At 38.2% G+C, this 274,728-nt stretch overlaps 4 protein-coding genes, 1 long non-coding RNA gene and 2 pseudogenes across 14 annotated transcripts in view; 3 read left to right on the plus strand and 4 right to left on the minus strand.

Moving 5' to 3' along the window:
- The first annotated feature begins 3,264 nt into the window (after positions 1-3,264).
- On the plus strand, positions 3,265-126,139 carry WWP1 (WW domain containing E3 ubiquitin protein ligase 1). The gene is made up of 25 exons (XM_025393677.1): positions 3,265-3,457; positions 29,200-29,292; positions 33,942-34,032; positions 40,708-40,846; positions 41,491-41,615; positions 57,030-57,167; positions 57,260-57,326; positions 60,643-60,827; positions 70,331-70,667; positions 82,504-82,599; positions 84,890-85,064; positions 88,034-88,088; positions 88,483-88,567; positions 88,692-88,820; positions 92,534-92,609; positions 92,717-92,788; positions 95,640-95,728; positions 99,689-99,848; positions 105,204-105,337; positions 105,429-105,569; positions 109,607-109,727; positions 114,805-114,909; positions 117,751-117,847; positions 118,302-118,374; positions 124,579-126,139. Exons 3-25 carry the CDS (start codon positions 33,963-33,965, stop codon positions 124,676-124,678), a joined length of 2,769 nt encoding a protein of 922 aa, XP_025249462.1. The 5' UTR covers positions 3,265-3,457; positions 29,200-29,292; positions 33,942-33,962; the 3' UTR covers positions 124,679-126,139.
- A 3,869-nt stretch (positions 126,140-130,008) lies between these two features.
- Positions 130,009-172,018, minus strand: RMDN1 (regulator of microtubule dynamics 1). 6 transcript variants are annotated; one of them, XM_025393684.1, is made up of 10 exons: positions 171,913-172,018; positions 164,568-164,685; positions 146,865-146,952; positions 144,474-144,633; positions 142,877-142,966; positions 138,283-138,338; positions 136,928-137,015; positions 135,289-135,319; positions 132,477-132,571; positions 130,009-130,141 (listed from the first exon to the last, which is right to left on the minus strand). In XM_025393684.1, the coding sequence occupies exons 2-10, from the start codon at positions 164,680-164,682 to the stop codon at positions 130,118-130,120; spliced, it is 747 nt and encodes a 248-aa protein (XP_025249469.1). In that variant the 5' UTR covers positions 164,683-164,685; positions 171,913-172,018; the 3' UTR covers positions 130,009-130,117. The 6 variants fall into 6 exon arrangements, with proteins under 6 accessions (XP_025249469.1, XP_025249467.1, XP_025249466.1 ...); XM_025393680.1 differs by lacking the exons at positions 130,009-130,141; positions 171,913-172,018 and adding exons at positions 130,822-132,018; positions 166,085-166,350 and having other exon boundaries at positions 132,477-132,610; XM_025393678.1 differs by lacking the exons at positions 130,009-130,141; positions 171,913-172,018 and adding exons at positions 130,822-132,018; positions 166,043-166,333 and having other exon boundaries at positions 132,477-132,610.
- LOC112629887 lies at positions 139,743-141,018 on the minus strand (annotated as a pseudogene). Its single transcript, XR_003120765.1, has 2 exons — positions 140,441-141,018; positions 139,743-140,141 (listed from the first exon to the last, which is right to left on the minus strand). The product of XR_003120765.1 is annotated as a protein N-terminal asparagine amidohydrolase-like (transcript).
- LOC112629885 lies at positions 161,168-162,635 on the plus strand (annotated as a pseudogene).
- Positions 172,019-172,107: 89 nt separating the features above from the next.
- CPNE3 (copine 3) lies at positions 172,108-218,239 on the plus strand. Of its 4 annotated transcripts, none has more exons than XM_025393843.1 (17): positions 172,108-172,222; positions 173,140-173,177; positions 186,500-186,641; positions 186,911-187,090; positions 189,128-189,202; positions 190,459-190,530; positions 195,570-195,653; positions 198,313-198,402; positions 202,810-202,908; positions 204,670-204,756; positions 205,774-205,833; positions 206,365-206,498; positions 209,079-209,133; positions 209,216-209,267; positions 213,502-213,635; positions 214,735-214,971; positions 216,943-218,239. In XM_025393843.1, the coding sequence occupies exons 3-17, from the start codon at positions 186,510-186,512 to the stop codon at positions 217,063-217,065; spliced, it is 1,614 nt and encodes a 537-aa protein (XP_025249628.1). In that variant the 5' UTR covers positions 172,108-172,222; positions 173,140-173,177; positions 186,500-186,509; the 3' UTR covers positions 217,066-218,239. The 4 variants fall into 4 exon arrangements, with proteins under 4 accessions (XP_025249628.1, XP_025249630.1, XP_025249631.1 ...); XM_025393845.1 differs by having other exon boundaries at positions 172,111-172,226; positions 216,943-217,314; XM_025393844.1 differs by having other exon boundaries at positions 172,138-172,279; positions 216,943-217,314.
- Positions 218,240-218,292: 53 nt separating this feature from the next.
- On the minus strand, positions 218,293-220,487 carry LOC112629956. The gene is made up of 2 exons (XR_003120776.1): positions 218,794-220,487; positions 218,293-218,466 (listed from the first exon to the last, which is right to left on the minus strand). It is a non-coding gene; the product is annotated as an uncharacterized LOC112629956 (long non-coding RNA).
- Positions 220,488-234,015: 13,528 nt separating this feature from the next.
- The window catches only part of CNGB3 (cyclic nucleotide gated channel beta 3), a 157,181-nt gene continuing 116,468 nt past the window's right edge, over positions 234,016-274,728 (minus strand). The window contains exons 14-18 of the mRNA XM_025394403.1: positions 264,362-264,445; positions 257,556-257,674; positions 238,972-239,118; positions 238,555-238,729; positions 234,016-236,214 (exon numbers count right to left, since the gene is read on the minus strand). Coding sequence (XP_025250188.1) covers positions 235,891-236,214; positions 238,555-238,729; positions 238,972-239,118; positions 257,556-257,674; positions 264,362-264,445 — 849 coding nt within the window. The 3' untranslated portion in view covers positions 234,016-235,890. The remainder of the gene's footprint in view (positions 236,215-238,554; positions 238,730-238,971; positions 239,119-257,555; positions 257,675-264,361; positions 264,446-274,728) is intronic.

Below are 274,728 nucleotides of genomic sequence, written 5' to 3' on the forward strand. Positions count from 1 at the left end.
TGGGTGTTAAAAAAAATCTGCCCCAACTAGGAGAACCCCCGCCTCACAAAAAAAAAAAAAAAAAAAAAAAAAAAAAAAAAAAAAATTATCCAGGCGTGGTCGCATGTGCCTGTAATCCCAGCTACTCGGGAAGCTAAGGCAAGAGAATCACTTGAACCCAGGAGGTGGAGGTTGCAGTGAGGCAAGATCACACCACTGCACTCCAGCCTGGACCATAGAGCAATAATTCATCTCAAAAAAAAAAAAAAAAGATGAGATTTGCGTGGGGACAGAGCCAAACCATATCACGGGGTTTTGTCATGTTGGTCAGGCTGGTATCAAGCTTAAGTGATCCAACTGCCTTGGGTTCTCAAAGTGTTCAGATTACAGGTGTGAGCCACAGTGCCCAGCCTGTAGACATATTTTAAAACCACTACAGTTAGAGAACAATTTTTTAAACAAATGGTTTGGGGGAATACCCTGAGCTATTTTTAAAAGAATAAAAGTTAGATCATCATTGTGAAATAAATCTTAGAAAATTAAATTATTTAATGAAAAAAGTAAAATGTCAAACAGGTAGAAAAAAGTAAAGACAGATGAATTATATGATCTCAGGATGCGAAAGATGTGTGAAGTTAAAAAATAATGAAAGAATACAAAAATGGAAACGATAATAGTTTCACAAAGGATTAATATCTACATTGCATGAAGCACCCTTTTGTGAAATACCTCAGTAAGAAAATGGACAAAGGACAAAAAATAAGCTACCATACATACACATATGAAAACATACCGTGATGATTTGGGCACATGGAAGAAGGACAATCACATACTGTCATGTAGTGCTGTGGGAAAATTGATAACCATTTTGACAGTAATTTCTTGATTATGTGCCATGCTCATGTGTTAAGTAGCTCTATGCGTGTTACTTATAGCAATTTATATATTTTTTTACTACAACATGTGGAAGCACTATACTAATTTTCTAGTTGAGGTACAATTAGATTAAGCAATTGGCCAAATCTCTCAGCTCATAGGTGGCAGGTGGGTCAGGTTATCCATTAGGCACAGTAGACACAGTGCCTCAGGCTTATAACACTTTCTGGGGCCCACAAAAATGTTTTAATTTCTTTTAAAATCAGAAGGCAAAAAATTGAATGTTTAGGTCAAAGAAAATATTTTAATGTATAATGGTAATATCTTTGTCTTCATACCAATGCAGTAATAAAATATATTATGTAGTATTATTTTATGGAAGATGAGGCCCACACAGGTATAACACCTAGGGTCTGTGAAAGTCAGAATGTGGCACTGGGTGGCAGAGCTGTGTTTTGATGCTGGGTGATGTGATACCTGAGCCTATGCTCTTTCTGGAAGGTAGTTGCCAATATGTTTCAAAAGGGCTAAACTTGTTCACACTTTTTTATTACTTTTAATAATTTATCTAAGACAGTGAATAAGGACATGAACAATGGTTATGGAATGCTATTTATAATATTGTTCATTTGAAACCAAACAGATAGTCAATAACAAAAGGCTGGTTCAATATTGGGTGTCAGCTTGGGGACTAGGTGAGTACTAAGAGCTTCTGAACAAGGGAGGAAATTGAGCAATGAGGGGAGCTGAAAGTGAAACACAGAGCAGGAAGCAGGAGGCCTGCATGCATTCTAGAGAAGGAGTCCAGATCCCTGCTGGGGAATACCTAAGGAATTTCTGAGGACGTGTTTGTAAGCACATTATTGCATTTATTTAAAGGGACCGGACAGCAAAAGAAAAAGATGAAGAAAATCTTAGTACATGTTTAAAGCAGAGATGAGTGGGCACATATGGGGCACTGTGAAGAGTTTTTCATAACAGGAGAGACAGAGCATGTGAGCATCAAAGGAACCTTGAATATCACGTTAATCTTTGTCAGGAGAGGTCCAAAAAGCCAACGAATGATTTTAAGCAGTGGAGTGACACAGATGTATATTTTCGAATGATCTTTGTGTATATAATGTGCACCAAATTCAAGTGTGAAACCAGAGGGCAAGAACTAATGCATGGAGGTAGGCGGGAATGTGCATTGTTCAGTCAAGATATACTTGTTGAATTCTGTACACACTGATGAAGCGATGAGGCTGTTTTTGGTACACAGTTCAAAAGCTCAGTTAAAATGGAAGGGGAGAGAGAACCACAGGTTTTAAAATCAAGGGAAAATTTAGGACCTAGTCTTAAAACGTGATTATGCTGAGAGTTGTAGGCAGTGGAGACAGTGAAGTTAAAGATGTGCCAAGGACCGCTCACAATGGGGAGCAGGCAGTGGAGAGGAGCAGGGGCATCTGGCCCTAGATAGAAGGAAAACTAGTAAGTCTGGGTGTGGACGTAGATATAATCTATCGGGGTTGGTCAGGTGGTTGGGAAAGCTGTAGAAATCCATGCCTGAAGGCTTCTGCTTCTCTGAAGTAGGAACCGGGTCACCTGGTAAGTAATGTGGTCTCACTGACTTCTATTTGCATATTGACCTTTCTTCTAAAAGCAATACATATAACCAACAGCACTTTTCTAAACCAGTTGACTTTTCTGTAAAATGCAGACAGTAGACGCTACTTTATCAGATTGTTGTGTGCGTTAATTGTGCCAACACGTGTACTTGGTCAGTAAGTATCTGCTTTATCACTGGGCTGATGTGAGTGAGGACTAGGTGGTGGGACTTCCACAGAAGAACGTTTTGATTAACAAAAAACGGACTGAAAGTCTTCGGGTATGACCAACGGCTAAATGCAATTATTTACTCTTGCAATGGGTTCGAGGTCAAACACTCAGGTCACGGAGTATTTATGAACAGCCTACTTTTGCTCCCGGACTTTAAGAAGTCCTGTTCCGGGCTCGACCGCCGACCGGAAAGTCAAATTAGCAGTGCCCAGAGCGCGTTTAGAGCAGCGTCTGCCCAAATCTCAGCGGCGGCCCCGCCCCTTCCACAGGTTCAGGCCCCGCCCCTCCCTGCTATTGGCTGTCCCTCCCCCTCCGCTCCACCGCTCGGAAGACCAGGAGGAGCGGAGTTTTCCTAAGGCAGCATCCGAGCGCCCTCGCTGCGCATGCTCGGGGGAGGCGGATTCCGGGTCCGGAGTTGGAGGCTTTGGGCGGCCGCGGCGTAGCGCGCTGTGCCGGGGCTGGCGGGGAGGCGCGCGCTCGGGGCGCGGCGCCGGCGACGCGGCCACGCGGCGCGCTCCCGAGGAAGGGAGGTGTGGGGTCGGCTGGGGGTGGCGCGTGGCCGGGGTGGGGGTGGGGGGAGGGTCGGGTGTCGGCGAGCTCCGCGTGCGGGTTCCGAGTGGCTGCTGGCGGCCTGGGCTGCCGGGGCCGACGCCTGGGTGGCTGCCGCCGCCGCGCCTGCTGCGAGATGGCGATCTTGGGCGCGGAAGGGTGAGGGCGCCCGCCGCAGGAGGAGGTGCCGCTGCCGTGGCCGCCCGGCTGCCGGGAGCCGACAGCTTCGCGCCGGGTAAGGACGGCGCGGCGCGGGGCTGGGGGTGCGGGCGCCCAGGGCGGGAGGGGGCACGGGCCCGGAGCCTTGGTCGCGGTGCTGGGCACCCGGCGCCGTCCGCCTCCGGGCTGGACCCTCCTAGGGGCCGTCGGGGGACTGTCCGCCCTACCTTGGCTACCTTCTCCAGCCAGGGAGTCGGGAGTTTTCTAGGGTGGGGTCACGGGTCTTACCCGGAGTTCGTCCTGGCACAGGCCTGTGCCAGTGATCCTGGAGCGGAGCGAAGTGTTTCCGTGACTCTGCAGCTGCAGTTCTTAGGCTTTCTTAGCCTTCTCTTCGCCTTCCTCCACCTTTCCCTAACACCTCCCTCAAAACACAAATATATGGACTCATTGCCCGTGCCCTGACTTTAACCCCAATTTGAGCGTTGCAAACCAAGGACTCCAGCCTTGGAACGTCTTTTTCTGACATGTTTTTATCACTCCCCGTTCTTCACCGACTCTGCAGCTCCCCATCCCCCGCCCCCCCATCGCAACCCCCACCTCCACCTTTTGTGACCTGGTAGGTTCCAGTGACCTTGCAGATTTTACCAGTCCTTATCTTGTTTGTGACTTACAGACTCTCCTTTCATCTTCGTGTCCTTTTTTTAAAAAATTTAATTTTGTAGTTTGCTCCTTACCTTTACGACCTTTAAATGATCAGTCTTGTTCACAGTCCTTTCTTTGCTCTGTCGATTTGGAGTTTTCTTTGCTCTGGTAAATATATGAAACCTTCATTACCAAAGAAGAGTAGTGTCTGTTATAATTTTGACATTTTTACTCTTCCAGAATAAAAATATTTTTCAGGGGCTTGATTTTGCTTTCTTTTTCTATTTGATAAGTTTAACAAAATTTTGTGTGTGTGTAGGTTAATGTAGAACAAGATTTTGTGTTTCTGCTTTAAAATGTTACTAGTAATAGTAGTGGGGAAAAAAATCATGTCCAAAGTTATATTTGTTTTCCCCATTTGGTGTTTTTACCTGAAATACTTGGTTTACAGTTACCTGCATTTTTTTTTTTAAAAAAACAAGAGTTCATGTGTAAATCCACTTTACCTGCCTCACCAAATCTGTGTGTATTACGCAAGCAAAATGCACCTTTTAAAAAAGAAAGTCATTCTTTTATTGTGTGACTTGTTTTTAGCCATCAAGTAGTAAATTAGCTGCGACTAGAAATGATCATTTTTTATAAATGGTTAGTATGTTAAAAAATGGAAAGTGTAGTGGCCAAGTGTTGGGAGCTACTCAGATTGGGAATTGTAAAGTATTTGGAATAGTTCTTTGGGACATAGCTTATTAACATTTTCAGATAGTTCTTACCTTAAAATGCGAAACTGCTGGTAAGATCTACATCAGGGTTTTGAAAAGCAATAATTATGAGCTACCGGCATAATACAGGATGTCACAGATAAAGTCTCTGCCTTCAAAGAGATGGTAATCTTTGCTGTTTACCCCACGGTGGCTGAAATTTCCTTTACTTCCTTGTACAGTTGTTAAGCATTTACTGCATAATTGTGGGAGGTATTTTGGGGAATACAAAGATGAACTGATTAGCAGTTTCTGCCTTCACACTAATTAGGTAGATAGTGCTATACACAAATGCCCTATTTGTCTTTTAATATATAAGTTTCATAAATGGTACCAAAATCCTCTCAGAAGTAAACTTCAAAGAGTAGAGCTCAGATCTTACTTGGCAAGGTAGGGATAAGAGGGTTAGTTTGTAGAGCTTATGGCTTCTGAAATCATGGTTTTGAAGGACGATTATGACTTTGGATAGGCAGGAAAGGTAATCCAAGCAAAGAGGTATCTCTAAGAGAGCACAGAGTTCCTATTTAGGGAGAGGCACGTACTTATGTTTGGGTGGAACATAAGCTTATTTGTACCAGGATAAAGGATGATAAAACTTGAAGGGAAAATTTGAACTAGTTTATGGGCTGTTTTTAATGCCAGGCTTATGACCTTGGATTTACTAGGTGATGGGGCTTCCACAGATGATTTTGAGTTGGGAGTGAAACAATTTGAACACTTTGTTTCAGAAGGATTAGTGGGATAGCGGCCTGTAGTGTGAATTGAGGTAGGGAGAACCTGGAGGTTGAAAGACCTCCCAGTTGTTGTAGTCATGGGTAGTGAGGATCTGAGCTGTGGTGCAGGCGAATGGAAAGGAAGAAAGGAAGTCGAATAGCCAAAATGGATGAGAGGGCAAGTGAAGAAAGTAAAAATAACTGATTCTGATTCAGGTTGGTTGGGAGAACAGTGGTACCATTTTGAGCAAGATCATGAAGCTTTACCCTCAGCATGTGTGTGCTACTTTACAACTTTTTGGGGATTATTAATTCTTGGTAAAACTGATGCTGGCCTGGAAATTTTCCATATGTGCCTATGCTTCGTGGATATAATTTTAGCGGAGTCCATGGGCCACCTGAAGGTCATCCACAACACTCATCTCGGAATTACTTGGAACTTTTTCTATTTTCGAGGCAGGATTTCTTTCACTCCTGTCCCTATGGTTGGAGTGCAGTGGTGCCTTCTGGGTGCATTGCAACCTCCGCCTCCCAGGCTCAAGAGATTCTCCTGCCTCAGTCGCCTGTGTAGCTGGAACTACAGGCACTTGCCACCACACCCGGCTAATTTTTGTATTTTTTTTTTTTTTTAGAGATGGGGTCTCACTATTTTGCCCAGGCTTGTGTTGAACTCCTGAGCTCAAGCGATCAGCCTGCCTTGGCCTCCTAAGTGCTGGGATTACACTTAGGGCGTAAGCCACCATGCCAGGCCTACTGGGAGCTTTTTAAAACAGTAGAACCTTCAGATTCCTCTATGTATTGATAAGAACTCTTACTGTAGAGATATGCCGTATATATACAGAGACACAATATTACATTTGTGTTGTGGTTTACAGTTTACAGAGAATTTTGACTAATGTTATTTACTATTATATTACAGAATAAACTGGCCCGGGAGTTTAAATGATTTGCCTGAAGCATTATTCAGCTGGTGGGTAAAGTGGAATCAGGAGATTGTTGACAATGATGGTTTTCTTTCATGTATGAAGATAATACAATGGCTTTACCATCAATTAAATATAGTTACTGCCTTTAAGTGACCTTGTCAGTAAGACTAGATGATCCCACAAGATTCCTTCTAGTTTTTAACATTTTGTGATTCTTGGGTCCTAGACTTTCATCAGAGTATCTACCCTCCTTGTTTAATATGTGCATGAGAGCTGGTGAGTCTAAGGGATGAATTGGGTAGAGAAGAGCAGTTAGCAATATCAGATGATTTATTTGGATTGTTACTTTCTTTGTATGTCTCACTTTGGGCTGGGGAGTAGGAAGGAGAGAGGTGATGCAAGTGAAATAAGAAACTTTAAGAACTTTATCGGGAGGCTGAGGCAGGAGAATGGTGTGAACCTGGGAGGCGGAGCCTGCAGTGAGCCGAGATGGCGCCACTGCACTCCAGCCTGGGCGACAGAGTGAGACTCTGTCTCAAAAAAAAAAACTTTATCTTCTCTATTCATTTATACCTTCAGAATACTCTTTTCTTTCAGGAAGGCTTTATCAAATAAAAATGGAGACTTTACAAAGTAAATGAAGATTCCTATTCAATTTTTTTGGGTGGATTAAGTAGCTAGCTAGTATGGTTAAAACATAGTGTGATTGGTAAACAGTTGACCTTTCTGTACCTATAAGATTATCTCCCTGGTAATAGGTTAGCATGTTATTGCATGTTAATACACTTTGATTTCATAATTATTAGAAAGACTGGGTTTTTTACTCTTTGTATAAAAATGTGATACGATTATAATGAGCAGTGGAAAATCCAATAAATTGCCCTTTATAATGGTATCCAAGGAACTAGTTAATAATACTTAATGGAGGAAAAATGATACAAACATACATAGATGAATTTTACTGTTTTTGCTGGCATTAAGAAGAGTGTTATAGCTTATGTTAGTATAGCATTTCACATTTGTAAATAATAACTATATCATTTGGTTCTCATGACAACTGATAAGTGTGTTAGTAATAATTGCTTTATATTTTATTTTATTTTATTTATCTATTTTTGAGACAGGGTCTTGCTTTGTTGCCCAGGCTGGAGTTTAGTGGCACAGTTATGGCTAAACTACAGCCTCGACCTCAGCCTCCCAAGTATTTGGGACTACAGGTGTTTGTCATGACACCCAGCTAAATTTTTAAATTTTCTTGTAGAGATGGGGTCTTGCTGTGTTTCCCCAGGCTGGCCTCTAACTCCTGGACTCGTGGCCCTCCCACCATGGCCTTCCAAAGTGCTGAAATTACAGGCATGAGCCACCGCTTCTGGCCAGTCATTGCTTTTTAGATAAATATGCTGAGGCTAAAAAAAAAAGTTTAAAAAGTTACATTTCCAGAGTGGCTAGTTAGTGGCCACAATTAGAACTAAAACTAAAACCTTATTTTTGTTCCTATGTCAGTATTCTTTTCCCACCCGACTTCTTGCTCTTCATGTACAATGGAACATTAGTTAAGAGCTGTATGTGAAGGATTTGAATTTACCTGTTTGGATTGTGTTAAACTTTTGTACCGTGTAGAGGTGAACTTGTCGGTTTTTTTCCTTTGTGTTAAAATGGTAATCTCACTGCAGTGGCTACTGGTAGGTGATATTTAAATTTGTAAGCATTGTACCACAGAATAGTTATTCTGTCAAGGATAAAGCAGAAGTTGATTTCTTTTTTTTTTTTTATTATTATACTTTAAGTTCTAGGGTACATGTGCATAACGTGCAGGTTTGTTACATATGTATACTTGTGCCATGTTGGTGTGCTGCACCCAACAACTCGTCAGCACCCATCAACTCGTCTCTTATCTGGAAAAGTACATTGGTGAAATGTAGATATTTATTTTATTTTGCAAATTTTGAATTCTGTTGCTTTTACAGATGAAGTTTGTGTTTCCTTTTTATAAAAGCTTAGTCTTTGAAAATTTGCATTTTTTGAGCATATGAATCAGGATCTAATTTCCAAAATATATATAAAGTGGGTATCCCTAATTCAAAGTTTGAAATGCTCCAAAATGGGAAACTTTGAGCCACCTACATTACGCAACAGAAACACCCTCTGGAGTATTTCAGATTTTGGATATTTGGATTAGGGATACTCAACCTATATCATGATATTTTATTATTAGATCATAAGCTCTACCATTGAAACAAACCCAAAGATATTAAAAAGCCCTCCTTAGTGGGCACTTCAATTCATACGTTTAAACAACTCTTTTAGGGAATGTATAATGTAAAACCATATGTCAGATGGTTTTTAAGTTATAAGGAAGACTAGCATTTGTTGATTTAGTCTTGACATTTCTTTCTCTTTTTTTTTGAGGTGGAGTTTCCCTCTTGCTGCCCAGGCTGGAGTGCAATGGCGTGATCTCGGCTCACTACAGCTTCCGCCTCCCGGGTTCAAGAGATTCTCCTGCCTTAGCCTCCCAAGTAGCTGGGATTACAGGCATGCACCACCATGCCTGGCTAATTTTGTATTTTTACTAGAGATGGGGTTTCTCCTTGTTGGTCAGGCTGGTCTTGAACTCCCGACCACAGGTGATCTGCCCGCCTCGGCCTACCAAAGTACTAGGATTACAGGTATGAGCCACCACGCCCGGCCTAATCTTGACATTGCTTAAAACTGTAGTTCACTCACAGCACATACTGGTGTACCTATTATGTGCCAGACATATTTCTAGGTGCTGGGAGTACAGTGTTGAGATGACAGACATGAAGCCTGTCCTCTTGGAACCTGGAGTTTAGTGGAATCACTGACATTAACAAGGGCATAGGACTTTCCTTCTCAGGTTGTAGTTTTGCAGAGTGTAATTAATTGTACCTGTCCTTTTTCTGGGATTTGAAGAAATTATGCAGAACACACAAGGAACCAGGTGAGCGTAGTTTCAGTTATGTGTTGCTGCATAGCAAACAGCCCTAAACCAAGTCACTTAAAACAACCATTTTCTTTGTTACAGTTTTGCTTTCCTGAGTTGGGCTCATCTGGACAAGTTTTGCTGGTGATCACTCTGTGGCTGCTTTTCTCTCCATGTAGCCTTTCCAGAAGAGTTGCTGGCCTTACCTGGTAGCTGATGACTTAGGGCTCACAAGAGTAAGCTGATGACTTAGGGCTCACAAGAGTACAAAGCAGAAGCAACCAGATCTTTTGTTTTGAGAGGGAGCCTCACTCTGTCACCCAGGCTGGAGTGCAGTGGTTGAATCTCGGCTCACTGCAACCTCCGCCTTCCAGGTTCAGGCGATTCTCCCACCTCAGCGTCCCGAGTAGCTGGGATTACAGGCGTGTACTACCATGCCCAGCTAATTTTTGTATTTTTAGTGGAGATGGGGTTTCACCATGTTGGCCAGGCTGGTCTGGAACTCCAGAGCTCAGGTGATCTGCCCGCTTCGGCCTTCCAAAGTGCTGGGATTACAGGCGTGAGCCAACGCGCCTGGTCTGCAACCAGATCTTCTTAAGGTTTAGGCTTGTAAGGGACACGGTATCATTTCTACCTCATTATACTGGTTAAAGCAAGTCAGAAATCTAGCCCAGGTTCAAGGGTACAAATATGTGAATCCATTTGGGGCCATCAGTGTAACAGATTACCATAAATTTTATTTAAGTATAGCATCAGCTTTATTATACCAAAACAGGACTTCCGGAAAACTGTTTTGAAAGCTGAAGCTTAGACAGCTTACTACTTTCTGCAAATCTGGATTTTGAGTCTGAGCCTGCCACAGGGAAAGCTGAGTCTAAAAAGTGCAAATGACAGCACATCTGGCTTACTACGCAGATGGGAATAGCTGGTACTATCCTTGGTTAGAAAAGAAGAGAACATTTGCGGCCTCTGAGGTTTTTCCTAGTATGCCACCATAATGGGCAGGATTGACTTGCTTTCTACTTGAGGGCAGTGGGATCTAACAAAGTACAGGACCCAATAGTCCACACTGCTCGGAAGTAGTGATTTACCCGATCTCGTGAATTGGAGCAGACAGCATCCCATGCAGAGAATGGGCCACAGATGGGCAGAAATCAATTCCCTCTGCCCTTGTGATTGGATTTGAGACCTAGGGGAGCAGGGTGTCTTCACTATCACTCTGGCCTTAACCAGAGTGAGCAGCCTTTCCACCCGTACTCCCAGCCCCAATGGCATTTTCTGTTTGCAATGTCTTGAAAAAGCTTGGGATAAGCTACTCTTCCTTTGAAAGGTGTCATTATAGTGGAGGGAAATCTCTTTCCTTCTAGAGACTGGAATGGAAATCCTCTCTTATGGAAATACAATGAATAAGGTGCTGCTTCTCCTTTCCAAGAACAGGTAGATTCATTGCTTGCTATCTGGGTTTTTCTCGCTTTATCTCTTAGCCTTATCCATTATTGCTTTATTTTAGTCTCAGCAGTGTTTTTGTTTGTTTGTTTTTAGTTCATGTTGGCTGCTAAGTAATGCCATGGTTAAAGGTGAAATGAAGAAAATGAGTGTTTAGTTTTTATTACATTATAGCTTCTGAGTGGAGTAGTGAGTGCATTTCATTTTAAGAATTAGGTTATTAGTGCATAGCTGCGAAGCATTTTTGAAGCATTTCATGTACACTAAAAACAGGCCCCTGCATCCTCATGCAAATCTCTTTGCACATTTCTGAAAATAGTACATTGGCTGTTGCGGGGAGGAGTTTGGTAATTGGATGTACTGAGAAACATGATTTATAGAAATTGGAAAGGCCGGGGCACAAAGAAGGGCACGGATTGAGTTACATGAAGTTGCTTCTTGATGGCTCTCCTCCCTACCCTAAATTACTTGGGTAGTTAAGAAATATCCTAGCATTAACAATGTAGGTATGATAGCCTTTTAGGAAACAAGGAAAACAAGTTCTTTTGGTAGCTATTCAGTATACTCATAAATCTGATTGACTGGGCTAGGTGGAAGCTGACTGTTGAGTCCTGACTTGAAATTAGGATACTGTGGTTATACATTAGCCCCAACTTGCAAAGATGTCCTATTTTTTGTCTGTGTTTAGTTAGACTGGGAAAGAGAATTAAATGAACCTGTTTTGGATAAAGTAGGATATTCTTTACCTTAGAAGTAAACAAACTAGATTGCTCTTCTCTTTTTAAGTTTTTAACAATAGAGGCACTTTTGGCATACAGGTTAAGAGTTACAGTTTAAAGTCAGGCAGACCTGACTTGTGGTAGTACTGTTTAATGGTAGGATTGCCTCAGTTTCTTCTTTTGTAAAATGTAAAGAATACCATCCTTAATGGATTTTTGTAAGGATTAATTGAAATAATGTTTATAAAGCAGAAAGCATGGTGGCCAGAACATAAGCCCTTAAAGCAAGTTTATTGCTCGTAATTCAGTATTATTAAGTTGAAAATTCAAACAAGTATTCACTTTGCTGTGAGCTACTCATTTCTCAAAGACAGTTCTAGCTTTGTTTTGGCATGGGCAGAGCTCCTTATCAAATTTTCCACCCCTCACTTTTTTTTGAGACAGGGTCTCTGGCAGCTCTGTCTCCCAGGCTAGAGAGCAATAGTGTGATCATGGCTTATAACAGCCTTGACCTCCTGGGCTCAAGCAATCCTCCAACCTCAGCCCCACAAGTAGCTGGGACTACAGTTATGCACTACCATGCTCAGCTATTTTTTTTTTCTTTTTCTTTTTTTAGTAGAGTTGTTGCCCAGGCTGGTCTTGAATTCCTGGGCTCAAGTCATCCCCCCCACCTCGACCTCCCATAGTGCTGGGATTTACACGCGTGAGCCACCATGCCTGGCCAAATAAAAAACAGTTGCTAAAAGGGTAAGCATGAAATCTGGGATACTCACTTAACATGGCTAGCAGTATATCAGGTAGTGATGGTTTTGCTGTGCAGCCTGGGAACAAGAAATCATTAACACCATCATTAGATAAAGTATAGTATAGACCAGTGTTTGTCAAAGTGCAGTCCTTGTGTAACAGTCGTCTGGGATGCTTATTAAACATGCTGATTTTGAGTATCCTTTGAGATCTCTGATATGGTCCTTGAGAGTGGAGCTTAGGAATCTTCATTTTTTGCAAATGTCTCAAGAGATTTTATACATGTTAGTTTGAGAACTGTTGGTAGAAACTGAGTTGGTTATTTGGGGTCCTAGTGTGCTCTGTCAGAGGTCATTTTTCTAGCTAGCTAAAATATTCCTTTTTTTTTTTTTTTTTTTTTTTGAGAAAGGTCTTGTTCTGTTACCCAAGGCTAGAGTGCATTGGCAAGATCACGACTCACTGCAACCGTAACCTCCTGAACTCAAATGATCCTCCCACCTTAGCCTCCCTAGTAGTTGGGAGTACAGGTGTGTGCCGCGACACTTGGCTAATTTTTTATTTCTATTTTATTTACTCATTTTTTAAGACAGAGTCTTACTGTCACCCAGGCTGGAGTACAGTGGCACGATCTCGGCTCACTGCAACCTCTGTCTCCCAGGTTCAAGTGATTCTTGTGCCTCATCCTCCCGAGTAGCTGGGATTACAGGTATGTGTCACCACACCCAGCTAATTTTTGTATTTTTTGTAGAGACGGGGTTTTACCATGTTGGCCAGGCCGGTCTTGAACTCCTAGCCTCAAGTGATTCACCTGTCTTGGCCTCCCAAAGTTCTGGGATTGATTACAGCCATGAGCCATCGTGCCCTGCCTTATTTTTATTTTTTTGTAGAGATGGGGGGGTCTTACCTTATTGCCCAGGCTGGTCTTTAACTCCAAGTGATCCTCTCACCTTGCCGTCTTTCCAAAAATGCTGGGATTAAAGTTACGAGCCAGTGTGACCAGCCCTCAAGTATTCTTTAAGTACACATGTATAATGTAAATACAAAGAGAGCTTAACATCTGAACCTTCCAGACATTTAAAACAGCCTGAGATAATTGCCAAGGACTTGATCCAAACAAACTCTAGAAACTTGATACAGGGTGATTACAGTGAGGAGTAGGCAAGAGAAATGATACTGCAAAGAGACCTCCATTAGGCTTCCTTGTTCAAAACATTTCCTCCGTACATCTTTCTACAAAAGCAGAAATTACTTTGAGCAAAGCTAATTCTTTTTTAAAAATGCCTACTGAGAGTTCAGCTAGAAGTTATGATTCATTATTAAATAGTCTGATTGCTTTTCGCTTAGCTAAGGTAAGCCACTTAAAAATAGAGATTTTTAACTGAAATGTGTCAAATTTGGAATTTGGGCTTTTGACTAGAAGGTAGGTTGGTTGGGGGCATGATGTGTCTCTTATAGGAAAAAGCCTTTGTTTAGGGTAAGGGCATTGACTTGGAAAGTCGTGAGAAGAGGTTTGAATTTTAAATTAATGAAAGAAACAAAACAAATTTCAAGCTAATCTCTAACTCTTATTTAGGGCCACAGTGATGACACCTATGGGCTCTCTCACTTAAACCCTCCTCAGACCTATGACCAGCAGGACCCAAAATCTGATCCTGTCATCAGAAGAGTAGATCTTTTTTCCTGGAAAAACCTAAAAATATGGTTGAAATAAACATAGGTTGCTGTGTTAGTAATTTTGTGGTCAAAAATATGCCAAAGCCATGATTTTTTTTTTTTTCTAAATTTGAGTGGAAAGGATTAGTTGACATTTCTTTTTGAGGAGCCTATTGTTTTTTTTGTTTTTTTGTTTGTTTTTTTTTCTGAGACACAGTCTCGTGTTGCCCAGGCTAGAGTGCAGTGGTGCAGTCTCAGCTCGCTGCGACCTCCGCCTCCTGGGTTCAAGCAATTCTCCTGCCTCAGCCTCCCAAGTAGCTGGGATTATAGGTACCTGACACCCGGTGGCTAATTTTTGTAGAGGTGGGGGTTTCACCATGTTAACCAGGCTGGTCTCGAACTCCTGTGACCTCAAGTGATCCGCCTGCCTTGGCCTCCCAGAGTGCTGGGATTACAGGCTTGAGCCAAGGCACCTGGCCATGAGAAGCCTATTGTATTTGTGTTTGTTTTCACTGTCTCTTTGAGCCCTTTCTCTCGGGGAAAAACAATAGCCATCTCTTTTTGTCTATGCTCTGTGAAATATTGTGTCAATGTTTACAAGTGAATACGGAATGGAAGGTATATATTATACTTGGGAATACCATTTTTCTAGGTTAAAAGTGGTAATTGTAACTTGTTTTAAAACTTTCTTTGTGATTTAATTTCCATTAATGTATTGGCTATTTAGAGCTCGGGCCTTAAATAAAGTAAGACAAACCTAGATTTGAGTTTTGGCACCCATGGGCTGAGTGATACTGTTTAAGTTAACTTCAGTTTAAGCCCTAGTTGTATCATATGTAAAGTGAGAATAATATGCCCAATTCATGGGTTTATTGTGTGACTTAAAGCTGGCACTTGGTTTTCAGTACATATTCACTTGGCTGGGTCTATAATACCTTCTCGTTGGTGTCAGATCTATTTCAGAATTTTCTTGAATTTTGGAAAGGTAATCCGTTCCATATACTGTTAAATAAAACCCAGTGAAGTCTAGGGCAGTGCCTGTACTTTGTTTGGCAAATGCTTGTGTGTGGATAAGTAAGGTTAATAAATAGCCACACATCAGGTCAGATTTTGTTGCTAAATGAACTTTCAGGTTTTTTTAGTTTTTTGCATTTTGGGTCTGTTGATATTGTGTCCCTGTATTTTGGATTCTAATACTTTCCTCTAAGAATGAGGACTATCTGATGAAAATGTATCCTTTACAGCATGCTTTAAAATGCTTAGGAAGAGTATTTGTAAATAGTGAATTAACAGTGTGTATCTATTATGTAAATAACTTGAAAATATCTTGAAATTGTGTATTTATAACAGATTTTGTGGCAGTACTGTATTCCTTTCAAGTTCTTAAATGTAATTTCTAATCCTTACTGCAGGTGTGTGAGGGGCTTTCTTTACCTACTTTTCTCTATATGTTGTGGAAATGTAGAAGAAAAATATTGAGAGTTTCTGTGCCTTAGAGTAATTGAGAGTGTGGTTAGAGTGGTGGTGATCAGGGTGAGATGGGGTTAGGAAATTAGCTGTTATTGGGCACCTTCTATATTCCTGATTCTAGAAAAGAGTTCCACTTTCCCACAGCTAATATTTAACACCTTTTTTTTAAAAACAAACAAACAAAAAAAAAAACCCCTCACAATACTATATTAATTTGGTTTTAGTATCCTCATTTAACAAACAGGAAAACTCAGACTCAGATTAAATATGCACAAATAGAATTGAAGTTTGCACGTAGGTCTGTCTGACTTAAAAACTGTTCTCTACATTACATTACCAAAATGTGCTCTTCTCAAACTTGAAATTGGCACTTTGGAATTGAAGAGTTAGGACATCTCCATGGCTGCTTAAATGCTGATAAATTAGAATTCTTAATGTATTAAGAAACAATCAGAAGATGTTTTGAGGTGAACATAACTTCGAGTCATGATATGCTGCTGATGAGCACACTGTGGAAGAGTGCTGGTTTTATCAGCAGTTCTGGGTTTGGCCTGCCGTTAAGAAGCTCTGAGTTTCTGAGTAATTCTCTTTAATCACCTCTCATCCTCAGCTCAACTTCGTGACTCTGCTTTCTGCTGCTTCATAAAGGCAGCAAGTATGTATATTTCAGGAATGCCAAAATATTAAAAATTTTTGAATTTTTAGGAAAAAAGTCAGTTAAGCAAATATACTATTAAAATATCAGTTTGAATCAAGTGACCAATTACTTATGGAAATGTTAGTGTCATTTTGAAATAAGAGATTATACTGAAGTTTGATCTTCATAGAATGTGAATGTCATGTTGTCCTGAATGCTTTCCCAGAATACATGGAAATTATTTATTAAGCATGATCTCTAACAGCTTGCCTACTCCATTATTTATGTGCTTATACTTTTACACATTTATCTTTTTACGATTAATTGTTCTTTCTCTCTTAACCTTAAGGAAAGATATTTTCAAAGGCTAGCTTAACAGCCCACAAAACCACCTGACGTAAGCTTTAGTTGATAAAATAAGAGAATAGTAACTTCAGATTGATACAGCAAACTTCTCATTTTAAGGCATGGGATTAGCTCAGCGTTTCTTATTATATATTTTGTTTCTGCAGTGCATATGTAGTGAAAAGAGCATTATCTTTGAGCTCAAGAAAATCTGGCTTCAAATTCAAAGTTTTACTAGTTTCATGGCCCTGGGCAATTTACTTCAACCTAATTTTTCTTATCTGTTCATAAGACTATTAATGATGACTCTAATAGATAATTGATAACGTTAGAGAGAATTTTTTTGTAAAGTGACTGACGTCTAATAGGAGCCCAGTAAATGTTTGCTGCTGCTGTTATATTTTGGAGTCAGAGGCCTGGTTCAGGTTCTGTGTTTAAGACTGGCTATGTTTTCTGCATCACTCAGGTGCTCCACCTAAGTGTATGAGGTCTTGGGCTTTATCATCTTACCTTTCTGTCTAGCAAGTATCTACACAGCTCTTTTTATACGTTAACTTACGTTGATTCTGTAAGTTTGGAACCCAAGTTTTAATGTACTTAGTGTTATTTGAATTATATTGTCTTCGGAAACCTGCAGCATAGGAGTGGGAAACCTGTTTCTGATGTTCACTAGGGTAAGGGGAAAAACTATCAAATGCATGCTTTTATATATGTATATATACACATACACACACACACACATATATATTTTTTTACTGTAAAAACTTTGGTGTAATATGCAAACATAATATTGTATAAGAAACTGAGAAATTATAGCAAATTAAAAGAAAAACACTAGCTCATTCTTAGTACTGTACTGACACCATTTAGGTTTATCTTTTGTTGACATAGCTAAATTTTAGTATAAATTATTTTAAGACAGAGAAATAAGAATCTTAAGGATGGGAAAAATAAAGTTCATCAATGCATGATAAGTAAAATTATATTTCGCTCTTTTTAGAGGTGGAGGAGGAGATGGAGCTGGGAGAGAAGGAAAGATCAGTGGGATAATAGAGTAATGATGCCAAAGAAAGCCCTATGTTTTTGTGTTTTAAAGGCCTATAGCTGCTTAGGTTAAAAATTGGAATAGTTGCTGCTAAGTGATGAATACATTTTCTTTTCTTTCTAATGTTTTCTAGTAAACATAGTAACTGATATCCTTTCCTGCAATGGAGGAAAACTGTCAATTTCATTTTGGGGAAGTTGGTATAATCTATTTTATTTTTTAAAAAAGGTTCTTTTTATGGTGCAACATCACCACCTTGTGGCTGTCTAGAATATTGTTTCTAAGTTGTTTCCACCACTGTAAGCATAAATTAAATTGTTCTTTGATATTGGCCAGCGACTCTATCTAGTTTGTAATGCGTAGCTTTTTACTATAAATAGGGGTGGAGAGTAGAAAATAAAATGATTTGTATACAAGAATTGCAACTTTATAGAAGTGTATTTGAGGAAAATAATTGTGTAAATCATTGTGAGGTTGGTATGATTATGGATGGTTTCTGTGTATTTCATATTTTCATGAAATATGCACTATTTTCAGTGAAGTAATTCTAAGCTAAAAACTATCAATATGTTCTATGTTCCAGTTCTCATTTAATAAGAAAATTGAGGCCAAGTAAAGTTTAGATGCCCCATCTCACTCAGCCATTTAATGTAGGACTGTTTGTTGTCTAAAACAGTGTTTTCTAAACTGATGACTCTTGGAGGGATATTTTCTACATGAATTTTTACACTTTTTTCTTTTTTTTATATGACTGCTAACAGCCAAATACTTTTTTCATTTTGACGATAATTTTAAGGGGACAAATCAGAATGAAAAGTATGATGGTTAATTCAAAAGAGCATCTAGAATAAATAGGCCATTTGGTTTTACTGCCCGTATTTACTTAGTTGTTTGGGTATTTGGTTGACACTAAGTATTCTTCAGTAGCAAATATGTATTAAACACTTCCAGTATGCCAGGCTTTGAGGGAGGCAAGTGGTAAGGACTTGCCCTGGCATTCTTGGAATTTAGTATTCAGTGAGATAAATAAAGCTGTTTTATGACAAAAGTTTAATATCAGGGGTTCTGGATAAAAGTAGCTATAATTTGTTTTGTGTTAGGCATCATGCAAAGGGATTTAGGTACTGCTTTTTAGTCTCAGCAACTGATTTTGAATTTTGCTTTGATTTTGCAGGAGCAGTGTATATGCACACAAATAAATATTGGTGGAAGCCCTGGCATACCCCCATGGAATGATGGTTTTCCTCGTCAAGTATGGACAGTTTGGCTGTTCCAGTGGGCTTTCCTGGCTTGGTCTTGCTATCCTGCCACCATTTGTCACAATGTTTCTGTGGGAAAATTTGTCTTGTATTCCAAGAAGTCATCTTTTCCTTAAACTTTTGGGGTCTAATGTTTGATAGTTTGGGGTTTAGCATACAACTTCTAAAGTGTTTGGAATGTTTAATTAGGGTTGGGGAGTATCCAAGTGTAATAAGCCTCTGTCCTGTATTCTTTTGTTTCTTTGAATATTTAATAAGTCAAACTAGCATTTTAGATCCTTTAGTTTTGTATTGGACTTTTTTCTATTGAGCATTTGTTTTGGGCTGTGGAGGTGAAATATTGGTGAGGTGAGCATGGACTTGAATCTTAGAATTAGGGCAGAGATGGGAGAGGATGTAGGTGGGTATTGTCCCATTTGCATAGTATTTTCTTAATGATATTTTAATTTAAAATTTCAGTTCTGTGCTGTATAGGTATTTTCTTAACCTAACCACTCTAGCCATCTTTTATTGTTGTTTTAACAGTTAACATAATAATATGTTGTTTTATTAGTTGTGTATCTGTGTGTCTTCATTTAATACACATTTATTGAGGGTTTTTTGTTTTTTCTTTTTTGGAGACAAGGTCTAACTCTGTCCCCCAGGCTGGAGTGCAGTGGTGCCATCACAACTCACCACTGCCTCAAACTCCCCAGGCTGAAGTGATGTCCTACCTCAGCCTCTTGAGTAGCTGGGACTACAGGAACGCACCACCACACCCAGCTAATTTTTTTTTTTTTTTTAATTTCCTTTATTTTGGGTATATATAATTCTGTTTTGTTTTTTGTAGAAACAAGGTTTTACCATGTTGCCCAGGCTGGTCTCGAACTCCTGGGCTCAAGTGATCCACCCACCTTGGCCTCCCAAGGTGCTAGGATTATGAGCATGAGCCACCATGACTGGCCCATTTATGGAGTATTTAGAAGGGGCCAGACATTGGGCTAGAGGCTAGAATTACGATGAAGCTTAGTAATAAAGACTTTAATAGTACAACAGGGGAGATAGAGAAAAAAACATGGTTAGAGTGCTCTGAAGACACATAGCAACTAGTTCAAAATTGGAGAGATGACACTTGAGCGGACAGATGATTAGAAGTGAAGGAGAAGAGCAGTGGGAGGAACATGTGGGAAGTTGTTGGTATCTAAATCTGTGTGAGAATCACCTAGAATGCCCAACACAGACCCCAGGTGATTCTGCCATGCAGCCAGATTGGGGACAATTGGCAATGAATTAGAAATCTATGCGAATAGTGAACTTTTTTTTTTCTGGAGAATCATCTTTTTTTCTCTACCTAAATTTTAATGAATGGAGGTAAAAGAGGGAGTGTGTATAAATAATGAATTGGAATGACCAGGACTAGTTTGATAATAGTTGGAGTGTGCCCCTTTCTCTTCTGGAACCTAGGCTCTAAACAACTCTTAACAGTTTCATTGTTTCAAATCGTGTACTATTAAAATGAGCTGGAAGAAAGTTCTTGTCTATGGGGATTGGTGCCTCTACTCAGCTGGGCCCAAGTTTCTCCTCTGTCTGCCTCAGATTCCTTACCTTAGTCACATACCTGGTAAAACGGAATTTTGTCTATTCTCATTGACCGTTGTATTGCCAGTGCCTCAAAGAGTGTCTCCTACTTCACTGAGAAAATTGGAGACATTAGGGAACATATCCTTAACTTCCTTTCCAGACATTTTTAAAGATACCTGCACCCACAAGCATCCTTTCCTCTTTGAAATCTCAGAGGAAGAGCAGTTTTTGTCTCTACCTGTGTTTAATCTCAGCCAGTTCTGCCTTCTCAGGTATCTTGTGTTAGTGGTCATCATCCAGCCAGTGACTACAGCTTCTGCTTGCCTGTAAAGAATACTCAGGTCTCTTTCATCATTAAAAACAATCCTCTAAACATGTTTACACTTATGTTTCTCTTTTCTTTGCTAGTCAAAATAATCTGAAAATAAGTTTCTGGTTGTTCTTTTTGCTTCATAAGCCGCAGGCTTCTGGGCCTATCTTTCCATGAAAATTGCTCTTGCTAAGGGCCTGGAAACTTTCACATTGTCCAGTAAACAATTTGCTGTTTTTACTGATCTTACCTTGATGGGGTTGGTCACTGTTTCCTCCTTCTTGAAATTCTTCCTTGGAGTTTTCTTTTGGTTTTCGTCACCCCTTTTCATAGTTCCTGTCTGCTGTCCAGCTTATTAGTCCTGGGGTTGCCTAGGTTCTGCTCTATGCAGTAGGCCTTTCCTGAGTGAGTGCGTGTACACTGGGTACCTGTCACAGCATGGCTGGCTTTCAGTTTACTCTCAAGCTCTGCTCATAGGATGTCATGCACAGAATATACCTCCAGAATATAGCTCTTTGCTGTGCTGTGTCTGTCAGTAACTGTTTATTGGGGGCCTTTCCCCAGCCAGACTCTGGAGTAGGTTCTAGGAATAGAATGACAAATAAGATAGTCTCGGTCCTCAAGGATCTTATCTTGGCAGAGATGGGAATATGGATAGAAGTGAGAGGACAAAATATGTGAACGTCAGTAATTGAGAATTACTAGGACAGATAAAATAGGGCGAGGTGGTAGAGTTGGCCTGTGGTGATCAGGAATTCTTTCTGAAGAGATCATATGTAAGTTGAGTCCTAAGACTGAGAAAGCAGCCAAAGGACTGTTGGATGAAGCAGTGAGTGCAAAGGCTCCTTAGCAGCACTTGAGGTAATTAGGTTGAGGAATGGCAGGAATGGATACAGAAGAGAAGGAAGAGGTGGGGCAACAGATTATATAGGCATTTATGAGTTTGGATTTGTTGTAGTTAAAATGAGAGAACATTGGAAACAGAGTTACCGTGATGTATCCTGCTTTAGAGGGATCAGTCTGACTGCTGGGTAGAGGATGGATCTAGGTTGGGAGTGAAGAGTGGGGCAGGGAGACCATTTAGCAAGCTGTGCTTAGTTTGGATGAGAAATTATGGGCTTGGAGATAAAAGCTGTAGTGGTAGTCATGGTAAGAAGTAATTGGCCTAGTCAGAAATCTGGGACATCTTAACGTCCCCCCTTCTTTTACCCCTGCATCTCATTAGTCCACCTCTTATTATAGATTCTGCTCCTCAATGTCTCTGCTTCCTCTTCTCTTTCCCCTAATTTCAGGCCATTTTCTGCCTAAACTACTTTCAGGCTACCCTCACAACACTGCCAAAGGGGTTTTTCTAAAATACACATATATTCCTTCTCTGCTGAAAATGTAGTGGTTCTGTATGGCTTTCCTGGTATTCTTCATGGTATAGCTTCTTTCTGCCTTAATAGTTTTGTCTCTTAAATTTCTCCCCCATACCTTTCCTAACAGAACTACTATTTAACCTGCTTATGTTAGTCATCTCACCTCTCTGGGCACGGAATGTCTTGAAAGCATGTCTTTCCTTTCTACTTCTTTTCTTTTGTATGTGCAGCTGCTGCATTGGAGTCCTCCACAACTCATCTCAACTGTTACCATTTCTCAGAATTCTTTCCTGACAACTCTTTACCTCTTACCTCCAAATAATATTAAGGTGCTCCCCTTTTGTTGTGTAGTTACTCTCTGCGCAACCTTTTCTGTCAATGAACTTAAAATTGAGTCACTTGTCTGTTTCTGCTACTAAATTTTAAACTCATTGAGAGCAAAGAACATATTTTATATGGTTTTTATATTTCTAGTGTTTAATGTATCACCTCAAAATATGCCGTGTGTGTGTGTGTGTGTGTATATATACCAAAAAACTTCATTCAAAAAATTGTTAAATTGCCTAATGCCTAGTTTGTTTAATTATTGATCACCTTTTTTTTTTTTCTTTTTGCAACATGGTAAATTGATTTACTAGAAAGATTAAATTAGACGCTTATGTCAGTATTTTTCAGGGAGAGAATGGAGGCCATATCAGTGTTTATTAAGTGATTGAATTGTAGTCTGATGGTGCAGACAGGTCCAGGAGAAAGTGGATATGAGGTGGCCACTGTTTGGCCTTGGAAGAGGAGCGGAAATATTTCAGTAGAGTGGTGAGGGCAGCAACCAAATTGCAAAGGTAGAAGAGTGGGTGACAAAGAAGCTAGACATTATTTTAGGAAGTGAGTTCATCAAAGGAATTTTTTTCTCCCTTTTTCTTGTTGCTCTTGTTTTTTAAAGTAATGCATGAGCCCCAAATCTGTTTGATGACCCAAAAAGAAGGGTTTAAATGAGGGAGGAGAAGTGAGGGAAGACATTATCCTAGAAGATGACAGTGTGTAGGTATACCACTTCAGAAAGTAGGAGGGCATATTTAATTTCAAAGACTTAATGCTAGGACAGGATTGAGTGTAGTGTCTTTTTACAGAAATTTTCATCAGAAATTATTTAAAAGCTGGGATTAGTATCTCAAAAGCACCTCAGTGTTTAGAATTAACTGATACAAATCGTATAAATGTAGCAGGACTATTATTTTTCTATAAATGCATTATTTAACTTTCATTATTTAAAATTGTTCCGTGTATTTAATATTATTTAATATTGCATTTTTCATGCTTAATAATTTAGCATTTATATAGTACTTGATAATTCACAAAGTGCTTATCTAATCTTACCTTGAAGGTATCAAAAAACAAAATTATCACAAATTTAGTTATAGATCTAATTGGCTTTTATTCACAGTCTGTTATAGATCTAATTGGCTTTTATTCCATTCTACAAAATAGAATGAGAACGTCTGCTGGGTAGTGGCAGAACGCTGGGTTTTGTAAGATGGGGACAAGGAAACAACAACAGAGAAAAAGCTGACTGGTTAATGTCAGGATTAAAGCAGAGGGGAATTCTTTATGATGTTGACTCAGGCAGACTGTTGTCTGTTTTCAGGGAAAGATGGTCTGCTTTGACTATCTGCTTCCTTGAACTTTTAGTTTAATTATGTGGCATTTAGCATGAGTGGCTTCATTTTGTCTTGGTCTGGTATTTTGGGGCCTAATGCAGGAGCTTAGTCCAAAAACAATGGCTCCCCTAAGTTTTGCTTAACAAAGGCTACTGAAAGAGGTTAAATTATATGTCTATGGGCCGAGCGTGGTGGCTCACTCCTGTAATCCCAGCACTTTGGGAGGCCGAGGTGGGCCGATCACTTGAGGTCAGGAGTTCAAGACCAGCCTGGCCAACATGGTGAAACCCCGTCTCTACGAAAAGTACACACATTAGCCAGGTGTGGGCACCTGTGGCCCAAGCTACTCAGGAGGCTGAGGCAGGAGAATCACTTGAGCCTGGGAGGCGGAGGTTGCAGTGAGCCAAGATCACACCACTGCACTTAGCCTCGGCGACAGAGTGAGACTCCATCTCAAAAAAAAAAAAAAAAAATTGTCTGTGGTCTTGCTCATTTTATTTATTGTGCTTTGTCACTAAAATGACAAAGGTAGTATACGTGAAACACATTTTCCTTGAAAGGGTGGTTAGTTTAGTTTTGCTTTGGGTATGTAATTGTAACTTTTGTCATTAATTGGAACAAGATCTCTGATAGAAGAGCACATTAAATTGCTCTGATCATATTTTCTGGTATTACTGAAGCCTTGCTGTGATGCAGGGCTATTTAGAAAGCAAGGACATAGATGGAATTTAAAGTACTCAAAAAGGTACTTGATTAGAATTAATGAGAACGAAAAGAGAATTGAGTTAAATAGTTTCACTAGTTATTGGACTTGAATTTCTGTAAATAAAGTGAATTTTATGTGTTGGTTGCTTTGAGAGAGAGAAAAAAATTTGTGTTCATTATGTAACTAATAGTTTAGAGTAGATTGATCATAGAATAATTTTGAGAACAAGGCTTTCATATAGCTTAGAAATGGTTAAAATTGGCATTAAAAAGGGAATCTACAGAAAAATCAAGATTTGGTGCTTCAAGCTCAAAACTGTGATATGTATGGTGCATTTTAATGTAAGAATATTTTTTGCTTACGTTATACATGTTAATGAGAGGTAAATTTTGAGGTAACTTACTGTAAAGCAGAGGAGTTTTCTGTGTAATTATTTGAGAGGAATAAAACTTTAAAAATAAAAAATACTTCAGTGCTTTGGGAGGCTGGGGTGGGAGGCTCACTTGAGCTAAGGAGTTCTGGACCAGCCTGAGTCAAGTGTAGAGAGACCCCATGTCTACACAAACAAACAAAAAAATTAACCAGGCATGGTGGTACATGCCTGTAGTCCCCGAGACTCAGGCAGGAGGGTGGCATGAGCCCAGTATTAGACGCTGCAATGAGCCATGATCATGCCACTGCACTCTATCCTGGGTGACAAAAGTGAGACCCTGCCTCCAAAGAAAGAAAGAAAATAAAGTAAAATTAAAAATTAAAAATACAATCGAATAGAAGCTCACTTTCTATAAGAAAATGAAGTGGTTGAAAAATAGGAAGAGATTGCATTTATGAAAGGGGAGATGTGAGATATATCTGAAAAAGAAAAGTCAAGAAACAAGGTTTAGATTTATGTTACTGGAAAAGAAGATGTAAAAATTAGAGAGTAAGAGAAAACAGAACTAACAGGCTCAGAAAAAAATTAATGTATTAATGTTAATTAAAAATTAATGTATTATCTCCCTCTGGCTGAAAATCTGAAATTGAGTGATAATGAATAGTAAGAGTTGGGTATTCATACTAACTTAGGAAATTGGGCATTTTGAAGAAAAATACATTTTTCTCATAGAAATACTTCCTAAAGGGCCATATATTGTACACTTAAAGGAACTTTGAAATTGACCAAAAATACAGAAAGATGGAGGAAAGATAGTTGAAATTATTAGATCCTGTGGTTAGATAGGCATTTTTAGGTTAAAATAAACACCCAAATTAAAGTCAGAGGCTAACAAGTACCTGTAGATTCCATGTTTATTTGTCATTTTTCTGGTAGATATTGCAAGTACTCTTCAAGTCACTGGAATGGTACAGCTCAGAAGTGCTATTCTGCAGCACACTTGTAAATTATCAGAAGAGGGGCATCCTTGTATTTTGAGTATAAGTGGATCAATCCGTGATATTTATAGGGAGAGGTCAAGTGTGGACAAGAAAGCTTTAATTTTTTGGCTGGTCATATTGGTTGATGCCTGTAATCCCAACACTTTGGGAGGCCCAGGTGGGAGGATCACTTGAGGCCAGAGGTTAAAGACTAGCCTGGGCAAATAGTGAGACCCCGTCTCTATTTGTATATAAAAAGCTTTAAAAGAAATTAGATAGCTTCTTTCTCAAATAGTTAGATATATACATTGAGAACACCAAGTTTATTTGAAGGTAGAGACAGAGGCACAATAAAGACAGAACCTGGGAAGAAAAGCCCAATAGGAGATAGAAGTGAAAAGTGATATTAACGTGGCACTGGTAAGATTGGAAACAATTGTACTTAGCCTGTTTTCTTGACATAACATGTGAAAAGTTGAAACTATGAAGTGCTATGCAAATGTAAAGTATTAATGACATTGCCAGTAGGGCCCCTACAGTGAAGGAGTGTGGGAGCCTGCTGGAGAGACTATAGTTCCTGAGTTAAGCAGACCAATTCTAAGGGAAGAGTGCAGTGGTAGAGAATACTATTGGGAGATTGTGAGAAGAATAGGACCCATCAAGTCCAGGATGGGGTCATATGAGCTAGTGAATGGAACGGAGATCAGCAAGATACAGGACAGGTGAGTTGTTGGCATAGATGCATAGGCTGCGATGGCATGGGGTATGATGGCATGGGGATGATGGATGATGGCATGGGCCAGGGAAGAACAGTAGCACTAGTTGGAAATGCCTTGAGTAGAGAGATCAGTGGTGATGATACGGACAGAGAGTCTATTAAAAGTAAATGATTCGGAGGGCTAAAAGGTATTGAGAAAACCTCTTACTGTTCCCTTCTCCCGACATGTAGTCCCAATGATATGATTTTGAGCCCTAGTGATGAGTCGTTCCTATAAAATTGGTTTTTCCTTTCTGAATTTGCAGGTCACATGGAAATGAAAAATCTAACAGAATTATACTTTTATAACAGGATTCCACTAGAAAAGTTTCTTTGAGATACATCAAAAGAGCTGTCTAGGCAGTTAGAGCCATTACACTGTTCGCTAGGATTATCAAAAACCCCAGTTTGGCCAGAACTGAGAGGTTTCCCAGGATGCAAGATTAAAACCTGATGTTCCTGAGCAAACTGGGACGAGTTGGTCGCCCTCCTGTTTACTCTCTCATTCTATAAAGTCATTGAAATGACCAACAGTATTTCTATGTAGAAGTAATATTTCTATATTCCTATATATAATTTAACTTAAAATGTAATCCTCTATTTTGTAGTTTACATTTTAATGAAATATTTATTTTATGCTTTAGAGTTGCTGAATCTTAGCCATATTGAGGGGGGAGACTGCATGGTTCATCCATTTTTATCTTTGCCACATTCATTGAGTTTTACATTTTATGCTTGATAAAATAGCTTTGCCTAAGTACAGGCTTTCTAACCTTTTAGGTTCCACATTTATTGGACTAAACTGCTCTGTTACATATCATCCTATCTTGTTACTGAGTTTTTTCTTGTGTATTAGTATTGTCGTCAAAATTAGACTCGGTATTGAAGCCAGGACTTTGTCTTCTACCATTTCTGTATCCTTGCCATACCCACTTTATAAACTACGCAGCCAATAAGTATGTTTATTAATTGATCCAGGCACATAGATATGTGACAGTATTTATTTGACTTTTCAAAGCTTTAACACTGCAGAGTGTGCAGAATGAATCAGATCTGTTCGAATTGGATCTTCCTTTCCCTTCCCTTCCCTCCCCTCCCCTCCCCTCCCCTTCCTTCCCCTTCCTTCCCTCCCTCTTTCTTTCTTTCTTTCACAATTTTGCTTCTGACTTAAGAAAGACATTTTGAAGTAAGCAGGCAATTAAGATATACCTTCTAAATGAGGATTTGATAGATCTATAACCTGAGTACTGGAAATGTAGTTTATTATCTACATTCAGGACTTTTTTCTGTTCTTTGCAGTTGAATAATAGTGAACCTTTATACAAGCCTGGGGATTTTCATAGGGTTGGACCGACATAATTAGCTTAGATATTACTGACCATACCCTCTGAGCGTAGATTATGACCTAAAACTCAGACTTCGTTTTTTCTTTTGCCAACCCTGCTTTCTAAATTCCTGAGCCTAAATTGATCATACAGTTTTTTTGTCTTCTCATATGCTGGGGACCAAGGACAACTTGATAAAAGTCATACCGTTATGCAGATTGTTGTCCCTGAGGGCTTGTGATAAGCACAGTATTAATAGGGCTCAGCAGAAGTTGATCAGCACTCTCTCATTCTGCTCAATATTTATTCCAAAACGTCTCCACTGTGAACAAGCCCATTGTCTTCCATGGAAGTTAATGCCACTTACATAAACTGTGACTCCAAAATATTTCTTCCCCATGGACCTGTTTCCTCGACTGCATGCTTGTCTAACTAGCTGTCTATTATACCTGGTTGTTAGCAACTTTCTTTTGAACTGCATATCCAAATGAAACTTGTATTTTTAACCTCCTTCTTCCACAGTAAAAACAATAGGTAGTCTTTATTGAGTCCTTACTTCGTGCTGTATACTCAAAGTGCTACGTCTTTTACATATATTATCTCATTTAATTCTCATTGTAATATGAGATAGATGACTTTGTTTTTCCTATTCTACTGATACAGGAAATGAGCCATGGAAAAGTTAACTTGGTCATACAGCTCTTAAGTGGCAGAACTGGAAGTGAAAAATAGTCTTACTTCGATCCGTAATGGATCTCCGTTCCATTCACTAGCTCATATGACCCCATCCTGGACTTGATGGGTCCTGTTCTTCTCACAATCTCCCACTAGTAATCTCTCCCACTGCACTCTTCCCTAATAGTCAAATAGTCAAATAGTCTTACTTTTCTCTCTCTCCTGGTTAGGGAACCATCATCCACCCAGACAACGAAGGGGGAAATTTTAGTTTTTCAGATTCTTATTTTTTTTGTAACCCTCAGCCATCCTATAGCCATCTGGTCAAAGACCTTATATGTATCTTCAGTGTCTTCTTTCATACTGCCAGTGCTCTAGTTCAGATAAGCTCACTATCTTAAATCTAACCCCCACAGCTTCCAAAGTTATTTTTCCAAAATGCAATTCTCATCACTGAAGCCATCAGGATAAACTTTAAAGTAGTATGCATGGTATATTTTAAATACAATATAAACTATTACATAGGATCCTATGCAGTTTAGACCCTCTTTGTTTGCCTGATCACATTACACTCTCCGTATGTTCCATTGTGCACTATGCAAGCAGTTCTCTGGACGTTCCATTCTTTCTCTAATTCTCTCTCGAAGAATTACGCACTTCAAGATGCAGTTCCCTCAGAGGTTATCTTCTCTGTGATCCCTTTCTTGATCCCTGAAGGATGGATTGTCTACCTTCTCTTATGTGCCCCGGATGTAGTACTTTACCTTTTGCATCTGTTTTAGAAATTATCACACTGAAAGCTATTTATTTGTTTACAGGGTTGTCTCCTCACAGACTATGAGCTCCTTGAAAGAGGGAATCGTGTCTTACTCATCTTTGTATCCCCAGTGTCTAGCAGTTCCTGATACATAGTAAGTGATTAACAATTTTTTTAAACTAAGACCACATTTAATAATGAGACTTCATACATTTTGATAATTATGTAGACTTAGTAATATGTTGTCATAAAAAATACTTTAGACTTCTGATACTCCTGAGACTCAGTTTTCTCGTCTCTAAGATGGACAGAGTGCTTCCCTCCTCACACAGTGTTACTGTAATGCTCAGATGGGAGAATATATGATAGTACATTATCTTTTAAGTGTCATATAACTTTATTAAATGAAGTGTAGAGAATAATTGTTGAAATTGATAATTTTATTTGCTGTATCTCTTCCCTTTTAAGGCAAGGTAGTATCATTTTTTAAACCATCTTTCATGGTTTTAGTTTAAATTTGCAGTTACTGGTTACCAGAACATGTGCTCTTGAGTCTGGGGATTGGGTGATATCAAAGAGTTTATATAGAATACAGAGAAAAATAGATTGGGGGTGGGGATCAGAGTACACAGAGTTTCATGTAATAAAGTGAATAATTTTTTACCTGGTTGGCACTGTTCCCGAGTCTCCAGGGTATTATAAACTTTAAGATTTTTCTCAAATAAGTAATCTATGCCTCTTGCCTTTATTCTCAGTAGTTATCTTTGTGTTTAGTTCCCTAGTAAGGGTCTTTGATTTTTTTTTTTTTAATCTACCTCCAAATGAATCAATATCTTCACCTATCCTTAAGTCCCTCATTTACTGCCTAGAGGAAGAAGTGTCTTTTTCTTGGAAGACTAAATGCCATCTGTGAAAGCTGTATCTGTCCTTCTTTTGCATCACAGTCTCCAGTAATCACACTTGATTAATTAGTGATTTATACTTTACTGTGTCTACTTCCGTGCCTTCCATACATTCTTTAAATTAAACAAGAAAAAAAAAACATGTAATTTGAATGTACCAGATTATATGTAACACATAGAAGTCAATAATAAAATCCATTTGTGAACCGACTGCTCAACCGAAGAACTAGGTCAATCCCAGTGTGGTTAAAGAGCTGTGAAGACCTCTCTGATTCCATATTCTTACCTTTTCCCAGCCCCTAAAGTAACTGCTATCCTGAACTTGTTTCCATCTTTTCTTTTTAAAATACCACAAATATGATTGTTTGATTTGAGTTTCATAATCATGTTTGCAGGCTTTTTAAAGCTTGCACATATGGTATTTTATTATAGAGGAAAATCTAATTTACAAATCTTTATACATTTCAAGGAAAGCATTTAAACATCATAAAAGATGTTTGAGCAGACATAAAAATAGACAGAAATATCTGAATAGGCAAATTCAAATTTATAACCAGAAAATAATTGTGAAGACTTATTTTTGGACTCTGTGGATATTGCTATATCATAGACAAATAAACATTTCTGTACACTAGTTTCTTTATTGTGTGCAGAAATGTTACCATGAGATTCACAGAGTACTCCTTGGAAGACTGACAGCTTGTTATTTGGTGGCTGTTTGGACCTTAGCAGTTCTTTATTGGGCTTCCTGTAATTGTTCGTTGGTCAAACTCTTGAGGCTCAGGATCCACAGTACCCCACATTTCTGGATTTCTTTTTCAATCATGGAATCATGGTGTTGTCAAAGGAAATAAAAAACAAAAGATGAGGTCATGATAACTGTCAAAAGAATTCATTTCTTCTTTGTCATTAGGAGTTGGAAGAATTTCTTATGACTTCAGTGTAGAATGTTAAATCTTGGAGACAGAACTGAGAGGAAGGTGTTAATGCTCAGAACTCATCTGTCTTTTTTCTTTTCTACTTACTGTTCTTTTTCTTAGATCCATTCATGTTGTTGCTTATAGCTATATTCATTCTTTTTTTTTTTTTTTTTTTTGAGGCAGTCTTGCTCTGTCACCCAGGCTGGAGTACAATGGCACGATCTCAGCTCACTGCAACCTCTGCCTCCTGGGTTTAAGCAGCTCTCCTGCCTCAGCCTCCCGAGTAGCTGGGGTTAGAGGCATCTGCCACCTCGCCGGGCTAATTTTTGTATTATTATTATTATTATTTTTTTTTGGTAGAGGCGGGACTTCACTGTGTTGGGCGGGCTGGTCTTGACCTCAAATAATCCACCCGTCTCGGCCTCCCAAAGCACTGGGATTACAGGCGTGAGCCACGACCCCCACCTAGTTCATTCTTCTCACTACTGTATAATGCTCCATTGCATGAGTTAGCCTAATTTATGTAACCATTTTCTACCAATGGACATTTGAGTATTTTTCACTTTTTTTGTTGTTATGAAGAATGGTTATACTTGGTACACAGGTACAAAAATTTTATAAAATTCAAAATCGCTCATTGAAGGGCATGCAAATGTTTAACTTTAAATGATAATGCCAAATTGTTTTCCAACAGGATTTTGCCATCTGAAATGCCTACCAGCGGTATATAAGAGCCACCACTGTTGCATGTTTTTTGCCATTATTTGGCACTATCAACATTCCTAGTTTTTACCATTCTAATGAATTTAAAAATGACATCTGTGTGGTTTGTATTTCTCTGATGGGCAGTGAGATTTGGCATTGTTTCATCTTTGTTGGCCTTAGAAATCTCCTTTTCTATATAATTACAGTTAAGCCTTTTGCCTAATGTGTTGTCTTTTTCTTATTTGTAAGTATTATATAGTAGTAAATACTAATCTTTAGTTTTTTGTTTTGCAAATTTATTCCAGTTTCTGGCGTATCTTTTCATTTTCTTTATGATGTCATGATAAACAGAAGTCTCAATTTCCATGTAGTCAAAATATTCACACTTTTTTTTTTCTTTTGAGACAGAGTCTCACTCTGTTGCCCAGGCTGGAGTGCAGTGGTGTGACCTCGGCTCACTGCAACCTCCACCTCCCGAGTTCAAGCCATTCTCCCTGCCTCAGCCTCCTGAGTAGCTGGGATTACATGTGCCCACCACCACGCCTGACTAATTTTTGTCTTTTTTTAGTAGAGACAGGGTTTTGCCATGTTGGCCAGGCTGGTCTTGAACTCCTGATCTCAGGTGATCCGCCTGCCTTGGCCTCCCAAAGTGCTGGGATTACAGGTGTGAATATTCACACTTTTCTTATTTGGTTAGTATGCCCCTGTCACTTAAGAAATCCTTGCATCCTGGGAGGACACAAAACAATAGTTTTCTGCTGTAATTTGTTCTAAAAGTTCTACTGTTTTCCTTTCATATTTATGTCATTGGTCCATCTTGAATTGGTTTTATATATGATGTGCAGTAGGGGTCCAGTGTCATTTTTTTTCCATATGGCTAATTCAAGGTTTATTTAAGTATCCCCCTTTCCTCGTGGATCTGCATTGCTACATCTCTTACATGGCTATGTCCTTACATGCGTCGGTCTGTTTTAGGGCTTCCTATTTTGTTTCATTTTTTTCCCCTTCATTAGTCTTATCAGACGTTTATTATTTATCTTAGTGTTTTCTAAGAAGTAGCTCTGACTTTGTCGATCCTTTCTGTTACCTTCTTTCTACTTCATTAGTTTCTGCTCTTTATTAACTCCTTTCTTTGGGTTTGTTCTGTTTTTCTCTTTCAGACTTACCAGATGACCTACTAACACATGAGTTTTCAACCTTTCCTTTCCTAGTATGTCTTTAAGGCTATAAATTTGCCTCTAAGTATAACTTTTCCCATACATTTTCATATGTGGTATTTTTGTTTCTCAGTTCTTAGTTTTGTTTTTTTTTTGTAATTTCCAACATGGTTTCTTTTGATTCATTAAACATTTAGAAGTGTTTTTAAATTCTATTCATATTTTTCAAGTTTATCTTTTGTTACTGATTTTTAACTTAATTGTATTACGGACAGAGACTTAGAACATTTTTTGAAATTTAGTGAGCTTTTCATTATATCTCAGTGTATGTTTTTTTGTATGTCACTCATGTCTCATGAGTACCTGAGAAGAATTTTTATTTTCTAATAGTTGGTTGTGAGGTTCTGTTGATGTTATTAAATCCTGCTTGTTCATTATTATTTTTTGTCTGCTTGACTTATGATTAATTGGGATGTGTTGAAATCATCCACAACAATGGCCGAGTTGTCAGTTTTTTCCTGTAGTTTTTACTGTATTTTGAGGCTTCCCACCCACCCCATGTAGATTGTGAGTTTTATTTTGTCTTGTTTGGATAGAGATTCTCGTTGTTGTTGTTGAGACGGAGTCTCGCTCTGTTGCCCAGACTAGTGGCTTGTTTTCATATAAATTTGATTTTTAAGATTATAGACTCAGACTTGGTTGGTCTTCGTCTTGGGTACTCCCAATGGCTTAAATTGGGGTACTTTCCTAAAACATGTATATATATATGCTTCTGCCGTATGTTAGGAGTTTCTACTGACTTGGGCCCTTGCTTAGTATGGGAATCTCAGCTCCTTCCTCTTGTAGCAGGCCCAGTGCTTTGTCTCTGGATCCCAGCGTTCCTGCAGCAGGCACATCCAGGGCAACATTCTAATGTTTATTTTTATTTTTGCTTACTACTCACCATTTTTTCTGTTATTTCAACTAACTTTAGGGTTTGTTTTAATGGGATGGTAATAGGCTTCATAATTTCCCTGTACTTTTTGAGAACTTCTTAGTTGATTTAAAAAGTAGTTTTAATATCTTGAAAATTATTAACTCTTATCTAACACGTGAATAAATTCCCTTTTTAAAAAATAGGTTTTAGCTGAATTTTGGGACATGGCCACTGCTTCACCAAGGTCTGATACTAGTAATAACCACAGTGGAAGGTTGCAGTTACAAGTAACTGGTAAGTTATTTTTATATTTAATATGGTGATTCCCTGATAAACTTTTCTTTTGAATACCTAATTCAGCAGACTTATTCCAGAAATATAATTTCTTTTAGATTCATACTATGGCGTATTTGTTGCAATAGGCCTCAAAGGTAGATGCCCTCCAAAAGTATGCTATTTATTCAGTAAATATTTATTGAACCTATGCTGGATGAAGAGAAGATACAGCCTCTGTAATGGTGGGAGAATTTGGGCTTTTGAAAAGTATCATTGAGTTGACCCTTAAATGATTGATAGGATGGAGCAGGATGCTAAAGGCCTTCTTACATACATTTAGTCATTTGTTCAATCATTGGGCAAATATTTAAGTGGGATTACACAGTGCTGTAGTTCCATGGTACTCATTACTGTAAGGTTAGTTGTTTCTGGGAGGTTTCAGTTAACAGAGCTAGGAAATGTTTATTGTAGAAAGCAAAAAATAAAAAATATTTTAACATCCTTAGTTCATGCTGATATTTCCAATTCATAATAATAACTGTAGTCTGTAAGTACCATTTTCTACTAAAAGGAAAAAAAATTAAATTAATTTGACTTTATATCTTTTTTTCTTTTCTTTTGAGATAGGGTCTTACTCTCTCTCCCTGGCTGGAGTACAGTGGCTCAAACATACCTCCCTGTAGTCTGAAACTAGTGGACTGAAGTGATCCTCATGCTTCAGCCTCCCAAGTAGCTGAGACTGCAGACGCTCAACACCTTCCCTGCCTAATTTAAAAAAAATTCTTTTAGACACAGGGTCTCACTATGTTGCCCACGCTAGTCTTGAACTCTTTGTTTCAAGCAATCATTTGCACCACCCTCCCAAATTGCTGGGATTACAGATGTGAGCCACAGTGCCTGACCTGTAACTCTCTTCTCTTAATCAAAAAATCTTCATTCAAAATGACATTATCATATTATCTGTTTTATCCTACCACACCAGTTCAAAATAACATGAAAATTACCAAAAACAGAGGAAGGAGGAGATGAAAAAAGGGGGAAAAAAAGGTAATTAAAAAAATTACCAAAAACAATAGGTCCACTCATTGCAGTTTAAGATTTTTTTGTGCGTTTTCCCCCTTTAGGATGTATAATCAAAATACCATGTTTTAAAGTACCTTTAGTAATTCTCTATTTGGTTATGTCACTAAATTGATAATTAGTTAAGTTCATTTTTTTTTCAGTGTTTTTTTTGTTTTGTTTTGTTTTTTTAATTTTGTTTTATAACCTTGTAAGACATTTACATAGTCCCAGAGTCAAAACCAAGGTACCTACAGAGAGGTCTGGCTACTTGGTCCCATTTTCCCACTTCTCTCCCTTGCCCTGTAGGTTCACATTTTTTATTAGCTTTGCTTTATCTTTCTGTTTCTTCTTTTTGAAAATATAAGCAGATATGTGTTCAGTATATGTATCTCATCTCTCCTCCTAATCCCCTAATTCTTACATACTTTTCTGTGCTTTGCTTTTTTTAACTTTATAGTATTCTGGACTTTGTTTCATGATAGAATATTCTTTTTTATTATTGCACCATACCTTGTTGAATAGATGTAAAAAAGCTAACTAATCTATTGCTGGACATTGGAGTTCCACTGTTTGCTATTACAAATAGTGCTGCAACAAATAACTTCATACAAAAGTTGTTTATTATTTCTGCTCATGTATCAATAGGATAGGATCCTAGATTGCTGGGTCAAAGGGTAAAAACACATGTAATTTTGCTAGGTATTGCCAAGTTCCTCTCCATGGGGCCTGTACCATTTTGTGTCTACACCAGCTGTACATGAGAGTGCCTGTTTTCCCAAAGCCTAACCAAAATCTATTGTCAAGCTTTGGGATTGTTCATAATTAGATACTAAAGTGGTATCTTAGTGTTATTTAAATAGCATTTCTCTCACTGTAAGTAAGGATGAACTATAAGGGATATTTGTATTTTGTTTTCTGTGAATAATGGGCATGTATTTTTGAAACAGTTCTCCTGATGAAGCTGATAGGTACTCCACTGAAGAACCACTTACATAATTCCTTTTACTTTTGTTCTGTATAAGAAACTTAGAGCCTTATTTTCACTACATTTTCAGTTCATTGTAACTTGCCTAGGACCAATGGACAGTACACCCGAAGTTTAACTTTCAAATTATCTTGATCTATGTGTAAGAGTTCTTAAAGTAAGAAAAACCTAGGCTGGGCATGGTGGCTTATGCTTGTAATCCCAGCACTTTGAGAGGCCAAGGCAGGTCGTTCACGTGAGGCCAGGAGTTTGTGACTGGCGTGGCCAATATGGTGAAACCCCATCTCTACTAAAAATACAAAAATTAGCCGGGCATGGTGGCACATGCATGTAATCCCAGCTGGTTGGGAGGCTGAGGCATGAGAATCACTTGAACACTGGAGGTGGAGGTTGCAGTGAGTGGAGATGACATCACTGCATTCCAGCCTGGGGGATAGAGTGAGGCTCTGTTTCTTTTCTTCAAAAAAAAAAAAAAAAAGAAAAGAAAGAAAAAAGAAAAACCTGATCTGGCTAATTTGAGCTGAAAAAGAACTTATTGAAAGGCTTTCAGGTGAATCAAATCTGGAGAACCAATTGGAAAATAGATGTGGACCAAGGGAGTCCAAGTAACCAAAACAATGCCACGACAGTATTTATAATTTTGAGCATCAGTTGCTGCTCTCCTTTGAAATACAGTGCTCCTCTTGGGAAATAATGATCATGGACCTGTGCTAAATGGTACCAGGTTTTAGTACCTTCTTTTCTTTTTGTCTTTGTCTTTTGTTTTGTTGATCTAATTTTTAAAATAAAAATCACCTTAAAATTCCCAGTCTTACTGATCTCACAATCACTTCTTAAATAAAGATTACGACTCCTGATTTGTCATTGAGGACACTGAGAATCAGAGGGATTAAATTAAGTGCCTTGGGTTAATAATGAGAAACTAACAGAGGTCTTAGGACTCCAAGTTGTTTCTCCTTTTATTAGATTACAATGACCTCTGTATTGATTTTTCTTTTTTTTTGAAATGGAGTCTTGCTCTATTGCCCAGGCTGGAGTGCAGTGGCGCGATCTTGGCTCACTGCAACCTCCCGCTCCTGGGTTCAAGTGATTCTCCTGCATCAGTCTCCCAAGTAGCTGAGATTACAGTTGCATGCCAACATTCCTGTCTAATTTTTTTTTGTATTTTTAGTAGAGACGGGGTTTCACCGTGTTGACCAGACTGGTCTCGAACTCCTGACCACAGGTGATCCGCCTGCCTTGGCCTCCCAGAGTGCTGGGATTACAGGCGTGAGCCACCACACCCAGGCTTTTCTTTTCTTTTTAAAAACAATAAGTAACCAGGTTAAGGCCCCTCTAATATTGCAGTCTGGCTGTTTATTGTCTGTAAACTGAGGTACTCTGCCCTAAGCCGAATTATTAAAATCTCCTAATTTATTTTTATTATTAGCATAGTTACTCTTATCCTCATTTCTATTCTTAACCCTTATCTGATTGGCAGCAACTTATAAGAATAAGAGCATTGATCATGGAACGCAGGGAAACTGATGGAAAAAATAAAACAGAAAACTACCTATTGTCATATGGTGATATACTGTAATGTACCAGGTACTTAAGGATAGTAGCATATAGAAGTGTATTATCTTCGATATTTTAGATTTTAGACTTTCAACAGGAAAGAGTCAGAAGCATAAAGTGTGCAAGATATATTAAAAGGATGAGATTGAAGAACAAATGGGATGTTATATTCATGTTTATAATTTTTTTTAGCTATTTTGTCTTCTAGAGCATTAATTTCATTTTTTAAAGTAAAAATGCCAAATCATATGCCACTTATTTTTGTATGAGTGGTGTGAATTATAGACTTCATTCTTTTCAAATGTTTCAACATTTATGGACTAATCTATCTTCCCATTGATTTGAAATGCCACTGTTACGCATTAGTATCTTGCTTGTTCTCTTTACTTCTCTTTTACATCACTGTCAAACCATTGTAATTATTTTCACTTTATGGTGCTTTTTAAAAGACTATTTTGATAAATTTCCTTTTATTACTTTGCATTTTAAAATATACCTTTACTGTTCTCAAATTTTCTTTGGCTTTTGTTTGAATATTTAAGTCTCCCCTCCTTTTCCTCTGCCCCCACCAAAAACACTCAAAACCAATCAGTTGGTGTTTTTATTTTAAAATAATGTATTAAATTGGAGCTAATTGAAATATTTCAGTGTTAAATTTTTCAAATCTAGGAATATATCATATCATTTTTCTTACGTCTTTGTTTCCATTGGTAAAGTTTTATTGTTCTCTTCATGTGACTCTTACGTATTAAGTTTATTACTAGATTTTTTGAAGAGACGTTATTGTGAGTGGGATTTTAAAGTTAACGCTCCCTACCCTCCCACACATGACTCATTTTCTGATAGTTTAAAAATACTTATATAACCTTAGGGTGGAGGACAGTCTGTGTATAACACCAAAGGAAATTCATTAAATGGGAAAAAAAATCTATATATTCTACTAACTAGAACAACTTTTTGAATTAATAAGATTGTTTTCTAGTTATTTAAAATCACAGTATTATATTTATATGTACATTTTTGCTAGCATATTTATAAATTCCTCATGAGATTAAAGATTATTATCTTTTCAAAATCTCTTTTCTTACCTTACCCTCTAGTATTGTTGAGTATTTTGCCAAGTAAGGGTATTCAGTGGACGTATTTTGGATGGATCTGCAATGAACTCAGAGAAGTTAATACTATATAGTCAGTAGTAATAGAGTAACAGCTACCATTGTTGGATGCCAGGCATTCATTGATGGTGATAGTCCTTTGCATGCCTTCACTCACCAATCCTAAGAATCAGGTACTGCTGTTCTTCTAATTTTTCAAGTAAGGACGGAGAAATTAATTGACTTACTATGGTCAGACTTTTAGTAAGTGGCACAGTTGAAAAATGAACCCAGATATATCTAACCCTCTGCTTTTAACACCATCATATACTGACTTTTCCTTCTTCCAGTCTTCTACTATATGGATAAGACTTACATATACTGAGGAAATATATGAGCACTTTTATTCAAAGAATCTTGGGGAGTTCTTGGGAAAGAGCAAGTCTGGGCCTTCTGTGTTAGTTCAGTGACACTGAACTTAGAGCAGTTTGGAACCGTGAAGGATGGAAATGAGTTTTGCTAAGACCCTGATAGTAGCAGTTCAGACATAACATTGAACACTCTTTAATTGCTATGTTGCCAGTACTTAAATATAGTATTTGTTTTACATCTTGCATTTATCACATTGTATTTCAGTGGTTTATTTGTGTGACTCTTTATTTAGATCATTATTCTCTCACAATAGAATGGAAGCTTACATAGCTTTGGTTGTTTTTATATCCTTAACATCAGTTGTGTATGACATGAAAGAGGCTTTTCCCTTCCTCGTCTCTGACCTAGGGTGTTCATAGGTAATTGGTTATAGAGGTGATCTTGATAAGTTGTGCTTACTGCCTGGTCATCAGTATTTTGCCCAGAAAGTAGATAGTCCCTGATTTCTTCATATGTCAGGTATGTTAGATTTAAAATTCACTTTCTGGAAGGGGTTATGATTAACTTTTATAATGACATTTTGATTTTTAAGTTTTTATTTGAAAATGCAAATACTGCTTCTTTTCGAAGCTAACTTTCCAGATAAAACATTAAAACATTTTTTTAATGCCACAGTTATGTAATTTCAGAAAGATAAGTTAATAGTACCTGGCAAGGGTGTTAATGGGCATGTTGAATCTGAAGACACTTTTCCCTTGATCTTTAGTGCAGTTGTTGGGTGAGGATGTGGAGAAATCAGTATATATTGTTGGTAGGAGTATAAAATGGTGCAGCCACTTTGGAAAATAGCCTGGCAGTTACTCAACAGAAGGTTATCATACGAGCCAGGAGTTCTACTCCAAAGCATATGCCCAAGAGAAATGAAAACTTACGTCCACACAAAAGCCTGCACACAAATGTTCATAGCAGCTTTATGCACAATAGCCACAAAGTGGAAGCAGTTCATACATTTATCAGTTGATGATAGATAAAATGTCATATACCCATATAATAGAATGTTACTTGGCAATAAAAGGCGTGGAGTACTGGTGCATGTTACAATATGGATGAACCTCAAAAATGTAATGCTGAGTAAAAGAAACCAGTCACAAAAAACCCGACATTATATGATTCCATCTATATGAAATGTCCAGAATAGGCAAATTTAAAGAGACAGATAGTAGGTTACTGGCTGCCTAGGGATGGGGGTAGGGAGAGGGTTGATTGGGAGGAGAAAGAAGGGGGTGACTGCTTAATGGTATGGAGTTTGTTTTTGTGGTAACAAAAATGTTTTAAAATTGATTGTGGTGATGGTTGTGCATTCTGAATATAGTGCGACCATTGAATTGTACAGTTTAAGTGGGTGAATTATATGGTATGTGAATTATAGCTCGATAAAACTGTTTTGGAAACATTCAAATGGCTCTCAGGCATTATCAATAGCCCTTTTGTATTGTTCCTTCATTCTGCCAATGAGAAGGGTTCTAGTTGCACAAGAATCACAATTCCATTCTTACTGATTGATTAGTGCGCAGTACTACTTTTTGGCAGCACATACTCACTAGTGAATTATTTGTCTGTTAGTTTCTAGTGCCAAACTTAAAAGAAAAAAGAACTGGTTCGCAACAGCAATATATACAGAAGTAGCTGTAGATGGAGAAATTACGAAAACAGCAAAATCCAGTAGTTCTTCTAATCCAAAATGGGATGAACAGCTAACTGTGTAAGTACCTTGTATAAAGGATGGAAAATCTTCACAAGAGAGTAAGTTTTTTGGAATATGTTTTTTATTTTGTAAAATGACTTCAAAGTAATGAGTGTTTTTTTAAAGTGTGGATCGACAATTTAAAGTATGGAGAAATTTTTGATTAAATTATTTTTCAGCAGTGGATGCATAATAATGCTTGCTTTTGCTTTATAAACCAAATTGTTTCCATATAGACATTTTCTCTGACTGTTCTGATACAGAAGTAAATAGGACTGCATATTAGTCATTCTTAATTTTGGCATTTCAAAATAATAATGGCATAAATTTGTGTATAGTAAAAGTATTATGTAAGTCTTTAGACATTTGTTCAAATAGAAACAGTGTTACTGTGAACTCTCAGTAAGACTCTTGTGTTGGTGTTTTGGCTTGCTAATTCCAAAAATCCTCATCTAGTTATTAAAGTCCTAATGTATTTGAAAGTAAAATATTTTTATTTATGATTCAAGTAGTTTCCTGTTTCATACAATATTTCTTCTCAAATAAATGGAATTCATGGTCTTTAAAACATTACTGAAATAAATGGTTTAATAGGAATTGTTACTTATTAATAGAATGACGATGTCTGCTCCTGTGTTTTTGTTATAATTTTACCCTTCCAGAAATGTTACACCACAGACTACATTGGAATTTCGAGTTTGGAGCCGTCACGCTTTAAAAGCAGATGCTTTATTAGGAAAAGCAACGATAGATTTGAAAGAAGCTCTGTTGATACACAATAGAAAATGTAAGTTTTTTGTTCTGACCTTTATTTCCTTATAAATTTATTTTAGACACTTTGAACATATCCCGAAGCCTAAAAGCAAAAACATAGTTTTGTATTCATAAAGAACTTCAGTTATGGCTTGTGATTGATTAACTTTGTGGCATTTTATGAAATAGGAAATATTTACCATGGCCTTTCTCCAGTCTGCACGTTTACAAGGTGATCTAAGTCATCCACAAGTACCCTATTATCAGTGACTATCAGTCATTTATTATCTGCTTCTTATTATATACTTTAAAACTTGAGAAAATTATCATTACATGACCCTACTCTATTTCGTCACTTGACTAATAACAATTTTATTTTGGCTAAAATAAATTGTAACTCTTAAGTTTTCTTGTATTATTATATAATTAGTTTATTGTAAAAACTAAGAAGATAGAAAATTATAGAGTAATATAAAAATTTTCTATAATTTTACTATCCAAGGATAACCAAGCTTAATAATTTGGTCGCTGCCCTTTTTCATAGACACAAACACATATTTCTTTTCTTCTTTGCATCTACTAGTTTATCCTTTGCTTTCTAGAAATTTAACAATATACCAGAAATATTATGTGTCCATGAAAGTTTTTCTAGACTGGGATTTTTAAGGTAGTTTAGACTTTAATCATTTGTAAACCTCCTATCATTATATGCAAAAATATGGGGTTATATACATATATGTGTAATTCTGGGGAGAGGGTTCATAGCTTTTATCAGATTCTCAAAATGCGTGATCCTCTGAATGTTAAAAACCAGGGTTCTGGCTGGGGGCAGTGGCTCACTCCTGTAATCCCAGTACTTTGGGAGGCCAGGGTGGGCAGATCACTTGAGGTCAGGAGTTCGAGACCAGTCTGGCCAACATGGCGAAACCTCGTCTCTATTAAAAATACAAAAATTAGCTGAGTGTGATGGCATGTGCCTGTAGTCCCAGCTACTTGGGAGACTGAGGCAGGAGAATCACTTGAACCCGGGAGGTGGAGGTTGCAGTGAGTCGAGATTGCACCACTGCACTCCCAGCCTGGGCGACAGGGTGAGACTCCATCTCAGAAAAACCCACAAAAAACCAGGGTTCTAGTTTATGATTTTTAAGTACCATAAAATAATTTCTCACACCACAATTTATTTAGTTTCCTGTTGTCTGACACTTAAGTAGCTTGTAACAGTTCACTAAAAATTCGCTCTTGCTCAAATCTGTAAATATTTTTGCTCTTCTTACTTCCTTAGAGATTTTCTTATTAATTCCTAAAAGTAGGTTTGCTGAATGAAGTAAGGGATGAAATGCTAATGATGAAAATAGCAAGTTAATCTTTAAAAAAGTTCTTTCTGCAAATCCACATGCAACTTAAAGATCTGTTTTGATCTAGTGTTTGGAAATAAAGAGTTATGAGCTAAGAAAATATAATGTGATTATGGCATATAATTAGAACTAGTAATTAGTAGTTAGTATAAACCATAATAATTTTTATATATTCGGCTTAAAACATTTTTTTTTTCTCTTAAAGCATTGTAAGTTTGATTCTCTGCTGTGCCATGGCTTTTTTTTTTTCTTTTTCTCAATGAGTCATGCAATTCATCTTGATTCAGAAATAAGTAATAGGTTATTTAAGTATACAGTACCTTGCCTGGATTATTACTATTATTTAACCATATTCCCATTGTTGGACATCTAGATTGTTTTCAATTCTGTTATGTTAGACTCTACTGAACCTCCATGTAAAGATAACTATCCACTTATCTGCCAAATGATCTTCTAGGTAGGTTGTGATGTCATTACACTTCGAAATGAAGCCCTCACAAATTGTTAAAACTAAAAATTACCTTGGCTGTGTGCAGTGGCTCACGCCTGTAATCCCACCACTTTGGGTGGCTGAGGCAGGCGGATCAGCTGAGGTCAGGAGTTCGAGACCAGCCTGGCCAACGTGGTGAAACCCCGTCTCTACTAAAAATACAAAAATTAGCTGGGCATGGTGGCGCATGCCTGTAATCCCAGCTACTGAGGGGGCCAAGACAGGAGAATTACTTGAACCGGGAGACGGAGGCTGCAGTGAGCTGAGATTGTGCCGCTGCCTTCCAGCCTGGGCAGCAGCGTGAGACTCCGTCTCAAAAAATAACTAACTAACTAAATACAAATTATGATTTAATTGAGTAGGATATGCTCAGGAAAAATAAAATTTAATAAACATACAGTGAGTAGATGGCTTCAGAAATTGTCGTAGCATCCTGCACACCTAAGAAGTCAGTAAATTAGTTTGCAAGGGCTGCCGTAGCAAAATACCACAGACTGGGTGTCTTAAACAATGGAAATTGATTTTCTCACATATCCGGAGGCTGGAAGTCTGTGATTAAGGTATCAGTGGAGTTGGTTTCTTGTGAGGCCTCTCTTGGCTAGGAGATGGGCATCTTTTCCCTGTATCTTCACGTGGTCTTTCCTCTGTATATGTGTCTGTGTCCAAATTTCCTCTTATCAGGACACCAGTCATTGGATTAGGGCCTACCCTAATGACGTTATTTTAACTTAATTACCTCTTCAAAAATCTAGTCTCTAAAAACGTCACATTTTGAGGTACTGGGGAGTAAAACTTTAACATACTAATTTGGTGGGGGACACAAATCAGCCTCAAAAGGTAAATAAATTTATTTGGAGAATTAATCTCATGATAGTATCATAATCCTTTTATGATAGAAGACATTTATGGGTATTAGTTTTAGTCATTTATAGACAAATGAGTAACTAAAATAATTTAAAGTAAAATTAGATTTTAATCTAAGTGAGTTGTTCAAGAGTATACACATAACTTTGGGTTGTGATTAAAATATAAGTTTTCTGATTCTTAGCTGCCTAATTTTGATTAGAAGTAATATAAAATTAATAAGGTTCAAGACAGCCTTGAAGCAATTTATAAATACTTTTATAAATGATAGCATTCTTGGTTGCCTTTTTTTCAGTCTCTTGGTTTAGCACTTGGACTCTGTGTTTTAGTTGGGTATCAGTTGAATGAACTCTAGTTAAATTTTGGGGTTATTGTATATTTACCTTTAAAAAGAAGTAAACAGGCTAGGGGTGGTGGCTCACGCCTGTAATCCCAGCACTTTGGGAGGCTGAGGCAGGTGAATCACCTGAGCTCAGAAGTTTGAGACCAGCCTGGGCAACATGGTGAAACCCCATCTCTACCAAAGATACAAAAAATTAGCTGGGCTCTATCAAAGATACAAAAAATTAGCTGGGCACGTGCCTGTAGTCCCAACTACTTGGGAGGCTGAGGTGGGAGGATCGCTTGGGCCTGGGAGGTGGGGGTTGCAGTGAGCCAAGATTACACCACTGCATTCAACTCTGAATGAGAGAGTAAGACACTGTCTCCAAAATAAATAAATAAATAAATAAACAAACAACTGCTAAGAACAAAATAGGTAACCCAAGAAAAACGTGACATCCTAGCGATGAATAAAAATATTCAATACTAAAAACACTTTTTGTTCCTATCCTTAAACTCTGATTTGAGGGGCAAGGTTATTGATAGAGATATTATGTTTCTGAGGTGTGCTCTATACAGAAAATGTTTGATAGTCAACACCTTGAATAGAATTGTATATATTTGTGTAGAAGGCTCCAGTGGAGGGATGTTCTGCAGTATGTCTGTGTTCCTCGTCTATTTGCAGAGGATAGATTTTTAAGGGATGAAGTGAAAGAGGAATCTCCTGAGAGGAAAGAAAGTAGGCTGAGTTTTTAGGTATTGAGGCAGTGAAAGAAGAGAACAGCGAAAGACAATCCAGCTGTTCAGGAAGAACCCTGGATCTAGCATGCATGAAAACTTCCAGTATGATTTCTGGCAAGACATTTTTTAAAAAAGTTTATGGTGTGAATGAATGGCAGACAGGATTAAAGTCCTTGAAGGCAGATTACAATATGGAGCAGGTGACTGTTACCAGAAGTATATGTGGGGGCTCTCAAGAGTAGTTTTAAAGGATGAAAGAACATGGTTTGGTTATAGTGGGAAAGTTATTGTAGGAATCCGAGGTAACATTTGTAACAACTGTAGACCACAAACAAAATGGAATTATTGAACAACTTGAATGCAGACACTGTCTTATTCACTTGTGTTTTTTTCAGTGCTTCCCACAGTCCACAGCCAAAGATTTTTTAAAAATGTTAACAGAGAAACTGGCTTATTCAAGTAAAATCTTACCATGGAATCTTATTCTATATAAAAATTTTACTGTATGTAAAACATAAAGCAGTATTGAACAATACAGTCATGTACATGCTCACATGTCCTTACTCTTGTTATCCACAGCAATTCCTGAGTTAATTTCTGGGGGTACCCTGCTCCTGAAACCAGTTTGAAAATCACTTTTCTATAAGATCAAGTTCAACTCCTGTTTTTAGTGCCTTACAGAGTCTTAGTTCAGTTTGTCTAATTTCCTGCCTACACGTTCATACCCTGACTACTGTGTTCAGCTAGTCTTCTCATTATCTTCTGAGTATGCTTTGCTGGGTCTCCTATACTGAAAGCAGCCTATCACTAATCATGTCCTTGGTATTTTCAATAATTATACATTTGTTTAGTGGGTTTTTAATTTCATTCTTTAACATAGATGGAATTATGGAGAGTATATAAAAAACTATATCTAAGGTAGCTACTAAGGAGGCTGAGGCAAGAGGACCTCTTGAGGCCCAGAGTTGAAGGCTGCAGTGAACTATCATTGTGACTGTGAACAGCTGCTCTACCCTAGCCTGAGTACACATTTTATCATTTTATGTTCCACTCATATAGCAGGCTATTCTGTCCCTTCCTTTCCTCCTCGTTCTTTGTGTGTGTGTGTGTTGGGGGGGTGGTCTTGACAATGATGCAGGCCCTGTGGTATATACTCAATTATTTTTGTCTAAGTGCTATTAGAATGTAACTTTTACTTAACTATCCTTACCTTTCAACATAAATGTACTTAAGCTTGCCTAAAATTATTTTTGCAATGGGTTGGAGGTACAATGAATAATTCCACAAATGAAAACATAAACTAATTGTAATGACTATAACTGAAGAAACTTTGGGTATCATTCAGATGTAGGGATTCAATTTTTTCTGTACTGTCCTACTGCATTTGTGCTGCTATAACAAAATACCTGACACTGGGTAATTTCTAGAGAACATAAATACGTTTATCACAGTTCTAGAATCTGGAAGTCCAAGATAAAGATCAAGATGCCAGGTTCGAGTTTGGAGAGGATCCAGTTCCTGTTTCCAAGATGGCACCTTGTTGCTGCATCCTCTGATGGGGATGAACACTATGTCCTCACATGGCAAAAGGGACAGAAAAGGGCACACCCACTCCCTCAAGTCCTTTTATAAAGGCCCTAATTCCATCCATGAGAGCTGTGCCCTTGTGATTTAATCCCTTCCTAAAGACCCTAATTTTTAATACTATCACAGTAGTGATTAAGTTTCAACATATGAATTTTGTGGGGTGCCATCAGACCGAAGCAGAAGTGGTCCAACTTTTTGTTAAGCTAAATTATTTTTATTAGTTGCCATATATATCTTTTTTTTTTTTTTTTTTTTTTTTTTTGAGACGGAGTCTGGCTCTGTCGCCCAGACTGGAGTGCAGTGGCCGGATCTCAGCTCCCTGCAAGCTCCGCCTCCGAGGTTTACGCCATTCTCCTGCCTCAGCTTCCCGAGTAGCTGGGACTACAGGCGCCCGCCACCTCGCCTGACTACTTTTTTTTTTTTGTATTTTTTAGTAGAGACGGGGTTTCACCGTGTTAGCCAGGATGGTTTCGATCTGCTGACCTCATGATCCACCCGTCTCGGCCTCCCAAAGTGCTAGGATTACAGGCTTGAGCCACTGCGCCCGGCCGCCATATATATCTTAAATGACCTTTATTTTCACATTCTTTCATTAGCAATGGTCCTGTGTATTAGGCATTTATCTTTTATTGGAAAGATATTTATATTAGAACCACTTAAAGGGTAAAATACCAAGAATCTTGTGAAAAAGGTAGAAGGGAGTACCAAAATAGCCTGTGAATAACAACAGAGATTCTACTTTGTATTACCACTTGTCTTGACCATAACCTTGATTTCTAATCTTTTAAAATATATACTTTTGTAATCCCAGTACCATTGAATTTTACTGACACATTCTCATATGAATTTTACTGACACATTCTCATATATATATATATATATATATATATATATATATATATATTTTTTTTTTTTCCCTTGAGACAGGATCTCACTCTGTCACTCAGGCTGGAGTGCAGGGGTGCAGTCTCAGCTCACTGCAGCCTTTGCCTCCTGGGTTCAAGCAATTCTCCCACCTCAGCCTCCTCAGTAACTGGGATTACAGACGTGCGCTACCATGGACCACCATGTTCGACTCATTTTTGTATTTTTTGGTAGAAACGGGGTTTCACCATGTTGGCCAGGCTGGTCTCGAACTCCTGACCTCAAGTGATCTGCCTGCCTCAGCCTCTGAAAGTGCTAGGATTATAGGCACGACCCACCACAACCTAGCTGGTGTTTTATATTTTTATATAATTTTCTTCCGTCTTCATAATGAAAAGTTAGCTTCATTTAAGCACTGTTCAGTAAGGGCTGCTGTCCAATAGAACCTCTGCAGTGATGGTTATGTTCTGTATCTCTGCTATCCAATATGGTAGCCTTTAGTCATGTATGGCAGTTGAGCATTTGTAATGTGGCATGTAGAACTAAAGGCTTTAATTTTAAACTTGATTTATTTTAATTAAATTTACATTTAAATAGCCATATGTGGCCACTGGCTACTGTATTGGTCAGTGCAGTATCAGACTCTTTTGTGTTTGAATTGCAAAATCAGAATTTATCTCTGCCATTTTTTTTTTAATAGCTTTGCTTTCCTTCCTACTTACTTTTATATTTCTCTTAGGTAGAGTTTTAATTTTATCACTAGATATCAGGTTGTCTTTTTTTTTCTTTTCTGAATGTTGCCCAGGCCAGTGACTGTTCACAGGTGCTATCCTAGTGTACTGTAGCCTCCAACTCCTGGACTCAAGCGATCCTCCCACCACAGTCTTCTGATGCCACTACACTTGGCTAGGTTGTCTTTTTTGTAAGGATCAATTCTGGAAGCTCCTTGAGTATTTTCTTAATTGTTAGTTTGAAATCTGTGTTTGTTTTCTCCTTCATTATGATTTGCTGCCATTTGTCTTTTGTGTTTCCCCTGGCACACTTACTAATATAATCTAATCATATTGCCTTATTGCCTTTTCTTCCCCCTAGGTATTTCACTGTGTCATCTGTTTGGTCTGTGTTCTGGTTTTGATTGATACTGTTTGTCATTCCTTTATTTCTTGCTTACAATGTTGTTTTGAAATTTTCATGTTTTCCATTGTATTTTTAGTCTTCAAAATGTCATTTCTTTTATAATAGTTCTTAATAATTTTATTTAAACATCTTGGTAGATTATATTAACCAATAATTCTTATTTTATCTGCCTAAGATTTTAAAAGTTTTTCGTAGAACATAAGGATTTATTCTTTTGACTTCTGCAGTCTTTTAAGTCAGACCTGAGTTGCTTTTTAATTTTATATTCCCATTTGCTAACAGCCAGTAGAATTCTCTTCTTATTTATGATTTTTTTAAAATAAAAATGCCTTTGTTGTTTTGATATGTTTGGTTCAAAGCTCCCTATCTTCCAAGAAGTTGCATATTTTACCTCAGATATGCTTTGATAACTTGCTTAAAGTTAGAAACCCTTAAAATTAATTGTATTTTTTACTTTCTTAGATCTGGGACTTTTCTTCATTAAATAAACATTTATTGAGTTTTAGGAAGAAACATATAAAACATAGAAAGAATATGTGGTTCTGACCACTCCCCCATTCTACCATAGTAGGAACCCAACAGTCTACCATATCAAAATAGATTTTGCAGTTGTTGAGGTCATTTGTTCCTTTTCAGATTTATGAGGCTAATTTCTTCCTTTGTTCAAGGCTCCCTATCGTTTTCTCTTATATTTCATGGTTTTTCATCTGTCTTTTCTGATATATTTGGGGTAATGGTGGGGGAGCGATTTATATGAATAGGCATTTTTTTCTATTTTTGAAGTTTTTTTTTAAATTTCTTCACCCTTGATGGCATGTGTTATTACAACCATTTGTAACCTTAAATAAAACCCAAGACTCACCTCACATAAATTATTTGTATTGTTTTCCTCAGAATCCAACTCACTGCGGCTTATTAGGGAGATTGTTCCACTTCTTCACATTTAAGCCCTAGTGAGCTTTCACTGCTTAACCTTCATCTGTTTTGTATAAGTTCCAAAGCTTTTGCTCCTTTAATCCTCTAATACATTGTCTCAGAATGTTTGTGGATTTAAGCCATCATTTGTGCCTCAGTTAACCTTCAGTTCTGTGTTCAGGTCACTTGAACAACATTCCAAAGTATGGAAATTATTTATTTGGCTCTGCAGAGATGTGTGGTATTTTTAACTTTCTTTCCTTCATGTTACCAGTGTGAAATACTGATATCTGAGGTATGTTTCACTTACTCAGCCTCACTATTGCTTAAAGTACATAGGAAAAAAAAAAAATCCCTCTATTGTCACAGATAAACAAAGCTGGGACACTGTTTACAGTGGTTAGGACATACTTTAATCAGTAATATGTTTTTGCAATAAGGAAGAGATTCCAGCATGAACCAAACCCAATTTTGATTTGTGTAGAGGTTACTGGGTCTTTTAAAAGGAGAATGAAGGAGTGGGGGCGAGGGGTTCAATGGAGGCTCAGTAGAGTCAGGAAAATGAAAAATTACAAAAGCTCGGTCAGTGTAAATGCAATTAGGCCCTTGTGTTTGGTAGCTGGCAAGTAACAAAGTCAGGATTCTGTCCTCCCACAGAGACAGGGAGACAAAAGCCCTATCCTTCCCGATGATTGCATTTTAAAGGAATGTCTTTCAGGCCCTTGAGAAAGACACTCACATATTATAGGAGACAGAGGAAGGATTTACCATTGTAAGCCCTTTTTAGTAAAAGCTCTAAGAAAGAGGAATCGGGGGCCTATCATCAGGTGTTGGCTACAACAGGCAGTAAATTCTTTTGGCAGCCTTAAGTTTTCTCAGGCAGGCGCTTTAAGGGGAGTTAGGGTTATCCCTAAGAGCCTTGAACTGTTAGAAACTATGGTAGTGCTTGCTGAAGTCTTTCCGTGTGTGTGCGATGGTGGTCCAAGTGGTGCTTGTGGTAGTGAAGTTGCCGATGAAATAATTTGGGCTGAGTTTGCAGTTTTTCTAGGTCAAGATTGAGGCCTAGTCAAGAAGGTTCTGAGGACCCTGACTAGAGTTTGGTTAAAGAGAGAATCTTTGTCACTATACCCATAGGTGAAAACCGTAGGAATAGTATAGCTAACATACACATTAGAGTATATTCAGAGCTTCACTTTGTGTTTCAATTTTGAGGCTGAGAGAACCACTTTAAATATTCCAGAGAGGAGTGAGATGGCTGCCATTCAAATACTGGTAATTAGACTGAGGTTTTTTATTTATTTATTTTTTATGGTGTTAATAGAACCAAGAACTTAGTTTTTGTCAGGGAAAGCATTTTGAAATCCATTAAGGTCATTTCAAAGTAAATTATGTCCAAAATGATTTATAATGAATAATTCTCTCTTTATATTGAATGGTGGGGAAATACAGCAGAGAAATGTGTCATTTGTGGTACTGGACAGAGCATAATCAAACTGGATTTTATTTTATAATTTTCTTTAGCCTTATTAACTGAGTGAATTTGCTTATTTAGTTTATACTAAGACAAATTTTGTTTTATAAATTCACTTACTATCAACACAAACTCAGACATTTTGAAGTCAAAGCTTTGAATAAACAGTATTTTCACATTCAGTGATATAAGTGCCTCTTTATTCTTTAGAAATTTTTTTTGTATTGAAATTACTGGGAGGTAAAAGGGAATGCAAAGTTGTCAGGAAGTTCAGCTGCCTTCCTGAAAAGTTCTGCTAATTTATATACACAATGTAGCATATGGCAGTGCCCATTTGTAAATATTTGCCACATTAATTGGTAAAAAAGATGAGTTTTATTATCAAAGCATTTCTTTGATTATTAATAAGGTCAGATGTTTATTAATCATTCATACTTCATCATTTATGATTGTCTCATGCTCTGTACATTTTTTTATTGGTTTGTTTAGTTTTTTTCTCACTGATTCATAAGAGCTCTTATTTTTTTTCTCTCAGTTAATCATTAGTCTTTTTATTTTTTAATTTGTATTTATTTATTTTTTTTGAGACAGGGTCTCACTCTGTCGCCCAGGCTGGAGTGCAGTGGCACGATCTCGGCTCACTGCAACCTCTGCCTCCTGGGTTCTAGCCATTCTCCTTGCCTCAACCTCCCCTCAAGGCTCTTAGGGATAACCTTAGCTACTTAACTTTGTGAGTAGCTGGGACTGCAGGCACGTGCCACCATGCCTGACTAATTTTTGTATTTTTAGTTGAGGCAGGGTTTCTCTGGGTTGGCTAGGCTGATCTCAAACTCCTGGCCTCAAGTGATCCACCCACCTCAGCCTCCCAAAGTGCTAGGATTACAGATTTATTATAAATAAATAAATAAATAAATAAATAAATTCTGAAATTTTTTGTTACATGGTAGGAAGTGGGAGCTTAACTTTGTGAGTTGTTGAACATTGACTCATAGCATGATATAATGAAAAGACTTAGGAATTAGAAAACTTTGCTATTATTGGGACTGTCACTTACAAGCTATGTAACCTTATGTATTCATTTTGTTTCTAAAAATTTGGTTTTTCTCATACTTACGAGTACGTTGGCCAGCCTCTAAAATGGCCTCCAAGCATTCATACCTTCTGGTGTTCCAACACCCTTCTGTAGTCCCCCTCCCACACTGTGTCACAGATGATCTGTGTGATCACTAGATTGTGGCAGAAGTGATGGTGTATGACCTCTGAGACTTAGTCATATAGGCATTTTAGCTTTTGCCTTGTTCTCTTGAAGTACTCACCATGGGAAATCAGCAACCATTGGGAAGACTCTCACAAAGCCCTGTGGAGGGACACTGAGGTCTCCTCTCAGCAGCCAGCACCCCCACCTGCCAGATGTGTGTGTGCCCCTCTTGAGTTCTTGGCAATAATGAGTGATTATTGTTATTTTTAGCCAGTAAGTTTTAGGATAATTTGTTACTCAGCAATAGATAATACATTGAGCAGTTTTTAAAAACTGCTTCAGAATGTGGCTCTGAGCTAAATAGAAATCTGTGAAACACATTTTCAACAAATCCATGATTTATAGAACAAATTACCTACTTATATACCTGCCTCCTCAGAGACTCAAGTTGTTCTGTCTCAAATTGCTAGGAGGTACGAAAAAAATCAGCTTCTGCCTTGTAAGAGTAAGTTCCCCTAGGACAGGACTACCTTAATCACTTAGTTTAAATGTTTCTTAAGCACTTACCTTCTCTCAGCTGCTGAGGATACATCACTGAATTAGTTGGACAAGATCTCTCTGCTCTGCTGGAGATTTCAGTTTGTTTGGGGAGGTCGACTGAAAAACAGAAACATTCTTTTTGTGGTAAGTGCATTGAAGGAAATGAGCAAAGCAGTGGTAAGGAGATCTCCTTTAGGCTAGTCAGGGTTTGTCCTGCTTCTTCCCCAGCTACAGTGCCTGGCACACTGCAGGCACTCAAATATTGAATGGATAAATATGTCTGAGTTGGTTTGTTTATACTATGACAGAATAATATCTTTTTCCCTCTGACACACACATGTACATGGGAATTATTTATGTGATTGTCCTTCCAGTTTTATGATCCAAAATGTTATAACTCAATCTTCCATGTTCAGAATTGTGAAATAATATATACTGTAAACACCCTCCCACTGCAGAATGCCTAGGTACTGGATTGAACAAATCTTTGTGGCATTGATGATTTTGCAAAAAGGTAGAGGACTGCTCTTCTTTAAAAAAAAAAAAAGCCAGGAGATGAGGGGATTGGGGTAAAGAAAACCTCATGAACCAGAATTAGAATAGTCTGCCATACCAATAGCAGATTTAATGATGCTGAGCTTTTGGCTAATAGCCAGAGATAAGGGAGCTGAACTTGAACTCCTCTAGTCTACACTCTTGGGTGTACAATGAAACCACTGTAAAATTAGGGCATATCATCAAACCACTGGTAAAAATTAGCTTAAAATTAGTTTAAGCTAACGTCAGATAATAAACGTAAGGGAATAAGCCACCATAAGCAGAGGTTTTCCGTAAAGAGACAGATTGTAAACATTTGAGCATGTAGGCCATATGTGGTTTCTGTTACACCAATTAACTTGCCATTTTAACGTGAAAGCAGCCATAGAAAATATGTAAATGAATGAGTGTGACTGTGTTCAAATAAAACTTTATTTATGAAAAATAGGTAATGGGCCAGATTTTTGAGGAGATATTTTAAGAGAGAATGGCTGCAAGTTTTTGAACACTAATGAAAAACATGAGTCCACAGATTCATACTGTCCCAAACAAGAGAGCAAAGAGAAAGTCATGCCTAGTGACCAGGCCACTAGGTGACCAGGTCAGGATCAAACCCTGACCAGCCTAAAGGAGACCTCCTTACCACTGCTTTGCTCATTTCCTTCAATGCACTTACCACTAAAAGAATGTTTTTGTTTTTTGGTCTACCTCCCCATATCATAGTGAAATGCATAATACCAAAGACAAATAAATTTAAAAAGCAGCTGTAGAGAAAAACTGGGTATTTGCAAAGATTTATGAATTAGAATTGCAGAATTAGTAATAGGAGAAGATAGTGGAAAAATATCTTCAAAGAGTTGAGAGGAGATCATTACCAATATAAAATTATATGTCCAACAAGTCTGTCTTTTGAGGATGAGAATGCAGACATTTACAGATAAATAAAAATGAAAGAACTTACCAAGAAACACACACTAAAGAGATTTTAAAAGGCTGTTCTTTAGGAATCTGGTCAAACAGCTTCATATTTTAAGGAGAAACCAAATCACCAAATTCCAGACACTTGAAATCATGGGAGATGACAAGAATGCAATTGTATGTCAGTCAATATAGTTTTCTTCAGATATTGATTATTAGAGAAAGCTGAAATTTGTGCTTTTGTAGTTTTCTTTTTTTTTTTTTTTGAGAAGGAGTCTTGCTCTGTCGCCCAGGCTAGAGTGCATGGCGCGATCTGGGCTCACTGCAGCCTCTGCCTCCCAGATTCAAGCAATTCTGCCTCAGCCTCCCAAGTAGCTGGGACTACAGGTGCCTGCCACCCAGCTAATTTTTTTGTATTTTTAATAGAGACGGAGTTTCACCATGTTGGCCAGGATGGTCTTGATCTCCTGACTTTGTGATCTACCCGCCTCGGCCTCCCAAAGTGCTGGGATTACAGGCGTGAGCCACTGTGCCTGGCTGCTTTTATAGTTTTTTTGTGTGTGTGCTTTTGTATTTCCTTTAGTTTTTCTAGTTGTTTAATTGGTCTTTTTTTTGTTTGGTTTTTTTTGGGGGTGATGTAAAGTAGAATTGAGGTCTGTGATGCTACAAATGGTTGGGGTATTCTATAAGGTCTTCTTTTATTACATGGTTTAAACTTTTTTTTTGCAAACAATTTCTTTTTCTTTCCTTCTTTCTTTTTTGAGACAGGGCCTCACTCTGTTACTCCCACTAGAGTGCAATAGTGCATTCATCATTTGCTGCAGCCTTGAACTCCTGGGCTTACAGGATCCTCTCATCTCAGCCTCCTGAGTAGCTGGGAATACAGGCACATGCCACTGCACCTGGCTAGTTTTTAATTTAAAAAATAAAATAGAGACAGGGTCTTGCTATGCTGGCCAGGTTGGTCTTGAACTCCTGGGCTTAAGTGATCCGCCTACCTCACCTCCCAAAATGCTAGGATTAGAGGCGTGAGCCACCATGCCTGGCCTTAATTTTTAAATTTTTTATAGAGACTAGATCTCACTGTGTTGCTGGTATCAAACTCCTAACTCAAGGGATCCTCCTGTGTCAGCCTCCCAAAGTGCTGGGGTTACAAGTGTGAGCCACCAGGCCTAACCACAAAGAATTTCTGTCCAGTGATTAGTAGTTCTAGATTTTTGTCTTGTCTTTTCTGTACATAGATAACTGTGAACATATTTATTCTGGGCATCTGGTAAATGGAGATCCTCCCCTCCCCACCCAAATTTGTTAAATATAGGAAAGATCAAATATAGGAAAGATCAAAGTTAAGGACTTCATCTAAAACGTGAAATGTTCCGTGATTGCAAAAACTGCAGAAAGCCACTGAAGATCAGATTGAAGTATTTGGCCTCAGTTTAAATAATAAAGTGATCACTGATAACTTTCTCTTTTAGTTTTTATTTTTAAATTGTAAATTGACAAATTGTAGTTGTATATATTTATGGGATACGGAGTGATGTCATGATCAATTAATACAATGTGGAATAATTAAACCAAGCGTATTAACATATCTGTCACCTCAAATACTTTTTTTTTTTTTGTGATGAGAACATTTGGAATTTACTGTTAGCAATTTTGAATGTACCACACATTATTTACTGTGTAAATCACACTGTACAATATCTCAAAGAAACAAAAATTCCTTCTAACTGAAGCTGTATTCTTTTACCTTCGTCTCTCCTTTTCTCTAAGCCCCTTCTAATAACTATTAATATATAGTTTAATATATAGAAGTCTAATATATCACTTAATACATAGTCTAAATATATAGTCTAACAGAAATTGAAGCAAAATGACCTTGAATTTAAGAAAGAACTAGTTGTTCTAATAATGGGAAGGACGTATTTATCCTTATATGAAAATGATGATAAACGATTGTCACAATACGTAGCATTTATCGAGCACGTAAACTGTGCCTCAGAAGGGGTGCTAGGGCTGTCTATATGGTTTTGCATTTGGTCCTCAACACTGTCCCTTTAGTTTGAAATCCATCGTCTCCATTTTGTAATTAAGAAACCAAGGCTTAAAGACGTTTGAATAAATTACTGAATACACGGCCAGTAAGTAGCAGAACTGGAATTTGAAACCAAACTTACCTGACTCTTGCGCAGAAATTTTGCCTCAGACACAAGAGTCCTCTGTGGTACCTTAAGCTGAAAAGCAAGTTTAGATAATTGCTACAGTTATTATTTAGATGTATTTATATGTTCTCCAATATTTATAATATGCACAGAAGCAATTAAAGGTGATATTGAAAGCATGGGATTGAGAGGGAAAGAGGAATTACTTAACTAAGTGTCAAAGGCATGCAAAGAATTCCTTCCAAATGTCAAGTACTGAATTAGAGTGATTCTTGAAATGTAATTTTGATTTCTGAAGCATTTTTATATATGGCAAAAGCTTTTAAATTAGAATATTCTTCTTTCTAGTGGAAAGAGTGAAAGAACAATTAAAACTTTCCTTGGAAAACAAGAATGGCATAGCACAAACTGGTGAATTGACAGTTGTGCTTGATGGATTGGTGATTGAGCAAGAAAATATAACAAACTGCAGCTCATCTCCAACCAGTAAGCTAACTTTATATGTTTGTAAAATTTAAAGGAAAAAGAATGAGCAAGAAGTATATAAAAACCTAGTTTCTTTCTTTCTTGTTGTTCAGTAGAAATACAGCAAAATGGTGATGCCTTACATGAAAATGGAGAGCCTTCAGCAAGGACAACTGCCAGGTAGAATATTTTATTTGAATATGGGTGGCGACATGATGTGGAACATATTTCCTGAATAAGAAGTTTTATATTTTACCTTAGTTTAGAATTTGCCACAGAATTTAGAAGCTTATGTCTAAACATGTCATTTGGTTAATTCTTGTGAAAGTAGCTTTTTAAAAAATTACAGCTTTATTGAGATATCATACATATATCATGAAATTCACTTTTTAAAAGTATATGTTTTAATAGTTTTTAATATATTAACATAGTTGTGTTACCTTCTCTACTGTGTGATTTCAGAACATTCTACCCTGAAGAGAAACCATGTATGCATGAGTACTCACTCTCCATTTTTCCCTGTACCCATAAATCTACTTTTTCTGTGTCTGTGAATTGTCTATTCTGGCCATTTTATATACATGGATTCATACAGTATGTGATCTTTTGTGACTGGCTTCTTTTTCTTAGCATGTTTCAAAGTTCATTTATGTTGTAGCATGTACAGTGCTTTATTTCTTTTTATTGAAAATGGCTTTTTAAAATCTGTATTTAGACGTATTTTATAAGTACAGTCAGTTACTATGGATAAATAGGTATCATACCACTCTCTGGATTGGCATTATGCTGTAAATCATGAGAAGGTAAATGCTCCACAGATTGTGGCCTTCTTTCAGACATCATTGTGGCCTTCCCTCAGATATATCATTCTAACATTTCAGAAACACCCTGGCATTCACAGTTCGTGACAATTAATAAAGGTTTTTTTTGTTTGAAGTAATTTAAATTGGAATAAAAGTATATAATAGATCAAATAAAGTGGAATTAGCACCTGAAAATATAAAAATATACTATTGTAAAACGGACTCATTACCTTTGAAAAAGCATACTGGTATATGACAAAGTGTGACCTTTATTAATCTATAGTTATTAGTATCATTTCTTCTAACTTGCCATTTAGTGATTCTCATTAGACCACTTGAACATATGCCTTCTGAATGTATATTTGGCTTAAGTAAATATATTTAATGTCCATGTAATTAAAAAAATTTTAGATGGGTAGAGGAGCTTGAATTACTACCAAATATTGTCGATTGCATAGTAAGACTCTTTGAATTAAAGATTAGTTCTATAGTACCAGGAGAAATTCAGATGGGTGATTTTACCTAGACTTCTGAATCACTGATTCTTGCTAGTTGCCTCGGGAGGGGCGTACAAATCACAATCATTTCAGTCTTTACCTGCCCAAACTTCCTAAACACATCTTGTTCCAAATGTATAGGTGACAGACAAGGGAAAGGAGGGTGGGATTCATTAATCATTTGTTCATTCAGCAGATATTTACTGAATGCCTGTTTGATGCCAGACATTAGTTCAGGTACTAAGAATACCAGCAGTGTTCCCATGAAATTGACATTCTGTTGAGATAAAGGTAGATAGTAGGCTGGGCACGGTGGCTCGTGCCTGTAATCCCAGTACTTTGGGAGGCTGAGGCGTGCAGATCATGAGGTCAGGAGCCTGGCCTGACCAACATGGTGAAACCCCGTCTCTACTAAAAATACAAAAAAATTAGCCAGGCGTGGTGGTGTGCACCTGTAATCCCAGCTACTTGGGAATCTGAGGCAGGAGAATTGCTTGAACCCGGGAGGCAGAGGTTGCAGTGAGCTGAGATCACGCCATTGCACTCCAGCTCTGGGCGACAGAGCAAGACTTCGTCTCGGGGGGAAAAATATATATATATATACACACACACACACACATATATGTGTGTGTATATATATGTATAGTAAACAACAGAAGACATAAATACACTAATTGGACATAGCAATAAGCACTATGAAGTCATTTAAATGGGACAAGATGACAGGAATGGAAGGGAGCCTATTTTTAAGAGATGCCAAGGAATCATCTCTGAGGAAGTGTGATTTGAGCTAAGATTAATAAGCCAAGAATGAACCATCTGTGCAGAGTTCTGAGGGAAGAACTTTAAACTTTTCTGATAATTTCATAGTTATTATGTTTTACCACCTGGCATATCATAATTTGTAATAAACATTTGAAGACTGTTCAGTATGTTTTTGATATTCAGTAAAATCGATATCTGCTGCAAAGTGAGCAAGGATGAGCTCAGAGAGAAATAGGTTAGAGAGAAGATGGGATAAAGGTGTGGTTGATTTTCAAAAGATTTATTGGCTAACCAGGAGAGTGACATGATGATCTGGTTTATATTTTTAAAACAATGCTCAGGCTGCTCTGTGGAGAGTAGATATGGGATGACCTGTGTATTTGGAAAAGCACTCCTGGCAACTTAACAATTTCCAACTCCTTTAAATTTTTTTTTTTTTTTTTTAAACACTGTGTCTCACCAAATCGCTCAGCTCCTTCCACTGCCAATAAGACTTAAAATGTTTGATTTTGTTGTTAGAGTTACTTATTTGCTAATGTATATACTACACATTTTTATAGTTCTGGGGTATAATATTTAGCTTTTTTTGATAATCCTGTAGTCATGATTTTAGTGCCTCCTATATGCTAATTTGTAATCAATATCTGAAGACTGTTTTTCACTTATTTTTCAAGATTTAATAAAGTTATAATAGTTTCATGCCAGGTACAATGGCTCACACCTATAATCCCAGCACTTTGGGGGTCAAGATGGGAGGATCGCTTGAGGCCAGGAATTCGAGACCAGCCTGGGCAACAAAGGGAGATCCAATCTCTACAAAAATTTAAAAAATTAGCTGGACACTGTGATGCATGCCTGTGCTCTTAGCTGATCAAGAGGCTGAGGCAGGAGGATTATTTGAGCCTAAGAGGTTGAGGCTGCAGTGAGCCACTGCACTCCAGCCTTGGTGACAAAGTGAGACCCTGTCTCTAAAAAAAAAAAAAAATTTACAGTAGTTTGTACTTGATTTTTATGATTCATATAATTTCATGAACTTTTTGAAACTACTTTCTTTTAGAGCTTTTAAAATAGATTAATATTAGTCTTAAATATTTAAAATGTACAATTTGAATATTTTTGTGAGAGACCTTATTTATTTTGACTTAGTATGTTTGTATACCTCAGTATTTTTTTATCTGCAGAATGGATATACTTAGAACTGAAAAGTAATTAAAACTTTAATATAAAACATGTCATATCTTTGTTCATTACCTCTCATTTTACTTGAAATGTAAGAACTCAATTGTTTGGAAGTAGAATCTAAAAAATTTTTAAAAAATAAATAACAAAAAAGAAACTTAAGAGAACTCAATAAATAATTCTTATGAAAATTCTCATGAAATGTTGTTGACTTGTACTTAAATGATTGAAATAAGGCATTTTTTTTTCAAGGTTGGCTGTTGAAGGCACGAATGGAATAGATAATCATGTACCTACAAGCACTCTAGTCCAAAACTCATGCTGCTCGTATGTAGTTAATGGAGACAACACACCTTCATCTCCATCTCAGGTTGCTGCCAGACCCAAAAATACACCAGCTCCAAAACCACTCACATCTGAGCCTGCCGATGACACTGGTAAGCAAGGCTATTTTTGACACCTTGTTTAAAGGAAAAGTAAATAAAGTTTATGTATCCATCCATGCCTACACTTCCCTTTTTGTGCAGTCCAGTCTTTTTGTGTGTGTGTGTGTGTGTGAGATGGAGTCTCACTCTATTGCCCAGGCTGGAGTGCAGTGGTGCGATCTCGGCTCACTGCAACCTCTGCCTCCTGGGTTCAAGCAATTCTCCTGCCTCAGCCTCCTGAGCAGTTGGGACTACAGGCACCCACCACCACACCCAACTATAAGTTGTTGTATTTTTAGTAGAGACAGAGTTTCACCTCTTTGGCAACTGGCTGGTCTCGAACTCCTGACCTCAAGTGATCTGCCCGCCTCAGCCTCCCTAAAGTGTTGGGATGACAAGCATGAGCCACTGCACCCAGCCTGTGCAGTCTTTCTTAATATTCTAGTCTATGATAGGAATTTAAAAATTACAATGCCTGAAATTTTTCCTAATAATTTGAAACTTTCTGGATTGTTTAGGAAGATATTTCAAAAAATATTTTAGAGGTCAGAACTTTTACTAAGCAAGTGCGTATATGAGAGCTAGATTCTTAAGCTTTACGCCACAAAGAGCACTGTGTAATTCATGGTATAAAATATACTTCTGAAAGAACTTTAGTTAATTCATTGATTTCTTAGTAAAAGTGAGTAATGAATGGTTCTTTTATCCCCTCTTTCAGTATATAAATTTATTATTCTTGGCATCTAACTTGGTGGAAAAATGTACTAGGAGTTGAATAGCTCTCAGAAAGTTTATTTTCCAAAAGTAAGCTTTACTGTATTATAGAAGGAATGCCTAAGGAAGATGTCCTCTATAATCCTTAGTGGACTCAGTTATAAGATTCATAAATGCTTTGTTTGGTCATTGTATATTAACTCTTTCAGGTGAGTCTCCTGAAACTTAAACATCTTAGGATGTTTTTAAGATTATTAGCACACATGTTGGGAATTAAGTTTAAATCCTGCCTGTATTCCTCCCTGTGTTTGTCCATTTCTGGGAAAGTATTCAGAAGTAGAAATACGTAAAGAAGCAATTCAGTATTTACATTAAAATAGATGGACCTTTTTGATAATGAGTCTTTTTTTTTTTTTTTTTGAGACGGAGTCTCACTCTGTTGCCCAGGCTGGAGAGTGGTGGCAGGATTTCAGCTCACTACAACTTCTGCCTCCTGGGTTCAAGAGATTCTTGTGCCTTAGCCTCATGAGTAGCTGGGATTACAGGTGTGCGCCACCATGTCCCCCTAATTTTTGTATTTTTAGTAGAGACGGGGTTTCATCATATTGACCAGGCTGGTCTCAAACTCCTGACTTCAAGTGATCCACCTGCCTCAGCCTCCCAAAGTGCTGGGATGACAGGCGTGAGCCACTGTACCCAGCCAGTAATAAGTCTTAATTATGTATTTTTATCCAAGGTTGGTATTTGGGGGATGTTTACCAGGAGTTGTCTGAGAGTTTTCGTAAACATTGAGAACTGACACGTGAATGATATTTTTAAAATTTAATTTCTTTAATAATGCTCCCCTTAAAAAAAAAAAAAAAGGAAGTAGACTAAAAGATGGTTTCCCAAGTACTCACAGTAGGTAGAATTTTTTAGTCTTAATTTAAGGTGGCTAGAAAACAAAGAGAATAGATACAACTATTAATGAGCAAAGTTCATGTATTTTCTGATTTTCACCTACTTTCTAGTAAGAACATTTGTCTCTGAGAGTTCTGTTAGCAAAGCAGAAAAGGAAATATCATCTTCGATTATTCAGATTATTTCTAAATTAAGAACAGATCAGTTAAAATTGCTACTATTTCTAATACAGGTGGAGTATCTCTAATCTAAAAATTCTCAAATCTAAAATGCTCCAAAATCTGAAACTGAGCATTGACTTGATGCTGAAATTTCAGAAATGCTCACTGGAGCATTTCGGATTTTGGATTTTTGGATTAGGGATGCTAAACTGGCAAGTAAAATGCACATATTCCAAAATTTAAACAAATATCTGAAATCTGAAACATTTCTGGTTCCAAGCATTTTAGATAAGGGATATTCACCTTGAATATGGATTTGGAGGTTTTGCTCTTATTCCTAAAATATTCAGCTGATTGAATACATCTGTGAAAATATCCATTGACCACTAATTAGTTGTATGTTTTGGCATGTGGATGTATTCAGATGTTGATGTAAAAAGGAGAAGAAATTGAGGCTTTCCTCATCGTAGAATCTTAATTTATACGTCTACAGCTTGTCTGATACTGTATAGATTCTTTCCATTGGTAATAAGTTCAGTTCTCACATTTCTTTCTTATTTATCCTTGCCTAAAATTTTAAGGTAAAAATAAAACGAATGTGAGGAACTAGAAATGAGGGTCTTATCATAATTCTCATGACATTTCATAGTAACTGTAAGGAAATCTATGACAATCTGAAAAATAGTGATAATAGCTCCTATTTGTGCCCTGCATGTTCTAAATAGTATATATGCATTAACAGATTTATCTCTCTCACAATAACTCTTTGAAATAGGTGGTAGTATTTTTCCTTTTCTCTGATGAAGGAACTGAGGCACTGAGAGGGCACAGCTAAGAAATAGAAGAACTGTAATTGACATTCCACTATCTGGCTATTGATTCTGTGCGCTTTGCTTTCTTCCTATTCATTTTGATGTGTGTGATTTTTATAGGATCTCAAAGCTATACTGTTCATCTTTTATGCTGCTAGGCTTCAAACAGCATTCCCCTATCCTTTTCACCACCTCTGATTATTGCTAGTGACATCTGACAAAACAATCCAACTGTCATCATTCTATTGGCTGGTTTACAGAGGCTTCCGGAACCTGTTCTGTTGGTAGCAGCCATTTAACTGATGGCTTTTTGGATGATTGTTCATCACTTAATAGGAGGATGAATTCAGGTATCTTTTCAAGGAGTGGGTAATCCCTGTCCTTCTAAGGTGTTGGTGTAAGATGGCATTACTTTTTCTAATTAAGGATTTCAAAAATTAGCTTTTGTTTTTGGAGATGGGATGGAGGTGTGTATATTCTATGTATAACATGTTAAATGTTTTTAATCCCTTAATCTGCAATTCCACAAGCTTGAAATCTCTGAAACCAAAAGGTGTTTGTTTTTTATTTTTATTTATTTATTTTTTTGGTAAACTCATTTGGTGGCAAAATGACTAGAACTGATGGAAGGCTATTTATGGTTTTTACTTACCATGCTTACTATGCATATCTCTGCATTTTGCTGCAGAAATATTAATGTATTTAGTCATGATGTGTGACCCCTAAACCCCCTCCAGGCATAGTGTAATATACAATATATATGCCTTTACCTTTGTTTGTTTGTTTTTTTGAGACAGGGTCTTGCCCTGACTTCCAGGCTGGAGTGCAGTAACCCCATCATGGCTCACTGTAGCTCCGACCTCCTGGGCTCAAGTGATCCTCCTGCCTCAGCCCCCTGAATAGTTGGGACTACAGGCATGTGCCACCATGCCTGGCTAATATTAAGATTTTTTGTAGAGATGAGGTCTTGCCATATTGCCCAGGCTGGTCTCAATCTCCTGGCCCCAAGCAATCATACCACCTCACCTTCCCGAATTGTTGGGATTACAGGGGTGAGCTACCATGTTGTCCACTGCTACCTTTCTAAATTCCAAAAAGTTATGAATTCTGGAACACACCTGGCACTTAAGGTTTCAGATTAGGGATCATGGGCCAGTACTAAGGGGTTTAAGACAAATCATATATTTTTGTCAAAGACAGTATTATACATGAAGGCTTCCCCCTCCCCCAACTCCTGTTCTTTTGAAGCTTGAGTAAGGGGATCCATTTGACAGTTTAGTTGCTATGAAGATTGGCAGGTATTCCAGGTTAAAATGGGAGGCAATCATAATGTAGTAATCCTAGCACTTTGGGAGGCAGGTGGATCACGAGGTCAGGAGATAGAGGCCATCCTGGCTAACATGGTGAAACCCCATCTCTACTAAAAATACAAAAAATTAGCCGGGCGTGGTGGTGGGCACCTATAGTCCCACCTACTCAGGAGACTGAGGCAGGAGAATGGTGTGAACCCAGGAGGCGGAGCTTTCAGTGAGCTGAGGTCGCACCACTGCACTCAAACCTGGGCGACAGAGCAAGACTCTGTCTCAAAAAAAAGATTAGATTTAGCCTCTGACAGGAGGTAACGTGGTGTCTCAGCTCAACCACTTACCATGTTAACTCTGTAACCTTGGACAAATTTAGCATCCTAAAAATTTATGAAAAGAGGATAATATGCGACTACCTTATAGAACAGTTTTGGAGGTTAAATGAGATAATCTAAAACATAATAGTCCTTGGAGAGTGGTATTTAAGGAAAATATATTCTTTTCTACTTTGTTCCTCTGGTTATAACTTCTAGTGTAAAATAACTTTTTCTAATATGTAGTTATTATTTTATTAATCAAGTAGATCAGAGCTCAGTGTGGTAAATTTCGTAGAGAACTAAATGATATCACAAGTTTATTGTATTTTTTTTAGCTCTATAAATATACAAAAAGTTGCAAAGAAATGTATAGGAAGGTCTCATGCACCCTTCACCAGCCTCCTCCAGTGTTAACATCTTGTACAACTATTTTGTATCAAAATCAGGAAATTTACATGAATATAACCCATAGAGCTTGTTCACATTTCACAATTTCTACCTGCGTGTGTCTGTGTGTTTCTGTACAGTTTTGTCACGCATATGGCTTCATGTACCACCAGTTCAATCCAGATACAGTACTGTACCATCACCAGAAGACTCCTTCATGATGTACCCTCTTTAAAGCCACATCCACTCTCAAGTGTGAACTGAATATTAAAGAAACTTGCTGTGTATATGCAAACAGTTATTTTTCATGTCGTAATTTTAAAATGGAGAAAAAATGGCATTTAGTATTTCTACTTTTTTCTTCTTTATATTTGAATGTACTTTTAGAGTGAGGATAATTGCATGGTGCTTTGAAATGGATATACCATAAAGTTCATGCGAAAATTAACCTCTCAAAGACTAAACATAAAGTTAGGAAGATATGTCTTATAACCCAGAAGTCATAATGGCTACAAGTAAGGCTTGGGATATGTTCATTAAGAAACCAAGCCAGTGAGTGTGGTCTTATGTCTTGTGGAGATAAGATGGTTTGCATAAGCTTCTGCTATCATACCTGTTACATAAGATTTTAATTTTTTGCCCTATGTTTCTGCATGAGCAGGGAGCCTACCATCCTGTCCTTCCTCTTTCCTTTTTCTTTCCTTCTTTTTTCGGTTTTATCTGTTCAGTCTTTCTTATATCCATTTGTCAACAGATGTTTATTTTGCAGCTACCATAGGCTGCACACTGCCAGGTGGCTGGGCACATAGGTATCAGAGTTTCTCAATTTCAGCACTATTGACATATTGGCCCAGGTAATTCTTTGTTGTAGGGGGCTGTCCTGTGCATTATATTAATAGAATGTTTAGCAGTATTCCTGACCTGTATGCACTAGGTGCCAGTAACGTCTTACCTTCTCCTAGTTGTGATGACAAAATGCATTTACAGACATTACTAAATGTCTTTGGAGGTGGGGAGAGCAGAATCTTCCCTAGTCAAGAACCATTGATATATATGAACAGTAATCTCTCCAATCAAATATTATTGTGGCATCTTAATGCAGTTCTGAGCAGTATTGAAGAACAAACATTTGTTGAATTATTGAATAGAAATAATTTGTTTCTAAGCTAGCTTTTTTTAAATTAATAGATTTTATATTTTAGAACAGTTTTAGATTTACAGGAAAATTGGGCAGATTGTAGAGTGTTTCCATATGTCCTCCCACCCCACTCAGAGTTTTTCTCTTATTAACATTTTGCATTACTGTGGTATGTTTGTTACAATTAATGAACCATTATTAATACATTGTTATTAACTAAAGTCCATAGTTTATGTTACCCTACATTAAGGTTCCTTCTTTGTGTTGTACTGGTTCTGTGGGTTTGAGAAATTCATATTGTCATGTTTCATTTATTCATCCCTCAAACCCTTTGCAACCACTGTTTTTAAATACTGTCTCTGTAGTTTTGTCCTTTCCAGGATGTTACATAATTGGAGTCCTACAGTGTGTGTAGCCTTTTCACATTGGCTTCTTTCACTTAGCAATGTGCATTTAAGGTTTCTCCATGTTTTTTTGTGGCTTGACTTCTCATTTCTTTTTATCACTAAATATTCACTTATTAAGGCTCCTTGGTTACTGCAGTTTTTGGCAATTGTGAAAAACATTGCTATATACATTTGTGTGCAGGCTCTTACGTGAATATAAGTTTTCAATTCATTTGTACTGAGGAGTGAGAGTGGTGGGTTGTGTTTTTAAAGTATGTTTACTTTTGTAACATACGGCCAAACTGTCTTTCAAAGTGTCTGTACTCCTGCATTCCCACTGCAATGAATGAGAATTTGTAGTGCTTTGCATCTGACCAACATTTGCATTTCAAGAAGAGTTTATTGTATATTATTATTTTAACAATACTGAATCTTCCCATTGAGAGAGATTTTATGTCTGTATTCATTCTGTCTTTTTAGTAATGTTTTTAAAAATGTTTTCTTCATGCTGGGTGTGCAGTGGCTCATGCCTGTAATCCCAGCATTTTGGGAGGCCCAGGCTGGGGAATCACTTGAGATCAGGAGTTCAAGACCAGCTTGGCCAACATGATGAAACCCTGTCTCTACTAAAAATGCAAAAAAAATTAGCCGGGTGTGGTGGCACACGCCTATAATTCCAGCTACTTGGGAGGCCGAGGCAGGAGAATCACTTGAACCTGGGGTGCTGAGGTTGCAGTGAGCTGAGATTGCACTACTGCACTCCAGTCTGGGTGACAGAGCAAGAATTTTTTTTTTTTTTAATGTAATCTTGATGTTGATCTTGTGTCTGTTCATTTTGCTGAAATGTTTTAGCTCCAATTAATTAGTTCTAATGGGTTTTTAAGAAAAATTTTCTTGTGTGTTCTAAATAAATAATGTATTTGTCATTTTCATTACAAATGACTTTTACCGTCTTCTTTCCAATGTTGTTATGACTTTTCTTAATGGATTTTCAAATATAATCAATATTGAATTGGCATGGTAATTGTGATCTTCTTTGTTTTGTTGCTGATTTTAATTTACTCTTTTTCTTTTTCTTTTTTTTTTTTTTTTTTCAGAGAGTCTTGCTCTTTTGCCCAGGCTAGAGTACAGTGGCATGATCCCGGCTCACTGCAACCTCTACCTCCTGGATTCCAGCGATTCTCCTGCCTCAGCCTCCTAAGTAGATGGGATTATAGGCACACACCACCACACCCAGCTAATTTTCCTATTTTTTGGCAGAGATGCGGTTTCACCATGTTGGTCGGGCTGGTCTCAAACTCCTGACCTCGTGATCCACCCACTTCGGCCTCCCAAAGTGCTGGGATTACAGGCATGAGCCACCATGCCCAGCCCTGATTTTAATTTATTCTTGATCTTAATAGAAGTTCTTACAATAGGCTGTAATCCCAGTACTTTGGGAGGCCATGTAATCCTAGGCATGTAAAAACATGCCTGTAATCCCAGCACTTTGGGAGGCCAAGTCGGGTGGTTCATTTGTGGTCAGGAGTTCGAGACTGGCCTGGCCAACAAGGTGAAACCCCGTCTCTACCAAAAAAATAGGAAAATTAACGGGACTTGGTGACAGGCGCCTGTAATCCCAGCTACTTGGGGGGCTGAGGAAGGAGAATCGTTTGAACCTGGGAGACGGAGGTTGCAATGAGCTGTGATCGCGCCACTGCATGCCAGCCTGGGCCACAGAGCGAGACACCATCTCAAAAAAAAAAAAAAAGAGGTTCTTAAAATGTTTTACAATTATTGTATATTAATGACTATAGGTTTGTGATAATCTAGATTACTTGTGAATTTTTCCTGATTCTTCTTGTCAGGTATTTTACCAAGATTTTCTTGAATGCTTTTGGTTTGTATTGAAAATAATCATATGATGTTTATCCTTTAATCTGCTAACATAGTAGATTTTCTAATGTAGTTTCCTAATATCAAATCATCCTTGAATTTATACATGATGTTAGTCTATAGTCTTCTTGTTCTGTTGTTGTTCAGTTTCAGCTTTGAAAGGTTACATTACATTACCTTCCCAGAGTGAGTTAGGACACTCCTTTTCACTTTTTCTCCCCTAATGTGTTATAACACCTTAAATAACGTAGGAATGATCTATCTGATAAAGTCTTCATAGAATTTTCTCAGAAACCTTTCTGAGCCTGGGGCCTTTAGGAGCGATGGTATTAGAACTTTCATCACCTTTTCCATTGCTACTCTGATTTGTCTTTTTTTTCTTTCCTTTGAGTTAGTTTAGCTAATTTCAAACTCATTGATAGGAAATTGTACGTGGTATTTCTAATGTTATTTATATTAAACATGTTTTCTTTATAAAACTTGGAAAGGTATATTTTATGGTTTCTCCAGCTTTCCTGATTAAAAAAATCATATGCATTTGTTGAAAATGCAGATCCCCAGGTTCCTCCCTAGCGATTTCCCCTAGAGATTCAATAAGTCTAGTATGAGGACTTAGATATTATATTTTCAGTAAGTTCTTGAGTCATATCAGGTGCATTAGGAAATTCTGATCTTTTTTTTGGGTCTTTTGATCAAAATTCATTTTCTTCTAGTTACTTTTTTCTTTTTTTCTGTACCTGGAATGAATTCTAAGCTCTTTTATTACCTTTTTTTCTTACATCTTTGGTACTTCTTTGGCCATGTCCAGTAGCATTTAATCTGAGTGGGGTTTTTTGTCATTAATTCTCCTAAAATTTGTGATTATGTCTCCCTCTGCCGTTTGATATGTGGTTTTTCCAGTAGGTTTTATTCTGTAATCTGTTCACCCTTACAGTTTTAATTTGACTCATTTTTATAGTGACACATAGTCGAACTAGAGCAATCAATCACACTTAAAATGAAAATTAGGAAAACTGTGTCACTGGATTGCAGTACTGGGTTATTTCTTGAAAAAGTGTAGAACAGGTTCTTGTAACCCCTATAGTGCTATTTTAAGAATTGATGCCATCATAGAATTCCTATTGGCAAAACAGTTTGTTTGACGTTAGCTACCATTTACACAAGAGAAGAGCAATTGAAAGCAAAGTTTAGATGGCCCATACAGACTTCTCAGAATTGATGATTTGGAGGGAAAACATTGGTTATCTTAATGTTGGTGCCTCTCTCCTTAAGGTTGTTATTATTATACATACTTAAATTTTTATCATTTACATATTTATCCCTGAAATTTTGAGCAACAAAAAAAAATCTCCATTTTATTTTATGTTACATATTTTGAAAAGATTACTTTATCTGCTGTTTGGAGAATGGATTGTAGTTGCTTAGTCTGGATTAGGCTCTGAATAAGTGTAGTCAATTGATTAGGTAATTGATTGCTTTATCATTACTTGATAGATTGTTTTATTAATTTTTCCTTCTCAGTTAATGGAGAATCATCCTCATTTGCACCAACTGATAATGCTTCTGTCACGGGTACTCCAGTAGTGTCTGAAGAAAATGCCTTGTCTCCAAATTGCACTAGTACTACTGTTGAAGATCCTCCAGTTCAAGAAATACTGACTTCCTCAGAAAACAATGAATGTATTCCTTCTACCAGTGCAGAATTGGGATCTGAAGCTAGAAGTATATTAGAGCCTGACACCTCTAATTCTAGAAGTAGTTCTGCTTTTGAAGCAGCCAAATCAAGACAGCCAGATGGGTGTGTGGATCCTGTACGGCAGCAGTCTGGGAATGCCAATGCAGAAACCTTGCCATCAGGGTATGTTAAATTTTTTAATGTCTGACTTGCATTTAAGTAGCAACTGTCTGTTAACATATGACTATTGAATGTGTGTATAAAATGTTTTCATTGTTCAGAACTTCAGAATCTAAGTTGGGATCTGAATCATACTATTTATTTACTTGCTACAAAGAAGTACTTTTTGAAACTAAGAACAATTGCTCATCTGGTTGAAATATATGTAGTATGAAGGGAAAACAAAAAACCGGATGTTAATTAGCAAAACCCTCTTGATTTGATTCTTGGTTTATTTTTACTTTTCATAAGAGTGACCATGATACTCCATATAATATCTTCAGTTCTCTAGCATCCTTGGTGGTCTGTTTCCAGACCTCATGCTGGGGAGGAAATAGCTCTTCTTTTCCTCAGCTAATAAATTGAGTGCTGGAGAGTCACATACCTTGCTGATTGACTATGAAAAACACAGTTTTTCATTGCTGATTAGTAATTCTTAAGCTCTTTTAAGTTTCTCATTATAATTATTTAGCTCCCCATGATTTTCTTTAAAGAGTATTCTATATGTTTATTCCATTTGGTCATCTCCTCTGTATTCATGTAACAATTTCTTTGACCTTTGGCACTGGTAATACTAATATTAATTAATGATTAATTGGCTCTGCCTTCAAGAAGCTTATGTAGTGATTCACAGTTGTAAACGTGTACAGTATATACAATACGGTCAGAAAGTGCTGCAATCAAAATATGGACACAGTGCTTTCCAACACAGCTTACAGTGATCAGAATGTCAACTCTTGTAGCTGTTGCAACTGTACTTCTAGATGTCTCTACACTATTGTCTTCATTTTCTTACCTCAGTCACTGTTAATGTACCTTGGTTTTTTTTAGAATTGTTTTCTCTCAGTGCCCCTTACTGGCTCATCTGATGTTGTCCACTGCATAATTATGGTTTCAACCTTTGGTCTTCCTTTGTGTGCTTACCCCAGTAGATCTAGCACTCTCCATTATTATTGTTTTGGAATGGAGTTTCACTCTTGTTGTCCAGGCTAGAGTGCAATGGCACAGTCTTGACTCACTGCAACTTCTGCCTCCCAGATTCAAGTGATTCTTCTGCCTCTGCTTCGTGAGGGGCTGGGATTAGAGGCACCTGCCACCATGCCCAGCTAATTTTTGTATTTTTAGTAGAGACAGGGGTTTCTCCATGTTGGTCAGGCTGGTTTCAAACTCCTGACCTCGTTATCCACCCGCCTAGCCTCCCAAAGTGTTGGGATTACAGGTGTGAGCCACCACACCTGGCCAGTGCTCCATCATTTTAACTATTAAATCTATATGTTCAGGCCAGACTTTTCTCTGAGCTTATTTTCAACCGCTTTTCCCTCTTCTTTTTCCTGCAAATGTTTCAGCTTTCCTTTCCCTCTCAAGAATCTCTTGTCCTGTGTCCTCTGTCTTTGGTAAATTAGTCATTTATCCTAGTCTCTCATGTAACAGTCACTGTGGCAAAGACATATAAAAAGCTATTCTTAGCCGGGCGTGGTGGCTCATGCCTGTAATCCCAGCACTTTGGGAGGCCGAGGTGGGTGGATCACGAGGTCAGGAGATCGAGACCATCCTGGCTAACACGGTGAAACCCCGTCTCTACTAAACATACAAAAAATTAACCAGGCATGGTGATGGACGCCTGTAGTCTCAGCTACTCGGGAGGCTGAGGCAGGAGAATCGCTTGAACCCGGGAGGCGGAGCTTGCAGTGAGCTGAGATTGCGCCACTGCACTCCAGCCTGGATGACAGAACGAGACTCCATCTTAAAAAAACAAAACAAAACAAAACAAAAACTATTCTTACTGTCAGAAACCTCATCATCTAAGTGCTGGGGGTGGGGAAGAGGAGTAAACAATCAGCCAGTATACAGTATAATTAAAGCTAATACCAGAGGTAAGTTTACGATGCCATGACAAGGAACACATGCAGAGAAGGAATGGGAGGAGTCACCTGTGCTGTTGACATCGAAGAATACTTTCTGAAAGCTGTGACACTTCAGTGGATTCTGAAAGAAGAGGAGGAGTTATAGTTAGCACAGTGGTGAAAAGTTTCATTTTCAGTAGAGCCAATTGCACATTCAAATCCCTAGTACCCATGAAAATGAGTATGCTGAACCCAGGAATTATTATTTTGTTATAGTTTGAGTTCAGCATTTGAGGCAGCAAGATATATAATGCTGAAGAGAAAACAGCCCTATGAAGAATTTTGTGTGATTGCAAAGGGTTTTGAACTTTTTTCTGAAAACCACTAATAAGCATTAAAGAATGTAAAGCAGGGGAGTGATATAATCCTCTGCTTTTGTTAAGAACATTTTTGCAGTGGTATAGACAGCTGAGGAGTTAAGGAGTTGGGATAGCAGCCAGGCTGTTTTATAAATGAGGGAAGCCGGCATTCCAGTTCAAAACAGTAAGTACATACACCTAATTCTGTCGGGACCAGATAAATGCTTCAGCAGGCTTGTTGCCACCATTTATGATCTTTGTATTAGAATTTTGCAGTAATCTAGATTAGTGTTTTTCAATTTGTAGAGTGCAACCCATTAATAGGTTATGACCAGCATTTGAATAAAGAAATATAGGTGAGAATAGGAAATACTGGAAAATGTTAAATGTAGTAAGAATAAGCATTGTTTCCTGAAAGTTTCTCTCTCTCTCTCTCTCTCTCTCTCTTTCTCTTTCTCTTTCTGTATGTGTGTGTATGTGTGTGTGTAAGTAAAATCAGTAAATAGCAATCTGGTATACACAGAGATGTTTATATAAAACACACTTCTTACTGTGTAAACTGTGGTCAAAAAAAGTTTAAAAGCCACTAATCCAGGGGAGAAATGAAGAGAGCCTGAAGTGAGGTAAATGCTAATGTTTTAGGTTGACGTAAGATGGGTCTTGGTAATAAGTTGTGGGGAGATAGAATAGAAAAGAGTGGAACCAAGGTGGATTCTTCTAGCATACGCAGCACTAGGCTGTGTAACCCTTTGAATTAGCAGTTTTCAACTCCACATCGTCTTCCCTCTTTGCTTAAAAATCTTACTTTAGTTCCTGTGTTTTCTTTTGTTTGGTAACTTACTGAGTCATTTAGCTAACAACAGGATAGGATTATGGGTGCCTAAATCCTGTTGATTCGAATGCACAGCCAGGTTGAGAACTGCTACTTCAAGATGTTTTGTTAAACAACCCTTTACTCTCCACGGTTTTTTTTAATTCACTTTCTATAGAGATATGTAGATGAAGTAAAAAAATTCTGTGTATCAAAATCTAATTTAAAGTGCGCATCAGTGAAAAATTGGACAGTGTATTGAGTTACTTTTTAGAGAGATTAAAAATACACTGTGAATCTGCACCCCTCCGCCCCGCCCCTAAATAGTGGTTAGGCACCTGGGTCATGGCATATTTGACCAAAATAATGATAGAATGTTGGACTTGGGGTAGGAGAGTGAAGAGAAAGCGTTCTGTATTTTATAGGACATCCAGTTGATATATGTTACCTCATGCCGTATACCAAGGAGGCAGTTATATGTATAGTTCCAAAACTGAAGAAGAGTATTCTAGCCTGGAGATAACATTTGAGTGTTATGCCAAGCATGATTTCGCCTAAAGACCTTTGCATGTGCTCTTTTATGTATTCTCAAATATACTCAGGTTTTGTTAAAATGTTACCTCATTCCAGAGGCCTTTTTTGAGTCTCCTGTCCAAATCAAGCCAGTCTCCCCACATTCCCCTACCCTGCCTTATTTTCCCCAACATTTTATGTTGAAAATTTACAAATGTACAGAAAATTATAATTTTGCAGTGAAAACCCACACACTTCCCACTAGATTTTAAAGTTGACACTTTATTGTGCTTGCCTTATCTCATTTCTTCATCTCTTTATCCATCTGATTTTTAGTGCATTTCAGTGAGTTTCAGACATCAGTATGTTTTGTTCCTCAACACTTCAGCTTGCAAATCATTAACTGGAATTCAATATGTTTTTAAATTTTTTTAGATAAAGATTACAAAGAAAGAAAAACACGAGTCTTGAATGTACCATTTTGATGAATTTTGGCAAATATGTATGTCTGTGTAACTCAAATCTTTATTGAGATATAGAACATTAATATCACCCTAGAAAGTTGTGATTCTGAGGCAATCACTATTCTAATTTTTTCTACTGTAGATTACTTTTCCCTGCTGTAGAACTTACTATAGATGGAGTAAGTATGAACTCTTTTGAATAGGCTTCTTCCAATCAGCATGATGTAACCTTTATTATTTTTCTTTTTAACATTTAAATTATGTGACACACAGTGTTATTATCTGTTGTCTTTCCACTAGATTGAAGAGGGATTTTATTTTGTCTATTTATATATTCTTCGTGCTCAGAACTGTGCCTGCCATATAGCAGGCACTCAATAAATATTTGTTAAATAAGTGTATTTGTGTTACATTAAATGATTTAGAATGAGCAATTGGGCAAAAGCTCTGACTGGTAAATGCCTCTGGAAGAAATGGTTACCAAGGTCAGAAGCCACTGAAAAATTCTAGTAAGAACTGAAAGGCACTCATTGAACTTAATTACAAAGAGTTTATTTATTGTTGACCTATGACAGAGTGTGGTTTCAGGGAAATAACGAGAGCTGTATTTAACTTGCTCTGAGTTGGGAGTGAATGAGAGGGGAGGAAGTGTAATAGAGGACACTTTGGAAGAGTGTGAACTAATGTAGAAAACTTTCTCTGAAGACAAAGGGAAGGAGGAATGTTTGATAGAAGTGAGCAAGAGGACATACAGAACTGAGGAGTAGATTGTTTTGTAAAATGGAAGAGACTGACAGTTGATCTGCTGATGGAGTAGGTCGGTGGAGGCAGAGATTGGCCAATACTAGACAGAAAGAGGATTAACTCTGGGATTGTGGTTATGACAAGGCAGCAGTCTTACTGCCAACCCCTGTTACCTAAGTTTGAAGCCAGCAGTTGCCCAATCAGTCACCAAATTTTATTATTTTTATTGTAATATATTTCACAGAATTCTTCCACATTTTTTTTTTAAGCAAAGTCTTTGTTCAGTACTAGGCTTTGAAAATTTGTATATAATGTTTCAGTGAGACAGAGAAACCATACCTAAATACTAGGCAGAAGAGGGTTGTGGTTGAAGGTGAAGTGTGGCAGTTATAAATCAGAGTTCTATTGAGAATTCTCAGTAATCAGTAATTTGGTGGTTTGCACCTATTTGCGGGGTGTCCATGAATTTTCACTACGGGATTATCTGGTCTCTGGCCAGATCCTGTCCACCACTTTTATAGGGCCCACAGGTACAGCTCTAGCAGGCTGTCACTGTGAGTCATGGAGACAAAGCCAGAGTACCCCCTTTACCCCTGTACCACTTCCCCCTAAAAATACCTTCCTCCCTTATTGCTGCCCAAGGCCTGCTCTGGTCACCACCAGATTTTGGGGACTCACTCTTGGCAGCTACCAGGTCCCAAGCAGTGGACACATACCCTGGGAGTGACAGCTCAGCATGGTGACTCCCCTTGGGCCAGCTGCCAGGGGAGGAGAGAAGGGCACACACAAGTATTCAAGAGTCCCTGGGGCAGACGGTGAAATTGGCCAGGCTGCTCCCTTGTGCACCAGGAACTCTGTGTTCTGAGAATGTTGTCAGCAGAGGGAACTGGGTAGGCAACATGCCCACAACTCCGGATGCCCCAGCATAGGCAGAGAGGGTGGAGCCGGGCAGGAGTCTCTTTTTATGTAAGTACCGATATAATTGTCTTGATTATATCTTTGGTTCACAAAGCCTGAAATATTTATCATCTGGCTCTTTGTAGAAATTTGCCTATTCCTTATTTAGTGCATTATAGATCTATTAACGTGCATTCTGTGGGTCTAGAAAATTAGAAATAAGATAACTGAAAGCAGTTCTGAATATAATGTTCTGTGTAGCAAGAAATTTAGTTTGAGAAAGACAAATTCTATTTAGAACAAAAACACTGAAATCTGGAAGTGATCTAACAAGATCAGCAAGTAGCGTTGTGCTTGGAACGTAAGTGCTTACTGAATATTTGTTAAATGGTAAATTAGAAATACTTGAAGTTACCTCAGGATAAAACAGAAAAGGGCTTCGTAGCCCGTTATATGGATGAAGGGCTTGGTTGTGTTTATTTTTTCCCCCAATACTAAAACTGTTTCTGATTACAAAATTAAGACATGACCAAATACAATATGTAAGTCATATAGAAATATTAATACTTCTTAAACTCACCAGTGAGAGTAGTGTCTATATATATTATTCCAGCAGGAAATATTTGAGACCCTTGTTCTAGGCGTGTGCAGCAGAGCTAGAGAACCCGAGGCTCTGTTGTGTAGCACCTGTTGTATAGAGCTTGTATTTCAGTGGGAAGACAAACAGCGGTCTTCTGTAAAAAAACTCATTGAGTAATGTCCGGTAGTGACAAGTTCTATGAGACAAGATAAAAGTGGATGAAGAGGCTAGAGAGCAGCTATATACATTATTATTTTGCATAAAATATTTTCATAAATAGGATCATACTGTGTATAGCTTTTCAGTTGGTTTAAAAAAACAACTTAGTCATATTTCCAAATCAGTACAAATAAATTCACACATTGATCAAATATTTAATTGACAAATATTTATTAAACTCTTTGTCTGTGGCAGCCTCTGTGCTAGGTGCTGTTAGTATACTGATTAGCAAAACAGATGAAGGTCCAAACTCTGTGGAGCATATGGTCTAATATGTAGGTCTCCCTTAATTCTTTTGAATGGTTTGTAGTGCTTCCTTGTGTATTATTTATTGCTGTATAATAAATTACCCCAAAACTTATCTCACATAGTTTCTGAGCATCAGGAATAAGGAAGTGCATTCGCTAGGTGCTTCTACTTGGGGTTCTTATGAGGTTGCCATCAAGCTGTTGGTGGAGGCTGCAGTCATTTGGAGGATGGTTAAGTGCACCTCAGTTAGCAAATCCAAGAGAGCTGGATTCTGGCCTGTCAGTGGGAAAAGCTCTGAATACGCATTGGCAGCATTGGATACCTTTGGAAGTGGTAGTGAAGATGACACTGTAAATGGCAAGATTGAATGTTTGAGAAACCCTAATTCCCTTCCCTGCAGCCAGAACTTCTGCTCTGCGTAGGGGTTTCCTCACTGGAGATACTTGACGCTTGGTAACACCAGGCACATTGGAGGTCAGAAATACTGTCCTAAATCAGCAGACATAAGTGAACCTTTGAAAGGTTAATAAGTAAAGAAGGTTGTAAAGTAAATTTTCAAATATACACCCAACCCAGATCCCAGAATATTGACACCCAGGATTTTACCTCTTCACCCAGGAGACTGACAGTATCTTCTATTGAAGACCTCCCCAAAACACTGAAAATACTAGTATAGATTGTTCTCTAACAAAACAGCCCCACTCTTTATTTAATCCCGCAATCCACAAGCCCCACCCAGGCACATAAAACTCCCAGTTTTCGGTGCCCTTCTCATTAGACATCTAAGGGAAACCTCTTAATTTGAAAGATAGATATCAAAACAAACAACCTAGAAAATACTGTTTTAAGACACCAGACTAGGGCTGGGCACGGTGACTCCCGCCTGTAATCCCCAGCACTTTGGGAGGCCTAGGCAGGCAGATCACGAGGTCAGGAGTTCGAGACCAGCCTGGCCAATATGGTGAAACCCTGCCTCTAATAAAAATACAAAAATTGGCCAGGCATGGTGCCACGTGCCTGTAGTCCCAGCTACTCAAAAGGCTAAGGCAGAAGAATCGCTTGAACCTGGGAGACGGAGGTTGCAGTGAGCCAATGTCGCACCACTGCACTCCACACTGGGTGACAGAGTGAGATTCCATCCAAAAAAAAAAAGAGACTATTTTAATATCCTCTGAAGGATAAAAGTAGATATGACATACATAAAACAAGAACCCAGTGCTATAAAAATGGAATACTCAAAGGACTAAAAAACTCTTGGAAATTTAATTCAGTGGAAAGTTTGACTGATAAAGGTAAAGAAATTTGCCAGAGAGTAACACATAAGGATCAGTTCAGATAGTCTGATAAGAAAAGTTCTAGAAAGAGAGAAAATAGGAGGAAGTCCTTAACAAAATAACAAACACAAATTTCTTTATTGAAGAATAGACACAAATTTCTTATTGAAAAGGCTCACTAAAAATCCAGGATGATAAATGAAAACATTTATTTTAAGACAATTGGTTGTGAAAATTTTAGTACATTGAGGCCAATTAAATTCTAAATATTTTCAGAGATTGAAAAAATAAAGCAGGTTTCATAATAATCAGAATGGCATCAGATTTCCTAGAATCAACATGAAAAGCTAGAAGACAGTGGAAGACAGTGAGTCCATGCCTTAGATGCGGAAGGAAATTATACCCAACATATGATCTGTATCTAGCCACACTGTTTAGTGTTTGCATAGAATAAATACATTTTTCCATATCCTAGGTTTCCAAAAGTTCACTTCCTATGTCTTCTTTCTTAGAAAGCTACTAGGACTTGTGTTTTCCCAAAACTAGGTAGTTAAAGTAAAAGATGTTGGATGCAGGAATTAGAGGGTCTGCTAGGAGAGGAGTGAAAGGAATGCCTGCACAATGGTGAAGGAAAGCACAGAGTGGCCTCAGACAGCAGACAGTCTAGACTAGAAGCTAATCAGAAGACAGGTGCAATCATAGAGCAGCTAACGAGCTTGAACGTTTTAAGAGATTTATGCAACTGGAAAAGTATTTGGGGTTTAACGATAAGAACGTAGACAATAAGCAAATGGAAGTGGAGATAATTTTTCTAGCTAATAGTATTTTTTAAAAAAAGAAATCGGGGTATGTTCTGTGCTCAGCTGTGGGGAGTTTATATAGTCATAATGATAACTGTAAGGGAAGGTACAACATATGTATATATTTGGAATGGTTGGGAGGAGGGTAAGTGTAGATGTGTGTGTGTGCAGGAGAGAGACCTGCAGCTTCACCTTTCCTAGTAAAATGTCAATACATTATGTTTGAAATTAAACAAGTTACAATAAATCAAGGAAGTTAATAAGTAAAAGAAGTAAATACCAAAAAAAATGGACTGAAACAAAGTTGAAAATGTTGCCTTGGGGAGTGGAAAATGAAGTGAAAAAGACAGTAAGTACTGTTGTTTTTTGCAATAAGTCTCATAGACTATATGACTCTGTTTAAACTATGTGAAGGTATATATAATTACATAGCTATGAAGGTATATATTAAACTATCTGGAAGTATATGTAATTTTGATAAAAATTAAAGCCAAATTAAAAATAGTAAAGGATATTTGTGAAGAAACAGTTGAAACCAGGAAATTTTGCTATAGGATAGCAATAAAAATTCAAGGACTGTGTATGGGAATTATTACCTAAAAATAGCAAAAGTGAAACTTGATCAGGTTTTTAGGTATTCATTTGGTTTTGGTAGTTAAGCTTTCATACAGAATAGCCCATTGGTACATGTTAGACATACTCCTGAAAGGCCTTTAAAATGAAATTTTATATTTAACTCCTTTCCTGTGAGCTTTTTATATAAGCAAATAAAGTTAATCATAACTTTCAGATTGTCTGATTTTAGTGAAATGCTTTATAAGGAATATCTAAGTTTTTACAGTACTGAATATCTTGAGTGTTCCAGTGTAGGATATAATAGGCAAGTTTAATAATTTTTGTGATCCTAAGTCAGTTCTGAACTTGGGAATCTTTATTGTTTATGGTTACTACTTAAGCGTTTTGTGACTTAGGTTTGTTAGATGCAGACTAAACAAATTTTTTAATTTTTTGTGTGTATTTGTCATCTTAAGTATGTATGTGTTTATGGGTGCAAACTAGGGAGTAGTTTCAGTATATATAGTTATCGTGTATAAAAATAAAGAAAATAACTTCAGCACTCTTAATAAAATAAATTTAATTGGGTTCTTTTTGGGGGGGTTCTCACAGATTGACTTAATATTTGAAAATATAAATTTACCATATTAACAAATAATAGGGAAAAGCGATTTGATCCTCAAAACTTTGCAGATGGGGAAGGAAGGTAGGAGGGAAAAGTGCTGGATTCTTTATGGGAGATCCTTGAGCCTCCCTCTTGGTGCAGGACAACTTATCAAAACTCACCATTCCAAGTTAGGGCTTCTTGATAAGCACTCACATTTAAAAACAGAATCTCTTATTGTGAAACTTCACATACACACAGAAAAGTACTTTCCTTCAAAATATATAGATGAAGCTGATTTCTCACAAAATACACATTTGTAACCATCACACAAGTCACGAAAGAGAACATTGACAGCACCCCAGGAATACTCTCTCATGTCCCTTCCGAAACACTACCTTCTTGAGTTCTTGTATTAAAGAAAAAGGAAAATATTTTCTGGTTATTCTATTTTAAAATTGAAAACAAGAGTCTTAAACTCAGAAGTATGAGTTTTTGTTTGTTTGTTTATTTATTTATTTGTATTTTATATTTTTAAGACAGAGTCTTGCCCTGTCGCCCAGGCTGGAGTGCAGTGGTGCAGTCACGGCTCACTGCAACCTCCACCTCCTGGGTTCAAGCAATTCTCATGTGTCAACCTCCCAAGTAGCTTAGATTACAGGAGTGTGTGCCACCATGGCTGGCTAATTTTGTGTGTGTGTGTGTGTGTGTTTTTAGTAGAGACGGGGTTTCTCTATATTGGCCAGGCTGGTCTTCAGCTCCTGACCTCAGGTGATCCACCCTCCTTAGCCTCCCAAAGTGCTGGGATTACAGGCATGAGCCACCATGCCTGGCCCACCAGTTTTTATTTTTAAAAATTATTTTTCTGGCCGGGCGCGGTGGCTCAAGCCTGTAATCCCAGCACTTTGGGAAGCCGAGGCGGGTGGATCACGAGGTCAGGAGATCGAGACCATCCTGGCTAACATGGTGAAACCCCGTCTCTACTAAAAATACAAAAAACTAGCCGGGCGTGGTGGTGGGCGCCTGTAGTCCCAGCTACTCGGAGGCTGAGGCGGGAGAATGGCGTGAACCTGGGAGGCGGAGCTTGCAGTGAGCCGAGATCGCGCCACTGCACTCCAGCCTGGGTGACACAGCGCGAGACTCCGTCTCAAAAAAAAAAAAAAAAAAAAAAAATTATTTTTCTATACCATATTAAGAAAAGACTGAAGGGAAATTAACAGGAATCACAGAAGAAAAAATGAGAATGGTAGAAACGAGAGATTGAGAGTCTTCAAAATAGAATATGAAAAAGATAAAATGTAATTTCCATAAGTTCTGAGACCTACCAAAACGAAAGTTGGGATAGATATGCACAAAGAAAAGACACTGTGCACACAGATGAAAGAATTTTCATGGAGCAGTATCACCACATACTTCTTTAAGGCTATTTCGGCTAAAAATCTTTTAGATGGGTACTTTTGAAATTATAGCAAAATCAATGTATTACTTCATAGACATTTTGTGCCTTGGATTTAATATTAAGCTGAAAGTTTCTTTATTCTTGATTCAATTTCTGTTTTCTGATAATTTGGAATTCTATAAGTAACTTTTTAAAATGTGGGGTATTGTATTCCTTTTCTGCTAACTATACTTTTTGAGTTTCCAATACTGTAATAAAAAGGGAATAATTAAGAGGTTAAAAAAGTACTAATAATTGAGAAAATGAACACTTATGTATATGTATAATAGCCTTTATATATAGCTGTGTATGTGTGTTTATAGTCTTTTAATGTAAAACTTATCTGTAATTTTTCTGATTATAAGGAAGAGTCATTCAGTCATTCTGATTACTAGGAAGATTGTCTTAGTGTGTTGTCTCTTACTGTTATTTTTGTATTTTTATTAAAGGTGGGAACAAAGAAAAGATCCTCATGGTAGAACCTATTATGTGGATCATAATACTCGAACTACCACATGGGAGAGACCACAACCTTTACCTCCAGGGTAATATAGCATCTTTGTGCATCTGCAGTTATATTTTATCACATATGTGGTTTTCAAATTCATTTAGTACAGCATAATTTGATTCTTTCATTCTGCATATATTCAGTTTCTTTAAATTTCCTTGTATAAATAATGAATGTTCAGTCAATGAGACTAGATAGTCTGTAGGGCTTCTTCAAGAGACTGTCAAACATTGGCATGAGTTACTGAGAGAAGTTGCAAAATTTGGTCAGTTGTCAGTCCTTGTAATTTTTTTAAGGAAAGAAAGGTAACATTTAGGACAGTTTATATGTATGGTTCTGCAAGGATAGTGATCTAAAGTATGTTATTTCATAAGATTTAATGACTTAAATATTAAAGTGGCCCAAAACTATAATCTACAAAGGTCTCCATGAGTGAACTTATGCCTAAAATTGCAGAAAGTTTTAAATTAATAAAGTTTTTATTACATACTAAAATTCATGCTATTAGGCTGTCATTCAAGGCCATTCACAAACGAGTCTTCCTTTACTTTTGTATTTTTTCATAACTGTCTACATAACTGCACTGATAGCTAGTCGAATTGTACTATTTGCATTTATTTATTTCACACATTCTGTGTGTACCTGAAGTATATTTCTTAGATACTCAGATTTCCCTTCCAGATTCAATTTAAAGCCCACCATTATAAAACACATTCACAATCTAGAAAATTTAAGGCAGAGAAATGTTATTTTTGTGGGATATTTCTGTTTTATGGAACAAAGCACTCAGGCCTTGATTCTACAGTATTAAATGAGAACTTGTTGGAAAACATGGTGCCGATATTGCAATATAGCAAACCGTGAAGTTCATTTTAACTCTGACAGGATCATCAAGTTATAGTCATTCATTTAGCCCATTCATTGAGTGCCATGGCATGGGGTTTATTTCACTGAAACTGTTGTCCAAAAATTAGGCAGAGGTTGTCTTTAATTTCATCTTTAGCGTCTATTATTCTCTTTGTGACCCCATTGTATTTTTAGTAATAAGTTTAAGGAATTTATAATTGCTTGCTGAAAGGAGTTTACAATCATTTCATGAATTAATGATAAAAATTGGTTTAATAGATCCTACATGTGTAGAACAGGTGGAAGTTGGCATGAACCCTCAAGGATGAGTAGAATTCTAGTTGGTAGAGATATAGGGAAGGGTATTCTCTGAGGCAAAAGCATGACAAAATTCAACTCATGACACCCTTGGAACCAGCAAATAGTTGGTTAGACTCTCACGTGAGACCCTTGTAGGATCTCAGGGAGATGAGACTGAAAATATGGACAGTACATTTTTATGCCATGCCAGTGAGCCATCGTGGGTGGAATGACATGGAGTCCACCTGTGTTTCAGGAAGAAAATTGGCAGCAATATAATGGCAGGAAGGTGAGTTAAAAAGTAATAAAAAGAGTTCAGTTAACTCATCCTGAACATGGGTATTGGCTATAGAGCAGATTGCTTGGTATACAGCAAGCACTGTCAGTAAATGCTTATCAAAGAAAGAAGGAGAGGCCGGGCACGGTGGCTCATGCCTGTAATCCCAACACTTTGGGAGGCCGAGAGGTGGGAGGATCACCTGAGGTCAGGAGTTCAAGACCAGCCTGGCCAGCATGGTGAAACCCCGTCTCTACTAAAAATACAAAAAATTAGCTGGGTTTGGTGGTCTGTGCCTGTAATCCCAGCTACCCAGGAGGCTGAGGCAGGAAAATCACTGGAACCTGGGAGGCAGAGGTTGCAGTGAGCTGAGATCACACCATTGCACTTCAGCCTGGGTGACAAGAGCGAAACGCCATCTCACAAAAAAAAAAAGAGAGAGAAAACGGATAGCCAGATTGATACTGAAACTGTTCTTTCAGTGGCCTCTTTTTAGACAGGTTTTAGAAATTATATTAGGACTAATGCTCTCCCTCCCCTTGAGGGGCTTAAAACCTGATGGGTTGATAGCTGCAGCAAACGACCATGGCGCATGTATACCTGTATAACAAACCTGCGTGTTCTACACATGTGTCCCAGAACTTAAAGTAAAATTTAAAAAATAAATAAATAAAAATAAGCAACCTCTTCTAGTGTGGGACTAAACATTACAGTGACTAAAGGAAATAAAAAGGTATTAGTGGTAGAATGGGAAGGTAATGTAGCTAAAATAAATAGTTCATAGTTTCATGTTTTAGGTATTTTAACATGTCTTGATATTTAAAGTGAGTGAAGTAATAACTGCTTTTCATTTTCTTCTATTGAGAGATTATTGTTTATTTTTATTATTGTTTATTTGTGGTAGTTGGGAAAGAAGAGTTGATGATCGTGGAAGAGTTTATTATGTGGATCATAACACCAGAACAACAACGTGGCAGCGGCCTACCATGGAATCTGTCCGAAATTTTGAACAGTGGCAATCTCAGCGGAACCAATTGCAGGGAGCTATGCAACAGTTTAACCAACGATACCTCTATTCGGTAATTAGCAAATTATAAGATTGTTTACATAACTTCCTCCCTTATTTGTTTGTCCTTCTCTATTATGGTGATTTTTCTTTTCCTTTTTTTTTTTTCTTTCTTTTTTTTTTTTTTGCTATCCCTTGACCATAATCACATATCTGTTTTGGTGATTTTTAGAAATGGTATAGACTGTGTTACAAGGTATTTTTTAATCTTTAATAAATAGTGTTTCTGATATATATATATATATGCACTTTATAATATTTTAAAATATTCTAGTTTAGTAACATAACTTACACACTAAGTTTTATATCCTTACTAAGGGGTAGTTTCATAAATGCAATTCTTCGTAAAATAATATTTTTGCTAATTTTCAATCCTCCACTTTTATAATAATTTTGTTTGCTTTCAACATAACCAGTTACCTTATGATTTTACTTAGAGCCAGTCTCGCAGTATTATAGCTATTCTGATTCTCTTCCCAGATTCTAAGAAGCAACGTTCATCTGTTTTGTCCCATAAGAGATATTTCTAGAACTCGAAAGTTTTGTCCAAAAAGTCTAACACTGTCTGAAAATTTGACCAGTTGGGGATTTACTTATTGCCATAAGCAAACATCCGTGAGAGAAGTGGAAAAAACAAAACAAAACTCCTCTGATAAATGGTGTGATCATAGGAGGTAGAAAAGATAAATTTTAAAGTACTGGGCAACTACAGATAGTGTTTTGAGGCACCTTGAAGAAACCTAAAGTGTAGAAGTTAGCAGATAGAAAGGAAGTAGGAAAGAGACATATAAAGAAAATGTAAGTAACTTCCTCCAAAATCCTGTTACAGTCTTACTCTTTCGACCACATTTTTTTCAGAGGTTAAATAGTAAGTTCTCATTTGCAGGTTGACCTACTCTCCCGGTTATATGTAGCTAGCAGGGAGGGAGTGGGCAGCCTAGTTTCTATAGCGTTTCCTGCTGCCTTCAATTGCTGGTTCTTCCATGACTTGTACAGAAATCAGTGGTAAGGTTCCATAGTTTAGCTATATATAGTAATTATACCATATGGTATATATAGTAATATATATAGCTATATACATACATAAAAAGTAATACATATAGCTTTGTTTTTGGTTGGACTTACCTGTACACTTGAAAACCTTTGGTGAACAGGGCAGAATGAGGTAACAGATGTGTATCAGAAGAATGTTATCTTGCAAGTAATAGAATCTCCTTAAACACATTGAGGTTTAATTATCTCAGTACAACATCAGGTCTGGGGTAAAAGTCTAAGTGCTGCATTGACTCAGTAGTGTCATCAAGGACCTGGGTTCTTTCTGCCTTTTTGCTCTGCCATCCGTATCACACTTCAGGCCTTTTACTTCGTTTATATGGAACTCTACACTGTGGGCCTCACATCCATAGTCTAGGCAAGAAGAAAGAGAAAGAGGAATTGAAAGGGCAGATGGCTCTGTTGTTGCAAGCCCTTGCCTTTTTTACTTAGTGAAGGATGCCCTTACCATGGCCTCTGCCTATACTTCACTGGCCGGAATTGTTCACTCTACCAGCTCAGCTGCAAGGGAAGGGGGATGGAATGATCTTTATGGCCACGTTTCTACCTCCAACAAAGCAGGGATTTGGTTCTCAAGAACAGGTGGAAGATAAATATTGAGTATAATTAACAGGGTCTGTTACAAGATTATATTCATCAAGATGCATTTACTTTAAGAAATTATTTTTCAGGTAATTATTTTTACATTTGTCATTATTATAAAATTCTTGATAGAATGCTTATATTTTCCTCAGAATATATTTCTAAGTTATAATAAGAATGGAGGCATACATAAAAATGTGTTTTTATGTATGCATGAAAATATAAAAGATACTAATTAAAAGTTTATTTCTATAAATGGTACTGGAGTTGAGTGTTAGTTTTATTAGTGGGCATTTGTTTTAAAGAAAATTGTGATAATTGGTCTATTTTTAAACAAATAATATTGCCTCATTTAAACATCAATTTCCTGTATGTTCTTCTCCCATTTCATCTTCCCTCTATAGTTTAGTATGGAAGGACTGGGAGAGTAAAGTACTGATGCCAGTGTATTATTTTTAAATCATTTTAGAAAAACTAATAATTAATTTGATTAGTTGATAGTCTCCTCTTCATGACATTTTATGAACTTTGTGTCTTGGCTGGGAGTGGTGGCTTACACCTGTTATCCCAGCACTGTGAGAGGCCGAGGCGGGTGGATCACGTGAGCCTCGGAGTTTGAGACCAGCCTCAGAAACACGGCAAAACCTTGTCTCTACAAAAAATACAAATATTAGCCAGGTGTGATGGTGCATGTCTGTAGTGCCAGCTACTTGGTGGGGCTGAGGTGGGAGGATTGCTTGAGCCTGGGAAGCAGAGGCTGCTGTGAGCTGAGATCACACCACTACACCCTAGTCTGGGTAATAGAGCAGGAAGATCCTGTCTCAAAAAAACAAAGAACTTTGTGTCTTGAAATTGCTACATTTCCTTATGTAGATCGATCGATCGATCTATCTACCTATCTATCTATCTATCTATCTATCTATCTAATAATATAGATCTATTTTTGAGATAGCTTCTTGCTCTGTTGCCCAGGTTGGAGTGCAGTAGTAGTGTGATCACAGTTCACTGCAACCTCCACCTCCTGGGCTCAAGTGATCCTCCCACCTCAGCCTTCCAAGTAGCTGGGATTTTAGGCAAATGTGCCAACATGTCTGGCTAATTAAAAAAAATTTTTTTTAATAGAGACAGGGTCTTCCAGGCTGGTCTTGAACTCCTGGGCTTAAGTAATCCTCCCACCTTGCCCTCCCAAAGTGCTGGGATTACAGGCGTGAGCCACTGTGCCCAACCCCTTATCATATTTTTAGAAAATTATTATAAAATGTGATTCTGCCATGCACTTGGCTTATTTCCACTTCCATATTAAAATACTGTTATTTTATTTCTCTCCCCAATCTTTTCTCCAATCAGGCTTCAATGTTAGCTGCAGAAAATGACCCTTATGGACCTTTGCCACCAGGCTGGGGTAAGCCGTTATGTTTTTGCTAATGATCCGTAAGGGAGATATATATATCTCCATATATATCCCTTATTTTATATGTATATCTCCCTTATATATATCCCTTAATATATACCCCTTATAATATATAATATATATTATTATATATAATATATAATTATATAATATATATTATATATATTATAATTATTTATATAATATATAACATATATAATCTATATTATATATAGAATAGATTATATATTGTATATATTCTATAAGACATATAAGCGATACATATATCCCTGATATATTTTTATATATATTTATATATAATATATAATATATAATTACATATATTCCTTATTTTATATATAGATCCCAAATAGTTATTAAATATTATGGTCACTTTATGTTTCAGAGAAAAGAGTGGATTCAACAGACAGGGTTTACTTTGTGAATCACAACACAAAAACAACCCAATGGGAAGATCCAAGAACTCAAGGGTATGTATATACAGCAGCCTTAAATCATCTTGCATATATCTGTAGGTAGAATCAACCAACCTTGAATGAGATATTTTTAGTACCTAGAAAATGTTCATCTTGTGATTTTAACTTTATCTTTTAGCTTACAGAATGAAGAACCCCTGCCAGAAGGCTGGGAAATTAGATACACTCGTGAAGGTGTAAGGTACTTTGTTGATCATAACACAAGAACAACAACATTCAAAGATCCTCGCAATGGGAAGTCATCTGTGTGAGTGAAAACTTGAAGTTCTCCTTTAAATGTTGCTTAGTGAGCACATGAGAGTTAGTCTCTAACTTATCCTCAGGTTTAGAAAAATATTTTACTTTTTGGTTCAAGAAAACCTACACAAGTGATACGTTAGTATAGCTGTCTTTGCTCTCATTTGACAATGGATTTGCAGCATGTCATTCCTTAATAATAGCAATGGCAACTATTTATGTAGTGATTACTATGTGCCAAGGATTGTTCTAAGTACTTCATAGGTATTAACTCATTTTATCTTCCAATAACCCCTTGAGGTAGATACTATTATTTTTCCCTTTACCAAGTGAGGAGAGGTACAGGGAGTGTAACTAACTGTGCAAAGTTATAAGTCAAGTAATGGAGCTGGTTTCTAACTATGACAGTCAGTCTGTCTCTTGACTCTGTGCTCTTAACTGCCACATGACACTGCTGCAATGAGATGGTCAGTGAAATGATTTTCCAGATTTAAAGATACCTTAATTAAGCAGTTGACAGATGTCTCCTTCATTCTTACTCTAAGGTGTAATGTCTTTGCGTAACTAAGAAAGTAGAAGCAATCATAAAAGGTCTTTTGCAAATTTGTACCACCATATCTGTGCATCTCCTACCACCTCTCCTCCCTCCTGTTCCTGCAGATGAACTGTCATTGTTATTATCAAAGTCTGCTCCCTCTGCTGGTACATTCGATTCCTACCACCACTTTTCTACTTAATTGCTCCAACAGTTACCACCTTTGTCTTGCATTATCAGGTTTTATTTCTCCACTAAATTATTCTTATCAGCTGTTATTTCTCCTAGATTTAAAAAAAAAAAAGCAAAAAAAAAAATTACAACTCTTCCCTTTACCAAACCAATGTGTTTGATTACACAATTCATTTGTGTGTGGTTTTTTTTTTTTTTTTTTTGAGATGGAGTTTCGCTCCTGTTGCCCAGGCTGGAGGGCAATCAATGATGTGATCTCAGCTCACTGCAACCTCCGCCTCCTGGGTTCAAGCGATTCTCCTGCCTCAGCCCCCCGAGTAGCTGGGATTACAGGCACCCGCCACCATGTCCAGCTAATTTTTGTATTTTCAGTAGAGATGGGGTTTTGCTATGTTGGCCAGGCTGGTCTCAAACTCCTGACCTCAGGCGATCCACCCGCTTTGACCTCCCAAAGTCCTGGGATTACAGATGTGAGCCATCACACCCAGCCCACAATTCATTTTTATTGCTCCCGTTTACAGGAAAGCTACTTGCACGGTTGTCTCTGTATTGCTGTTCATAGTTTCTCCTTTAAACCAACTCCAGGAAGTTCCCGTGACACTGAATTTGCAAGGGCACCAATGATCTTCCCATTGTTAATCCAGGCATTGGTCTGCAGTCCTGTCTGATTTGACTTATCAGGAACATTTGACATAATACATTTCTCTCTCCTGGCAAAAGTAGTGCTGTGAACCATACTTTCTTGATTTCCCGCTGCCTTTCTGGTCTTTTTTCTTTATTTTGCCGAGTCCTCCTTTTTTTCCTCAACCCTTTTTTTTAAAAAAAAAAAAAACTACATTCATTCTCTTGGTGCATCTTATTCAGTATTACACTTTTAAAACACCTGCCTGCTAATGACTCACAAATTTAGCTCAGACTTCTCACTTGAAATTTTGCTTTCTATATTCAGCTGCTTATTGACATCTCCACTTGTAACTCCTTCCTGATAGGTCCTGTAAAACCAGCTCTCTGGCCAGGCATGGTGGCACACACCTGTAATCCCAGCACTTTGGGAGGTTGAGGCAGGTAGATCACTTGAGCCCAGGAGTTTGAGACCAGCCTGGGCAACATAGCAAGACCCCATCTCCAAAGAAACAAAACAAAACTAAACTAAAACAAAACAACAACAAAAACCCAGCCCTACCTGTGATATTCCCTGTCACACAGTTGATGATAACTCCACTCTAGCATGTACTTGGGTCAAAAATTTTTGAATCACCTGGGCATGGTGGCTCACGCCTGTAATCCCAGCACTTTGGGAGGCTGAGGTGGGTGGATCATCTGAGGTCAGGAGTTCGAGACCAGCCTGGCCAACATGGTAAAATTAGCTGGGCGTGATGGTGTGCACCTATAATCCCAGCTACTCAGGAGGCTGAGGCAGGAGAATCACTTGAACCCTGGAGGCAGAGGTTGCAGTGAGCTGAGATTGCACCATTGCACTCCAGCTCGGGCAACAAGAGCAAAACTCCATCTTAGAAAAAAAAAAATGTGGAATCATCCACAACTCCTCTTTCTCTCCTAGCTTACAAACAGCCCATCAAGAATTCTAGTTACCTCAGCTTCAGAGCATATCTAGAGTCCAGCTGTCTCACCACCCCCATTGCCACCATTTTGGTCCAGGCTACCATTGTCTGTTGCCTGGCTTGGTAGCAGAGTCCTCTCCCTGCTTTCTTCCCATACCTTGTACAATGTTGTGTTATTCTCCGTACAGCACAGAGACTGACTTTCCAAAACAAAAGTTAAATTAAAAGCCATTTGTTTGCACAAAACCCTTCAGTGGTTTCCATCTCAGTTGGAGTAAAAAGCACACTAATGGCCTTACAGGATCTGACCCCTCTCATCTCTTCAACCTCTTCTTGGTTTTCGCTCCTCCTCATTCACCATGTTCCAGCTTCATTGGCCACTAGCTGTGCCTTCAACACCGTCAGCTTCCACCTTGGGTCTTAGCCCTTACACCATCTGCCTGGTATGCTCTTTTCCCAAATCTCCATATGGCTTATGCCCTCTCCTTCATGTTTTTGCTCAAATGTCGCTTTGTGTATGAGCTCTACTCTTTTTACCCTTTTGAAAATTACAAAATACTTGTCATATCACTCCTTATCCTTTGTCCTTTTAACAATGCCTTTTTTATTGTTTTAGGTCAAGAGTGATAAGACATTTGTACTTTACTTATCTCTTCACTAGTACATAAGCTCCACAAAACAGACATTTTTACCTATTAATAAGTAATGCTGTCACTGTCTAGAAGAAAGCCAGGTACCAGCTATCCCTTCAGTAAATGCTTGAATAAGTGAATTCACTTGAACCTGACAATGCAAGAGAACATTTTTCATCTGTTCCAAAGTGTTCCTTAAGATTATGAAAGTGATTTGTGCTTGTCAGGCCCTCAGTCAATAGGGAAGAGATCCAGGCTCTGTTACTGTGAGTCAGACCATGTTGTGAAACCTGTATTCCCAGGTGCCATGCCACCAACTCTGCCTTTTCTCTCACTGACTGCCTGAACCGTGTCATCTGGATGACAATGTTGTTTCTAGGAATTAGATTTTGCTCTGCTTATTATCTCCAGGAATATTTGTTTGAGTTTTAGGTTAGACTTAGGATGGGATAGAATTTCCTTCCACGTCTCTTCTGTCTGGAGCCTCTGTCCTCCTTAGATTTAAGGATTATCAAATATTTTCTTTGAAATAGTCTGTAGTAGACTTTGGTATTTCATTTAACTCACTAACCAAAGACCCAGCATAAATACAGTGTCCCTCTTTGTGTATGTGTGTGTCCTGTTGCTGTAATAGTCCCCATTACTTGAGCTGCTTTTGGCCCACCATGTATGTATACCCTTCTCTCCCAGGAAAAAACTTCCTGTGGTATTTTGTAGGACTTTAGGACCTCTGATTTCATACTGAATACTAAGTATTCAACTTTATTATGAGTTAATTTGGTTTCTTTTTGTTTTTCTTTAGAACTAAAGGTGGTCCACAAATTGCTTATGAACGCAGCTTTAGGTGGAAACTTGCTCACTTCCGTTATTTGTGCCAGGTACTACAGTGGTAAATAAATCTTATACTCACAATAATTTAGTGTTATCTTTATACAATACATATACTATAACTTAGATGATATTATGATATTGTTTTTGTTTTTAGTCTAATGCACTACCCAGTCATGTAAAGATCAATGTGTCCCGGCAGACATTGTTTGAAGATTCCTTCCAACAGGTAAGGAGGATTTTAGCAGAATAAAATACTATTTGTCTCATTGTATTCTGTACATCTGAAGAAAGTTAGGGTTTTAGAAATTTTTAAACCACCCAGAACACAGCTATAATAATAATGACTGCCATCGCCACTTACTGAGTGCCTTTTTTTTTTTTTTAATAGAGATGGAATTTTGCCATGTTACCCAGGTTGGTCTCGAACTCTGGGCTCAAGTGATCCATCCACCTTGGCCTCCTAAAGTGCTGGGATTACAGGCTTGAGCCACTGTATCTGGCCTAAGTGCCCATTTTAATAATAGTTATACTAAACCCTACCATAAACTGAGTGAATATCATTTGTAAAACACCGGCATCTTACATTTCTCATTTTATTTCATTCGTCCTCACAGCATCCCTTTGAGATAGCTCTTATTGTATCTCCATGTTATAGGTGAAGGTACTGAGACTGAGAGACAATCATTCTATCATGAATTTAGACGTGTATTTACTAAAATAAAGCCTAAACAGCTTTTGGAATGAGTTGATTCTTGTTTCGACACTTAATACTTGGCTAAGAATTTATTACCTCAAAGTTTTGATAATGCTATCAAATTAAAATTAAATTGGTAGATACTGTATTCCATCTGAGTATTGCTTTAATAACTGTTTATTCTCACCTTTACGTTTCTGTTTAAATGTGATCTCAGAGAGACCTTCTCTGAGCTTACTATTTTAAGATGGCAGTCCTGCTCTTCTCCCTCACAGTCACATTCCAGCCATTTATGGTGCTTTATTCTTTTTCATAACCACCCAACATGGTGTATTTTGTCTTCCTTACTAGAATGTGACTCCATGAGAGCAGAGACTATTGGTTTACTGCCGTTCTGCCTAGTACCTAGAATAGTGCCTTTGCACATAGAGGGTATTCAATAAATATTTGATGAGTGAATAAATGAATGCAGTATTTCTACCTTTCCTGAATCATCTGCAGAATATTTAAGGATAAATAATCCAAATACTGTATTGTCAGTTTTTTTCCGATGGAGAATTTTTCATAATGAGACGTCTTGTTCCCTCCCCCTCTAGTATCACAGTGATGAACCAAATTTTGCTGTGTACTCAGGCATACAGGGACTTTTATTTATACTTTGTACAAGCCAGAATGGAGTAATGATACTCTGAGCCCCAAGAGAGTTTCAAGCCATAGCTTAATTTTACTGTTGGACTTTGGGCATAATACTTAAACTATTATCAAGTTGATTTTTTTCTTTTGAGTTAATAAATTCTTGGCAAACTAAGTGTAAATAGGTCAACCTCTGTTTGGGTTGATTTTAGTAAGTGTACATCTGAATTCATAGAAGACTTTATTTTGCTTTTTACCCTGTCTTGGGAAGAATCATGGTCTATTTGATGTATAGCACTGAGCCCATGACTGCCCCAAAGGAGGCATGCTGGTGAGCTATGCTCCAACCCAGACCTGCCAGTCTTGCTCTGGTCCTGACATATGTGTGGAATGTAATGTATTTCTATCCAAAAGTAAAGCCTACTTACTAGTAACCTTGATGTAAGCTATTAAAGATTATGAAAATTTGGTATAGGTATTGTTTTTAAGTTATACTAGCCTGTGAATAAATTCATCATTGTATAAATAATTAGTCATTATAGCTGAGTTTCTTTCCTACTGAGAAATGGAATGTTCGGTATAAGCAGGATGCAGAACAAAGTCTTTTGCCTCTAAGTGCTGCTAGTCAGAAAAATTTACAAGTCACGTGTTGAAAGATTTTGGTACAGTTTGGGGAAACCAGCAGGGAAGATAATATTTTTAACCTTAAAAGCCTTTTGTGTCAAGCTCTTCCTGTCTTGCCGTTAACCCAAAGTAGAACTATCATTTAATACCAGAAGGGGGAAAGAGTATAGGTGACCCTTAAACAACACAGGAGCTAGGAGTGCTGACCCCTTGCACAGTTGAAAAACCACATATAACTTGACCCAAATGGCCGGGCGCGGTGGCTCAAGCCTGTAATCCCAGCACTTTGGGAGGCCGAGATGGGCGGATCACGAGGTCAGGAGATCGAGACCATCCTGGCTAACACGGTGAAACCCCGTCTCTACTAAAAAAAATACAAAAACTAGCCAGGCGAGGTGGCGGGCGCTGTAGTCCCAGCTACTCGGGAGGCTGAGGCAGGAGAATGGCGTAAACCCGGGAGGCGGAGCTTGCAGTGAGCTGAGATCGCGCCACTGCAGGCCAGCCTGGGCGACAGAGCGAGACTCCATCTCAAAAAAAAAAAAAAAAAAATTTGACCCCAAAACTGAACTACTAATACCTACCATTGACTGGAAGCGTTACCAATAACATAAAGAATCAGTTAACACATATTTTGTATGATATATGTATTATATACTCTATTCTTAAAGTAAGCTAGAGAAAAAATGTTTTTTAGAAAATCATAAGGAAGATAAAATACTTATACTATTCATTAAGTAGAAGTGGATCATCATAAAGGTCTTCATTTTCATTGTCTTCACATTGGATAGGCTGAGGAGGAGGAAGAGGGCTTGGCCTTGCTTTCTCAGGGTTGGCAGAGGCTGAAGAAAATTCAAGTATAAGTGGACCTGTGCAGTCACCATGTTGACTTAAATTCATGTTGTTTACGGGTCAACTGTATGTGAAAGTGAGTCAGGAAAAGCTTAAGAGATTGATATGTATGTCTTTATCTAGTTTGTGAAACAAACCAATTCATCTCTTCAGTTAAAAGCATTGTATAAGATAAGGAAATCTGTTATTTTGAAAATACAGTTTAAATTTAAATTGTTTTGAAAGGAATTTGTACTGCATGTGAGTATTTAATATTCATGTTTTTGTTTTTAATTAGATTATGGCATTAAAACCCTATGACTTGAGGAGGCGCTTATATGTAATATTTAGAGGAGAAGAAGGACTTGATTATGGTGGCCTAGCGAGGTAAAATAAAAAATACATATCTACCTTGAAATAAGTGTATCTCGTATGCAGGGAAAGTATTCTTGAAAACATATGTAAATATATTGTATTAAAATTTTGAATTAACAATCCAGAATTTTTCTCAAAAATACACAAGGTAACCATTATTATTATTACTTATCTTGGTTATCTTTCTCTACATTTTCTTTACATATGTGTAAATTTGTATATATGTGTATTATATATTTGCAGCTTTTTTAACAATCATACAAGTGTACAAAATGCAGGATCTGATTTTGGTTTTTTAATGTAGTGTGGACATCTTTCTATGTTAGCATATATATATATATATATATATATATATATATATATATACACACACACACACACACACATACACACACACACACACACACACACACACACACAGTGAGTGAGTGAATTTATTTCTTTTTTCTTCTTTTTTTTAAAAAAGTTTTTAAAGGCCGGGTGCAGTGGCTCACGCCAGTAATCCCAGCACTTTGGGAGGCCAAGGCAGGCGGATCATGAGGTCAGGAGACCGAGACCATCCTGGCTAACATAGTGAAACCCCATCTCTACTAAAAATACAAAAAATTACTCTGGAGGCTGAGGCAGGAGAATGGCGTGAACCTGGGAGGTGGAGCTTGCAGTGAACTGAGATCACGCCACTGCACTCCAGCCTGGGCAACAGAGCAAGACTCCATCTCAAAAAAAAAAGAAAGTTTTTAAAGCTTTTTGTAGAGATGAGGGTCTCATAATTTTGCCTAGGCTGTTCTCGAACTCTTGGGCTCAGGAGATTCCCCCCACCTTGGTCTCCCAAAGTACTGAGATTACAGTTGTGAGGCACAGCACTTAGTCTGAATATTTTCTTTTTTAAAAATGTCTGTGTAATATTCTGTTGTATGGGAATATCATAATTAATGGATTAGTATGCATACATTCTTATTTTTTGCTATTGTAACATTGTGTGTTGGTTTTATATTTATGTTTTTAGTCTAATCTGAGTCTCTTTTGGGAGTGTTTTCTACATTCACTAAATATATTGCTAACAGTAGACACTTGTGAAGCAGTATGGGTGGAAAATCCTTTTTTTTTTTTTTTTTTTTTTTTTTTTGTCCCTTATTTGTTCTGCCCCAGCCTAATTTGGCAACAATCTATTGTTTAGCAAAACATTTTGATTAAATCTTTCTAAAGAATTCAAACTTGCTTTTCATAAAAACAACTCCTTTTTTGAACTCATTTTAGAGGTGTACAGAATTACAAAATCACAGTTTTAACACAGCTGGCAAAAAGAGATACAGAATCAAGTACAACTGGTGGGAACAGATATGTGATAATATATGTGGAATTATCAGAGTTTTGTTTATATTAGCATATTTCCTCATTACAACATTAGACTTTTCCAGAAACAAAACACTGCCTATCACAATAAATGTTCATATTGCATCTATTGTGAGTTTATCTCAATTTCAGAAATGTTCAGACATAAGAAAGGTACATCTTAGAAATGAGGAAGTATGGTATGTTTACAATGTGTCTTTATTAACATTTACATTCTTGTCTGAGCCCTTATTTGCCTCAACTATTTTGGTCTAAGTTTTATATTTTGATGGTTTTGATGAATATAGCCAGTTCCTCCATAACATGATTTTTTATTCCTAAATTTTTTATTTAATTCGTGTATTGGTGGGTTAGATTCATCAAATGGTTTATTAAAGAGTTTACAGGGTTGATATATTCCTACAGTCTTTGCATAATGTTCTCTGTTGCTTTTACATATAAACAACAATTTCACTAGATACAAATTTCTCACACACTTGTTTTTCTAATACTCAGACATTGCTTTACTGTTTTCTAGCACTGAATGTTAGTACTGTGAAGTGTGAGGCCAGCCCCTTGTAGGAACCTTATTTTTCCTCTGGGTGCCTACACAGTCCTTTTTCTTGAAGTTCAATAATTTCACTGTTGATTGTTTTGTATCTTTTTTTAGGAATGTGTTAAGATCTTCCTTAATGTCAGGGAAGTTTTCTTCTATTATGTCTTTGAATATTTTTTCTGTTCCGTTTGTTCCATTTTTCTTCAGGAACATCAGTCATGGGTATGTGGAATCTCCTTTGTCAGTCTTACATGTCTGTCATCTTTTCTCTGATCATTTTTATCTTTGTGCTTTTCCATTTTACTTTGATTTTTCTCAAGCCTATCCTCATGTCACTGTTTGCAGTACTGCCCTACGTTTTGCTGCTTCTAATGTGGTTTTTCTTCATTAGTGGTTTTACTGTTTTCTTCATTTTCTTCTTTAGGCTCTGCTAGTTCATCTGTTGTCTCATAATTTTTTCAACCTCTTGTGTCTCTTCAGTTTATTTGAGAGTATTGAGAAGAATATGTTGAAAGTTAATTCTTCTGCCTCTTGCTAGTTAGGAATTTTTCTTCCTTTTCTGCTAGCATCAGGGGAAAGTTTGGATGCCATGTTTTAGCCATTCTTCTTTTGAATTGATTCAGTTTCCTCTGGGCTGTTGTTTGCTAAAAATTATCTGAAGCATCTGGAGGATTTATTCCTAATTTTTATATATGTGTCTAAACACACTCTCACTAGACCTGCTCCGTCCTCTTACCTGGGGCATGTCTTACTTCAGCCTCATCATAGGGGGACGTCACTTGGTTCAACTACTACTATGTTACAACTGGACTTAGTTTTAAGAATTGGTGTTTACCATTTCTAGTTGATTTTGTTTAGGGACTCCCTTCTGTACCCTTCAGGCAGTATCAGCGATTGTGTTTTAAAAGTTTTAGAAAAGCATTTATTAACAGGCTGCCAGACCAGATCTAGCCTACATAGAGGTTGCCCTCATTGTGATTTTACAGTTTTTAAATTACTTGATGACATTTGAAAATCATTAGATTATGCTTAAGAATGAAGATTTCTGACTTCTCTTTAAAACACTCGACCCACAATCCTGCCTTCTCACATGGCATCAGTGGGCTGAATCAGAGTCACTGTTTCCCCTGTAGGTTAGCATATGCTCTGTTTCACTGCAGTGTCCACCGCTGCCCAGTTGTCTGAGGACTACGATAATATGCCTAGAAATTCTTCTTCCTTAACACCGATAATTTAGCAGGGATGTAAGGAATGGAGGATTGTGGCTAAGCAGAGAATGTGAGAGAAGGAAGCCCCTTGTACTCACAGATCATTGTAAGCATTTGAGTTTGGAACCCTTCTTTAGAAGAAATTGCTGTTGAAAAGAATCTTTTAGAGATTGGGTTTATCTTGTAATACCTTTATCTAGTTGAAGATTTCGTATATTGGACTTTAAAATGAGTGGTAAAAGGTTAGAGATTGCTTATCATATTTAAAGATTTAACCTTTTAAATGTTAGTTTCATTTTTAATGCAGTGACAATAAAGTTAAAACTGTTCTATAGCAGCAGTGCTGTGTATCTCAGTATCACCTGCGAATGTATATTAAAACCTATTGTATATATGTCCTGGAGTGCTTGTAAGAGTTAAGAATACAAAAAATACATGGCTTTTGCCTTTGAGAAACTTATAGTCTGATGGATGGGGCAAGTCCTGTGCATAAAAATGAATTAATATTGTGAGAGTATTCAGTGACTGATATTAATACATATACACTGGAAATTGCTTCAAAAAATTGTTGAAGTGGGATTTAAGCTGAGTTGAAGTTGAGGAGACATATCCAAGCAAAAGTGTGGCATACAAATAAGCATGTTATATCTGTATGAGGATCAGTGAATTTGTAGTTTGGCCATATCGAAACTAGCAGGTAACTTAAAATGGAGAGCCAGATCATAGAAGAACATGGATGGAGGGCCGAGGAATTGGGCAGTGGAGTTCTTAAAGACTGTTGAGCCAGAGGTATGATGTATATATGAGTATATTTAAGATCTGTTTTTAAATTCACATATTAATGCTAAAAAATAACCTTGACTTACTTTCTTATAGAGAATGGTTTTTCTTGCTTTCACATGAAGTTTTGAACCCAATGTATTGCTTATTTGAGTATGCGGGCAAGAACAACTATTGTCTGCAGATAAATCCAGCATCAACCATTAATCCAGACCATCTTTCATACTTCTGTTTCATTGGTCGTTTTATTGCCATGGTGAGTTCTTGACTTTATTGTTTTTATTTATTTAAATTTGTTACAAATGTATTAGAGAAGTCTTTTTTTTAAAAAAAGATAAGCATTATATTTGCTATTCACAAATTTTATTACCAATAAAGTTTCCCTGGAGAGTATAAAAATACATTTTTTGAGTACCTGTATAAAATCAAGATTATGAATATGAAGATTATGTTTATACAGCCACTTAGTCTTTAAAAGTCCTTTCATTTTTAAAATTAAAACTCATTTATAGTATGACTACTTTTATTTGTTTATTTTTAATAGAAAAAATTTTAATTCTTTTGAGACAGGATCACACTCTGTTCCCAGGCTGGAGTGCAGTGGCATGATCTCAGCGCAACCTCCCCCTTGTGGATTCAAACGATCCTCCTACCTCTGCCTCCCAAGTAGCTGAGACTACAGGCTTATGCCACCATGCCAGCTAATTTTTTTGTAGTTTTAGTGGAGATAGGGTTTCGTTATATTGCCCAGGCTGGTCTCAAACTCCTGGGCTCGAGTGATCCACCTGTCTCAGCCTCCCAAAGTGCTCAGAATACAAATGTGAGCCACCACTGCCAGCCTGCTTTTCAATACAAGGAAAATCTTAGCTATTTAATAATTGTATTTGATTGTTTTTGGAATTTTTAGAGCTTTGCAGAAGCCTTTATGGAACTATTGTCTTTTGGGAAGTGTTTGTATTTATTTATTTACCTATTTATTTGCACTTTATTGCCTATTAATTCATTCAGCAAAAATTTATTGACAGCCTACTGTAATGCCAAGCACTGTTCTAGGCTCCAGAGATGAAAAGAATACACGTCCCTGTTCTCAGGGACCTAAATTCCATTAGATGGAAACAAATAATCAATAGATATATTCTGAAGAAAAGAGTGTGTTGCTTTTTTTATATGGTTAGAGGAAGCCTCACTGATGGATGACACATGAACAGAAATTGAAGAAAGCTAGGGACTGAATCATGCAGATATCTTGAAGACTATTCTAAGCTTAGGGAACAGCAAGACAAAGGCTCTAATGCGGGAGTGCATTCTTGATTGAGAAAGAGACCAGTATAGTTGCAGCAGAGGATATGAGAGAGAATGTAGTAGGAGATGAGATTGAGAGATGCTGTGTTGGGACCTTTAGGAAATTCATGTAAGAGTTGAGTAGGGCAACGAGTGACATGATCTAACTAACATGATCTGACTTAAATTTTATTAAGCTTGCTTTACCGGCATGTAGAAGACAGACTATAATTGGGGGCATAGGAAAACATGGATAGAAACAGGAAAATCATTTGTAACAATCCAGGTGAAAGATAATAGTGGCTTGGACTTGTGTCTTCTAGCAGTGGAGGAAGTGAGAAGTGGTTTGGATTCTGGGTATATTGCAAAGTTAGAACTAACAGTTTTCTGACGGATTAGATGCAGGGTGTGAGAGAGAGTCAAGTATGGCAACAATACTTATGGCCAGCTTGTCTGGTTGCAAATTTTGAGGGTGGGAGAAATCAAGAATATTTAGGTTTGGCTTGTTACGTTTGAAGTAGACATCCAAATGGAGATGTAAAAGAGATAGTTGGAGGTATAAGTCTGGCAATGAAAGGATATTTAGTTTGGAGATAGGCATTTGGGAATTCTTGGCACACAGAGAGTATTAAAAGGCAATATGATTGTTTACAGAGTAAGTGTGGATGAAGAAGTTGTTCAAGGACAATGATAAGTCAGGGAGATAAGTAACCAGCAAAAGTTCTGAGGTAGTAGAATCAAATAGGAGTGGTCCCCAGAGGACAAGGGAAGAAGGAAGTGTGTTTCAAGAAGGAAGACATGATCAGCCCTGTCATATGTTACTGATAGGCTGAGCAAGATGAAGCCTGCGATTTGACCATTGTATCTGCAAAGGTGAAGGTTATTCATGAGTGGTAGGGTGGAAAGACTGATGAGAGTAAAATCAAGAGAGAATGGAGGGAGAGTGGATACAGCAAATATAAACAAGGAATCGTAGAGAATTGGTCACTAACTAGAAATGCTTATGGAGTCGAAATGGGAGGAGAATAAAACATTTGTATTGCTGATAGTGATGACTAAATATTTTAGTCTGTTTTGTGTTGCTATAAAAGAATACCAGAGGGTGGATAATTTATAAAGAAAAGGCGTTTGTTTGACTGTGCAGGCTGTACAAGAAGCGTGTTGCCAGCATCTGCTTCTGGTGAGGGCCTCAGGCTGCTTCCACTCATGGCAGAAGGAGAGGCAGCGTGGATGAAAGTCACATGATGAGAGAGGAAGCAAGGGTGGGGAGGAAGTGCCACACTCTTGTTAACAACCAGCTCTGTAGGGAACTAATAGAGTGAGAACTCACCAGGGCATTAATCTCTTCATTGCAAGTCAAATTTCTTTGTTTTTCTGGTTTAATTTTAGAATCGGGGGGTACATGTGCAGGTTTGTTAAAAAGGTATATTGTATGATGCTGAGGTTTGGGGTGTGATTGAACCCATCATGCTCAGGTAGTGAGCATAGTACCCAATAGGTAGTTTTTCAGCCCTTGCCTTCCTCCCTCTTTCCCTCCCATAGTAATCCCCAGGTGTCTATTTTTCCCATCTTTATGTCCATGTGTGCCCAGTGCTGAGCTCCCACCTGTATGTAAGAACATGTAGTATTCGGTTGTTGGCTTGAGAAAATGGCCTCCATCTGCATCTGTGTTATTGCAAAGGATATGATTTCATTCTCTGTATGGCTGAATAGTATTCCATGGTGCTTATGTACCACATCTTCTTTATTCAGTCCACCACTGATGGGCACCTGGATTTATTCTGTCTTTGCTATTGTGAGTAGCACTGTGGCAAATGTACAGTGCATGCGTCCTTTGGTAGCACAGTTTATTTTCCTCTGGATATCTATACCCAGTAACTGTATTGCTGATTCTTATGGTGGTTCAACTCTTAGTTCATTGAGAAATTTCCAACCTGCTTTTCAAAGTGGCTGAACTAATTTACATTCTGAACAAAGTATATGTCTCTTCTTTTTCTGCAGCCTTGCCAACATCTATTATTTTTTAATGTTTTAACAAAAGCCATTCTGACTGGTATGATGGTATGAGATGGTGTCTCATTGTGGTTTTGATTTGCATTTCTCTGATGATTAGTGATGTTGAGCATTTTTTCATGTATTTGTTGGCTGCTTATATGTCTTTTATTTTTTTGAGACAGAGTCTTACTCTGTCACCCAGGCTGGAATGCAGTGGCATTATCCCAGCTCACTGCAACCTCTGCCTTCTGGGTTCAAGCAATTCTCCTGCCTTAACCTCCTGAGTAGCCGGGACCACAGGCGTGCACCACCAAACTCAGCTAATTTTTGTATTTTTAATAGAGATGGGGTTTCACCATGTTGACTGGGCCAGTCTCAAACTCCTAACCTCAGGTAATCTACCCACCTCAGCCTCCCAAAGTGCTGGGATTACAGGTGTGAGCCACCACACCCAGCAGCTGCTTATATATCTTCTTTTGAGAAGTGTCTGTTTATGCTTGCCCACTTTTTAATGGGGTTCTTTTTTCTTGTTGATTTGCTTACGTTCTTTATGAATTCTGGATATTAGACCTTTGTTGGATCCATAGTTTATGAATATTTTCTCCCATTCTGTAGGTTAGTTTACTCCCTCTCTTGCTGTGCAGAAGCTCTTTAGTTTAACTATGTCCTATTTATCAATTTTTGTTTTTGTTGCAATTCTTTTGAGGACTTAGAAGATTTTTTCTCAAGGCTAATATCAAGAGGGCATTTCCTAGGTTTTCTTCTAGGATTTTAATAGTTTTAGGTCTTACTTTTAAGTATTTAGTCCATCTTGAGTTAATTTTTGTGTATGATGAGAGGTAGCACTCTGGTTTCATTCTTCTGTATGAAGAAGCCAGCTGGGGGATCACATTTCAACATGAGATTTGGAGGGGAGAAACATCTAAACCATACTACCAAGTTAGAGGATAAAGAATTTGATAAAGTCAGAATATAAGGAATATGAGAGCAATGGACTTGAGTTGGAGAGAGGAAGAGATTTATTTAGCACACATACTAGTTGATAGAAAGATTATCTGTAATAAGATTATATGCATTCAGATGCTAGTAGTGAGCAGATATAGTAGAACACACAAAAGTTCTCTTGTGGTTGCCTCTGTTTCCTCTGTGAAATAGGAAGTAAGATCATCAACTCAGAATAAGGAGCAGGGAGAAGTAAGTATTTGAGGAAAGAGGAGTAGGAATGAAATAGTCATCTAGGAAAGTGGGAGAGTGAATGCAGTAGGGAAATGTGATTACCAGGAAACAAACCAGTGATGAAATATGACTGTTGGTCATGGAGGAGTCAGCTTGGTTGTTTATGCATTTCTAGCATGTTCCATTGCCTAGGTACAGACATTGAGTAACCTGAGAGTTGAATTTAGCTGTGCTTGGGATTTTGCTAGAATACACTGGCGGAGGTAGGGTTTGAAGGGAGTTATTTTATTTTATTATTTGAGACAGAGTCTTGCTCTGTCACCTAGGCTGGAGTGCAGTGGTGTGATCTTGGCTCTCTGCAACTTCCACCTCCCAGGTTCAAGCAATTCTCCTGCCTCATTCCCCTGAGTAGCTGGGATTACAGGTGCATGCCACCATGCCCAGCTGATTTTTTGTATTTTTAGTAAGGACAGGGTTTCACTGTGTTAGCCAGGATGGTCTTGATCTCCTGACCTCATGATCCACCTGCCTCAGCCTCCCAAAGTGCTGGCAAGTGTGAGCCACCGCGCCCCACCTTGAAGGTAGTTATTTTAATGATTGACTATGGAATCTAAACTGAGTAAGGGAAGACATAACTTCATGAGGGGGCTAAGGTAGTATTAATAGCTTCAGTGGATTTTTTTAGTTCCCCCACATTGCTGGGAGTCTGGGGCTTCCTGGGTTGGCTGTTGTGAATAGGAGCAAAGGCACAGTGAGGTTAGTCCTAAAAGCCTCACATGCAACAGTGAGAGTAAGAAAGGAACGGGGGAGCTGCCTTTTCAGGTGCACAGAGCCCTTTTCTATTTCGTTATCCAATTAGGTTAATTCAATTTATAAAACATTTAGGAAGATTGAGGCAGGGTATGGTAACAGAAGTCTTGTATCATCCTATACAGTTTTTGATATATGTTATATAGCTGTATGTATAAAATAGATTTTGTTTTAACTTTGTTTTTCATACCTAGCATGTTATATAATATTTTAGTTTTCATGATTTATGCCATTCACTTACTGAATGCTTTGTTTACTTGTAAAGTCTCATGATATTTCTGTTATCATTGTTCTCTAAGAAATTGTTATTTTGCAAATTTTAAATAAAATTTTTCATTTTTCTTTGCAGGCACTATTTCATGGAAAGTTTATCGATACTGGTTTCTCTTTACCATTCTACAAGCGTATGTTAAGTAAAAAACTTACTATTAAGGATTTGGAATCTATTGATACTGAATTTTATAACTCCCTTATCTGGATAAGGTTTGAAGATTTTGTTTTGCAATAAGTCATTTTTTTGAAACTCATTTTGTTTCATTTTGTTAATTAGTGTATATATATTTATTTCACTCAGAGATAACAACATTGAAGAATGTGGCTTAGAAATGTACTTTTCTGTTGACATGGAGATTTTGGGAAAAGTTACTTCACATGACCTGAAATTGGGAGGTTCCAATATTCTGGTGACTGAGGAGAACAAAGATGAATATATTGGGTAAGGCGATATACCTTATTAAGCTTAATTTCTAGAACACTTCAGAACTAAATCCTTTCTCTGTACCCTTAATTTCATCCCCTTTTCATGCCTTTGGGAAATTCTTCTCACTAGTACCAGTGCTCTTGAAAAAAGAGAATGTATGTTGCTTCATTTTCCCACTGCCATTTGCTGTAACCATTCTACCATTTCCCTTTCCATGTCATTTTCCCTTTTTTAACTTAGGCTTTTAAATAGTGCTCACCATAGCCTCTTTCTTGAAACTCAGTGTTTTCTTGAATTCCATGATCCTATGTCATACGGATTTTCCTTACATTCTCTTGTTTTAAAATTTTGTTTTCAGAGAGGGTTTCACTCTGTCGCTCAGGCTGTAGTAGTGGCGTGGTTGACCATTGAGCTCAAGCTATTCTCCTGCCTTAGTCTCCTGAGTAGCTGGTACTGCAGGCTTATACTACTATTCCCAGCTAATTTAAAACAATGGTTTTTTTTGTTTTTGTTTTTGTTTTTGTTTTTGTTTTGTAAAGACAGGGTCTCACTGTATTGCCCAGGCTGGTCTCAAACTCTTGGCCTCAAGTCATCCTCCTTCCTCAGCCTCCCAAAATGCTGGGATTACAGGCATGAGTCACCACTCCTGGTCACTTGCACTTTTTTAATGACAGTTCTCTAAATCTCCTATTTCCTAAATGTAGGCATTTTTCCAAGATTTTATTTCAACCTGCTTATCTAAATATTCTGCTAACATAGCTTCAATTTTCTGTTAAAGTTATATCTGAACTTTAGAAATAATTTCCATTTGCCAGCCAGGTAAATCCAAACATTTTCAGGAAAGAACCAGGCAGTAAACTTGTTAGGCTTACAGGCCACATTTCTTATTGCAACTACTCACCTCTGTGGTATAGTGTAAAGGTAACCATAGATAGTGTATAAATAGATGTGTGGCTGTGTTCCAGTAAAACACTTGTAGACACTGAAATTTGATTTTGTATGATTTTCATATCCCAAAATACTTTTAATAGTTTTCAGTCATTTTTTTAAAATGTAAAAACTATTCTTAGCTCAAATGCTGGGGACAAAAAAACCAGATGATTAGGCCCACGGGCCGTAATTTGCCAACACGTGAACTACAGATGACCCATCTTAAAATGTCATGGGTCTAAAATCAAACTTTTCATTTTTCCTAGATATTTTCTCCTCCTGATGTCTTCTATGAATAGTACTACCATTTTCACCCTCTTAGATGCTAGCTGTCATCTCTGTCTCTTTCAGATTTTTTGTTTTTTATATTTGTTTTGAAAATGGGATTGGATTATACACATTACTCTGTATCTTACTCTTTTGTCTGAAGGACAGTACAGTTAAATCTAGCTCATTTTTTAATAGCTAGGTAAACTGGGGTGGTTTTTTTCCTATATTTTTCAGCTATTCCTGTCAATAGAGATCATTTAGGTTGTGTCCAGTTTGGGCCACTGCAAACAAGACAGCAGAAAACTTCCTTAAGCATGAATCCATACATCCTGCTACTTGTTTTGTGGGCTAGATTTTTAAAAAGTGAAGTTACTTGGTCAAAAAGTATTTAACAGATATTGCTATGTGGCTTTTGTAAAATGTCACAGCCATTCTTTTTTCCCTTCTTGTAAATTGCTATGGCCTTTCAAATTTACATCCTTAGTGTCTCTGCTTACCAACTTCAATGTACCCTTCTTAGCGTGACATTCTTGGCCTCTTCTTTTTCTGCTAAACCAGTCATCTCTGAGTGAGAGAAATTAGCAATAGCTGATTTTCCTCTTTTGTACTTTTGTACTCTGTTAGATATTTTTGTTTTGCTTTGTTCTGCAGCGTGCATTTATTACACTAGTTGGAAAAAAACAGTAACACTAGATTTTGAGGAAAATATATTCACAAAGATCATGCATAAGGCACTGGACTTTTTTTTTATTTGTTAAGCCTGAGCCTTCCACAAAGTCCAACAAAAATAAGTACCACAACCTGAGTGGCTAAAAAAATGCTATCATCAGTGGTTTCAAATATCAAAAGCAGTCTAAATAAAATCTTACCATGTAAGATTTATATTCACTTTCTGTAAAGTTAAGCACTGTTTCAAAACATTTTACCACTGTAATACTATTCATAGCTAATCATGAATGCAGCAATTTTTGGAGGATTTTGTTTCAGTTTCAAATAGTAACAGACTTTAGTCTTATTTTTTAATCCTGCTTTTGAGAATTATATGATAACACTCTTGTTTAGTTGTGATACCTTATTTTTAGTGCACAAAATAGGCCATCAGTGAAGCTATGAGTAAATGAATGGTAGAAATATATATGAAGTACTACTGGAATCTAAAGTAGGAAGAGAGGTATTGTTTCTGCTGGGAGGAGTCAGGAAAGTTCTTCATAGGACATTATGTATTAGGTTATGTCTTAAAAGATGCATGAGAGGCTGGTGGCTCCTGCCTATAATCCCAGCACTTTGGGAGGCTGAGGTGAGCGGATCACTTGAGCCCAGGAGTTCAAGACCAGCCTGAGAAACATGGCGAAACCTCATCTCTACAAAAATAAATAAATAAATAAAATTTTAAAAATAATTAGCTGGGCATGGTAGCATGCGCTTGTAGTCCCAGGCACTAGGGAGGCTGAGGTGGGACTATCACCTGAGCCCAGGGAGGTCAAGGCCGCAGTGAACCAGGCAACAGAGTGAGACCTTATGTTAAAAGAAAAAAAAAAAAAAGATACATGAAAGCTTGCCTGATAGAGGGAGATTTTGGGACAGGGAAAACAGCAAGAGCAGAATTGACGTATTAAGGGGATAAGTTGATGGTGAGAATTAGTGGCTATAGTGAAGCCTACAATGATAGCAGGGTTTAAAATTACCTTGGTTTAAAATTTGGTTGAATAGAAGGTGAGCAAGTGAAAACACTGAGTGTGGTGTACTTTTATAATGAGTGTGGTGGTAAAGAGAGGACAGAGAGTAATTTAAAAGAGACACTGGGTTAAAGGAAGGGTTTTTGGAAAAGAATAGTCTGAACACGTTTGTGGACAAATGGGAAGAAAAGTTGGAGTTGGAGTTGAGGATACGGGACAAAGAGGGTTTAGGAATTGAAGAAAAGTTTTAGAGGCAGCCTTAGAAAAGCATAAGGCCAGCTTCCTCTAGAAAACAAAAAGAAGAGTTAGAAATGAGAGGAGTGGGAACAGCTTGGCTTTCTTTTCATCTGCTAGAATCTGTGGCTTCTCTGTATGAGGTAGTGTATGCTGCTTCTCTAGGTAGTTCTTTCCAGATCCACCTCCTTTTGGAATCTCCTTTTACAGATTTTGTGTCACTGACACATTTTCTTCCTTATTTCATTTCTATCATACTTCCGTGCTCTTATAGCTGCTTTATATGTGTCTCTTCAGAATGTTTTGTTTTCATCTTGAGTTCTTCTATTCTAGTTAGGAAATCTTCATGTTTTCCAATAAACCAGCAAGTAAAGAACCTGTTCTCCAGCCTTAAGCCCTCTCAGACGATAAGCCCTCACCAGTCCATGGCCTGTGGACATATGGTCATTACATACTACTGAGACGATCCCTTGCCTCCCTGGTGTGGAAGGCTTTGAGTCAGAGTCCTCAGGTGTGTCATGGCAATGCTTGGTGTAAGGACAGCCTGTTAAATGACTGGCTATTCCTTTCCCGGTGAGCACATGATGTTTGGATGTATTTGTCTAGATATAAACAGGAAATAATTAGTGCTAGGATTTGGCTATCTTACTAAATAGTGAGGAACCTCCTATTTATTTTCTTTTTTTTTTCTGTTTTTTCTTTCCTATTTATCTTAAAAGCATCCTTTTTAATAGTTGCCAATGTGCTAGAACTGATTTCCTCGAATGTGTTAACTCTAAAATTATGTGCATACATACATATACACACACATCACATTTATATGTATGTATATATATGTGGCATATTTAGAAAAAGAGAAAGAACTATAGAAGTTCTTGGTGTTTTTAAGTATTTTACTTCACATATAAATTACCTATTTTTAAATACCATCTTTATTTTCAGTTTAATGACAGAATGGCGTTTTTCTCGAGGAGTACAAGAACAGACCAAAGCTTTCCTTGATGGTTTTAATGAAGTTGTTCCTCTTCAGTGGCTACAGTACTTCGATGAAAAAGAATTAGAGGTTAGGCCCTTTTATTTTGCTATTGTAGGGAATGTTAGTGGGGGGAGGGACTAATTTTGTGCTTTTACAGAACAGTGTTCACACATTTTAAAATCCTGTAGCACAATCTTGAATCCTCTCATTTGTCCTGATGTCAAGGTGGTATTTATTCTAGCATTGGGTAAGAGTCTTAGTTATGTTCTCTGAACTATATAATGCCATGAGCACAAAATCTTCAATCAGTGTCAGTTGTTAGGGGTCTTGAAGAGTTATTGGAACATTATTAATAATTCTGAAATTTCAGTTTAGTAGTGAGTTGCTTCAAAGATCAGAGTTTTAAGTCATGAGTTGTTAGTGGTCTTAACTACATTTAGACTTGGTAGAAGTATATCAGGTGTGCGATAAAATATATCTTAAAATATACCATCTTAACTATTTCTAAGTGTTCAGTAATGTTAAATATATTCACATTGTGCATCCAATCGCCAGAATTTTTTCATCTTGCAAAACCGAAACTCTATATCCATTAGACAAGTCCCCCTTTCCCCAGCCCCTGGCAACTACCCTTCTACTTTGTTTCTCTGAGTTTGACTACTGTTGATACCTCCTATGAGTGAAATCATACAGTATTTTACTTTCTGTGAGTGGGTTATTTCACTCAGCCTAATATCCTCAAGGTTCATTTGTCCTGTAGCATGTGTCAGAATTTTCTTCCTTTTTTAGACCGAATAATACTCCATTATAGGTATGTACACTACCACATGGTATTATCCGTTCGTCCCTTAAGGGACCTTTCTGTGGCTTCCATCTTTTGGCTGTTGTGAATAGTGCTGCTGTGAACACAGGTGTACACATATCTCTCTGAGATCCTGTTTCTTTTAGATATGTACCCAGGAGTAGTGTTGTTGGATCATATGGTAAACCTCTGTTTCCTTTTTTGAGGAACTACCATACTGTTTTCTAGATCAGTTGCATCATTTTACATTCCTGTTAAACATGTAGAAAGATTCCTGTTTCTCCACATCTTTCCCAACACTTATTTTCTGTTTCTTTCTTTTTTTTTTTTTTTTTTTTTTGCTTGTTTTTTTAATAGTATCCACCCTAATGGGTGGGAGGGGATATCTCATTGTGGTTTTGATTTGCATTTCCCTAATGATTAATTATCAAGAATTTTCTAAGTCTTATTTTCCCATATGAAGTTAGGACATAGGCCGGGCATTTGAATAGTTCTTGGCATTTCCTCTCTGCCTGCTTTGGGTGTGCTATTTTAACTGTAGCCATATTGGGCCTTTTATTAAGAAACTTGGTTCTTTCATGTAATCAAATATACATATGAAAAACAGTACTTTAAATTTCATACAGTAATATTCCTATGTAGGAATTAAGCCTTCTAGCAACTCTGGAAGTACAGTCATCCCTAGGTATCTGTGGGGGATTGGTTCTGTAGGGCACCTGTGGATACCACAATCCATGGATACTCAAGTCCTTACGGTTACAGTATATAATAGTATAGTATTTGCATATAACCTACACACTTCTCCCTTATACTGTAAATCATCTCTAGATTACTGATAAATACCTAATGAAATGCAAATGTTACAGTAAATAGTTATTATACTATATTTTTAATTTTTTTATTTTTTTTAATTGTTGTATTATTCTTTTTCTCAAATATTTTCAATCCACCATTGGTTGAATCTGCCGATACAAAAGCTGTGGATATGGAAAGGCGATATATATGAAAACCAGGACTCTGAGCCTGGCTGACATAGACCGTCACTAATCCTGGTTAACATCTTTCTTAACAGTTTGCTTACACAAATTAACAGAAACATATTAGAAGATTAGCATGGAAGACATTTTTAGAGTAGTATTTATTAATCTTTTTAAAAACCACAGACTTCATTTTTAATCTGAAGACAGACATCTTGCATCCTCTAAATTCATACACCTAAATACTCCATATCTCCAATTAAGAATGCCTATTTTAGAGGTGCACTCAAAGAGGGATGTTATAGTGGGAGCCTTATACTGAAGTGGAGATGAAATTAAAACAGGAGATCAAGAAGCATAAGAATAGGAACATGTAGTTTATGTACCCTTCGCAGGATGTATAATGTTCTCACATATTGCCCTGTGTGTGGGAAGGCCATATGATACTTTTCTTTTACATATAAGGTGACTGAAGCTCTTTATGATTATTTGCCTTGCCCTAATCAATTAAAAGTACAATTAAGAGTGCTAATCAATTAAGAGTGCAGAGCTGTGTGAGAAAATACAGAATTTGTCTTGTTTTGCTTTGTCTTAAGTTTTACTCCTAGTCTGTTGTTCTTCCGTCTGCTGCCATTCATTGGCTCTCTTATCACAGTAACGGTTATTCATACTATTATTCACAATAATGGCTATGCATAATCACACCCCCTTTTATAGGTTAATATCTGTTTAATGCTTAAGAAGATACAGTAGTCATTCTTTATGAAAACCCCTACCACACTAGGAATAGAAGGCAACTTTCTTAGTTTGATAAAGGGAATCATCATCAACAACAAAAAACCTTAGCATTATTCTAAATGGTAATATTTTGAAAGTTTCCCATTGAGTTTCGGAAAAAGGCAAAGATGTCTACTCTTACCACTTCTATTCAATATTTTACCAAATACCCTAGCCAGTGGCAAAAGCAGAAATAAGAAGCATAAAGATGGGAAATAAGTAAAACTGCCTATATTCACAGATGAAAACATGATTTTCAGCTTAGATTAGAAAATCCTAGGTAACCCACCAAAAAACTACTGGAAATAAGGTGAATTTAATAAGGCATGGGTACAATTTTAATACTTTAAAAATCAATTGTATTTTTATGTATTAGCAACAGACACTTAAAATTAAGATTTTAGTTTCATTTGTGAAAGCATCAAAAAATGAGCAAATTTAATCAAAAACACACAAGACTTCTATACCAAAAACTCAAAACTGCTCAGAAAAATTAAGGAAGACCTAAATAAATGAAGAGATATACCATGTTATATTGTTAAAGTGTCAATTCTCTCCAAATTGATTTAGAGATTCAACATCTCAGCAGAATTTTTTTATAGAAAGTGACAGGCTGATTTCAAAATTAGAAGGAAATACAGAGGCCCTAGAAGAGCAGAGCCAATTTTGAGAAAGGACAGACTTGGAGGATTTACATCACCTGATTTTAAGACTTATTTCTAATAGTAAATAAGATAATGTGGTATTTGTGAAAGAATAGACAAATTGGTGGAACACTAGAAAGTCCGGAAGTAGACCCTATATTGTCAATTGATTTTCAGCAAAAGTGCTAAGATATTTCAATGTGGAAAGGGAATATCTTTTCAACAAATGACGTTGAATCAACTGAATGTCCATATGGAAGAAAATTAACTATGAACCTACTTCAGTCCATATTTAAAATTAACTTTGACCTTACCTCTGCCCATAAAATTATTCATGCTTACAATTAAAGAGAATTATAAGTCTGAATGTGAAAGTGAAAAAGAAAACATGAGAGAAATCTTGATGCAGGCAGAAGTTTTTTAGAACACAAAAAGTAATAACCATGAAAGAAAAATAAGGATAAATTGGACTTCTTCAAAAGCTAAAAACTGCTCTTGAAAAGATACCATTAAGTGAAAAAGTAACCTACACACTGGGAGAAACTGTTGAGACAAAGATCTTATATCTGAAATATGTTAACAAAAAACTCATGGAACTCAATAAAAAGACAAGAAAACATTTTTAAATAGACAAAGGCTCACTTCACAATAGGAGATACACAGATGGCAAGTAAATACATGGAAAAATGCTTATTAGTAATTGGGGAAATGCAAATCAAAACACCACTTTGAGATAGTGTTGGTAGTTTCTTATAATGTTAAATGTACATCTACCTTATGGCCTACCAGTTCTACTGTTAGGTGTTTATTAAAATGAAATATATATCTAAACAAAGACTTGTACATAAATGTTAATCACTTTATTCATCATTGCTAAAAATTGAAAGTAACCTAAATGAATTAACAAGTGAATGGATAAGCAAATTGTTGTATATTCATATAATGGAATACTACTCAGTGATAGAAAATATGAACTACAGCATGGATGAATCTCAAAAACATGTTGAGTGGGAAAAACAAAAGAGGATGTGTGTATATGTGTATGCACTATATATGACACAAATATGGATGTATGCATATACATGACATTCTTAAAAGGACAAATATAATCTGTGGTGAAATCACTGATCACCTGAAACTAGAGATGAGGATATGGTTTTGATTACAAAAAGGGATATGATGGAAATATTCTATATCTTGATTGTAATGGTGGTTACACAGGTGTATACATCTGTTGAAAATCTTCTAACTATATACCTAAGTTTGTGCATTTTATTCTATGTAAATTATAGCTCAAAGTTGACTTATGAAAAAAACTAAGAGATAAGTATTACATATTTTACTATGCCTAAAATAATGTTCATTTCATATACAAGTTGAGGTTGTTTGAAAATTTCACATATGTAGAATATTCCTAGAGAAGCTGGATAAATTATTAATAGGAGGTTAGTATTTTTTTATTTTTAAGTATATAAGATAGCATAGGTTTTTTAAAATGAGAACCAGAAATAGGTTTGGAACTAATGAATTTGGATACCCAGTTTGGGGGAGATCGATCGATCTATCTATGTATCTAGATATATATCTATGTATATATATAGATACATATATACACACATATCTAGATATAAATCTATATAGATATATGTGTGTGTGTAAATACACACACCATATATATACACATGGTAAAGGAGACATGCTTTTCAATATAGCTGTTTTTCTTGAAAATACTCTAAATGTAGTTTTTGGTTTGAGTTCAAGAAACATGGGTAAAGTACCAGAGAATCCTTTATGCTAAATTGCCACAGTTTTGTTCAAAAGATTTGCTTATTGTGATCATTATATGCCGTGCACATAGCTTTTCACATAATTTGCCATGTGCATAACTGCATTAGGAAATTTCAGTCATATGATTACTCTTCACTAAATCTTTATCGTAGCCTGATTCTGTGCTCATTTCCCAGGTTATGTTGTGTGGCATGCAGGAGGTTGACTTGGCAGATTGGCAGAGAAATACTGTTTATCGACATTATACAAGAAACAGCAAGCAAATCATTTGGTTTTGGCAGGTATTTGCTTTTATCTTTTTCGAAACAAAGTACTCAACATATTTGAAACAAAGTACTCAACATATTTTCTAATGAAATGGTGGTTTTAAAAATAGCTTATTATTTTTAATTGAGACTGCTTTTGGACACAGTTTATAAATTTCCAATTCTAATTCTAAGAGAATAGTGTGAACACTTGTCAAAAGTACTTTCTATTGCTTCTTTGACTGTCTTGCTAAAATGAAGGAGTGAATGACGGAATCTTATTTAAGTAATAGTTTAATGTTAATAGTTGTAGGCATAGCAATTTTTTTCTAGTGGTATCTAAGTAGTCTAAATTCCACTTAATTCTAGAAGTAAATGAGGAAATATGTTTGTAATGATAGTCAGTGCAGATATTTTAATTCCTCTGAGGTAATATATACTAGGGAATTAGAATGATCGAGGGCATAATGTCATAAGAGTGACTTTATTCATTTATTTATGTATTTATTTTTATTTTTTTTGTGTTTTGCTTAAACTGTAATAGGATGGTCTCAGGAATCCAAGTGTACCACACTAATCTTGAACATTTTATTTTAATAGACTTTTGTTTTGTGTGTTTATTTGAGAATTTAAAATCTCCAGATCAGGGATATTCTTCAGATAACTTCTCTACTAATTGGGACTCATTTGAGCAATTTAACGACTGGACTTCTGGCTTACTTCTGCTTAACTGTTTCATTTTCAGGTGAAGAGTAATGCTAGGCTTTGTGTTACAGTATACTTTCCAAAAGTTGCATCTTTTCATAAGGATGTATGTCATGAGTTTATTGCTTGATATTTTAAAGAGATGTAGACACTTCTAGAAATTTATCTTAAAATATACTTCCACATGTGTAAAGTGGCACATACCAAAGTAATGCAATATCATTGGTTTACTAACAGAGACTTGAAACAACCTAAATGTCCATCAGGAGAGTACTGAGTAAATAAACTATCATACATCCATTCTATATGTCTATACCTTGGAGTCATTCTTTTTTTTTTTTTTTTTTTTGAGACAGAGTCTCACTCTGTTGCCTAGGCTGGAGTGCAGTGGCAGGATCTCGGCTCATTGCAACCTCTGCCTCCCAGGTTCAAGTGATTCTCCTGCCTCAGCGCCCCCACTCCAAGTGGCTGGGATTATGGGTGCGTGCCACCACGCCCGGCTAGTTTTTGTATTTTTAGTAGAGACAGGGTTTCACCATGTTGGCCAGGCTGGTCTTGAACTGCTGACCTCAAGTGATCCACCTGCCTTGGCCTCCCAAAGTGCTGGGATTACAGGTATGAGCCACTACGCCTGACTTTTCTTTCCATTTTTAAAAATGCAAATTAACAAAAATATTGGAGAATAATGTTTCAATACAGTATTAAGGGGAGAAGGAAGATGCTAAACAATGTCTATAATATGATGCTTTTTGTTTAAAGACTTATCATCTGTATAGTAAAAGTGTATGTTAGTATGGAAATATATCATCTTTGAAAAGGCAGAGAAAAAACTGGAAACAGTTCTAGAGGGGTGCTGAGCAGTTGCAGGCGAAGGTAGGAAAGCTGCTTTTCATTAAGTAAAAGTCTTTTGCATTCCATACTATTACCTATTATAAAATAAATACATAAATAGGAAGGAATAAATCCATTTTCACGCCTAAAATACCTGAATTGCATTGCATGCAATATGCATACTATTCACTAGCTTCGTTACATTTGGTGTTCCCTGGCTTTCTGTTTACACATTTGTACCTACATAGCCAATGAGCTTAAGCTTAGGGTCATATAAATCCAAATGAATACTTGTGTTTTCTGAAGTGGGTTTCTTTTAGGGGAAGTGGTGAGGTTTATGCCAGACCTGGTAATAAGTTTTGTTTCTTGTGTTTTGTTGAAATATGTGCCTCAGCACAGTTCTTCACTGAAATATTTTGGGACATGATTAGCACAGCTGTTTTATCTTATCCTTAGCTAAAGTTTATTCCCTATTTTTAAGATACATTTCTACTCTTAATCTGCTCCCTATGTTCCTTGCTTTCTGTTATACTCAAACCAATCAAATTAGTATTTCACCACATTGCCCATTTATGTCTTTGAAAATAACTAGTCAGTGAAACAGATAATTTTAGAGGAATGTGTACTTTGGTTTTTCAGGTACTAGTCAGGAAGAACACAAAGTGTTAGGAAAATGGTGTTTCATGGGAGAAAATACCATAGACTATTAAGAGTGGCAGCAGAGAGGTGTTCATTTGTTTTCTGTAGCTTAAAGGGGAGATGGGTAATTGACTCAGGGAGGAATAACAGTGGTTTAGGGCTCATCTAGACTTGAGTTCAAATGTTAGTTCTGCCACTTTAGCAGTTTAAGAAGGACAAATCATTTAAACTCTCTAGGCCTCCATTTCCTTATGTGTACAGTGGGGATGCTAATGATTCTACCTATCTCATAAAATTGTGAGAACTAAATCCATGAAAACCAGTGGCACACTATTTGGCAGGAACCTTTAATAGCTGTTATACTACAGCCCAACAACAACATCTACCTTGGTTGCACCTTTTGTTTGACCTTACATAAATGACTTAACCTTGCCAAGATTCTCATGTCTTTGCTCGCTGTAAGATGGGCGTAGTAATGATGGTGGCCAGCCTCCGTGTTCTCATGAGGATGACCTGAAGTGAGGTTCACAGTGTGCTTAGCATGGTGCCCACCCTTATTAAATGACAAACCCTACAACCACTTTTTCACACGACTTTTGAACCAATTCAGTGTTATTTAATTTCTTCAAGTGTGTACTAGTTTCATGATTGAAGATAGTTTAGCATTTATTTCATATTAAAGTACATTGGATTTCATTACAGTTTGTGAAAGAGACAGACAATGAAGTAAGAATGCGACTACTGCAGTTCGTCACTGGAACCTGCCGTTTACCTCTGGGAGGATTTGCTGAGCTCATGGGTAAATGTAGTTTCACTGTAATTTCTCTGTAGATAATTTTGTGATAATAATGGCCTTTGGACATACAGAAGACTTGAACTAAAGATTACTCTTCTGTGCTGTAGATAGGACTTCATTTAGAAGAAAGAAAAATGAATGGCTAATATCAAAGCACTTGTAAGACAAAAATGAATGTCTCCTCATATAGCTGAGGTGGCCATTGCTTTGCTCCCTAGGGTGACTGTGAAGGGAGCGACATTCTATATAAATAGTTTTCTTCCCACTGATTTAATTCTTATTGCTGGATCTCTGCAACAGTAAGAAGCTTCTTCAGGCAGAAGCAGCTTACATTGTGAATTTCTTCTTTATTTCGTATCATTCATATGATTATGCAGCATGTTCTATTATTTAAGTAGTTGTCAGAAGAAAAAAGTTTAAAGGACCAGATAAACTTTGTCTTATTTTCCTGGTGTAGGAAGTAATGGGCCTCAAAAGTTTTGCATTGAAAAAGTTGGCAAAGACACTTGGTTACCAAGAAGCCATACATGGTAAGTTCAAGAATCCTAAATACAAAGGTGAAAGCCACAGAGAATCTTTTGTTTTGTTCCTTTAAAAATATGTAAGATCCAGTATAACTGCGTATTCATTAAAGTAGTCAGAATTTCAATTTTGAGAACACATTGATTAATACAGCATTCTATAACTGAACACTTTAGCGTGTTCTCATTAATAGAAATACTTGAGAAATGCATCCATTGATTCAACAAATATTAGTGTACCCACTATGTATAAAGTAAGATTTAAGTATTCCCTGTCTTTTATGAAGTTTGTGCCCCATGGTGGGGCGCAAATGACAAACAGATAAACAAACAACTATTTGCAAATCCTGGTAAGTCCTTCGAAGGGAAAAATGAGAGTACTCTGATAGAGAACAACTAATGGGAACCTACTCTGGGTTGAGTGGTCAGGGAGATGTCTTGGAAGGGGTAATTTGCTTAAGTTGAGTTTGATAAAGAGCATGCTGTGGGAATAAGCAGAGAAAGAACATTCTTTGCACAGAAATGCCAAAGTAAGCAAAGACCCTGAAGAAATTGTTTTTCAAGGAAATGAAGATGATAGGTATGATTGGAACTTGGTAAATCAGAAGAAAGGGAGATGAAAAAATTGGGGGATGTAGGCAGGGATTAAATTATGTACAGCCTTATAGGCTAATATAAAGAACTGAGATACCAAAGAAAAATTAGACAGCTTTGAAAAGTTTTAAATAGCAAGTAATAAATCCCAGAAAAATCGGCCGGAAAACAGTATAGGGGAGGAGTTGGATGCAAGGGTGAATGCAGGGAGAGTAGTTAAGAAATTGTTATAGTTACCCAGGCCAAAGATGACAGCCTGGAGATAGGTGATTCTTTCAGGAGGTCAAAACTATTTTCATACCAAGCCATTATTTGCCTTTTTATCATTTTGAAATTTCTACTTGTGGTGCAAAAGCAATGGTTTGTGAACCTGCTTGTGCCTTAGCATAAATCAAGGCAGTGGCACCAAACTGCTACTACCTCTGTATTCTTCAGCACCATATACTTGAGGTTTAAAGCAAGGGAAAAAAAAAAAAAAAAAAAGCAAAAAGGCAGGTTCATTGAAGTTCTTTATGAAGCAGTAAAAATTACTAACTTTATTCAATCTTGATGCTTGAGTATATGTTTTTTTTAACATTTGTGTGACAAAGTAGGAAGTCTGAAATAGCACTTGTGCACACCAGAGAATGATTTTCTTGAAGGAAAGCTCTTGGGCAGTTGTTTGAGTTGAAAACTGAACTAGCTTGTTTTCTTTTATGGAACACTATTTTTACTTGAAAAAATGACCCGCCAGCAGTTTATGCAGACTTAGGTATTTGACAGACATTTTCTTGAGAAGTAATGTTGTTAGCTTGTCATTTTAAGGAAAACAATAGGCATTTGTTGGTGGTGATAATTACCACCATGAGCTTGAGAGCTTCTGAAGACTTTTGTCAATGAGATTAGTGAGATTGTTTGTTTTTTGTTTTTTTGAGACGGAGTCTTGCTCTGTCACCCAGGCTGGAGGGCAGTGGTGCGATCTCAGCTCACTACAACCTCCGCCTCCCAGGTTCAAGCGATTCTCCTGCCTCAGCCTCCTGGGTAGCTGGGATTACAGGTGCGCACCACCATACCTGGCTTATTTTTGTATTTTTAGTAGAGACGTGGTTTCACCATGTTGGTCAGGCTGGTCTCGAACTCCTCACCTCGTGATCTGCCCGCCTTGGCCTCCCAAAGTGCTAGGATTACAGGAGTGAGCCACCATGCCCGGCTGATTAGTGGTCTTTTAACAAATGTGATTTTTTTTCCTGTTATATAATTAAATGAGTCAACATTTAGAAAATCCTTATAATTCAATGAGTCATAATTTTCAAATGATCAGTGAATGCTACAACAAATGTTACAAAATGACGCATGAGTAAAAGATCTATTCAAAGTGCAAGAGAGTCTGGGCACCGTGGCTCACACCTATAATCCCAACACTTTGGAAGGCCGAGGTGGGAGGATCGCTTGAGCTCAGGAGTTTGAGACCAGCCTAGGCAACATGGTGAAACCCCGTCTCTACAAAAAATACAAAAATTAGCCGGGTGTGTTGGCACACACCAGTAGTCCCAGCTTCTCTGGAGGCTAAGATGGGAGGATCACTGGAGCCAGGGAAGTCAAGGCTGCAGTGATCCATGGTCACACCACTGCACTCTAGTCTGGGTGACAGAGTAAGACTCTGTCTCAAAAAAAAATCAAATCAGATCAAAAACAAAGTGCAAGAGAGAACAGTAGATTTTGTATAACAAAGTACAAAGTGTTCTTTGACCTGATTTCGAACCATATTGTGCATTCCCTTGTCAAATTTAGTATCAAAGAATAATATCGATAATTATCTGACAAGATGAGTAGAGTATATCTCTATTTCTAACTATTTTTCTGCGTGGGGCAGTAGATTAAATGTACAAGTAGATATCAGAATCCAGATGTTTTCTGTTACACCAGATATTTAAAAGATTTCCAAAACTATAAAACAAAATCACTCTTTCCACTATATTTTTTTGGAAATACTTGGGTTTTTCCCATTAAAATGTTTATTTTCATATCAAAATGAATTAATACTTTTTAAACTTGTTTTAACTTTTAAATATCAGTAGCTATAATTCATATAAATAAAATATGTTTTAACTTTTAAATATCAGTAGCTATAATTCATATAAATGAAAGCTCTTTGCAGTTGGAAATTTTTTTTTCCGAGACAGTCTTGCTGTGTTACCCAGATTAGAGTGCAGTGGCACAAACACAACTCACTGCAGCCTCAACCTCCTGGGTTCAAACAATCTTCCCACCATAGCCTCCCCAGTAGCTGGGACCACCAGTGTACACCACTATGCCTGGCTAATGTTTTAATTTTTTGTGGGGACTAAGTTTTGCTATGTTTTCCCAGGTGGGTCTTAAACTCTGGGTTCAAGCCGTCCTCCTGCCTTGGCCTCTGAAAGTGCGGGGGTTATAGGCATGAGCCACCGCTCCCAGCCAAGGTTGACAGTATTTTTAAGAGTGAAAAGGAGTCCTGTGACCAAAATTTGAAGACCTCTGCCTTCAGTTAAAGTGGTAGATCCAATATCTACCACTTTTGAGTGATTTTTGAGTCAAGGGGAGAATTAAAATAGATTTCAAATTTTGTGAAGGGAAAGTAATTACCACCCACTGATTTCTGTTTTCTCAAAGTATAAGGAGAAAGTATAAGGCTAAGAGTGAAGAAAGGAAAAACTTTCGAGAGAAAGAAGGAATTGGGAGAATTGTTAGAGAATAGGCAAGTATTGATTAGAGGAACACGGCTAAGATTGCTAGGCAAAATTGGATTGCTCACTTGGATTAGTAGTATATTTGAAATGACAACCGTCTACTTGAATGCATGATTTCCTCCCCCAGTAATTTTCAGCTGTTAAGTTGAAAGGAACAACAAAGCAGAAGATTGAGTTCATCAGAATTTGAGTTTATGAGTTCAAAAGAGGGAGAAGCGTGAGATTTAAAAATATTTGTAGGCCGGGCAAGGTGGCTCACACCTGTAATCCCAACATTTTGGGAGGCTGAGGTGGGCAGATCCCAGGAGTTCAAGACCAACTTGGCCAACGTGGTAAAACACCGTCTCTACTAAAAATACAAAAATTAGTTGGGCGTGGCTGTGCATGCCTGTAAACCCAGCCACTCGGGAGGTTGAGAGCAGGAGAATCAGTTGAACCCCAGAGACGGAGGTTGCAGTGAGCCAAGATTGTACCACTGCACTCCAGCCTGGGATACAGAGCTAGACTCTGTCTCAAAATAAATTAAATGAATATGTTGTAAATACTTTTACAAATACAAATACATTATGATGTATAATGATGGACCATGATCTCTAATTATAGTGATGGGCTATAGGTAAAGAAAAAAGGGAGGACAAGAAGAGGTAGACAGGATAGTATGATGAGGTCAACAGGCTGGCATTTTAATTGAAATAAACTGGAAAGACATGGTAAGAGAACAGGATTTTTAAATTAGAAACTTCCTTTACTGGTGATGTCAGGGTTCAAAGTATAGCCTTGGGGTCAATAAATGAAGAAAGCAGAATCAATTTTAGCTTGTCTGTCTTACAAAAACAGCACAAAACATAATGGCCAATGTTTTAAAACAGAAGCCTGTTTTGGATGTTTTCAAGTAACCCACTTTCATGTTTTTCAACTCGGCATTTACTAAATATCTACTGTATGCGAAACAGATCAGCATTAAGAGAGTGCAGAGATGACTGCCCTCATGGATTTTAGAATCTAGTGGGAGAAACCAGTCAATCCTAATCCAGAGTAGATTAAAATAGATGCTAAAACAGAAATAAAAGGAGCTTATGAATAGGGAAATTGTATGTGTAAGATGCTCAGAGGAAGTTGTAGCATTTGGACTGGTTCTTGATGAAAAGTGTATTCCAGATCATAGAGAGCAGGGTTACAGAAAGAGAAAGGCATGTGGTATGCTCGGGAGAGCGTGAAACAAGTTGACGGTAGAGAACAGAAGCTTCCTTTCCCCACCACAGCCCCCTCCCCACCCACAGCAACTCAAAACCAGCAAAGGTTTTTGAAGAGTAGCATAAACTGGTATGTCATTTTAGCAAAAAGTAAAAAAGAAACAAAACAAATGGGCCCAAAGTTGAGTAGCAGGACATTCTCTGATGATCCAGATAAGAGATGATGGGGAAGCATATACAGAGGGATGTAGTGGCAGTAGAAATGATCAGGAGGAGCCTGGGCAACATGATAAAACTTCGTCTCTACAAAAAATATACAAAAGTTAGCTGGCCATGGTGGCATGCACCTGTACTTCCAGCCACCCCGGGGGCTGAGGTGGGAGGAGGGAGGATTGCTTGAGCCTGGGAGGTCGAGGTTGCAGTGAGCCGAGACAGTGTCACTGCACCCTAGCCTAGGCAACAGAGCCAGACCCTGTCTCCAAATAAATACATAAGCAGGAGAAAAAATGGAATATTTGGTAGACAGAATGACAGAATTTGGCAAAGGCTATATGTGAAAGATGTAAGAGAACAGAAAGTGACTGGTTGTCTTATATAGGAAGTATTGAAAAATAGTATTTTTTTTTTGACCTTGTTATCATACTCTACCTTGAAGTATAGTTTAAAGGGGAAGGCAGTAGATGGTCTGCTTAGTTGCTGCTATTAATATCTTTAACTTCTTTTAAAATACAAAGAATACATTCTTAAAAAAGCACTGTTTTAATTAGATGCCTTGTTTCAAAGGCTCTTTCCTAACTCTAACATGGGAGGATCAAGGGCACATGGAAAGTGGTGGGAATGGTAAGAGGGTACCTGGATAATCTCTAGAAAGCTTCTGCATGGGAAAATGAAGGTACAGAAGCGTTCTGACTTACTCAGAGCTATCTCACTAGTCACTGCTACTGTGGGGACCAAAACCCTGAACACCCGAATCCTAATCTAGTTACTCAGTGCTGTACCTTACAAAATGAAATGTGATTTCACCTTTGTAAACTGAAAAATAATATTGTTATTTTAAGCATTTTTTAGTATTTTAACATTTTTCATCAGTTAATCCCAGAATGGAATTATTTGAGTATGACAAGGCTGAAAAAGTATCATTTTAGAAGAGTTTATATATGTGGTTAGATTATTTGAAAAGACAGATGTATATATTTGTTCACTGACTGTCTCCACCCCAGAATGTAAATTCCATGAAGACAGGGATTTTAGTTTTCTTCACTGTATCACTAGCTTATCGGTTGTGTCAAAAAATCTCAGTAAATGACTGATGAATGAGTGATTGAGTGGATGAAAGAAATAGACTCTTATCCGAAGAGAAATTAGGAGGACTCATGACACACGTAACAGGAATAGTAAAAAGAAAATTGATTTTTTTTTTAAAAATTGTCTTTATCCAAATTGCTACACTTATTATTTGTAATTCCATTTTCCTCTCGGAGATGTTAAAATAGTTTTTATATGTAAGTCTTAAATTTGGATTACTCTAAGAAATTTAGAAATGTTAATATACCAATTAAGTAATATTATAGTAGTAAATTGTTAGAATAATTCTGGCAAAATTTTTACATATATAGTATATATTTATATATCCATTCAGCTTTTCTATGTGCTTTGAAAAATATTGTATTTTTTTTTTCATTTTATTGAAAACATCTGATTTTGTTTTTGTTTCTGTTCAGTTTTAATCGCTTGGATCTACCACCATATAAGAGTTATGAACAACTAAAGGAAAAACTTCTTTTTGCAATAGAAGAGACAGAGGGATTTGGACAAGAATGAATGTGGCTTCTTATTTTGGAGGAGCTCTTGCATTTAAATACCCCAGCCAAGAAAAATTGCACAGATAGTGTATATAAGCTGTTCATTCTGTACAGTGAATTTTCCGAACCTCTCAAAGTATGTTTTCCGTTCTTCCACAGAAATATGCAAAACAGTTCATCCTTTTCTACTTTATTTATTGTTCCCTTGAAATGACTGACCAGGAAAAACATCATCCTTAAATTTTGAAGCAAGTGAGAGACTTTATTAAAAATACATATATATCTATAAAAGCATATATGATAGTGGCTCTAGTTTTATAGAGCTCCAAGTGTATGAAACATGACAGCCGTTCATTCATAAAGATCTGGATTTGCTTTACCTTGTTAATATTATCTAGGGGAAAAAGTGCAAATTGCTCCATGTTCTTCTCTCCCTTATGTAACATCTCCTGAGGGTGTTTAGTTGCATGGCTGTTCAGGAAGGTATTAAGGGCTTAGGCCAAATCTTACTTTGAGTATGTTAAAAAAAAAAAAAAAATGCTGCTGGCTTTTCTGAAGACAGGTGCTTGAACCTGTCAGTTTGTTTTAAATAAATACAATAGTTGAAAATTTTTCTCTCTGTTACATCAGTAATATTGTCAAAGTAATGGATAAAACCATAACTTACACATGAAAGTCATATACTAGATCTGATACTATTTCGTTTATCGAAATTGGAAAGATTCATTGAGCAGCATAGAAGTTTGTTTACATGTTGAGATGCTAGGTATTTGTGGAATTAAAAAGAATCAGGCACTTTTGTACTTTGTTTTTAAATCTGTGATGTTTTTCAAATTTAATTCATAATAAATTGATGCAGTTTCATACTTAGGAACATACAAAAGGTAATGTGAACTCTGCCACTTTTTTTGTGTTCAAAGTTTTGGATTTTATGAAGCCAGATGGATTGAAGAGTTACATAAGCATTTGAATGCTCTAATATGAGGCTAATGATTTTCTGTTAGTATTTGACTATCTTCATTCCTCTCAAATTCATAACAGTTCTATTTATCTGAATTAAATAAGCATATAAAAATCTTTTGAGTCTCCCCCTTTTTACACAGATAATTATTTTTGTCGTAAGTAACACTTTTTAATTGTTTTTCATCATAAGGCCTTTGCTGAACTACAAAAATGTGTAACAAATTAAAATCTGATGTGAATGATATTAATGCTACTTTTAGCAAACTGGGCTTCCTAATACAAAATTTTAAATTTCCATTTGTATCATGCTTTTAATATGCACTGTAAATTTCATCAACTTAAACATTTTTTATAGCCATGGAACTGACTTCTTAAAATATGTTGCCTATAAATATTTCACTGCTAAGTACATACAGAAAAACAGTAATTATTGTTTTGCCAAAATTTTATTTTTCTACATACTGAGAGTGTGTTCTGCATTTTATTCAGAAATCATAGTAAAGGCGAAAGAAAGGCAGTGATCTGCTTGGCTGAATAGACTCCTTTTCCAAATCCTAATTATGAACACTCTTTATTTTCAAGCCTAAAGAATTTTTAAAAAATTCTAATGTATGTGACAGGTTATGTGATAGAGGGTAACTGGTCTTCAAAAAGGACTGCCTTAATTATACCATAAGAGTTAAGTATTAGAATTACAAATGGTACCACTGCTGTATAAATTTTGCTATGACAGAAGTTATTGAATATCATTCATTGGAGGTATGATTTAGCAGATTTGACTAAAGAAGGTGGCTTTCCAGTGCGTTTTCAGGGTGCTGGTCTCCCTCCTCAAGTAAGAAATTACGATGCACCAGGTGAGGCTACACAGAACCCTACAAGAGACCAAACCAGCTTTGTTTTGGAGAATTCATCAGGGTCTTCCACTTTTCACACCCAGTTATAGATATCCAAGACCTACAGGCAGAGCTGTCTTATCTACCCAGTAGCAGTCGGAAAAATTGTAGAAATATGGTCCCTCACTCACCTTCTCCCCTTCTTCCCTTCCCAGCTGGACCAACCAGAACGAAATTAGGGAGTGCAAGACTCTCTGTGCAGTTCATGAGGAAGCAGACAAAAGGGAGGCTCAGAGACAGGTTTATACTGCTACTTCATTTTGGTGACTCACCCGCCCCCACCACCAGTAAATAGTCCAGGGAATAGATCACAGACCCAATACAATTGTGTCTATTAGATCAGTTTAGCTATTTGTCTTCCAGGGAAAGCAGCTTACCAGTGTTTGGGGTTCCCCCCCTCACCCCCATACTTCCCAAGTAGTTGAAAATGAAAAGGTTAACAAAACCTTTCCCCCTGATGATTTCTGTTAACTACCTACCTCTTCCTACCCTGACAACTAAATAGGATGTATTGCCAGGCAACTTTGCTTCCGGTAAGTATGACCCCTAGGACTGGTAAGTTGCATCTGGACTGGGAAATCTCCAGATACATGATAGAAAGCCACAGCTTTGGGCATACTTGAGTGGAAAAGTCTTGTAACTGCATGTCCTTTAAGGAGGACCCTGAGCTGTCACCTGGGGAGATACCGTTGCATTGCTGTTAGAATATTGTCTTCTGAAAAGGAGGTTCAAAATTGTCCTGCCGGTGAGCTGTGGTTCCTGTCCTAGAGCCTTCTGAGTAAATTGGTGCCAAATATAGCCTGTTGTAGACTTGTTAAGTCTGAATGTTTGGTTGAACCTAAGAAGATTGGTGGATGATGCAGAAGTAAAAATCTTCCTTTGTTGAAATACGCAAATAAAAGTTGTCCTGTAACACGTAGTTGGCCTTAAAAGCCAAGCTTTAGGTCAACTGGGGATTTGATCTAAGTCCAAAAGTGATATCTCCTAAATTCCAAAATTTCTCTCCTCAATTCTCAATCAAGAACAAAATCAGAGGTAATAGTAGTTGTATTTATTGGTATTCATGGCAAATCCTTTACATAAATTATTCTTTTAATCCTTACAATTCCATGAAATTGGTGGGGGTTGTCTTTAATGGTGCTTTTTTTATAGATGAGGAAAGTGAGTATGAGAGAAGACATTTTTACAACATCCACAAGTAGTACACAGCCCGTGATTAAAAACTCAGTTGAGATAACTTGGCCATCAAGAAATTGAGGACTTTTACATTCTTATAGGATCATGGCCACTTTCCAAAATCAGTATTCTACTCACATCCTCAAAAGGAATGAAGGAAACATCTATAAAGGAGAGAGATAGCCTGTGTATGTAATTCGCTTAGAAGACAGAGTACTACCAACTTCTATATACATGTATATGGGGAAATAAGCATCTCAATCCAGCAGTCAGCTCTGGAATCCACACAAGAACAGAATCAGGTGGGGGCTGCAGGGGAAGGAGTAAGGGATTCCTGGGGTTCCTTCTCAGTAGTGGGTCTCATCCTTAGTGGGGAAACATCAAGAACCAATGTGACGTGGGGAATCAGGCTCCTGGGAAGTCAAGTGGAAGCGACTTAGTGCACAGAATTAGAATCTTGGGAAGGCACCATGTCTTGCAGAAGAAACCTAACCCTCAGAGAGTAAAGGGGAAAAATGAAGATAAGGACCCAGTAGCCACACTCCTGGACATGTATCCCAGAGAGAGAGAATTTATGTAGACATAAAAACCGGCATATAATGCTCATAGCAGATTTGTAACAGCCCCAAATCAGGAATAACCTAAATGCCCCTCAGCATATGATTGATATGGTATGCCCATACAATTAAATACTAATCAACTCTAAAAAGGAACAAACTATTGATAGAACTTAGGTCTCAAGGGAATTATGCTGAGTGAAAAAAAGAGTGTCACAGGATCTCACTGTATGATTCCATTTGTATAACACTGTTGAAATAAAATTATGAAGAACAGATTAGTGCTTGTCAGAGCTAGGGATGGTTGGGGGAGAGGAGGTGGATGGGCGTGACTATAAAGGGACAGCACTAGGGATCTTTGCGATGATGGAACAGGTCTGTATCTTGATTATGGTGGCAGTTACCAAAAATCTACATGTGATAGAACTGCATACAACTATACACACAAGAGCATTTAAAAGTGGTAAAATCTAAATAAGGTCTGTGGTCTGTACCAATGTCAGTTTCTGGGCTTTGCTATTGTACTTTAGGTTATATGAGATGTTAGCACTGGGACAGGCTGAGAGACGGGTACACAGGACCTTTTTTTTTTTTTTTTTAGTATGTGAATCTATAATTATTTGAAAGTAAAAATATTTTTTAAAGTTCTAATAAGGAATCAGGAGGTAAAACCTCACTCCATAAAAAGCTTTATTACTGAATGATACCTGATCTCACAAAAAACAACTTAGCAGAAAGTATTCTTGAACTAACCCAGACCCTTTCCTCCCATTTGATGACTTAGTATTGCTGGTAACTCAACATAAAATTACATCCCTAGGGAAAAAAATAAAATCACTAAAGAGAAAACTGAAAATGAGAAAAAAGTAAACTTTAACACAATATGCTAATAGGAATTAAATTATTAGATATTTAAAAAATCCAAAATGCAACTTAAAAACTCAGAACTGGACAAACAAAATGCAGATGTGAATGACTGGCTAAAATCAGGAAAAACATTCAGAGAAAAAGACAAATATATCAGACATGAAGGCAATTATAAAGTATCTAAGGAAGAAGAGATACAACCAAAAGTAAAATAAGGGATATGGAAGATATAAATGAAAAGAGCCAAGAAAATGAAACAAAAAGGCTAAAAGAAAAATCAGTAAGTGATAAATATGAAAGTCAGGCAAAGATCTAATAGAACTAATTTGAGTCCTGGAAAAAAGCTGGAACAGCGGTTCTCAAGGTGTGGTCAATTAGGCCAATCTGGAATGTGACAGAATCTATGACAAATGGACTGGCCTATTCAAAAAGTCAATGTTGCAAGAAGAAAAAAATGGGGAACTGTTCTAGATTGAAAGATAAGCAACAAATCAAATGCAATTTGGATCCTGATTTTAAGAAGCATGAGACATCTTGGGGACGTTTGAGAAAATTTGAATATGGGTAGATATTAGATGATGTTAGAGCATTGTTAACTTTTCCAGTTGTGATAATGGTTTTGTGTTTGTTCAGGAAGATGTCTTTATTCTGAGAAAATGCATGCTGACACATTTAGGGGTGAACTATTATGATGCTTGCAATTAATTTCAAAAGGTTTAGAAATGTATGTGTACACACACAGACATACATATAAATACAGTTTGAACATCCCTGAATCCAAAAATCTGAAACATGAAATTCGTGCTCCATAATTCAAAGCTTTCTGAGTGCCAAAATGATGATACAAGTAGAAAATTCCACATCTGACCTCATGTAACAGGTCACAGTCAAAATGCAGGTGCACAACACAGTTTATTCGGTTTCCCTACAGGAAAAAACCCATTTTAAAAAGCCATCCAGCAGAATACCACCACATCCCTAGAAAGACCCACTTCTGGCCCTTCAACTGCTTCTGTTTCTCCTCACCTACAAAAATAAAATACAGTATACAATAACCTTTTAAAATACAGCATCATAAGCGGGAGACTGAAAGCCTGCCATTGTTTGTTGCTGCCGTTAAACAGCTGATACAGGTTTCTGGTGATGCTACTGTTGCCTAGCTACCCTGACCACATTATTTTTTCACTGCATCAATGGTATGTCTTTTTTTTTTTTTTTTTTTTTGCCATCTTTGTTCCTATGCGAATTATGTCATTTTTTTTTTTTTTACTGTTAAGTAGTTATGCAGGAATAAGTATAGTAACTGCTTATTGGTAGCATATAAATTCAGTCAGGAATGATGGTGACATCAAACCACAAATTGATCACATGAGTGGCTGAGATGACACCGTTGCTTTCTGATGGTTCAATGTATGCAAACTTTGTCTCAATGCACAAAATTATTTTAAAAAATTATATAAAGTTACCTTCAGGCTATGTGCATAAGGTATATATGAAACAAGTGAATTTTGTGTTTAGACTTGGATCCCATCTCCAAGATGTCTTATTGTGTGTATGGAGATATTCCAAAATTTGAAAAAATTCCCAAATCCAAAATGCTGCTTCTAGTCACAAGTATTTCAGATAAGAGATACACAACCTATATAGCAGAATCGTTGAATCTGAGATGGGTGTACAAAGATCACTACTTTCGGTCTTCCTTTTTGTTTGAAAATGTACATGATAAGCATATCCATACAGTTCATTGTAACGTTACAATTTCCAAATCCTTTGGGAAAAATCCACCTACACACAGTCTCTCTTTATCCAAGTGGATTCAAGATGATACTCCTTTTTACAAAACTTAAAAAGATTTTGCAGTGGTGGCACTCCAGCCTCAAGTGAGTAGCATAGTCCTGCCTATTTAAAAACATCTTAGTATTCCATTTCACTCTTAAGTTTTGTGTTCCTTCCATTCCATTAGGGAATAGAGCTTTGTGTCTGATAAATTCAGTCTACCATGAGACTATACACCACATTTAGAGGAAACCGGCCAGGCGTGGTGGCTCACACCTGTAATCCCCGCACTTTGGGAGGCCGAGGTGGGCAGATCACTTGGGGCCAGGAGTTTGAGACCAGCCTAGCCAACCTGGCAAAACCCCATCTCTACCAAAAATATAAAAGCCGGGTGTGGTGGTAGAACCCTGTAATCCCAGCCACTCAGGAGGTTAAGGCAGGAGAATCACTTGAACCGGGGAGGCGGAGGCTGCAGTGCGCCAAGATTGTGCCACTGCACGCCAGCCTGGATGACCGAGTGAGACTCTGTCTCAAAAAAATAAAAATAAAAAAGGAAACCACTCAATTTTTAGTCGTCTCCTGACTTAATTCCTTCCTTATACAGGTTAGCTCCAAGATACATCATTTAACTACTTTATGTCAGGAAACCACAAAATCCTAACCTCTTTCACCACACCTTCTCTGCAAAGATCTCAACTTAGAATCAATCCAACTTGAAAATCCATCCCCCTTTATATCCCCTACAGATCCATTTCCCCTCCTCTACAAAGCTTTCTTTGCTTGATCTCCCATCCCAATGTGATCAATCCTTAGAAATCTCATACCATTTTGCATTGCTGGTATCCAGGATGCAAAATAATCTTTGCCTGAGCCATGGAGATTTATTTCTACCACTCTTATGGCAATTATTTATTTTACTTTATTATTTGTGAAGAAGCCTAGAATTTTTTATATTTACACTGTTAAATGGTCACAACATTTTAAAAGCCGTAGAACAGTTATAGTTCATATATTTTTATAATTAAATGAAAAGGCAATGTTTATTAGCTGTTTCATACATCATCTCTGAAAAGTTCTCAGTTCTTCTCACTGAAACTTGTAAGCAACTGAGCAGCTTCTGTCTGTATCTAAAATGGAAAAATATATGTTATAAGTAAACAGGAGAGCTAAGAGACTAACTTGTGAAATTTAAGTTTATAAAGTGGGGTTTCTAAGAGTTTCCAAACACCAGTTAGGACATTATAACAATAAAATTTCTTGACAGTGACCCGATGAGACTCTTAGCTCTTCCACTTTAGTACACATCCCTTGACTTTTATGTTTTAGAAATCTTAACTCCATCTGCCATGTGTGTCAAAACAGGAATAATTCTGCATTGTAGCAGGCAACCCCTAACATCTATTGGGTGACAGTAACTAAACATTTCCTATATAGAAATATAAATGTCAATGAATTTACGCTTGAAATGAACAGACCTGTTTTCAACAATGTTATGCATTTAGAAAATTATGCTTTTACAGTTCTTATTTCACCATTTAATAGTGCCTCAAAACATTTCTGCCTTACTTTATGGGAGATGTTTTACCTGTTTATCCTCCTCTGTGTGTGCTGGATAGTCCTTGGCTTTCATTAGCCAGAAAGCAGCAAGCTTTTTGTTGTGTAGTTTCAAGTATGTCTTTCCTAAAAGAAGTAAGTTTTTGCTGTAGAAGTTTGGATCCACTGCACATAGGAAGGAAAAAAATGATCTCAGATGAAATAGTGTTGCTTTTATTTTTAAAAGTTTGATTTTGAGGTCTAAATTTCAATAAATTTGGTCAATAAGTGATTAGACTAATGGAAATTCTCTTTTGTTCAACTGTTTATATCTCAAACAAATATTTGTAAAATAATAATTACCATTTAATGAACATCTACAAATGTGCTAGGCACTGTATTATACACATTTCTGATTTTCACAACTTTGCAAGTGGGTATCTCCATTTTATAAATGAGAAGCTGAAGCTCCTGATAGAATGTACGCTATTTGAGGACAGTGATACTCTTTTTAATCTCTTTAGTTCCCTATGGTACCCCAAGTGCCTACAACAGTGTGTGAAACAACATACATTCAGTGTACATCTGCTGAATACGTGAATGAAATAATGATGATGACATATATATATTTGATCAACATTTACTGGATGTCAGCTATACTTAAGCATAGAGGATGAAACAAAAGCTCTGCTTTTTTCAACTTTATAACAAAAAGGAGAAAGAAACATGAATACAACTAAATGTAATATAAAAATGAAGGGGATGCTTTGCTAGATATACAAACTTTGAAATAGTATGAGAAACCAAAAAAAAAAAAGTGGAGAACATTCTTGGCTGAGAGAAAAGCATAAATAGCCTATGAATGAAAGCATAGAATTATCTCACCAACTTCATTCTCCACAAAGTTTCCTAACAATCTGAGATCCTCTGTATTCAAAGCATACTTTTTCCTGTATACAATTAATGATTAATTCCACGTGCTCCTTAGCCAAAATTGTTTTACTTCTTTTATTTGGGCAGATTTGTGTGATGCCATGTTGATATACTTAAGTTGTCCTGTGGTTAAATATATTCTTAAATTCATTCATCCAATCATTCATCTATTTACTCGGTCATTGAACAAATTTGCCAAGCATTGTGCCAAGTAATGAGTGTGCAATTGTGAGCCAGAAAAGACAAAGTCCCCGTCTTCTCTGAATGTACAATCTTAGACATGTGAGTGTTATAGTATTGAGTGATAAGTGTCACTGGAGAAACAAAAGATACTAAGGGCATCGGAGGAGCTTCTGAACTGAATATGGACCAGAAAGAAATAAGGTAAGGTCACTGAAGAATGATTGAAGTTACCACAGATTTATTTTAGCTCCATGAGGGAAGGACCATGTTTTTCTCAACACACCCAACCCTTAAGTCTCTAAGTCCTATATTTTTACTTTGTAATTAACTTTTAAATCTCTTTTAAAAAAAAAGTCATTCCTAGATTCATATTTATGGTATGTGAAACAGTATGATCATGAAAGGGTATTAGTAGAAGGTAATAATGTAAGTCAGAATTGATAAATTACAGAGATAAAACATTCAGATAAAATTCTGTAGAAAACCGCCGGGCGCGGTGGCTCAAGCCTGTAATCCCAGCACTTTGGGAGGCCGAGACGGGCGGATCACGAGGTCAGGAGATCAAGACCATCCTGGCTAACACGGTGAAACCCCGTCTCTACTAAAAATACAAAAAACTAGCCGGGCGAGGTGGCGGGCGCTTGTAGTCCCAGCTACTCGGGAGGCTGAGGCAGGAGAATGGCGTAAACCCAGGAGGCGGAGCTTGCAGTGAGCTGAGATCTGGCCACTGCACTCCAGCCTGGGCGACAGAGCGAGACTCCGCCTCAAAAAAAAAAAAAAAAAAAAAAAAAAATTCTGTAGAAAACTATTATCATGAAATGAACAAGTCTATTATGTGTGGGATCTCAAATTTAATAAACATGGGATCTTCTTAATTTTCTCCTGATTAAGTTTTATAGAATATATTTCAATGGTTTTTATGGTCTATTTGGTAACATATGCTTATGTCTCTTATCTCCCCCACTTAGTGTATGAATATTAAAAAGGATAAATTTAGGATGGCCTGGTGACAGTTTCATAGGACTAGTCACTTTTCAAAACAAACATGACCTGAAACTCTTTATCACAATATCTGCAAGAGACTAACCTGGCTGGATAGCAGAATTCCCATTTAAATGCCTCTAATGAGATACATATATATATATATATATATATTTTTCCCCCCAGACAGGTGTCACTCTGTGGCCCAGGCTGTAGTGCAGTGGTGCAATCACAGCTCATTGTAGCCTGGAACCCCTGGGCTCAAGTGACCTTCCTGCCTCAGCCTCCTGAGTAGCTGGGACTACAGGTGTGTGCTGCCACACCTGGCTAATTTTTATTTTTATTTTTTGGTAGAGATGAGGTGTCACTATGTTGCCCAGGCTGGTCTCAAACTCTTGGGTTCAAGTGATCCTCCTGCCTTGGCTTCCCAAAGTGCTGGGATTACAAGTGTGAGCCACCACATCTGGCCAATATGTGCAGTCTTGAATAAGACAATTACCATGTCAGAGACTCCTCTCAAAAAGGAAGGCTGAATTACATCAAATGATGGACATTCCAGAACTGTAGCTCAAGTTCAGTAGCAGCCTATTTCTCATTCAGGTGATCTTTACTGAATAAAGACTTTAAAAATTGTTTTACAATATCTAGCACAAAAATAAGCCTAGCAGAATAAATAACTTTGCTTTAGAAATTGCTATTATAGTATATATATATACAGCATTCATACAATTTTACTGTATTAATATGTGTAATCAAAAATACCTTACCTTGTTCTGCCCTGTGAAAGTAGCCTAAGGCCTGTCAAAAACACAAAGAGCCCAAACATAATAAAAAAGATTAAAACAGACAATATTTAAAAAGCATTGTCTCAAAGACCTATTCCTATATTAAAGTAAGGAAGTAAATCATCTTAAAATAATGGTCACTTCTTCAACAGTGAGAGTTAACACCCAAACTGAACGTAACACTTAAATCATCATTAAGATGACAATATATGGACTACTTCTGGTAATAACTTGGTTGCTGTTTAGAACTTGTACCAAACTAACATAATGTGCAGAAAGGAAAGAACATTATCATGTGTAACTCAGCTATTTTGACAGTTCTCTTAAATAATAACTAGTGATTTCTAGTAAAAATGAAATATAATCAAAAGCTGAATTGATTCAGGTTGTACTAGTGAATTTTTAAGAGTCCATTATTATTGAAATTCCTACATACAATGTTATTGTGGGTCTGAAACACTTTTTGTCCTACTTAAGCTACTGTTTTTGTAATGCATTCTCTAATGACATTTGATGTCTTAGAAACATAACTAATTTGATAAAGTAGAGCTGACTATATTTTTTGTCCTTAAAATGATTTTTTTTTTTAAGATAGGGTCTCACTCTGTTGCCCAGGCTGGAATGCTATGGCATGATCACTGTTTACTGCAGTCTTGGCCTCCAAGGCTCAAGATCTTTCTCCCTCAGCTTAGCTGAGTAGCTGGGACTACAGGCACAGGCCACCACACCTGGCTAATTTTTGTATTGTTTTCCAGAGGTTTTGCCACATTGCCCAGGCTGGTCTCAAACTCCTGGGCTCAACTGATCCACCAACCTCAGCCTCCCAAAGTGCTGGAATTACAGGCATGAGCCACTGTGCCCAGCAAATGGGCATTATTTTAACAATGCCATTATAAAATAATGTATTATAAAATAATGCCACCAAAGTGCATTATTTTAATATTTCTCAACTGTGTGTAAAGAATACAACTAAGTATTTTTCTACATCAATTTCTACACTATAGCTTCCCAGAAGAAAGAAAAGTTCCTTGTTACAATGTAAGTAATATAAGTACAGCTTTCTCAATTGCCTGTTTTCTTACTCTGAAAAGCTTGTGATAAGTAAACCCAAAGTTTAACCAGAAATTCCTCTCAAATTTTATTTTTAACAAGAAAAACAAAGGCCTTGAAAATACGACAGAATATGAACCTTTCATATGCTTTTTAAAATCAGAGTTATACTGAGTGTTCTTCCTTTATCAACTCAAGCATGTGCTTTACTTTTCTATTATTGTGTATAATACAGCTAAAACATGCTGGGTAACAGTTGCTGTATTTCTTGTTCTATTTTTGTGACTTCAATATGGTTTAGATTTCAAACAGAAAATGAAGGTAGATTTTAGCCACGAGCCATTTTAAATGACAGTATTCCAGAATTACCAGCCACTCACCTAACGGGGAAAAAGAAAACCGCTCACCAGTCATGAATAATAAGTTTTAAGCCTTGTGATAACATAGTTGAATTGGATCATTAGAAATTGCTCAAGTCCCTCACTGAATCAGAGCTCCACATGTGTGAACACTGTGGAATGGCGCTGTGGTTAATAAATCGGTACTAACTTAACAAAGGACATCATACTACCTTCTCATAGGTGGAACTCGGAGGAGTTGCAAACAGCATTTCAGCAATTCTTCTTTGATACCAAGGCATTTCAGCAAATGTATAGCACCTACAAGGAAATAATACAATTTTATACATTCAAATTGTACCTTCTTTTCGCTTAAAGATAACGAAGCATCTTAATACTATAAAAGGAATCTTGTACTGTATGTTTAAACAACTTGTGCTTTACATGATTATCAGGTAAACCAGAGATTGACATAGTGATCCGTTAGCTGGGATGTGTATTTTGTGATTAAATATAAATAGTAAGCAGTCATACTAATAACAGTAATATAATATACATCTACCATTGAATGCATTGTGCCAGGTACCGGGCTGATTATTCTCTCACTTATTCTTTGTAACAATTATATATGAGATAGGATAATTTCCCCTATTTTTTTATAGAAGAAAAACTCAGAGAAGTTAAACCTTACTCAGGAAAAATGACAAAGCTAAACATCAAATGTATAAATAACAGCAACCGACAACTTAAATCCATTTTTAAAGGGGCAAAGCAAATGATTAACCTCCAAAGATCTTTACAACTTTCAGAAATAAGTAGGAAAGAAAGTGTTGGATCTTTGACTAGGATCTGAAGTCCTTAAGGCAGAAACTGCTATTTCATTTGGGTTTGCTTACTAGCATCTGACTTAGTGACTGCTCCTCAATTATCATTAATCCTCAGTGAGTGAGTGTTAGCTTAATATGTCCTTTATCCTAAAGAATGTATTTCTCTTTTTAAAGAGTTTGACACAGGACAGTTTACACTGGTACCCTTCTTAGATGGCAGTAAATATTTAGCTCTGCAGACCATACTCAAAAGAGTGGCCCATCGATCTCAAAACAGACTGTTAAACCATCAAGTACAGAACACTTTGATAAAGCCTCATACCAGCACAATAATAATCTACAGTGGACATAAGATCACATAAAAATGGACAGATACTGAAAATCAGATTATATCATTCCTCAGATTAATCCAGACTATATCTGACACACTTTGAAGATACAAAGACCCTCTTGGGGCATTCTACTGTTTTACTATAGTTACATTAATCTAATTTCATTTAGCATGGTAAGTAAGAACAGTCTTTTCAGTCTGTACATGTTTCTAAATGACCAGAATAACAATGTTTAACAGGGTCATAATCAAATTTAGTATGTTCTAACAATACATATACGAGTGCTAGTTAATGGATTTAGCCCTCTAAACTCTGTCAGATAATATTTTAAAATATTTAATATCTTTTATATATGCAAAAGATATTTATACATACTACAAAATAATATCACACTAAATACTACTGAAATATTGAAATAAATTTTCTCACCAAATACCCATAAGGTGAATTGAAGTCGCATCTTTAGGGTTCAGTTCAATTGCTTTCTAACAAGAAATGAGAAAAACAAATTGTATTTATTTACTAAACACCAATAGGTGCTTTACTGTGTTTGCTGAAGAAGCCATGATTTTTGTAAAAAAAAAAAAAATTGTGTGTTTCAATTCTCCCATTATAATATTAATAATTAATAATCCTGATTCTTTGATTAAATTCACTTCAAAACACTATTAATGACTTGTACTAAGGTTACTATTTTGTAAGGTTCAGACATTTATAGTGTCTATCAAGATGAGAAAAAACATGAAATACATAAATGAATTGATTTTGCAAATTAATAATCTATAGCTCTTAATGTTTCTTCCAGATTAAAGGAAAAATGAATAAGGAAGTACTTTCTTGGCAAACTGTAGATGAATACTGAATAAAAGTCATTATTTCCTAAAGAAGAACTAAAAGTGCATTGTAGTTTTTTAGAAAAAATCTAGTTTTAGAAAGTCTCTTCTATGTAGATTTTAGAAAGTCTTTTCTATTTTTAGAAAGTCTCTTCTTGTATGCAGATTTTGTTCAACTTCCCCATCTGTACTTACCAAAGGAAAAATAAACAGTTTATAGAATAATTATGTGCAATGTAAAATGTTGAATCTCCCTAATTTCTATTTACTATGTGAATTAGTGTGAAGCATAAACTACAGAATACCTTTAAAGAAACTGTTCCTCCTTTTATCCATTATTTTGTTGAAAACCACTAAAGAAATCTTACAGATTAATGTTGATCATAATAAAAGGACTGTTTTTGAAAAAATTAAGATTTCCTAGTTTATGCTTTTCTATAAACCCGCATTTTTGCTTTCAGTTTAGTAATGTGTGAGGTACACATTTTCAAATATTTGTAATGGTTAAGAGCATGGTCTCTGAAGCCAGACTGACAGGATTCAAGTCACAGCTTAATGACCCTGAACTGGCTGCAACATCTACATTGTTACCACGACTGAGTTTTTTCTCTTTTATAGAAAAGTCATATACTCACTTAACTCATAAGGTTGTGGTAAAAAATAAAAATATTTTAACATGTTTATATGCAACTTATACTCTAAGCAACCTTTCCCAATTGGAATTCCACTAAAAATTAAGCCCTTCAAAAAACTGTGTAAGTAAGTATTTTTTCCATTTCCTAAGAATGATACAGAGATACTGTAGTCCCATTCTAGATGCATAGGAAGGAAGTCAATTCATCACAATGGATGCCTGGGGGGATCAGGGTTTAATTTTCCTTTTTTTTGCCTTTGCCAAAATAAGGTCTTATTTTGAAAGTTACTTGAAAAACACTGAGGAAAGAAGGAGAAGACCCAACGGATATAAGTTTCCAAATTTGTATTCTTGACAGCCCCACCAATGGTCTGTCTCTGTCAAGCCCAGAAGGTGCTGATTTCTTTGGTAATTCCTATTTTTTAGCTTCCTGGAGAAGAGATCTTTTCCCATAAGCCATCTTCTTTTTTTTTTTTTTTTTTTTTTGTAGAGTAGGGCTTTATTTCCAGGAAACTGTGTGTTAGTTGGAGCAGTATTTTTTTAAAAACCATCAAGGTAGATCTAGTATGTTCAACAAAGTGGGACGGCTCGGCCAGACACGAAGTGGAAAGATTCTCTAGTATTTGCTTGTCATCCTGCTGCAAGCAGAAATCCACATGTGGAAATGGCATCCAGGAGTACAGTCCTATACGAAGTTGTTCTGTCTTTGCATCGTAAATGCGAATCATTGGTCCTCCTGCTAAAACTCATGCGGCGTGCAGCTGCTCCTCCGACCTCGATCTTGAAAGGAGGCTCTGTAGGCCGGGCACAGTGGCTTACACCTGTATCCCAGCACTTTGGGAGGCTGAGGCAGGCAGATCACTTGAGGTCAGGAGTTTGAGAACCAGCCTGGCCAACATGGTGAAACCCTGCTTCTACTAAAAATACAAAAATTAGCTGGGCATCGCAGCAGGCGCCTGTAATCCCAGCTACTCGGGAGGCTGAGGCAGGACAATCACTTGAACTCTGGAAGTGGAGGCTGCAGTAAGCCAACATCACACCACTGCACTCCAGCCTGGCCAACAGAGGAGACTCTATCCCAAGCAAAAAATAAAAGAAAGGAGGCTCTGTAAATCTCTGCAGTCTCAAGTTGACAGCAATGCCATATATTATTAGAAAGTGGTATTCATTTTCTTCCCGGTCATTTAATTCCGTCACACATAATCATAATACCACTAAGTGAATGTCATCTTCTTTCCTGTCAGATACTAAGAAGTTAATGAATGAGTTTTTGTGACAACTGCCTCCCACATCACTGAAGCCTCCCACGAGGTATACTTCCAGCCTTCCACATTGAGCGTGGTTGGAAAAGGATTTTATGGACTTCATGATCAAGGGGACCTCAGCTTTGGTGTCAGTTCCATCACAATGTGTCAAGCAGGTGGCCCCGTTACCTGTGTGCCACATGACCACAATGTGACAAGTAGTGGCATTATCAGAACCCAGAATGGAGATGGAGCCATCCTTTGGGGAGGTCACTGCGAGCTCTCTTTGCTGAACATACAGAAGGCCCTAGGGTCCCACTTGTTGAACAGACTGACCGCTGAGACGTCTGGCTCTTTCCTCCAGAGGCAGGTGGGCTCGGACGAGGTCCCTGGCGAACTGCAGCAGCCACACTCGCCGCCCCTCAACAAGCAGTGGCATTGCGGAGGCAGCTGCCCAGGCCAGGGTTTAATTTTCTTATGGAAAGCATTGAGAGGGGGTACTTTCAAGCAAACTCTTTCATAATCAATCTTTCCTGCCATTGGTCTTTCAAAAAGAATCCAAAGATGGTAATTCCTTGCCACTTTGGATATATAATGGAATTTGAAATGTAAGTAGTATAAATGATCCTTTTAATATGTAAATACTAAATACTGCCATTTAAAATATATTTAAACATGTACATTTGAAAGCTTATATAAAACACTTTTTTTTATAATCTATGACCTTCACTGTTTTGTTAAAAAAAGAGAAAAGCATACATTTGTATATTTTCTACAGTTCTTCATTATTCACTTTGGAAGTTACGTCATGTATTTCTATATCCTGAGACACAGAGAAATTAAGTGATCTATCTAATGCCAGAGAAAAGTACTGTATTTCCCTAAATCTAAAATATCAAAAATGACACACCATTAGTTTATGTGCCACTAAGAAAGAAAATATCACTGCCAACTACAACGTAAGGTTCCAGTGATTACATCATGTAATCTCATTTCAAGGATTTTAAACTGTGAAACAGGTAAAGTGTTACATTATAAAATGTCAGTTATTAGGTATATATTACTATCCATACCTGAACAAGAAAAGCTAGTTCTCTTGACTCCTAGTCATTCTTTTTCACTAGTTGTTATATAAACTAGGAATTGACACTAAACCATAAAATTCTGAAAAACTATTTAAATAGCAAATTCAGCACTATTCCTATGTATGTTTCCATCACTTTTCCTTCCTATAATCTCAAAAGAGCAATAAATATGCTGGTTTTTTGTGGGTTTTTTTTTTTTTTTTTTGAGACAATGAAGTTCATACACGTTAAGAAATATACGGACTCCTATGCAATCCTTAGCACCTAACAGCTAACTATAAACCTTAGGGGAAAATATTTTTAATAAAACACGCATACAATACACACACAGATATCAATCTTAAATAGAATTATTACTACAAGGAGTGGTGTGTCAATTGTGTTAAAGACTGCTACACTGGACCACACTTTCCATATTCAGGAATTTGTGTCACTGGTCCCCTCCCACAGAAACTGGGCTTGCCCTTGTGACTTGTTTAGATTAATAGGATATTACCAAGTATGATGCAAGCAGACGCTTGCTAAAAGTTTGCACACTGGATCTTTTCCCATGGAACACTCATTCTTGGAAGCCAACTACCATGCTATAATGAAGGCTGAGCTAGACAACTAAGTGATAAAAAAAAACAAGTGAGGAGAAACTCTCATAGGTGATAGGCCATCTTGGACACTGTAGTCTCAGCTGAGGGCCCAGGTGAATGCAGCTGTCTAAATGACCTCAGCTATACTAAGTGATGTGGAAGTGCCACTGAGCTCAGTTAACCCACAGAATTGCAAGAAATAACAAACTTGGCTGGGTGCAGTGGCTCACACCTACAATACCAGCACTCTGAAAGGCCGAGGCAGGTGGATCACCTGAGGTCAGGAGTTCGAGACCAGCCTGGCCAAAATGGTGAAACCCTGCCTCTACTAAAAACACAAAAATTAGCCAGATGTGGTAGTGTCCTCTTGTAATCCCAGCTACTCAGGAGGCTGAGGCAGGAGAATTGCTTGAACCCAGGAGGCGGAGGTTGTAGTGAGTCGAGATAGCGCCACTGCACTCCAGCCTGGATGACAAGAGCAAAACTACGTCTCAAAAAAAAAAAAAAAAAGAAATAACAAACTGTCATGGCTCTACTCCACTGTTATCATAGGTGGTTTGAAATACAGCAATAGATAATGAAAACAAAAACCTATTCAGAAAAATTTGACTTTTAAAATTCATGAATTTGAATAATTCATCAGTACCTCAAAATGCTCCTTGATAATATACGCATTTGCAATTTTAGCCTTGATGCCTTCATAATCTCCAACATCACTAAGGCAGATTGCATACCACTGAAAATTAAAGAAAAGTGTAAGAACAGTAATATTCTTAATATTCCATTCAATACAAGGTAAACTTGTATAATATTTATTCTTCAAGTCATTCTCATCCAACAAAAAGTCATCGAGCATAAAAACTGTATTAAATGTAATGGAATACATAAAGAAAAGTGGACATGGCCCTCTAGAAACTCAGGAATAGGGTTGGGCGCAGTGGCTCACGCCTGTAACAGTACTTTGGGAGGCTGAGGTGAGTGGATCACCTGAGGTCAGGGGTTTGAAACCCTGGCCAACATGGTGAAACCTCATCTCTACTAAAAATACAAAACTTAGCTGGGCATGGTAGCATGCACCTGTAATCCCAGCTACTTGGGAGGCTGAGGCAGAAGAATCACTTGAACCCGGGAGATGGAGGCTGCAGTGAGCCAAGATCACACCCCTGTACTCCAGCCTGGGCAACAGAGAGAGACTATGTCTAAAAACAAACAAAACAAAACAACACAACCTCAGGGATAGGACATGTTTATAGAGAACTATAATACAAGGTAGAAAGTGGTGAATTTTCCAAGAAAGTTACCAACACAATGAGATAATGGTTCATGTTTATGGTCTGAGTATCAATTTAGAAGAATATGTAATTGAATGTTTTATTTTCTCATTCTCTTTTCTAGGAGTTCCATCTCCTCCCATATTGCATTGTTATAGTAAGAACAGCCACATTGTCAACTGTGACCTTATCTCCACAGCCACAGTTGGACAGCAGACCCAAACTGAGACAACCTGAGTTTCTTTCCCAAGAAATGAATCTAAAATGGCCATGCTTCAAAAACCCAGGTGCTGTGGAAAGTCACAAGACTTAGGATAAGGAGAAAAAAAACGTCTGCAATGAAAAAGATTTTCCGGTAACAGCAGAGTAGAGAAACAATTAACGAAGCCTCGGAGCAATCAAGCCAATTTTTTCCCAAGGTCCAACTTTACCCTGCCTTTGGGTTCTATGAAGTCCAACAATCCAGAAGGCTAATGATGACCTCGTCTCCCTGTACAATTTACTGAAAAACGTCGTCGTGAACCAACAAGAAATCCTGAGTTACATGTGAAAGTCATTCTAGGTCTCAGTTGTCTAGCTGTTATATTCCTACCTCTAAATAAAACAAATATAACATGAGGAAAATGAGACAATATTTGTGAAGCGCTTATACTAGTAAGAATATAGATATAGGTAATTCATGAAATTACTAAACTTCTGTTTAAAAATAAGCATTCACAAAAGTAATTTATCAAATACACATGAAGTTAGACCAAATGTCTATGAAAACAAAGACTTCTTTTTGAAAAACATAAAAATAACTATCTTCCCTACTTCTTTAAAATAGAGAAATTATCCTTAAGAGATAAGATTGAGTAAAAAGAAAAAACCTTAAAATAGAGAAATTGTTCTTCCAATGTAAATTAGGGATAATAGAAAAATATAGAAAATGTACCTCTCAGTACATGGTAATAGCTTAGTTAAGCAACTCACCTTATGAGCTGCAAAATGTGATTCATTTTTCTGCAGTGCTCTTTTTGCATACTCTAGGGCTTCATACACCAATAGCTTCTTCTCCTCTTCTGAGGTTCTGCTAAGCTGAGCAACATCACGTGATGCCCGTGCCAAACGCCACAGTAACTCTGCATCTTCACTAATTTGAAATAAAATATAAAACAACCATTTTAGCTCACATTTAAAAATTGTTAAGGGTTACATTACTAATGAATACATTATGGTCTTTCAGCTTAGGAAGCTAGCAACATGGTATCAAAAGCCATTATTAATAATGCTAAATTTGTTATTTTCGTTAATACAAAACCTTTATTTGCTAAAATTTCCTATAAAAATGTCTAATATTCATAAATATTAACTTACCTCTAGTATCTAAAACACTGACTTCTTTCAAAAATATCTCTGTATTCAAATTCTCTAAACATTTGCCCTACAAAACTCAACATATTAACTTGAGGCTTGGCCTCACTGGCACTGTGTTTCAAATAGCTCACTCGGTAGTTCATACAGTACCATAAAATACGTAAATTTTATAGACAGGGTCATGTTCTAAAAATACAAAACTGCTGAATCCCTAGTCTCAAATATAGCACCTGACACACAATAGTTTTTGACAATTATTTGCTAATGAATGAATGCTTGAATATAATGTAATCTCAAAATATAATCCTATGTTTGAATACTATGCCATGATGTATGGGTTACTTCAAGTAAGAGCATTGGATTCTTTGAAGAACTGCCATTTCCATATAGTGATATAAGAAATGGTTAATAAATTATTAACCATCACAACTGACAGAAATAATTGTAAAAATTAAATTCTGGTCAGGCACAGTGGCTCACGCCTGTAATCCCAGCACTTTGGGAAGCCGAGGCAGGTATATCACCTGAGGTCGGGAGTTCAAAACCAGCGTGACCAACATGGAGAAACCCCGTCTCCACTAAAAATACAAAATTAGCCGGTCGTGGTGGTGCATGCCTGTAATCCCAGCTACTTGGGAGGCTGAGGCAGGAGAATCACTTGAACCCGGGAGGTAGAGGTTGCAGTGAGCCAAGATTGCGCCATTGCACTCCAGCTTGGACAACAAGATCGAAACTCCATCTCAAAAAAAATAAAATAGGCCGGGCGCGGTGGCTCAAGCCTGTAATCCCAGCACTTTGGGAGGCCGAGACGGGTGGATCACGAGGTCAGGAGATCGAGACCATCCTGGCTAACACGGTGAAACCCCATCTCTACTAAAAATTACAAAAAAAAAAAAACTAGCCGGGCGAGGTGGCGGGTGCCTGTAGTCCCAGCTACTCGGGAGGCTGAGCCAGGAGAATGGCATGAACCCGGGAGGCGGAGCTTGCAGTGAGCTGAGATCCGGCCACTGCACTCCAGCCTGGGTGACAGAGCAAGACTCCGTCTCAAAAAAAAAAAAAAATAAAATAAAATAAAATAAAATAAAATAAAATAAATAAATTCCTTTTTATTAAATGTTTGCCTTTAATCCTAACTTTATATTTTTTTAACAAAAAATAAAAATTTGAAACTAAAGGTTCCTTAAGATAGTTATTATTCAATGAATATGGAGTAACTACCTTACAGCTTATTTTTCAAGCTATCAATGACATGACAATAAAATGACAAACCAGCCACCTTAAATTACTGAGGGGAGAATGGAGAAGAAAAGATCAATCCTATAGATATCTAGAAAGTAAATTTGGTGGATCCTGGGGAGAAAATTGGTTTTGAAAATCTCAAAAAGGTAGATGAAAAGGACTCAATATTTTTAGTTTAGGAGATGCGTAAATTAGTTATCTAGAAATGCTATTTAGCCATATGATTTACTTTATAGGCTGAGTCTTTCTCTCACTCCACACTCCTCCCAAAAATGAGTACACACTGATATTCTACACTAAACATACAATCTAATACTAAAAATAGAAAAAGGGGGTATTTTTGATTTCTCTGACTATCCTTCTAAAGTAATACACGGTTACCATTCAATGGTGGCATACAACATCCTAAATCTCAGTGAATTCATTTAATCTATACCAATAAATAATTACTTTAAAAGGAATGAGAAATATACAATATGGCTAGAATGGATAAACATATATTCAGTAACTATGCTGTACGATCTAAAGCAAAATGGAAAAATCAACATTCCACTAGAGTAAGTAGTAACACCTTTTCTAAATCAATGAGATACATGCAGCATTTAACGTAAGAAATAAATAGTATATTATAAATTAAACTCTAAGAAATATTTTGAAGTAAAAACTACAATAATCAATTTTTAAAACCTCAAGCACTAAGGGTCATTTTAATTGTTAAATAAAAATTTTGAGGAAACCACAAGCCTAGGCCTATCCTACATTGCTTACCTTTCCTTGTATTGGGTTAGCAACTGATAAAGTTTTTCTGTTTCTCCGCTTTCATACAGGTAGTCTGCTTGTTCAAGTATTTCTTCAACTTCAAAGATTATAAAGGAAAAAAGACACAATAAAATATGTCTTCCCAAGTCAGATGACAATAATTCAAAGAAACATAAACACTTTTATATATAAGCAAATGAAATTAGATACAGAAATGACCTATAGTGAAAGAGCAGAAATTATGAAGAACCTAGATGGAAACAAAGTAGCAATAAGCATAATGCTATCATAAAAAATGATTTATTGAAATCATGGGAAATAAAAAATTAGAAAACTTATTCTGGTACTGATTAAATATGAAACACTAACAATAAATATAACAGTAACGATAGCTGATGAGCTAAAAAAAATTCCAAAAACTCTCATAATATTTTAAGAACGTTTACTTATCTGTGTTGGGCCAGATTCAAAGCTGTCCTGGGCTCCATGTGGCCTATGGGCCGCAGGTTGGACAAGCTTGCTCTACACAGTCTTTGTTGTTGCTGCTGTTAAGTACCATCCATTGTAGAAAATAAAAGTCATCTACTTGCAGCACTGAATGTTAATAATGTGCATGAACCAAACTACACTGTTTTAATAGATTCTCTTTATACACAGATGTTCAAAGAGTCAGAGCTGTCATCAGAAATTTAGATGAAGCTAACTACACACTGAACCTGGAACTTATTGATACTATGCTCTGACCGACTCTTAAAACTAATTTATATATGACTACAAAATACATAAAAATTATTGACAGTGTAGTGACCTAAGAAAACTGTCTACTTAATGAAAAAACAGTCTGAATTTCAGGAAATTCCAATTATTACTCAGAAACATGTACATTTAATTTTGTCTTCTATAAGGGTTCTGTACTACTTAGTCCTAAGCCAACATTCCAATGTGTATACACTTGGTATACTTTAATCAATCATGGTATACTTGCGGTTAAAAGGGTTTCTTGGCCTGGCACGGTGGCTCATACCTGTAATCCTAGCACTTTGGGAGGCTGAGGTGGGAGGACCACCAGGTCAGGAGTTTGAGACCAGCCTGGCCAACATGGTGACACTCCATCTCTACTAAAAATATAAAAATTAGCTGGGCGTGATGGCATGCGCCTGTAATCCCAGCTACTTGGGAGGCTGAGGCAGAAGAATCACTTGAACCCAGGAAGAAGAGGTTGCAGTGGGCCAAGATCACGCCACTGCACTCCAGCCTGGGCAATAGAGCGAGACTCTGTCTTAAAAAAAAAAAAAAAAAAAAAGGTGGGGGGTGAGTTCTTAAGTTTTTAAAAAATTAGCCAAAAGAAAAAAACCATGCAACTTGTGATGCAATCATGTATTTTTTAACATCATAATGTAATAATTATACTAGCTAAGAAATTAAATGACAATAGCAGGAAAAAAACCCTAAAATTAAATAAAGACTATTTTTTTCAGTAATCTCACTTCATTCTGATTAGGTGTTATAAAGTTTAATAATATTCATATGGCTGGTTAATTTTTAAAATTTTGCTTCCATTCTATTCTATATTTGTATCTAATAAGTGGCTGAATCACAAAGTTTGTGTTTTAACAACCCAAAGGATAAGTAGTAGTCTTTATTCTTTAGTTGATATTTACAGTAGGTAGAATAATGGCCCCCAAAGATGCCCCAATCTTAATCCCTGGAATCTGTTTGAATGTTTGGTTACACGGCAACAGTGAACTGTAGATAGAATTAAGGTTGCTAATCAGTTAATCTGAAAATAGGAAATTATCCTGGATTATCCAGGTAGGCCCAATATAATTATAGGAGTCCTTAAAAGTGAAAGAGGAAGGCAAAAGTCAGAGAAGGAGTGTCAATGGAAACGAGGTCAGAATGATGGTTTGATGGTGGTTCTGAACATGGAGGAAGGCGCCTTCAGCCAAATAATGCAGAAAGCCTACAGAGGCTGAAAAAAGCAAAGAAAGGGAATATTCCCTAGGGTCTCTGGAATGCAGCTCTCCCAATGCTGATTTTAGCCAGTCAGAACCATTTTTGGCTTCTGAACTGTAAGATACAGAACTACAGAACCCTAAGATAATAAATTTGTGTTGTTTAAGTCACTGAGCTTGTCACAGCAGTGAAAGAAAATTAATATTAAATTAAATATACTGATCTGGCATATTTGAATGTGTATATAGTATGTATAAGGAAAAAAGTTACTTTGATTCATTCATTATTCTCTGACTTACTGAAAAGACTGATTACTGTCCTTAACATGATCTAGGAATTCTAAATCACATTACTCATGCAATTAAAAAAGTAGAAATTGTCAGCCAGGCATGGCAGCTCATGCCTATAATCCCAACACTTTGGGAGGCTGAGGTGGAAGAATCACTTGAGCCCAGGAGTTTGAGACCAGCTTGGGCAAGATGGCAAGATGCCAAGATGCCATCTCTTTAAAAAAAAAAAAAAAAAAAGTAGAAATTTAGTGAATAATCTAAATCTTTTTTGTGTGCATCCTTTTATAATCTCTCAAATCACTTAGCTCCAAATTCTTAATTACATAGTAAAATACTGTAAGCTATAATATAATGGCTTTAAATATATATACACATATATATATATATTTATTTATTTATTTGGGACAGAGTCTCACTCTGTCACTAGGCTGGAGTGCAGTGGCGCCATCTTGGCTCACTGCAACTTCTGCCTCCAAAGTTCAAGCGATTCTCCTGCCTGAGTCTCCTAAGTAGCTGGGACTACAGGTGTGTGCCACCAGTCCCAGCTAATTTTTTGTAGTTTTAGTAGAGACAGGGTTTCACCATGTTGGCCAGGATGGTCTTGATTTCTTGACCTTGTGATCTGCCCACCTTGGCCTTCCAAAGTGCTGGGATTACAGGCATGAGCCACCACGCCCAGCCTATAAATTTACATATTTAAATATATATACATATGTATATATATAATTCTAAAAAGGATTTTTCTAAAATCATACACTGTACAAGTTATAAGAAAAAGGTACACTTCCTATGGTACTACAGACTGACGCAGGCACTCAGGTGAGAGCTTGTAGACAACTCCACATATCTGCAAATCAGTTGTTTTCTAACCTAATATTTTATACTTTCTTGAAAATATTTAAAAGTTATGTTACTAACATACAGACCATATTCTATAAAACAGACTAAACTTTTAAAGTAAATTATTTTCAACTTAATAAGCAAGTATTCTAAGATGAAATGAGATGTTAATTCACCTAAAACTGTAGAGTGAAATCTTAAATTTAACCTAAAATAGATATGTGCAAGATCAAAATAATTAGAATTTTTTAAAGAAATGCCAATGATGTAACCTCCTACATATATGTTAGTAAACTTCGATTTTCTACTTTTCTAGCTGACTGTACTCCAGTGTCAGGACAAGAATACTCCTCTGGCAAGATAAATAGCTATATTCCTGAAATCTCTCTACATAAGACTTAAGAAGTAGAAAATCTGAGTATCTAGATTCAAGCCTCTAAGTAGCAGTAACATCATCAAAGTTTAAGGCAATTCTTTCATACCAATAATACTGTGTCTCAGCAGTACCAGAAACAGTGCAACCAAAAATGCACTGAAGTACAACACATAACTACATACAAAGGAACACTGATCTCAATTCTGTAGGTTCATCAATAAAGAGGAATTTTGAAAATATATATGAAAACACAAGTGAAGTGATATATAAAGAACCTTTAATGACTGTGACAAAAATAGAAATTTAAAAAAACACACAAAAACAAACTAAAAAATAAAAGAGAACCTTTAAGTTGGGCACTTGTAATTATCTTTTAAGCATTTTACACAAGCTTTCATATGCACAAAGAGTACTATGAATGTATTAGCATACCTTTCTTCAAGGGGCTTTAAATTTGGTCTATTTTAAGGAGCTAATGAGGCCAGGCATGGTGGCTCACACTTATAATCCTAGCTAGCACTTTGGGAGGCCAAGGCGAGTGGATCACCTGAGGTCAGGAGTTCAGGACCATCTTGGCCAACAGGGTGAAACCCCATCTCTACTAAAAATACAAAAATTAGCCAGTCATGGTGGCGGGTGCCTGTGATCCCAGCTACTTGGGATGTTGAGGCAGGGAAATCGCTAGAACCCAGAAGGCAGAAGTTACAGTGAGCTGATATTGCACCAATGCACTCCAGCCTGGGGGGACAGAGCAAGACTCCACCTCAATAATAATAATAATAATAATAATAATAATAATAATGAGATAATGAAACGTTCCTATAGGAGTGCTTCAGTTCCTGATAACAAGTGGATATCTGGTACTACCTTGTGATAAATACAGATATAACCATTTTAAAAGTCAGTCCTATAATCCCATCCAACTAAAATGTCAATGATATTTATGCCCTTAAACTTCAACTCATTTCCAAAAAACTCCCACTTCAGAATGTAACTTAGTTCCAGAAAATGGAGGAAGTAAAAGCTTTTAAATTTGCTTTAAATAAGCATAAAGCAGATCAAAAGAGAATCAAGCAGAAATTTTGAAGCACGGAATTATTTGAAGACCAATTCCTTTAAAAAAAAAAAAATAGCAAATGGAAGAGATATAAGACAAAGAAAAACTTGTAAGGGCCAGTGAAGTTATATTTTTATAGAAACATATGGATCATTTTCCAGGATTAAAAAAAATGTTTCTGTATTTTTCAATTAATCTTTTTTCAAGGGCTATGGTCTGTAGTCTCACAAATTATATAAGCATGCCAATCAACTAATTACAAAGTGATTTTTTTGTTGTTTTAAGAAAATAAAGCTATTGCATTATGGAAAACAACAGCGAGGTTCCTCAAAAACTAAAAATGGAACTAGTATATGATCCCGCAATCCCACTTCTGGATATATATCCAAAGGAACTGAAATCAGTATGTCGAGATATTTGTACCGCCACATTCACTAAGGCATTAGTCACAATAGCCACGCCTTAGGAAACCACCTAAGTGCCCGTTAATAGATAAGTGGATTAAACACAAAAAGTAGCATACATACACAAATGGAGTATTATTTAGCTTTAAAAGAAAATTTTGTCATTCTGTCATTTGTAAGAATGTGGATGAACATTATAGTAAGTGGGGGACATTATGTTAAGTGAAATAAGCCAGGTACAGAGAGAAAAATGTAGGTTGAACATCTCTAATCTAATCTGAAAATCCAGAATTTGAAATGTTTCAAAATCCGAAACTTTGTGAGAGCCAACATGATGCCACAAGTAGAAAATTCCACACCTGACACTTTTACTTTTTGATGGTTCAATGTACACAAACTCTGTTTCATGCACAGTTATTTAAAATCTTGTATAAAATTACCTTCAGGTTATGTGCATAAGATATAAATGCAACACAAATAAATTCTGTGTTTGGACTTGGGTCCCATTCCTAAGACATCTCATTAGGTATATGCAAATATTCCAAAATCCAAAAAAATCCAAAATCGGAAACACTTATAGTGCCAAGCAGTTTGGACAAGGGATACTCAACCTACACTATATGATCTCACTTACATGTGGAATCTAAAAAAGTCAAACTCACATAGGTAGAGAGTAGAATGGCGGTTACCAGAGGCCGGGGTTGAGTGGCAGGAAGGAATGGGGCAATGGTCAAATGGTACAAAGTTTCAGTTAGACAGGAGGAATAAGGTTTAGAGATCTGCTGCACAGCATGATAACCATAGTTAATAAGAATGTATTACGTATTTAGAAATTGCTAATGGAATAGACTACAGAACTCCATAGCTTAGCTCACTTAAGAGGTAGAAAAGAGAATGCTAGAAAGTGGCATAAGAGCTTGTTGAGGCTGGGTGCGGTCGCTCATGCCTGTAATTCCAGTATTTTGGGAGGCCGGGGTGGGCAGATCACTTGAGGCAAGGAATGCGAGACTAGCCTGGCCAACATGGTGAAAACCCGTCTCTACCAAAAACACAAAAATTAGCTGGGCATGGTGACACGTGCCTATAGTCCCAGCTACTAGGGAGGCTGAGGCAGGAGGATTGTCTGAGTCCAGGAATTTGAGGCTGCAATGAGCTGTGATCATGCCACTGCACTTCAGCTTGGGTGACAGAGCGAGATTCTGTCTCAAATAACAAAACAAAACAAAAGCTTGTTGAAGTGTGAAAGAAACCAGTGATCATTTGACTCCCTCACCCATCCCTACTGTGGCTAAAAAGGCCTCATCAGCTTGTGCAGGCCTCATAGAGGTCTAGGACCTTAAAATGTTATTTTTAACTTAACAAATATCAGCCAGGTGTGGTGGCTCATGCCTGTAATTCCAGACTTTGGGGCGGGCGGATCACTTGAGGTCAGGAGTTCAAGACCAGCCCAGCAAACATGGTAAAACCCCGTCTCTTCTAAAAATACAAAAATTAGCTGGGCATCGTGGCACATGCCTGTAATCCCAGCTACCTGGGAGGCTGAGGTGGGAGGATCACTTCCACCAAAGAGGCAGAGGTTGCAGTGAGCTAAGATCACATCTCCACACTCTAGCCTCAGGGACACAGCAAGACTCTGTCTCAAAAAACAAAAATAAACATGTAGTAACTTTTTATGTTCTCATGACACTTTTGAAAAACTAGAAGAGCCAAGATGGCTGACTAGGCACAGCCAGGAAGACATTCTCCCACTGAGAGAGACCATCATCAAGTAGACCGGCACATGCTGAACAGATACTCAGAAAGAAGACGTTGAGAGTGGATACAGGGAGGACACAGACCCTGAATCTGAAAAAGGAGGAAGCTGGGAACCCTGCATGGGGTTGCCAAGCACCAAGACTCATTCCTGGAACCTAGCAGCTCCTAGGGAAAGGGTAATTGAAACTGGTTTGGAGTGGCCCACTCTCATCACAGACCTTTGAGATCCTAGCTGCAGGAGACCCTAAGACCCCTCCAAGACATTTGAAATGGCAGGGAGAACTACCTGGAGAGCTGCCAGAAACAGAACTCTAGTCTGTGTGGAGAACAGAGGGTTTTTAGCATGGGAATAGCAACAGTGCAGCATGGTCATAAGTATCCATTTCCCAAGGCTCACCATACTCCTCTAGGTCACCTTAAGCCTTTATTAGCAGCCAGACATGGAGACAGCAGGGCTGTCTTGTGCATGGAATGGGGCCTGTCTCATCTGAACATCCCTGTCTGCCAGTCTCTCCCAGAGTCCCTGCCTGGCCACACCCGTATGCAGCATAGCCTCAGCTGTCCTGGTGAAATACTTGCCAGTGGCCCCCACCTTCCCAAGGGAGGACTTTTGCAGATGGAGCCCCACAGGTGCACACTCACTCACAGCCTCTGTCCACTGCCTTGCCGGCATGCACACATACAACATGCAAACTTAGGAAATGCAGAGAACCCCTACAAGTTGGTATACAAAAGAACCATCCTCGAGACACATAGTCATCAGATTCTCCAAGGTCCACATGAAAGAAAAACTCTTAAAGACAGCTAGAGAGAAGAAGCAGGTCACCTACTATGCGAATCCCATCAGGTTAACAGTGGACTTTTTAGCAGAAGCTTTACAAGCCAGAAGAGACTAGGGGACTATATTCAACATCCTTAAAGAAAAAAAAATTCCAATCAAGAATTTCATATCCAGCTAAACTAAGTTTTATAAGCAAAAGAGAAATTAAATCCTTTTCAGACAAGCAAATGCTAAGGGAATTTCTTACCATCAGACCTGCCTTACAAGAGGTCCTTAAAGGAGTGCTAAACATGGAAATGAAAGACCAATACTTGCCACCACAAAAACACACTTAAGTTCATAGCTCACTGATACTGTAAAGCAACTATACAATCAAGTCCACATAACAACTAACCACATGATGACAGGATTAAGTTCTCACATATCAGTATTGACCTTGAATGTATACAGGCTAAATGCCCCACATAAATGACACAGAGTGGCAAGTTGGATAAAGATGCATAACCCAATTGTATGCTGTCTTCAAGAGACAGATCTCACATGCAATGATGCCCACAGACTCAGAGAAAAGGAATGGAGAAACATCAATCAAATGGAAAACAAAAAAGAGCAGGGGCTGCTATTCTTGTTTCAGAGAAAACAGACGTTAAATCATCAATGATAAAAAAGGACACAGAAGAACATTACACAATGACAAAGAGTTCAATTAAACATGAAAACAACTATCCTAAACATAAATATATAATTAGCATTGGAGCACACAGATTAATAAAACAAGTTCTTAGAGACCTACAAAGAGACTTCGATAACCACATCGTAATACTGAGAGACGTGAACACTCCATTGACAGTGCTACATATATTATTAAGGCAGAAAACTAACAAAAATATTCAGGATCTAAAGTTGACACTTAATCAAATGGACGTTAACAGACATCTACAAGGTACCCTACCCAAGAACAACAGAATGTACATTCTTCTCACCTGTGCATGGCACATACTCTAAGATAGGCCACATGCTTGGCCATAAAGCAATGAACAAAATTTTAAAAAAAAAATCTGAAATCAAACCAAGCACTCTCTCGGACCACAGCTCAATAAAAATAGAAATCAATATCAAGATCTCTCAAAACCATACAATTATATGGAAATTAAACAATTTGCTCCTGCATGATTTCTAGGTAAACAATGAAATTAAAGCAGAAATCAAAAACTTCTTTGAAATTAATGAAAACAAAGATTTTCCATACCAGAATCTGTGAGACACAGCTGAAGCAGTGCTAAGAGGAAAGTTTATGGCACTAAACGCCTGTATCAAGAAGTTAGAAAGATCTCAAATTGACAACCTAACAAAATATCTAGAGGAAGGAGAGAAACAAGAGCAAACCAAATCCAAAGCTAACGGAAGAAAATAACAAAATTAAGAGCTGAACTGAACAAAATTGATATGTGAAAGCCATACAAAAAAAATCAATGAAACCAAAACTTGGTTCTTCAGAAGAATAAACAAAATTCATAGACTGCTAGCTGGATTAATCAAGAAACAAAGAGAGGCTGGGCATGGTGGCACATGCCTGTAATCCTAGCACTTTGGGAGGCCAAGGTGGGTGGATCACGAGGTCAGGAGTTCAAGACCAGCCTGACCAACATGGTGAAACTCCGTCTCTACTAAAAATACAAAAATTAGCCAGGTGTGGTGGCACGCGCCTGTAATCCCAGCTACTCGGGAGGCCAAGGCAGGAGAACTGCTTGAACTCAGGAGGCAGAGGTTGCAGTGAGCTGAGACCATGTCACTGCATTCCAACCTGAGTGACAGAACAAGACGCTGTCTCAAAAAAAAGAAAAAGAAACAGAGAAGATCCAGATAAACATAATCAGAAATGACAATGGGAATATTAACAGCAACCTCAGAGAAATACAAAAACCAGGCCAGGTGCAGTGGCTCACGCCTGTAATCCCAGCACTTTGGGAGGTTGAGGCAGGCAGATCACCTGAAGTTGGGAGTTTGAGACAGAGTGACAACATGGAGAAACCCCGTCTCTACTGAAAATACAAAAAATTAGCTGGGCGTGGTGGCACATGCCTGTAATCCCAGCTACTCGGGAGGTTGAGGCAGGAGAGTCACTTGAACCCGGGAGGTGGAGGCTGCAGTGAGCCGAGATCACGCCATTGCACTCCAGCCTGGGCAGTAAGAGTGAAACTCCTTCTCAAAACAAAAACAAAAACAAAAACCCTCAGAGACTATTGCAAACACTTCTATGCATACAAACTAGAAAACACAGAAGAAATGGATACATTCCTAGAAACATCCGAAGACTGAACCAGGAAGAAACTGAAATCCTTGTAATAGCCCAATAACAAGTTCCAAAACTGAATCAGTAGTTTAAAAAAAAAAAAAAAAAAAAAAAAACCTACTGTCATGCGCGTCCCTGTGGAGAGACCATCAAACAGGCTTTGTGTGAGCAACATGGCTGTTTATTTCACCTGGGTGCAGGCGGGCTGAGTCCGAAAAGAGAGTCAGCAAAGGGAGATAAGGGTGGGGCCGTTTTACCAGATTTGGGTAGGTAAAGGAAAATTACAGTCAAAGGGGGGTTGTTCTCTGGCGGGCAGGAGTGGGGGTCACAAGGTGCTCAGTGGGGAAGTTTTTTCAGCCAAGATGAGCCACGAAAGGGAATTTCACAACATAAATATCATCGCTTAAGGCAAGGACCCGCCATTTTCACTTCTTTTGTGGTGGAATGTCATCAGTTAAGGCGAGGCAGGGCATTTGCACTTCTTTTGTGATTCTTCAGTTACTTCAGGCCATCTGGGCGTATACCTGTAAGTCACAGGGGATGCGATGGCTTGGCTTGGGCTCAGAGGCCTGATACCTACCAACCAGAAAAAGCCCTGGACTAGATGGAGTCATAGCCAAATTCAACCTAATGCACAAATAAGGGCTGGTACCAATCCTATTGAAACTATTCCAAAAAATTGAAGAGAAGGGACTCTTGCCTACTCATTCCATGAGGCCAGCATCATTCTGATACCAAAACCTGTCAGAGACACAATGGAAAAGGAAAACTTCAAGTCATTAACTCGGGTGAAGGCAGATGGGCTGGGCATGGTGGCTCATGTCTGTAATCCCAGCACTTTGGGAAGCTGAGGTGGACGGATTGCTTGAGCTCAGGAGTTTAAGACCACCCTGGGCAACATGGAGAAACCCCAACTCTACAAAAAAAAAAATACAAAAAAATTACCCAGACGTAGTGGTATGCACCTGTAGCCCCAGGCACTCAGGAGGTGGAGGTGGGAGGATCACTTGAGCCTGCCTGGGAGGTGGAGGTTGCAGTAAGCCAAGATTGCACCACTACACTCCAGTATGGGTGACAGAGTGAGACCCCATCTTAATAAAAAGAGAAAGAAAAAAGAATATAGGCATAAAAATAGTTAAATTAGTATTTGCAAACTGAATCCAGCAGCACATTGAAAAGATAATACAACACAATCAAGTAGGCTTTATTCTTGAGATGCAAGGTTGGTTCAACATGCAGATCAATAAATGGGATTCATCACATAAACATAACTAAAAAGAAAAACCATATGATCATCTCAAAAGACACAGAAAAGGCTTTTGATAAAATTCAACGTCACCTTACGTTAAAAAACATCAACAAACTAAGCACTGAAGAAACACACCTCAAAATAATAAGAGCCATTTATGACAAACCCACAGCCAACATCATACTGAATGTGCAAAAGCTAGAAGTATTCTCCTTGAAAAATGGAACAAGACAAGGATGCCCGCTCTTACCACTCCCTTTAAATATAATACTGGAAGTCCTAGCCAAAGCCATCAGGCAAGAGAAAGAAATGAAAGGCATCCAAATAGAAAGAAAGGAACTCAAACCATGTCTCCTTACAGATGATATGATTCTTTACCTAGAAAACTCCAAAAACAGTCTTTGCTCAAAGGCTCTTGGAACTGATAAACAGCTTCAGTAAACTTTCAGGTTACAAAATCAATGTATGAAAATCAGTACATTTCTATACACCAGTAACACTCAAGCTAACAGCCAAATAAAAAATGCAACTCCATTCATAACAGCCACAAAAATAATAAAATACTTAGGAATACAGTTAGATCTTTTACCAGAATGAAAAGGAAATCAGAGATGACACAAACAAATAGAAAAACATTCCATGCTCATGGGCAGGAAGAATCAATATTGATAAAATGGTCTTATGCCCAAAGCAATTTACAGATTCCTATTTGTTATTCCTATCAGACTACCAACATCATCTTTCACAGAATTACAAAAAACTATCCTAAAATTTGTATGGAACCAAAAGAGAGTCCAAATAGCCAAGGCAAACCTAGGCAAAAATAACAAAGCTGTAGGCATCACACTACCTGACTTCAAACTATACTACAAGGCTACAGTGACCCAAATAGCATGATACTGGTACAAAAACTGACACATAGGCCAGGGAACAGGTTAGAGAACTCAGAAACAAAGCTGCACATCTACAACTATGTGATCTTCAATAAAGCTAACCATAACAAACACACAACATGGTGAAACCTCGTCTCTACAGAAAATACAAAAATTAGGCAGGCATGGTGGTGTGCATCTGTAGTCTCAGCTACTCCTGAGGCTGAGGTGGGAGAATCTCCTGGGCCCGGGGAAGTTGAAGCTGCAGTGAGTTGTGATCATGCCACTGTGGCCTAAGCATCAGAGTGAGACTCTGTCTCAAAATAAAAAAGTTCTAATATCCACTCTAACATTTTGACTTTCAAGAAGTTTAACTCCGTGAGCTTTTCAAAAATTATTATAATGTGATAAGATAATAAGACTTGTCCTATTTTATAAGGCTGCTGTGAGAATTAAAGTCTAGGTTGCTTTAAAAAGATGAATTAAGTATTTGCCAAAATACATAATTCAGCCGGTAACAAAACCAAGTCCTTCTTCATAAATACATTAAAAAAAAAAAAAAAAAAAAAAAAAAGAACAGTGCAGGGTTTCTCATTTATCTGCTTTTTTAAGAAGATAATCATAGATAAATGAAATCAATAGGTAACTATCAACCTTTAGATCACATTCTCAAATTCTATCAGAAGTTTAATAAGACCATCTATTCAAAATCAAGTCTGCTTCTTTCCCCAATCACCTTCTCCTTTTTAATTAAAAAGTGAGAATTGTAAAAAACAAAAAAGCTTAAGCCATTAATTCTTTCATATGATATTGCTGTAATATACCAAAATTTTGGTTCACAATTGGTTCAACTAATTTTTTTAAACTGGCAAGTCTTTTTTTTTTTTTTTTTTTGAGACAGGGTCTTGCTCCATTGCCCAGGCTGGAGTGCAGTGGTGAGACCACGGTTTACTGCAGCTTTGACCTCCTGGACTCAAGTGATCCTCCTGCCTCAGCCCCCTGTGTAGCTGGGACAAGCACGTACCACACACCCAGCTAATTGTTCCAATTTCTGTAGAGATGGGGGTCTCAATTTGTTGCCTACACTGGTCTTAAACTCCTGGGCTCAAGTGATCCCCCCACCTCAGCCTCCCAAAGTGCTGGGATTACAGGCATGAGCTGCCACGCCCAGTCAAGTTTTAATATATGTTTACTTATCTATATTATGCCAATAAAAAATGTGATGGATTTTTCTTTTTTTCACTTTCAACCTGTTACTTACCAAGCAGCATTCTGTTTGTAAATAAAAATCTATCTATCTCAAAGTACTTGGGCCTTTTGTTAACCATATCAAGAAGAATATAACACCCTGGGATTGGTTTCATTTTGTCATTATAAAGCAGGGATTAGCAAACTTTTTCTGTAAAGATCCAGAGAGTACAATATTTCAGGCTTTGTGAGCCACACATGGTCTCTGTAGCATGTCCTTTTTCTTCCCCCCAACTCTTCAAACTCAACTCTTTAAAAATGTAAAAGAATATTCTGAATTCTTAGGTAAAGGGCTCTACAAAAATATAAACTATTAATAAAGCATCACTGAGGCAGCTCTAATTTCTAGGAAAAAAATATATATATGGTATTAGACTGACAAGTAGAGAAAGGCAGAAAATAATCTAGACCATAGCAATATTAGTTTCATTATCTATATAAAAATAACTAAGCTAGGCCACGCGCAGTGGCTCACGCCTGTAATCCCAGCACTTTGGGAGGTCAAGGCGGCCAGATCGCAAGGTCAGGAGTTTGAGACCAGCCTGACCAACATGGTGAAACCCTGTCTCTTCTAAAAATACAAAAACTAGCCAGCTGTGGTGATGTGCACCTATAATCCCAGCTACTCAGGAGGCTGAGGCAGGAGAATGGCTTGAACCTGGAAGGCAGAGGTTGCAATGGGCCGAGATCACATCACTGCACTCCAGCCTGGGCAACAGAGCAAGACTCCGTCTCAAAAAAAAAACTAAGCTATTAACAAAATAACAAGCAAAAATAACTTGAGAGATGCTGTAATGGTGAGAGTTTAGAGCATTCCTGAGGACCTGGAGAAAACCTGTTGCTGAGGACAATTTGAAGGTTTTATTGGCTGAAAAAGGTGTCTGCAATCCCACTCCTAGATCTTTTTTTTTTAATTTTATTATTATACTTTAAGTTCTAGGGTACATGTGCACAATGTGCAGGTTTGTTACATATGTATACATGAGCCACGTTGGTGTGCTGCATCCATTAACTTGTCATTTACATTAGGTATATCTCCTAATGCTATCCCTCCCCGCTCCCCTCATCCCACAACAGGCCCCCGTGTGTGGTGTTCCCCTTCCTGTGTCCAAGTGTTCTCACTGTTCAATTCCCACCTCTGACACAGTCCTAGATCTTTCTTGAAGACTTGAAAAGAATCAGATTAGGGCCATGGGGACACAGAAGGTCACCCCAGCTCTGATCTTCGCCATCACAGTTGCTACAATCGGCTCTTTCCAATTTGGCTATAACACTGGGATCATCAATGCTCCTGAGATGATCATAAAGGAATTTATCAAGAACACTTTGAGGGACCAGGCAAATACCCCTCCCTCTGAGACGCTGCTCATGTCCCTCTGGTCTTTGTCTGTGGCCATATTCTCCGTTGTTGGTATGACTGGCTCCTTTTCCATTTGACTCTTTGTCAACCACTTTCACAGCTGCAATTCAATGCTTATCGTCAACCTGTTGACTGTCTCTGGTGGCTGCCTTATGGGATTGTGTAAAGTAGCTGAGTTGGTTGAAATGCTGATCCTGGGCTGCTTGGTTATTGGCCTCTTCTGCGGACTGTGCACAGGTTTTGTACCCATGTACATTGGAGAGATCTCACCTATTGCCCTGCAGGGTACCTTTGGCACTCTCAACCAGCTGGGCATCATTGTCGGAATTCTGGTGGCCCAAATCTTTGGTCTGGAATTCATCCTTGGGTCTGAAGAGCTATGGCTGGTGCTATTGGGCTTTCCCATCCTTCCTGCTATTCTACAAAGTACAGCCCTTCCATTTTGCCCTGAAAGTCCCAGGTTTTTGCTCATTAACAGAAAAGAAGAGAAGAATGCTAAGCAGATCCTCCAGCGATTGTGGAGCATCCAGGATGTATCCCAAGACATCCAGGAGATGCAAGATGAGAGTGCAAGGATGTCACAAGAAAAGCAAGTAACTGTGCTGGAGCTCTTTAGAGTATCCAGCTACCGAGACCCAATCATCATTTCAATTGTGCTCCAGCTCTCTCAGCAGCTCTCTGGAATCAATGCTGTGTTCTATTACTCAACAGGAATCTTCAAGGATGCAGGTGTTCAAGAGACCATCTAGGTGTGTTTCATACTACCTTCACTGTAGTTTCCCTATTTCTGCTGGAAAGGGCAGGAAGAAGGACTCTGCATATGATAGGTCTTGGAGGGATGGCTTTTTGTTCCATGCTCATGACTGTTTGTTATTAAAGGATGAGTATAATGGGATGAGCTTTGTCTTTATCAGGGCTATCTTGGTCTTTGTGACCTTTGAAATTGGACCAGGTCCCATTCCCTGGTTTATTGTGGCCAAACTCTTCAGCCAGGGCCCCCGCCCAGCTGCGATGGCAATGGTCAGCTGCTCCAACTGTACCTCCAACTTCCTAGTGGGACTGCTCTTCCCCTCTGCTGCTTACTGTTTAGGAGCCTATGTTTTTATCATCTTCATCGGCTTCCTCATCACCTTCTTGACCTTTACCTTCTTCAAAGTCCCTGAGACCCGTGGCAGGACTTTTGAGGATATCACATGGGCCTTTCAAGGGCAGGCACATGGTGCAAATAGATCTGGGAAGGACGGCATCATGGAGATGAACAGCACCCAGGCTGCTAAGGAGACCACCACCAATGTCTAAGTCGTGCCTCCTTCCACGTCCCTCCCAGCATGGGAAAGCCACCTCTCCCGGAATGAAGGAGACACGTCATCAGGATGAACCCAGGACTGCTTCTGAATGCTGCTACTGATTCCTTTCTTATCCCATGCATTCCATGCACACCTCAAGGCTGGGGTTTGTCGGATTTTCAATGGTTTTTAAAATATTTTATTTCCTAGACATTCTCTTCTGCTTAAGAGAGACCACGTGAACCTACCTTCATTTCAGGAGGCATTGGCCACTTGGCATATGACAACTCGGCCAGCTTTTCCTTCCTTAGGTTCTAATATTGCCGCACTAGGGGATATAGGAGAGGAAAAGTAAGGCGCAGTTCCCCCAACCTCAGACTTATCAGGAAGAAGATACACACGAGTGTGGAAGGCAGAGGGGGTTTATGTAAGAGCACCTTCCTCACTTCCGTATAGCTCTACATGGCAAATTAACTTGAGTTTTATTTATTTCACCCTCCCTCTGGTTTAATTACATAATTTTTTAAGTTCTGGGATACAGGTGCAGAATGTGCAGGTTACATAGGTATACATATGCCATGGTGGAAATGTTTATTTTTTTAAGTGTAATTTTGCCAAATAATAAACACAGAAGGAAATTGAGATTAGAGGGAAGTGTTTAAAGAGCGGTTACAGAGTAGAAGATTTCATGCTGGAGAGGTTAGCGTCCAATACGAAGAATTTAGGGAGAAACGTAGTTCATTATTGGAGGGTATATTATGTGGTGCCTAAGGTCTGCAAGTTACCTCTTAACAATTTCTGTCCTGCAGATGGAAACTCTTAAGTTTAATTTCTCATAAAAGTCATATGCCTATATAATAGTTATTGATTTCCTTTGGAACTTTTTTCTTTAAGATAATAGTTTACATGTAGTAGTACTTGAAATCTAGGATTATTAACTAATACGGGCCTTGTAGTTAATGGTGGTTGATGGGTTCTAATTTTGAATGCAGGTGAGGGAAGAGAAAGTTATTTCTAGAAAGCATGTTCGCCCTCACTGGACCAAACAGCCTCTCCTTGTAGTAGACTCATTACTTTTGAAGTAATCCCACCACCTATCTGGTGGGAGAACCATCCAAATGAGAAACCTAAAATAATCGGTTCTTGGTAGAGATTCATTATTTCTCCATTTTGTTCTTTAGGAGATTTTCTGTTTTATTTCAACTCATACCTTTAAAGGAATTCCCCAAAGAATGTTTACAGCTAACTTGGAATTTGTAACCTCAGCTCTGGGATTTTTTTCTGAACACTTATTATCTAAAGCTGTGTTGTTGCCTTTAGGGTCATGCCATGCTTGTCTATGTCTGTTGCCTTGTCACTGTGGTCCTATGCCAAGTGCCCTTAGGGGGCCTGAATCTTTCCAATAGACCATGTTTGAAATAGTATGAGTCAATGTACAGTGTAGCCCACACTTGAGAGGATGAATATATGTGCACTGTCCCTTTGCTCTGGATGGAAATAGGTTATTGTTGACTTATTTTTTCAGTGTTTGTTCCTACAGCCCCTTTTTCATATGTTGCTCAATTTCTCTTTCCCTTCTTGGTGCTAACACATCTCAGACCCTTTAGCCAAACCCTTGCCAAAAACAGTATTTTAGTTCTCAGTTCTCAACTGTTTCCGCTGGTCGTGGAGACTTCGAATAAAAATGCACATAGCTATGGAGTGAGGTTTAGCTGGAAAAGGTGACCTTCTTCCAACTTCACGTCAACTTCTGTCTCCTCAAACAGTAGGCTGGCAGTTAGACAGGGAAGTTGTTTTCCCATTTCTCACTGAGTAGATAGTGAATATTTCCATATGGACTTTCTACTATTAATGTTACCCTGATTATTTGTATTAAAATAAAAATTCTGAATGTACACACACACAAAAAAACTCTAAATGTTCCATATATCTAATTTATGCTTACCTTTGGCTGCGGCATGAACCACAGCAGCCTGAGAGATAACCTGGTAAGTTTCAAAACCCCAATAAGACAAAGCTGAGAGTAAAAGGCCTCTTTTGAAAGTTCCTGGGTTTCCCATTACCTATGGAAACAATTATGTTAAGAGTTACAAACTTTGAAAATTTGAAGGTACTGCTACCCCAAGCAAAAATTACATTAATCCTCTCCCATCCCCAAAGCAATGAATCATGATATTGGAAGCTTAATTCATCAAAATCTGTAGTAAAACGATCTCAAAGCGTATCTTATTAAGAAAAAGATATCGCCTGGAGTCGTAGCTTATCTAAAAATCACACTCCTGCTGGAAAGGAAGAGCTACAACTTATTTGCAAATGCATGAATATTGCAAATTGCATGAAGTAAAATATGAGACACCAACACATCATAAAAATGAATCTTACAGACAAGATTAAGAACACAGACAAGAATAATATTGTAATCTTACAGACAAGTAATATGGTAATTACTACATATAAAAAATGTACACGGCTTTTAAATTTTTTTGCAGAGACAGGGTCTCACTGTGTCGCCCAGGCTAGTTTGAAACCTCTGGACTCAAGCAATCCTTCCGCCTCGGCTTCCCAAAGTGCTGGGATTGCAGGCTAATCCAAGGGACCAGGTCTAAAACGGGACTTAAAACTCACTGTTCTAATTTGAAAACTTAAGGCTAACTAGTTTCATACTTAGAACTCCTCTCATCTCTCCACCTATATTATCTATCACCTCCCCATTTGGTTATAAACTTCCAAGGAAAGGGAATATACCTAACTTTTAACCACCCCTCCCCACCATCAGTCCCATAATAATTCTGAAAGATTTTAACTGAGCAGTTAAAAATTTGAGTTTAAAATAATGAAACACCTAGTTCATGTGAAATATGTCATATACACTAATGCCATTCCCCAATTCCCTGACAAGAATAAACAGAGGCCCACGAGCAGTCTAATACCAGAACTGATACAACATGCCGACATCCTTCACTGACGTCATGCAGATAAAACAGGCAACTCAGAAATAATCATTTTTAAACAAAAACCTAAACAGGATGAAATCTCTGCTTCTGAGTTGTTGAATTTTTTAAATCACACCCCACACTTATCAAAGTCTGAAAGTTGCAGCCTCAAGCGCTGTTGCTGTATCTGTCGTCGCCTACAGTGAGAATCATTTCACAGCGCTCAAGGTTCTTTCCCGTCCTGTTCTATGTTTCGCACAGGATGGGCAGGTAGGAGGCAGCTTCCGGGGCGCGTGGGGGCAAACCCCACTCCTTCTCTGACAGCCCCAGCTTAGGATAGTGAAGGTTTGCAAAATGGAAGGGACCTGGCCAAGCGCTCCAGGCACAGTGGCCCCGAGTTCCTTCCTCGGTTCACCACGTTCCCGTAGAACCGTAGGCAGCGCGGGGCCGCCAACCCTGAAGAAGTTAAGGGAGAGCAGGAACCCACTGGGTAGGAGGTGGGAAGCTGGAGCCAGGACCGCGGGGGTACCTCGAAGCCACGGAATCGACAGCGGCCGCAATGCCCACGGCTGCCCGAAGTCCCCGCAGGGAGCCGAGGCCCCGGGGCGGCTCCACGTCGCAATGGCAGAAAGCGCCACAGTCGAGCGGCCAGGGCCATGACCTGCAACTCGCGGGCAGACTCTGCACTACTTCAGGCAGCTACCGAGGCGGGCGGGGCTGAAGAAGCCACAGCCCTTCCGGAGAGAACCGCGTCCACCCGCCTCCTATCCAGCACCTCTTCCGCCCCCATGGTTTCCGGACCACGGGCTTAGGGGGAGGGAAATACCCCGAGTGGGTGGGACTTAGTGGATCTTCCGCGCCTGCGTCCAGCAGACTGAGGCCGTGAGAGCGCTCTCTTTAGGCTCAATGACTTGTTTCTGCTCCATCTCTCCGGAGGTTTGGGCACAAAGATAAGTCGCCAGAACAGAACTGAAAGCTCAGAAATAGACCCAAGAATACAAGTATGCAAGAAAAAAAACTTGTCATTTTAATTATCTGCTGCCTTCAAAAGTACATTGAATCTTGGCAATAGTAAGTCTTTTTTTGGAAATAAATAATTGGAAGAATTAAGTTGCCCAACATGAAGAAGGGAAAGGAAGAGACTGAGCGACTTAAGGGGGTAGATTCAAGAAAGAGTCCAGAGAAGAGGAACAAAAAATGCAAAGCGTTTTGGGAAGAACTAGCGGAAGGAGGCCTCTGGACAGGATATTGATGCCTTTTAATGCTAGGGCATGTGTAGTCAAAAAATAAAATAAATAAAAATTTTTTAAAAACCTGGTCTCCCCTAAAATTCTTCAATAAGATGTTTTACTTACTCCAGCAAAGTATTTTATTTTACTAGAGTAAAATAAAATTTCTTGCTCAAGTGGAATTCTTTTGTGGGAAAATGAAGAGGTTTTGGATCCTACTTGAGGCCTGATAGTGGGTGGAAACACAGACTGCAAATGGAGTACCTACTATAGGTTTCACAAAAAATGTTATGGGTAATAAGGGAGGCGAGTCATGGTTTTAAAAAATTAAGTTGCATTTCTATGGTACTTTTAGTACTGTATAGGGAATTAATACATAATTGTATTGATCTACCAAACTACCTTGTGAAGTAACTGGTATCCCAGGTTTACAAATGAAAAAACTGTAGCTCAAAGAGATGCATTAACCTAACCAAGAATATGTTATAAGATAGGAATCCATGTCTTTCTACTCTTGAGTCGGGTGCTCCTTCTACTATATGATTGCTACCTCCACTAGTTCCTATTAAATCAGCTGTATTTCTTTAGGATTATGTCTTTAAAGTCTATCTTTAAAAATATATAGATCTCCTTCCCAATTTCTGAAACCTACCCTTTTTTTCCCAAAGACAGAATCACTTTTGTTTTACGCATTTCTACTGGTAGCTACCCCCTCAATATTGCTAAATGTTTATGCCACTGGATACCATGATAACACTGAAATTAAGTTTCTGATATGTCTGCTAGAGTGAATTTGTAATGAAGTTTTCAGCTTTGAAAAAAGAAAATTAGATCCTAAGAAAAGTTGCAGGAACTCCCATATATTCTTCAGCTAGAGTCAGCCATTGTTAACTTTCTCTCACATTTGCTTTACCTTTCTTTACATATATTACCTATAATACGCATATTATATTCCTAGTATTTTCTGTTGTTAGGCCTTTTGAGAGTAGATTACAGATATCATGACTCTTCAGTCTTAGAAACAAGACATTCCCTTATTTAGTCTCAGTATAACTACCAAATTCAGAAAACTGAAACTGACAGAATACTATTATTTAATATACAAATTTTGTTTACTTCCCAATGCTGTCCTTTATGCTAATGATTTTTTTTTCTAAATTCAAGATCAAATCTTGATAACATCTTGCATTTGTTATGTTTCTACTTTCTTTAAATCTTTAAATCGTCAGCCTTGGTCTTTCATGACATTAGTATTTTTTAAATGTATAGTCCCATTGGTTTAAAGCAGGGTTTCTCAACCTTGGCACAATTGAACTTTTGGGCTGAAGAATTCCTTCAGCCCCTGTCAAGCCATCAGATGACTGCAGCCTTGGCCAAAATCTGACTGCAACATCAAGAGAGACGATGAGCCAGAACCACCCAGCCAAGCCACTTCTAAATTCCTAAACCACAGAAGCTATGACAGATAATAAATGATTGTTCCTGTTTTAAGCCACTAAGTTTGGTGTTATCTGTTACAGAGCAACTGATAACTAATACAACAACTGAGTAAAGCATAGAGAGTTTGAGCGTGGAGTTTCAGAGGAAAGGTGTGGAAGTTTGATAACCTTAACAATATAGGCTGGGCATAGTGGCTAACACCTGTAATCCCAACACTTCAGGAGGCCAAAGCCGGGGAATAGCTTGAGCCCAGGATGTTCAAGACCAGCCTGGGCAACATAGTGAGACTCTGTCTCTACAAAAAAATGTTTCTGTTTGTTTGTTTGTTTCTTGTTTTTTAATTTGCTGCATGTGGTGGTGCATGCTGTAGTCCCAGCTACCCAGGAGGATGAGCTGGGAGGATCATTTGAGCCCAGGTGTCTGAGGTTGCAGGGAGCGGTGATCACGCCACTGTACTCCAGTCCAGGCAACAGAGTGAGACACCGTCTTTAAAAAAAAAAAGAAAGTAAAAAAGAAAAGTGGCCAGGCCCGGTGGTTCATTCATGCCTGTAATCCCAACACTTTGGGAGGCCGAGGCGGGCAGATCATGAGGTGAGGAGATCCAGACCATCCTGGCCAACATAGTGAAACCCCGTCTCTACTCAAAATACAAAAAAAGGTCAGGCGCAGTGGCTCATCCTGTAATTTCAGCACTTTGGGAGGCCGAGACAGGTGGATCACGAAGTCAGGAGATCTAGACCATCCTGGCTAACACTGTGAAAACCTGTCTCTACTGAAAATACAAAAAAGTAGCTGGGTGTGGTAGCACGCACCTGTAATCCCAGCTACTCGGGAGGCTGAGGCAGGAGAATCACTTGAACCCAGCAGGCGGAGGTTGCAGTGAGCCGAGATCACGCCACTGCACTCCAGCCTGGCGACAGAGCTAGACTCCATCTCAAAAAAAAAAAAAAAAAAAAAAAGAGAAAATACAGATGGAATTCAAAGCTCTGAGACTAACGCTGGGCGTGGTGCCTCATGCCTATAATTCCAGCACTTTGAGAGACTGAGGCCAGTGGATTTCTTGAGCTCAGGAATTTGACACCAGCCTGGGCAACATGGTGAAACCCCATATCTACAAAAAGTACAAAAATTAGCCAGATGCCGTGGCTCGTGCCTGTAGGTCCCAGCTACTTCAGGAGGCTGAGGTGGGAGGATCACTTTAGCCTGAGAGGTTGAAGCTGTGGTGAATCATGTTCGCACCACTGCGTCCCAGCCTGGGTGACAGCAAGAACCTGTCTCACAAAAAAAAAAAAGCTATAAGACAGGATGAGGTAATTAAAAATGTGACTGAAAGAGTGAAGATAGAAATATGACGATCAAAATACATAGGAGAAAGAATATTTTGTGAATATCTCATTCATTTTAACATTCATTTAACTCTCCACCAGGTGTTGTTTTATTTCTAGAACCTTGTTAGGCTTGATATCTAATTCAACACATGTTAAATTAATGGGTGAATGAATAAGAACAAAAGTAGAATGGGATTTAGACTCTAGTTAAGGAGAATGAATAAATGCATTCAATAGCTATGGCACTATGTATTTAAATGATAGATTGCTGTTTGGATACTAAAAGTACAAAACTATCCCCTTGCCTCCACTCTTTCCCTATTTTAGTGGAAAGAAAAGTTTTGAAGGTTGGGTATGGATACTATATATTCTGGGAAATTTGAAATTTGCAATCCAATTAGTGATGCCTGAGAACGTTCATTTACATATGAAGGCAGAATCAAAAATAGAGCCAGAAACCTTTAGTAAAAACAAAAACACTTCTAGTACCTCCCCAGTACACTTCAGCAACAAAGGCCTTGTTTCCGCACTTGCAGTTTGTTCTTGTCTTTTTGCCCCTGCTATCATTCCTGTGCCCCAGATATTTGCATAACTGGCTGCTTCTTATTTTTCAAATCTCAGGTCAAATACCATCTTAGAGAGCTCTTTTCTGATCCCCAGTCTAAATAAGCTCACACTATCCTCAAGTCCCTCTAACACATCACCTTGCCTTAACTTTCATCATGGCACTCTGGCTGTCTGAAATCTCATTTTGTCTTTAACAACTAACTTATTATTCGACTCTCCTGTAGGATAGAAGTTCCTATCTGTCTTGCTCACAAGTGTAGAACAATGCACATAGTAGGCAATCAGGATGTGTTTGCTGAATAAATAAATGAATCCTCACTGGCACTGATATGATTTTAAAAATGTGCAGGCCAGGTATGGTGGCTCACACCTGTAATCCCAGTACTCTGGGAGACCAAGGCTGGCAGATCACTTGAACTCAGGAGTTTGACATCAGCCTGGGCAACATAGTGAGACCCCATTTCTTAAAAATAAATAAAATTAAAATGTTTAGTTTGCATTTTTTGGATTAAGTGTAAAGTTTTTACTTAGGAATGTCTATGTTTCTTCATTTGATACCCTTTCCATTTCTTCTGTAATTAAAAAAAATAAAACCCTTCACCCATTTTTCTATTTTTTTTTTTTTCTTATCAATTTAAATGAACTTAAGAGGCCAGGTGCGGTGGCCCATGCCTGTAATGACAGCACTTTGGGAGGCTGAGATGGATGGATCACCTGAGGTTGGGAGTTCAAGACCTCTGACCAACATGGAGAACCCCATCTCTACTAAAAATACATAATTAGCTGGGCATGGTGGCAGGTGCCTGTAATCCCAGCTACCCGGGAGGCTGAGGCAGGAGAATCGCTTGAACCCGGGAGACGGAGGTTGCGGTGAGCTGAGATTGCACCATTGCATTCCAGTTTGGGCAACAAGAGTGAAACTCCATCTCAAAAAAATAAAAATAAAAAATCAATGAACTTAAGATAGTAACTCTGTCAGGTTTGGGACCAATATTTTTCCTAATGTGTTTTATTGATTTTGTCCCTGTTTCCTTGGGAAGAAGTTCTACATTATCGAGCAGTCATGTATCAATATTTTCCATAGCATTTTGTTTAGTTGCAGGCAGCATGGAGTAGCAAGCAGTCCAGCCTGCCCTTTGAGGTTAGTTTACTTACAATCTGTGACTTCAGAAAAGTAGGCCAATTATTTAGCTTTCAAATCTCATGTTACTCAAATGCAGTTTTCATTTGTAAAATGGGGATACTGGCACCAAATACATCACAAAATCATAAGGATTAAAGGTAATGAAGGATATAAAATGTCCTTGGTAGTGTGCACATTAAGAATGCCCTAAATAAGCATATAAGCATGGTTAAGAGCTAAGATGTATTTCGCTATTTTCATGTTGATAATTTGTCTTAGTAACTTTTTTTTTTTCTTTTTTGAGACAGGGTCTCTCTGTCACCTACGCTGGAGTGCAGAGGCACTAACATGGCGCACTGCAGCCTGAGCCCGTGATCCTCCTGCCTCAGCCTCACGTGTAGCTAGGACTACAGTCGCGTGCCTCCACGCCCAGCTTTTTTTTTTTTACTTTTTGCATCGGTGGAGGGGGTCTCATTTTTTTGCCCCAGGCTGGGCTGGTCTCCAACTCCTGGGCACAAGCCATCCTCCCACCTCTGCCTCCCAAAATGTTCGGATTACAGGTGTGAGCCACGGCGCCCAGTCTTCTCAGTCCAGATATGGTATAAATTTTCTCAAATATTTAAATTATTTAATCCTTAAGGAATTTATTTTGGTGCACCAAACCACTTACCTTAAAGTCAGCTTTGCCTTTTCAGTAAGCGACTGGCCCTCAGAGTAGCCTTGAAGCGCCAGCCTACTGGCAGGGAGCGGACCTGCAGCCCAGAGTCAGCTCCCTGTGGATGGGCGGATCCTCGCGCAGGCTGTGCGGGGCTGGGCGCACACTGGACCCGCCCCCTCCCAGCCCCGCCCCGCCCCGCCCCGCCCCCTTGCTCTGCCAGTCCGGCCCTAGGTTCTCTTGAATCCCTGCGGTCCCGGCAGCGCTCCGGACGCTGCTGGCCTGTTCTCCACCGTCGCTCGACTTCCACCTCTAAGACTCGCACGTGAGTGCGGGCCTCTCCCAGTTCCTGGGCCGGTGAGGCAGCAGCAGCCCAGCAACGGTACCGCCCGGGGGAAAAGGAAAATCCTGGCCTGGAGAATCTAAGCCCGCAGGCTCCGTGCGGCAGGTCCCGCCGGGCCTTGGTGCTGGAAGTGCTCCGTAGCCGGGGATCGGCAGGTCGCGCGGGGGGCTCCCAAGCTAGGTCGCGCGGCCTGGCGGGGCCCAAGCACCGCCGGCGCCTCCTGGAGGAGCCCGGGCTCGGGGCTCAGCTCTGGGCCGCAAGGCCCCGCCTGGGCCTGGCGCTCGCGCACCTGGGGCTAGGGATAGGCTGGGATCCGCCCTCCTTCCCTGGGCGGAGAGGGTCGGGCTTGTGGCCCAGAGAAGGGTGACAGGCCCCGAAATCACTGCAGCACCACGCGGGGAGAGGGATAGGGTACCCACACCACGTCAGTGGTGAAGCCAGTGCCCAATTGAGCAGGGGGCGCGCGCTTCAGAGCACCCGAGAAGCTGGCAGATGAGGTGGGAAGAGGTGACTCCTGATTTCAGAGTAAACAAGGAGGTTGTGAGAAGTAGTCCAGCAGCTCCCGTTTCTCCTCCAGCTTCAAGCTTCTTCTGTCTAGTGTTTTGGGTTCCCTACACCAGGATTGTGGAGGAAGCGCAGGGCCAGAACCCGTTGGGACCGAGCAGACCAGCCATTTATGTTGCGCTTAATGATCGTCTGCACTTTTTGCATATCCTTAGCGTTGTCTTTTTGAGGCCGCCTCTATAATGGATAATCAAATAGAGGGAAGGGCGGGATTGAATATTGTAACTATTGATTGCAATGCCCCACAACAACTGTGCTAGACAGTTTTTATATGTTAGCTTATTTAACGCTCCCAAGCACTTATTGAAGTGATGTTACTCTGTTTCATTCTCCAGGAAACTCAGGTTGAATAACTCATCGGATTACACAACTGGTAAGTGGTGGCATTGGGGTTTGGAATTCAAGTTCGTATGGTTTTAGGGCACAGGCTTTATTGCTTAATGTAAAAGAACGTTATTCTTTGGGATAAGCCAGATACCTAGGTTTCAAATCTATGCTATGAAGGCTGTTAGCTGTATGACCTTGGGCAGGATACTTCACCTTTTAGGGCCTGTTTCTGCATTTGTGAAATAGAGATAAAATGTCACAAGGTTGCTATGAGAATTAAATTAGATCCTACTTGTAAAACATTTAGCAAAGTGCTTGGCACATAGTTAGTGGTAAGCTATATATAGTCACATATATCCTGATGTCATTAATTAAGGTTAGCAAACTAGCTCTCTGTGTGTGCTGCCAGCCAGAGCCAAACACAACTTATACAAGCCTAGGACATAGGTAGAGGGAAACAGCAAAGGATGGGAAACGGAAAGGGAATGAAAACAGGTGACATTTATAATGGCAATTATAATGACACCAAGAGATGTCTCAGTCATTAATCTGTGGTACCCAGGGCCACTTTTTGCCTTTGTGAGAATTTTTAGGAGGTCCGTTCCTTTTGGCTGATGAATTGGAAAAATACATCCCACTCTGGGCTGAAGAATTTCAAACTCTGGGACTGGATCACTTTGAGACTCTAGATGTGAGGGGGAGCTGAATTTTAGGACCCCACAGACCAAAAGGTGCCTGGCACAAACCCCACAGTGAAGTCTGCAGTTCTCTTTCAGGATTTCTTCTCTCAGGTCTAGTCCCTGAAGAATGGGAAGGGAGAGGAGGCTCCAGTATGGGAGAAGCAAATGAAGTGTTTGCCATTAAGGGTTGCATAATGACTGGACACCCCTTCTAATTTTATCTGTAACTGTGAACAGTTTATAGACAATGGTCTTCATTTTCACATAAGTTTATGGCAACCTATTATACTTTTAAAATGTTTTATTTTCTATGCTCTTTATGATGATATCACTGCTGCCCTGAGTATTTCCCTTGCATCATCTGTTTCGGTACCTAGTTCGTATTGTACTCCAACACCTATCAATTATTTTATTTACTTATTTATTTATTTTATAATAAAGATAAGGTCTTATTATGTTGCCCAGGCTGGTCCTGAATTCCTGGGCTCAAGTGCTCCTCCTGCCTTGGCCTCCCAAAGTGCTGGGGTTACAGGTGTGAGCCACCACACCCAGCCTTATCAATTCTTGGAATAGCTTTATCCATAGTTTTCTTTGCCCTCTTTGTTTTTTGGTACTATCACTGGACTTTTTTTCTTACTAGTGTTAGAGTTTTCTTTTTTTTCTCCTTTTCAAATGTTCTTTAGTCAGTGATTTATTATGCTAGAAAGTATGCCTGTTAGCAAAACTAAGAAAGTAAATGTTAGACGTGAAAAATGATTATATGTCATTTGACCTTCAAAGATTCATAATGCCACCACTGCTCACCAAAGCATGATCTTTCAGGTGGATCTTTTAGCAAGACTCAATGTCACTTCTATGGGTTGTACTCAGTGACCTGCAGGAGTCCTAACTAGAGCATTCCTTTACTGTTCCCACCATTACCTTCACCCGACAATCTAGCTTCCTTCCCACCAATATTTTCCCTTCTTGTTCTTACTTGTGAGTGGGAATCATATTGGGGGTTTTTTTGGAGAGACTGTTTATTCTTTTAATATAACAGCTTAGCAGTATGCAATCCTAACTTTTTAAAAGACATTAAAATTCATCAGTATTATGGTCACATTTACCAATATGAATTAGGTGGATAACATATTAGTAAGTGTCTTCATGAAAAAAAATAGAAGGAAATACTACATACTGATTTTAGTAAATAATTTTGAAATGTCCTCTTGCAAATGGTTATATTATATCTAGTTCCTGTGAAAATTACCGGAACAACTGTGTGGTTTCTGGACACGTTGTTATCGGGCTATTTCACCTTCCCCGGCTTTTAGTTTACCATGCCTCTAGACTAAGGTGATGGTCAGTACTTGTTAAAAGAGGTACCTGCAACTGTAAAGAGGAACTTACTTGTCTGTCCACATTTTCATGTTTATGTGTCAGAATTTTTTAAAAAGAAGTGAAAATTAAGACAAATACTTCCTGATGATATTATCAAAACAATTTTATAAAATATGTAAAATTGCACCCCACCTTCAGTACTTCTTGCTCTCCTTCTTTATTGTTCCCTGTAACACTTACTGCCACCTGACATACTATACATGTTACTTACTTGTCTTTATTGTTTTCTGCCTCCCTGCAGTGTAACTCACCTCTCCCTCCTGGGGATGGTTGCCTGCTTTGTTTATTGTTGGCTCTCCAGCACCTTAGAACAGTGCCTGACACACAGTAGGCAATCTATAATATTTGTTCAATAAGTGTTGAATGAATTAATAGTACTATTAAACTGCTCATGATTGGGAAATATAAAGGGATTTGCCCTAAAATTAAAAACAGCTACAATGTATGTGTTAAGTAACCAGGACGTGAATATTCTTGAAATCAGGAAATGTATAAACATCTTAACTGTCTTTGCCCAATATACAAACTTTTAAACCTTGGGAACCACGTGGTTGTAGTTGTTGCTACTTTAAACTGAAGGCATTTTTATATGATTTGTTCACCGTGAACTAGAAAGGAGCACATAGTGATAAATTGTGAAGTGCTCAACTTGCCCAATTAAATATACATGTTCCCCTACAAAGAGAAGGAAAGGAGTCAAATTTTGGAAAGCATGCATTTAGAGTTGGGGCATAGTGGACACCAGGGCAGGTGAGAGGTTCTGATGGCTGGTTCAACATCTGGGAAATTCCAGAAGGGGGAAAATTCTTAATGAGCTCTGAGGCGAATGAGAACCCCAGGAGACTTCAGTCTCTGCAGGTTGGTGTGCCTTAATATCAGATCCAGCCTGCCTGCTGCACAGCTGGCCAGCAGCTTTACTTAGCCCTTATAATGAAAAACTTTTCAACTGAACACTTGGGATTTTCAGGTAGGGGATGCAGCTCTGATTTTCATTGAGGGTAAAAGATGATTCACTTTGTAGACATGTATTTCATAGCCAGCTTTGCCAAGATGCATGTTGCATAAAGTGAGGCAATAGTGAGATGTTGCCACTGCTTCTTTTTTTCTTAAGCCAGTCAAATTTAGCAGTAGGGGATTGTATACCAATATTAGTGACACTGATGTTAGTAACTTCTTATTTGTAACTTTTTAATTTTAATTTTATTTTTTCTGCTTATGTAGCTAATAAGTTCTGATAACCCTTCTTTTAAAAAAAAATTTTATTTATTTATATATGAGATGGGGCCTGATTCTGCCACCCAGGTTGGAGTGCAGCAGCATGATCTCGGCTCACTGCAACCTCCACCTCCCAGGCTCAAGCAATGACTCCTCAGTCCCCAGAATGACTGGTACCACAGGCACACCCCACCATGCCCGGCTAATTTTTGTATTTTTGTAGAGACGGGGTTTAGCCATGTTGTCCAGGTTGCTGTTGAACTCCTGAGCTCAAGCCATCTGCCTGCCTCAGTCTTCCAAAGTGCTGGGATTATAAGGATCAGCCACCATGCCTGGCCCAACCCTGCTTCTATTAATAACTTCTATTAATACCTCACTAAATGAACCTATGATGAACTGTTCATTTGATGGGCTTGAAAATACAATCAGTGATACTTCTAAAATGTATATACAGTAACCAAGGGACTAGAAAAGTGGTATAACCTGAAACACATGTTAAGTAAACTTTGTAGCCAGCTATGAATCATGGAATAGAACAATTTCAGGATTTTCTAGAGAAATTAATGAAGGGTCCTTAGTTGATTGCTTACTTTGTAATGATAAAGACAAGGTAAAACTGCACCTACTTTTTATTTTTGAAGTTAGAGTGATAACATATCAACCTTTTCATGTTAACTCCTGCTTTCCTCAGTTCTACGTGTCCAAGCATCAGCAATGATATCACTATTTAGATTTTGCTCAAGATAGTTTAAGAATCTGGAAACTTTTTAAAGTGTGGCTAAAAGCTGATTTATTTTACTGTCATGATAGATGCTAAGAGCTTAATAATGTGAGATTTCATGGATGCTAATAAAATTTACTTCCTTATCGTGCTGCGTCTACTTAATAGACTGGGCCCTGTGTTTTGTTTGTTTATTTAAGTCATCTGAGCACTTAATAACAATTTTGAATGGCCGGGCGCGGTGGCTCAAGCCTGTAATCCCAGCACTTTGGGAGGCCGAGACGGGCGGATCACGAGGTCAGGAGATCAAGACCATCCTGGCTAACACGGTGAAACCCCGTCTCTACTAAAAATACAAGAAAATTAGCCGGGCGAGGTGGTGGGCGCCTGTAGTCCCAGCTACTTGGGAGGCTGAGGCAGGAGAATGGCGTGAACCCGGGGGGGCGGAGCTTGCAGTGAGCCGAGAGCGCGCCACTGCACTCCAGCCTGGGGCACAGAGCAAGACTCCGTCTCAAAAAAAAAAAAAAAAAAAAACAATTTTGAGCCAAGATATCTAACTAGTGGAGAAGTTTCTAGATACATTTTTTTTCAGATATAGCTTTTTGTTTGTTTGTTTTGAAACGGAATTTGGCTCTTTTTGCCCAGGCTGGAGTGCAGTGGCACGATCTTGACTCACTGCAACCTCCGCCTCCCTGGTTCAAGCAATTCTCCTGCCTCAGCCTCCTGTGTAGCTAGGATTACAGGCAGACACCACCATGCCCAGCTAATGTTGTATTTTCAGTAGAGACAGGTTTTACCATGTTGGCCAGGATGGTCTTGAACTCCTGACCTCAGATGATCCGCCCACCTCGGCCTCCCAAAGTGCTGGGATTACAGGCACGAGCCACCGTGCCTGGCCCCAGATATTGTTTTTTTGATAGAGATGGAGACTGAGTTTGGAAAACTTTATCCTTTTTCTTCCATTTCTCCTTTTTGTCCTTATAAATATTCTGAAGTTTTCTACTCATTTTTAAAAATCCTTTAGTACCACTTCCTAAACAAGTTACATATTCATTATAATTAAATCAGGGTCAGGATACATTAATGGAAAAGACCTTAGTAATTACTTAAAGAAAGGGATTGACTCAACTCTTAGTTTTAACAGCTGAAGGCTGGATGCAGTGGCTCACGCCTGTAATCCCAGCACTTTGGGAGGCCAAGGTGGGCGGATTGCAGGCAGATTACCTGAAGTCAGGAGCTGGAGACCAGCCTCGTCTCTACTAAAAATACAAAAATTAGCTGGGCGTAGTGGCGGCGCCTGTAATCCCAGCTACTCAGGAGGCTGAGGCAGGAGAATCATTTGAACCCAGAAGGCAGAGGTTGCAAGTGAGCCAAGATCGCCATTGCACTCCAGCCTGGGCAGCAAGAGTGAAAGTCCATCTCAAAAAAAAAAAAAAAATTTTAACAGCTGAAAAAACCCGAGGCCCAGAGAAGTGACATCAGTTGCCTAAATGCCCGCCATTGTGGTATGACTAACACAGAACCAGTCCCTTTCTTTTTTTTTGTTTTTTTGAGATGGAGTCTTGCTTTGTCCCCCAGGCTGGAGTGCAGTGGCACAATCTTGGCTCACTGAAACCTCCACCTCCTGTGTTCAAGTGATTCTCCTGCCTCAGCCTCCCAAGTAGCTGGGGCTACAGTGCACCATGCCCGACTAATTTTTATGTTTTTAGTAGACACAGGGTTTCGCCATGTTAACCAGGCTGGTCTCAGATTCCTGACCTCAGGTGATCTGCCTGTGTTGGCCTCCGAAGTGCTGGGATTACAGGTGCGAGCCACCACGCCCAGCCCAGTCCATTTCTTTTGACACCTGATCCAGTGATTCTTCCTTTTTGTTTCTTGTTTTGTTTTGTTTTATGTATGTTTGTGCTTGACTTTATTCCCTATCTTCATTTCTAGTATCCTCTGGTAGTGATTAAAAAAATAAATCTGGGCATCACTTTCTTACTAAATACAGAACAAGCTTAGTTTAAATTCTTTTAATGTGAGTTTTTTACTGTCAGAGTCTGGGTATTAAGTGCAGTATATTCCTGAGAATAAGTGTTGCTGCTCTAAGATGATCTAATGTCACCTACGTACATGGTAGACCTGTGTGTGTAGAGACACACTAGCAAGGAGAACATGCTTTCTTAGTCTTAAGTAATTTACAATTTAATGGGTTATCTTGAAGAGGAACTGCTATGAGATAAATAAAGTATAAACCATTCCAGTTCTTCCATTCTTTGGCAAGCTTTTGTTATTCTGGTTACCTTTGTTTGAGAACCATATAACTAGTTTTAGCCTCAGTATTAATCTTGTAATTTTAAAGATATTATTTTATTAGTTTGTGTCAGGCTGAATATTACTTTTGATATTAACAAGCCACAAGGAAATTAATTAGAGAATATTGCTGTTACACTAAGTAACTATTTTTTGATATTGTTTTTAATTGAAAAATCATAATTGTGTGCATCTATGGAGTTTATTTATTTTTACGAATACGTTTTTACTTGACAGCTAAGTAACTATTAATTAGAGGCTTTAGTGCCCTGGAGGGATTTTGGCATAAAGGGGAAAATACGTGGGTTTATGCTGTGGTGCTGACAGTAGCTTTGTGATCCCATGTAAGTAATTTAACCTTTTTGAAGAAATTTGTATTTTTTTTCCTAGTAGATATTATGCATTGTTTTGAAGATTAACAGTGTGCTGAAAATTATCAACATATTCTGGGTCAATCAATTCAGACACTGGAGTGCCTTACATTAAAGTCAAACCTGTGACACATGGACCTTTCACCATGTAGTAATCATTATCCTGCCTAACTCACAGAGTTTTTGTAAGGTTCAGAAGATAATATATTATTTGGAAGCACTTTGAAAACTGTAAAAGAAATAATATCTGTCTAGTTGTATGGAATTATTACCTATCTTTTCTTTCCCCTTATTCTTCTACTCCCCACTCTCTTACTGTCTACCCTTAAATATAAGGGTGAAAAAGAAATCTAGTAGTCAGTAGCAATAAGATTGCACATTTTTTTATAGTGGAGTATAGTTTTAATTGCCAGTAAAAGTAGAAATCTCTGGGGAGCTTCTTCAGCTCCAAGAGCACTAATTGTTCTCTGAGTGTACCACACAATTTTATACTCTTGTATACTCTTTCTGTGTATACATAGTTAGCTAAGTAGCTAAATATTTATTTCGTTTTGGCCTCCTCCCCAAACCCCACTTTTGGAACACCTAGAAAGTATTCAATAAGTAATTGTTTTTTGAATGGATCTCCCCAATTTGATTATAATGAGCTACAAGCTCTTCCATTGCTGTATAATGTCCCTGCTGTCCTTAGCAAAATAATGGGTTTACAGTAACCTCATAATAAATACAGTTGCTAGTTTGGCCTGGGAACTCTCAGGAACTTAGCAGCCTTGGGATTTACAGCCGTGTTACCTGCTCTGTGCCCCCCCTGCTTTTATTTTTAAGTAGGGGAACACTTATTACTGTTCTGAGCAGCACAATTGGAGAAACACTGCCTAGGGTGTTTATTGCTGATGTTGCTGGGCCGGTTCCAGCTGCCCCAAGGTTGCCCTTGTGTGCTTTCAGTAGCGGTCAGGCAGGATGTACTGCGGAATAGCAGTTAGTGAATCATGGTATTAGAACCAGAAGGAACATCTGAGAATTTTTTATAGTAAGCCAGTCTCTTTATTTTTCAGCTGAAGACTGAAGGAACTTTACTAAAGGGATTGGTAGATGGGCACTGACTTCTCCTTCACAATTGTTTTAGGACACATTTTGAGTCACTGACATGAGCCTGCGCTCCCCTCACCTGCGTACCTTATCTATGCTCAAGGCTGACTATTTTGCCAAATTAATTTTATGTAAATCCCAAAAAGTATTATTGTTTCAAGAAGCTTTTCATAAATAAGGATGAGAAAGCTGCTTTATGTCTTACTACTTAATAATAAGCCATCTATGCTGAGACAATCAATTAAAATCCCTGAGTCATTAATAAAATAATTGCTACAATTCATGCAGTGTCCAAACCTACAATTGTCAGGGTTTGTATTAAGTTTATTTTTCTATTTTAACCTTATTTCCATTGAAGGATAAGTATCAGGGTTTTTTAATATCCCCATTTTATAAATTAGGAAATTGAAATTCAGATAGATAATTTGGCAGAGGTGACACATCCAAATTAGTGGTGGGAGAGAAATTTGAACAACACACACTAACTCCAGAGTTATTGCTCTTTCTGCTACAAATAACCTGTGCCAGATGTCATGCTTCAGGAAGAAGAGGAAGTGGTAAAATATGATCGCTGCCCACAGTTCACAGTATATAGACGGAGTGATGAGCCACAAATACAAGTAACAATAGTGGAAAGAAAATAGAATCAGTGCCATAACAGCATGAGGGGTATCAGCAGGGTATCAGCCACAGCTGTATGAAGGAAGTATCATTTGAAGTGTTTGTTTTGTTTTGTTTTGAGATAGCGTCTCACTCTGTCACCCAGGCTGGAGTGCAGTGGTGCCATCTCAGCTCACTGCAACCTTCGCCTCCTTGGTTCAAGCGATTCTCCTGCCTCAGCCTCCCGAGTAGCTGGGATTACAGGCACCTGCCACTATGCCTGGCTAATTTCTGTATATTTAGCAGAGACAGGGTTTCACCATGTTGATCAGGCTGAGTGTTGAACTCCTGACCTCAAGTGATCCCCTGCCTCGCCCACCCAAAGTACCGTGATTACAGGTGTGAGCCACCGTGCCCGGCCTGAAGTGGATCTTGAAGAACTTGAATGGGCAGAGGTAGCTGTTCAGGTAGACTAGGGGTAGATGTTGGCAGAGCCATGAATTCTAGGCTTAGTTTATTGGACTATCACTTTTTAATCAGAAGTGATAAAATCATAATGTGAATGGAGAGAAAATGGCAGTGGGAATACCCATTAGGAGACTATTATGTTAGGCAGGTGACAGATATAGAAGACCTGAAGTTAAGGTTGTGACTCTGGGGACAGGGAAGGGGCTATATCTCCACGTTTGGGAGAGATTTGGGTTTCTAGTAGGCAGAATCTCTGTGACATCTTTACTGGATAAATCTAAGAGTAGGTTTAAGGAGGAATGAGAAAAGAGAAAGTAGATAAGACTTCAGGATTTTCAGCCAGGGCATGGTAATGACCAGATGCCTTAAATTTCACATATCAGATACTACTTTAAATATTAGGTCTTAATTCTCAGTTCCTTAGGTTTATTTCTGTTATAATACTGATTCAGAACATTAGGGTGAATGGGAGAATGATTGATATGTTTGGTATTTCTAGGGATTATTTGCATTTCAGAAGAGGTGTTTGGATCAAATTATTGTCCAATAAGTAATAATCTGTACAGTAGGAAGATATTGTCTAATCCTAGGAATTATTTGTGCTTTCTACCCTGCTCTTGAAGGAGTAAAATACTACATAGAATTATTCTTTAGTTGCTTATTTATTCTTTGCCAGGTGACTTATCCCAGCCAAATCTTTCACACTAAAAGAGTATAAAACATTTGCTTTATTTTCCCTCATAATTTTTTTTTTTTTTTTTTGAGACGGGGTCTTGCTCTGTCACCCAGGCTGCAGTGTATAGCTTACTGTGGACTTGAACTCCTGGACTTGAGTGAGCCTCCTGCCTTAGCCTACCGAGTAGCTGGGACTGCAGGTGCATGCCACCTTGGCTGGCTAATTTTTTAAATCAATCTTTCTTTTCTTTTCTTTTCTTTTCTTTTCTTTTCTTTTCTTTTCTTTTCTTTTCTTTTCTTCCTTTTCTTTCTTTTCTTTTCTTTTTTTCTGAGATGGAGTCTTGCTCTGTCACCCAGGCTGGAGTGCAATGGTGCAGTCTCACTCACTGAAACCTCCGCCTCCCAGGTTCAAGTGATTCTCCTGCCTCAGCCTCCTAAGTAGCTGGGATTATAGGCACGCACCACCATGCCTGGCTAATTTTTTTTTTTTTTTTTTTTTTTTTTTAAGAGAATGAGGTCTCTGTTGCTCAGGCTGGTCTTGAACTCCTGGGCTCAAGTGATCCTACTGCCTCAGCCTCCCAAAGTGCTGGAATTACAGGTATGAGCCAATATGCCCAGCTCCCATTGTGATTTGTGGATAAAATATGCTATTGCTCTCTTAAAAAATTGTATATCATATACTGGATAATTACATTAAAAGGAAATGAGAACAGCATCTTCATGAATATTACTATTAACAAGATTCCAGACCCTAGTGTTTATGTAATTTCTTCCATTTGCCATTCAGCCATAATGGTTTCAGGATAAAATTGAGGCCACAGTCAGAGTCATTTTCAGAGGGGAATGCTGCTAATAGAGGAAATTTGTTTCCTGGCAGCAATGCAGTAGTGTAACTGTCAGCAATTTGTTAAATAATCAGCTGTGCCTGGCATGTTGTTTTTGTAGCTTTTGTATAAGCATTTTTAGGGAAAAAAATAATGCTCTTCTGATATGTGGTGTCTCTTTGCTGTGAGACTGACTTCACACATAGATGTCTGCATTCTCTCTTGAATTCTCCCCATCCTTGGAAATTTGAAGACTTTTCTGCTGGCTGGTAGAGAATCCTCTACATGTTTTTTTTGGAAGCTTTAGCAATCATTGCTCATTCTATGTTCATCCACAGGGCACTGCATTATGCTTGGTACTGCTGACATACAACTTACAAGACTCTAAACTACATTATGCCAAAAAAAAAATCATACAACTAACATTTATTTTACAGATTCTGTATTAGATACAAAAGACAGGATGCCTGGCACATGCCAGATTTACAAATTTACTTGCAGTATCTCCATTTTTACTGATGAGGAAATCTAGGCTCAGGGAGTTGAAGTTACTTATACGTGGTCACACAGCAAGTGCCAGATGGAGGGTTCTACAGGGCGTGGTGGCGGGCACCTGTAATCCCAGCTACTCGGGAGGCTGAGGCAGAGAATTGCTTGAATCTGGGAGGCGGAGGTTGCAGTGACCTGAGATTGTGCCACTGCACTCCAGCCTGGATGACAGAGCAAGACTCCGTCTCAAAAAAAAAAAAAACTGGGGGTGTGCATTACCCCAAATTTGATCTTGTTCCTGTAATGCAGTAATCTGTTACTATTAGTGCAATAGGAATTCAAAGGAACACCTTAGTACGGATTGGAATAATCAGGATAATCATGCAATGGAATAATAAAAAAATAAGAAACATGGGATAGATAAGAAAGGATCAGACCCTAGAGGCAGATAGTGATAAAATAATAATAATGATAAAATGTGAGCACTTACTGTATACTAGGACTGTTTAAATATATATATCTTGTATATATTTTGTTTGTTTTTGTTTTGTTTTTGTTTTTGTTTTTTTGAGATGGAGTCTCACTCTGTCACCCAGGTTGGAGTGCAGTGGCATGATCTTGGCTCACTGCGAACTCTGCCTTCCAGTCTCAAGCAATTCTCCTACCTCAGACTCCAGAGTAGCTGAGATCACAGGCTCATTCCACCACACCCAGCTAATTTTTGTATTTTAGTAGAGATGAGGTTTCACCATGTTAGCCAGGCTGGTCTTGAACTCCTGACCTCAAGTAGTCCACCTGCCTAGGCCTCCCAAACTGCTGGGAATACAGGTGTGAGCCATGGTGCTCGGCCAGCTTTGTTTTTAAATGGGATTTCTAGCTACTTCTAAGACTATGCAACCTACTTCATTTTTCTTAGTCTTTATTTATTTAGGAATCTTAGTATTGATTTTTGACATGTGTTAAGAACTGCTACTATTTTTAGAGAGTTCAATAGAATTATCAAATTTTTTTTATAAGACATTAGTTGTTTTTGACATTACAAAGGCTCTTCTAATGGTAATCTTTGTTATTTCAGATTTGCTTAGGCATTTTATACAGCACAGGAATCCTACTGCCATATTTAAATATAACAAGATAATGAGCGGATTTGTTTCTGTGGTCCTAGAACTTCAGCTAAATCTCAAAGTGAGGGGCAAAGGGCATTAAGTATTATCCCATTGTAAGGATGTTTGCCAGTAGCTCTAGGGTAGTAGGTACCTTCTCTCCTGCAGAACCTGCCCTAGCACCATCAACGTCCACTGGCTAAGTGGACATCCAGATGGGAAATGCAATGCCTAGTTCCTTTTCTTGGTGACACCTGCATCCCCTTTCATTCCCTGGGTTCACGGATGAAGGCAGCTCACCTGCAATACTGCATTCCTTCTCAAGTCCAGCCCCCATCATGTGCTCCACCCTATCCCCAGTCCTTTTCGTATTTAGATTGGATACTGGGGAAGGAGGGGTCTATGGAAGTTAAGCTAACTCTGATATTTCTTAGCAAGTCATAAGGGAAGATGGACCACACCTTCTCTCTGTAGAACAGTAGGCTTGTCAACCTTGTCTACACATTCGAATCATCCAAGGAGCTGATGTCAAGGTTGTACCCTAAACTAGTTAAAATCTCTTTAAGTGGAACTCCGGCATCAGTAGCTTTGAAAGCTCCCCCAGCTGATTCCAGGAAGCAGCCAATATTGAGAACCACGGCTGCAAAATATTGGGAGCTGGGGGTAGAGTGGGGGGAAAGGGGGCTTTGGGGTTTTTGGTTTTAGCCAAAAAATCTGTGAAAACAGAAAATATCCCACTCAGTGTCTTGTTAAATAAACAAAAATAAAACTTAATCTGTTTTGTAGTATAATGTTAGGCATACCTTTAAGTGAAGGATCAAGATAATACTTGGAGTTTTTCTGAATGATAAAATTTATAGTTAAGGTAAAAAGAAGATTAGTTTTTTCTTTTTTTTTTTTAGACAGAGTCTCTGTTGCCCAGGCTGGAATGCAGTGGCACAATTATAGCTCACTACAGGCTCAATCTCTTGGGTTCAAACAATCCTCTTGCCTCAGCCTTCCTAGTAGCTGGGATTATAGGCACACGCCACCATGCTTGGCTAATTTTTTTATTTTTAGTAGAGACGAGGTCTTGCTGTATTGCCCAGGATGGTCTCAAATTCCTAAGCTCAAGCCATCCTTCTGCCTCAGCCTCCCAAAGTGCTGGGATTACAGGCTGAGTCAGCCCAGCCAAGAAGATTAGTATGTCTTATTAGCCATCTTAAAAGCTGCATTTTACTGTCATTCAGTAAATGAATTTTATCCTAGCAAGAGAATCTGATGGAGGCAATATCACTGTAATGAGCTAATAGACACCCACATCCCAAGGAGGCACATATAACAGTCGGATTCTAGCAAGTTCACTCTATAAGCTTATTATGACAATTGATCTTAAGAAGTCACCTGTTTTTGTTAGGAATGAGTGTGCTTCTTAAAGGCATTGTTTCACTTGCTTTCTCTTTTTATTGGTTTTCTCAGAACTCAAGACATGGCTGCCCAGTGTGTCACAAAGGTGGCGCTGAATGTTTCCTGTGCCAATCTTTTGGATAAAGATATAGGATCAAAGTCAGACCCTTTATGTGTGTTATTTTTGAATACAAGTGGTCAACAGTGGTATGAGGTAATGTTAAATACTTTACTTAAAAAGTCATCTGAATTACCCTTTTAACAATGTAAGGAGTTTTTTTTTTATGTTAAAAATAATAACACTACCTCATCTGTTAATGGAGTTTTTTGTGAAAGTTTGCCCTTGATTGTAGAATTTCTCATACACATATAGAAACTTCCTTTAGTTGTCATGCCTGTGTTTATGTTTAGTACATAAAGATGTGAAAATCCAAGTGCACCTTTGATCTGAACAAACTTTTTTGTTTTGGGGGATGGGTGTAGGTTGAGCGCACAGAAAAGATTAAGAATTGCTTGAATCCCCAATTTTCCAAGACATTTATTATTGATTACTACTTTGAAGTGGTTCAGAAATTGAAATTTGGGGTTTATGACATCGACAACAAAACTATTGAGCTGAGTGATGATGACTTCTTAGGGGAATGTGACTGTACCCTTGGACAAGTAAGTATACATAGCCACTGTGCTCTATTTTGTCTAAGTTTTAATGAATTTGGTGTTTTAGGTAAGAATCATTTAATTTTTAAAGTTGAAAAACATGTAATCACTTTAAAGACAGTTTATATATTAATATGCTTGGCTTGAACATTATAGAATTCATCTTATATTTTATATGGGCAGGAACTATGTATTTATGGAAAAGCCTGTTAATTCTTTTGAGTAAGGGAGGCTTCATGAGGCATTTCATTAAGTAATACCAACGCTTTAGCTGCTGCAGAGTTCTCTATAGTTTTGTTATGTTCAAGCCATAAATGCTATCAAGATAACAGCAACTTCTCTGTTCTTCTAACTAGTGAGACTGGCACCTCCTGACTCCCAATGCCCCAACACTACCCACTTTACCTGGCTTGCTCTTACTCAGCCTTATTCCCCCCATAAACCTTCTCTGACCCTCTAGATTAGTTTGGAATCCTTTCCTGAGCTCACTTGGTACTGTCTAGTACTTCTTATCATACTTTTTAATAGTTGCTTAATTATGTGTCTTTCCGGTATATGACAAGTTTGGTCAGGGTAGGGACGTGTCTTGTGGCTCACCATTTTGCTCCTATTTTAATCTGATTCATAAGGAGAGATTATGACCATTTGTATAGACTGAAGAAGGTTTTAGGAGGGAGGAATAATTTTTTTTCAATATGTGACATTTGTCACTCGCATATGTCTTTTACAACTTTATTTTTCAGGGTTGAATTGTTTGGAGATTATGGGTGTTTTCTGTATCTCAAAACCAATATGAAACTGATCAGTTTTCTGGAACTTTGATAAATAATATTAAAGAAAAAATTAAGGAAGTATTTCTTTTTTGGAGGAAAAAATCCCAGTGTAGCTAAAATTCCTATGAATTTGTGAGATATATCAGAGGTATATCTGTTTGACAGAACCTAGGTATACTATATTCCTTCAAGCAATATGACATTTTATAGGAGTTAAATATTGAAGTTGTGTCTCAGTAGAAATATCGAATCCTTTTTTTGTTTTTTTTTTTGTTTTTTTTGAGACAGGGTCTCACTCAGTCACCCAGGCTGGAGTACAGTGGCTCAATCACAGCTCACTGCAGCCTTGACCTCCTGGGTTCAAGTGAGCCTCCCACCTCAGCCTCCCAAGTAGCTGGGACTATAAGCACACGCCATGGCACCTGGCTAATTTTTGTATTACTTTGTAGAGACAGGTTTCGGCATGTTGCTGAGGCTGGGCTTGAACTTGTGGGCTCAAGCAATCCTCCCACATCAACCTCCCAAAGTGCTGGGATTATAGGCATGAGCCACTGCACGTGGCCTTGAATATCATTTATCAAGTGTTCTGAAGCCCACCTTTTACCCAGAAGGTTTCAGCTAAGTGATTTGTTTATACAATGAGAATCTGGTCCTCTTTTTCCATTACAAGGAATGATTTAAACTTTGACATACAGAGGAGATTAAGAAACTAGTGGGTAAGGAGATTGTATCTGCCAGGGTAGGCTCCTTAGAAGTTTTTTCCAATGGGTTTTAAATATGTAGATGATTTTTTTTTTTCTTTTTTTTTTTTTGAAATGGACTCTCGCTCTTGTTGCCCAGGCTGGAGTGCAATGGTGCGAACTCAGCTCACTGCAACCTCTGCCTCCTGAGTTCAAGCGATTCTCCTGCTTCTGCCTCCTGAGTAGCTGGGACCGCAGGCACCCACCACCACGCTTGGCTAATTTTTGTATTTTTAGTAGAGATGGGGTTTCACTATGTAGGCCAGGCTGGTCTCGAACTCCTGACCTCAGGTGATTTGCCTGGCTCAGCCTCCCAAAGTGCTGGGATTGCAGGCATGAGCCACTGTGCCTGGCCCTAAATATGTAGATGACCTAAATCTTTAAGAAACCAACTTAATGTTTCTATTTTTAATGACTTTAAGTGAACCTTGTTCACTTAAACTTGTTCACTCAATCTTTTTTGCTGAAACTATTTCATTTAAAAATTCATAGGTTGAAGGGAAATGAGTATCACTTTCTAATTCTAACAGATTGTTTCCAGTAAGAAGCTAACTCGACCACTGGTGCTGAAAAATGGCAGACCTGCAGGGAAAGGGAGCATTACGGTAAAAATAAGATATTTGTCTTTTGTCTCGAAAGATTTATCATAATAGGACATTCCGAAACTGTGCATATCAGACAAATATTCTGCAGCCATGCTTTGCCACTCAATCTTGAATGTTGCATTCCATCCACCCTTGTCTTGTAGTTATCACAAACGGAAAATGTATTGTGCAAACCAGGAGAAACATGCAATGTGGTAATCCCTTCTTTCAGTTTTTTTAAGTTGCCCATAGAGGTCCAGTGCACCTTGGTGATACCTGCCCCTCCTCTGTGGAAGTAAACTGCTTAATAATCTGGATCAATTTGGTTCTCTACTGGAGAAACATAGTCCTCTCAACATGACAGAAATTTTCCCTAGTGGATTTTATTCCAGAGGGATGTTATATTATGACATGGCCATTGAACCTATAAACTCTTTACCTTCATTTTTTGTGCTTGCTATCTGCTGCCCATCCTCCCACCTGGGCTTTTCATTGCTGATTACTGACTTCAAGAAAATTAATATATGCATTATTGTATTTTACATTTCCCATTATATAATGCCAAGCCTGTAAACCTTATCTTCTAGAGTGTCTGTACAGATAACTGCTGCCTGGAGTGATAGTATTTTAACTTTAGCTCCCTCTGAGAATGTAAGGCTAGTTCCCTGAGAGAGCTATGTTTCAAGGTTATCATGATCATTAAATACATTTCTCTGAGAGCTGTTTTGCTATAGTTTAGATTTCCAAAGGCGTAAGAATGTTCAGGGGTTTTGATTTTTGTGGGAAAGAGAACATTATCAGTAGTTAGCTTCCTTGCTGTGGGGCATGATAGACTGATACTTATTTTTAAGTAGAATGAGTTTTTCAGTTACATTGGATGAAAAACATTGATCTGATAATATCAATGTATAGAGTTTTCTAGGTATGATTTATTCATGCTTCTCAGTATTAGGGAACTTCAGTGTTGTGCAGAGGGTATTCTCAGTCTTCTGGGGTTTTGACATTTCTCTTGAGTGGGGAAGATCCAGTTTGGGCAACCACATTTCAAAAGACATTGCTTAATGCAGACCTGGGCATATTTTGGGCAAATCTTTATTTCACACACATAAAAGAAATAATGGTAGATCTTTCTTAATGATGCCATTTTCTTATGAAACATTTTAGAATTCATTTATATTAGTGTAGGCTTTATATTAGATAACAGAATAAATCAGTGCTTAAGTGTCTATCAGAATTGCTAAAACATATTTTCTTTCACTTACTTTATCTACTCATAGATTTCAGCTGAAGAAATAAAAGATAATAGAGTGGTCTTGTTTGAAATGGAAGCCAGAAAACTGGATAATAAGGTGGGTAGACTATGCAGATTTCAGCAAGGTTGTCATGTTTTGCCTGTTTTTTAAGAAAATGAAAATGCAGTTAATATCATGAACTTCATCATCTGAGCATCACATAGGGTACTAGTTACTTCCAAATTTTGCATGTGTGTGCGTTGTATGTTTAAGCAGAACCCATTTCTCTTCACCTCTTTCATCTAGATGTAATCAAAGGATTTGTTTAGATTAAGAGAGGAGTTGAATAGAAGCATTAATGTTACTGTAAAAGCATGAAAGAGTACAGTTGAATTACTTTCAGGAAAAAAGTGGAAACTCTGTGCTTTATTAATTATAGGACAATTATCCTCTTTGCATTCAAAGGTCAATTTCTTTTTATGAAGGATGAGTATATATAATATATAATAACACAACAATTTAGTATATGGCATGGATTATAATTCTCTTATCTATCTTATCTATCTATCTATCTATCTATCTATCTATCTATCTATCTACCTACCTACCTACCTACCTATATATTTTAGAGACATGGTCTCACTGTGTTGCCCAGGCTGGTCTGGAACTCCTGGGCTCAAGCAATCCTCCCATTTCATACTCCCAAAGTATTAGGATTACAGGTGTGAGCCCCTGAGCCCAGCTTTTTGTACTTAATTCTATAATCTAGTCAATATTCTTCATTGTTTGCAGTTCAATTTGAAAACATTTTAGGGCTAGGCGTGTTGGCTCATGCCTGTAATCCCAGTACTTTGGGAGGCCAAGGTGGGCAGATCACTTGAGCTTAGAAATTTGAGACCAGCTTGGGCAACATGGCGAAACCCCATCTCTACAAAAAATGCAAAAATTAGCTGGGTGTGGTGGCATGTGCCTGTAGTCCCATGTGAGGTAGGAGGATTGCTTGAGCCCAGGAGGTCAAAACTACAGTGAGCAGTAATCATACATTCTCACCTGCGTAATGGAGCAAGATGCTGTCTCAAGAAGAAAAAAAAAAGTAAAGAAAACATTTTAGACTATAGGCTGGGGACTTTTTTGTTGTTGTTTAATTGTGGAAAAATTTAAATATACACAAAACTGGAAAACTATTTTTAAAAAATTTCATGTTCCCATCACCCATTTTCCACAATAATAACTCATGGCCAATTTCATTTAATCTCTACCCTCATCTACTTTCTCTCCTCCCAGACTTCATATCATTTCATCCCTGAATGTGTTGATGTATCTCTGAAGACACTTTAAAAAATGTAATTGTTTAAAGTGTGTTTTAAGTCCTTTTAAATCTATATATTTCTTCCTTTCTTTTACTTCTTTCTTCCCTTCCTCCCTCCCTTCCTTCCTTTCTATCAATTCTTCCATCCATCGTGGAATTTATTCAATGGAGAAAACTGATTTCTTTGTCCTGCAGAAGTTTCCACATTCAAGTTGGGCACAGGTAATATACACCTGTAGTCCCAGCTACTCAGGAGACTGAGGCAGGAAGTTGGCTTGATCCCGGGAGTTTGAGGCTGTAGTGCATTATAATTACAAGACTCCATCTTTTTTTTTTTTTTCCAAAAAGGAATTTTCCATATTTTGTCTATGGCTCATTAAAGGTGTCATTTAACATGTTTCTCTCTCTACTTTTACTTTCTGATTTCTGTAACCTGGCAAATGAATCTAGAAGTATGATCTGCTGGTATTTTTAATTGTTGGCAAGACAGTTTCATCATGTATTTCCATCAGGAGACTCACACTAACTTGTGTGTTTTGGGGATGTTTGTGATCTTTGATGATAACTACCTGGTTTTATTATTAAGAGTCTGGGCCAGGCGCGGTGGCTCACGCCTGTAACCCCAGCACTTTGGGAGTCCGAGGTGGACGGATCACGAGGTCAGGAGATCAAGACCATCCTGGCTAACATGGTGAAAACCTGTCTCTACTAAAAAATACAAAAAATTAGCTGGGCATGGGGGCGGACGCCTGTAGTCCCAGCTACTCGGGAGGCTGAGGCAGGAGAATGGCGTGTACCCGGGAGGCGGAGGTTGCAGTGAGCCGAGATCGCGCCACTGCACTCCAGCCTGGCGACAGAGCAAGGCTCTGTCTCAAAAAAAAAAAGAAAGAAAAAAAAAAAAATCTGTAAAATAGTGATATCGTCAGTCTGTCATTGCTTTTGTTTCTTAGCAAGAATGTTTCTATAGAGAGAAACTTCTCCGCCTTAGGTATTTATTTACTTTGTGGTATAGTTTATATAGGAAAAACAAGTTAAACTGTTTGACTTTTCCCTCATATTTGCCATTTTTCAAAATTATTAAGTTGGTTCCCTAGCATCCCCTAAATGTGACCAGTGAAGTTTTTTTGTTTGTTTTGTTCTGTTTTAGAATTGCTATAAAGTAATAGATTTAAATATTAATAACTGCAATGGATTACTTCTCATAGATGCTTAAGTTATTCCAACTTTGGCCTGAGGGAATTCATTTAAGTTTGTGCTTGAGACCATTTGGCACAACTCCAGGAGTCTTTGAATAGTTTCCTTGCTCTGTGGGATGACAAGAGCTTCAAATAACTTCTTTCTAAAGTTCTTTTTGTCTTTAATAAGCCATGTTCCAAGCTTATTTTATCTAGTTTCTGCCTCAGACTGGCAGATTAAAAGGAACCTTACTTCATTTTGGTGGAATTGGTATTTAGAGACCACAGTCCAGTGCTAGGGGTACTCACTGTTGCGGGTTATTGTCATTCATGGTTTCGAGGGCTTTTCAGTGGACAACAGAAAAGACTTTTTTTTTTAATTTAAGAAAAACTAAATCATGAAATTACACAACTATTTCCAATTCAAATATAGAATTACTGGCTGGGCACGGTGACTCACGCCTGTAATCCAGCACTCCGGGAGGTGGTGGGTAGAACGCTTGAGGTCAGGAGTTCAAGACCAGCCTGGCCAACAAGGTGAAACCCTGCCTCTACTAAAAATACAAAAATTAGCCGATCATGGTGGCATGTACCTGTAGTCCCAACTACTCAAGAGGATGAGGCATGAGAACTGCTTGAACCCAGGAAGGGGAGGTCATAGTGAGCTGAGATCGTACCACTGCACTCCAGCCTTGGTTACGTCTCCAAAACAACAACGACAACAGAAAAAATTTATAGAATTACAGGGACTTATTTTATATTCATACCTCATTTCTCTTGGTTGCTAAAGATATTAACATAATTGCTTATCTGTCTTGTCTCACATGACATTAATAGTTTTAGAATAAAAATATTATTATTAACAGTATTTTTACTGAAAACAGTTTGAGCTTTCTTTGAAGTTCTTTTTGTCTTTAAGGTGTGTATATTCCACTTTTGTTATATAGTCACATTCTTACGATTTAAAGAAATAATTCTTTTGTGTGGTTATGCTGTCACAGTCCTAGTTTCATTTTGCTTTTTATATTTAGGGATTGCTTTTTAAAAAAACCATTTGATTTAATTTTCTTTTATAATCATATAAAAAATTTACATGGCTCTAAAATCTACAAAACAAGGTATTTAAGAAATTTAACTTCTCTCCCTGTCTACCTTGCTTCCACTTTCCTCCGTGCAGATAATAATTTTTAAAAAGTTGTGTTTTATAATTTAATCATTCTGTTTCCTAAATATCTAAGGGTTTTTCTGTATGTATATATACTCGTGTGTGTGTGTGTATGTGTTCATATGTATATGTGTATGTATGTATTTGTATTTATGTTCCCCACCTCCAGCCCTTACATAAGCGTAGCATGCTAGATGTACACTTTCCTCCACCGTGCTTCTTTTACTTAACATATCCTGGAGATTAGAGCCAGCGAGTTTAATTATTGTTTTAGTTCTAATACTAACAACTTAATGAATCTTCGAACAAGTATTGGTTTTTAGCCTTCAAAATGATAACAAGGATATTCTGCCTTTTCCATAGGATTATTTTTAAGATAACTCACACAGGGCATGTTAATGTGTTTTTGAAAAGTTAATTTCTCACTGTTACGTTGCTGTTATTTATTGTGTTTAATTGTGTGTTTATTGTGTGTTATTGTCTTTGTGTTTATATTTTTGACTGTACCAAATATCTTATTTGCTTGACATTAAGCTTTGTATTCAAGAGAGAAATAATTTTATTTTAGTTCTTAATGTAATACTGAAGTTAATTCAGAACTAAAGAAATCTTCAGCTCAGGGATATATCTGCATATATTCCTGTGAGATTAACAAGTGTCCTTTCATTTTCAAAAATAACAAGTCATATATGTTAAGGAATATGCAAATTTCAAAATGAAAATGAGAAAAAAATCATCCATAGTCTTACCACCTGAGTTAATCCATTTTCCCCGAATTTTATCTCACTGTATGTGGGTGAATATGTGTGTACTGAGGATGGTGATAACGGTATTTTTGAGCACTTAGTGTGCTTGAGCATTGTATAGGAGTTCTGTGGTGAATCACAGAGGAAATGGAAGGTGCAGTTTGTGCCCTTGAAGTGTTTCTATTATGCGTTCCACGTATCTACCTCTGGTCATTTGTGCATGCAAAGAAATGTGTGGTATTGGTGAAGGGGTTTTGGATATAGAAGGGTGAGATATGAAGTTAAGGCCTGGATCCATTAATTAATTAGATATGTGATCTTGGGAAAATCATTAACCCCTCTGAATCAATTTTCTCACTGATAACTTCCCTGTCTCCATAGAGTTGGTATGGCTAATGTTTGTGATGTCATTTATTTAAAACTACTCAGTGATATGTGAATGAAAATGGTTAAAGGTGAAAACAAGGCAAAAACATATGTTATGGTATATTTGACCACTGCATTTTAAAACCGTCATGTTTTTGAGAAGTCAGGGTATGATATACAGCATTATGAGCACTTATCACAAGCACTTTGATAATTCTCCCTAGTAGACTTCAGTAAGTTGCTAAGTTAGGGAGAAAGGTGATGAGATGTGTATTTACTACCAGTACTATAGAGTTAGACTTCAGGGGGTTGCCAATATGTGTAAAGTATGGTCACACATGGTTTCATGGGTTCAGAGGAGAACAAATGCTTTTTGTTGTTTGTTTTAATTGTAGGATCTATTTGGAAAGTCAGACCCATACCTGGAATTCCACAAGCAGACATCTGATGGAAACTGGCTGATGGTTCATCGGACAGAGGTGAACCTCTGAATTTGAAAAGCAGAGTGGAGGTGTTCTTTGGAATTATTGTAATCTGAGTTTTAGACAGCTTATATTTATAAAAATATCAATCTGAGTTCAGACTTACATATAGCCAGAGATACAAGTTCAGACTTACATATAGCCATGTTCACATTTTTTTCTTTCAGTGAGGAGGTGCTACCATACTTTATGATTTTTATGTTGAAAAATTTTAAGCCCGATGAAGAACACTAAATGTATTCCTCTGCACCCCTCACCTAGATTCACCAGATGGACACACACTCCCACACACTTGTGCTCTCTGTCTCTGTTTCTGTCCCTCTCTGTCTCTGTCTCTCTCTCTCTCTCTCACATACACACACACACACACACACACACACACACACTTATGCACACATATATTTTCCTTTTGGAAAATCATCCTAATGGAGCTACAGACATAATAACTCTTATCTTTAAATGCTGCAGCAGGCCAAGTGTGGTGGCTCATGCTTGTAATCCCAGCACTTTGGGAAGCCAAGGTGGATGGATCACTTGAGGTCAGGAGCTCGAGACCAGCCTGGCCAACATGGTGAAATCCCGTCTCTACTAAAAATACAAAAATTAGCCAGGCGTGGTAGCACTTGCCTGCGGTCCCAGCTACTCAGGAGGCCGAGGCACAAGAATTGCTTGAACCCAGGAGGCGGAAGTTGCAGTGAGCTGAGATTGCACCACTGCACTCCATCCTGGGCAGCTGAGCGAGACTCCACCTCAAAATAAATAAATAAATAAATAAATAAATTCCACAGCAGGTATGTTTAAAGAACAGGGGTATTCTATACAATCAGACTTGAGAAAATTGACATTTGACATAGCTAAATGTATCATCATTCGGTATACCATTCAACTTCAGATTTCCTCGGTTGTCCCACAGGTTTTATATGTATTTTGTTTTGCTTTGTTTTGTTCAGAATCCAGTCAAGGCTCATATTTTGGATTTGACTATTATATTCCCAATAGAGGACTCTTCTCCCTATCTTCCTTGGTGCCACTGAATATCTTGAAAATCAAGACCAGAATGTCCAACATTCTGGATTCTTCTGTTTCCTCACAACTAGATCCAGATCAAACATTTCTGTCAAAAACACTATGTGTGTTCCTTTTCTTTACATTTTCAGGAGGCTCATGGTACCAGTCTGCCCAGCATTGATGTCAAGCTTGGCTACTTGGTTAAAATGATGACCACCAGATCTCACCATGATAAAGTCTCATTTTTCCCCCTTTTTAATTAATAAGTGATATGTGGTGTGAAACTATGAGACTGCATGAATTACCTGTTCTCTAGCACTTCAACCAGTGGTTTTAGTATCCATTGATGATCCTTGCCTAATGAATTATGGGTAGTAAAATAGTGATTTTTCAAAATCTTTCATCCTTTTTACTTATATTAGCAGACGTTCCTCTTTCATCTCTTCTCTCTCACTTTCTTTCCTTTTATTTTTAGTATCATTATAAATTCATGGATTGTTATAACAGTGTATGCTTTGTGTTAACTCATTACTCTATTTTTGCTGCTCAGATTAATCCAAGTTTGACTAGAGAGAGCTCCTAGTCTCTAAAATGGCTCTTGGTTTTTCTTTTTGACCTCATTTGTCTTTAAGCATTCTCTTAAGTTAGAGTATGTTCTCAGTTCTCCTTGTACTTTTTCTGTCCCAGAGCTGGTATGAGCTTGTCTCTTAATAAGCTCTATTTCTGCAGGACGGTAGTAGTATTTAGACACTGACATCTGAGTGCTAAATGTGCTCATTGCTACTGGATATCATTGCTTTTAGGCCTTTTCAGTGGACAAAGCTAAGAAATTTGTATATTTGTGTTTATCTGTTTATTATGTATGTATATATGGTATTAAAATTTTATATTATAAATGTGGACTTACTTCTCCAATTCAATTCCAACATAGTGAGTTTCTTATTCTGTATTACCTTTTCTTACTTCGTATTTGAATCTTCTGTGCCCTGCAATAAAACCGTGGTTGCTAATAAAATCAATAATCCTCTGCAGTTTTTTTTTTGTTTTTTTTTTGTTTTTTTGTTTTTTTGTTTTTTTGTTTTTTTGAGATGTAGTCTTGCTCTGTCACCCAGGCTGGAATGCAGTGGCACGATCTCCACTCGCTGCAACCTCCACCTCCCGGATTCCAGCAATTCTCCTGCCTCAGCCTCCTGAGTAGCTAGGATTATAGGCGTGCACCACTACACCCAGCTAATTTTTAATTTTTTTAGTAGAGACAGGGTTTCACCATGTTGGCCAGGCTGGTCTCAAACTCCTGACCTCAGGTGATCTGCCCATCTCGGCCTTCCAAAGTTTGGGGATTACAGGCATGAGCCACCGCGCCCGGCCATCCTCTGCAGTTTCTAAGTGCTCCTTGTAGTAGGTAGATGTATTTTCCAAATAGTTTTCTACTTTCCTCAGAATGTACCACAACTGTACAATTTATTACATTTTTCATGTAACAGTTGTATAATATTGTTCTAGGTAGATTTTTTGTGGAAATAGTTGAGTTGATGAAAAGGTGAAGGATGAATGGTGAGAGAATAGCAAGAACCTAGGAAGGGCAGGAGCAAAATGTTAATGAACTGGAAATTTTTTCTAACAGCTCTTTGAAACCACATTTTTATAGGTTGTTAAAAACAACTTGAATCCTGTTTGGAGGCCTTTTAAGATCTCTCTGAACTCCTTGTGTTACGGAGATATGGACAAAACTATTAAGGTAATTTGAAATTTTATATATATATATAAAATACATAAATATATACATGTTCACCTATTTTATAAAATTAATACATAGGATAGTATCTAAAGAAAGTAAATGATATAACAGACACCTATAGAGTTAAATTTTATGTGTGTAGAATAATACTAAAATAGAAATGTCTTCTGATAAGTGGCATAGTTTGAGGAGTAGGCATGTTTGACTAATCTGTTGACCTAATGCTTAGTCAAACAGTGTCATTTCTATTTTATTCTTTATTTTAAAAAATCAAATGTCCAGTTTAAAATTTTTTCCTTTTAATAAGATTCCTCTGCTCTGCTAATAGGAACCTCAAACTACATTATTTGCCTTTGGTATGTCTGTTGCAGATAGAAGCAGATGTTACCCTAAGAACTCAGAGCTTGCTTCTACCCTTAGTAAAGGAGGGGAGTGTTGATGGCATTTTTCTTCCTTATTTTCAGAATGAGATAAGTAATTAATTGAAAGCCTTTAGAAGGCTTTAGTTTTAGAGTATCAGGGAAGTGAAGTATGAACAGCAAATAGCAGATGTCTCGGTGTTTTTTAAAATGTTTTTATTCATAGGCATTTATTTGAAAAAAGAGTAAAAAAATAAATGAAAGAAAACTCATGGAGTGGTGTTGAGAATGAAAAATATTTACATACATATACATAAAAAACACTTTTGTACTAGAATTATTATCTTTACATGATTACAGATAGAAGTCTTTTTTATGTTCAGACGTCAGTAGATCAAAGGGATTTTTTGGTTTGTCTTTCTCTTTTTTTGATAATGAATAGGGTAAAAGCAGGCAAGGCAATGAGGAATAAGTATAAGATTTGGAGTCAGACCACAGTTCAAGATTTGACTTAGTCCTGTAACCGGCTAAGGGATCTTGGGCAGGTAACCAAACTTCTTCACATTTACTTATTTATTTATTTTGCTTATTAGTAGGAAACTTCACCTGGATTCTTCACTTTTATAATAGAGTTAAGAATTTCTACATTGCAGAAAAGCAAAAATTAAATGAACAGAAGTGAAAGTTTTGTGAAAATTTTGTAAAGGTGCCATCGTTACTGAAAAACTGCTTCATTTTTGCTGGGTGTGGTCTCAGGCCTGTAATCCCAGCACTTTGGGAGGCTGAGGCAGTTGAATTGCCTGAGCTCAGGAGTTTGAGACCAGCCTAGGCAACATGACTAAATACTGTCTCTACAGAAAATACAAAAATTAGCTGGGTATGGTGGTGCACACCTGTGGTCCCAGCTACTCGGGAGGCTTAGGTGGGAGGATCCCTTGACCCTGGGAGGCAGAGGTCTCAATAAGCCAAGATTGCTTCACACTGCACTCCAGCCTGGGTGCCTAAGTGAGCCCCTGTCAAAAAAAAAAAAAAAAAAAAAACCAACTGCTTCATTTCTGAGATCCATAAAAAATTGCTTCAAATTTGTAAAGAACTTTAAAAATCAATCTAAATATGATTGGTAAGGTATTTGAAACAGTAGTGAAAATCCAGGTCCAAAATAAATAGTTGAAAACTAGCTATAAAATTATTTTTTATCATTATACCAAATCCAGACTTTTGCTTTTCCTATTAAAAATAGTAAACATGATTAGATGTCAGACGGCAGGTAAATCTGGGGAAAAATGTCTAAGCCATGACTATTTGATTGTGTGTAGTGATATTTTAACAACAAAACAATGTTTTTTAAACTTTTTTGCTCACAGTGGCATGCTTACAGGGCTATTTTATTATAGTAAGTAAATTGATTTTCTGAGCTTTCTCTGATGAATGTCTTCCATTCTTAAAAGTTTCTTGGTTTGTTTTTATTTGTTTTTAACTATACACAACTTGGTTTGCTACGTCATCACTGACTTTATTTCGTTTAGTTCTGCATTTCTTTGCAATATCAGAAAAGTCATACATTTGTGATTTACCGTTTGAAAATTGCTTGTAGGGATAGTAAAGAATTATAGAGCAGAGAATAGAGTCAGAATCCTCAGTAGTTTCTTTGCTGTGGTGTGTTATTATTCTGGCATGTATTATTTTCATTAAGATCAAGTGAATACGAGAAATAATCATGCATGCTGCCACTTTGCCTAAAATGGGAATGCCTTACTGAATGTAGTGTTGCGTGGTGTGTGCATTCTCTTTCATATATACATATGCCCATGTGTATATATGTATACATTTATTTATTTATTACACATGTTTATTATGTATACTATATATGCACGTGTATATGCATATTACATATCCATTAAATGTATATGAATACATGTATATATTATATACTTGTATATACATATGCATGTGTATATATGCATATATTGTTATGCCTACCATTGTTTAAAAAGCCAATAGTACTGGTCTTTGAATTCTTGAAAAGAGAAAAATTAAACGACACAAATCGTCTTATCTCAAACAGTATCTGAACATATGACAACATTATAAATATCATGTCTGCCTTCAAGGGGACAAGAGGCAGCTTTTTCTATATATTTATTATAGTGAGTAATCAAAACTTTTAGTTTAAAAATATTATTTACATTTCCTGAAATTTTAACGTACGAATAGTCTAAACATATGAACCGTTTTAGCCCTTCATAATCTTTACTTAGATAAAATCTTGGCCTTGTCAAAGCTTAATCTTGTCTTAGATATAAATTGGTGTTCCCTGATTGCAAATCTAAACTGCAAGGTTCTATTTTCCATAACTGAAAATGTCTGTTTAAAAAACACGAACTTATTAAAATATTAAGATAGTTTGTTTTCTACCTTATCTAAATATTACTTCCTCTAAAAATTATGGAAATTTTTACATTTCTTTTCTCTTGGCACATTAAAGAGTCATATAAAAGGTTTTTGGTTTAAAAATTGGATACTGAGTAGGGCAAGGGTCAAACTGTCAGACTCGGTCAGTGGCCAAAATACCTGCAAAGCATTTTCTTAAAAAAATAAAATTCCTTTCTGTTACTCAAAATTGAAATTCTCAATCTTGGCTGTTTTGATTGATTGATTTGTAGTCTTCCTGAAGAATAATGAAAATAGAAGTAGGGAATGAAAGACTTCCAGTTATGATAAGCATTCATTTCATAGAACTAAGGGGAAAAATAGTCACTTTGCCAAGTAAACATAGAAAATCCTGAGCATTTTAGCTTGGCAGTTAAGTTTGAGAAGGATATTAGCAAGATAAAACTCTCTATTGGCTGATGGTAAATACAAATTGCTTCTTACTTAAGAGTTTTTTTTTTAAAGTATAGGTTCTAAGATTTCAAAGTGTCCTTAGCACAGCTTTACTTTACCTGTGTTGGTTACCACACAAGGCATACCATCTTCTAAGACTATTTAATTCCTCTAAGTTTTAGTTCTGCAAAATGGGCATCATAGTAACAAGATTCCAACTGTCTACCTCACAAGACTATTTACAGAATGTGCACAGTGTATATAATAAATGTTTGCAGAAATGAAATAATCTGTTTTGAAATAAAATACTATAAAAACATTGGTGTTAAATGTTCACAATCATGGTCAGTTTTCAGCTTCTCTTGAACACTTCTGTTTGCTAGTAGTTCATGCCACCTAATTTTTCCCATTGCAAATAATATTCTAGTATGCTGGTGAATATTTACTCTTTGACTGCTCTGTCAACCTGTCACGAAATTACATGCAACTCAAATACTCTCACCTCTCTTCTGTCTCCTTTCAGAGAGAGAAAGCATTTAATCAGAGCCAGATCTAAGACTAGAACTCACCCTGTCTCACATGGAAATAGAGTAAATATGACCCGGTGTAGATACTTCCTCAGTGGACTAAGTACTCTTAGCCTGGAATTGTTCTTTTCATTGTAAGAGTTGTGATCTTCACAATGATGCAAATCTGGCTTCATCATATGTAACTTCTAATATAAGCCTAACCTTACCAAACTGCAGCTAATGAAATATATTTTTCATAATTCTAAATTATCTAGGATTTAATTATATAAATTTTAGCTTTCTAGAATGTTAACTTCCTTTCCTTCTCCAGATAATGGCTTTTAGCCATTGCATAGTAATAAGGCAAAGAAGTGGATGAGAAAGAAGGTATACCTCCTTTTTGCCCTTTATCAGCACTTATAGAAGGCATGATAGAGGAGCTGGAAACTGCTTAATGTGGAATTGAAACAGTATTTGTGTTTTTCATCTGCCTGTGGTTTTAGATCTATTTAGATCCCCATTCCAAGGATAGCTGGGGTTTGAAAGTGTTTCAATATTGCTTCTCTAGGATATGAATTCCTACTTTCCCAAGTAGGGACTGCATATTCCATATTTTCATTTACTATAATTAAAAGGGCACTTCGTGATAGATTGTATTTATCACAGCCAATACTTTTTAATTGATTTTTATATATTTTTATTATATTTAATTTCAGGTGGAGTGTTATGATTATGACAATGATGGGTCACATGATCTCATTGGAACCTTTCAAACCACCATGACAAAACTGAAAGAAGCCTCCAGAAGCTCACCTGTAAGTTACATCTGTGCATTTTCATATACTTTATAGTTGGACTGTGTATTTATTACTGTATTTCATTTTTTTCCCACAGCATCAAATGGTTTACTATGCTTTCACTCTATATTGCATAATGCCCCGAAATGTTTAGTAATCACATAATCCACAATTCATACTTGGGGTATGAATTTTATTGAGCAGAACACCACATAACAGTTACTAATGCCAGATGAGGACTCCAACTACATGGAGGACAGCAAAGATGATCACAATGTCAGTCACTAGGAATAGAAGTCCAAACCTTTTGCCCATTGTATCATGGTATTGGAGTCAAGGTAAACACAATGCAGGCAAGCACTAGAGGGAACCACACTTTACTCACAGAGAGAAGAGACAGAGCAATATCAGCTTTAAAAGTAGGCATTGATTTCCATGGCCAGCAGTTCCATCCAGCAGCTAATGCAGGGCAGTTGGCCCCAGTGCGCTTGTCTAGTGCTATAGAAGAATGACCCTGCCCCTCTCAAATAGACTAGGAAATACTGAAAGCTGGGGGCAGGCCTGAGAGTCATTAAGCACAGGCTTCAGCAGGACCAAAGAGCACTTATTGAGCCTGAAGGTATAAATGAATAAGTGAAGTAATCTAGCCCTTTTTCAATAAGAATTCAGTTTGTGGAATTTCTGTAGCTCTAATATACAATAATTTTTTAATTGTTTTTCCTGTTTTTAATTTCTAATACTCAATAATTAATACTTATGATTGTGACTGAGACTCCAGCAAGATCCTGAACCATCAAAGAATTTGTTTAACATAATTTTGTTTTACATCGTTGTATTTTACCACATGTATTTTTTAGTGTTTGATTCTTGGAAAACTAGTAATGACTGTCTGAAGTACATAAGTGGCTTTGTGTTAACCAGAAGAGGTGACTTATCAAGTATTTATTGAATATGTCTTATATTATTATTAGGCAAGCCAGTGAGAATTTGAAGGTATAACTTGGAGGTGATTATAACGTAACTGTGAAGAAAAAAATTAAATGAGACACTTGAGAATAACACAGAGTATGTAACTAAATTTCATGTAGTTGTAGAAATTTAAAGAGAGAGAGATCAGAGAAGACTAGAGGAGTAGTGGAAGTTATAGAGGAGAACAACTTGAGCCAAGCCCTCAAGATGGATAGGGAGATAGGATGGGGGAAGGAAGATCATTCTTTTGGGAGAAGGAAATATAAAGCAAGAGGAGGTGTTAGATCAATTTTTAACATGTATTCCCAGTGGAAAGAGAAGATCTTTGCTGCATATTTTACCATAGAGTTGGGCTTCATATATTTGTTTTATGATGTTACTTTTTTTTTTTTCTTTCCTTTGCAGCATATTTTCATTCTTTATGTTGGTAACAGCTAGGAGTAATATTTTATTTCCTTTACTATACCATATTATACCATAGAGCCCAACTCTATGGTAAAATATACAGCAAAGAGAAAAGATTATGCCTCGGAACATTTGCAAGAAAATTACCTGCAGAGGTAAAATTTATCTGGGGGAACTATTTTGAAAGGTATGCAATTTTAGGAATGTCTTAATTGTTAGAAATTTACCTGATAAATATTCCACATATTTAACATATTATGTAATTGTTTCAGAGTTATATTTTGCAACAGACCTATATCAGTAGGTAGTTTGATTCTAAAGGGAAAAAAGTCATTCACTTAAGTTCACACTGGCATTTCTAATATTGCTAATAAAAAGTAACATTTTTGTCTTCTCTTCCTACAGGTTGAATTTGAATGCATAAATGAGAAAAAAAGGCAAAAGAAAAAAAGCTACAAGAATTCAGGTGTTATCAGTGTCAAACAGTGTGAGGTCAGTTGGCCTTGGCTACTTATTTTTATTTATTTATTTATTTTTGAGCTGGAGTCTCGCTCTATTGCCCAGGCTGCAGTGCAGTGGCACAATCTTGGCTCACTGCAACCTCCGCCTCCCGGGTTCAAGCAATTCTCTGCCTCAGCCTCCCAGGTAGCTGGGATTACAGACGCCCACCATGACACTGTATTTTTTGTAGAAACGAGGTTTCACCATGTTGGCCAGGCTGGTCTTGAACTCCTGACCTCATGATCCACTCGCCTTGGCTTCCCAAAGTGCTGGGATTACAGGCGTGAGCCACTGCGCCCAACCCAAGCCTTGGCTACTTATAATATAATGAGATCATATTTCAAGTTCTCCTGTTAGTATGATTTATATTAAACAAATACTTGAATTTCAGGCAGTTGAAAATCACATGAGCATCTGGTCACCTTTAGCAAAAAGAATCAAGTAGGGAAGAGGAAAAAAAATCAAGTAACCTGTTTCTAAGGTTTGACAAGTTATTTGCAAAGGACAAGGATAAGTTTTTCATTATCTTAGGAAATATAAAGAAGCATAGTATTTTCTCAGCTCTTTAGTGGAGATGACCTGACCCAATGCATTTATCCTCTTCTTAATTTCAATAGAAAATGTTATGAGTAGAGGGGAAAAGCCAAGATTTCTTAGGTTGAACAAGTGGAGTGGAGTTTTTGTTTTTTAAATGTTGACTACTATGCTTATTAAAGCCCTCAACATATTGGATTCATTACTAATATCTTAAAACTTAAAATTAGTATATTTCATCTTCGGCCATTAATATTCTAATCTTAACATTGCTGTAAGTATCTTGAAGTAAAATCTTACAGGTTCATGGCACATAGGGGAAGGGATATCTTAAACCTGAATGCAGGGGTAATTTCCATGTTTATATTATGTCCTGTTCAGTTTACAGACTTTTAAAAATATATGCCAAAGAGTTTTTTGCTTCTCTTGTATAGTAGGAGAGTTGTAATTTTAACAGTTTTCTCTTATTATTAGATTACAGTGGAATGCACATTCCTTGACTATATAATGGGAGGATGTCAGCTGAATTTTACCGTAAGTAACACACTGAATTTTTCAGCATAGGCTTTTTCCTCCAAGTTGCAGTATATTTTCTTCACTGCAAAACTGACTTTGTAATGAAATTTTCACAATCTATTTAGCATAGTCTTCTTAGAGTCCTCAGGCAGGTTGTCTGGGCTCATCCATCGTGAAGCTCTCTTTGTTGATGAGCTCTCTTTCTCCTGAGAGAAAGCAGATGTGTACAAACCTACTAACCAGTGGTTATCCTGAAGTAATTTAAGGACTAGAAAGCATTAGTGAGACAACCTTATAAAAGACAACCCCTAAGCCTAAGTAGTGGATATAGTAATTCATTATTTAAACCATCTAGAAAAGTAGAGGCATCAGGTTGTTTCACACTTAGGCTTTACTTGTTTCATTTTCTATGGAAATAAGTGGTAGACATTTGTTAGGAAGTCGGCGCCAGGATGCATGATTATATCCCATCTCTTGAAGTTTTCCCGGACATCAAGCACAGGTGTCCCTGCCTTCTCCTTAGTAAGGGCTGCAATTGTTATTTGGCAGGTGGGAGTGGACTTCACTGGCTCCAATGGTGACCCAAGGTCTCCAGACTCCCTTCATTACATCAGCCCCAATGGCGTTAATGAGTATTTGACTGCTCTCTGGTCTGTGGGACTGGTCATTCAAGATTATGATGCGTGAGTATGATTTTGGAAAAACTAAAATACATGTTTCCACAATTCCCCAGAAAGGGTAGTTTGTTTCGTCGGCTAGTACTCTGCTATAGGTGGTAGGACGATAATGCTTTCTCCCTAAAATCCCCCCGTCTTGTCTTCTATTTTTCTCTTTGTGGCAATCTTGCTGTTTACCTTAGATCTCTAATATCTTGCTGTGATTAGTTATGATATATTGTGTGTACTTTGCTTTATAGTACATATAGTTTGCTATTTACTTCCTGACTAATGTCAGCAAGGCTCTTGTTTCTTTAGTCTGGTTTCCTTGGGGCTTATTCATTAGGCATAAGTTGTATGAGTGATTGAAGCCCAGAAGACATGTTTTATAAACACAGAAACTATTTCTTAACATATCTATCTCCTTGGCAGTTGTCAAATTATTTTTTTAATGATGACTTTTAACAAGTGCTGAAGGATAACTAGATCTAATTGCTATGAAATATTCTGAGTGGTTATCGATGGTTAGGTTTTGAATAGATTTAAATAGGTCCTCTTGAGGGTTTACTGAACAATATGGAAAACATCTGCATTAGTAATGTTTTTCCTGGATGTATTAAGAGTACAGAATAAAGTTTCTCTTGTTTTTATCTATTATTATTATATTTTCATATTGATGGGGCTTTTAATTAATCTGTAGCATTTAAAGAGGTGAAATTTGTAGGCACATGCAAAGAAATCTAAAGCAAGGTGGCAGTTCCAATTTCAGGCTAGTAAGTTTTAAGGCAAAAATCATTAAATATATTTAACATATATAGAAAGTTACTTTATTAGAAAGTAGTGAGAGCTTAGAAAGGTGGTCAGATATAACACAGAATTAAAAAATTAATAATTTCTCACTAGCAGATATTAAAAGTATTCTTGCAGTTATCTTAATTACAAGTATGGAATTAGGACATGACCAGTGGAACCAAGCAAACAGTCCAGAAATAGACCCATGTGTATAAGTGAATTTAGGGGAAGGAGTTGTAAAAGCTGTCAAACTGGACAAAAATTAAATTTGGATCCCTGACTCATACTTGCATGTTTTAGGATATTATTCTGTATAAATTAGAGTACAGACCAAACTGCTGAAATGGACACCCAAAAACAAAGTGACTTTGACAAAATAGAGGTTTATTTCACGTTGCATGTCTAGGGGTAAGTATAATACTTAAGAACTGATAGGAGAGTTCTGCTATTCTCAATTCACAGCTTCCCTCTCTGGGTCCATAGCTCTGGTTCTCATCTTCTCCAGCCAGTGGGAAGAGAAGAAAGGGACCAGGGGGGTGCATGTGCCTTCCCTTTTAGGAGTATGATTCAGAAGTGGCTGGCAAATCACTTCTTTCTCACATCTCCGTCTCTAGATTCCAGCCACCTGATCACATCCAGCCCAGAGAAGCTAGGAGGTACAGTGTCTAGCTCAGGTGTTCTATTATTAAAGGAGGGAATGGATATTGCCGGGGAGCAGCAATTTCTGCTTCATATCCACTTCAAAACACTTTCCAGATGAATTAGAAGTTTAATATCAAAAGCAAAGTTCTAGAAGTTCTAGAAGAAAATATATGTGAATTGTTTATAATCTTGTAGTGAGGAAAACCTTCAAGCAAGAGAGCAAAAGCAAAAATCATGAAACCTTTTTTGTATTCACATTCATTAATATTAAAAACTATGAAAAGAAAGACGCTTTAAACAAAGTTGAAGACAGACTACAAACTGGGGAAAAATGTATCTTTGTTTCTTTTGAGAGAGAGTCTCGCTCCGTCACCCAGACTAGAGTACAGTGGTGCAGTCACGGTTCACTGCAACCTCCACTTCCTGGGCCCAAGTGATCCTCCCACCTCAGCCTGGGAGAAATATTTCTGACATGGCATAGGCTCCATCTTCAATGCAAAACTAACTGTTAAGAATAAATAAGAAAATAATATTCCTCATAGAAAAAAATATGTTCATTATGGTGTTTAATAATGGCAGAACACTGGCTATCAGACATCTGGGGGAGGATATCCATATTGTGGCATATTGTATGGAGGATATCTATACTCAGTGGCTATTCATGTGATATATATATTCGATCCACTGTCCCTCTCCCTAATGTATGAATGTTTGTATTAAGTGGCATAAATAAAAGCTACCAATATCCTCTGATCATCTGAGGTCAAGTTGTGCTACCAAATGAGTTTGCTTTAAATTAGTAAAAAAAGAATTGTGGTTTTCAGGGCTTCGTGTATTTATTTACCCATTTGATCACTGAAATGATATACAAGATTTAAGTAGAACACAGTAGATTATAAAACATGCATGTAAACTCCATTTCTACAAAATCTATAGAAAGAAACATTTTTCTTCCTCAGTGCACAGAAAAATATTTAGGATGAGAGTTGTCAAATATTAACATTGATTCTCTTTGGCAGTTAATATAGGTAATCTTTGTTTTATCTCCATACTTTTCTAAGATTTTGAAAAATTGTTTTTGAAATGAGCTCATATTGATTTTATTGTGAGCAAAGATAAAGCTTTTTTATTTTGGAAAAACAATATTTTATTAATTTTTTTTTTTCTTTTTAGTGATAAGATGTTTCCAGCTTTTGGTTTTGGAGCTCAGATACCTCCTCAGTGGCAGGTAAGAGGAAATCTCATTTTTAAAGCTTTACCTCCTAGAAAAGCAACCCAGCCCTCATCAGTCCTTTGCCCATCTTTGACAGGTATCACATGAATTTCCAATGAACTTCAACTCATCCAATCCCTACTGCAATGGTAAGTTAAAAAACAAACATGAAGACTTCAAATGGAAAGTCTCACTAATCTTTGTTACTTTGTTCTTTGTTCTTTGTTTTTTTTCTTGTGATGAAAACTACTCAAATTACATTTCTAGGTTTCATTTTCTTACATATTTAACTTTCTGTTGTATAAGGTAGAAGAATTGCACCAGGTTGGTGGTTAGGGTGGTAATGGTAATTATGGGGCAAATCAGTATTATGATGATGGAGGTGGTAAGCTAAATCCTCCTACCTTAAGAACTTTAGTGGGACAAAAAAATTCTCAATCTTTGGAGCTGATCAGTAAAAATAATCACATATTAAAAAGTATTTTCACATGTAAATTTATTTAAAAGCAAACCTTCAATAAAATAAGTAATTTAATATACAGATCTTTTGAAGCTTTTTTCAGAGTAGTAGTCACTCAACAAAGAGAAAAGTATCCAGCATCTAATACTTGTTGCTCACACAGTATTCTGTAAGTAGCTGGGATGGGCAAAAGGAACAAAGAATTGAGCTTCTATAGCAGCTTTCCTCTGTGTAGAGAGAAGGAGGCACATAGTTGTCTTTCATTTCACGTTTTTCTTTTATCTGTTTAAAAAAATAGAGACAGGGTCTCACTATGTTAGCCAGGCTGGTCTTGAACTCCTGACCTTAAGCTATCTTCCTGCCTTCTGCCTTGGCCTCCCAAAGTACTGGGATTAGAGGCATGAGCCACCATGCCCAGCCATGTTTTACTTTTTTCCTTATACCTCAAGTATCCAAGTGCTGCTTCTTTTTTTTTTTACCACATTGAGCAATCAATCAGAAATGCCAGCTCTTCCACTAAATTATATATGAGACTAAAGAGTTTGGAAAAGGGAAAGTAGGTGTGGGAGCAAGAGGCATAATTTAAAATTCTAGACAATAAGCTAATTTTCTGCAAAGGGTCCTTTTGACAATTACAAATGTATAGCTTTCTAACAGAAGAAAGTGTTTTTTTCTTTTCTTCCTAAACAATATTCATAAGGTGGAAGAGTGTGAACAATTTTTGTGGGGGCAGTTTGCAATATGGTTTTGTTCTTTTCCCCAGAACACTTTTTCCATACTAATTCAGTGTTCCTTTGAGGCACTTTCAGTGACTGGTTGTGACCTCTTTTATTCCCTAGCCATTTGAAACTGGGAATGTTATTCTTTTTAAGAAATAGGCGGCCGGGCGCGGTGGCTCAAGCCTGTAATCCCAGCACTTTGGGAGGCCGAGACGGGCGGATCACGAGGTCAGGAGATCGAGACCATCCTGGCTAACACGGTGAAACCCCGTCTCTACTAAAAAATACAAAAAACTAGCCAGGTGAGGTGGCGGGCGCCTGTAGTCCCAGCTACTCGGGAGGCTGAGGCAGGAGAATGGCGTGAACCTGGGAGGCGGAGCTTGCAGTGAGCTGAGATCTGGCCACTGCACTCCAGCCTGGGCGACAGAGCGAGACTCCATCTCAAAAAAAAAAAAAAGAAAAAAAAAGAAATATGCTTCATTTTTTTAATGAAAGTGGAATAATTTTTAGAATTTGTTGTAATTAGCTTTCATTTATTGTAAATGAATATGGATGACATATAATATGATAATTCATTTTAGAAGTTCGGTCATTCTGTGAGTAATGTAAGCCCATCCTTGGGCTGTTCACCAAGTGGTTTACACTCTGGAAAAAGATCAGTTTGGTTTTAAACAAAGGAGATACTATACAGCAAAAAGCTCAGAGCCTGATTTTAAGTCAAGGAAGTTTAATCCCCCTTTCCTAACTAATCACTGAACCTAATTGCCTTAGAAATAATATGCCTTAGAAATAACTTGTTACTGGCCGGGCGCGGTGGCTCAAGCCTGTAATTCCAGCACTTTGGGAGGCCGAGACGGACGGATCACGAGGTCAGGAGATCGAGACCATCCTGGCTAACCCGGTGAAACCCCGTCTCTACTTAAAAAAATACAAAAAACTAGCCGGGCGAGATGGTGGGCGCCTGTAGTCCCAGCTACTCGGGAGGCTGAGGCAGGAGAATGGTGTAAACCCGGAAGGCGGAGCTTGCAGTGAGCTGAGATCCGGCCACGGCACTCCAGCCCGGGCGACAGAGCGAGACTCCGTCTCAAAAAAAAAAAAAAAAAGAAATAACTTGTTACTTTAATGCATAGAAAGCGTTTTTGGCATAATTCAGTTTTAATTAAGGAATTGAAGGCTCTTGATATTTGTGAAGAGATTACATTTTTGTTTTTGTTTTTGTTTTTTTGAGATGAAGTCTCGCTCTTGTCCCCCAGGCTGGAGTGTGATAGTATGATCTAGGCTCACTGCAACCTCCGCCCCCTGGGTTCAAGCGATTCTCCTGCTGTGCCCCCCCCCACCCCAGTAGCTGGGATTACAGGCGCCTGCCACCACGCTCGGCTAATTTTTGTATTTTTAGTAGAGACAGGGTTTCACCATGTTGGCCATGCTGGTCTAGAACTACTGACCTCATGTGATCTACCTGCCTCGGCCTCCAAAACTGCTGGGATTATAGGCACGAGCCACCATGCCCAGCCCTAAATGAATTATTTATGCCTTTGTTACTACTGGATTGACTACTAGTTACATGGACCTTATGCATGTAAAATCACCTCTGCATATGAATTAGTTACATTCTCAAAGGTTGTTCATAAGACTACCTGTTCCTAAATTCAAATAAAATAAGAGGAGTTTATTGGAACTCTTACATTTTAAGAGGAGAGAGTTGGTTTCATGAAGCTTTCAAGCCAAGTATGGTCATGCACTAAAAGTGACATTTTAGTCAATGACAGACCACATATGCGACAGTAGGCCCATAAGATTTTAATATTGTATTTTTATTGTAAAGACATAGAAAAGGTACAGTTGCTATAATTCCCTACATTATTCAGTATAGCAATATGCAGTACAGGTTTTTAACCTAGGAGCAATAGGCTATACCATATAGCCTAGGTATGTAGTAGGCTGTACCATCTAGGTTTGTGTAAGTATAATCTTATGATGTTCACACGATGATGAAATCGCCTAACGATGCATTTTTCAGAATTTATCCCCATTGGTAAGTGACACATGACTGTATATGCTTCTCTTTTTTGTTGATCTGTGTTCTATTGGACATTTTTAAAGCAAGAGACCTGTTTTGATTTACATTAAGTTTTTTTTGTGGCAAGTATCTGTGATGATCTCAGCATATATTGTTGGAAATTCTTTAGAATTTCTGTTATCCTATCTGCATCCTAAATGCTCTGATATTAAGGGCAGATTCAACAGGTGCATGTGTGGGATACAAGTTTCATCAGCAGTGCTTTGACCAGCAATGTCAGTCAACTTTCACTGGGCTGTGCTATTGTGATAAACAATCTCTAAATCTCAGTGGCTTTAATGACAACAGTTTATTTCTTGTTCATTTTACATGCAGCTAGGCTGTAGTTCTCTCCATGTTTCTTATATTGGGACTCAGGCTGAAGGAACAGCCTTATCTGGGATGTGCTGCTCCTATGGCAAGGAAAGGAGCAAGAGAGCTGGAAAAAACAGGCAGTAGTTCTTAAGACATCTGCTTAGGCATGGGTGTCACATGCATTGGTCAAAGTTAATCAAATGGTCCTGTCCAACTTTCTGTTATAAAATGTGCCAGCAGGTTTAGGGGCAGTACCCCTAAACAAACACATCAGTGCTTCTGCAGCAAAATGGATAAATAACTTGGAAGTGAATATTTGGAGCTAATGCAATCTGTGATACAATGATTAACCTTTAACTTACTGAATAAACACTTGTATCAGTTAATTGACTAGAATTAATATTAGTTTTATTGCCATCTGGTATTTTTGTAGAACCTCTGGCCACACATGCAAATGATTTTTCATTTTATTAATAACTCTTTCTTACCTTTTATCATCCGTTGTATGATGTGGAACCTTTTTCATGGTTTTCTATCAGAGTCACATTCCCAACATGTATTAAAATTAAGCACAAATGTAACAGTCCTACTGTAGACTAATGAGTAACTTGACTGAGATGAAAGTAAATCCCTTCTACTGGGGGAGGACAGAGCTTATAGGTTTTTGCAATGGAGCATACCTATGGAGTTATGTAATACATAGCTTAGAGGAACTCCTGCATATAGAACTTTTGACTATTTAAAGTACTATATGTTGATATATATAATCAAATTAGCCAGAATAAACACATTGTGCTTGAGAATTTTTAATACTGTTTTTTTTGTTCTAGGAATCCAAGGCATTGTAGAGGCATATCGGTCTTGTCTTCCTCAGATAAAACTCTATGGACCAACTAATTTTTCTCCAATCATCAATCATGTGGCCAGGTTTGCTGCTGCAGCCACACAACAGCAGACAGCTTCTGTAAGTGCTCTATGGCCAGGGAAAGGGAAGAATGTGGATTGGTAGCAGCTCCTGGTACCATTTTTCTATTTTTTTGGTTTGTCATAATACAAAGTCAGGGCAAGATACAATAGCACAGTCACTCTTGATTTGCGAGTAACTTTTGTTGTGGTTATACTAGTGATTGTTAAAAATAAGGCAACAGCAAAACAACACTTGGCATTCATGAGTCTTTTATCCTTTGAACTAACTTCCATAGATAGGTTCTACCAAAAAAATTGCATATCATCTACCTTTTTGAAGTAGACATAACAAATTAAGGCTTAAGGAAACTTACCACATCAGATGCTGTTACAAGATTTCTTATTGTACTAAAGATATCTGAATGAGCTAACCATTACCTATTGGACCGTGGATACCAAATCTCTCTGAGCTTCAGCATATTCAGAAGTAAGTTAGGGGAAACTACCTCATACTGTTGTTGAAAAGGTTAGATAAGATAATTCATATAAAGTGCACAATGCCTGGGTCAGAGTAAACACTCAACACATGTTAGCTAATATTGTAAATCTTATTCCTATTCTAGACTTAAATGGCCCAAAAGATGGAGTCACTACTTGATGTAACATTTTACTGCTCTCTGAAAAGGTTTATCTTGGGCGACACAATCTGGGGGATGATTTCATCACTTAAACCATATCTATTTTTTTTTTTTTTGTATTTTAGTTTGTAAAATTTTTGTATTCTAATTCTAATATTTTTATATTTATTTGCTCTTCTGAGAATGAAGTTTTCCATTTGCCTCCTTGACATATTTAATACTTGAGTTAAACTGTTATTCCTAGCCTGACTGAAAGGTTAATCTTTGACATTTAGATGTCTTACTTCCATATATTTTGCCAACCCTATTTTGTGGTCTGCTGCACTTTTAATGAACCTGCAGTTTTTGTTAAGAGTCAATTTCCTTGTCATCAGAGGAGCTTAGAATATTTTACGTAGTGGTAGCCAGGGTAGAGACTGGCAAGAAAATGAACAAGAAAGACGGGATGACTCATCAAGGCAGAGATGCCATTAGCCATTGCTTGACTTGCTCAGTGGACATGTTTTCTTTTTCTGGCAGCAATATTTTGTGCTTTTGATTATTACTGATGGTGTGATCACAGACCTTGATGAAACCAGACAAGCCATAGTTAATGCCTCCAGGCTGCCTATGTCCATCATCATTGTTGGAGTTGGAGGTGCTGACTTTAGCGCCATGGAGTTTCTGGATGGTGATGGTGGAAGTCTCCGCTCCCCATCAGGCGAAGTGGCCATCAGAGATATTGTCCAGTTTGTGCCTTTCAGACAGTTCCAGAATGTGAGTACCACTCCTCCCTACTCAAACACTAAAGTGAGTGAACACAGACCTTTGCCCATCTACAACCAGGCAGTTGAGTAGGTGTGCAGGGTTAGAGGACATATGAACACTGTCCTTTGTCCATTGGAGAGCTCTGATTTGGTTTGGCAGTGTTGCTTCAGGATGTACATTATGTGCATCTTACAGGCTATATGATAAATCGTTTTAAAATAGTATTGCAACTGTCTCAAGTATTTTACCTTTACCTTTGTAACAGCTGGAAAAAACTCTTATGTAAGTGTACGCCAAATGCCCCTCAAGCTGGAAGTTTAGTTTGATGAATATCTCTTAGAAGACTATTTTACCCAGTTTACTCCAGTGGTAACATATTGCAAAGCTATAATACAGAATCACAACCAGGATACTTACAGTGGTATAATCAAGATGCATCACAAGGATCCCTCTTGTTGCCCTTTTATAGCCACATCCCCTCCTTTCTCCTTCTAGCCCTTCCTTAACCCTTAGAAACCACTTACTAATATGTTCTTCATTTCTATAATTTTGTCATTTCAAGAATGTCATATAAATGGAATCATAAAATATGCAACCTTTTGGGATTGGCTTTTCTTCTACTCAGCATCACTCTCTCGAGAATCACCACATTTTTGCAAGTACTCCTTTTTATTGCCGAGTCATATTCCATGGTATGGATGCTCCACCATTTGTGTAACTGTTTCACCACAGAAGGACATCTGGCTGTTGCCTGTTTTTCTCTCTCACACACAAGGCTACTATAAACATTTATACATGGGTTTTTGTTGTTGTTTGTTTTGTTTTGTTTTTGTTTTGGGACAGAGTCTCACTCCGTCACCCAGGCTGGAGTACAGTGGAGTACTGTCACCCAGCCTGGAGAACAGTACTGCAACCTCCACCTCCTGGATTCAAGTGATTCTCATGCCTCAGCCTCCCGAGTAGCTGGGATTACAAGTGTGCACCACTATACCTGGTTATTTTTCCCTATTTTTTAGTAGAGACAGAGTTTCACCATGTTGGCCAGACTGGTCTCAAACTCTTGACCTCAAGTGATCCTCCTGCCTCGGCCTCCCTAAGTGCTGGGATTACAGGCGTGCGCCACCACACCCAGCCTATGCATGGGTTTTTATGCAAACGTAAGTTTTTATTCCTCTGGGATAAATACCTAGGACTACAGTTGCTGGGTTATACAGTAGTTGCATGTGTAATTCTTAAAGCAGTTGTTAAACTCTTCCAAAGTGGCTGTATCATTTAACATTCCCACCAGCAATGGGAAGGGAGGAAGTGGAGTGTTGTGATTATAAAGTAGTAATGTTAGGTAGGGATCTTTTTGGTGTTGGGGAAGTTCTGTATCTCAATTGTAGTGATGGTTACACAGATCTACCCAGATGACAAAATTGCATAGAATTATACAGAAACACACACACACACACACACACACAAACACACACAAATGAGTACATGTAAAATTATAAATCAGAGTAAGTTCTATGAACTGTACCAATGTCAGCTGCCTGGTTTTGATACTATGCTGTAGTTATGTAAGATGTTACCTTTGGAGAAATCTGGGTGAAGGGTACATGGTACCTTTTCTTATTGTTTTTGCAACTTCCTATGAATCTGTAATTGTAAAAAAGAAGTAAAAAAAAAAAGAAAAAAAACCAAGTGAATGAAAGACCCACATTTAAAAGTTATAAAACAACAAAATCATCAAATATTAGAATGTTGGCACCAAAAAAGGACTTGACAAATGTTAGCAGGGACAGTAATAGCAATCATAAGTAACTTTGGCTAGTTAGGTCATTCCATATTTCATGGACTGTTCCTAAGAAAAGGTACAGGCCTATGAATTAGAATTGCTTCATTTTAGTGGCTGCTGAAGTATCCCTAGTCTCTTTTATGAAAAAGCCAGGAAAATTCAGTTGCTAACAAAGTCACGTTGATTTTGTTTTTCACAAGGCTCCAAAAGAAGCACTTGCTCAGTGTGTCTTGGCAGAGATTCCCCAGCAGGTGGTGGGCTACTTCAATACATACAAACTCCTTCCTCCCAAGAACCCAGCCACGAAACAACAGAAGCAGTGACCACTTCAACAGAATTCTTTTGTGTTATGTGGAGTAATGCCATCTCTCACCCTAAATCATGTATCTGTCATTCTATGTACTTTTTGCCTCCAGCATTTATGATGTAAGTCTCTTTCTCTATGGATTATATCTGTTTAAAGCATTCTTTCTAGGCTCTTTTAGGGGGAGAGTGCCAAGTCCATCTCTGCAATCAATTCAGTGATTGATAGTGATTTACATTAATTGCAGTAAAGCTCTTTGAATTAGAAATTAGTGTGAGGAAAGCTTATTTTGTTGTTGTTTTTGTTTACTTTCATATGATGAAAATGCTGTTTTTAAATGTTTCTCAATAGGAAGAATGGAAAACTTGGGATGATGTGGTTTGCAGGTTGCTGTGCCTGATTCACAGTGTATGTTTTATAAGCCAATGTCCATACCTGGTTATGAGAGCTCCTTAAATTATATGATATCAAATTTGTTCCTCACTCTGTATACAGTGCTTTTCTGCAAGGTAAAAATTACCTTCCTGTGCATCTGATTTTTGCTACAGTTTAGACACTATGGTTTACAAAACAGCATGCACTCAACTTGGGACTTTATGAAAAGTACTGAATGAGCAGGAAAAGCCACATACTCAGTTTTTTAAATGTACAATCAACAAGTAAAAATAACCTCATGTAAGTAAACTATTTTTATTTGCCTTTCTAGATATTTTATTTTATTGTGGAAAACTGTAAACATGTTCAGATTTGGCTTTTTTTTTTTTTTTCATTAACTGAGCATGACTTTCAGGATATTGTAGATGCACAGATGGTAGGTTGTCCTGAATTCTACATTATTAGATTACTTTAATTGAGATTTGTTAAAACAGTTAGGACTGTTTTGTCCAAGATAGATAAGAGGACCAAACATATAAGGTGAAATTCAGAATTCCATTTCCTTCTAACTAATGAAAAACTACTTACTAAAAAAAATATTTTATACTTTCCTTGCTAAGGTCCCACACGTTGATTAGTATAGATCCATTTAGTCATTTTTTCCTTTTTTTAGGTGCCATTTTCGTCTGATTTTTAAACTCATGATACCAGTTATCTGTTAATTAAAATTGTGTTTTACAATTTAATAATGTGCTATTTCCTATGTCTAGAACAGACTTTATTAGGTATAAAACCTACTGCAACTTAGAAAAAGGAAAGAAACAAGAAAACTTTTCCAACTGCTGCTTTAAGATAGGGTGGATTTTATGTGCTTTTTTTTTTTTTTTTTTGAAGAGTTGAATTTCTTTTCCTGATTTTACCTTTTACAGCGTATTACTTAGTGAACATTACATTTTTGGAATAGATTCAGTAATATTTTATTGAGGGCCTATGTGCTAAAAACTATGCATATCTATACATTGGCCAATTATCTTTAATAATTTACCTTTTGAGGCCGGGCGCGGTGGCTCAAGCCTGTAATCCTAGCACTTTGGGAGGCCGAGACGGGTGGATCACGAGCTCAGGAGATCGAGACCATCCTGGCTAACACAGTGAAACCCCGTCTCTACTAAAAAATACAAAAAAACTAGCCGGGCGAGGTGGCGGGCGCCTGTACTCCCAGCTACTGGGGAGGCTGAGGCAGGAGAATGGCGTAAACCCGGGAGGCGGAGCTTGCAGTGAGCTGAGATCCGGCCACTGCACTCCAGCCTGGGCGACAGAGCGAGACTCCGTCTCAAAAAAAAAAAAAAAAAAAAAAAAAAAAATAATTTACCTTTTGAAATTGCATGTTTATCATATATCCTTAAGTGGACGCATACAGTGCCACGTTGATGTGCCTCTCAGTTTTACTGAAAAGCTGCCCCACAGCCCATGTCTCTTGTTCTCTACAATGCCTCAAGGGAGTGAGCTCTCAACCACAGACAGCTGTGGCTTCTCAGAAGCAGCTCATTGCCAAGGCCAGGCTGAGAGGGGACCTGCTTGCTGTGATGGTTGCCTAGCCCAGGTGAGCATTTACCTACCACCTTCCCACTTGGCTAGCTGTCCTTTGGATATGTGCTGTTAACTGGGGAAGGCGCCTAACTAGTAGCCTGCTACTCCATAGTATGGCTCAATAGATGACACATCATTTTGACATTATCAATAGGAGAAAAGAAAACTAACCCTTCTTCTGATTGTTTGGAGCCATAGTTGTCTCAGATGTTCTAATTCTCTTTGTATGCTTGGAAACAGCATAGATATGTTGCTGTGGTTTTCAGAATTTTCTCTTTTAATCACAAGAAACCTTTTAAAAAAATGACTTACACGTATTCTCAATGTACAGTAAAACACAGAAGTGAGCTTATCTGTTTGATGCTGAGGCAGGGTCCCAGTCACTGGCCGTATTCTCCTTCTCCTTAACCAACTCCTCAGAAGCCCCTGAGTCACCTGCACAAGGTACTTCGGAACTGCTGGTCATGAGCATTCCTGGTTTTCTTCATCCAAATAACAGTTAATCACTGTCCATTGGATTTGGTCTTCATTATTTTATATTCTGATTTTATCAAAATTATTCTATTTTAAAATTGTTTTACAATTTAAAAACATTTAATTCATATCATGTTCATCAGTAGATGCTATTATTCATAAGAACTGTGATTCCAGCAAACTAGGGTAATTGGTACCTTTTTACAATTTCGAATAAAAGCGTTTACAATTTCTAAATTATCAGTTTTCACAGTTTCAGCACTCAACCTCATCACATGCTGATTTAATATTGTTTTATATTAAAATAGTCCTTTTCTCTGTTGTGCCACCATTCATTCAAGTGCTATTTGTTCTTAAAATGCATTTAAAGAAAAATTACACATATTGACTTTCACACCTCATATAATCAGATCTATTACTAATATATATCGGAGTGACAGTGTCCAGGATAGATGTAATATTTCTTACAGATGCTGGCACAGAGGAAATAGTATACCAGCTAATCTAGTCACCTAACCTTGTGGTTAAAATTGACATTTTAAGACCAGAAAAATTTGAAGTCTGATCAGGGATTTACAACTGTTCATTATAGTGGTGCCTTAGGCAATCTTTCCAAAGTAAATTCAGGGCCCCATTGCTACTTATGCTGTATTTTGACATGCCTTTTTTTTTTCCAATTTTATAAACTTCCTGGAAAGCCGTCTTCACTAAGTATCCCCTAGTCTCTATATGTGTGGTTGGTAGTCATGGAAATGACACATAAAGTATGCCAGAAGTTTGGTGGAACGTGTTAGAAACTGTTTTGTGCTTTTATGGATGTCATACTTGACAATACATGTATAAGTTACTAATATATGAATTGATGCTAAATATATCTTACATTCGAATTCCTTTTGGATAAAGTTATTTCTTGATGTGACACAGTAGTGTCTTGTTTTCATTTTTATTCTTTACATGTGACCAAAACAATAGAAAAGTTAAAAATAAAATATAGTGTTTTAGGTGGCCTCGACTTCATATTTTACTGAATTAAACAATTTGGGGGATATTATTTTATGGGATTTATTTGTTTAAAAGATATTGAGTGGGTCCAAGATACTCTTCTGGGTACAGTAAAGGAAAGATTCTTAGCTTATAGCTAGAATGGCCTGAGATATGTAGCACTCACATTTTATCAATCATGTTAAGAAGGATAGTATAAGCACCTAACTAAAAAGAATTTTTTAATTGCGTTTGTCATAGGCATTGGGCAGGACTTTGCCAGTGGTGACCAAGACAGCCACAGTAGCTGACTTGTAGAAATAATGGTCTAGTGGGGGAGAGAAAACATTGAGCAAGTAATTATAGAGATGTGAGATCTGTGTGTGAAACAACATACAGTAGAGAGAGACCTAACCCATCTGAGAGGCAAGGAGCGTTTCCCTGAGGATGTGCCATGTAAGCTAAGACCTGAAAGTTAGCCGGGTGAAGAAGGTTAAAAGCACTTATGAAGCTGTCAGGCCAATAGCAAGTATAGAGTTGAATGTTTTAGAAGTGGACAGAAGTTTGAGTTTGTTGGAATATAAAGTATACGAGGGAAAGTGGTAAAAAAAGAGCTAAGAGATGAGGTGGAGTAGTTGGTGGTGTTTACATCCTGAGGGCCTTTTGGGGTAGGTAAGGGAGTTCAGACTGAGGCTTAGGGTAATGGGATGCCACTAAATGGATTTAAGCAAATGAATGATGTGATTATATTTGTGCATTTGAAAAGCCAGAGGACCATATTTTTAGGGCAGACAGATGAGTTCAGAAGCCCACCGAGTTCCATATGGAACCCTGTGACCAAATGTGGGTCTAGTCTCAGTGGCTTTGCCTTGGTGAAGGCCAGATGGCAGAGCTGATAGTGGTCACCTTCTGGCAGAGACTCAGCTGTTTGGTCACATACTTTCTAAGTGTCTGATTCTAGGTCTGTTTCCAAATTCTGAGCTTTTCCTGCCTCACTATCACATTGTCTGGTAGACCCATATCTTGTTGGTTCCTTAATGGTGCAGAGGCTGGTTCAGACCTGGTGATAACAGATCTCCAGGATTGCCAAACCCTTGCATGTAGCAAGACCATCATCCTTGTCACTTATCACCAAGTAGCATCACTTCCTGATCATCACTACATTTGGCCAGATTCTCCAGAAAAACCACAGTAGGTTGAAATGTCCATACAGAAGTACACTTTGGCTTGTCTGTTGATTCCCTCCTCCACAATGATGGCAAGTATTATTATAAGCAGAATTGTGATTCCTTACTGCTTGGGAAAGGAGAGCCATCTCTGGTCTTTCATCAGCAGATGCTTCCAAAGCATTTATTGGTGCTCACAAAGCACCAAGTTTTATAGCAGCACCTGGTCTTCTAGGACTGGACTCAGAAGAATTTCAAGGATGGGGAACTTTAAGGAGTTCTCAGAGAAAAGTCTGAGTAGGAAATCGTTTGTTTTTTTTCAACCTTCCCTTCCTTCCAGTAAGAAGTATTCAATTTTTCTTTGAACAAATATTTATTGGGTAGTCTATTACTGGCAATCAACAGGGGAATTCAAACAGCATAAAAAAAATTCTTGCTGACTTCAAAGCTTATGATCTAATATGGAAAAGGAGACAGTATATGATGCTAAACAGAACAAGAGTGAGCAAGATGAGGGACTCTGCTGTGGTTGGAGTAAGACGGGCCTTTCTCGTGCCTTCAGGCATCCATGGTGATGAGTGAAGAGGGGCGCTTGAATACTGCTTCTGGAAAGATGCTTCTCCTGCTCATCCCGCTATCATTCATTGCTCTCCACTGCCATCCTGTGATCGCTGTTCATGCCAGTCCTCACAAGAAGCCCAGACCATTAGTTCCCAACCCCTGTATTTTGACTCCACATCCCACTTCTCTCCAGTGCCCCATACCCTTCCACTCTGCCTTCAAAAACTGGGTCATTCATTAGCACAAATTTCTGAGGTCAATGTTTTTTCTGAACAGTACCTTCACCTTTTAATTCTAAGTAAAACCTGCCTCTCTTGAAGAACGTTGCTTCCTCTGCTGCCCTCTCAAATGATGGTAATTTCCTCTCCCTGATCTACCACTGGGCTTGGAGGCTGCGTAGTTCCCCTCCTTGATCCTCCCTTCTGCTTTCAGATAGCTTTTCCCTCCTCTTTAAAACCTCTGACTTTGAATCTCACGTCATTAGATTAGATCACTCTCTCTATCCCTCCTTATAATAATACTGCTCTCTATTCAACCTCAGCCCACACTCTATGGGTCACATGCTAGACTTTATCGTTATTGAGTAAAAAAACCCCTCCCTGATCACATTTTCAATTATTCAGTTTTTCAATAACAACCCCTTTTGCAGTTCCCTCCCTTTAGTACCGCAGCTCTAACAAGTCTCCTCTGTGCCTTCAAACCACAAATCCTACCAGCTTCTAAGTGTCTTCTATGGTCTGGCCCCTCCTGCTCTTTCCTTTTCTAAACTTCTACTAATCTCTTGTCCTTCACTCCAACCGCATGGGCTTTCTTGTTCTTACTTGAATATGCCTGGAATATTCCTGGCTCGGGGCTTTTGCACTTGTCGTTGCCCCTTCCTGAAAACCCAGCCTCCCGTAGCCACTTGGGAACCTTGTTCCCTCACCTCCTTCAGGTCTTTATTTAAGCATCACTCAGTGAGGCCTTTTCTGATTATCTTACTTTAAAGTGTACCTCTTTCCCTAGTACTTTTTATTTTTCTTCTCTGTTTAAAGTATATTTATTTTGGCCAGGTGCAGTGGCTCACGCCTGTAATCATGGCACTTTGGGAGGCTGAGGTGAGTGGATGCGTTTAGCTCAGGAGTTTGAGACCAGTCTGGGCAACATGATGAAAACCCATTGTATTAGTCCGTTCTCATGCTGCTAGTAAAGGCATACGCAAGACTGGGTAACTTACAAAGGAAAGAGGTATAATTGACTCACAGTTCAGCATGGCTGGGAAGGTTTCAGGAAACTTACAATCATGGCAGAAGAGGAAGCAAACACATCCTTCTTCACCTGCTGGCAGCACGGAGAAGTGCAGAGCAAAGTTGGGTAAAAGCCCCTTATAAAATAACCAGATCTCATGAGAACTTACTCACTATGACTAGAACAGCATGGAGGTAACCACCCCAATGATTCAATTATCTCCCACCCGGGTCCCTCCCATGACACGTGGGGATTATGGTAACTACAATTCAAGATGGGGACACAGCCAAACTAAATCACCTGTCTCAATACAAAAATTAGCTGGCTGTGGTAGAGCACACTTTTGGTTCCAGCTACTTGGGAGGCTGTGAGGTAGGAGGATTGCTGGAGCCTGGGAAGTTGAGGCTTGCAGTGATCCATTATCACGCCACTGTACTCCAGCCTGGGTGACAGAGCAAGACCCTGTCTCAAAAAAAAAAAAAAAAAAAAGTGTTTTTTTGTTTTTTTCTTGTCCTCCCTCACCCATTAGAAAGTCAGTTCCAAGAAATCTGGGATTTTTGCCTGTTTGTTCACTGCTTTCTCCCCAGAGCCTAGAAGTTACCTTGGCATTTAGAAGGCATCCCCTAAATAGACACTGAAGAATGAATGAATGAAGTATCTGCTAGAGCATATATAAAAACATAGAAGTTAGTTTAGTAATCCCAGCACTTTGGGAGGCCGAGGCGGGCGGATCACGAGGTCAGGAGATCAAGACCATCCTGGCTAACATGGTGAAACCCCATCTCTACTAAAAAATTACAAAAAATTAGCCGGGCGTGGTGGCGGGTGCCTGTAGTCCCAGCTACGCAGGTGACTGAGGCCAGAGAACGGTGTGAACCTGGCAAGTGGAGCTTGCAGTGAGCGGACATGTGCTACTGCACTCCAGCCTGGGCAACAGAGCTAGACTCTGTCTCAAATAAAAAAAAAGAAAAAGAAAAAGAAAAAAAATACTGAAGCTTAGAATGGGAAGATTTTCTATTCAATGTGGAGAGTGGTGAGGGCAGTGGGAAGATCTTGGAGAGCTTCATGGATGGTTTGACATTTCATCTGGGATTTAAAGGTTTTTACGGAGCTTTATAATGTAGAGAAAGTGGAAGAGCCTTTCAGCAAAGAAATTGGCATTGTCAGTGGCATGGATTAAGAAAGCGTGGGTTGAGGAACATTGTTAGTATAGGGAGATGAATGTATGAAAGAACCCTTTTGTTTCATAACTAAATCTATTCGCTTTTACAAATGTGACATTGAAATTCAAACAATATTAATCTTCCACATGTTTTATTTCTTTATTTTTTGTAGAGACAAGGTCTCAAACTCCTGGCCTCAAGCAATCTGCCTGCCTTAGCTTTCTAAAGTGCTGGGATTACAGGCATGAGCCACCATGCCCGACCACACATATTTCTATTTTAATGAAATCTGTGGTTAGTCCTTTTCTGAAGGACATGCTAAATCTGATTTTTTTCTCTCAGATTTGGAATATAAATATGGTCCTAACATGGCAGACTTGATCATCATTTGATCCCATAAGATCTTGGCAAATGTACTTGTTTATTTGAAAAAGGCCTTCTTTAGGTGGATGCTACTTTTATCAAGCCAGTCCATGGGCTTCACTTTTGAAAAGCATGTGTTGTCTTTTGACCTTGAACTCTGCTTTACTCTGGCGTAGCCCTGGACAAAGGTTCTTATTTAATGTTTTGTAAAATAGGACTTGGAGTAGGAATCTTTAAATTCCCTTGCAAGTCTAGTATTCTGGTATAAACAACAGAGCTTGATTTATTCAAAGCTGGATGCAAGAAGCTGTATCATGAGCCCAGTTAATAACCCTTAGCATACACTGTATGCTGAATTCTGTATTACTTAGGATTCCCGGCAGAGAGGATTCTCATAAATTTGTAGCAAAATCATTGTGTGCAGTGGGCAGAGATCTCTAGAGGTGCAAAGGGACAGTAAGGGGGCTGTGACCTTTCAGGTATCACTCCCTTTCCTCATCCGAGGGAGTTATTATCTAGCAATGTCAGGTTGCATTGCTTAATGATGCACATTTATTTGACCTTTGCACTGTCACTTCTAGTCACAAAAGTTATAGTAGGAAAAATACAATCAGTCATAAAAGCCCACAGAGAAAAACATCAAATTTTACTACAGCGTATGGGTATGGTACTTAAAATATCAATTTCAAGTGTCTTTGGTTTGATTAGTTCTAATAAATTCCAGAACAGCATAATGATTAATTAACACCTTCTAAAGATTTAAAAAATTCCTCGTAGGAGGGTAAAGGCATTATTGTAAATATAGAACAGGTCCAAATTACTAAAAGTACAGATTCTTCTCTTAGTGGTTTTCTGTGTAGCAATTTTTAATCTAATACAACTGAAAATAAAATAGATTCTTATATATCAAGGGTGTTCAATCTTTTGGCTTCCCTGGGCGACATTGGAAGAATTGTCTTCGGCCACACATAAAATACACTAACATTAATGGTAGCTGATAAGCTAAAAAAAAAAAAAAACAATTACAAAAAACCTCATAATGTTTTAAGAAAGTTTACAAATTTGTGTTGGGCTACATTCAAAGCTGTCTGAGCCACATACAACAAGCTTATTATGTATTATGTTAAGAGGGGACCAAGTTGCTCCTTTCCTTTGGGTATACTTAGAGCTTTCGGCCCATTCTAATACTACAATTGGTGAAGTTGTGCAATTTATTTTATTTTTCTTTTTAAAATTTCTGTTTTGTTTTTAGATGCAGTCTCACTGTGTTGCCCAGGCTGGATTGCAGTGACACAATCTTGGCTCACTGCAACCTCTGCCTCCTGGTTCAAGTGATTCTCCTGCCTCAGCCTCCTGAATAGCTGGGATTATAGGCACCCACCACCATGCCCAGCTAATTTTTGTATGTATGTATGTATGTATTTATTTATTTATTTATTTTGAGACGGAGTCTTGTTCTGTCGCCAGGCTGGAGTGCAGTGGCGCAATGTCGGCTCACTGCAACCTCTGCCTCCCGAGTTCAAGTGATTCTCCTGCCTCAGCCTCCTAAATAGCTGGGACTACAGGCACGTACCACCATGCCTGACTAATTTTTTGTATTTTAGTAGAGACAGGAGTTTCGCTATGTTGGTCAGGCTGGTCTCAAACCCCTGATCTCAAGTGATCCACCCACCTTAGCCTCCCAAAGTGCTGGGATTACAGGTGTGAGCCACCATACCCGGTGCTTTTTATTTTTATTTATTTATTTATTTATTTTTTGAGACAGAGTCTTGCTATGTCACCCAGGCTGGAGTGCAGTGGCATGATCTCAGCTTACTGCAACCTCTGCCTCCTGGGTTCAAGCAATTCTTTTGTGTCATCCTCCGAAATAGCTGGGATTACAGGCGCATGTTACCACGCCCAGCTAATCTGTTTGTTTCTTTGTTTTTTAAGTAGACAAGGGGTTTCACCATGTTGGGCAGGCTGGTCTCAAACTCCTGACCTCAGATGATCCACTTGCCTCAGCCTCCCAAAGTGCTGAGATTACAGGCAGGAGCCACCGCACCTGGCTGAAATTGTGCAATTTAAAAGTAATTTCTAGTTTCACGTTCTCTCTCTTTTAAAGAAAGGTTTTGCTTATTTTTGACATGGTTTGTGTGTGGGGTTGGCAGATTTAGCAAACAAAAATACAAGATGTCAAGTTGAATTTGAATTTTGGATAAAAACGAATATTTTTTCATACAGGCAAGTCACAATTATGGCATGGAACGTATCTATACTAAAAAATTATTCAGGCTGGCCGGGCGCGGTGGCTCAAGCCTGTAATCCCAGCACTTTGGGAGGCCGAGACGGGCGGATCACGAGGTCAGGAGTTCGAGACCATCCTGGCTAACATGGTGAAACCCCGTCTCTACTAAAAAATACAAAAAACTAGCCGGGCGAGGTGGCGGGCGCCTGTAGTCCCGGCTACTCGGGAGGCTGAGGCAGGAGAATGGCGTAAAAACCCGGGAGGCGGAGCTTGCAGTGAGCTGAGATCCGGCCACTGCACTCCACCCTGGGCGACACAGCGGGACTCCGTCTCAAAAAAAAAAAAAAAAAAAAGGCCGGGCGCGGTGGCTCAAGCCTGTAATCCCAGCACTTTGGGAGGCCGAGACGGGTGGATCACGAGGTCAGGAGATCGAGACCATCCTGGCTAACACGGTGAAACCCCGTCTCTACTGAAAAATACAAAAAAACTAGCCGGGCGAGGCGGCGGGCGCCTGTAGTCCCAGCTACTCGGGAGGCTGAGGCAGGAGAATGGCGTAAACCCGGGAGGCGGAGCTTGCAGTGAGCTGAGATCCGGCCACTGCACTCCTGCCTGGGTTGACAGAGCGAGACTCCGTCTCAAAAAAAAAAAAAAAAAAAAAAAAAAAAAAAATAAAAAATAAAAAATAATCACAGCAACAATTAATTCTAGATATCACCTTGACTAGACCATCATCTTAGTTCCCGAATCACACACTCATCTAGANAAAAAAAAAAAAAAAAAAAAAAAAAAAAAAAAAAAAAAAAAAAAATTATTCAGGCTGGTCATGGTGGCTCACGCCTGTAATCCCAGCACTTTTGGAGGCCGAGGTGAGCAGATCACCTGAAGTCAGGAGTTTGAGACCAACCTGGCCAACATGGTGAAACACCATTTCTACCAAAAATACAAAAATTTAAGCGGGTGTGGTGGCACATGCCTGTAATCCCAGCTACTCAGGAGGCTGAGACAAGAGAATTGCTTGAACCCAGCAGGCAGAGGTTGCAGTGAGCTGAGATCATGCCACTGCACTCAAGCCTGAGTGACAGTGAGACTCCGTCTCAAAAACAAACAAACAAAAAAAAGTATTCATTAACTGAATGTTTTATGTGACAATTCTGTTTGATAGATTGCAAAAATGGCCAGAATCCTTCCACTGCCTCTGGATCCACTCCTTTTGCAGTGTGGCTTTGCTGTCCCCCTATTAAGAAGCGGGTTTTATTTCCCTACCCCTTTAATTTAGGCTGGTCTTGTTACTTACTTTGGCCAATAGAATGTGTAGACGTAATGACGTGTGAATTCTGAGCCTATGCCTCAAGAGCCTGGCTCACTTCTGCTTTCTCTCCTCTTAGAACCTTGTGCAGTCTCCACACCCAGCGTACCCATTTTCAGCATGACAGACCATGTGATTAGAAACAAGCTGTCCCGCCGGGCGCGGTGGCTCAAGCCTGTAATCCCAGCACTTTGGGAGGCCGAGGCGGGTGGATCACGAGGTCAGGAGATCGAGACCATCCCTGGCTAACATGGTGAAACCCTGTCTTTACTAAAAATACAAAAAACTAGCCGGGCGTGGTGGCGGGCGCCTGTAGTCCCAGCTACTTGGAGGCTGAGGCAGGAGAATGGCGTGAACCCAGGAGGCGGAGCTTGCAGTGAGCCGAGATCGCGCCACTGCACCCCAGCCTGGGCGACACAGCGAGACTCTGTCTCAAAAAAAAAAAAAAAAAAAAGAAACAAGCTGTCCCATCTGAGACTGTCCTGAGACTGTTCTACACCAGCCAGCCCCCAGTCAATCCAGCAGCTGACTATAGAGCATGAATTAGCCCAGCTAAGACCAGAAGAACCACCAGACCAGAAGAACGAGCTCAAATTGGCAACCTATAGAATCTAATAAATAATTCAGGAGCTAATAAATGATTATTTTAATTCACCACATTTTAGTTAGCAAAAGCAAATTAATGTAGTTTGACAATGAAATTAGAGCTGGGCATTTTTAAGACCAGAGGACAGCTTATAGGTTGTGCTGAGTTTTGGGGGCCACAGATAAAAGTAAAATAGAAGGTGATATTGTACTCAATTATGAGCAAATTACACTTGGGATGGCTTCAGTGAATCAGAGGAAATTACTTGTTGAAATAAACACTTGCGCCCACAGGGTGAAAAAATTACTTCTTATAGAGATATTGTTTTCCTTCTTTAACTATTTAATATTTAAAATATGGAACCTCTGCTGAGTGCCTTCTTCCTTCTTTCTCTGCAGATCTTATCATGATACATCTCTTTTAACCAGCCTATGCTGCACTGTATTTCTGGTGATTAATTGTTGAGGTCAGACCTGGGCAGTAAGGAAAGACCTGGTGGGGGAAGAACTTTCATATATAATAAGTCTTCTCTTGACATTAACCAATTTTACCATAGGCTAATTAGTATAAACAAGAGCTAAGTTCCCATGGCATATTTCTGGTCGCAAAAACATCACCAAACTTCAAAATAATGACCAAGACACCTATAATATTAAACATTGAGGTAAGTGTGAGCTGTACACACATTTAAGATTAATTAAAACAAGATAATTACTTACTCAATTATTCCAGTTCAGAGTCTCAGGTGACCTGAGAATATCCAAGCAGTGAAGGACATAGGTGAGAACTGACCCTGGAAAGGATGCCATCCATCATAGGGTACATTCACACACACCCACACACTCATACCCACACTCACACACACAGTCACACACACCCACACCCACACACACCCACATTCACAAACGCATACACACACCCACACACACTCCCACACTCACTCTGACTGGGACCATTTAGACACAGTAGCCCACCTAACAGGCACTTCTTTGGGATATAGGAGAAAACTGGAGAAACCCACACAGTCGTGAAAAGAACATGTAAAATCCATGTAGACAGTGGCTATAGAGAGGAATCTATTTTTTTCTCATTAATGTTATAACAAAACAACATTGTATGTAATTACATTACTTGAGGACCTGCTGTATCTGTAAATAAATTAATTAGTCAAATGATTAATGAACATGGATTACAAGGAGTCCAGGGAAGAGATATATGTGGATTAGCAGTAGCAGGGGAAGAAAGAAGTAGGGAAAAGCTCACTCTTTATCTCTGGGGACCCCTGGATGTCTGAATTCTGACTCTTGGCCAAGATAAGGGCAGTGAGAATAATGTGGTGTTTAAAGTGCTAAACTCTGGCGACTCCAAGAGTCAATTTCTTCACTAAAGGTTTTCTAGTGATCTAATTGGTTAGGCAGCGTGCCTTTGATACGTGGAGAGAGGGGTATATGAAGCCCACTGTTGATTTTATAGCTTTGAGCTCTCCCAAAGCCTAGATTCCATGCACAGATCTTGGTGGTTCAATCCCTGAGATAGAGTCTGGTCGGATCCTTGTGTAACCACCTTGGGGAACTTGCTCATGGGATGATTGTCAGACTCCCACTGCTTGCCTGTGCTCTTTTTCTCTTGCTGCATCGTTTCCATGGCCTTTACATAAAAGCCCTACGTGTGTATGAGTATGCTCTGTGGAGTGTGGTGAGCCCTTTCCAATATCCGGACATGGGAAATCTTTGCATTCACAGTGCCTAGGGAAAGAGATGCCTCATTTTCCTCATTGGAAAAATGATGAGGATTATAAAAATAATAATTACCTTATGGGGCTATTATGAAGATTAAGTGAGCTAATAGAGGTACAACAATTAGAGCAGTATATGGTACACAGTAAATGCTGTATAAGTCCTAGTTATTATTATTTTGAGCCTGTCTAAACCTTAGTGATATGGTTTGGCTGTGTCCCCATCCAAGTCTCATCTTGAATTGTAACTCCCACAATTCCCACATATCATGACAGGAACCTGGTTGGAGGTGATTGAATCACGGGGTGGGTTTTTTCATGCTGTTCTTATGGTAGTAAGTCTCAGGAGATCTGATGGTTTTAAAAACGGGAGTTTCTCTGCACAAGCTCTCTCTTTGCCTGCTGCCATCCATGTAAAATGTGACTTGCTCCTCCTTGCCTTCTGCAGTGATTGTGAGGCCTCCCCAGCCATGCGGAATTGTAAGTCCATTAAATCTCTTTTTCTTTCTAGTCTCGGGTATGTCTTTATCAGCAGCATGAAAATGGACTAATACACTTAGCATGGGGGACTTCTTTTGCCTCAACTTTGTGTGTGTGCCTGTGTGTATGTTTGATAATTGCTTCCTGTCTGCTTACTTATTATTAAGAAAAACATTTTGTTTTAAAATAGCTGTTTTTTTGTTTGTTTGTTTATTTGTTTGTTTGTTTTGATGGAGTCTCACTGTATCGCCCAGGCTGGAGTGCAGTGGCATGATCTTGGCTCACTGCAACCTCCACCTCCCGGGTTCAGCCTCCCAAGTAGCTGGGACTACAGGCGCCCACCAACATACCCAGCTAATTTTTGTATTTTAAGTAGAGACAGGGTTTCACCATGTTTGCTAGGCTAGTCTCAAACTCCTGATCTCAGGTGATCTACCCGCCTCAACCTCCCAAAGTGCTGGGATTACAGGTGTGAGCCACCTCACCCAGTGCTGTTTGAAATCTTATCAGTAAGACTGAAATATTCCATTTTTGCCTGGAGGGTCTGAGTTATTTTGACACAGAAAAGCATCCAGGTGCACAACTTCAAATAAGAGAGTTTTGGATACAACGTTCCATTTCAAGGAAACAGGGCCCTGCATTTACTTCTTAGCTCAAGCCTGATGTTAAATACTGTCTTGCTTTAATTACAGCCTATCAAAATATCACTTCATTTAAACTCCACTTAACCTCTCCCCTTCCCCAATATCCTATAGTAACCTTGTCTTTTCCTGTGTTTGGTGGGACACTCAGATTTTCTCTGTTGAATAATGTCCTTTGTTGCATCATGTTAATAAACTTGGCTTTATTGTATCATACTATAGTTTTGTTCCTGGTGGTCTTTATCAGACAAGCTTTATAGAAATATACATGCATGGTATAACTGAAGATTTCATTCTTTTTTCTTTTAAAAAAACTATACTAGTATTTTAAAAATATCTATCCTTGTTGCTTTATGTAAATCTAATTCATTACTTCTAACTGCTAGATAGAACTTCATCTCACAAACACAACCATACTCCCACACACCATATTTTTTTCCCCATTCTCCTAGAGGTAGATATTAGAGTTGCCTCCAATTCCTTTGTACTATAAACAATGCTATATATCCTCATGGATTTCCTCTTATGGTAATCCTTAAGAATTTTCTGGCATATATACACTGAAATGGTACTGCTGAGTTCTAAGGTGTGCTGCCAAAATTTTGCTAAGATTGCTAGAATAGTAGATCCAGTGTACATACTTGCCAGCACTTGGTACTATTATCTGCTTTCAACTGTTTTCCAGTTAGATGGGTATAAGGTGGTATTCCATTTTTGTTCTGATTTGTATTTCTTTGAGCACAAGTGAAGTCAAGCACCTTTTCTCTGTCAATTACTTATTTGTTTTTCTTCCATGTATTACTTACTCATATTCTCTCCCCCTTTAAAAACCTGGGCTTTTTGTCATTATGCAAAGAAAGCACAAGAGCTAGTCTTTGCTGTGTTATAATTTATAATTAAGCAGGAATAATTTATAATTAAGAGGAAATTAGAGGACATGCTATACTCTGTGGCACTTCCTGAAAGTACAAAAGATAATCCCTTGAGATAGAACCATCATAGGTTGATGTTTTTAGAGGCAGCTGGGAGACAGAAAATGTGAGCAGAGTTGGAAGTATAGGACAGAGGTGAGTGGTGGAGGAGAGACAAACTTCCAGAGTATGGCAGGCAGCAGGAACAAAGGCTAGAGGAAGAAGGGTAGGTTTGTTCCAGAAAAAGCAAGGAGACCCACTTAAGTGGAGGATATGGTTAGGGTAGTGGAAATTAAATTTGTATACATAGGATTTAACTGGTAGGAGGACTAATAGGTTCCTGTGATGATAGGTTTTATGTGCTAATTTGACAGGGCCACAGGATGCCCAGAGAGCTGGTAAAACATTATTTCTGGGTATGTTTGTGGATGAGATCAGCATTTGAATTGGTGGACAGAGTAAAGCAGGTTGCCCTCCCCAGTGTAGGTGGGCATAATCCAGTTTGTTGAGGCCCTGAATAGAACAAAAAGATGGAGGAAGGGACAATTTGCTCTCTTGGCCTGGTTGCTCATGCTGGGACATTAGTCTTCTCCTGCCTCAAGCTGCAACCTTCGCCATTAGCTCTCCTAATTCTCAGTCCTTTGGATTCAGACTAGAGCTACACCACCAGCTCTCTTGGGTCTCCAGCTCACAGACTGCAGATGATGGAACATCTCAGCTTTCACAATTGTGTGAGCCAATTTCTAATAATAAATCATATATATGTAAAATATATAAATAAAAACATGATAAATATCTCTATATGATATATATTAAAATATATAATAAATCACTTTATTATAAATATATTTATTATAAAGAATTGGCTCATGAAATTATGAAGGAAAAGAAGTCTCATGATCTGCCTTCTACAAACTGGAGTCCCTGGAAAGCCAGTTGTATAATTTTAGTCTGAGTCTGAAGGCCTCAGAACCAGAAGAACCAGTGGTCTAAGTTCCAGTCTGAATCCAATGGCCTGAGATAGATATATATCCCCTATTGTTTTTGTTTTCTTTTCCCTCTGGAGAACTCTAATACAGCCACTGAGCAGGGAAGTAACATGGTCAAAAGTAAGGTTTTAGAAAGATTTTATTTTCCAATAGCAAAGGGACTGAGAGGGCAAACCAGTGACCAGAGAAGACTATAGGTAAAAAGTGAATGTTTATTTGCATTGAACAGAAAATACGTACTGGGTGTTAGCAATGGGATTGAAAAAGAAAGGATAATTAGAAAGATTTAAAAAGAAAAAGAATTTGGTGGCACTATATCAATAATAAAAGAGTTCTTGAATTTTCTAAGATTTTAGTCTGATGGATTGGAAATATATTGATATTATCTGAAACAGGATAGCTTGCGGGGGCGGAATAACTGCCAGGGGAAGAGCATACATTGCAATGGTGTTATATTTTAATATCATTTGAATAAATTACAGGGTTTAAGGGGAAAGCATATTGCTCACAAGTTGAGGACTTTTGTCCTTTTCTTTTCCTATTATCAGACTCTTCAGCCCTATTCTACCTTTTCTTTCTGGGTTTTGAAAACACCCTTTTTGTACACAATCACTCTTTCTGCATACAAACTCCCATTTATCAAATAAATGCTATTTAACAATTTGTCTGTATTCCCTTAAATCCTGAAAAAAATCAACCATTCTTTAGTAAAACTTGTTATATTTTGTGATATTCAAACACTACATTCAAAAATGGTGACTCTACCAAATGACACAGTTTATTATAGTGATTGATTTGTACATGGTTTGTTAAATGCATCTATGTTGTAGGCTTTTTGGCTAATATGATTTGTTAAAACCCTCTCAGCAAAGTGCTGTTACAATGACTATCTTTGGGGACTTGGAAATAGCCTCGTTACACAGAACTTGATGTTATACACTAATGGCATTTATTAGAATGGAATTCTATATGTATTATTACTTCCGACATCAGCCTGGCCTTTGTAGCCTCCTCACAGCATGCAACTTTGGTAATTATGCTAATGCTAGCTAATTCATGAGGACGACTTCCTAAAGTGCACTCAATTAACTTGGAGATTTTGTAAATAGCTATACACGTAGGTTCCGGAAATTGTGGGGATATGTCAATCTGACATGTGTAGAGTCTGCCTTCCTAACTGCATCACTTTGTTTTACTAAAGCTTAATTTTAAACAACAAGAAGTTACAATGTGATTTCTTTTCCAGCAAGTGCTTGAGGAAGATTCTGATAAGTGTCACTTTAGCCTGTATCCTCCAGTCCAAGTCCCTTGAGCCAGATGAGTTAGGTAGCTTGGTGTCTTTTAAGTTGGTTAGAAGAGAAAATATTGAAGTTTATTTCTTTAGCAAAGGGTACAATTTTTCCAATATGTTCCTGCAATGTGATTTTTGCCAGTTTGCTAATTCTGCCGACCAACGTTGCTCTTCAGGGGACTGTTCCAAAAATTAGACTTCTCATTCAGAAGGCTTCATGAGATCTGCTTCCCTTCAGTCCCAGCTGCTGGGGATTTTTTGATATTACAGTGACTCATCAACCTCATTTGAATGAAAATAATCTGATTTTTGACCTATTACATTAAAGGCTTATATCCCTTACGTGTAAGAGGTGAAATTTATAAACCTAGAACAATTAGCCAGGCTTAAGAGTGCCATATAAGAAATTAAACACAATAAAAATTAAGAGAAAAGGTTAGTGAATCACATCACAGCCAAGAGCAAGCTAATAAAACTGGGAGGAAGAAACATTATCGGGAAAGAACCAAAGGAAAAGGAAACTTACTACATACAATTAGAAGATATAGCAATTGCATAAAGTTAATGAAAACAGAGAATAGGGATGGCTTTTAATAATCTTCTTATTACCACTGCATGAAATCACACTCTCAGATTAAGTCCTAGAAACTAAGCTAGGGATTTGCCTTTCATTTCTCAAGGGTCCCGGCAGGTCATTTCTCCTCATTAATTTAAGTTACAATCCTAGGTACAATCTCTTTGGGAACTAGCTATATCACATCTAAAGATAATCAAACATTTATTGCTTAGCCTTTTCTTTGACTTCAATAGTAAGAACCTCTTCTCCACCCTCAGCAGAAGGAGCCATGCTGATGATGAGTGATTGACGGGAAGTTCCTCTGGGGAAAACTGTCCTAACTGACTGGGGCTCTTCCTCCACTGCAATAGGACTTGCTGTACATTCAGGTCTGTCCAGTGGCTTCTCTTCTGGCTCTCTTCCTTTATCTTTATCTTCATTTTCTTTTAGTTTATCTTCATTTTCTTTTCCTTTATCTTCGTTTTCTTTTTGTTTATCTTCATTTTCTTTTCCTTCTTCCTCTCCTCCTTCAGAATTTTCTTTTTTCTGGAAAGAGCAATTACAAGTAACTGGTGTTGAAATCATAATTAAAAACATTGGATTGGATTTTGATTAGCATGCAATGGCTAAGATCACCACCAAGACAGACTGTCTGAATTAAGTGAATCCAGGAATCATGTCTGCTTTGCTTCTAACTATCATTTGACTAAGTTTCTGGTGTGTTAGAGAATGGACCTGTTGCCTCTGACTCATGACGTTAGTCTGAATTGCATTTTTTTGGTCTCTGCTAAGGAATTCTCTTCCTATTGGTCCTTATACTCTCCAAATTATTAGACTCAGTGCTCAGGACTCTGTTTTTGCTTTTTAAATATTTACTTATTCTGTAGAGATAAAAGTTTAAATATTTATTTTTAATAAAAAAGTATTAACCACTACCATATAAAATACTGTAGAAAGTAGGGTTTCCTCTTGCCTAAGCTCATGGGAGAAACTCAGGGAGAAACTTATCCCTTTCCTAGTACAATCTTTTCCATTTGTCCCACAGGTGCTTAACCTGTCATGTTTGAACCTATTGTGTTTAGCACTAGCTATAGAAATTTCATAGCAAAGGTACACTATGCTCTTTATTGGTAATGGTTGGTTGGGATCAATATGAGAAAGGCTTGTCCGAGATATGAATGTGCACAGATAAAGTTGAGATTCTTAACACATTTACTTGTATATTTCTTTACTCGCATACATTTTTTATGTAAATTACTATATCTATGCCGTTGCAAATGAAGCATTTGATTTATACTGGATCCCAAATTTTCACCACAGTGTTTTATGTGTGGAAAAGGAAAAGGCAAGTTTTCATCTTTTGTATGTGACTGAGTTTATAATATGTGCTTTACTCATTTTCTAAAAGGTCCACAGCTACCCATTTTCTACAGTTTTAGAGATAATATAATAACTAGGTTCAGAAAACCTGAATCCCTGGTCTGTTTCTCAGTATCTGCCCTCATAGACTAATTATGAGAATGAAAGAAATACAGAAACAAACAAACAAAAAAAAGAACATTGAATATTTGTGAAAATGTTGATAAAATAGGTTATTTATTTATATATCCATATGTATGTCTGTATATATACAGTTGATTCTTATCATTCATGTAGTTTTGTTCTATAAAGTTTCAACAAACAGCAAGTGAGAAAGTACTGAACCATTGCTCCTGGGGGAGATACAGCATTAGGTTCCTGTGAGATATTATGGTTCAAACCATAATATTTTTGTCAACTGGTCAATATATAACTTTGTTTCATGTGTGTTTTTGTTTAGAGATACCCTGTTTAATTTGATCAATTGATTAATTTGAGGTATTATTGATTCATTATAGTGAACTCATGAAAGCAGCACTGTAATGCCTGAATGAAATTTATCTAACACACATATTTTCTCTGGAAGGCACATCACAGCACTTTGGCACTTAGAAGCACTAGACAGTATTTCAGGACTATGCTTGGGGGCTATTTTAAACAGCAAATCACACACATGCAAAAAGCACAAAAATGTGGAACCCATGGCCCCAAAAGGGTCACTCTTTGTTGTTGTTGTTGTTTGTTTGTTTGTCTGTTTGTTTGTGTGTTGAGACAGATTCCTGGTCTGTTGCCAAGACTGGAGTGCAGTGGTGTGATCTCGGCTCACTACAACCTCTGCCTCCCAGGTTCAAGCGATTCTCTTGCCTCAGCCTCCCAAGTAGCTGGGACTACAGGTGCATGCCACCATGCCCAGCTAATTTTTTGTGTTTTCAGTAGAGACAGGGTTTCACCATGTTAGCCAGAATGGTCTCGATCTCCTGATCTCGTGATTCGCCTGCCTTGGCCTCCCAAAGTGCTGGGATTACAGGCGTGAGCCACCATGCCCAGCCAAGGGTCACTCATTTATAGTATGAGAGCTGAAACAAGAAAGCAGAGTGCCTCTTTGTTCAACCTCAGCTGAAAATGTATGCATCAAGCAACTTAATTTTTTTGCCACCCTGCACATGTTCTTGTCCACAAATAACCACAAAAGCACCATAAGTATTGATTTTAAGTTACTAATAAATTATAGTAGGTAGATTCACCAACATAGAATCTGCAAATACTCTATGAATAATGAGGGTATACTCTTTATAAATACATGTATATTAAGGCCGTCTATAAACATCCTGTGAGGGTTAAATGTGATGATATGTGGGAATTCAGCAGTTTAAATAATAATGTGCTATATATAAAGCAGGAATTATTAGTATTATGTTAGTCCAAATCATCCCATTGTCTGAAATGGAATTAGAGTAGGCGTTTGTGTGGATATACTTAGACTGGAGCCTTCTCCATGACAGCCCTCCATTCACTCCACCTTATTACCTGAGCTGCTTGTTCTCGTTTCAATTTGAGTAGTCTTGCAAGACTCGCTTTTCCTTTGCCTCCTAGGAGAGTTTTAAACAGTTTGGGTGTCTCTTCTTTTGGTGGGAAGAGGAAGGCAAGATCTTTTCTTGGAGGGGTTGCTTCTGCGGTCTTAGCCTTCTGCTTTAAAAGCACTCTGGGGGTAGCAGAGAAAAGCTGTTTTAGGTAACTCTGTGAGAGTTCTGGCAAAATCTACCAGAAAAACTGCAATTTATCCTAACCTGTGTAGTTTCAATGGGTACGTCCATTAATAGTTGTTTATTAAGCCTATCTCACTGTGATCAAGTTTATCACAATCATAATACGGTTCTTCCTATTTCAGAGTTTACAAAGTAAAACCAACTCCATTCATCTCTAACGGGGTTTTAAAGGATATACCTGGCTTTCTTCATGAGGATCCTTTCAGAATCTGGATAATGCACTAGAATTTCTTGAAGGGTCTTTTTGTCTAGAGTTAAAAGATTGGCAAACCCATGGGCCACCACATTGGCAGTTCGACGGTTTCCTCCTCCTGCTGCTAGAAGGCTGTAAGAGAGAAAAGTGAGTCTTTGCCACCAGTTTCACTTTTCCTCCACTGAAATCTCTTCAAAAAAATAGCAACTATTGTAAGTGTTTATACTGCTTCAGAAATCATTCCCTAGAGGTGAGGGTCCAGGTGACTGTGTGGAGAGTGTCAGGATGTGGGAATATAAATGGCTCGGTTTTTGATATATTTTTTCTCTAACTCTCACCTCTAAGTCCCACAAATCACAGACTTGTGGTTGTCAGTATCCTGTCAGATCCTTCATCTCAGATTCCAGAAATGCAGAATCCTTTTTGACTGGGTATCCCTCATTTGCTCCTTCAGATACACTTTTCACCTCTCCCCAGGCTCCTTTGTTTCCCAGGAAGCTGACCTCTGTAGGCTTGCCCTCTGACTTCACTTGAGCTCAGTCATTGGAAAAGACTAACAGGAAATCAGAAAGCAGGAAGAGAGTGGGTTCAGAGCGTTTATCTCCCCTGTTATTTTCCTGTCAAACCTTAGGTTAGCAGTGGCTGCAGTTCTCTACCAAAATCTACAGCTCCTGACACATGGATGTTTTCTAGAAGTGCAATTCCCATCACTCTTGATGAGCTCTGGTAACTATACTCTCTTCTTTTCCTGTTCAGGCCTCACTATAGTAACAGTTCCTTTACTGCTGCTAAATTTGTGATGCACTGCCACCTTTTGTTGGTGTAGTAGTCCATTTTCACTCTGCTATAAAGATACTACCTGAGACTGGGTAATTTATAAACAAAGGATGTTTAATTAAGTCAATTCTGCATCACTGGGGAGGCCTCAGGAAACTTATGGTAATGGTGGAAGGCAAAGGGGAAGTAAGGCACATCTTACATGGCAGTAGGACAGAGAGAGAGAGCAAGGAAGTGCCACACTTTAAAACCATCAGCTCTCCTGGGAACTCATTCATTATCACAAGAATAGCATGGGGGAAAGTGCCTTCATGATCCAGTCACCTCCCATCAGGTCCTTCCCTCAACACGTGGAGGTTACAATTTGAGATGAGATTTGGGTGGGGACACCGACCCAAACCATGTCAGTTGGGTGCGCTTAGACTTTTCCTCAATTCTGTCAGTAATCCCTTTATTAAAGTTTACTCAATTGCCTCACTTGAGTGTGTCTGTTTCCCACCTGGGCTCTGGCTAATACAGCTCTCAACATCAAATGTGAAAGCCAGTCCTTCATGATGCCCTGGTCACCTGAGATGAATCCAATCTCATCTCCTACTGTACTCCAAAATCATCCTGTTTCTCAATGTCATAAGCTGCTCTGTAATAGAGTCATTCACATACATCTCCCCACCTGGAATGCCAGGGAATTGTGGGCTTTATGTCTTGGAGGGATAGAGAAGAACATTTTGCGTTTGAGAAATAAGCAACAAAGAGTGGGGGAATAAATGAACACAGAAATGAATAAGATAAGTAGATAAAAAGTCTATCATTACCAATGATCTGAGAAAGAAGGGTTGGTCTGTAAAAACGAACAAGAAAAACCACATTTCTTTTTTTTTTTTGAGACTGAGTCTGGCTCTGTCGCCCAGGCTGGAGTGCGGTGGCCGGATCTCAGCTCACTGCAAGCTCCGCCTCCCGGGTTCACGCCATTCTCCTGCCTCAGCCTCTCGAGTAGCTGGGACCACAGGCGCCCGCCACTTCGCCTGGCTAGTTTTTGTATTTTTTAGTAGAGACGGGGTTTCACCGTGTTAGCCAGGATGGTCTCGATCTCCTGACCTCGTGATTCGCCCGTCTCGGCCTCCCAAAGTGCTGGGATTACAGGCTTGAGCCACCGCGCCCAGCCCGAAAAACCACATTTCAAATGTGTAAAAAAGACACCATATGTTCTGCGTTAAGAGCATAACACAATGGACTGAACCCCTTGGAGTTAATCTGTTAGAAATTGAGAAAGAAGGATCACATTAACAAAAACAGCCTCTACAGGTGGAGAAGACAGAGAAAACAGTCTGACCTTTGGAAGCGATGAGATATGAGAAGCTGCATGGGCCCTGTGCCTGAAGATTTCTGTTATACAGTGTGAACAACTTCTGTTGTTGCAGAAAAGGGGGCATTCCAGTTGGCTGTTAATTGTTAAAAAAACTAATGTAGGGTTTTAGCTCTGACAGGTTAAGAGCCTGGAAGTCATTACTCCTGTCCTTACAACAAGAAAAAGCTGCACAATTGAAAAATTAACGAGTTTTCTTAGATCCATCAGAGAACTAAAGTCACGGGGCAAACTACCACCCCCAAATCTGGAGAGAGAGGTGAATCCATAAAACTACAGCCGTGTCTGCTTACTGCAGCGGAAACCCCTGGAGTAGGAACTGGTAGGAATGCTTAAACGCTAATTTTAATAGATTGTTGGAGGCTGAATGTGGACTAGCATGAGAGTGAGAAACTCTTGGGGGCCAGGGTTATAAAGTCACTCACACATTGGTGGGATTTACCACCAGGAACCTCATCAGGTTCTTAGGGTGAAGAGCCAACGAAGATCCCCTCTTGGCTCTGGCAGGCGTAGGGGAGGATGAATCATCGTGAAATATGCCCAGAGCATATTTGTTCTCCATACCGCAGGCCTACTATTTAGAGAAAAATCCTTTACCAGAGCTTTGTGCCATGTGAGGGAAGAACATTTTTCCCAGTGCAGCCCCTTTAAGCCTTCCTGTCTTATCTAAGGGAGATGGAAAGCTAAGAAACTCCTGTGAATGTCACAGCGTTGGGACATACAAAAAACTGAAAATCACAGAATTATAAATTGTTTCTCCTTCTCCATGCCTTACCCCCACACCAAGTGTCCTACATAATACTAATGAATTACAGCTGAAACAGCGGCAAGATGCAAAACCTCTCTGAGAAGCCTCTCTTCTTAGGCTGCCCTAAGCCCAGTCAACAGTGGAGACAAAGACAGGGAACTAGAAGGAATTTGAAGCCTCTGGCAACAACAGCTATACCAAATGTTATACACAGCCCGATTCCTAGCCAAATTCGTATAAAATGTCACACTAGAGACCTGTTTACCTCAGTCCATATTATTTGTTACATAATTTTTAGCTTTGAACCACAAAAAACAAAAAAATTATAAGGAATGCTAAAAGGGAAGAAAAAACAGTCCCAAGAAACAAGCATCAGAAATAGATTGAAATATGACACAGATATCGAAGTTATTAGACAGGAAATGTTTTAAAACTATGATTAATATGTAATCTCAGCACTTTGGGAGGCTGAGATGGGTGGATCACTTGACTTCAGAGTTCAAGACCAGCCTGGGTTACATGCTCAAACCCCATCTCCACTAAAAATATAAAAACTTAGCCGGGCATAGTGGTATGCCCTGTGGTCCCAGCTACTTGTGAGGCTGAGGAGGGAGCATCACTTGAGCTCAGGTGGTGAAGGTTACAGTGAGCCAAGATCGCACTGCTGCACTCCAGCCTGGGCAACAGAGTGAGACCCTATCTCAAAAAAAAAAAAAAATGGCCTAGAACTTTTCAAAATTAATGTCAGATACAAAACCATAGATCCAGGAAGTTAGGAAAACATTAAGCAAGATAAATACCAAAAGAAACAAAACAAATGAAAAACCCCCAACTTCTGGGCATATCATATTCCAACTGCAAAAAACCAAAGACAAAACCTTGAAAGAATCCAGAGGGGGGGAAGTACCTAAGATAGAGAGCAACAAGGATAAGAGTTGTAGCAGATTTTTAAATTAGAAGCCACACAAGAAAGACAGTGGAGTACAGTATTTAAAGTGTTGCAAGAAAAACTACCAACTAGAATTCTATATTTAGGGAAATGACCCTTCAAAAGTAAAGGAGAAACAGAATCATTGTCAGAAAAACAAAAACAGAGGGAATCAATTGCCAGCAGCCTCGCCCTGCAAAAAATGTTGAGAGTTCTTCAGGGAGAAGGAAAATGATATAGATCAGAAACTCAGGTCTACACAAAGAAAGGAAGGACATTTAAAAAGGCATAAATGAAAGTAAAATATTTTGTCATTCTTTTTCCTTTTCTTTCTTTTTTTTTTTTTTTGAGATGGAGTTCCGCTGTTGTTACCCAGGCTGGAGTGCAATGGTACAATCTCGACTTCACTGCAATCTCTGCCTCCTGGGTTCAAGTGATTCTGCTGCTTCAGTCTCTTGAGTAGCTGGGATTACAGGTGTCCACCACCACGCCTGGCTAATTTTTGTATTTTTAGTAGAGATGGGGTTTCACCATATTGGCCAGGCTGGTCTCAAACTCTTGACCTCAGGTGATCTGCCCGCCTCAGCTTCCCAAAGTTCTGGGACTATAGGCATGAGCCACCATGCTCAGCAATTTTTCTCATTCTTAGTTGTTCTAAAAGACAACTGTTTAATAAAGTGGTAATGTGTTTGGTAATTATAACCTATGGATAAGTGAAATGAATGACAGCAATGTCATAAGGGCTGAGAGGGAAGAACTGGAAACATTCTGTTGTAAGGCACCACATGTGAAGTGGCATAGTGTTATACAAAGGTAGGTTCAGATACGTTTAAAATGCATATTGAAAACTGTAGAGTAACCACTAAACTTTAAAAAACAAGTATAATTATTATGTTAAGAAAGAAAAAGGAAATGGAATCATATAAAATGCCCAGAGTGAGAGAAGGAAGGAAAAAAGTGGGAGGAAACTGGTGTAAGGCCACTCATGGCTTCAAACTTGACCACTTACCTGCACCTAGCATTAATGACAGGGTCCGGGGCTCTCCAGGCCACTTAAGAATGGACATAGCCCTGGAAAGGTGACTCACGTATGTAATCTCAGTACTTTGGGAGGTTGAGGTGGGCAGATTGCTGGAGCCCAGGAGTTCAAGACCAGGCTGGGCAACATGGCAAAATCCCATCTCTACAAAAAATACAAAAATTAGCTGGGCGTTGTGGCACATGCCTGTAGTCTCAGCTACTTGGGAGACTGAGGTAGAAGGATCACTTGAGCCTGGGAGGTCGAGGCTGCAGCAAGTGCCATGGTCACACCAATACACTCCAGACTGGGTGACAGAGTGAGACCTTGTCTCAAAAAAAAAAAAAAAAAAAAAAACAGAGTGGAATTCCTCCTCTAAGGCAGAAAGAATATATTTGGAATCTTTAAACATGTGCTCAATGATTTCACATTTCAAAGTTTTCCCTTTGTGGAAAACCACTGACTTTAGTCTTTTCCTAAGGTACTCTTAAGCTCCGCCTTTGTCAGAGAAGACAAGGGAAATAAATTTTACCCCATCTGTCTATGTATGTACATATCATTCTGTCTGTCATCTGCTGTCACAACCATATCTTCACTCATTCATCTAGTCAGCTTTCTTCTGTCTACCTTCTTCCCTTTCTATGAAATTGATGTTAATATTTGAAGGACAGTGATTGGATGAGTCTATTTCATTCACATTCCCGTTGTCATGGACACAGGGTAATCCAGTAGTTATGCAAGGCTGGATGGGATTGGGGAGGTTAATTTGAACCTGAGAATATCTGTATATGTATGTTAGACTATGAGAACAGAACAGAAATAACATATTTAAATGTCAGGTTATTTTGAGATTTCTCAAGTTTTAATTAAACTTGCCTACAGGTTACACGTTTGGAGTGCTTGATGAGTTTTTAAACGGAAGAAATAGTCTGTCTGCCAGATGGATTTTGCCCAAACTCTTTCAGAACGTTTAAAATAGCATCTTTTTTTTTTTCATCTTGTCCACAAAATGCTTCTCCAGCATTCCAGCCATGGAAAGTTTCACTCATTAAATAGCCTAAATATTCCCAGCCCCACACAGAGTTTCCGAAAGAGCCCACGCTGGAGGACAAAGAGTTGAGGTTGCTATTGTGTCTGTCCCTAGGTAAAAATAGAGTGAGCAGAGCAATGGACCAGGAAACAAAGAAATGGTTCTAATCCTAAAGCCACCTCTATTTGCTGTGTCCTTAGACAATAACTCAAAGACTTTTTTGATTTTCACTCTAATCATGTAAGTATTTATTAATACTTACAGTGAAGTAGGGAAAAAGGAGAATTATTAAAGCATGGCATGGTTTTGTGGAAAGAATACATGCTTTGGAACTAGATAATCCTACCATCTATTGTGTTTCTGAACAAATTACTAATCTCTCCTGTAGGAAGCAAGGCCATATTTAGTACCTACTATAGGTATCTGATTATCTTTAAGAATAGTACTAGTGTGCCAAAGTTGGGTACTAGTGTGCCAAAGTTGGGTGAATGAACAAAAGCAGGTGTGAGAATGTCATGGAGAAATGGTGTACTCAGGGACTATGTAAGATAACTTGTATATGGAAAACTCAGTAAATGTGAGGAACAAGTATACACACACATAGACACATACATTTTCACATACATACATAAATAGCATATATAACAGACATACATTTGTGTGTGTGTGTGTGTGTGTGTGTGTATATTTTTATATATATTTTTTTCAGACAGAGCTAGAATATTAAGATAGTCCCTGGTCAGTCATCCATTCCAAGCTTTGTCCAGGGCTGCCACATGTAGGATTACAAATTGTGTGTTACATACAAAATGTAATGTGATTGGAGCCCTCTGGAGTTGTGCAGTGTACAACCTGCACAGCTCTTTTTAGTAGAGCTACTGTATCCAGAAAGTACTCACAAGGAAAAGTAGAATACAAAAGAACATAAATTGAATGTAGGAGCAAAAGAAAAACAAGAATGGGGACATAAAATGGAATTCATAAAAAAATGAACACTTTGGCACAGTGGGGCTTCAAATTTAGGTGTAATCCTCTGTATCATAAAAATGGATCCAGTGTTGGTTTAAAGACAGGCAGAAATATCTCCTGCAGGGCTTAGTAAAGGGGCCATTCTGCAAAGTGGTAGAAAACTTCATATTCCTGCAATAGATGCAACAATAAGCTTGCTAGGAGCATTTGTAATAGAGCCCCCAGTAAAGGCTATGAATCACTTTCAAGTAAAGTTCAGTAAGAGTAAGTTTATGGATGGAAGGAGATAGGTCAGTACAATGCATTCCAGATACGCAGCTCTCTCTTTGTTGCTCAGATGTGATCAATGGCATACATTTAGAATATTCAGAGAAACAATCTGTTTTAAACATTGTCTTTCTCAGCAAGGCTTTGATAACTACTTTTTTGGATACATCCAAGATTGTATGGATAATTGTGCTTTGAAGGTCAATCATGCAAGGGAAGATAAAGAATTCACTGTATAAATTGAAAAGAAAAGGAAAAAGATAAATTAGGAGTGCATAGAAATAGCATACTCTATAATAGGCTAGATACTCTGCCAACTTCTGGGGCTATAAAGATAACTAACGCCTGCCCTCAAGCTGTTTGTAATCTAGGCGTGGGGTAAGTGTGTGTGCAGATAGTCAATTAGCAAATATTATTACTACTAAGAATATTGTAATAGTAACATTAATAGATAATATTATTGAGTGCTTACCATGAGTGAGATATTTTCCCAAGTTCTTTTTTATGTTTTAATACATATAATACTTTTCAATCTTATGAGGTGGTCATGTATTAGTGTTTCTCCATTTTGAGTGATGAAGAAATGAAGTATCAGTTGAGTAACTTGCCTGGAGATACATAGCTCATAAGTTGTGGCATATGGATGCAAACCTAGTCAGGCACCCTTCTCAAGCAGATGCAATTTAGAATGATTAATGCTTTAATAATTGTAAGAAATGAAAATGTTTCCTAAAATAAAGAAGGCTCTGGTCTAAATACATTTTCTCATGTAGAATTATTTCCGCCTATATATATAAAACTAACTCTACATGCTATCAATGGAAAGAATATCACATTCAATGCTGAGTAAGGGATTAAAACTCCAAATATTTGTTCTCATTAAGCAAATTTCCAACTGGGTTTTATTTGGGAAACATGAGGTTAGATAACCTGTGTAGACTTTTTCTGAGCTATCCTTTTATCTTTGTCAACATTATTAGGAAACACTTTATTCCTTGACAACTTTAAAACTTGACTAAAAATAAATTCTAGCGAAACTTTTGTGACTGAGTAAATATCAGAGGATGTTCTAAGGCCACCTCTGCCTGGGCTTTTTGCTCTTTGCAGATACTTTGATATTCATAAACCTACTGAATGGCAAACACATGTTAGCCTAGATTTTTTTTTCTGTAAAACATTTTGAGGAATGTCTGCAAACATAGATTTTTAACAAAATTAAGAATTTAGATATTACAGATATAAAATGTTTAGCCCCTTCTCCCCCTAGCAGGTCTTGATTTCAGAATTGAATTGGCCTTACAGAAGTGGATGAGCGATGAAGAATCTGGGTACAACTTCTAAGGAAGGAAAGAGGGGAAAAAGGATAATGTGGATCCTTTATTCCATGCTCAGTTTATCTTCCTTCAAGTGCGGGGAAGAATACTTAGCTATGGTACTTTGGCTGGAAAATACTGCATCAAATAAGCATATCCTAATACAGTAGCCTAACTAAATGTTTCTTTGGAGTAAAAACCGGGTAACTATGTCAAATATTTGTACAAAGTTTATAGTTTTAAAGTTTTTTTTTTTTTAAGTAAATCCCTTTATTTTCTTATGTAATGACCATATCACTTTGGTGAGGTAGGTTTTTTTGTTTGCTTGTTTTGTTTTGTTTTCTCTCTCTCCTTCGAGGTCTTTATTGCCACTAGGCACAAGTGGCCATGAGAGGTGGTGGCTATAAGGGGTGAGTGGGGTTCCCCACTGAGGTAGACCCTGAAGGTGGCTGTATGCCCATGGCCAGACTTTGCTAGGCATGCTGAGGGCCAGGCCTGTGGTCCAGCAGTGGTGGGGGTGGCAGGAGGGTCACCAGCACAGGATGCCAGGGCAGTACTTATCAATGAGCCCCTGGTATTAGGGCCACAGCTTGTCCATGTCTGGCAGGTCAGGGCAGTTGGTCAAATTGAACTCCTGCACCCAGGGCAGCATGGCCAGGTCCTGCTTGCTGCACCACTGCCAGTAGTCACTGCCTGTGTGCGAGGGGAAGAAGGAGTGGAATCGGATCTTGTAGGAAGCCTCCACTGGGAGCGAGAACTTGTTGAACGTCATCAATCGGTATGTCATGCGCGTCAGTGTGAAGAGACCACCAAACAGGCTGTGTGTGAGCAACATGGCTGTTTATTTCACCTGGGTGCAGGTGGGCTGAGTCTGAAAAGAGAGTCAGCAAAGGGAGATAAGGGTGGGGCCGTTTTATAGGATTTGGGTAGGTAAAAGAAAATTACAGTCAAAGGGGGATTGTTCTCTGGCGGGCAGGATTGGGGGTCACAAGGTGCTCAGTGGGGGAGCTTTTTGAGCCAGGATGAGCCAGGAAAAGGAATTTCACAAGATAATATCATCGCTTAAGGCAAGGACCGGCCATTTTCATTTCTTTTGTGGTGGAATGTCATCGGTTAAGGCGGGGCAGGGCATTTGCACTTCTTTTGTGATTCTTCAGTTACTTCAGGCCATCTGGGCGTATACGTGCAAGTCACAGGGGACGCGATGACTTGGCTTGGGCTCAGAGGCCTGACACAGAACAAGTACTCATTATGGCCCTAGGACATGAGGACCCTGCCCAGCCCACAGGTGGGGCTAATACACGCCCAGTTTTGTGCTGTATCGAGGATCCTGGAGGTCGGGATTGTCCTGGAAAGTGGAGTTACAAAACCACGGAGGCCTGAGGACAGAGGCCCCCAAACACGGCCAGGACCTTCCCTAGGTCATAGAAGCCCAACAAGCTGGAATCAGTCCTTGCCTGGGTGAGCTTCTGGATACCCTCCGCCATCTGGAAGGCTTAGAAGGAGGGGGGAAGTCTACACCTGGGTCTGATTCGTCCACCAGCTCATGCAGCAGGTCCACGGCCTCCATGACCTTCATTTCCTTGTAGAAAAAGCCCCCAAACCAGGCGTGCTTGCTCCTGACGAAATCCACTATCTGGTACATGTACATGAGCTTGTACGTGGTAAAGACATGGTCCAGGAGGGGACCCAACACGTAGTTCTGGAAGCCGGCCTTGTCTTTGGCAGCCTCTGGGTCCACTTCAGGTAGGTAGACCAGGGAAAGGTCTGGGTCCACTGTCACCTTCACCCTGAGAGGGATCCAAAGCGCAGGGCGGCAAGTGTGCACCTGCTGAGGGATGTCTGCAGGCCTAGCCTCCCGCTTGCCCCTGGTTTTAGACAGCTTTTTTGTTTGTTTGTTTGTTGGTTTGTTTGTTTTGAGATGGAGTCTCGCTCTGTTGCCAGTCTGGAGTGCAGTGGCACCATCTCAGCTCACTGCAACCTCGGACTCCCTGGTTTAAGCGATTCTCCTGCCTCAGCCTCCGGAGTAGCTGGGATTACCGGCACATGCCACCATACCCAGCTAATTTTTGTACCTTTTTTTTTTTTTTTTTTTTTTTTAAGTAGAGACAGGGTTTCACCATGTTGGCCAGGATGGTCTCAGTTTCCTGACCCGCTTCAGCCTCCCAAAGTGCTGCGATTACAGGCGTGAGCCACCGCACCCGGCCAGTGAGGTAGGTTCTTAACCTATAATTACAGACATGGGAACTGAGGTCCAGAATCAGTTAAGTGAATTGCTCAAGAACAAATACTTAAGAATTTCATCACTGAAATTAAAATCTAAGACAAGACCTGACTTCAAGTCAAGAGGTCTTTTCTTTAACCATAACTAGTGATGCCAACGAAGTTATTGCTGTTGTTTTAATGATACAGATTTGCCCATGGACATCAGGAAAAATAAGGGAGGAACCCAAGCAGGCTGGTGTGATAAGACACGTCAAGGTATGATTCTCAGAATCTTTACTTCCTCTCTGCTGTTCCAAATGGTGGCAAAAAGCCTTGATTTAGCACTGGATAAAGTTACTTTGGGAGGAATCCTGAGGATATTTCAATGAATATTTAAGCAATGACACTGATTGTATATTTGTTCAGCGGGATATTGTGGGACTTAGATGAGGTATGCTTTTTATGCTAAGCAAAAAGGTGCAATACAAAGAGACTATATTCAAAAGGATGTAGTGAAAATGTAAATGTGTATTCTTAACACAGGTAGTGCTCACAGGTTTGAGACAGGAAAAAAATGAAAATGAAGTTTTCTCTTTCAGTATTAATCAAGTCTTATCTCTGCTCATACTTTTAATCTCCTATTGCATCGACCATTTCTGCCTTTTAGGAAAGGGGAAAAAAGGAATAACTGCCTTATTCTGATGTAGAGTAAGAATATGGAATTAAGATAGTCCAAAGACCTAAAAGTCTCCTCTGGTACCCCCATTTTAAGGAGTATTCAGCAGAAATAGACAATAATGGTTTAAAGGTTAAAAGGAGTTTTAGATGATTTGTCAAAATTTTGGCCATTTCACATTGATGTAAAGTAAATATCAAAAAGAAATTCTCAGATAGGTGATTTGACTAATGTAATAGGTGAAAAGACAGAATTTAAATGTTGTGAATGAAAACCAGATATCTAAAACATACAAGAATATATCAATGCCTGAATTCTACTCAATAACTTGTTATATATGATGAAAAAAGGATGGTGAACAATGAAAGAAATGCAGAAGGTAAATGATCACATTTATGAAAATAAATAGACCCATAGGAAATTAATTCATTTAGCAAATATATATGGAGGAACTATTATTTCCAGGCACTATTTAAAGAACTTAAAATTAAAATAACCTATTAAAATGCAACAGCAATGGGGATTATAAAGTCATATCAGTAATACTGAAGGACAATAGCTATACATTGTGCTTTGTAATGCAAATTGGTTCATTTTTTCTGGAAAATAATCTGCCCATATACTATAAGAGTTACAGAAATGCTTCTACTTTTTGGCCTACTTATTCCTATTTTTGGGAATTAAATCTCAAATAAATAAAAGAAAACAAAGTAATTTTACAAAGATAAATATAGCAGTGTTATTCTTACAATGAAAACTGACAAAAAGGGCACAAGGCTGAATATGCATATTCATGACAAAAATGAATGTGCATTTGTACATTCACAAAGATAGAAAGATAATTACATTCACTTATTTATTCAATAACTATTTACTAGGCACTTATGTGGACCAGCCGCTGCCCTAAGGGCTGGGGATAGAGTATAGAACAAACCACACACGGTGTCTACCAGGATCCCTGGGGGCCTGTGTAAAGTGTCTTCATGCAAACTATAAAAATGTGGCTTTTCATGCACACGTATGTTTATTGTGGCTCTATTCACAATAGCAAAGACTTGGAACCAACCCAAATGTCCATCAATAATAGACTGGATAAAGAAAATGTGGCACATATACGCCATGGAATACTATGCAGCCATGAAAAAGGATGAGTTCATGTCCTTTGCAGGGACATGGATGAAGCTGGGAACCATCAGTCTCAGCAAACTATCACAAGGAGAGAAAACCAAACACTGCATGTTCTCACTCATAAGTGGGAGTTGAACAATGAGAACACATGGACATGGGGAGGGGAACATCACACACTGGGGCCTGTCAGGGGGTGGGGATCTGGGGGAGGGATAGCATTAGGAGAAATACCTAACGTAAATGAGTTGATGGGTGCAGCAAACCAACATGGCACATGTATATCTATGTAACAAACCTGCATGTTGTGCACATGTGCCCCAGAACGTAAAGTATAATAAAAAACAATGTGGGTTTTCTGAGCATGTGCAGTCCTGTGCTTGGCTAGAAGAATGCCTCCTTTCACAAAGTGAAAGGTAGCTGTGCATGAGAGGGAGCACAACAGCCAGGGCTCATGGCTCAGAAGTGGAGTGCGAACCAGTTTCCTGCCCTCCCAGTCCCTCAGTGGACATTCTGGTGCAGAGAACATTTGGCACAGCCATAGGTGGTAGTTCTGGTGCTTGCAATTTAGGAAAGAAGAAAAACAGTGAAGAAATAAATGCACGAATGCATGTATAGTTACAAAGATACGTGCTCCAAAAGAAAGGAACATCATTGGATGAAAGTGTATGGCAAGGAGACCTGGGAGGCCCCTATAGTGGGCAATCCAGGAAGGCCTGAAAGAAGCTGAGATCTTGGTAAAAGGGTGGGGAAAGCATCCAGGTAGAGGTAATAGAATGTGCAAAAAACTCCCTGTGACTGGATAGAGTGTGGTGCATTCAAGGAATGGGAAGACAATGGGTGTTTGGATTAAAGAGAATAAGGACAGCTAGGCGCAGTGGCTTGTACCTGAAATCCCAGCACTTTGGGAGGCTGAGGCAGGTGGATCACCTGAGGTCAGGAGTTCAAGACTAGCCTGGCCAACATGATGAAACCCTGTCTCTACAAAAATACAAAAATTAGCCATGCATGACGGCAAGACCTGTAATCCCAGTTACTTGGGAGGCTGAGGTTGGAGAATTGCTTGAACATGGGAAGTAGAGGTTGCAGTGAGTTGAGATGTGCCACTGCCCCAGCCTGGGTGACAGAGTGAGACTCCATCTCAAATAAATAAAATAAAATGAAATAAAATAAAATAAAGAGAGCAAGGCAAGTCAGGTGCAACCTGAAGTAGAGAGGTAGGCAGGGGCTAGACTCTACAGGATCTCATAGATAAGGAAAATCACTTTGTTCTTATTCCTAAAGATGGCATGAAAACATTGAATGGTTTTAAGTGGGAGGGCAGTGATATGATCAGATCTGTGTTTCCAAAAGATCCCTCTGGCTGCAGAGTGGAGACTGATTGTGGAGGATATGGTTATGGGATTTGAGTGACTTGAAGTAAGCCACTATAGTTGTCCAGTGAGAGATGGATGAACTGAAGTAGTGGCAGTGGAGAACATAAGATACAAATGATTTGAGACCTTCTTAGATGGTATTGACAGGTGTTGGAGGTGGAGTGGCCATGTAGGGTGAAGTGGAGTGTCAAGCATGTTTTTGTTTATCCCCAGTAAAATTTTGAAAGTGAACAATTTAAATAATTTGGTATTGTATTCATTTCCTAGGGCTGCTATAACAAATTAGCACAAAACAAGTGACCTACAACCACAAAAATTTATTATCTCACAGTTCTGGAGGCCAGAAGTCCAAAATCAAAATATCAGCAGGGCTGTATTTCCTCTAAAGACTCCAGTGAAAATCTTTTCTTGCCTCTTTCAGCTTGTAGTGTTGCCAGGCATTTCTTGGCTATGGCTGCGTTACTCCAGTTTCTGCCCTCAGTCTTCACATGGCCTTCTCCTTTTATGTCTTTTATAAAGACACTTATAAAAAGTGTCTTTAGGAAAAAGAACCCTCTTTGTCATTGAACTCGGGGCCCTTCAAGATAATTCAGGATGAACTCATCCTGAGATCCTTAACTTAATTACATCTTCAAAGACCCTGACCCTTTTTTTCAAGGTGGGTCACATACACAAGTTCCTAGGATGAGGATGTTGACTTATCTTTGTGGGAGACGCCATTCAACTCACTACAGGCATCGTGTCAATTATCCTTTACATACCCCTCAGTAGGGGTTTCTAGGACTGACCTGTGTGCACACATCATTTGAGGACCACTGAAGGTTCAGCTTTTGGTTCCCAAATAACCTCTAGTAATTGCCAGATCCAAAGGACGCACTGGTCCTTGTGAAAACTTTGTCCCCCACAGCATCCTGTACACACTGTCTTCCTGGGACACAATCCATACATTTAATCACCGGGTATTGAAGTCTCCTCTAAAGCCCTTGAGGACAGCGATTGTTTCTTGTTCTCCTTTGTACCCTCATGACTAACACTGTGCCTGGCCAAGAAGGAATACACGGCCTTCTTTGAGTCACTTTCACACCATGCCATAAGGGGACCCAAATATAATTTTTTTTGTTTCTATCAAATCACAGTTAAATAATTAATTAAAATTGCTGAAGAGCTGCTGCAAATTATTTTTGAATGGAGGTAGGATATAAGTAAAAATCACCACTTAGTATATAGTGTTTATGTAGCTGCTGGTGATCTGAAGATAAATTCTAGTTCTTTTTTTTTTTTTTTTTTTTGGCGACGGAGTCTCGCCCTGTTGCCCAGGTTGGAGTGCAGTGGTGCGATCTTGGCTCACTGCAAGCTCTGCCTCCTGGGTTCGTGCTATTCTCCTGCCTCAGCCTCCCGAGTAGCTGGGACTACAGGCGCCCACCACCACGACTGGCTAATTTTTTTTTTTTTTTTTTTTGTATTTTTAGTAGAGATGGGGTTTCACAGTGTTAGCCAGGACGGTCTCGATCTCCTGGCCTCGTGATCCGCCCACCTCAGCATCCCAAAGTGCTGGGATTACAGGTGTGAGCCACCGTACCCGGCCTCTAGTTCTTATATTTCAGTAGCTCAGTCTGTTGGAGAGACCTGTCTGAACAAATTAATTATAAATCAGTAGTAATTACTGTAATAAAGGCACGAATGAAATGCTATGGAAGCATAGAATAAAGAGCAACTAGTTGTTTTAGGGGTTAAAGATAGCTTCAAAAAGGTGGCATTTGAAGGACGAATGAAAAATTTCCTGGGGGAGGATATTCTGAAGAGAGATGAAACCAACAGAAAATCCTATTGAAATAATAATGGCAACACAAGAAATAAAAACTCAGATGTGCTTTAAGAAAAATGTCATTTTAACAGAAACAGAATGCAGACAGGAAGTGGTTAAATACATTCAGGGAATAAGACTTGGGACTAAATGCATGTGTAAGGAAAATGATGGAGTCGGAACCACCACAGGGCCATCCCTCAGCAGACCCTGGGTCTCTCTTTTAGAAATGGGGTATCTGCACTCTTCAGATGTTAATTGGAAATGTGGTCTGGGTTTTCTCTGTGACAGGCTGTAAATCTATATTTTAGTCAGGGTTTTGCTCTTTTGGATTAATATATATAATGTCCTTGAAAGCCCTTAATTTTTTTCTTCATTTTTTTTCCTGAGGAAAAAGAACTCTTTTAAAGGCTACATGATAGTGCTGGATTGAGCTCATTTTAACAAAGGTCACAGCATTTTTGAGTAGTAAACACTATTACTAGACCTTTCCAGTATCTGGATGTTTGGCAGGCATGCCTCCAGCTCTGGAATAAATGACTAGAGCTTCAGGGGTGTATGACAGCTGTGGGCCTGTGAAGCCTGTGGGTATCTGGAAAGAGGCAGATGCATCCTGTTTTCCCATAACCACAGCCAAAAAGAGAATCAAGGCAAAAAGCTCCCTTTCACTTGAATCAACCAAACTACTGAGCAGGTTTAAAGCTTGTCTATTCTACCGGCTTCAATTTGGCCTTAGAAACCAAATGGGTAATAGGAGATTTATTTGAGAAGCTGCTGTCAGGAATCTAGGATTACTTTCAGTTGCAACTCAGCTACACCTGGAATCAATTCCTAGGGTAGTTCTTCCTGTGATGATAATATCAGCAATTAACATACTTGTATTTATAAGGCTTATTCTTCAGGGAGTACTCAACCCTTGGGAAAGGTCAGCTAATTAATTTCTGCAGTGTTTCAGATTAAACTGTTGCATGTTTTATGACCTTGAAGATTACAGTGATTATTAAGTCACAAAATATTAAATCACTTTTGCAAGGACTCCCAGGAAGGAAATGATAGAAAACAGGCAAAGAACTCAGGTCTTGTACATTCTGAGAAGTGTTTCCACCACTGCCCAGGAGCAAGATCCTCAGAGGATCACCTTAACAATAATCAGTCATTAAACAAGGAGAAAAAATTAAAGAGAGAAGCCACATTTCCAACAGAGAAATAACATGCTTCAGCATTCCAAAGAAACCCTAACGATGCTCCTGTGAAGTCATCTAAAATTATCCTTATTTCTGGAACACGAAGATAACTTCTTAGCAGCTATGAAATTAGAGATTGGAAATTTCTTCTGTGACGTGGTATAAAGATCACTGGACCCCGATCCGTGGAGACCCAGGTTTGAATGTTGTCCCTATAATTCATTAGCTATGGTGTCCTGGGCAAGATATAGTACTTGGCATCTTGGGATAGATGAAATAAATATATTATGAAAATATGAAACATATATTATGAAATAAATCTATTAATAACTGCCTGATAGGGTACTCTTCTTTTCATTGTATGAGCCAGTATCCCAGTTCCAGACACCATCATCTTGCACTTGCGCCACCGCAGTTGACTTCTAATTGGTCTCTATTCATTCTCGCTTCTCTACTGTATCTTTTCCACATAGCTGTTGAAGTCGTCTTTTAAAATAAGAATTCAGAGTGTGTCATTCTTTTGCCTAAAACCCTCTACTGGCATTCATTCATATTTAGAAAAAGACATAAATTCCTATCATGGCCTAAAAGACCATGTGTTATCTGAGCCTTGCTCACCTATTTGGCCTCATCTCCCCAGTGTTCTTACTCACTGTACTCCAGCCATATTCACCTTTCTGCCCCTTGACCAGACAAACTTGCTTTACCTCTAGGCCTTCAGTAATCAGAGAGGCTCTTCCCCCAATTCTGAATGGCTGATCCTTTACTCTTTCAAATCTCAGGTCAAATATTATCTCCCTAGAGAGGTCATTCCTGACCACTGCATCTAAGTAGTGTCCTGTTATGTTCTAACCATTTTTTCCTTCATAGCAGTTATTACAATGTGAATTCATCTTGTCTAGCTAATTAACTATTTATTATCAGTTTTCCCTGACTGTACTGTAAGCTCTCTCAGGGGCCATATCTTGTCTAATATTTTTTATATAGTTTATTCCTAGAGTTAAGAGCAATACCTGACAATCTAGCATATACTGGGCACTCAACGAATATTTTTTGGTTGAATAAATGTGATAATGCCTATAGAAGTGTTTAGCCCACAAAATGCTTAAATTTGCTGTCTATATTTTTCCTCTTGGGGACTTTCTTTTTCTAGGATAAACTTTTCCGGGCCAATAAGAAACAATGATAAAAATAGGTAATATTTATTGAGCTCTTACTAGATGCCAGGCAATGTTCTAAGTGCTTTTAATGAATTAACTCATTTACCAACACTTTAGGGTACGTTCTATTATTATCCTAATTATTAAGGTGAGGAAACTGAGGAACAGCGGGGACAAGTAACAGGAAAAAAGCCAGTAGTGGTGAAACTGGAGTTTGAACTCAGGAAATTTGGTCCCACAGCTATGATCACATCACTAGCCTACTCAAGATCCCCTTGTTAGCAAGGCATTCAAGTCTTCCAACAATCTGGTAACAATGAACCCTCCAAACCTCTTCTCTCATTAACTAATTCATTTGCACATCCATTCAACATATACTGGGAACCTGCTTTATGCCAGGCACTGCTCTAGGTCCTGGACTAAAGAGCTGAATGACCCAGTTCTTTTCCTCAGGTCTTTTTGGTGGAGGGATGAATAGAAATATGAAAATCCTTATTTTACCAATGCTATCAGCACAATCAAACCTTTTATAAATCTGAGCAGGAACTTTACTTATTTTACTACCTAAGATTTTCCTTTTATGACAAATGATGGGCTTCAATGTTTATGAAGTATCTTTCAGATACCTGATTTCTCCGAACACTGACCCAGCTTTCAGAGTAACCAGAACTTTAGTACCATCAGGGCCTCCGAGAACTTGGACTTCTCCATGCTTGATGATATACATTTCCTTGCCAATTTCTCCCTACATTTTAAATATAAAGAGGAAATGGTAGTTATTTTATTCTTGACAATTATGCTGTAAATTAAGAAATATAAACTCTTTTAGAGGAGTAAATATAAATGAAGGAAGCAAAGAACATTAGTGTGAAAGTAATTGTCTTAAGACCTAAAGTATTTACAGACATTGGTTAGACATATCATATGAAAGGAAATGATTAGGAAGATGATACTTCTCAACATGTGAGTACTGTTTGCTTCCCTTGGATACATGAAGATATTTCAGTTAGCACATTGCTTTAGGAAGGACCCTGGGTGGAAGAAGTAATTGATTTTAAGCATGGTCAAGCCTTGCTTTGATGACCACCACTATGCTTGGTAGAAGTTGCTTGGTCTAGCCAAAGAGCATAGACTGCAGTCGTTCAAGGGTCAATTCTATTCTTCTACCCATGTCATCGAGGTCTGATTTGGGGAATTGGGGCATAGGAGATCTTTGAGTTATTATTAGTATTCCATGCTGAGATGAAGTATTAATGCAGTAGGTTGTTTTACTCAGTTCTTGCCTATCTTTGGGGACCCTTGGGACCAGGGGAATGATATTTGTTCAAGCCCTAAGAATTAAACTCCTGGAATGTTCACATAGCCACTGGTTAATGGTGTTATTCTATATTCCTGAGCCAGTGTAGCAGGATGTACCAGGCTGTCAACACTATTTAATATAATCACAAAGATTTACGATGTGTGCATCCTACATATTTTGAAGTCTGAATCATGTCTGGTCATGCAGCTATATGCCCCATTTAAGAACATTGGACCCAAGACTAACATGAGCTTCCCTGGGTGGAGATATTTTGCTCATGTTTCTGTGGTCCACTGGAGAGAAAAATGCATCCATGTGACCCTCACAGAAATAGGACCTAGTAAGCCTGTGTCTGATTTCTCTCGTGTTTGCCCGTGTATATCTTTTTCTTGCTATTCCTGCATTTTATTCTTTGCTATAATAAATCTCAAGCCATAAATATAACTTTATGTTGAATTGTATGAGTTCTTGTAAGTAAATTACCAAACTAGTGGGTGGTTATGAGGCCCTTGGAACACATCTTCTCGCTCTAACTTCCAAAAAGAATAAATGTCTTACAAGAGATCTAATGGCACTTAGGTCAAGAAAGGCTATTAAACTTTAAATAGACCAGATTGCATAACACTAGGCAAACTATTTGGATAGCCTACATGTCTGAATGAGTAGTGCCTTAATCACCTTTAGCTATATAAAAAAAAAAATCATTAATAGATAAATTCACTTACTTGGCTTAGGAGGGGACTGGGTTATTTGAGTTATTCAAATATTCTCATTAACCATACTTTGAAAGAATTAGAATACACTAAAATCAACTCGAGATTAAAAGATTTTTTTAAATTTTTATTTTAAAAAGTATTTAGCCTACATCATGCTTTGGAAGAAAAAAAATATTGACTGTAGTTTACTCCCCGAGATGGCTGAGAAAATGTCAACTTTGTTACAGTGCTGAACGCAGGCTTGACATGTAGAAGACACTCATTTATGAATAAGGAAAATATAACTTAGCTATTCTCTGGGAGATTTTAAAGTCCTTCCATACCTAGGTTTATTTTCCTGAACATCAACTATTGTTGCTTTATAATTGCCGGGTTGTGTTTAAAGTTATCAGAATCCACCTTTTAGTTAATATCCAGGAAGCTGAAATTCTTATTTTATCTCCCCATTACTCTTATAAGGAAGGTAAAGTAAGTACTATTATTTCCTTTTTACAGAAATTAAAACAAAGGCACAGATTGGCTTAGCTAATTAGTTAAAGTTGTATGACCCAGTAATTAGAAGCAAAGGAAGCCTAGAACCCACATCTCCTAACTGAGCAACGCAAGAAATATGTTTAAGTTTTGCATTGTGCAAAATATTTTTTTAATTAAAATTTTTTGGTTGTTTTTGCTCTGAGACAGGGTCTTGCTCTGTTGCCCAGGCTAGAGTCCAGTGGCACGATATCAGTTCACTGCAACCTCTGCCTCCCACATTCAAGTGATCCTCCCACCTCAGCCTCCTGAGTAGCTGGGACCACCGGCATAAGCCACCATGCCTGGCTAATTTTTGTATTTTTTGTAGAGACAGGGTTTTGCCATGTTGTCCAGGCTTGTCTTAAACTCTTGGACTCATGTGATCCTGCTGCCTTGGCCTCCCAAAGTGTTGGAATTACAGGCGTGAGCCACCGCACCTCGCCTGTGCAAAATATTAAGCATATATTTATACTCAAAAACATATAAAAGTAGAAATTCCAACATAAATGGATCTTATTATATTTATTTACATACTATTAATGCTAATAACAATATCATGTCTTTGCATATTACTTTAAAAAATCATTACATTACCTGACATTTACATAGCTCCTTATTTTAATTCCTATATTTGTTCTAACAGAACATGCTACTTTATAACTGCAAAGCATTTCATAGATATTCATTCATCTAATTCTTGCAAAAATCCCAGTGAAGTCAAGTAGGAAAGGCATCATTACTCTTGTTTAAAAATTGGTAGTCGAGGTTTAAAAAATTAAGTGTCTTGAGCAAACGTATAAGGCTCGCAGGTGACAGCGCTAGAACTAGTGGCACCTATGTCATCTGACTCCATATAATACATGAAGACAGACCATATCTAACGGTGACTCCAGTATCGGGACTGATCTCTTAAAAACCTATAAAATAGCCATGAATAATTTAAAAAATAAGGCATGATGTCTGAAAATTAGTTTTCCAAGAGATACTTTAGGAAGTAATGATGAGGACGGGGTCATATTCCTTATTCTTTGCATGAAGTAATTCTCAAGGAACTGGAATGATTTTTCAAAGGCAGTTATTACAACTGACTGGAGGTAGAAGTACATAGTGAGTACTTAAATACAGTTCAGCTCTTTTAATTATTTTTTAATGCTCATTTCAATAATTTGCCAAGGAGATCTGGCATAATCAACGAACCAAAACTTCCACTATTTCTTGCATATTTCTAGGCTAATTTAAGCCCTTTCTGCAGTTTAATTAGCATTCAAATTAAGTAGACATTCCTCAGAGAATAAGGGCTGACAGCATGTGCAAAATAAGATTGAACCAAGCTCTGGTTGTTAGTGTGTGGACTAATTTGGAGAAAGTATGAAAAAACAAGAGCTTCATGTAGAGTGAGGTAACCCCTAGAGAGAGTGCACTTCAAAATTTCAGGGTTTCTGTGTAGGAAGCTATTTCTAAGGCTCATGAGGGCTTTGTGACACTCAAGGGCACCCCAGCAGAAAAGAGCAGTGCTACTTAAAGTGTGGTTCCTGGGTCAGCAGCAGCAGCATCACTAGGAGATTGTGTAGAGGTGCAAATTCTCAGTTTACTGAGAGTTCTCACTGCAGAAATATATATCAGAGTTTTTGGGAATGAGGTCCTAGAAACTGATGCTTTAACAAGAGCTCTAGGTGATTTCTGCCCTGCCCTAGAGCATCTGAAGAAAACTCCCACTCTTTCAAGCCGCCCAAGCTACCACTCAGTCAATTCCTGGGGATTAGGTAGGTCAGCAAACTTGGCCCCAAATGCCGTCATCTCTTAAATTCTATAGATAACCTCAAATTGAACATATGTTTTTCCTTCTCCTTGCCTTCAATATTTTGTGACAACGATAAGCAAAACAAAGCTGAAATCAGCCGCCTGAAGTCCTGTCAAGTAACAGCCTTTCTTCTCTGTCAATATCTACTATCATGCAAATCCCTTCTTAAAGAAATGTGACTTGTCAGTCTAATGTCTCCTCATTTCTACTTTCCACCCATTTATTCCTTTTCCTGCCTCATTTGTCTCCACTGATGTTTTTGTTATTGAGTGATGAATGTGATGTGAAGAAGAAATTAGAAATGAGAAGGTTGCATCTACTCTGCATTTCATACTTTGTTAAACAAATTTGCACTGCTTAGGGGCACAGGTGCTAAAGTTTATGTGAGTTATCACAGTTTTCAATCTCTGTTGCTACTGGCCCCAAATGAAAGGACATTTTTTGGTGCATTAAAGTCATGTCATTCCAGTACACCACTGCCCCCAAGGGGTTCTTGGACTGCACTGTGACTTGTATTTCCCATTTTAATAAAACTGATTTCATATCACTAATCTGCCTTATTTTAACTTGGACTAATTTGTGTGGTATTGTATATTCTTGGTTCCCATTTTATCATAATCTCTCTTCCATTTCCCCCCTTCATCTATGAAAGCTCCTTCTCAGTTGCCCTCTCTGACTCTTCTTCGTTGATCTCTTCCACGAACACTGGAGCTCTTCAAAGTTAGAGCCAAGGCCCTCTTCTCTGACCTTTCCTTGAGCTTTTCTTGAAGTCTGTTTCCTTTATATTCCAATTCCCAGTAACCCCCAGTTCCATCCTCTCTCATTAGACTGATTTTCACTGTGTACTTGGCATCTCCACCTGATGCCTTGAAGTACCTCATACTCCATTTGACTTTGTCTGTTTCACCACAGCCCATCACTCGCTTCTGTTCCTAGGATATGCCAACCTCCATCTTCCCTCTTGGCTCATGGTTCCAAGTCTTCATAAAAAATACCATCCTAGGCCGGGCGCGGTGGCTCAAGCCTGTAATCCCAGCACTTTGGGAGGCCGAGACGGGTGGATCACGAGGTCAGGAGATCAAGACCATCCTGGCGAACACGGTGAAACCCCGTCTCTACTAAAAAATACAAAAAACTAGCCGGGCGAGATGGCGGGCGCCTGTAGTCCCAGCTACTCGGGAGGCTGAGGCAGGAGAATGACGTGAACCCGGGAGGTGGAGCTTGCAGTGAGCTGAGATCCGGCCACTGCACTCCAGCCTGGGCGGCAGAGCGAGACTCCGTCTCAAAAAAAACCAAAAAACAAAAAAAAAAACCAAAAAAAAAAAAAAAAAAAACCATCCTGTCCACTTCTTTTTTTGAAACTAAAGAACTGTTTATGTTTAGATTTTTTGAGGGTCACTCCTGACAACCTAATAACCTCCCCATCTCCCAACCCTGGATCTAAATTAAGTGTCGTTGCCACTGCATACTCTTCTGGCAACTTCTATTTTCCCTTTATACAACTTAGCACATTTTGGAATTACGCATTGACTTAATTTCACTTGTTTATTGCTTGTCTCTCCCATGAAGCCAGTGGTTCTTAGTTTTGGCTGCATTTTAGAATCATATGGGAGCTTTTAAATAATACTGGTATATGGGCTCCATCTAGACCAAATCAATCACTGAGGGGTGGAGCCCAGACGTCTTCATTCAGGTGATTCTGATGTGCACTGTGAATTGAATACCATGGCACTAGAAAGGTAGGACCCTAAAGGACAAGAACCGTCTTTTTTTTTTTTGCTCAGTTGCCCAGCACTGTTTCTGGCTCATTGTATTGAGAAACATTTCCTGAGTTTTGTGGAATAAATCATTCTAAAATTGTTCTAACATTTGCCTTATTATAGTTCTCTGTACTCCCTCTATAGACACAGTTCCTTCCTTTTTGCCTTAGCTCACACTTCTTTCCTCTACCCAGAACGCCTATTTCCTCTTTCACTTGGTTTACTCCAATTCATTTTTCAAGACTTAGCTCAGACCTTATCTTCTCTAGGAAATCTTACCAGTAACCAGGAAGGACAGGTGCCCCTCCTTTATGTCCTACAACAGCTTGTGCTTTCTTTGACCATAGCATTTAACACATTATTTTGAAATGATAAAAGTGCCTCTCATCTTTATTCGCTTGTGAACCCACCGAGGTCTTGGATCATCTTGCATTTTTTTTAACTACTCATTTTTCTTTTTAAATTTTGATTATTGAGTTTATCTTTGATTTAGTTTCTCACTATATAAATCCCAGGGTCATAATTCCTTTTCTCCCCCTTCAAGTTAGTGATCAGAAATATGCAAAAATATTTATCTGAGGGGATGTTTGTTTTATTTATGATAGCAGACATTTGAAAATTGATCCTGATACGTCCCTAGACTGAAATATCATGCAGCTTTAAAAAATCATATTGTAGATTACTTAATACATAAAATGTTCATATGATATATTGTTACATGACAAAACCTGTTTCAAAACATATGTACAGTATGATGCCACTTTTATAGCACAAGCTGTATCCATCAGTCAATAGAAAAAGATAGGCCAAAATATATGAAGAGTGGTTATTACTGGATGGTGGAATTTATGTCCTTATGTTTTTATGTGTTTTCTATTTTAAAATAATGAATATGTATTATTTTGCAATCATAAAAAGCACAGTACAGGTTTTTAAAATGTGGCATTGATTATTCACTACTTGGGAGAGCAAAATGAAGGTAACTGATATTTTGCCGAAGACATAAAAAAGGCTGAACCACCTATCGCTTCTAGAACTTTTGCCTCCACTTTAAATATTTGAAATTAATGAGCTGTGACAATTGATAATTAACATTTATACAAAGCAGTTTTTCAGGCTACCCATACTTCTATCCTATAATATGAGTAATGAAATCCATATTGTCTTATTCCTTTGTGAACTCTGAGGGCGCATTATTGCTGTACAGAGCTATACATCATAATAATTTCTATACTATGGAATTCACCCTGAACAAATTTTGTTTAAACAATGCTCTTGACTTATGTCTGAAATCCTCAAATTCATTTATTAGTTGTGCATTTGAAAAATAGCATACACTCACCTTTTTGCAGACAAAGTCACCAGGCAAATAGAGAATGGATTTCAATCTTAGCAACATGTCATAAATCATCTGTGTATCACAACCCTACATAAAAAGAAAAATAATTCTTATAGAAACAACTAAAAGGCTAATATTCCAAATGAATTCAAAACTCAATGAAAATAAACAGTAATATATATTGTTTGTATTAACATAAAAATATTAACTGCCAATGGCTATGGACTTGTCATGACCCAAAATTTAGAAAAAAAATACCTATAGTATAATGGCAAGGATTTAGATCTTGCTCAGATAGACTTGGGTGTGAATCCTGTCTCTGCTACATATTGCTACATAACCTCTCATGCCTCAGTTTACTAACATGTAAAATGGGGATAAAAATGGTACTTATAACAAAAACTTAATATACTTAATGACAGCTATTAATGGTAATATACTAATAATAGATTGTTAGTATATTAGGACCAACATAGATCAAAATCTTTGCTAGATATTTTTCTTTCTTAAAACATGTTTCATACCATTGTTAGATATTATTATTTAACATTGCAGGCTTGTCTATCTTTCTTCTTCAACTCAATTATCTACTTAAGGCAGGGAAAATGTACACAATAGATACAAAAGCAGTATCTGTTGGGTGAATGTTCGTATTCACTTTAATAGTGTAAGAAACACTATTTGTTTGGCTATAGGTCTATATTTGTCTTCTGTTTAAATAATTATATCTATAAGAGCTAAAGAAAAATCTTTAGGTGCTACAAAAACTCACATAGCAGTTTTGAATCTTTTGCTTTCAAAAAATATATATTTTCTCATGTTCTTGCAGAGCTGCTAACATGTAACAGCTTTCCTCTTGTGGGTGGTCCTGTCCACCCCTTGAGGGAATCATGGTTTTGCTGTGAACTAATTATAGAGTCAGTGGCAGAGAAAGGAGAAGCTAAGGGTCTGCTCTCATTTGTGGATCGGACAATCGTTCCTTTAGCAATCACCAGTTTTCTGTAATAGCTTCGGTAACAGACACTTGACCTAGATCCATATGAAATTTAGACTTCAGGGTTGCTTGACTGATAAGGCAAACTAATAATTTATGATTGAAGTATCTCCAAGTAGCCATTGGTGAGAGGTATTCAGATGAATGTAGTGTTAGAATTTTTATTTTTTATTTTATTTATTTTTTTTTTTTGAGACGGGGTCTTGCTCTGTCACCCAGGCTGGAGTGCCGTGGCCGGATCTCAGCTCACTGCAAGCTCCGCCTCCTGGGTTCACGCCATTCTCCTGCCTCAGCCTCCCGAGTAGCTGGGACTACAGGCGCCCGCCACTTCGCCCGGCTAGTTTTTTGTTGTATTTTTAGTAGAGACGGGGTTTCACCGGGTTAGCCAGGATGGTCTCGATCTCCTGACCTTGTGATCCGCCCGTCTCGGCCTCCCAAAGTGCTGGGATTACAGGCTTGAGCCACCGCGCCCGGCTAGAATTTTTAAAAATCACTTCAGAAAGTAAAGCTTTTGGTTCTTTAGGACAGAAAAAAAGGCCAAGGCCAGAAGATATATCTTCTTAATACAGTCTAACAAATACTGATGAGAAGCTGTTTTGAGCAAGGCTTTGTATGACAACCTTGGAGGAATTAAAGATGAAAGAAAGTAACTTTAGTTGGGGTGATTTTGTAAGTAAACAGAAAAGCTGTAATTGATGGTAGAAGATAATCATGTCATAAAACATTCCACAAATACACATAAAACTTGTAAGATAAAGAGAGTTAATTTTGCTTGGGAGTGGGATGGGAGAGAGGGGAGGCACCAGAAAAGTGCTCATTTGGGTAATAAAATTTGAATCATTTGAGGATGAGGATGATTTGCATTTGTAAAGATGCACAAAGGCCCTTTTAGGCAGAGGGAAATTTACCTTTTCTTTGCTTGTTATGTATTTGCTTTGCACAAAGTATATACATTTTATTTATATTTGGTTTAGTCCTAGTATGTCTGATAGGTTAGCATATTTGCTAAAGCAAATTACAAACATAACTTTTTCTTTTTTTTTCTAAAAGGCATGGTTCTTTTGTTTTCAGTAAAAATTAAATAAATAGCCCAAGTGCTTAATTTCTTTCAATGCTGTCATCATTTCGGAATAATTTCACTTCAGATATTGGTATTCTGATCCATTTAAAACTCACTTAGAAAAAAGACAAACAAACTGTGGATTGATTTTTGAATCTTCTCCACTAAAGAAAGTTTGTGTCTTTGATATGGTAAAGAAAATCCACTTGAAAGATGCTTGGAAGTTCTTGAACATGCACGTGTCTGGAATATTTCTGCAATGAAGGTAACTCTCAATCACTCATATCCGTGGAGAAGATTTACATTGTAAATGATCAGAAATAGAAGATCTCAAAAGATCCACTTATATTTGTTTTTATATAAATCATCTGAAGTTTTGGCACTAATTTTTAAGGTTTTAATTATAATTTGTAAATAAAAAATGACATTTGTATTCCTTGAACAATTCTTATCAGAATGTATTTGATGAGAATTCCCAACTATATGAAGTTGTATTCATGGGAAATATTAATGATTTTAAATGCTGTTTTCCTGTGGCAGTAATTCTGATTTTATATAAGTATATCTATAATATATATAAATTATGTATGTATGTATTATGTACATATAATATATAATGTAATATATTATAAAAATATATATAATTTAAATATAATCATATGTAATACATATATTTTAGATGTATAAAATTATATATATAAAATCAGAATTACTGCCACAGTAATCAGAATATAAGTATATACACACACACACACACAAATATGTGTGTGTATAGTAAATTCTTATAATTTTATGTTGCCTTGGCACCGATTTTGAATGTAAGTTTAACTTTCTCATACTGGAAGCGGAATCAGTCACTCTTGATACGGTTTCCAGTTCTCTGCCTCTTTCCAGTTCCTCAATATGGTTGATCCAGACACCTGCTTTATACCACTGCCTCCTGGTGACCACCGTTCTATGGTACAGCTGGATGCAACTGACTAGAATTGCCCCACTGACCCTCAGAGCCCACATAGATGAGCAGATATTCCACAGTGACTACCTGTCAGTCACAGCAAGACCTCATGGAACTCATGTCTGCTGTAAACCAACCTGTCAGAACTTCCCCTGGGAAACCTCCCTGGGTAACACCCTGGATCCCAAGAAGGCTTTGGCCCATTCTCTCTCTCTCCACTGGTTGAGCACGAGTGTTCCCCCCTTCCCATTGGCCCTGTGAGGCGTGCTGCCCTCTTCTCTCTGAGATCTGTAATTAATAAAAATGCTTCTATTATTTCATGGGTTCTGTTGTGCTTCCCCTGTGTCTCGCCTGACTGACATATCCAAACCTAACTTTTTTTCCAGTACAGGGTTTTCCAAGGGAGTGGCTATCTTATAGGAATAAACTGGACACGGATCAGACAAAAGCCACAAGAGCATCAGCCAATATAAATAAATTCCCTGTGAGAGAAATGTCTGTTCATGGTCGACCACCTAGGCACGAGGTCGTCGACTGGGATCAAGTAGTATCCCATGGGCCGGGCGCGGTGGCTTAAGCCTGTAATCCTAGCACTTTGGGAGGCCGAGACGGGCGGATCACGAGGTCAGAAGATCGAGACCATCCTGGCTAACACGGTGAAACCCCGTCTCTACTAAAAAATACAAAAAACTAGCCGGGCAAGGTGGCGGGCGCCTGTAGTCCCAGCTACTCGGGAGGCTGAGGCAGGAGAATGGCGTAAACCCGGGAGGCGGAGCTTGCAGTGAGCTGAGATCGGGCCACTGCACTCCAGCCCGGGCGACAGAGCCAGACTCCGTCTCAAAAAAAAAAAAAAAAAAAAAAAAAAAAAAAAAAAAAAAAAAAAAAAAGTAGTATCCCATGAAAGGCACACTGTGAATAGCCACCACCCATATCCTCTGGAGCCCCGTGAGGGCAAGGCTGGAGTGTATGGCCACTCTCCCCAGACAGACCCCAACCCCAAGACCAAATGAAAGGAAATATAACAGCGTGGCAGCACAGTCGGCCTCCGTTTCCATGGACTCCACCTCCACGGATTCAAACAACTGTGGATGGAGAATATTCAGAAACAAACAAACAAACAAAAAAACAAAATAGCAGTACCACAATAAAAAAATACAAACAAGAAATATGGTTTAACTATTATTTACATAGCATTTACATTGTATTTGGTACTATAAGTAATCTACAGATGAGTTAAAGTATACAGGAGGATGTGGGTAGGTTATTTGCAAATACTACGCCACAGATTTTGGTTTCCTTGGGGGTCCTGGAACCAATCCCCTGTGGATAGCATGGGATAGACTGTATTGTTTTCAATACTGAAAAAATTGGAAACAACATACTGTCAACCTATGGGCAGATAAAATATTGAATATTTGTAGATTGGAATATCGTAAAATGGTTAAAATAAATCACAGATCGGCTGGGTGTGGTGGCTTACACCTGTAATCCCAGATTTTGGAGGCTGAGGAGGGCGGATTGCTTGAGCTCAGGAGTTTGAGACCAGCTTGGCCAACCTGGCGAAACCCCATCTCTACTAAAAATACAAAAATCAGCTGGGCGTGGTGACACGTGCCTGTAATCCCAGCTGCTTGAGAGGCTCAGGTGGGTAGATCGCTAGAACCTGGGAGGCGGGGTTGCAGTGAGCCGAGATTGCACCACTGCTCTCCAGCCTGGGTGACAGAGTAAGACCTTGTCTTAAAAAAATCAATAAATTAATTGGAAAAATAAAGATAAAAATAAAATAAACTATATCTATTTAAATATGATTAAATTCAACCAATAGTGTAGTCTGAATATAGAATATATTCCGTATGATTCCAACTACAAAAATCTAAACACACTACTGCCAGTTTACGTTCATATAACTATAAAGTAAAATGATAAAGATGAGGAGTGGAGGGACATCCTCAGATGAGGGTCTTCGTGGCCACCTCTAGGGAGGAAGAAAGGAGAATGGGTCTGGGGAGAAGAACTGATGAAACTTCAACTTTCATTTTTATTAATTTTAAATTTTAATAAAATGTCTCCCTTTGCGGAGAAATGTGTTCAGTCTTCTTTCCCCTTTTATTCTTTAGGTGGGCTCAGGGGCAGATAGCACCAGTGAAGGAAATCGGATCTATGGGAAGTGTGAGACCAACCTAGGAGATAAGCCTGAACATAGATAAACAAACAGTGAGCACTTTTCTCGGCAGGAATACACACAAGCATCTACATCCATAGCTTTCAGCTGACGGCTTGGATTTCCTCAGAGAAAAACATTTGAACCAATCTAAAGATGACTTTTTATTAACATACTCGGATACCACATGGGTCAAGTCATGCAAACTGAATCTAGCAGCTGTATATAGTAAAAACTTAGAATTTAAGTTCCACCAATTAAGTGATTCTGTCCCTCAATGATTACTTTATGAAAAGACGCCACTAGCTTTGGGGCAGCTTTTGTTTAGGACTAAATCCTTCTTATTTGGATTTAGGCCTAGTGAAATAAAGTTTGCATTGTGATGTCATTATATTTTATAATGTGTTTGAGAACTATTATTATTCTCTTTCTTTCTCCAGAAAATGATTATTTTCTTGAGATATACATTGCTTCATTATTGTGTGATTTAAAAAGAATTACATCCTGGGGCAACTTTTTCTCTCGGTAACCCAGCTCCATTTTGTTTAGTTAGGAAATTTTCTGATGTATGAAAAGACAGGATTGCTTTGTAAATGTCTCTTTTTTCTATAAAGTGAGAGTACCTGAGAAAGTATCAACATTAGCATTATACTAGTATATAACATTTGTATTATGTTTTACTGTCATATCTTTTTTTTTTTTTTTTTTTTTTTTTTGAGACGGAGTCTTGCTCTGTCGCCCAAGCTAGAGTGCAGTGGCGCGATCCTGGCTCACTGCAAGCTCCGCCTCCCGGGTTCACGCCATTCTCCTGCCCCAGCCTCCCGAGTAGCTGGGACTACAGGCGCCCGCCACCTCGCCCGGCTCATTTTTTGTATTTTTAGTAGAGACAGGGTTTCACTGTAGTCTCGATCTCCTGACCTTGTGATTCGCCCGCCTCGGCCTCCCAAAGTGCTGGGATTACAGGCGTGAGCCACCGCGCCTGGCCTTACTGTCATATCTTTACCTGTTTAATTCTTCCAGCCTCCCACTGATGCCTGGCATTAATGAATAGATGGTCATCACTCCTGGTTTTTAGATAAAAACTGGAGTCCCAGGAAGCCTGTTGACTTTCTCTAAGGTCACACGTACGATAGGTATTGGAGGAGGAGTATCACCAGAGTGTGTGTTTTTATCTACACTTGGAGCAACTTGAGATCAAAGTGTTTGTATTATTCACTCTTGTATTCTCAGTGTCTCACCAGGGTTTAGGGCATGTTGGATGCTAAATAAAAATGGCTGACATATAGAATGAAGCTGTTAGAAATTATTCCATTTTGGACAATGAGAAATTCAGTGCTGTACAGCTGTGTTACAGATTTGAATGAGGATATTGGAGATTTGAATGGAGTTGGGAGAAATGTTACTTTGATTCACAACAGAGCCATAGGTTAGATGGTGTTTCTCGTACCCAGGAAATTCCACTTTTAATAATGGCAAGCTCTGAATACAAGTGTAAGGTTGGTAAAATTTTTCCTTGGAATGTGTACTCTCTTAGTCCTATAGAATTTCTCAATTTCTAGGCTCATTTCTGCTTTCTTTGAAACAGAACTTAAGATATCATCACTATTTTATAACTCACTGTGAATTTAAGTCACTCTCAAATATAAGCAATGGTCTTCAGGGCTTTTTCCATCTCAGCCTGTTTATTACAAAGGGACATGCTTTGTTCTATCTTAAACCCCTTTCTCATTAAACAAGTACGTTATAGGTGATATGACTGGGGCAGGGAATTCTGAATTCAGTTCTTCATGTCATTGACTATGTGAGGCATGATACTGATTGGTAACTGTTGGGACCAGCAAACTCAAATGTGATAAAAAATTTGCAAAGTGCTGTGATGTCATAATTTATTAATATTACTTAGACCTAAACTTACAGTCAATATTTGCAACACTAGTAAAAATAATCTCTGTCAAACTTTCCCTGAAAATTGGCAATAGTTCTAATTTTCTAGGAGTTTGGGTCAAAGTGGGTAGTCATGAGTTAGAATCCTGAAGATGAATCTAATCCAGCAGTCCCCAATCTTTTTGGCACCAGGGACCAGTTTTGTGGAAGACAATTTTTTTTTCACTGATGGGCAGTTGGGGGGATGGTTTCAGGATGATTCAAGCACATTACATTTATTGTGCATTTTCTTTCTATTATTATTACTTTGTAATATGTAACAAAATAATTATACAACTCACCATAATGTAGAATCAGTGGGAGCCCTGAGCTTGTTTACTTGCAACTAGACAGTCCCATCTGGGGGTGATGGGAGACAGTGACAAATCATCAGGCATAAGATTCTCATAAGGCACATGCAACCTAGATCCCTTGCATGCATAGTTCACAATAGGGCTCCACTCCTATGAGAATCGAATGCCACTGCTGATCTGACAGGAGGCAGAGCTTGGGTGATAATACCAGCAATGAGCAGTGGTTGTAAATACAGATGAAGCTGCTCTCACTCACCCACCACTCACCTCCTTCTTTGCTGCCTGGTTCCCAACAGGCCACCGACTGGCACTTGTCTGTGACCCTGGGGTGGGTACGCCTGATCTAATCAATTTTTCTATGATCAGGCAGGGCCACAGGAAGAATCTGATTTTACCTGTGTAGAAACTCCCACACGGTTGCATCAGTTTTATTTCTCCATTTAATAATAACTATGTAATTTACTATGTGCCAGGTCCTGATATAAGTGCCTCATGTATTTTGAGTCCCTTACAGCCAAGTATATTATCTCATTTATTTAGTGTCTTCCCTCCTATCGAAGGGCTCCAGAGGGCAGAAACAACATGGTTGCAGTAGCTGGGCAGCAGCCCTCCATGTCTGGCTCAGTGCTTTAGACAGAGCAACTGCTGAGGATGTATAGTTGAATAGAGTTCATTTAGATTATAAACTCACTATTCAAAACATTTTAAAAAAAATCTAGTGACAATACTTTATTGCTGATACCATTAGGGTAAAAATAAAGTTGGTAGAAACGAAACACAAATCTCACTGTAGTCTCACTCTCACGTTCTGATTTCAGGCCCTGTGGAGTATATATGTGATGACATATCAGATAAGTAGGATGCCACTGCTGGGGATCTGCATGTGAGTGTTAGAAAGCATGCTGCCATTCCGGTTCTATTCCTGGCTCAGTCTGTCACTCACACACAAAACACTTCCTTCTCATCCTTTCTTCCTTGGAAGTCACAGCCTTTGCAGGTTCTCTTTGCCACATAATCGCAAACAATGAGTCAAAGATCCCAGTGAGGTGTCCTGTTGGGATGGGTTCTGCATAATTACCAGAGCAGCAAATAGACATATTGTGCCTTCCTTGTCAGACTGAAGGTACCTACGTTCCAATTTTGGTATCTGTGGGTCCCTGCTTTCCTACTGACTGCGGGCTGTTTCTAAAGTATGCGCTTCTAATACCAGCCACTAGGTGGCGCAACAGAACTTACATTAAAGTTTCTCCCATTTCTGGTAACGTAGTGGTAGAGGCAAAATGTGATTTCCCTAGCATTTAATTTGATAAAATATATTTAAAAATCGAGATCGAAATAATAAATCATCAGAAATGAGGGGAAATTGCCCAATCTCATAGAAATGAATCACTCCTTATTAGCTTAATACTTATGCTTGGGCCTGGAATAACGTGAAATCTGCAAGGAAGAGGAACCATTTTTGTGAAAAATTAAAATATATATATAATTTGACTATTCATCTCTAAGCTATTTCAAATCTCCGATCACCCATGTTGAAGCAGCAAATCTTACTAATTAACCACAATTTATTGAAGCAAAGTTTTAGTGAAAATCTGTGACTCTAATTCCACCTGCTTTGATTAAGAGGAGAAAAATCCTGCATGAAATTCAGAGGCTTTTCTTAGCAGGAAAGTAGAAAAGTGTGTGTGACTGTAGATATCTATCTGATGTGCCAAGTCTTAGTCTGTGAATATAGCCAAAGGATTGCCTTGGTCTTGATCTTTTTTTTTTTTTTTTTTTTTTTTTTTGAGACAGGGTCTCGCTCTGTTGCCCAGCCTGGAGTATAGAGGCACAGTCATGGCTCACTGCAGCCTCAACCTCCTGGGCTCAGGTGATCCTCTTGCCTTGGCCTCCTGAGTAGTAGGGACTACAGGCACCTGGCTAAATTTTCTATTGTTTGTAAAGATGAGGTCTCACTATGTTGCCAGGCTGGTCTTGAACTCCTGGGCTCAGGCAATCCTCTTGCCTTGACCTCCCAAAGTGCTGGGATAACAGCCATGAGCTACTGCACTGGAGCAGCTTGACTTTTGACTCTAGTGAAACTTTTCCAGTTCCTCCCTACCTTATCAGTTATCCAGATAGGGCTGGCAGAGAACTGAAGGAAAGAATGATAGAGTGGTGTAAAGAAAGCCGTGCTCAAACTGTCCCAATGCTTAGAGCTCAATGACCTCAGTCAGGTAAGTTGTTTGCTCTCTGTAAAATGGGATAGTAACAAAGCTTTCATTGGAAGTGTATTAGTTTGTTAGGGCTGCCATAACACAGTTATACAGGGTGTGTGCTTTAAACAACAGAAATTATTTTCTCACAGTTCTGGAGGCTAAACGCTTAAGATCAAGGCATCAGCAGGTCTGATTTCTTCTGTGGCCTCTCTGCTTGGCTTGCAGATGGCCACCTTCTCACTGTGTCCTTACATGGCTTTTCCTCTGTGCACTTGCACCTGTGGTGTCTCTGTGTGTCCAAATTTCCTCTTCTTATAAGGACACCAAATTGAATTAGGACCCATCCTCCTAGCCTCATTTTAACTTCAGTGAACAGGTTAATCCTTTTCCATGCTTAGGAGTTTTCGCCCAGGTGCTTCTAGTTTCTCACTCCATAGGCTCCTCCGCGTCCCACACCTGGGCCATTCCCTCCTTTGTGCAGTCAGCTCCCTGGGTGCGTAGTGGCTTTCAGTGAAGATAGGAGACTGGTTCAGAAGCAGTGCAAGGATCAGTCAAGTATAAATTATGAGATGTAGGGTGGAGGATCACTATTCATCCTATTTCCTTCGTAAGAAAACAAATTTGTGTAAACTGCTAAGACTATCTCTATGAAAATAAATTTAGAAAGATTCCATACCTACGTATTTTCTTTTTTTTTTTTTTTTTTTTTTTTTTTTTTTTTTTTTTTGTGGGTGTCCCCCCTTCCCCCCGCGGGGGGGGGGGGGG

Source organism: Theropithecus gelada, chromosome 8, assembly GCF_003255815.1.
Source record: "Theropithecus gelada isolate Dixy chromosome 8, Tgel_1.0, whole genome shotgun sequence".
Classification (NCBI taxonomy): domain Eukaryota; kingdom Metazoa; phylum Chordata; class Mammalia; order Primates; family Cercopithecidae; genus Theropithecus; species Theropithecus gelada.

Excerpts from the sequence above, each read along its gene's own strand:
- WWP1 (XM_025393677.1), top strand. The coding sequence starts at position 33,963 with ATGGCCACTGCTTCACCAAGGTCTGATACTAGTAATAACCACAGTGGA. Across the intron at positions 34,033-40,707 it reads GTTGCAGTTACAAGTAACTG|TTTCTAGTGCCAAACTTAAA; the intron begins GTAAGTTATTTT and ends TTTGTCTGTTAG. Across the intron at positions 88,568-88,691 it reads GAAGATCCAAGAACTCAAGG|CTTACAGAATGAAGAACCCC; the intron begins GTATGTATATAC and ends TTTATCTTTTAG.
- RMDN1 (XM_025393678.1), bottom strand. The coding sequence starts at position 166,213 with ATGGCCCTGGCCGCTCGACTGTGGCGCTTTCTGCCATTGCGACGTGGA. Across the intron at positions 137,016-138,282 it reads ATTCACCTTATGGGTATTTG|GTGCTATACATTTGCTGAAA; the intron begins GTGAGAAAATTT and ends ATTTCCTTGTAG. Across the intron at positions 135,320-136,927 it reads CGAGTTCCACCTATGAGAAG|GCCTTAGGCTACTTTCACAG; the intron begins GTAGTATGATGT and ends TGTTTTTGACAG.
- CPNE3 (XM_025393843.1), top strand. The coding sequence starts at position 186,510 with ATGGCTGCCCAGTGTGTCACAAAGGTGGCGCTGAATGTTTCCTGTGCC. Across the intron at positions 202,909-204,669 it reads AAGCCTCCAGAAGCTCACCT|GTTGAATTTGAATGCATAAA; the intron begins GTAAGTTACATC and ends CTCTTCCTACAG. Across the intron at positions 205,834-206,364 it reads GATGTCAGCTGAATTTTACC|GTGGGAGTGGACTTCACTGG; the intron begins GTAAGTAACACA and ends GTTATTTGGCAG.